This window comes from Haliotis rufescens, unplaced genomic scaffold, assembly GCF_023055435.1.
Source record: "Haliotis rufescens isolate VD_foot unplaced genomic scaffold, xgHalRufe1.0.p SCAF_54, whole genome shotgun sequence".
NCBI classification, from domain to species: Eukaryota; Metazoa; Mollusca; class Gastropoda; order Lepetellida; family Haliotidae; genus Haliotis; species Haliotis rufescens.
In genome coordinates, this window is record NW_025964268.1 from 1673031 (window position 1) to 1936056 (window position 263026).

Consider the following 263026-nt stretch of genomic DNA (forward strand, 5'->3'; position numbering starts at 1 on the left):
TAACCAGGGAGAGCATAACCAGGGAGAGCATCACCAGGGAGAGCATAACCAGGGAGAGCATAACCAGGGAGAGCATAACCAGGGAGAGCATAACCAGGGAGAGCTGTAACCAGGGAGAGCATAACCTGGGAGAGCATAACCAGGGAGAGCATAACCAGGGAGAGCTGTAACCAGGGAGAGCATAACCAGGGAGAGCATAACCAGGGAGAGCATAACCAGGGAGAGCATAACCAGGGAGAGCTGTAACCAGGGAGAGCATAACCAGGGAGAGCATAACCAAGGAGAGCATAACCAGGGAGAGCATAACCAGGGAGAGCTGTAACCAGGGAGAGCTGTAACCAGGGAGAGCTGTAACCAGGGAGAGCATGACCAGGGAGAGCATAACCAGGGAGAGCATAACCAGGGAGAGCATAACCAGGGAGAGCTGTAACCAGGGAGAGCTGTAACCAGGGAGAGCATAACCAGGGAGAGCATAACCAGGGAGAGCATAACCAGGGAGAGCTGTAACCAGGGAGAGCATAAACTAACCCAAAATGAAATCAAAGCGGATCCAGCATTTTTGCTTTGCTTAAAGCGATGGACAATTTTATGTCGCATGATACAGATAACCAATGAGTCATGTCCGGGTCTCGCAGCCTGCATGTTGTTCAACAGGCCACCATTGCATTCCGTTATACACTGAACATATATACAGTCAATCTCGGATGTCCCGAAGTCGGTTAAGGTCAAGCGAGGCGAACCACTTTCTTACCCATAGTCTGTCTTACAGACCCTGATACAAATATATTAAATACAGCCCATGCAATTCTATAATGATTGGCAAGTCTAGATTTCTGCAGTATCAGAAAATTAAGAGAATCTCTGGGCTCCTTTTTATTATTTTTTTATCAAATAATTTAACAACTTTTTTTCTGTACGATGTGTCCATTCAGTGACAAGATGTTAGTCTACCTTACCCCTAACAGTGGACGTTAAGTCGCAGTTCGTAAGGCAACTAGATTCTGAATGTAACCACTTGTACAACTGTATAACAATGAAAGACAAGTTAGGTAACGGCTGTGACGCTGCTGATAACGTTGGAATAGACCTGTGATCAATACTAAATCAAATTAATAAATAGGTTTATTTGTTTAATGCCGCACTCACCAATATTCCAGCTATATGACACACCCTGTAAAATAATCCAATGTGGATCAGACAAACAGTGATTAGCCAGTAGTAACCTGGAATCCTAACTAACTAACTAACTAACTAACTAACTAACTAACTAACTAACTAAAGAAAGAAAGAAAGAAAGAAAGAAAGAAAGAAAGAAAGAAAGAAAGAAAGAAAGAAAGAAAGTTGACATTCGGGGTGATCTTAACTTGATAGGAAAGTTTTTTGTCGGGAATTTGGTACACATAGCTTTTTGTTTCCGATTAAATTATCATCGTTACGATCGGATCCTCTCACTGGAATGTCAAGGCTTTGTGTCATCAGTAAAATGAACCTATGGACATTTCGTCCATAGCTGTTAGACAGGCGTGAGAATATATTCACCGGATACTGATCGGATATTACAATATTAACCCAGAAGTTCTGACATATTGTATCCATTAAAGTAAATATGCATCGCGGCTTATCTTGAACAGCACTAATATGTGTCGAGGCGTCTCCCCAACTTGTTCATGTAGCAGATAGCAATCTAGTGTTGACCACTCACGGCATGTCATAGAGCGGGTTAATCATGTCAATATTGAACGTGAAATTCGCCACAAGGAGTGTATTACCTTGACCCAGTTACGGGAGTGAAATCGATCACGCTGTAACATGAGATTATTTGACGCCAAATGTCAGGCATGTGATAGTGTAATAAACCATGAAACAGCCGTTTACTTACATTTTGTGGGGGCGACTTAATACTACAAAGCAGTGTCATGAAACTGCGTGTCACACCTGACGCTTCAAAGGCTGACGGAGGGATGAAACCGTGTTTTCTCGTGTCTCTATAAAAAATGCATTTAAAGAGTTTGGACCTCCATAGTAGAGGTTACAAACTCTGGACCTCCTATCTACTTACCACACAAATATCTACCAGTTATAGTGCGTATAATCTGCTGGTGTTGGGTGGGTGGGTTGGCGGGGGGGGGGGTATATTATAAACTATGTTGGCGGTATCGTCCGATTCAGGAGGTTAAAACCCACATACCACCACCAGCAAACTACACAGTCTTAGGATCCAACCCGGTGTATAATAGATTTTGTAGACTAACATGTGTAGTCTCTGAAATGAACATATCGTACAGAAAAACAGTTGTTCAGTTATCATAATAAAAATATAATAAAAGGGAGCCCAGTGGTGACTCTCTTCATTTTCCTGATACTGCAGTAATCTAGACTTGCCAAACATTATAGACTTGCATGGGCTGTATTTGATATATATTTGTATCAGGGTCTGTAAGACAGACTATAGATTTTGTTTCTTAGAGTATATAATTTTCATCACAAACGGTTATCAAAATGTGCTATGTGAATTAAATTAAAAAACGTTCATTGATTCATTTTAGTTTTGGGCATACATGGTTAAATAGTGTTGTTCAAACGTCCTAAATTCAATTCCGCAGTATATGTCACCTGGGTATAATGTTGCATTTAAGGTATCTAAACTTTCATTTACCCCATTTTTCAATGACAAAGTTTCAATAATTCCAACATATGAGACGTAAATTTGAATATTTTATACATGTACTATAAATATTTTCAAATCAAAATAATTTTATAACAACATGATAAAAGAAAAATGCAAATTTACCGATACGTTTTCTATAGAAGCCACAAGTACTTACTTACGGAACGATAACACCCTTTGTGTACTTTCATCCTGAACTGACCCCATTTTCTTATTATTCACAACGTTTCATTGTCGGTTGTTTTCGACTTGAGACGCTCATGACCACAAACAAGTTTTCTAACCCCAAACATCGGCGGTAATCAGAGGAAATGCCAAACCCTTTCAGTTTCCTTAATACCTATACAAGAGTATACATAATGCGCCCCCGCATGAACACATGTGCTCGTGGTACTACAGGCATGTTATTGCTTGCTGGGTTTGTTTTCCCCATTCACGTCATGATTGTTGTGTATAGTCGATATTAGTGCTGCGAGGCCGTCGCACTCTTGAACCCTGTTTATTAATAGTATTTACGGAATATATACCAATTGTTCGATGTATGTATAGGATCTTGTAGCATAATGGTCAGCATCAATCACATAGTGATGACAGACCCACGTTTCACTATACATGTATCGCGCTCATATCTTATTGTTCAAAAGTAATACTTATATGGATTACATGTTACCAGGTTTAATCTATGTGAAATCAATATGAGGGGTGAGAGTGCAATCACAAGACCATAATATTCGTTCCGTGCAGATGTTCATTTCTGTCGAGGAATCCAAGATTTCCAGACATGTATCTATAAAACTTTGGGCAGTATTCAGTGACCGGCCGTCACGTGGTAGTAAAACCTGTCTAGTCACGGTCTAGTGACCGCACCGCTTTCCCTCTCCCTTAATTGTCCGGCTCCGTCACCGTTCGGTAAAGTCCGGTGGTCGTTGACCATTTTTTTTTTTTTAAATTGGTGACCCGTAAAATATATTCTCCAGCGGTTTTATCGCATATTTTTATCATGTATTGATTTTATATAGGTTATCTCGTATATGTATGCACACCTGTTCATGTACTGAACATGTTTTTGTAACTTTGATTTTCACCCAGTAGCGCCATTATCTAGTACTGGAAGATATGTCTCATGTATTTATGGTCATTTTGCCACCTCGATAATTGTACATAGCTAGTTATAAGTCTTTATTGGTACCACCGTTGGATAGCTTATGATCAGCGCTTTATTTTGGTGCTTGCATCTTCCGTATTGGTTTAATAGTTAGTTTCCTTTTAAGGTTTACCCTATGTTGGTGTTACGGACCTGAGCCCCAATGAGCAGGGGTGTCATTAAACAAGAACAAGGTAATAATAAATGCGTGGTAACAGCTTCACAGGTTTATTAATAACGGCTACTTGTACTACTATAGGACAATAAAGGGTCGCATAAACCAATATCCACCGACAAAGGTCACTGATTAATTAAATCAGAGCAAATATACACAAGCGGCTTCGCTGTAACTGTATTACAGTAATAAAATAAGAGTTGCTAAAAGAACACTTTGAGGAGATACCGGCCAGATACATTTACAACCAATTACGTCGGCTGCGACTAGTTAACACCTGAGTCAACTAACTCAACACTCTGATGAGTGAATAACCTCAGCTTGGTTAAATAACGGGAAATAAACACAGAAGGCTCATCTCTAAAATAAATCACTTGGACAGTGAAATAGACGAGAACGTCTGAATATCAAACTAGTCTAACAGACTAAAGATTCTGTCACTTTGACTGAGCAAGGCAATACTAAAATTCCCAAAAAGCAAGACAATTGCGGGAATATTGGTTTTCCACGGATTACTAGAAAAACTAATCACTGGAAACCTTAGTTACGAAGTTTAGCTCGATACAACCGGAGTAAGTCAGTACTAGATCAAAAGTGCCTCGTGATCACTTACTGACGAAACCTGAGTTTCGAAGCGACCACCCAGAAGCAAACCTACCAATAAAACGGCCTAACGAATCCTGGGGGGTAAAGACACAAGATTCTTTAAAAAAACAAACAGTTATGCTTGAGACTGTTGACAAAAAGTAGAAACTGTCTGCCACAAAAATAACAAGGTTGCAAGTTTGTGATTTTCTTAAAAATATATTCAAGCTCATAGTTTTAACAAATGTCTGTTTTTTCAAAAAACATCTGATCTCCAGAAACATTCCACATTTCCCACTTTGGTGAAATCCACGAGCTCGGTACTGTGCTGACAGAGGGTCATAATCTGGTCGCGTCTGAAATTGGAACCCACGACCAGCGGATCCTGCTTGGCAATGGTATGCAACTCTGAACAGCGAATTGCGGCGCCTTAGACCATGTGGCTATCCTTGCCTCCTTTAAAACTTACAGAGGAAATGTAATGGGTGATTTATTTACCTTTACTGGTTTGGGGTTTTGCTCTTACAACTTTGCACACAACGTGTACTTAAATACAGCTAGTTTACCAAATAGCAATGCTCGGAGAAGTTGCTGAAGTTGCAAGAACAGACGTAGCTACTTTAGTGTTCATTAGCATATGTTGAGCCGAAACCGAGGCCAGAATAAAGGCATTTTCTGTTATATCGATCAGATAACGGAACAAGGGCAGATAATCAATGTTGTCAGTGAACGATTGGCAGCTAGCGTCGGTTCTGAAGACTGCGCCTTTCTGAAGCCCATTAGTCAATTAAAGTGATTGAAACTCAATTACGCGTCGACAGAAGAAATAAATCACGATAACAAATAAGTCAAACTGAGTGGTCTTGTTCCTCTGCCATGCCGCGCTGCTTGCTTGGCGGGGGCCTCATTGGATGATGTTAGGGGCAATGTTTTTTAAAGGTATTGCAACCGCTGAAAACAGAACCACGTTTTTTATATGGATGTTTAAAAACGTCAAATAGAATAAGATGGTAATAAGTCTGAGAATAAAGTGAAAGGTCTCCTAGCATTGATTTTCCTTAACCTGTTCGCCTCATTAGTAAGCTGAGTTTTCAGCAGTTTCGTTATAATGAATAAGTCAATACAATAATTGTAATCATAATACAATTGAAGATGAATACGATTTCCTCTAAGTTTGTTCTTTTCCATTTTGTATGGAACACAGTACATCCCTAGTTACTGTTACATGTGTCTATCACGAATACAATTCCGTCAACTATAAGCAACAAAAATTGTTAAAATAAAAAGACAGTTTAATGTGACATAAATATTTATTGAGATAGCATAACATTTATCCTACCTGGCCAGGTGCAAAAGTTTTGTCTTATTTCTTTCCGAATAAACTTATTCTTATTATCATTCTTCTTCTTCTTCTTCTTCTTCTTCTTCTTCTTATTATTATTATTATTATTATTATTATTATTATTAAAAGTCGATAAAGTAACTCTTTAGTAATTCTTACTTCGACACCGCAGTACCTTTATTTTTCTGATTTAATCAAAACTATAAGGTAATTTAGAGGGTTGTTTAACCTGAGATTGCTCTTATAACAGAGGCCCATTTCTGGTGTCCCCCGCGTAAAACCATACCATACTCAGCCACAACATAAGATACAACATAAGTCTTACTTTTTTCAGTTTTATACGTACAACATCAGTTTTACCATACTCATTCACTCTTATAGCAGGGAAATTGTTTAAACCGCTCAACTAAACATCCTTGAAATAACGGAACCTTAGTTATAGTATTACCTGTGTTGAAACCAGAGATTGTTTTTTCCAAGATTTGAAAAGTGTTATTTGTCACAATGTTTTTACATCAGACGAGTCAGTGAGTTTGGTTGAACGCCGTTGTTAACAGTGTTTCCGCTATATCACGTCGTGTCAGCTTGATGTGGGAGGTAAGCCTGCAGTGAATCATATTTCAGAAGTTCACCGCGTTGATGAAACCCACAAGGACGGGTATGTTGCTGACAAACCTAGGAACATAAGCAGGGCAAATCTGGGATTCAAACCCACGACCATAGGTTTCTGGCGCGCCCAAGGGACGCAACTCTGCACAGCGAATAGCGACGCATGCCTCCACTGTCCGAAATAACATTGTTCTTAAATAATATCCGTGCTCATTTACGAACGAGATGTAAAGTAATGAAAATCAATTTTGATGCAATATGACATAACGTAGAACCTTGTGAGAGAAGCTTTCGCGTCATAGCAACTTTTTGTATATTAAACATCAATCATCAAACTCCGCAGGTACTGTCGGTGGTCTATTTTTTCTTGCATTGTGTATAGATCATGTGAGTTTATGCTTTGTCGCAGTGAAGGTTGTGTGCGCATCAATCTCATCACACGGCACAGTCAGCCGCCCACACATGTACGTCAGGGGGCTGTTTATCACCGAAATATACATTGCGTTGTTGATTTCATTCACGGATCACAGCTGATGAGTGACAGGTGTGCGTGCAAGGCGTGACGCGATCACACCTGGCTTTTGAGTTTCGTCAGTAAGATTTACATAAATCGATGTATTTTTTAACGCCAAAAGTGCTGATTCGGCACTTTGAAGTGTCCTTCTAGATAGGTTTTATAATACATATGTATTTTATCATGCCGTGCCACGCTTTGATAATCTCTTTCAATGTGTTGTAGTATTTCTCTATGGTATTGGAACATATGTTGTTTTTCTTAACAGCATTCAACAATATAACATAAACACCATGACTGCATTGCCTCAAGTGAAGATAGTATAGACTAAAATGAATGTTTTCCCATTTAAACTGGGCCTTTAACCACCGGCTGTAGTTTGTATCGCCATCGGCATTCGTCACTCACCAGTCTAACGCTGCTTTGCACGAGTGGCCTTAATAAGATAATATATATGCGAGAAATGAAAGTCAGTTGTGAAAATCCTCTTTCCTTTCCCTATTCGTGATATCTGGGTGTTGATTTGCGACCCAGGGGACAAGCCAAGACAAGAGTTGGATGATGAGTACTTTAAGCTCGCATGGTTTACATGGTTACAGGAGCATCACTCACGCATCCTCGTGTACGTACATTGGTATCACCCCCTTTAAGCCCATGACAGGGGTTATTGGTAAACATTCTGGGGAATTTACTACACATGACCCGCCCCTTGCCAACACGATACGCCATGCTTTTCCATGCTATTCTCATAGCGTGTGTTTGTCTGTTTGTTGTGTCACGCCGCAGTCAGCAATATTCCAGCTATGTGACGGCGGTCCGAAAATGATCGAGTCTGGACCAGACTATTCAGTGATTGACATCATGAGCATCGATCCACGCAATTGGGATACATGCATCAATCAAGTCAGCGAGTCTGACCTCCTGATCCCGTTAGTCGCGATCGCCTCTTACAACAAGCATAGCCTTTTACAACAAGTATGGGTTACCTATTCTACCCCGGATCCTAACGGGTCTATTTCTCACAGCGACCGATTCAGGATTACCTCTTTCTGAACGCTTTATTCCACAGGCTAATTACCATGTACCCATGACATGTATTTGACTGACAGGTAGATAGGCAGAGTGTATATTATATTGCAAGCATATATGCACCATGCAGCAGGCAGTTACCCTCAGCTACCAACCATCAAAAGACATTACCAAAAAAACCACGCTTCGACACTCTCCTTTTTTAACTCTGCCGCAGTACTTTGGAACAAACTTTGAATTACACCGCTAAATTGTACATATTTTTGTATAATATTTCTTGAGTTGTTCTTCAATCTTTCCAGTATAATGTAGCGCTGTGAGCAACCACTTGGTGAATGGTGAATTGGGCGCTTCATAAATGGACTTTATACAGAGTTTTACGTAGATAGGGCTCAGGGTGTCGGTCCTTCTAAAGTGTATGATAACATTATTTTGATAATTCCACATATCCGAATAGCTATGACATGTATGTGTCTAGAATAATTGAATTGTGCAGCACCCGTTGTCAAAGACTACCATTGCAGTTAAGCATGGCGATTGGAAGAAAGATGGACTGCATGGGGGACCATATATAAAATATAGTAGCTGACATATCAAACAAACATTTGCATGAACACACACACACACACACACACACACACACACACACACACACACACACACACACACACACACACACACACACACACACACACACACACACACACACACACACACAGGGGGGTACGGGTGGCCCAGTCGTCTAAGGCGCCGCGATTCGCTGTGCAGAGTTGCGTCCCTTGGGCACGCCAGAAACCCATGATTGTTGGCACGCCAGAAACCTATGATTGTTGGTTCGCCCCGATTATGTTTCTAGGTTTGTCAGCACCATACCCATGCTCGTGGGTTTCACCGAGGTGGTAAACGTCTGAGACCTGCATCACTTCGGGCTTTCCTCCCTCATTAAGCTGACACGCCGTGATATAACTTGAATACTGTTAAAAGCGGCGTTGAACCCAACTCACTCACTCACTCACTCACTCACACACACACACACACACACACACACACACACACACACACACACGTTACAGTATAAAAGCAATAATCTTGGACGTAAGGGTAAACCCCATTTCAGCTCACCTTTTTCTGGGGGTTCGTCTCATATTGAAAAGCCACTGGTAAAGTTCAAATTAAGTATAACCTATACCTGCCCACAACCCCAACCTACACATGCCCACCCACGTTATCGTAAATATAATAAAAAAGTTCCTCCCATTCGCCAATTGGATGGACTTTGAAGAGAAAATGAAAATGCATAAACCTATTTCTATGATGTTTGACAACGTGCACATTTGATCTGGGTGTTTCATCAACAGAACCAAAGAAAATCCATTCTGTGTGTTAACTTCTTCCTATAATTCAGTTAAGTATAGGCGAATCTATTCCTACCGTACCTATATGTACTCTGAATGTAATATAATAACCAAAATCATATAAATTAAACATGAGCTTTCCTACGCCCTTGATTATCGAAATCTAATATCAACTGGTTCGTTAATGCAAGGTTTTCTCGGGGTCAACACTGACATTCCATATCTGACCAATTCGGCCACCATAATCCGAATAGGTCAGGAGATAAATACCCACAATCCTCTTACGGGTCACCAGGGCCCCGTGACCTACATACTGACCCTCAGCTGAGTGGTCATCGACTCGAGGTCTTTAACGCAAGGTCATTATCGGAGCCCCTTTGCAGTAATGGAAACTGCCCGCATAGATTGACGGTTATGGTTGAATCATGATTGAATCGAGAAACCATCGATAATGATTTGGGGTTTCCAGACGAAAAACGACTGATGCCTGTATAATTGACACCGCCCTCTGTGAACAGCGAACTCCACTGCAGCGCTGCGGATTCCGGAAATCAAGGGATCAGACACCGGAAACGCGATGTTTAGAGCTTGTTTGTTTTCATTTCATAAATCAGGCTTTATGTCCAGCTGATGTCGGTGTGTGGTGTTTACGAGTTCGGTGGCAAGCTCTTGATTGAATGAGATTAATCGCCCATATAGACAATTCAGAATCTTACTTCAAACATTACCTCTTAATGTTTTCTTTACCGTAGTTATCATAACAAAAAATAAAATTATTTCCTCTATCGATTGGATATGCCGATTTTTCGTATTACTTTGATAGAAGTAGGTGTTTCTTGCCGATGATTGATCATACCCAACTTTGCATGTAATTTAATAGCCAATGCCGTGTTCCTGATTCTCTGATTTGTCACTATAAAGACTGAAAATTGGATCGCTTCAACACGTACAATGTATGTACCGCTTCCGTGGTCTAGTGGTAGAGCGTCCGTGGAAGCGGAAGGTTGAGGGTTCGATACCCGGCCGCGTCAAACCAAAAGACGTTAAAAGATGGTACTTGTTGTTACCCTGCCAGGCGCTCGACTTTGAGGGGATAGAACAAGGACTGGTCGGCTCGGAGTATAATGTTGGGTAACCATGTTAAACTGCGGCATGGTACTAGTATTTATCTCAGTGGGCTAGCACTATAAAATGGGTATTAGTCGGGACTAGCACAGACATCCTCACCTCACATAATGTCATCCAATATGACGTCATAATGTGAAGCTGCAGGTCGAGGCGGTATGATGTAGGAGGAGAGCCAAAGTCATGCAGGTGAGTGAGTGAGTTGGGTTTAACGCCGCTTTTAACAGTATTCCAGTTAAATCACGGCATGTCAGCTTAATGTGGGAGGAAAGCCCAAAGAGATGCAGGTCTCAGACGTTTACCATTTCGGTGAAACCCACGAGCACGGGTAAGGTGCTGACAAACCTAGAAACATAATCGGGGCGAACCGGGATTCGAACCCACAATCATAGGTTTCTGTCGTGCCCAAGGGACGCAACTCTGCACAGCGAATCGCGGCGCCTTAGACGACTGGGCCACCCGTGCCCCTGATGCAAGTGTCTCTCACGTGAAACACACGAACACGGGTATGGTGCCGACAAACCAAGAATCATAATCAGCGCGAATGTAGGATAAAAACCCATTATCACAGGAATACTAATTTTTTAGTAAATTTTATATACCCAGCCAATGTGTCATCGTATGTATATAATCATGCTTTGTATAAGCCTAATGCTTGTTCCTCCCGGAGGCGACTAACGGGATCGGGTGGTCAGGTTCGCTGATTTGGTTGAAGCATGTCATCGTTGATCCCAACTGCGTAGATCGATACTCATGATGTCAACCACTGGATTGTCTGGTCCAGACTCAGTTTTTATTTGTCATATAGGTAGACTGTTGCTGGGTGCAGCAATAAACAACACACAAACAGCTTTGTCTAAGCCTGTGACTAAGTCCAAACGGGCTTAATTGTATTATTAAGATTTTTTTCAGTTCAGGTTTACGATTTCTTTGTACCGGTGTGAGATTTAAACCCAGGACTTGTTTCTGAAGAGTATGTGAGTGAGTAATATCACACCTGGTTCTTCGGCGTGACGAGCGAACGCTTTAATCACCAGTCTACCCCACCGCCATGTTTTGATGAGTAAACACCCTTGCCATTAGACTAGGCTGCTAGAATTCCGGGTTTAACTATGTGCCCACTACCTTGTCTTCTAAATGAGGATTAGATGGTCAGACTTTGTTGACTGCCTGTCATCGTAACCCGATGGCATGGGTTTGTGCTCATGCTTTCAGTCACTGGTTTGCCCCAAATCGATCATTTACAGGCCCACGTGAAACAGCTGGGATACTTTTGAATAACGCGTAATACGACACTCACTCACAGCATGGGCGGTGGGGTAGCCTAGTTGTTAAAGCGTTCGCTCATCACGATGAAACCCCGGGTTCGATTCCCCATATGGGTACAATGTGTGCAGCCCTTTCTGGTGTCTCACGCAGTGATATTGCTGGAATATTGCTAAAAGCGGCGTAAAACAATACTCACTCACCAACAACATGAGATACAACATAAGCGGCTGACGTAAACCATCCTCGTGAAAGACACAGTTACTTATAATCATTTTTTCAGAACTTTAGTAAATTAGGTCAAGGTAAAATAACAAAGTATTTTAAATCTCGAGAATTTATCACACGTTTTTAAACCATTAAGAAGATAAAATCACAAACTATTTTTCATTATGATAACAACCGGTAGCCCACGCATCGCCCAAAATACAACATAAAAAAACATCAGGACAGTCCCGAGAGGGCATGTTCCGTTGAGAACTGATTATCAGGAATCTTCACTGATTCCTGGCTAAATATTTTATCGGCTCGAAGCATCGCAATAACAAACATGCGTATTCGTTATCCCTTAGCCCCGATACAGAGAAAACATCTCCCGCGGGGCTCGATCATAACTAACTCCAGTAAATTATCTCCCTTGACAGACCGAAAAGGATTATTTTTGTCTCGAGCGTAGTCTGGGGAATAACACTGATAATACCAACACGTGTGATAAGGTTCTTTACGAATGATCATAAAACTAAACACTTTAACTTAATTGGTTGCAAAAAGGCACGTGACTGTCATTAAAGGCGCGAATGAGCTTTTTGTCCGAAAGTAATCTACATACATAACAGTACTACGATTTGTTGAAAGATGTTTGGCGCAAGTGGAATTTTGCTTGTTTTTTTCTGTTTATATAACTAGATACAATAATAGATGTTGATTGATAGTTCTAACCCAGGGTCGTTTCTTTCAAAGGGAATGAGTGAGGCAGGATATAGTTTGCCCATGTTAGCAATGTTCGGGATCGGTCAGTCGGTCGGTCAGTCGGTCGGTCAGTCGGTCGGGCGGTCGGGCGGTCGGGCGGTTGTGTAGCTGGTGGGCAAGCGAAGGTAGCTTAGCAGTTAATGCGCTCGCTCCTCACACCGACGCCCGGGTTCGATTCCTCATGTTGATACAATGTTGGAAGCACATTACTGGTGTCCCTCGCCGTGATAATGCTGGAATATTGCTCGAAGCGGCGTAAAACCATGCTCACCAGTTGGTAGGTTTGTTGGCTGATTGAAGAGCCAGGAAGGACAAGTATTTGTCTGTTTGAGTGTGTGATTGTAAACTGATGGGTAAAAGTATTAGAATTTGTTTTTATGTAACAGATAATTGAAAGATGTATGTCTATGTAAATATCACTCATTCCTGCAACAGTTTGTAAAAAGTAATCTGTGGCTGCACACATTGTACCCATGTCGGGAATCGAACCCGGGTTCTCGGCGGGACGAGCGAACGCTTTAACCACTGGGCTACCCGACCGCCCGGAAATATAATGAACATATATTGTGGACCAATTATCAAATAATCCCATTTAACCCATACGTACATACGCTTACTCACAATGTTATATAAATGTATATGAATAATGTTATCAAGATTATTATTTACTGTCGTCATCTTTTGGACACAGAGCGGCATCAAACAATAGGGGTCTTCACCATGATGAGCGAACGCTTTCCTATTTCTTCAACAGATTCAACCGCGCATGTTGACGTTCATACATCAACTGGCCATTGTCTTTCAATTGATGCCGGATCTGCCATTTATCTCTCTTTTTTTGACAAAATACCCTTTTTAACGACTTAATTGTCATGCATAACAGACGAGATGAAATAAATTCCACGGTTGCGTTTTTCTAGTATTTGTACTGCTGATGAAATCACAAAACAACCTGTGACTTGCGCATTATTCGAATTCACGAACTAATTCCAAATCCTTCACTTCAGTGAAAATCAAAAACAAATTCGTAATTAAGAGGTTCAAGGAAAGCTTTCCGAAACCCATTTGGTCGGAGATGTCCAACATGGATTCCCTTTCTCTCCATGGAATCACGTTTCCGGGGATTGTCAGACGGATGCAGAGAGCTGACGATTTATCACCAAAGTGATCGATTAACTATAATTTTTTTAAGCTCTCACAGAAACTATGGGCAAACAACATTTTCTAGTTCATTGTTACCTCTGATAGATTTCAGATAAAAGCATGCTGGCGAGTGCTTTTGGAAGTAATGCTTTTCATCTCGTTAATGTGTTTTAAGTCCCACTGAAGACATTACAAGATGTCTCAAGGGTTCTTGTATCCTGTGGGTCTCCAGTAGTGTTGATAGGGTTAGTTACAGGTAGCGAGGTACTGATTAAGCGAGTCTGGCTTTGTATGCATTGTCAATAGCATGCCTATTTCAGCGAGCACCTGTTTTGTACATTCAGATGAAAGAGAAATAATTCATGTGCGGTGACTCTTTGCGTGTCTTTTTCGTGTTTACGGATCGCGAAATTTTCTATCACATTTGATCCACTTTTTGCAACATTTTTCGAAAATGGCGTACATGTACCATTTGAAGCCATGCCATGAGCGCATGAGATAATAATCATAATAAATAATACGATTAAGGGAGACTTATGATGGTGACAATGATTATTAGTAACAAATACTAGTAATCGCTGTTTTGTTTGTTTGTTGTTTAACGCCGCACTCAGCAATATTCCAGCTATATGACGGCGGTCTGTAAATAATCGAGTCTAGACCAGACAATCCAGTGATTGACATCATCAGCATCGATCTACACCCGACCAGCCGATCCCGTTAGTCGCCTCTTACGACAATCATAGTCGCCTTTAATGGCAAGCATGGGTTGCTGAAGACCTATTCTACCCCGGATCTTCACGGGTCCGATTAGTGTTTTAAGGGAATGTGGAGTCTAGAGAGGAATAAAGATAACGATGAAGGCATTACACTAGTTGATGCATGCATATTAATGCTGATATTGAAGGTGGTGATGATGTTGAGTAGGATGATGGCAATGAGATGACGACGATGGAGATGATGGTGATGTTGATGATGTTGAGGAGGATGGCTATGAGATGACAACGATAGTGATGATGGTGATATGATAACGACTATGATGATGGCGATGAATGTGATGGTGATGACCATGAGATGACGATGATGGTGATGGCGATGGTGATGATGATGTTGATGTTGTCGATGATGTTGATGATGCTGAGGAGGATGGCGATGAGATGACAACGATAGTGATGATGGTGATATGATAACGACAATGATGATGGTGATGAATGTGATGGTCATGACCATGAGATGACGATGATGGTGACGACGATGGTGATGATGGTGATGGTCATGATGTTGAGGAGGATGGCGATGAGATGACAACGATAGTGATGATGGTGATATGATAACGACTATGATGATGGTGATGAATGTGATGGTGATGACCATGAGATGACGATGATGGCGATGGCGATGGTGATGATGATGTTGATGTTGATGATGATGTTGATGATGCTGAGGAGGATGGCGATGAGATGACAACGATAGTGATGATGGTGATATGATAACGACTATGATGATGGTGATGACTGTGATGGCAATGACCATGATGGCCATTGTGATGATGAAACTGAATCGTTTCTATGATAATAATAATGACACTATGAATGATGACGGTGAATAATTTAAGAGTTTTACGTCACTAAAATTCCAACAATAACGGGTGACGATATTAACAATCACCATCATCCTGATACTGATAACAGCAATGGTCATATGGACAATAATAATAATGATTCTGAGAAAAATATGTTTTTGTCGAGATTGTAACTGTTGTTTCAGCTGTCGCCGCGAGTTAACGTAGGCGTGTTGCACGTTCGACGTGAGGTATGTGTTGGGGAGAGGTGTGTAGGCGCCCCTTGTTGGGAGGACCCCCTGATTAATAGCGGGAACCCCGATGAATACATGATAGGACGTCTGTCAGCTATTAGACGTGAAATACCCATGAAATGTTTCTGTTAGATAAACATTTGGAGCCGTGCGAATATACAATAACAAATACTCGGACTTCTGGTCCGGCCAGATCTTTCCCGGTACGTGTAGACGGCAATATGGATGTCAAACTGTTACCACCCCTACTAGATTGTTTAACATAGATCCATGCTAAAGCGGCACGGATATCTCAATAGTCCAAGGCGCACTTCTCTGTCCAAAATTGCGTCCCTTAACGGTGACAAACTCGGCCTTTCGTAGGTTCGAATCTCAGCTCCACGCGGATTTTTTTTCTCTCAGTTCCATATCCTGCTCGTGGGATCTGAAGTTCACAATGCGGCGTAAAACAAAACACATTCAGCCATTTCAATTTACATATTCGATTGTCTTATAATCTACTTTCGATACGTGTAGCATCAAGACTTAATGGATCCTCGGAGATTATGATTGAAAGCGCAATGATGTGTAGTGGTCTGCAGTTCCGGCCTCTTCTCAGAGCAGTCTAAACGCCACGATCTTCTTCAGGTGAGCTCCATTACAACCAATTGCAGTTCGTATACTCTTGGGATTATTTTGAATGAAAAGGACTAAATACATTAAAACTAATTTTAATATACTTCTTGATGGGTGTCTGGCACAATATACGAGGAAGAAAATCCAGTTTCTTGAGGAATAACGAAGAAAGGATCATTTAGCATAGTTACATGGTATTATGTTTATATATATCATATTACTGTTTGAGTATTCGTCAACTGTCCACAGGTGTTAAAGTGTCATTGATACCCTAATACCATGTGTAAACTGGGTTCTCGTTAACTAATGATCTGTTGACATCATTATGGGGTCCTTTTAATTGGTCCATACTATAACTGATTGGTACCTGTCATTCACCATCTATACCCACTAGTGGGTACCCGTCAGTAACATGTGTCAATGTGCCCTCGGCAACATACATCACATTTAAAATTCCCTTTATCACCAAGATGTTAAAACCTTCCAAGAAATGAACTCGTTATTCGTTAATATGTTTATTTTTGCTTCGCCTGGGAGATGAGAATGAAATAGGCTCGGCAAGTTGTGAACGAATAAATCATTTCACGATATTTTTAAAATTTATCACACTCGATCTTCAGAAGCGCAATAAATGATCTAATTCGACGTCAGTTTTCACAGTTCATTCCCGAGGTAACCACACCTCCCTGACGCAATAGAAGCAATAGGTTCATTAAAGAGTTATCAAACGATTTTGTGGCGACCACGACCGGATTATTACTTTGTTCACGCAATGACGCCAGATGAGGTTGTGAACGTCCTCCTTCACGACTATACATCAGTGTTGCATGGTGGACATTGAAGTCCGTCTTTGATGGGCTCCTGACACGACATCTTCAATTCCCATAAACGTCTGTTGTATGTGAGGCGGTTTGAACCTCCATAGCAGATTACGATGTTCCCGTTATATGTGTACATGTGTTTAGAAGTTAGGCACAGTCGAACCTCCTTATCTCGAACTCCGTTTTCTCGAATTCACCAATGTCTCGAGCGTATTCTCAGGTCCCGGCCAGCTCACTTTACAAATACATATTAATTTGCCCGCTTATCTCGAATTCGAGATAAAAAAAATACATAGCGCTATCTCGAACCTTGGACTGGATCCCAACTTTGTCTTGACTATAGAATTTTATCATGTTTTTTTGACTACGTGTGTTTAGTGATTATTGGTACCCGTTATGTGTCTAGATCTGTTCAGTGTTAGATCCCCGTCTCTTATCCACGTGTGTTTAGTGATTATTGGTACCCGTTATTTGTCTAGATCTGTTCAGTGTTAGATCCCCGTCACTTGTCTACGTGTGTTTAGTGATAATTGGTACCCGTTATTTGTCTAGATCTGTTCAGTGTTAGATCCCCGTCTCTTATCTACGTGTGTTTAGTGATAATTGGTACCCGTTATTTGTCTAGATCTGTTCAGTGTTAGATCCCCGTCTCTTGTCTACGTGTGTTTAGAGATTATTGGTACCTGTTATTTGTCTAGATTATTGGTACCCGTTATTTGTCTAGATCTGTTAAGTGTTAGATCCCCGTCACTTGTCTACGTGTGTTTAGTGATTATTGGTACCCGTTATGTGTCTAGATCTGTTCAGTGTTAGATCCCCGTCTCTTATCTACGTGTGTTTAGTGATTATTGGTACCCGTTATTTGTCTAGATCTGTTCAGTCTGAGATCCCCGTCTCTTATCTACGTGTGTTTAGTGATCATTGGTACCCGTTATTTGTCTAGATCTGTTAAGTGTTAGATCCCCGTCTCTTGTCTACGTGTGTTTAGAGATTATTGGTACCCGTTATTTGTCTAGATCTGTTCAGTGTTAGATCCCCGTCACTTGTCTACGTGTGTTTAGTGATTATTGGTACCCGCTATTTGTCTAGATATGTTCAGTGTTAGATCCCCGTCACTTGTCTACGTGTGTTTAGTGATTATTGGTACCCGCTATTTGTCTAGATATGTTCAGTGTTAGATCCCCGTCACTTGTCTACGTGTGTTTAGTGATAATTGGTACCCGTTATTTGTCTAGATCTGTTCAGTGTTAGATCCCCGTCTCTTGTCTACGTGTGTTTAGAGATTATTGGTACCTGTTATTTGTCTAGATTATTGGTACCCGTTATTTGTCTAGATCTGTTAAGTGTTAGATCCCCGTCACTTGTCTACGTGTGTTTAGTGATTATTGGTACCCGTTATGTGTCTAGATCTGTTCAGTGTTAGATCCCCGTCTCTTATCTACGTGTGTTTAGTGATTATTGGTACCCGTTCTTTGTCTAGATCTGTTCAGTCTGAGATCCCCGTCTCTTATCTACGTGTGTTTAGTGATCATTGGTACCCGTTATTTGTCTAGATCTGTTAAGTGTTAGATCCCCGTCTCTTGTCTACGTGTGTTTAGAGATTATTGGTACCCGTTATTTGTCTAGATCTGTTCAGTGTTAGATCCCCGTCACTTGTCTACGTGTGTTTAGTGATTATTGGTACCCGCTATTTGTCTAGATATGTTCAGTGTTAGATCCCCGTCACTTGTCTACGTGTGTTTAGTGATTATTGGTACCCGTTATTTGTCTAGATCTGTTCAGTGTTAGATCCCCGTCACTTGTCTACGTGTGTTTAGTGATTATTGGTACCCGCTATTTGTCTAGATATGTTCAGTGCGAGGTCCCCGTCTCTTGTCTACGTGTGTTTAGTGATTATTGGTACACGTTATTTGTCTAGATCTGTTCAGTGTTAGATCCCCGTCTCTTGTCTACGTGTGTTTAGTGATTATTGGTACCCGCTATTTGTCTAGATCTGTTCAGTGTTAGATCCCCGTCTCTTGTCTACGTGTGTTTAGAGATTATTGGTACCCGTTATTTGTCTAGATCTGTTCAGTGTTAGATCCCCGTCTCTTGTCTACGTGTGTTTAGAGATTATTGGTACCCGTTATTTGTCTTGATCTGTTCAGTGTTAGATCCCCGTCTCTTGTCTACGTGTGTTTAGTGATTATTGGTACCCGTTATTTGTCTAGATCTGTTCAGTGTTAGATCCCCGTCACTTGTCTACGTGTGTTTAGTGATTATTGGTACCCGTTATTTGTCCACATCTATTCAATGTTTAGGTACTCCATATATTTGTCCATGTATCGATAGTGTTTAGGTAAATTCTAATCATCTACATCTGATTAAGGTTTAGGTATTCAATAATTGTTCATATTTAGTTAGTATTTAGGTACCCGTCAATTGTCTATATCTATGTAATGTTGAGGTAACCTTTAATTGCCTACATCTGTATAGTGTAATCTACGACCATCGGATCCTGGTACACCCAAGGGGCGCCATCAATTCCCCGACAATAACTCTTATACCGTCACAATCATCAAAAATAAAGACTTATCAATTAACTATTTTTCTAGCATTGGCACCGCTGGTCCTTCGCAAGTTGAAGTGCCAATTAAAACATTAAACAACAACCACAAGACATCCTTGATGTTTGTATTACACACGCATGCAATTTGAGAACGCTCTTCAGTGAAAAGTGTGACGTTCTCTGTTTAAGGAACACGCTCTGCAGTTCATTGCTATTGATTACACACACCCTCAAGATGTCCCTTCTCGACAGATGATTGATCGTAATATCTGTCTGAAATCTACAATCAATGAATAATTATACAATACAAAGGTATTATTGATCAATCTTTGCGTCACCATGCTTTTTGCTTGATATTTTACCCCAATAATCATTGTGAAAGCGCACAGGGTGTGTGTGTTTCTGTGATTGTGTTTCGGAATTATTGTTTTATTTTCGATTGACGTTCTTCACTGCTCCTGAGGTCATCATGGCTCTGATTGAAGTGAGATCGACTGGATGACATGACATGCTTGTGACCCTGCGTTAACTGGGATGGCCAAGTGCTTAATGTGTTCGCTTGTCACGCATATGCTGGTTCGATTCTCCATGTTGATCTTATAGAGCCAATTCCCTGATGTGTTGTTGCTGATACAAACGGCCTTACACCTAATAAGGCCTCTTGTTTTACCAATAACCTGTCCTGGGCTGGTTCCACAAAACGATCTTGGTGTTACGAGTATCGTCAGTCAGTGTTTTGTTTGGGAGTTACGACACACGTTGGACAAAGATCGCTTATTTGAACGGGCCTTGGGTCCTGTTCTGAAGAACGATCAAAGTGAAACGTCATAATCCCATTCTGAGTGAGTGAGTGAGTCGGTGAGACGTGTACATGTCAACTTGCGGTCTTGACTTTTAGCTTTCGTTTAAACAGCCAGTACAGGTATGGCGCGAACAAATCAAGGATACAAGGTACAAATCAACAAATCCTGTTTTACTAAGCGACGCAACTCTCTACAGCCAAATGCGACGCCTGTGACAACCCGAGCCCCGGTTAGAAAAAGTCAAACCAAATGGATGGCAAATAGTTGGACACCAATCTTCTCCAAATTAAATCAGCGAATATAACTTTTTCTTCATTGATTGAGAAAATCCCCTCGTTTTCAGAGCCAAACATGCCGTACATCTTTTCTCTAATGCTATTAGTTTTACTTCTGTCGCAATAGATGCCCGTGCTGGCTAACCACATGAGCTAGCCTTTGTGCTGTGTCCATGTTCGCGTCGTTAATCGTCACCACGTCACTGCTGTTATTTGAAAGGACACATCAAAGCCCGGTTCTATCCATATGACGGTGTATGGTAGGCCCCTATTGGGGGATTGGAAACGGGATTACATTTCAAAGATGTATCCAATGTTGGATGTCAGAGAATATCGATTAATAAAGCACGTCTTAAGGCCTTCTCCCTGTAGTCGACCCAGAGTCGGAAATCACGCGGAAATCTCATTTTACTGACAACTATCGTCTTGATAATTCGCTGCCACAATAGTCAGCACATTTAACGTCCTTGACATTGGATGTGTACAGTTCAGCCTCGTTTATCCAGACATGTATTGTACAACGTCCCGTACAACGAGATTCACCTGGACTGTAGTCGTGGAGTATGTAGAACGGTATTACCCTGATGGTGTTTATGATTGACGATACGATACGATACGATACGATGACACACGATGACAGACATCAAACAATTCCCCGCCTTTGATCACCCGTTCCATGCAACAGAGGGGATAGTTTCTAATATGACTCCGTATTGGGTTTTATGGTAATAATAACACTTTTTCTGGTCCAATAATCGAATGACCGAAAGCATGAACAACGATCCACGTCATCGAGGTAGAATGACACTTCACTTACCCCCGTTACTGAATCTTTAGCTTAACCGACAAGCATTGGGCCAAAAGGAAGCATCCTGACCACAGACCGCCTCCGTGGTCTAGTGGTAGAGCGTCCGCCCGGAGAGCGGAAGGTCCGGTGTTCGATCCCTGGGCGCGTCATACCAAGAGACGTTAAAAGATGGTAATTGTTGTTAGCCTGCCTGGCGCTCAGCATTAAGGGACTAAAACAAGGAATGGTCGGCTCGGCGTCTGTGTTGTGTAACCATGTTAAACTCAGTGGGCTAGCACTGTAAACTCGGCATTCATCCGGACTAGTACAAGCAGCCACACACACGTACATGCACGTCGCTAAAAAGTTTAATCCCTTTTCACGTTTCCCCATTTAACCTCACCTTAATCGACAAGCATGGAACCTAAAAGACATATTCCGACCACGTTGGGTTAGTATCTTAACTACTTAAGCTAACATTTTGACCTCTCATAGAATACTCATTAAATTAGTTTTAATTAAATTTAAATATATCAAAGGAGAAAGTGATTTTTGGTCTGGACATTGTAATGTTGTGTGTTTGTGGGGAACGACTGGACCCACTTGCTGGGTACAATTTGCATGAACCGAGTACCCCTTTACCATGATATATTCACGTTTTAGCGGAAAGTGTATGGTATGTGTCTCCACACGATGCTGATTGCTGATGTTGACACTGCTGCTGCTACTACTACCACCACCACCACCGCTACTACCACTACTACTACCACCATCACCGCCACTACTACTACTACTACCGCTACCGCTACCCCTACCACTACTACTACCACTACTACTACTACTACTACTACTACTAATAATAATAATAATAATAGACAAGTACTACTATTAATAGTGAGGTGAAATGGGGTTCAACGTACGTCGCATTCAAGATTATTTCACTTACATAGCAACGTTCATGCATGTGTGTGTGTGGTGTGTGTGTGTGTGTATGCGTGCGTGTGCGTGGTGTGTATGTGTGTGTGGTGTGTGTATGTGTGTGGTGTGTGTGAGTGCGTGCGTGCGCGCGTGTGTGTGTGTGTGTGCGTGTGTGTGTGTGAGGTGAGGTGAAATGGGGTTTAACGTGTGTATGTGTGTGTGGTGTGTGTGTATGCGTGCGTGTGTGTGTGTGGTGTGTGTGTGTGTGTGTTTGTGCCTGTATGTGTGTGTGTGGTGTATGCCTGTATGTGTGTGGTGTGTGTGTGTATGCGTGTGTGTGTGTGTGTGTGTGTGTGGTGTGTGCGTGCGCCTGTGTATGTGTGTGTGGTACGTGTGTGTGTGTGTGTGTGTGTGTGTGTGGATGTGTGAGAGAGGGATAATGTTAACAATCCCTTTTAAGTTCTGCGCCATTGATATAGCTCAATAGTGCAATAAACATATACTCAAGATAATAATGTGAACATTCGAGAAATTACCGTGCAACTAAACTAAAGTTTCATCTCGAGCAAGCAATTGGCCCGTATTTTCTTCCGTACAGACAGACAGACAGACAGACAGACAGACAATAGTTTATTAACGTCTCACTCCTGTACATACATAAAACATCTTTATACAACTTGACATAGATAAAATGTACAGAACCATTCAATAGAATTATGAGAGACGAATTATCACAGAAATTATACATAAATGATATAAAGATGATATAGTAAAAAGTTATCCATATAAAAGATGTACATGTATGTGTCTGCTGTTTTTATTTGCAATCGCGATATGGCTGCAAAATTGCCGATGCGATGTAAAAAAGTCAGTTTTTACTTGCTGTTGGTGCAGATCGACTTTTAATCAATCATGCAACGTTCCGACATTTACAGTGTGACTATACATATGTCGTGAGATGTTATTGTCCCCACATGACCCGTGACATCCCCGCACTCACTGGAATAATTGACGACTCAGCAATAGTAACAGTAACTACGCTGGCAGTGTGTGATTCTGCGTCTATGCCACCTTTCACCTGTCACATATCTCGTCCACACACATGTATGTCTTGGTGCCTGAAATATACATGAAATGGACAACCACAGCTGTCAGTGTTGTCTTGATTGGTCGGTAATAGCTTCTCTGGCTTTGACTACGACTAATAAAGTGAGGTGAGGTGAAATGGAGTTGAACGACGCGTCCAAGATTTGAGGACTTACATTTCGACGTGCTGTATGTGTGTGTAGCTGTTTGTACTAGTCCTGACTAATGCTAGCCCACGAAGACACCATGCTACAGTTTAACATGAATAACCCACTCAGACACAGTATGCTGAGTCTGTGCCGATCAGTCCTTGTTTTAGCCCCTTAATGTCGAGCGCCAACTGGGTAACAACATGTACTTTTAACGTCTTTTGGTATGACGCGGTCAGGGATCGAACCCACGACCTCCCACAGGCAAACGCTCCATCAACTAGACCACGTATGCGATCTTTAAAATGTTAGTAAATCGGACTATAACATATTAATATCATGGTGCTGCTGCTGATGATGATGACGACCACGACGACGACGACGACGATGATGATGATGATATTTGAATTCAAATTCTTCATAAGGGCCACCTTATAGTCGTAATAGCCGAGTATCTCGTGGTTACGTGTGTCAGCCTATCCCGGCATGGATCGGTGTTCATGCTATCAACCATTTGTTGTGTTGTAAAGATAAGATATCAACAGTACACATATTGAGAGCTTTCTGTAATGACATTTCAACGTGACATTGTTGCACCAGTAACAGTTTTGACTTAACTGTACTTTTAACAAACAGCTTGAACCTTAGATCAATATTCCTTTGTAGAAATTACAACCGCCTATCATTTCCAGTGAATGTCTCACAAGCTTCTACAGTTTAAAATGTCAACAGTCGTGAACTTAAATCAATACTGAAATACTCAAGAGGCGGAGCAGTAGCCAAGTGGTTGATACGTTCGCCAAAGGGCCGGGTTCGATTCCCACATCGGTGCAAAGTGTGAAGCCCATTTCTGTTGTTCCCCGTAGGGGTAGTGTTGGAATATTTCTAAACTCACTCACTCACTCAGTTACAATCAATACATCGGTGATGAGAAAACACTCAACATTGGTCGTATTATTTTGGTTGGCTTACACATTTGGTTCCAAATCAAACTTCAACGAGATATAATCGGAATGACAACTGTTGATATTTGCTTGACCTCTAACGGTCCCGAGTCGATAGTTAGGGCTGATAAAGTGTGTGCAAACATCACTGACAGTAGCCACTGTCAAGGGCAGGCCGCGCAAACAACTTGCATTTGAGAGATTGTGTGTGTATCCCTTGTCACTCACTTGTACACTGTTGAAAACAATTACTCCCGAGGGAAAGAGCGTGTTGTCGGCTATGGGGCATGGGCATCAGTATGTTGTCCTCGGGATTTGCATGAATCGATTACCTGCATATAGTTAGATTTATTTATTTTTGTAATAATAAAAATGTCTCCTTTACATACTTTGAGGTGTTTCGAGCACTACGACCAATTTATTTTTTTAAAGTGAGTGTGAGTGAGTTATTATTTAACGTCACATGGGCAATATTTCAGCCATATCGTGACGAGAAGTCTTTATATAACAAACTACACAGCGTTATTTCTATTTGTATCATCCTGACATAACCTGGGCATACTTTTAACAAATTATCTGTATTCTGTAACATCATAATATTAGCGACATATTAAATTTGGAAGCTAAATGCATACCAACTACCAAGATTGCGTCTTGACTTGACATAATTGTTTTTATCAGAGATGTTATTCACAAACGCTCCCCCGCCCCCTTCCCCGACGAGCACCAACCACTGCCACCACCCGAACTCCGGATCACATAATACAATTGACATTACTTATTGTTAAATCTCTCTCATACAAAAACATTTCTTTGATGTGAAAGTTGTCACACCTTGCTAACAAAGGAAGCTCACTCGTACAACACTGAAGTCTTGACACAACCCAAAAGTGCAATTTAGCAGAAACAGTGCCCGAACACGAACAAGAACAAAGCCGCTTTCTCCAGTGTTTCTACGCAATATTGCCACGTCGACGTTAGGTTTGACAATAGAAGTTACGATCACATGTAAATCCACGTAACCTTTCTTCATGTCAAGATTGCGTTGCCCCGCGAAAGGCCCTGGGTGCTTCGCAGTAATTGACATTTACTGCGGGACTGCGGTCATGTGTTGATGACGTCAGAGCAAACCACCTGACGATCCTGCGCAAACAGCTGGACTTAGCTGTTCACGCAATGCTATACTCGTGTATAAACAGCAGCGGTAGTAGAAAGTGGAAATGGGTCAGCAATGCGTTGGGATAGCCTCGCAGTGTTTTGTAAACACAGGGCGGGTTGAGGTGATCTTAGGAAGAAAAAAACGCGGTCAGGCCTATCAGGCGATTCGAAAAAAGAGGGTGGCGAGGGGTCCCGAAAATTATTTGGAGTGTTATAGAATAATGGGTTATAAATAAATATTTGTGGTTTTGATTTTATTTGAGCCCATGTGGACTTTGGTTATTGAGCACGAGGATGGTGATGACAAACTTGGAAAGATCAAGGAGGGATTCAAACCCCAAACCATGGATTTCCGGCACGCCTTAGGGATGGCGCGGCACCTTGGACATGTTCAGATTTTATTTTAACGTTATATAGATATTACCTCATAGTGAGTGAGTTATATTTAGTCATGTCGACGCCTGACAACTGAACATCGAAGGGAAGCCCTTTGGTGAACCCGAGGAGGACGATAATGACGGATCCTGGGCCATCTAAGGGACGCAACTCTTCATAGCGAACTGCGCCGCCTTGCCCACAGGACCACATGTGCTACAACTTGAATTATAAGGTACCCATCAAGATCTGGGATAGAATAGGTCTTCAGCAACCCATACTTGCCGTTAAAGGCGACTATGCTTGTGGTAAGAGGCGACTAACGGGATCGGGTGGTCAGACTCGCTGACTTGGTGGGAGAATGTCGTGTCGTCATGGAAGAATGTGCTAACTGAAATGTAGGTTGGAAATACTGGTGATTCAATCACTTTTCACTCAACCGTCCAATGACATTGCTGCAATGTTTATAAAAGCAGCATAATGTCCTTTTCACTCACTCTCTCGTGGTTGTGAGTAGATGTTGTTTAACGACGCAGTCAGCAGTGTAACAGCTTTGCCACTCTGCAACACAAACTGACAGTCCCAGGACCATGATCGAAGGAAATCTTGGATTGAAAGCGACAAATTACAGTATCCTTCCAAGGCTAAGGGACACAACTCGTCAAACCCAGTAGCGGCGTTAAGAGTATTGTTTTGATTATTTTCAAGCAATGTAACTGTACGGGACACACACTACCCATCTGAGGAATTGACCCCGGGTCGTCAGCCAGACGAGCCAACGCTATAACCACTAAGCTACCCGACCCGTCAAGGTCCGGGTTAGGATAGGTATTCAGGATCCCGTGCTTGTCGTAAGAAGCGACTATGCATGTAAAATGCCACTAACAGAATCGGGTGGTCAGATTTGCTGACCGATTGATACATGTCAGCGTGTCCCAGTTGCGTGGATCGATGCTCATGATATCATGCCTCGATTAATTACAGACCGCCGTCATATAGCTGGACTATGGGTAAGTGCGGCGTTAAACAACAAGCAAACAAAACTAAGCTACGCCACCTTCCACGTTTGCTGTCGGCGTCATGTATGTATTCTATATAACACGCGTTGATGTAACCCACTCGTCGTGCGCCTCAGTATATACACGGATACAGCATGGAGCACGGTCGTAGGCAGGCAGTGAATCATACCCCGATGTTTGGCAATACGGCAAGGTTTCCAGATCACTGTGTATTGCATTCTTTGTTCTGGAGATAGTTACACCACGGTCAACCTGTCACAAGGTCAAACGGTTCACGAGGAATGGGGATTTAAGTTTGGGCCAACAGATTACTTTTTATGGTAGGAATTAAGGCTCACGCGACGGGGATTTTAGTTCCTGCAACGTTTGGGGTGGCAGCTAGCCATGGATGGGTCCATTTGTCACATTGTTTCATAGCCTAAGGGTTGTAAATAATAATAAAGCTAGAATATTGCTGACTGCGGCAAATATAGCAAGACTTAACAGTTACACTTCGTGATACAAGGTCGGCCGCGTTATGTAAGGCATCACAGCTTGCTATGCAGAGTTTGTTGTTGATTGTTGTTGGTTTCTTGTTTAACGCCGCACTCAGCGATATTCCAGCTACATGACGGCGGTCTGTAAATAATCGAGTCTGGACCAGACAATCCAGTGATTAATATCATGAGCATCGATCCACGCAATTGGGATCAATGACATGCATCAACCAAGTCAGCGAGCCTGGCCCCCCGATCCCGTCAGTCGCCTCTTTCGACAAGCATAGTCGCCTTTTACGGCAAGCATGGGTTGCTGAAGACCTATTCTACCCCGGATCTTCACGGGTCTGCTATGCAGAGTTGCCTCCCTTTATCGTGCGTTCGAATCCCAACTTCGGCTACTTATGATGTGTTTCTTCAAAGTTTCAAATGTGTACGACACACATCACTTTTTTACCCCAAAGCTGTGAATTATCACTAAATAGTATTGTGTTGTTTTTAAATGGGTTTTTTAACTATTCAAGGCGGCGTTAAATCCATCTGACGGACCAGGTAAGGGACGTGGTCGGAAATAATCGTCTCGATAACAAAACAATTTGTAGCATCTGTAAAATTATAAAATACATTGTTAAGTTTGTGGAGTTAGCGAGTATATTTGACATTACTTCAACAATATCACGACATAACAATGGGTCACGTTGTTTACTCGCGTACCTACTGAACCTGGTTGACAACGGACGTATTTAACACAAGGATACGCCACCAGCATTAATGATAAGGATGTCACCGTGTCTCAATGACAACACCTGTCGCCGTGTTGTAGTCTTTAAAAACTTATTAATCCATGGTGCATGGACGCATTGATGACATAGCAACATTTTTTAGAAAATATGTAAGAACCGTTTAAGAAATAAAATTATTTTAAATATTCATATTATATTGAATACTGTAAGAGACATTATCGCTTTTTTATCCCTGGTCGCATTCTCATAATTGTCAGTGGCATATTTAACTTGTTACGAAAGACCGTGAAAATGTCCCTTACAGTATTCCATATTATATCAATAGGCAATAGTGAGGTAGTCTAGCAAATCGGTTAAAGCGTTCGCTCGTCAGGCCGAGGACCCGGGTTCAAGTCCCAGCATGGGTACAATCGTGTGAGAAGCTTTGATATAGTGTCCCGTTGCTACTTATGTTGAAATGGTTCTGGGTTCGAAGCCAAGATAGCCCGATTATGGCCCCTGGATTGTCACTACCTGTCACAGCGGTAAGTGTCTGCGACCTGCCGGCGGTGGGTAGCATAGTGGTTCAAGCGTTCGCTCGTCCCGCCGAAGACCAGGGCTCGATGCCCCGCATGGCTATAATGTATGAAGCCCATTTCTTGTGTCCCCCGCCGTGAGTTTGCTGGAATATTGCTAAAAGCGGCGTAAAACCATACTCACTCACTCACTTTACGACCTGCGTCATTTATGGCTATTATATCACGTCAAACTTTGGTCACACTTCGCTGAGCAGGGTTGCGTCCCTTAGTTGTGCCAGGTTTCGAAGATCGTGGTTTCTAATCAATTCATCCAGATTATAATGATCGATCTTTCCCAAAAACTTCTGAGACCTGCATCACCTCGGTCATTCCTCCCATATTAAACTGGCGTGCGTGATACAACTGGAATACTGTTCAAAGCGGCGTTAAACACAATATCTGTACACGATGGAGTAAAACTAACATTCAGGAACTCGAAACCTCTGAGTCAGAAAAATGTTGTATGTTGCTCACACGCCACGTTGCAAAGAAAACACATGGCGATACGAACACAACCCGTCTCATATAAACATACGCCATCTCATCACAGCCCCTTAACCTGCAGCTTTTCATAAGAAGAAACATATTGGCACAAAACACACCTGTTTTCTGTTTGCGCGCACGATGGTAGCTTTGAATGATAACTGTTTTGCAGTACAATGATTCTGTCCTTGTTTAAGTCTAGATAAGTCAAAGGAGGCCACTTGTTACGTTTTTTGTTTTTTATAATGTAGGAATTATGATTTTAACTAATAATCATTGCCTAATAGACTTGTGCAAGTCTTGCTCGATGAGTGTGCATACGGCACCCATGTATCGCCACACTGCATAGCACGAGCACAAGCGCGCTCAGTGTCGGGTGTTCTCATACATATGGGCACCTCTTGACGTGCGTGGTGCATCATGTTATTTATTTCCACTAGAATCTCTACAATTGTGCAGAGTTACGGCCCTTTGGCGTGCAAGACGCCCGTGGACGTCGGTTCGAATCCCACATTCGTCCTGATTGTTTCTTGGTTTGCCAACACCCATTCCGTGCACGTTAGGGAGTCGAACATACGTGTTTGGTGTGAGGAGAACCGTGTTGTAGCACAACCCCCACACAACGTTAACTTGCCTCTGGTTTAACCAATGAAGGGAATGGAACATACGTGTTTGGTGTGAGGAGAACCGTGTTGTAGCACAACCCCAACACAACGTTAACTTCCCTCAGGTTTAACCAGTGACGGGAATGGAACATACGTGTTTGGTGTGAGGAGAACCGTGTTGTAGCACAACCCCAACACAACGTTAACTTCCCTCAGGTTTAACCAGTGACGGGAATGGAACATACGTGTTTGGTGTGAGGAGAACCGTGTTGTAGCACAACCCCAACACAACGTTAACTTCCCTCAGGTTTAACCAGTGACGGGAATGGAACATACGTGTTTGGTGTGAGGAGAACCGTGTTGTAGCACAACCCCCACACAACGTTAACTTGCCTCTATTTTAACCAATGACGGATATCCGGGTCCGGCGTCCTTTGCTTGTCGTATGGGGATCGGGTGGTCAGGCTTGTTGACTTCTTGATTTTATGTCGTCGGATCCCCATTTCTTGGATCAATGCTCATTATATCAATCACGGTATTGTCTTATCGAGACTCGATTATTTTCAGGCCGCCGTTATATAGCTAGAATATTGAGTGCGGCGTTAAACAATCTCATCAAAATCAGATATTAGTTCTTGCTACTGCTGAACAAAGATCTAAGGACATGCCATTACGGTTCAGTCAGAACTAAATTTTGCGACCGACCAATGAAATGACTAACAAGAAGTGGAAATTAGCCAATCAGAAAGCAGCTTTTTCGAGACTTACGGCTCTACTCATTGAAAAATATTTTGATAAAGTTATCTTTTCAAAATTTGTTTCAAAATTTGAAAACTAAACAAAAGAAAATTCTGGAATGTCTAACAGATGGCCGAGATTGTATGGCAGAGCCTTCCATGAGCCATGTTTAAAATGTTTATCCAACTGAAGCGAAAGACTTCGAGATATAGACGATGTTTTTGACGGATTCAGTTGTTTGGAAGACCCCGAATTAACCTTTTCGAGGTTACAAGATTAGAAAACGCATTCTCAATGTCACTTTCAAATCTGGTAAGGGACGTTCAGATTGTTCGGATGAAAGGTCGTTCTGACGTGACCCGTAATGGGATGTCCTCAGATCTTTGTTTCGCGGTGGCAAGAACTATGATCAGATTGTAATGAGATTGGGCGTTAAACAACAAAACACACTCTGTTTACCATGTTGGTTGATCCTTTTTTGCTGTCAACACACGCTGGTGCAAGTACAGTGTCCACCCACACTGTCTTCCTGTGATTGACACACACGCTGTTAACCCGGGATCTTACCTACATACATCGGCCACATTGCCGTCATCACTCAACCAGAAACACTGTAGAAATCGAACTCGGACCTTCATGACCACGGATGTTCCATCATTTGGGCTATCAAACGTTAGAAAAAGAAGAGCTTTACGTAAAACCCATGTTAAATAAATAGATGTCCTAAGAAACCATTTAGAGAAAAAAAACGTTATCTGATAAGCTTAAACTAATAAATTAAAATTAAGTATGCGGTTCGGGTTTCAGCCAAACTGTTCCCTCAGTAAGTGTTGTTCCACGCACTGGTATGTGTGCACAGTGACTCATGTCTGTAACAGATTGGATAACAGCTGCACCCTGCACGACATGACAATGTGTCTTAAAGCAATAACCGATTAAGACCGCCTCCGTGATGGAGTGGGTAAAGCGTCTTCCCGGAGAGCGGAAGGTCCGTGGTTCGATCCCTTACCTCGTCATACAAAAGACGTTAATAGGAAGTACTTATTGTTATTGCCTGGCGCTCGGCATTGCGGGGATAAAACAAGGACTGGCAGGGTCGGTGTCAGTATGCTGTGGTATCCATGCTTAACTACGGTTTGTGGGCAAGCACGATACAAGCCCAGACTAGCACAAGCGGTCTCTCATTCTCGGTGAAATGATATGAGAATGTTTTGTCCCGCTTTAGCAATATTCCAGCAATATCACGGCGGGGGACACCAGAAAAGGGCTTCACACATTGTACCCATGTGGGACATCGAACCCGGACCATCGGCGCGATGAGCGCACGCTTTAACCACTAGGCTACCCCACCGCCCCCGAAATTATATGAACAGAATTTCAACACAGTTCATTTGGGAAGAAAAACTTCAAACGTACAGGTTGTAGACGATCCTCGTTTGTAAAAACCCCGAGCATGCGCTTTGTTTGACAGTTGAAGAATCGGTTTCCGTGTAATTCCTGGAGTAGCTCCTGACAAGTAAGGGACGCAACTCTGCATTCCAAGATTTGGCGTATTTGACAACTCGAACGTCTACAAATGGTGTTGAAAATTCCAATACTGCAAACCGTTTCCTTGAACTCTTTGACCATGTAAATATCAGGGTTAGAGAAGTGGTGAGTGAGTGAGTATGGTCTTACACCGCTTTTAGCAATATTCCAGCAATATCCCGGGCAGGGACACCAGCAACATCACGGCGAGGAAGACCAGAAATGGACTTCACACATTGTACCCATGTGGGGAATCGAACCCGGACCATCGGCGTGACGAGCGAACGCTTCAACCACTAGGCTCTCCGACCGCCCCGGTTAGAGAAGGAGTAATCATATACGTTTGTGAGAGAGAGAGAGAGATGCGAATTCGAACACATAATTTCGGTACGGACGGTCGCTTTATCGTTTGAGCTACAATCCCGGAACATACAAAACGACGCTAGTACAGCGAGTTGGAAAATATATATATAATGACCACTTTTAACATGGGTCCACAGTGTACTGCCGCACGTGCACGCACAAACTTCTGGGCAAACTTCGCAATTCCATTATGCCTGGTGAACGCTTCACGATATCTACAATGCAACCAATCCAGTCTGATCGCAGCGTCAAGCAACTGAGAGTGAGTGAGTTGGGTGTAACGCCGCTTTAAACAGTATTCCAGTTATATCGCGGCGTGTTAGCTTAACGTTGGAGGAAAGCACGAAATGCTGCATGTCTCAGACGTTTACCACTTCGATGAAACCAATGTAAGGTGTAAGGTGGATAAACCAAGAAACATTATAGCGGTGAACCGGGATTCGAACCCACGATCATAGGTTTTGGGCTTGCCAAAGGGACGCAACTCTGCACAGCGAAATGCGGCGCAAGAGACGACTGAGGTATCCCTTGCCCCAGCACAGAGTGAATGAACAATATCACGACGGGGGACACCTGAAATGGGCTTCACACAGAGAAACCCACGTGACGCTTGTATCAAGCGTTGCTAGTTAAGATCATCACTCCATGAAATGACCCACGGTTCCTGTGGTAAAATACTCTCTACAACATCTTATAGTATTTTTGTACAACGAAATTAAATCAGGCAGAATGCCATTTTTATTGAAATTCTACTTTTCTGTAGCCATTTGCTCCGTCCATGTATTCTCAATAATGTTATATCGATTCATTCGCGGTTTTATTTAATAAATAAGTTTGAGTGTCCTCATTTGCGAAATGAACACGCCTGAAAATGGAACCCCGCGTAATGGTGTACGCAAACATTCACGTTCAACAACCTAAAGAAGGTAGCCTAGTCAGTTAACGATCGTCGCACTAATGTGACGCCGCCTGAATTTTGAAAACAAAACCTCGGCAACATGCCAAGATTGGAATGAAATCTAGTCCATTGTCTCTGGTAAACTCTACCCCTGACCCTTCGTAATGTAAGCAATCCGCATCGGCTCCAGAGCAGGGTTACTCATTTTATTACGTAGCCTTTGTCAACAAGTGACGTGAAGGTGTCGCATGTACTGTGGTGTTTGGAGCTCGGGCGTATGCAGGAGCATGCGCTGACAGAACGCCAGAAGCTGTTATGCGCTCTTTGATGACTGGTTTTGCGAGGTCGTGCTGTTAAAGGTATACCATAAAGCATTAAAGGACGTTGTCGTAAAGGAAGATGATCCCATTTTCACGTGAAGCTGTCTTTGGGGATTAAATTATCGTGGTTGATGTAGTGAGTGTATGTCAGAGCTAACTAATACGTAAGGCGATCGAGCCTAAACAAACCAAAGGTCGAAAGTCGGAGAACGACCGCAAAACAGGCATAGTGGTTATTTAGCAACGTAAAACCAAACTACATTAGGTACATCCCGTGGGCCCGGTGACTTGGTTGATTCTGTGCTTCGTACCCAGACGGTGTACACGGTGCTCATAATATCAACCATATGTTTGTCTGATCCAGGGTCGATTATTTACAGGCCATTGTGATAAGTCTAGAATATTGTTAATTGTGGCTTAAAACAATAAGCAACGATCCTGATCTAACGTGGTCTTTGGAGACATCAAGTATATGCTCTCAGATTACACTTGAAGGGGAGGTGGAGTAACATTGTGGTTAAAGCGTTCGATCGTCACCCCGAAGACCAGGGTTCGATTCCCCACATGGGTACAATGCGTGAATCATTTCTGGTGTCCCCCGCCGTGAAATTGCTAGACTTTTGCCAAAAGCGGCGTAAAACCACACTCACTCACTCGATTCACCAAAACGAGTAAGACTAGGTAATGAAACCCATTTGAATATCCCAAAAAGCAATTGCGGCATAGCACCGGGCGATATCAGGAACCTGTCTCAGCCATGATGTTGATCGTCCGACGCTGTCAATGTGGGAAACCATCACCATGCCACTAAATCAAGGGCCCGGTTAATACCTCGTGAGTTCTCGGCAAGGAGGTATTGAGGAGGTAGTACCCGTCAGGTCAAGAGACGCCATTGTGGTCAAACACAGGCTGAATACAGGGCTGTGTCATATCGCTGGGGGTTAAGGGGATTTGAGTGTATAGAACGACCTGTATTGCAATAGCTGAAAAGAATGCGACAATAAATTCCGCCTGTTAGGGGTAGTGGGGTGCATAACCGATAACATGGTACTTGCTGACCTGGGAGATGGTGAGAGTTAGTGAGTTGAGTTTAACGCCGAATTAGGTGTATTTCGCTTACACCGCACCGCGCCACCTTCATGTGGGAGGAAAGCCCGAAGTGATGCAGACATTTACGACTTTGGTGAAACCCATGAGCAATGGTATTGTGCTGACAAATCTAGAAACATGATTGCGGCGAACCGGGATTCGAACCCACATGCTTCGAAGAATCGCAGGTTGCGACCGTATCCACTTTGGTGAAAACCCCGTGCACGCAATGGCGCAGACAAACCAATGGTCAAGATCAGCGAATCTGGGAATCAAACCCAAAACTTACAGATCCCGCTATGACTATGATATCTTTTTGGAATGAATGCGTTCCTGGCAGATAAGGCAATATTGGGAGTGTTAAAAGTTAGCGCCTCTGTCGATATTCAATTTTTAAATGCAACAAATTTGAATAGATTTTGAGTTTTTTTATGACAACGAAATAAGGATTTAATGGAAATTATTCGTTCATAGATTACAAGCTGATGGATAATCCTGTCACAGTGTATTTGTCCCAACGCTTCGATTCCGTTTCAGATGTTCAACTGGAGTGACGTCTATCGATTGGATGGCTGATGGATTTCGGATATTTTTTAATGTCAGCCAAAAGAGCGTTACTCTGAGCTCTTGCCGAGCGAAACATCCTGAAGTTAGTTCAGGCGGTTGCGCATTCAAGTGAAAATACCACTCCAGTCATGAACTCGGTCGACTGTGACACAGAATTGTCTCGGCCATTAATCTTGAAGTAGTTTCCATACTTACAATTTAGATGCAAAATTAATGAAAATAAACAACATCTGTTTGATCTGTACGGGCTCTGGTTGGGAAAGAAATTGATCGACGAAGTTGATTTGTGTATTTATAAGGATATTTTCATTTTAACCATCATGCATCCTAGAAGATAAAAATGTATATTTTAACCCACTCTGTTTTGGATATTTTCTCAAATACGAGCAAAATAAATATGTGTTCATAACCTTATGACATTACATGAGCTGCAGATATGATAGCGAATACACACGTGGGTGTTAGTCATCGTACTGACCTTGGCCTTGAGGTACAGATAAACTTGACAAAAGATAAACACATTGCTGAAATATATTAAACTTAGTACTGTTTCCCCTCTCATGTCATTTCCAGAATCCATCATTAATCCAACGAGGATGGAAATTCAGGAACAGATCTCATTTACCCAAAGTTCATCATAAAATATGAATCTGGTGGACATGGCTTTGGGTGGGCGTCCGATGCATGTCTTCCCCCGCGGGGAGTCCTGGGCAGAATAGGTCCCCAGTCCCCTTTGCTCGTCACCATGGCTATTGTGGACAGCATATACCCCCAGTACCCCTTGTTGATACCCAAAGTCCCCCACTATATATATACCGAATCTTGCCGCAAAAGGTGACTATGCTTATCGAAAGAGTCGACTAACGAGATCGGGTAGTTAGACTGGCTGTCTTTGTTGGTGAATGTCATCCCAGGGGGGGGGGGGTCGCGGGAGGCCCAGTCGTCTAAGGCGCCGCGATTCGCTGTGCAGAGTTGCGTCCCTTGGGCACGCCAGAAACCTATGATTGTGGGTTCTAATCCCGTTTCGCCACGATTATGTTTCTAGGTTTGTCAGCACTTTACCCGTGCTTGTGTGTTTCATCGAAGTGGTAAACGTCTGAGACCTGCATCGCTTTGGGCTTTCCTCCCACATTAAGCTGACACGCCGTGATATGACTGGAATACTGTTAAAAGCGGCGTTAAACCCAACTCACTCATTAAGCAGCGTTCATATAGCTCCCCTCGCCCTGCTACAGGCACACGAAGATAATTACAAGATGGTGTAGTGGCAAGAAGGATATTATTTCAGAGGGAACAAACTTCGTACGCCACCGGTAGTGGAGGAGTAGAATCTTTTGAGAAGGTCATATAACATTATGTGCAATCTACCAGTAGTATTGTAACAATGCTGAAATAGATTTCTCGGTTAATTGCGTTATCAATCACTCAATCTGACAGCAATGTACACCTGTTGACAGTCAGCAGACCTAGGTGTACAAAACAACCTCAGCGCTACGACTGTCGTAAGTCCATGTAAAGGTATGGGAAGTACGATCGTCTTAGCGCTAAGATCGCTTTTTTACAACCGCACCCTGGGTCGCATCTGTATGATCAACCTCGCGGGATCTGTGACGAACAAACGGCCAGCGGTGACATTTCAAGGTCGGTGTTATGCTGCTCGCCACCGTCACAAACGCCCTGGAAATAAGTTTATGTTACCCACCCGACAAAATAAACTCGTTCCAATCGGTGAAATCTCGCAATCATGTACATTACAAAAGCATGTCGGAGACTGCTGTAAAATCACATGAGTCATTCAGCGAGTTCAAGGCCTTGGTTTCAAAATGAGACCACGTGATTATATATAGTCTTTTCGAAATAAACAACACCTCTGGTCTCTGCTTACTGATATAGACACCGTGGTTGGGGGCGAGATAAGGCGTTCAGCATGCCTTGTCATTGTCCTTTGCTAGCGTTTTACATCACTGCAAATTGTACAGCTATATTTAGAGCTGTTTTCTGTAACTGCTTCAAGGTCTACCGATGTTACTACTACTACTACTACTACTACCACTACTACTACTACTACATCTACTACTACTACATCTACTACAACTACTACTACATCTACTACTACTGCTACTACTACTACTGCTACTACATGTACTACTACTACTACATCTACTACTACTACTACTACTACTACTACATCTACTACTACTACTACTACTACTACTACTACATCTACTACTACTACTACTACATCTACTACTACTACTACTACTACTACTACATCTACTACTACTACTACTACTACTACTACTACATCTACTACTACTGCTACTACTACTACTGCTACTACATGTACTACTACTACTACTGCTACGAATACTTCCACTACTACTACTACATCTACTACTACTGCTACTACTACTGCCACTATTACTACTGCTACTTCTACTACTACTACTACTACTACATCTACTACTGCTACTACTACTACTGCTACTACTGCTACTATTACTACTACTGCTACGGATACTTCCACTACTACTACTACATCTACTACTACTGCTACTACTACTGCCACTATTACTACTACTACTTCTACTACTACTACCACTATTACTACTACTACATCTACAACTACTGCTGCTTCGATTAATAATAATAATACATCTTCTACTAATACTACAGCTACTATCTACTGCTGCTTCTACTACTACTTCCACAACTACTTTTCCTTCTACAACTACTACCATTGCCACTACCACCAGTAGAGGTAGGCTGCAACTACGACGACTCTATGAGAGCGTGAAGACTACAACTACCGTACAGCTCGAGCCGATATGTTACTACTGATCATGGCCATGTACAATAATAATACAATTTGGAGACTTGTCAGGGACAAGGCCTTACGTGCTCAAAGTGGGGGACATTATTACCCCAACAAGGAGTGAATTCAACTTCCATTTTCAGCTCTGGGGATATACAATCAAGATGCAAGTAACGTGCTAGACGGCGTGGTTGCACATCACCATTCCATCCTATCGGGTACCCACTCTCTGCCATGTGACAATCTACCAAACCCTTTTTTTAATCAAGTTACGGGTCTCAATTTATTACATTGTATCAGCAGATCATCAACAGGAGTCACTTTCCCGGTATCTTTGCAAATTTCCCTCTTTCAAACTCCTGTAAGTTCTCCCATAGACGCCTCGTTATTTCTCCTTACCCGGAGATGTATATTGCATGGTGCGTGTTGTCAATTTCATCATAGACGTACCATAAACAGACATTTAACAGACAGGCTTTCGTACGTGTCTGGAAAACAAAGTAGATTCCATGTGATCTATTTCAAGTCATTACCGCTGTCATTAATCACTCCCAGTGGACGGACATGTCCAACATTGGCAAGGTACTGATACTCTTTTAGTAACAGACAGAGCGCATCTGGCGGCTAACGAATGCGTTATTATGGTGTAATAGGCATGATAATGGGGCATTAGATAGACGGGCACCGTCATGTACATTGCGGCCCTGTAATGGAAGCTCTAGCTTGAGTTACGAGCAACCTGCCGTGAAATTTGTTGATGTTAAATTTAGATCTTCTTGGCAAGAATTTAGGTTACTTTTTCCAGAAGGGATTTGTTGTCAGCTGTTTTCAGATGCGGATGAATTAACAAAAAATGTGCATACGTCAATATAGGTGTACATATGTCATCTCATGTTCTTAAATTCTGATAACGTCCCAGATGATCTGATATTATGATATATGTCGGTGTGTTATTGTGGTATACATCTGGGGAGTCGTAGCTACACAAGTCTAGATAGTGACCCCCGCAAAGGATGAAGTATCTCTCCAGTGGGTAGACGAGTTGCTGGGGAGGTGTATCTACACAAGTCTAGATAGTGACCCCCGCACAGGGTGAAGTATCTCTCCAGTTGGTAGACGAGTTGCTGGGGAGGTGTAGCTACACAAGTCTAGATAGTGACCCCCGCACAGGGTGAAGTATCTCTCCAGTTGGTAGACGAGTTGCTGGGGAGGTGTAGCTACACAAGTCTAGATAGTGACCCCCGCACAGGGTGAAGTATCTCTCCAGTGGGTAGACGAGTTGCTGGGGAGGTGTAGCTACACAAGTCTAGATAGTGACCCCCGCACAGGATGAACTATCTCGCCAGTGGGTAGACGAGTTGCTGGGGACGTGTAGCTACACAAGTCTAGATAGTGACCCCCGCACAGGGTGAAGTATCTCTCCAGTGGGTAGACGAGATGCTGGGGAGGTGTAGCTACACAAGTCTAGATAGTGACCCCCGCACAGGGTGAAGTATCTCTCCAGTGGGTAGACGAGTTGCTGGGGAGGTGTAGCTACACAAGTCTAGATAGTGACCCCCGCACAGGATGAACTATCTCGCCAGTGGGTAGACGAGTTGCTGGGGAGGTGTAGCTACACAAGTCTAGATAGTGACCCCCGCACAGGGTGAAGTATCTCTCCAGTGGGTAGACGAGATGCTGGGGAGGTGTAGCTACACAAGTCTAGATAGTGACCCCCGCACAGGGTGAAGTATCTCTCCAGTGGGTAGACGAGTTGCTGGGGAGGTGTAGCTACACAAGTCTAGATAGTGACCCCCGCACAGGATGAAGTATCTCTCCAGTGGGTAGACGAGATGCTGGGGAGGTGTAGCTACACAAGTCTAGATAGTGACCCCCGCACAGGGTGAAGTATCTCTCCAGTGGGTAGACGAGTTGCTGGGGAGGTGTAGCTACACAAGTCTAGATAGTGACCCCCGCACAGGGTGAAGTATCTCTCCAGTGGGTAGACGAGTTGCTGGGGAGGTGTAGCTACACAAGTCTAGATAGTGACCCCCGCACAGGGTGAAGTATCTCTCCAGTGGGTAGACGAGTTGCTGGGGAGGTGTAGCTACACAAGTCTAGATAGTGACCCCCGCACAGGGTGAAGTATCTCTCCAGTGGGTAGACGAGTTGCTGGGGAGGTGTAGCTACACAAGTCTAGATAGTGACCCCCGCACAGGATGAAGTATCTCTCCAGTGGGTAGACGAGTTGCTGGGGAGGTGTAGCTACACAAGTCTAGATAGTGACCCCCGCACAGGATGAAGTATCTCTCCAGTGGGTAGACGAGTTGCTGGGGAGGTGTAGCTACACAAGTCTAGATAGTGACCCCCGCACAGGATGAAGTATCTCTCCAGTGGGTAGACGAGTTGCTGGGGAGGTGTAGCTACACAAGTCTAGATAGTGACCCCCGCACAGGGTGAAGTATCTCTCCAGTGGGTAGACGAGTTGCTGGGGAGGTGTAGCTACACAAGTCTAGATAGTGACCCCCGCACAGGGTGAAGTATCTCTCCAGTGGGTAGACGAGTTGCTGGGGAGGTGTAGCTACACAAGTCTAGATAGTGACCCCCGCACAGGGTGAAGTATCTCTCCAGTGGGTAGACGAGTTGCTGGGGAGGTGTAGCTACACAAGTCTAGATAGTGACCCCCGCACAGGGTGAAGTATCTCTCCAGTGGGTAGACGAGTTGCTGGGGAGGTGTAGCTACACAAGTCTAGATAGTGACCCCCGCACAGGGTGAAGTATCTCTCCAGTGGGTAGACGAGTTGCTGGGGAGGTGTAGCTACACAAGTCTAGATAGTGACCCCCGCACAGGGTGAAGTATCTCTCCAGTGGGTAGACGAGTTGCTGGGGAGGTGTAGCTACACAAGTCTAGATAGTGACCCCCGCACAGGGTGAAGTATCTCTCCAGTGGGTAGACGAGTTGCTGGGGAGGTGTAGCTACACAAGTCTAGATAGTGACCCCCGCACAGGGTGAAGTATCTCTCCAGTGGGTAGACGAGTTGCTGGGGAGGTGTAGCTACACAAGTCTAGATAGTGACCCCCGCACAGGGTGAAGTATCTCTCCAGTGGGTAGACGAGTTGCTGGGGAGGTGTAGCTACACAAGTCTAGATAGTGACCCCCGCACAGGGTGAAGTATCTCTCCAGTGGGTAGACGAGTTGCTGGGGAGGTGTAGCTACACAAGTCTAGATAGTGACCCCCGCACAGGATGAAGTATCTCTCCAGTGGGTAGACGAGTTGCTGGGGAGGTGTAGCTACACAAGTCTAGATAGTGACCCCCGCACAGGATGAAGTATCTCTCCAGTGGGTAGACGAGTTGCTGGGGAGGTGTAGCTACACAAGTCTAGATAGTGACCCCCGCACAGGATGAAGTATCTCTCCAGTGGGTAGACGAGTTGCTGGGGAGGTGTAGCTACACAAGTCTAGATAGTGACCCCCGCACAGGGTGAAGTATCTCTCCAGTGGGTAGACGAGTTGCTGGGGAGGTGTAGCTACACAAGTCTAGATAGTGACCCCCGCACAGGGTGAAGTATCTCTCCAGTGGGTAGACGAGTTGCTGGGGAGGTGTAGCTACACAAGTCTAGATAGTGACCCCCGCACAGGATGAAGTATCTCTCCAGTGGGTAGACGAGTTGCTGGGGAGGTGTAGCTACACAAGTCTAGATAGTGACCCCCGCACAGGGTGAAGTATCTCTCCAGTGGGTAGACGAGTTGCTGGGGAGGTGTAGCTACACAAGTCTAGATAGTGACCCCCGCACAGGGTGAAGTATCTCTCCAGTGGGTAGACGAGTTGCTGGGGAGGTGTAGCTACACAAGTCTAGATAGTGACCCCCGCACAGGGTGAAGTATCTCTCCAGTGGGTAGACGAGTTGCTGGGGAGGTGTAGCTACACAAGTCTAGATAGTGACCCCCGCACAGGGTGAAGTATCTCTCCAGTGGGTAGACGAGTTGCTGGGGAGGTGTAGCTACACAAGTCTAGATAGTGACCCCCGCACAGGGTGAAGTATCTCTCCAGTGGGTAGACGAGTTGCTGGGGAGGTGTAGCTACACAAGTCTAGATAGTGACCCCCGCACAGGGTGAAGTATCTCTCCAGTGGGTAGACGAGTTGCTGGGGAGGTGTAGCTACACAAGTCTAGATAGTGACCCCCGCACAGGGTGAAGTATCTCTCCAGTGGGTAGACGAGTTGCTGGGGAGGTGTAGCTACACAAGTCTAGATAGTGACCCCCGCACAGGGTGAAGTATCTCTCCAGTGGGTAGACGAGTTGCTGGGGAGGTGTAGCTACACAAGTCTAGATAGTGACCCCCGCACAGGGTGAAGTATCTCTCCAGTGGGTAGACGAGTTGCTGGGGAGGTGTAGCTACACAAGTCTAGATAGTGACCCCCGCACAGGGTGAAGTATCTCTCCAGTGGGTAGACGAGTTGCTGGGGAGGTGTAGCTACACAAGTCTAGATAGTGACCCCCGCACAGGGTGAAGTATCTCTCCAGTGGGTAGACGAGTTGCTGGGGAGGTGTAGCTACACAAGTCTAGATAGTGACCCCCGCACAGGGTGAAGTATCTCTCCAGTGGGTAGACGAGTTGCTGGGGAGGTGTAGCTACACAAGTCTAGATAGTGACCCCCGCACAGGGTGAAGTATCTCTCCAGTGGGTAGACGAGTTGCTGGGGAGGTGTAGCTACACAAGTCTAGATAGTGACCCCCGCACAGGGTGAAGTATCTCTCCAGTGGGTAGACGAGTTGCTGGGGAGGTGTAGCTACACAAGTCTAGATAGTGACCCCCGCACAGGGTGAAGTATCTCTCCAGTGGGTAGACGAGTTGCTGGGGAGGTGTAGCTACACAAGTCTAGATAGTGACCCCCGCACAGGATGAAGTATCTCTCCAGTGGGTAGACGAGGTGCTGGGGAGGTGTAGCTACACAAGTCTAGATAGTGACCCCCGCACAGGGTGAAGTATCTCTCCAGTGGGTAGACGAGTTGCTGGGGAGGTGTAGCTACACAAGTCTAGATAGTGACCCCCGCACAGGGTGAAGTATCTCTCCAGTGGGTAGACGAGTTGCTGGGGAGGTGTAGCTACACAAGTCTAGATAGTGACCCCCGCACAGGGTGAAGTATCTCTCCAGTGGGTAGACGAGTTGCTGGGGAGGTGTAGCTACACAAGTCTAGATAGTGACCCCCGCACAGGGTGAAGTATCTCTCCAGTGGGTAGACGAGTTGCTGGGGAGGTGTAGCTACACAAGTCTAGATAGTGACCCCCGCACAGGGTGAAGTATCTCTCCAGTGGGTAGACGAGTTGCTGGGGAGGTGTAGCTACACAAGTCTAGATAGTGACCCCCGCACAGGGTGAAGTATCTCTCCAGTGGGTAGACGAGGTGCTGGGGAGGTGTAGCTACACAAGTCTAGATAGTGACCCCCGCACAGGGTGAAGTATCTCTCCAGTGGGTAGACGAGTTGCTGGGGAGGTGTAGCTACACAAGTCTAGATAGTGACCCCCGCACAGGGTGAAGTATCTCTCCAGTGGGTAGACGAGGTGCTGGGGAGGTGTAGCTACACAAGTCTAGATAGTGACCCCCGCACAGGGTGAAGTATCTCTCCAGTGGGTAGACGAGTTGCTGGGGAGGTGTAGCTACACAAGTCTAGATAGTGACCCCCGCACAGGGTGAAGTATCTCTCCAGTGGGTAGACGAGGTGCTGGGGAGGTGCAGCTACACAAGTCTAGATAGTGACCCCCGCACAGGGTGAAGTATCTCTCCAGTGGGTAGACGAGTTGCTGGGGAGGTGTAGCTACACAAGTCTAGATAGTGACCCCCGCACAGGATGAAGTATCTCTCCAGTGGGTAGACGAGTTGCTGGGGAGGTGTAGCTACACAAGTCTAGATAGTGACCCCCGCACAGGGTGAAGTATCTCTCCAGTGGGTAGACGAGTTGCTGGGGAGGTGTAGCTACACAAGTCTAGATAGTGACCCCCGCACAGGGTGAAGTATCTCTCCAGTGGGTAGACGAGTTGCTGGGGAGGTGTAGCTACACAAGTCTAGATAGTGACCCCCGCACAGGATGAAGTATCTCTCCAGTGGGTAGACGAGTTGCTGGGGAGGTGTAGCTACACAAGTCTAGATAGTGACCCCCGCACAGGGTGAAGTATCTCTCCAGTGGGTAGACGAGTTGCTGGGGAGGTGTAGCTACACAAGTCTAGATAGTGACCCCCGCACAGGATGAAGTATCTCTCCAGTGGGTAGACGAGTTGCTGGGGAGGTGTAGCTACACAAGTCTAGATAGTGACCCCCGCACAGGGTGAAGTATCTCTCCAGTGGGTAGACGAGTTGCTGGGGAGGTGTAGCTACACAAGTCTAGATAGTGACCCCCGCACAGGATGAAGTATCTCTCCAGTGGGTAGACGAGTTGCTGGGGAGGTGTAGCTACACAAGTCTAGATAGTGACCCCCGCACAGGATGAAGTATCTCTCCAGTGGGTAGACGAGTTGCTGGGGAGGTGTAGCTACACAAGTCTAGATAGTGACCCCCGCACAGGGTGAAGTATCTCTCCAGTGGGTAGACGAGTTGCTGGGGAGGTGTAGCTACACAAGTCTAGATAGTGACCCCCGCACAGGATGAAGTATCTCTCCAGTGGGTAGACGAGTTGCTGGGGAGGTGTAGCTACACAAGTCTAGATAGTGACCCCCGCACAGGGTGAAGTATCTCTCCAGTGGGTAGACGAGGTGCAACGGTGCATGGCAATCGCTAGTACGCCTGTCAAAGTGGCCGTTGAAAGGCTTGATGATGTTTACCATTACCCATCCAGCAGTCATTACGTAGTAGTTTAGGCATCGATCTCCCTGTTTTCTTTACTGTTAATAGTGTTATTGTTCCTTATCCTTCAACTCAAACTACCACAGGATACCACTGCTACTACTACAACTACTACCACTACTACTGCTACAACTACTACTGCTACTACTACTACTACTACTACTACTGCTACAACTACTACCACTACTACTATACCACCGCCACCACTACTACAACTACTACCACTACTACTGCTACAACTACTACCACTACTACTATACCACAACCACCACTACTACCACTACTACTATACCACCACCACCACTACTACAACTACTACCACTACTACTATACCACCACCACCACTACTACCACTATTAATACTAATACTAATACTACTATACCCCCACTACAACTACTACTACATCTACATTTACTACTACTAATACTACTACTAATACTGCTACTGCTACTACTGCTACAACTACTACCACTACTACTATACCACCACTACTACTACTACTGCTACCAATACTGCAACTTCTTCTACTACTAGTACTACAACTACTACTATACTACCACTACTATACCACCACTACAACTACTTCTACTACTACTACTACTACTACTACTACAATTACTACCATTACCATTGCTACGACCACTACCACTACTAGTACTACTACTACTACTACTACCACCACTTCTACCACTTCTACTACTACTACTGCTGATACTGCCGCCCTGACTATTATCTTTCTGATGTCGCTAGCGATCCATGATCTTCCTTGAAATATCTTCAGGTGATATATACAAAACGAATGTGATGAAAGTTTATTAACATTATACCCCAAGCGACGAGGCAGCTTTTCAGAGTTTCATAATCTGCTGCCAGCATGTAGGGAGATATAAGAGATAACAGACGAACGTGATACACCAGCCTGTCAACGTATCACATGGTATTGATGTAACGATAAGGCGAAATACACACCACGGGACTACCCCACACATGTCAATAGCAGGATTTTATGGCACGATATGTAGGTCACGTGATTGGATTGTGATGGCTGCGATGACACGAGATATATGGATCGCTCCAGAGTGTTGTTGAATATATGTATTTATGTGTACTTAGTTGCTGACCGTGCAGTGTGAAATGAAAACACATCGTCAGCTGATATTGACACCCATTGTCAAGTACGTCATGTCAGCAGCTGAGATAGACACACTATGTCGTATATTTCATATCATGTCAATTTCAACCACTGTCACTTTCAGCCATGACTTTTTATTGTCGTTTTGGAAGTATATATTTTGAATGTTCATACTTCAAACTGGGTTGAGTGTAGGGGCGGGGCGGGTGCCGTGAGGGTATCATCTCACACGTCATGTCATGTTGGCTGTGGGATGTCATGCAAGTCAGCAGGTAGTGAATCTGTAATGACATTGACTGAAATGCGGTTAAGCTAACCATTTGGGCAAGAGATTGCATAGGCTGACTTGACAGTCGAGCCGTTTCGTGGCAGAAATAGTGTTAATTGGGCACTTTGTGATAAAAGCATGAAACTTCGCACAGTTGTAGGTAATGGCAGTCCACATATTTTCAGACATGGGGTCACTTAAAAAATCCATTATGGCCAACATGGGTGAAAGAAATTCTAGTATATCTCATGTGAACATGACCCGCAGCCTAAATATACTGAACCGCAAAAGAAACGTCACCATGGATAGATATGCTAGAAACGGTTCCTTATTTGTCCAAACACTGTAAACATACTTTGAGACATATTAAAACGATGAAACTTGGCAAAACCGATCACCAAGGTTGAAATTAAAGTGTCAAATGTTCCTAAAGTGAAACACAACAGTAGTCTCTGAGAAAATGGTATCACAAGTCAGTATTTCGTGTGTCCGCCATGTGCATTGATGACTGCTGTGCAACGTCGATACATAGAATGGATACGGCGGTTGATGAAGGCCCTAGGCACTTGAGCCAACACTCTGAGGAACGCCTGACGCAGTTCAGCTGTAGTTTTTGGCCTTGGTCGGATGTCGGTGAATCTCGTCCTACAGGTGCTCAATGGGATTTAAATCGGGACTAAGGGCAGGCCACTGCATGGTTCTGATGCCATTCTGCTGGAGGAAGTCTCTTGTTGCTCTCGCAGTGTGGGCACGGGGGTTATCATGCTGAAATGAGGGATGGCGTGTGGTCTCAAGACTTGATCAATGTACGGAGCTGCTGTGACACCATTGCCTCTTCCTGGACCGATGTTCTGGAAGACCACAGGGCCGACCCTCTGTGCAAGACCAATTCCACGCCACACCATGATGCTCGGACCACCCAACGAGTCTCTCTCAACCACACAAGCATCCGAATAACGTTCGCCACGGCGCCACCAGACTCCCTCTCTCTCTCTCTGCCATCTGCTGTTGAGATACAATAACGGCTCTCGTCTGAGAAGAGGAGTCTTCTCGCCTGCTGGTGGCGCCAGTGCTGGTGCTGTTTTGCCCAATGAAGACGGTCCCAGCGATGACGTTGTGTCAGAATGGGTCCTCGGTGTGGCCTGTGACAGTTGAGGTGTCTGTTCGTCAATCGTCGACGCACGGCGTCCGCACTAATGTGTCGCTGGTGTGTCCCCAAGGTCTGTCTGTCGAGCAGTTTCCGCAGCAGTAACAAAGCGATGTTGAAGATGCTGTGGCACAATATGGCGATCCTGGCGTCGGGTGGTAACCCTTGGTCTTCCACTACGTGTTGGTGGTCTGGCACCGTTGCTGGAGCCAGTATATGGTCCTTACGTGGACTTGAAATGCATTGGCTACTTGCCGGGCGATCTGTCCAGCTTGCAATCGTCCAAGGGCTTGGTGTCGCTGATTTTTTGTCAATCTTGGCATGTGGTAGCAATTCAATAACGAATGAATGTTATCCGATCTTGGTGGATTTCTATAGGGCAAGAAATGGGGGGAAGGCATGTGCATTTCAATTTGCATGGAACTCACGTGCATCGGGTTACCATGGCCGTTGCCGTGATGCGTTTGGGCGATCGGTTTTATTGTTATCTGCTTTGTTTTTTATCATCAAATTTCATTTTTCCGGACAAGGTAATGTTAAATTTTAGAAACATTGACAAAAATTACCCAGATATTTAAATGACAACTTTTCATGCAATGTTACTTGGGGTGACGTTTCTTTTACGGTTCAGTATTTATTTGTTTATCCACACATTCTAATGAAATATTTCCGAATGGATACCTTACTCCAGATGGTGCTGTACTACTTTTCACAAAACGCCAGATATGCATTGATGCATAGACACATTATACCTGCATCTCGACACTCGCTGAAGCTAGGCCTGTTGACATATTTCATTTGACGTTGTCATGTCTGTGAGTTTAGCAGTTGGCTATAATCTATCGCAGAACTCGCGAAATATGTTTAAATGGAGAGTATGCGGACGCTCACTGTTGAATAGTTGTAGTACAGGCATCGTGGCATAATACAGGTTCAAAGCATCCCTAATAAACACAACTATTTGTCGAAGTATCATCATGATAATCACCAGCATAATAATGTGTTGCAGAGTACAGTTGCACAGAGCTACCGACGCCCCATTCGAAAGACCAGCTGGTGCCTAAAACAGTCCTTCCGCAAGCTATGTCAGTAAACACTGTTTAATAAACATGTATTGTTATTAAACGGGTGGGCTGTTCACGGAGGAGTAAACTAATTTGGCACGTTCAAAAATGCCAATATTCGGGGACCTGTGTTTTATTTGTTTGTTGTTTAACGCTGCACTCGGCAATATTCCAGCTATATGACGGCGGTCTGTGAATAATCGAGTGTGGACCGCAGACAATCCAGTGATTAATATCATGAGCATCGATCCACGCAATTGGGATCGATGACATGCATCAAATCAGCGAGCCTGTCCACCCGATCCCGTTAGTCGCCTCTTACGACAAGCATAGTCGCCTTTAATAGCAAGCATGGGTTGCTGAAGACCTATTCTACCCCGGATCTTCACGGGTCCGAGTAGTGTTTTAAGGGAATGTCGAGTCTAGAGAGGAATAAAGATAACGATGAAGGCAAAACACTAGTTTATTATACAAATGAAGGGATTACATAAGAAGAAACATGTACAAAGTGGATACCCATACTCACACGAAGATGTATATATGTAGACTTCACGAAGTTAATACTTGTGGTATAAGTAGAATGAAGGGAATACAGAATGTATGTTATCATTGATCTGCATTAACATGTGGAGGAATCTACAGGAGTCTTTTCATAATGAGGATGTTAATGACACCATTACGCTCTCTCTTTGTGATTGGGGGAGGTAAGATGCTGATGATGGTTGTCACCAAGGAGACAATGTCAAAGATATGCTGCAAGTGGAGTGAACGAGCATTAGCAGTGCCTCAATGATGGGAAGAAAGGCGGTCAGCTAGAGGTCTGAAACACATTGTCGGTGTTCACCATGAACCTAGCTCTCCTTTAGTATATATGCTGCAGCGCCAGTGAGGACGTTCTCCTGATGTTTTGGGTAGACAAGGACAATGTTCTCCGATGGTACCGCCTGTAAGGGAACGTTCTTCCATGACGCCCGCGGGCACACCTAGTTAGGATCTACTTTTACGAGGCCATTGAGGCCTCCTGGATGTCGTTTGGAAGATCCCCAATTGCTCCTGGATAGGGCGTAGTATCATTGTCCTCATCCAATACGCCCATTGTGACTGCATCCATCTGTGAAATAATAATAATGATAATAATAATAATGTAAACATCTAGCCGTTACTAATGTTGTGATTACTGTGTCATTTAAGTAGCTGTTAACCTTACATCTGCATGTAGGGGATATTTACGGGTGCTGGTGACGGATGTAGCAAAAAAGATTGAAAGCGCCAGTTATGAAGGTATTGAAAAATGCAGAAATATTTAGGGTCGTACATTTAACGCTCGCTATTTATTTTCTTTTTATTTCAGAGTTGTATTTGTGAATATGTTCAATATGCAGATCGTGATGAATGCGGAGAAAATGATTCTAGAACATTGATGATGAGAGAAACTTTATACCATAGACAGAATTTTATATTTATATGTCATCATTCTAATGGCTATATTAACATACCATAGGGTTGCCGTGGCAAACCAGGGATCGTCGGGAATATTTATGCAGTGCCTTATTAGCAATTTGATTATTCATCGTAGCAGTGTGTCGTACCTCAAATGTTGTGGACGGCATACTTGTTAGACGTTTTTCTTAGTTGAACAGGCGTACCATGGCACCAGTCAATGCGATGGTTAACCTTTGGTCACGCGTGTGCAAGTTCCCCGTGAGACGGTGGTTACACGTCCTGAAGGATCTTTCAGAGTCACTTCAGCAAAATCCTGCCGTTTTCCACAACAGTCCCTTTTTTATAGTGGAGTGATTATCTGACAGAAAAGGTGCAAGAAATATATTTACAGATTGCGGTTGGGAGAGCTGAGAACTGTCTTACATAAGTAATAAGATGGTGGAGTGAGTTGTAACTTAGATTATATGGCTCTATCCTCGGGATATGTTGCTTTTGACGTTGACCAGCTTTTTATCCGTGGAGGCAACAGCAGTGGCAATATTTACATTTTCGCCAATAATGGTAACTTTCACTTGGGCTGGGCTAGTCAATCCCTAACCACCAAGTGTGTCTGCTTATTTTCCTGTCAGGTGAGGTGAGGTGAGGTGAAATGGGGTTTAACGTCGCGTTGATGTGCACGAGGGTGAAAGAAGTCGCATCAGCAACAATGGCTTTGCAAAGTAACGGGCATCAGTCTTCTCCATCCTCACATCCATGACGTGGCCATTTGGAAGTGCATCTTTGATGAATTGCATCTAAAATGTTGGGAATAAATTTCATGAACACAAAACATGAGCAAACATAAAAAATATGTTGAGTGCAGGCGTGTTAAAGAAATGATGTATCAAATTATAATATTTGGTGCAATGTGTGAATAAATCAATGAAACAGAGGTATTGAAGATTCCAGTACAAAGGTACGCACAGGTGTGGATATGATATATAGCTCATATCGGCACGTCATTATACAAGACACCTTAGCAGTGAAGTTAGAATAATGTGTGCGTCAATGAGTGAACAAATCGTGGAAGCTCGGATAAGGACAATTTGAGTACACGTGAAGAGATGTAAGGCTCAGATGCATGTCATTATACAAAACACTGACAACAAAAGAAAAAGTACAACGTACTGATATGAAGGTAGTGAAGCTCAATTACAGTGTTGTCACGAACATTCATAATGCTGGCAAAATGTCTGATCAGATCTTTGAGAATGAAAGTATACCTAAAGTGATTAAAAATAAGATGTGAATATACGACATGGAAATTTGAAGAGCTTTGATATCATGAATGGAGTATAAACATTGCTAGTGTTTCTGGGGCAGAATAAATCCCTTGTACCCCGTTTTGTAGAAGCCTGCCGCACGCTTTTTTAGAGTCAATGAAAGTCACGTGACAAAGCACAAGTTAACAGCTCAATCGAACAGCTGTTTTCTAGCAATTTTGAATTTGTTTTAATTCTTTTACAATGTCACAATAAAACAGACCGCCTCCGTGGCCTAGTGGTAGAGCGTCCGCACGGAGAGCGGGAGGTCCGGGATTCGATTCCCGGCCGCGTCATACAAAAAGACGTTAAAAGATGGTACTTGTTGTTACCCTATCTGGCGATCGACATTAAGGAGCGAAAACAAGGACTGGTCTGCTCGGAGTCAGAATACTGTGAGTGGGACATTCATGTTAAACTGCGGTATGGTATCTCAGTGTGCTAGTACTGTTAATCCGCATCAGTCCAGAATAGTACAAGCAGCCACACACACACACACACACACACACACACACACACACACACACGTGCATGCACTTCACTATATAAGTGCAATAATCTATGACGCGACGTTAGACCCCATTTTACCTCACCTCACCCCAAAATGTCGGAAAGATAAATTCGTTGTAGCAGGATCATTCGGGGCATGAACGCATAAAACCTTATGTACCGCTCTTGATCCTGCCACAGCTTATATAATAACCCCTGATTTTGACACGAGCCAGCTGTGGCCTGGTCTGCGAGCGTAGGGGTATCAAATTTCAATATGGCGCTGCCCGGTTGCCATCTTGCCTTTGGCGGATATAATGGGTCAGGAACAGATCCCGACCCCCAAATATCCCCAATCGTGGGAACTATGAACATCATCAGACCTGTGTAACCCTGTACAGAGATGTAAATATTCACAAGTAGTTCACACATGCAAACAATAGATGTCAACGAGCACTTGACCTGTCAGATAATCACACAAAGGGCAGAACGTGACCTATAGGTCAAGTTGACCTTTATACGGCGAGCGATGTCAGACGAGGCGATCGTAAACTGCAACTGATGATGTGCGTTACTGTAGATCTCCGCATGCGCAGTCATGACTACATTTGTTCGCTTTACAGTGAGTCACATTGCTGAACGGGGGCACGGGTGGCCCAGTCGTCTAAGGCGCCGCGATTCGCTGTGCAGAGTTGCGTCCCTTGGGCACGCCAGAAACCTATGATTGTGGGTTCGACTCCCGGTTCGCCCCGATTATGTTCCTAGGTTTGTCAGCACCTTACCCGTGCTCGTGGGTTTCACCGAAGTGGTAAACGTCTTAGACCTGCATCACTTCGGGCTTTCCTCCCACATTAAGCTGACACGCCGTGATATAACTGGAATAATGTTAAAAGCGGCGTTAAACCCAACTCACCCACTCACATTGCTGAACAGGTTTTTATTTCATTCTATGCTTGTCGTTTAAACTGAAAAAAATACTTGAGCAGCTTGAATTAAAGTTTGACACACATAAACATGCAAATGCTCGGTCATGCGATGTGTTTATTGTATGTGTGATATATGTATAGACGTTTACCTGTAATATCTAAAGGCCGAAGTGTAATGTATAGTAGCCTAAGAGTAAAATATAGGGGGCCGAAGTGTGATGTAAAGAAGCCTAAGTGTAAAATATAAAGGCCGAAGTGTAATGTATAGAAGCCTAAGTGTAAAATATAAAGGCCGAAGTGTGATGTATAGACGCCTAAGTGTAAAATATAAAGGTCGAAGTGTGATGTATAGACGCCTAAGTGTAAAATATAAAGGCCCAAGTGTGGTGTATAGACGTCTAAGTGTAAAATATAAAGGCCGAAGTGTGATGTATAGACGCCTAAGTGTAAAATATAAAGGCCCAAGTGTGATGTATAGACGCCTAAGTGTAAAATATAAAGGCCCAAGTGTGATGCATAGACGTCTAAGTGTAAAATATAAAGGCCGAAGTGTGGTGTATAGACGTCTAAGTGTAAAATATAAAGGCCGAAGTGTGATGTATAGACGCCTAAGTGTAAAATATAAAGGCCGAAGTGTGATGTATAGACGCCTAAGTGTAAAATATAAAGGCCGAAGTGTGATGTATAGACGTCTAAGTGTAAAATATTAAGGCCGAAGTGTGATGCATAGACGTCTAAGTGTAAAATATAAAGGCCGAAGTGTGGTGTATAGACGTCTAAGTGTAAAATATAAAGGCCGAAGTGTGATGTATAGACGTCTAAGTGTAAAATATAAAGGCCGAAGTGTGATGCATAGACGTCTAAGTATAAAATATAAAGGCCGAAGTGTGGTGTATAGACGTCTAAGTGTAAAATATAAAGGTCGAAGTGTGATGTATAGACGCCTAAGTGTAAAATATAAAGGTCGAAGTGTGATGTATAGACGCCTAAGTGTAAAATATAAAGGTCGAAGTGTGGTGTATAGACGTCTAAGTGTAAAATATAAAGGCCGAAGTGTGATGCATATACGTCTAAGTGTAAAATATAAAGGCCGAAATGTGGTGTATACATAGACGCCTAAGTGTAAAATATAAAGGCCGAAGTGTGGTGTATAGACGTCTAAGTGTAAAATATAAAGGTCGAAGTGTGGTGTATAGACGTCTAAGTGTAAAATATAAAGGTCGAAGTATGGTGTATAGACGTCTAAGTGTAAAATATAAAGGCCGAAGTGTGAAGTATAGACGCCTAAGTGTAAAATATAAAGGCCGAAGTGTGATGCATAGACGTCTAAGTGTAAAATATAAAGGCCGAAGTGTGGTGTATAGACGTCTAAGTGTAAAATATAAAGGCCGAAGTGTGATGCATAGACGTCTTAGTGTAAAATATAAAGGCCGAAGTGTGATGTATAGACGTCTTAGTGTAAAATATAAAGGCCGAAGTGTGATGTATCGACGCCTAAGTGTAAAATATAAAGGCCGAAGTGTGGTGTATAGACGCCTAAGTGTAAAATATAAAGGCCGAAGTGTGGTGTATAGACGCCTAAGTGTAAAATATAAAGGCCGAAGTGTGAAGTATAGACGCCTAAGTGTAAAATATTAAGGCCGAAGTGTGGTGTATAGACGCCTAAGTGTAAAATATAAAGGCCGAAGTGTGATGCATAGACGTCTTAGTGTAAAATATAAAGGCCGAAGTGTGATGTATAGACGTCTTAGTGTAAAACATAAAGGCCGAAGTGTGGTGTATAGACGTCTTAGTGTAAAATATAAAGGCCGAAGTGTGGTGTATAGACGTCTAAGTGTAAAATATAAAGGCCGAAGTGTGATGTATAGACGCCTAAGTGTAAAATATAAAGGCCGAAGTGTGAAGTAAAGACGCCTAAGGGTAAAATATTAAGGCCGAAGTGTGGTGTATAGACGACTAAGTGTAAAATATAAAGGCCGGAGTGTGATGCATTGACGTCTAAGTGTAAAATATAAAGGCCGAAGTGTGGTGTATAGACGCCTAAATGTAAAATATAAAGGCCGAAGTGTGAAGTATAGACGACTAAGTGTAAAATATAAAGGCCGAAGTGTGGTGTATAGACGTCTAAGTGTAAAATATAAAGGTCGAAGTGTGATGTATAGACGCCTAAGTGTAAAATATAAAGGCCGAAGTGGGATGTATAGACGCCTAAGTGTAAAATATGAAGGCCGAAGTGGGATGTATAGACGCCTAAGTGTAAAATATGAAGGCCGAAGTGTGATGTATATACGACTAAGTGTAAAATATAAAGGCCGAAGTGTGATGTATAGACGCCTAAGTGTAAAATATAAAGACCGAAGTGTGGTGTATAGACGCCTAAGTGTACAATATAAAGGTCGAAGTGTGATGTATAGACGTCTAAGTGTACAATATAAAGGTCGAAGTGTGATGTATAGACGTCTAAGTGTAAAATATAAAGGCCGAAGTGTGGTGTATAGACGTCTAAATGTAAAATATAAAGGTCCACGTGTGAGGTTAAGACGCGAAAGTGTAAAATATAATAATATATATATGATAAGTATAATAAATGGATTCCTTATAGTAATATATTTGACGCCTATATGATTATACGTGTATGTAGACGTTTTGAAGGAACCAAACCCTAAATCACGCAGGCCGCAACAAACTGAGTGGGCATGCATAGGTTCGCTGCGGTCCCCACGGAAAATATGACGGATAATAATCATTAGATACACTTTAGGAGGGTGGGGTCGTGTTTGGAATGTGTGTGGCTATTTCTATTTAATGTGTGTTCATATTCCATGGTTTGGTTGCTCTCTGCTGGTTTTCATTGGTAGGCCTGGTTATGTTATTGTCACGTACACCGTTATTAGCAGAAATTACACACGATGACTCGTGTATCAACAACAAAAGAACTGATTGACAGCTCACGGCTATTACTGTTATCTGCGTGTATTTGCACTAACGGTTTTCAGGAAGAAACGAGAGGATCATGGGAAGATTTGAAAAGAAAGTGTACGTTATTCTTATCTCCGCACGAACGGCCCGCGTGGTGCCTTGCCTCGATCTCCGTGACAAACGGTAGAACCGATTTCCGTTGAGGATTTGTGTTGTGTTTTTCAATGTGTAAACAATACTAGCAAGGTGCGGGTAGTATAGTCAATTCCATTAAACCACTAAAGGACGTTGTTAACTGACAACCACTTCGTCTTGATGACAGTCACTGGACTGTCAACACACTCCGATATAGGGCGAAAAAAATCATTTTACAATCACAACCACTACCTTCTACAACCACTACCTTCTACACTCACTACCTTACTACACTCACTACCTTCTACAACCACCACCTTCTACAACCACCATCTTCTACAACCACTGCCTTATACAACCACTACCTTCTACACTCACTACGTTCTACCAGAGACCATATATATATATGGTCTCTGGTTCTACACTCACTACCTTCAACAACCACCACCTTCTACAACCATCACCTTCTACAACAACCACCTTCTACAACCACCACCTTATACAACCACTACCTTCTACAACCACTACCTTCTACAACCACTACCTTCTACAACCACTACCTTCTACAACCACCACCTTCTACAACCACAACCTTACACAACCACTACCTTCTACAACCACAACCTTATACAACCACTACCTTCTACACTCACTACCTTCTACACTCACCATCTTCTACACTCACTACCTTCTACACTCACCATCTTCTACAACCACTACCTTCTACAACCACCTAATTTTACAACCACTACCTTCTACAACCACCACCTTCTACAACCACTACCTTCTACAACCACCATCTTCTACAACCACTACCTTCTACAACCACCACATTATACAACCACTACCTTCTACAACCACCACCTTATACAACAACTACCTTCTACAACCACTACCTTCTACAACCACCACCTTATACAACCACTACCTTCTACACTCACTACCTTCTACAACCACCACCTTCTACAACCACCACCTTCTACAACCACGACATTCTACAACCACTACCTTCTACAACCACTACCTTCTACAACCACAACATTATACAACCACTACCTTCTACACTCACCATCTTCTACAACCACTACCTTCTACAACCACCACATTATAAAACCACTACCTTCTACAACCACAACCTTATACAACCACTACCTTCTACAACCACTACCTTCTACAACCACTACCTTCTACAACCACTACCTTCTACAACCACTACCTTCTACACTCACCATCTTCTACAACCACTACCTTCTACAACCACCACATTATACAACCACTACCTTCAACAACCACCACCTTATACAACAACTACCTTCTACAACCACTACCTTCTACAACCACCACCTTATACAACCACTACCTTCTACACTCACTACCTTCTACAACCACCATCTTCTACAACCACTACCTTCTACAACCACAACATTATACAACCACTACCTTCTACACTCACTACATTCTACACTCACCATCTTCTACAACCACTACCTTCTACAACCACCACATTATAAAACCACTACCTTCTACAACCACAACCTTATACAACCACTACCTTCTACAACCACTACCTTCTACAACCACCACCTTCTACAACCACGGCCTTCTACAACCACTACCTTCTACAACCACAACATTATACAACCACTACCTTCTACACTCACTACCTTCTACACTCACCATCTTCTACAACCACCACCTTCTACAACCACCACCTTCTACAACCACGGCCTTCTACAACTACTACCTTCTACAACCACTACCTTCTACAACCACTACCTTCTACACTCACCATCTTCTACAACCACTACCTTCTACAACCACCACATTATACAACCACTACCTTCTACAACCACAACCTTATACAACCACCACCTTCTACAACCACCACCTTCTACAACCACGGCCTTCTACAACCACTACCTTCTACAACCACTACCTTCTACAACCACTACCTTCTACAACCACTACCTTCTACACTCACCATCTTCTACAACCACTACCTTCTACAACCACCACATTATACAACCACTACCTTCTACAACCACAACCTTATACAACAACTACCTTCTACAACCACTACCTTCTACAACCACCATCTTCTACAACCACCACCTTCTACAACCACCACCTTCTACAACCACGGCCTTCTACAACCACTACCTTCTACAACCACTACCTTCTACAACCACCATTTTCTACAACCACCACCTTCTACAACCACCACCTTCTACAACCACGGCCTTCTACAACCACTACCTTCTACAACCACAACATTATACAACCACTACCTTCTACACTCACTACCTTCTACACTCACCATCTTCTACAACCACTACCTTCTACACTCACTACCTTTCTACACTCACTACCTTCTACAACCACCACCTTCTACACCCACCATCTTCTACAACCACTGCCTTATACAACCACTACCTTCTACACTCACTACGTTCTACACTCACTACCTTCTACAACCACCACCTTCTACAACCACCACCTTCTACAACCACGGCCTTCTACAACCACTACCTTCTACAACCACAACATTATACAACCACTACCTTCTACACTCACTACCTTCTACACTCACCATCTTCTACAACCACCACCTTCTACAACCACCACCTTCTACAACCACGGCCTTCTACAACTACTACCTTCTACAACCACTACCTTCTACAACCACTACCTTCTACACTCACCATCTTCTACAACCACTACCTTCTACAACCACCACATTATACAACCACTACCTTCTACAACCACAACCTTATACAACCACCACCTTCTACAACCACCACCTTCTACAACCACGGCCTTCTACAACCACTACCTTCTACAACCACTACCTTCTACAACCACTACCTTCTACAACCACTACCTTCTACACTCACCATCTTCTACAACCACTACCTTCTACAACCACCACATTATACAACCACTACCTTCTACAACCACAACCTTATACAACAACTACCTTCTACAACCACTACCTTCTACAACCACCATCTTCTACAACCACCACCTTCTACAACCACCACCTTCTACAACCACGGCCTTCTACAACCACTACCTTCTACAACCACTACCTTCTACAACCACCATTTTCTACAACCACCACCTTCTACAACCACCACCTTCTACAACCACGGCCTTCTACAACCACTACCTTCTACAACCACTACCTTCTACAACCACTACCTTCTACAACCACTACCTTCTACACTCACCATCTTCTACAACCACTACCTTCTACAACCACCACATTATACAACCACTACCTTCTACAACCACAACCTTATACAACAACTACCTTCTACAACCACTACCTTCTACAACCACCATCTTCTACAACCACCACCTTCTACAACCACCACCTTCTACAACCACGGCCTTCTACAACCACTACCTTCTACAACCACTACCTTCTACAACCACCATCTTCTACAACCACCACCTTCTACAACCACCACCTTCTACAACCACGGCCTTCTACAACCACTACCTTCTACAACCACTACCTTCTACAACCACTACCTTCTACACTCACCATCTTCTACAACCACTACCTTCTACAACCACCACATTATACAACCACTACCTTTCTACAACCACAACCTTATACAACCACTACCTTCTACAACCACTACCTTCTACACTCACCATCTTCTACAACCACTACCTTCTACACTCACTACCTTTCTACACTCACTACCTTCTACAACCACCACCTTCTACACCCACCATCTTCTACAACCACTGCCTTATACAACCACTACCTTCTACACTCACTACGTTCTACACTCACTACCTTCTACAACCACCACCTTCTACAACCACCACCTTCTACAACCACGGCCTTCTACAACCACTACCTTCTACAACCACAACATTATACAACCACTACCTTCTACACTCACTACCTTCTACACTCACCATCTTCTACAACCACCACCTTCTACAACCACCACCTTCTACAACCACGGCCTTCTACAACTACTACCTTCTACAACCACTACCTTCTACAACCACTACCTTCTACACTCACCATCTTCTACAACCACTACCTTCTACAACCACCACATTATACAACCACTACCTTCTACAACCACAACCTTATACAACCACCACCTTCTACAACCACCACCTTCTACAACCACGGCCTTCTACAACCACTACCTTCTACAACCACTACCTTCTACAACCACTACCTTCTACAACCACTACCTTCTACACTCACCATCTTCTACAACCACTACCTTCTACAACCACCACATTATACAACCACTACCTTCTACAACCACAACCTTATACAACAACTACCTTCTACAACCACTACCTTCTACAACCACCATCTTCTACAACCACCACCTTCTACAACCACCACCTTCTACAACCACGGCCTTCTACAACCACTACCTTCTACAACCACTACCTTCTACACTCACCATCTTCTACAACCACTACCTTCTACAACCACCACATTATACAACCACTACCTTTCTACAACCACAACCTTATACAACCACTACCTTCTACAACCACTACCTTCTACAACCACCATCTTCTACAACCACCACCTTCTACAACCACCACCTTCTACAACCATGGCCTTCTACAACCACTACCTTCTACAACCACTACCTTCTACACTCACCATCTTCTACAACCACTACCTTCTACAACCACCACATTATACAACCACTACCTTTCTACAACCACAACCTTATACAACCACTACCTTCTACAACCACTACCTTCTACAACCACCATCTTCTACAACCACCACCTTCTACAACCACCACCTTCTACAACCACGGCCTTCTACAACCACTACCTTCTACAACCACTACCTTCTACAACAGGCTGTCATACAGACCCTGATACAAATACATGTATTTCCAATACAGCCCATGCAAGTCTATAATGTTTAGCAAATCTGGATTACTGCAATATATCTGAAAATGAAGAGAGTCTCTGGGCTCCTTTTTATTATACAACTACTGGCTACACGTTCCGTCTACTACTACAGCTACCACGTCTACTACTACAGCAACCACGTCTACTACTACAGCTACCACGTCCACTACTTGAAACTTCGCCCACTACTACAACTACCATGTCTACTGCCACTACAGCTATAGTATATATTGACAACTACGTCTACTGCCACGTCTGTTACGTCTGTTACTACAGCGCAAGCTATAGTGTATATTGACACGACAACTACGTCTACTGCCACTTCAGCTACTATGCCTACAGCACTGCAGTGAAAACGTCTGTTACTTCAGCGCCAACGTCTACTACTACAGGCACCACGTCCACAACTACAGCTACAGCTAAAGCCTCTACAATCATCACAGCTACAACGTCTCCCACCAGCACATGCTGTGACCTACCACTCCATCACACACCGTGGTCACGTTCAGCAGGGTACCGATGTAACCATGTAAGATTGTCAGCTAATTACATAAAGCCCGTCACGTAACCACATCCGTATATTAGCATTAATGAACAACGCGGCTCTCGGCTGACAATTTGACATGTTAATTTTGACATAGACATAAATCACAATTACGTCTAAATACGTAACCACCGATATATGCCATGGCTGATGGGAGAAATGTATAGATCGGTACACTTTATGACGTCATATGCGGTAATTTGAAGGAAACTGGCTTCGCATTAGTTTATTAATTTGCCACTTGCCATATAAAGAATCGTTCACGAGCAAAGTATTCCTGACAGTTTGCGACTGTTTTAATAGTACGCGAAATATATTCCTTATTCTATTGATCCTTAAAAGAAATAACTTGGACAATATATCAATCACTAGGAATTGTGTAATCACACTTGAGCAGTTATGGTCATAAAGATTACCGAGTGTGCCTCACATAATCATCTGTGATTAGCTAAAACCGAAAAGCAATCCGTTCGGATATAGGTCAATATGAATATGTTACATAAACTGATATCAGATTAACGATTAGACTGTTTGACATAATGACATCTTACGTCACTGACGAAAATAAACATGAAATTAAACCAAAATACCCTCAATATTGTTTTAAAAAAGTAAACATAAAACATCAATCTAAACCTAATTAATCTTCTATGTTTTCATTTCAACATAACGCATGCAATGCAAATGGTTATGAAGAGTAGAAATATTAAAGGCAATGAAAATCAAATCTTAAGATATTACATCATTTTATACACGCCCATACCTCTATAAAACGAGTGGGGTTCCGGAAAAGAATATAGGTCCCCAGGAACCCATGTTTGTCGTAGGAGGCGACTAACGGGATCGGGTGGTCAGGCTCGCTGACTTGGTTGATGCATGTCATCGTATCCCAATTGCGTGGATCGATGCTCATGATGTCAGTCATTAGATTGCTGGTGCAGACTTGATGATTTACAGACCGCCTTCATATAGATGGAATATTGCTGAGTGCGGCGTAAAACAAAACACAAACGTACAAACCTCTCAAACCTCAAAATAGAATCCACCAGATCAATGCTTGGCAGATCACCATGGGTCGCAGAAAATGTTTAACCTCGAAAAACAATCGATTAAGATGCATGAAACACGATTTTCTGTCCTAGAACACGGTAAAATGTATTTGTTTATTTCATTAGGGCTAGAAATATTGAAACGTGACATAGAAATTTGGTAATGCGACCATAACATACATGTATGTGGTGAAATATAGATATACCCGTTCCTCCATACCCCCTACTGATGGACATCCCAAGTCAAACAATGCCTCACACCTAGCTGCAAGCTTTAAATGAAGGGCCACTGCTGATAACACAATCTAAATAAACTAATTTATCACACTGAATAGGCCGAATGTTTACGTCGTGCCACTATTAACCTAGATTTGCCGAACTGTAGGTCAATGTCACGTTCCATATATGGCAGAAGCTTCGAGCGCTTCAATAAGAGAGGCTGGCAAATATCCAGCGCTTGCGCAGTAGCGGTTAGCAACAGACTGGGGAATCAGCATATATTCAGTGCAGTGATGTTGGTGGTTTTCTTCTTGTGAATGAAGAGCTGAAACGAGAATGCTGTAGGTTTCGCGTAGACGAAAACAGTTTAACACGAATACCTCACGTTGTTTAGGGAGTTTGAAGACGGGGCTCTTCGTGTTTGTATTGAATTAATTAAGCCCCGCGCACCTGAAATATCTTCTGTTTTGCCAGTGGTGTCATTGATTTATGTGCAAGAGCTACGTGAGCTATTGACGGAGATTACGAAATTGACAACCCTTCGTGACAATGGGACGTATTGATGAGAGCCAACACAGGTGGTTTCTTATTAAGTTTGACGTAGAAATGTGTTGACTATGTTTCCAAGCAGAAGATATATGAAAGCAAATAAAATACGGTGTTTACATTACAAATAATAATGATGATGATGATGATGATGATGATGATATTGCCTCTGCCTTCATAATCATTGAAATATAAATATAAATATGATACTATCCTAAGAAAAAATATCGTGCAGTCTCTATCAGAGCAATTATTGGGCGTGAAAGGTATAAGATTCTCGGTATTGACACATAACATTATGAACACTGTAAACACATGTTGAAATTTCAATGCATGTTGTTGCACTGATTCACACGCATACATAATAATAATAATCATCATTATAATATCCATTCATATATTCACGGATGGGAACAAGTTAATATAATCTCAGCTAATAACCTCATATCGATCTATTTGCTATTTTCAGTACCAATTTATGATCTGAGATGCAGGCGTGGATCTGGTTTATGTAACGTGTTGTTATGGCGCGCGAAGCTGACGTATTCGGTTACAAACTATGGGATCATTATCTTCATGATATATATCACAGTTTCTTAAAAATCCATATCTCAGGTCGTAAATGTACAGTAAGTAAACACATGAAAGCGAGGCCAGTATCCCAGCAAGAGACTGATGATATGATAGGCTTGCGGTGCTGATGTCATGAAAAGACTTTCTCTCACAGGACACAGGTGAAGGGAGATAATTGCATAACCATACGCAATCAGTTTGTGTGTTCTAGAATATACTTCAGCCGGGAGATACTGGGTTCGAGACCATACTGACACGTTTACACAGATTCCGATGTTTTGTATAGTAATTGACCAGTACATCTTTTATGTCATTCTTGAGTCATTTTTCAAGAGTTTTGCTATTATTTGTTATTTTATTTATTTTATCTATGGATGATCAGGGTTTTCTTTGTACGATGCGGTATTTTTCTTTGATGTTCGGATGTTTTGGAGCAGTTATTTAGCGACAATTATTAGGTTACCATGAAAAACGTTCCATCCCAGCAACAAGACGTCCCGGGCCCTGCAGCCATACCTACCGAACATATAATAAGATAAAATACAGAGATTTCAAAACATACCTTTCTTATTTTACAACGATATATGACATACGTACTATTTGGTACCTTTTTGGTAGTGATTACTTATAAGACTCTCACTACCTATATCAGATGATTTACATGTATTTGACAGGTACTTTTGGTGGAGTAAGGAGTGTTGTGGCGATGTCAGCCATTAACAGAAACTGCGCATGTCAGAAACGAAGTCGAACGTGGTGATACATGGAGACAAGCATGACTGACAATTAAGTGCAAACGAGGTTAAGTGAAATTGACACATCAGTTGCCGATAGACATAAATATCCTATTTCAGCTGGGATCGCCCCGGCTATAACGACAATAGCCAGCGACTGAAGATCACACAAATGCCACAGTCAACGTATATCCCTTGATGCTTTATTTATAGTTTCTAATAAAATAATACGCGCGTGGATTGTAACGTTGTACTACGAACTTGCGGGTCAATGTTGTTATGAAGGAAAGCTTCTAAGGCACTAAGTGCGTTCCATTGCAGTGCATGTCATTACCAGAGCACTTTGGCAGTCACAACTAATGCACTTTACTGTCAGTGTATGAATACATAGCTTTTTTATTAGTCTGCCTCACAATCTCTGAACCATATTATTTTCCCTTCCGCCCAACCCCTACGGCTCCAGCTCTAAATGAAGCAAGTCTAGATTATTTTTACAGGTTCAAAATCTCCCAACTCTCTTGGGCTCCTTTTTAATTTCAATATTTGTTTTAATCAATATTATATATTTTGAAAGACTAAGCTTTAGTCTACCTTTTTACGACATGCGGGAAATGCGTACAGCGCGGTTGTAACTGTCTGGCAGTCCTGGTGTAGGTTCGGAGCTCCGTTTTGATGATGATTGACTTTGGGCTTTTTTTTAGCCGCTGGTCAACTTGACGTAGGAAGAAAGGCCGAAGTGATGCAGGTCTCAAATGTTTACTACTTTGGCGAAATCCACGAGGATGGTGCTGACAAGCCACTGATCTATATCAAGGCGAATCTGGGCTCTGAACCATGATTATAAGATCCTGGCACGCCTAAGGGATGCAACTCTGTAGAGAGAATTGAGAGTCTTAGACGAGTGAGCCACGCCGACTATTTTGAATGTTTTTTTATTTTATGTCGTTCATCAGTTAACTGGTTATTTAATGATTCGCTGACGTTATAGTTCATTTTAGAGAAAGGTACCATTGTCAGTAAAACCTTGTTAATCCGGACGGTGTCATTGTTAGTGGAACCTCATTAGTCAGGACGCTGCCATTATCTTTGAAACCTCTTTAATCCGACGGTGCCATTGTCAATGTAACCTGTTAATCCAGACGGTGTTATTGTCAGTACAACCGGGTTAATCCCCACGGTGTCATTGTTCGTGGAACCTGGTTAATCCCCACGGTGCCATTGTCAGTAAAACCTTAGTATTCCGGACGGTGTCTTTGTTTGTGGAACCTCATTAATCCGGACGGCCCCATTGTCTGTGAAACCTGCTGGACAAATTAGGATTAACGAATCACGGGAGAATAATAATATTCTTTAATGATATATAGCCGTATATAACAGTGGTAAGAAGGAAGACGAGTTGTCCATATTAGCAAGGTGCGGGCTAACGGGTTTTCACTGTATAGAACTCATACTTCAGTCCTTAGGAAGCATCTAACAGGTTACATGATATGTTCATCACACAATCAACCCCTACCAAGGCTGTCTTCTAACTGTAAAGTACACGAAAATGATTGTTGAAAGATGAAGTTCATGTTTTATGAAGGCCTACGCCGCTGTGAGATGTAAATACTTGAATTACACAAGGTGCCCTACTGCACATCACGCTTTTACAAAGTTAAAGATTTCAGAGAATTGTGGCTCGTCAATCTTAAAAAGTAAGCACTTGTAATTTTATTTTCCCTTTAGAGTTAAATATTGTTACATGTTCATGCAGGTATTATTACAGTTGGTCCAGTGGCCTAAAACTGTAAAAGCTGTCTGTCTGTCTATCTGTCTGTCAATTAACCCCCTTCTCCCTCAACCTCGCCAGCCAGCCCCGACGCTCTCTCCCCCCACCCACACAAGCAGCCTCAGCAGCCCTGAATATTTAGGCCACGGAAAATATCCCAGAAATGCAACAACGACTTTTGAGTTCATCGACTTCGTTTCATCCATCAATAAATTAATTTTAAAGCATCATCGCCGGTCAGTCCTGGCAGTCGAGCACACGATGTACAGCGGTAATGCCCCGTGCAAGCTGCTGTGAATTGGGCCTATCTAAACATCAAAGTCAGCCGGACAGCATGGCGTCTAATTAAAAATAAACGTTAATACCAGAGATGAAAGTAATTACCTAATTCGATAAGCCGAAATCGGGCATCACGGGCCCAGCTCTGTATTTAATGCGATTTATCTTGTTTACAAAATTAGATTTCTGAGGTTCGTCGATAGAAATTATTGATACGCGGTTTATTTCTATAACGATCGATGATGTCCCGCTGTTTTGGACCACGTCAAATATCACCCGTGGAGGGTGTATTTGAAACTGATTAATGATTTCCTACGCTGAACGTACGTAGAGCTATTTGTCCCAGAAGAACATTGGCCGATTCCTTATGGCAACACGTAACGGATCATTGCCATTTAATGAACCGAAATTAGTAATATCTGAAGCGAAAATGCCAATTAATTGACCAATATGCTAATAATTGATCACGTATGTTTATTCATGGTATTTTACTGTTGTATCTAAACACTTCATAAATTAACAAGCTCATTGATCGTATGTTAAATAACTTCACGTGGCCGTGGGGATGCTTGGCGTTCAATCAGTGTGCATAATATTGTAGTTCGATGTCCGTCAGTTGGGTGACATTGGTCTCATTGGGAATGTGGAACATAGTCTAGTTGGTAACGTTTTCGCTTTAAACCTGTGGTAAAACTCACTCACTAACTCACTCACTCACTCACTCACCTAGCCATCCACCCACCCACTCAGTCCACAAACCCTTCTGTACTTTGTTTTCGCAGTGAAATTAGCTTCTTGTCATATCGTCCAGTTCCATTATTATATCACAAAGAGCATTCTAACTGATGGCTTGTATCGGACAAATGGACCTCGAGAATGGTTGGTGACATGATGCCCAGGGTCAACTAGAAGCGCGAAACTCCCCTTTAAAACTGCACCTATTGGTCAAGTCGGAGTACCACACTGGGAATATGAAAGATTGATGGTGTTGAACGGCTGTGGATATTTAACAGTACACGCCATTCAGTTGTGAAGTAACCACGAATTCGTTACAGGTTGACGATTCGGTATTTATTCGCTAGACTTAATGCTCGCCATAGTGACGATGGAATCGCCGGTAAAGTGAACCATTCCTCCATGGTCGCATTGAGACAAGGATTCTGGAATTTGTATCCATGAGAATTCCTATGCTGGTGGGACGGGGCGAGTTAGTGGACGCGGTGGTCAGGCTCTGTGTCTTGGTTTGTTGCTTGCCACCGTACCATGGTCGCACTGAGACAAGGATTCCGGGAATGTATCCATAAGAATTCCTACGCTGTTCGTACGAGGCGAGTTAATGGGTGCGGGGGTCAGGCTCTGATGGCATGGATCGTCGCTCGTATATCATCACGGGTTTGTCTGGTCCAGATTTGAATATTTACATTCCGCTGTCCTGTATCTGGAATATTGTTGAGTGCGGCGTCGAATAGCATACACACGAAGCTGTTGCATAATGTTACACACGAGTGTCGAACTGTAAATCAACTGTTCACACGGATGTGTCGAAGTCCAAGCGCAAAGTTCATCAACGTATAATACATGAGTTTTGGATGGCCTCCGTGGTCTGGATGATATACCGCCTGTCCGGAGAGTGGAAGGTCGGTGTCTCGATCCCCGGCCGCGTCACACCAAAAGACATAAAGTATGGCACTTGTTGTTGCCCTGTCTGGCGCTTGGAATTGGGGTAAAACAAGGACTGGTAGGCTCGGAGTCAGTATACAGTGTCTAAGTAGGGTATCCATGTACAATTGCGGTATGGTATCTGTGGATTAACATTAGAAACCAGGAATAGTACAAGCAGCCACACACGTACACGTGCATGCACGTTGGTTTATAAGCGCAATATCTAGAATGTGACGTTAAACCTCAGCTCAGCTCAGCTCAGCTCAGCTCACATGAGTTCGCCCCGATCATGTTTCGAGATATAATTTGTCTGTCCTGCGTGTCTGCTTTATGCGAGAGGAAAGCCCGAAACCACTTGCATGAAACCCACGAGCAGGGGTACGATGCTGACAAACATAGAAACATAATCATAAACATAATTAATGCGAATATAAATATGATGGAGTTACCGAGTGCTGGCAAACGAGGTGCAATGGGTACCATGCTTTTAACAAAGTGACAACAACTTAAATTCGAGTTAACCAAGTGTAATTATCCTCTCGGAATAACGACAATTTCCGTCCTTGTAAGATAGAAAATATAATTATAGTGAACACTGCGATTAAAAAAACGACGGTGAAAAAATATGGTACCGTCTGATTACGCCACCGCTAGGCCGCATCTGTGAAATAATATTCGTAGCAAAGAAAAAGTATAGGATAAGGCTCGTTCTAACACTCTTGACTGATCGTTGGAGGTTACGGAAAGGAACGAATGTTGGCGAATGTTAACACTCAAAGACAAACGGAGACGGACGACATTGTCCGATGGGTCAGTACCGTTAGATCAAGGGGCATCCGCTGTTAGACACAACCCGTAATTATAAGCTAAGCGCATATTAACTGGATATGCCAAAAGTTCAAAGCGTTCAAAGTTACTAGGTTAATTACTAATTATATGGTGAATGAAAGGATGCGGTCGGTCATTTATTCAAGGGGCCTTTGCTATCTGTGTGAAGTTTCTCTTCACAAGTCTTAGCATGTACTTAATCGGGAGGAGAAAAAACACTGAATTTCAGCTGACGTTCTCTACCGCCAAGAACAATAAACTTTGTTTAAGCTACCGCGATTAAATGGATTGTTATTCGCGATCAATACACAGGGAACGTTTTGGGATGTTAACACAATAAACTATAACCTGGAACGGTGTTATATAAGCGTCTTTTATTATCCTGAAGACACAGATTGAGTGGATTGAGGAATTCTGTATTCTGAGAAATAACAGCTTAAACAACATCCACGGTAGTTCGTCATAGTGACGTTCTTGTAGATCTGATAAGCGAAACTTGTGGCAATTTTTTTTTAATCTTCAAAAGAAAACTCTGTGTTGCCCTTGATAAAGCACTCTCCAACACCTATCGTCTTCTTGTTCGTATTTACAAAGAAACTTGGAACGTGTGTGTGTGTGTGTGTGTGTGTGTGTGTGTGGCTGCTTGTACTACTTCGGACTAATGCCGATTTTTAGCGCTAGCCCACTGAGATACCATACCGCAGTTTTAACATGAATACCCCACTCAGATACAGTATACTGACTCCGAGCCGAACTTGCACTGTTCAAGATAGTCGTTCGATCATCGTAACTCGCACTCTTCAACATAGTCGTGCGATCATCGCAACTCACACTGTTGAACATAGTCGTACGTTCATCGTAACTCACTGTTTAACATAGTCGTACGATCATCGTAACTCACTGTTTAACTTGGACGTACAAATGGCGTAGCGCTAAGATCCCTTCGCGAAACGGGACCATTACCCCCTGCGTGTCTTAAGACTCATTAAGAGCTAATTAATCTATAGGGATCGAGTGAGTACAATGTATAACCCGACTGACTGTGTCACCGTATGCTGGTTATATTGTCAGACTCTAGATTTAGTCTGGCACTAGCAGGAATATACGCAGGTCATTGTGATATAGCTATCACTCACCCACGCGGTGTCAAAGGTATGCTTTAACGCAGTCACACATCAACCTGCAGTTCATTTACAAGCACTGAAACACCTCATGAAAACCTTAACCTCACAATCACTGTAATAACACCGGCTGTTTGCAAACTACAGCGAAACCTCATTTATCCGGACCTGACTTCCAAATGAAATCATCCGGATAAACAAATGTCCGGATTAACGGTGCGGAATTGAATGTCGTATATTTAGATGTCCTGACTGCAAGGTTTCCGGAATAAGGAAGTCTTGCTGTATTTGACAGTACCGAGTCCTACTGATGAGATCCACGTTGATGATCATCCCTGCTCTAGTGGGAAAATAGTGGACAACACGACGGATTCGACAGAATGCAACATACAAAACCACATGCATGAACACGGTTGTATTTCTGGAATATATATTTACGATGCACCTCAATATCTCAACAGGATAAACACTACAATGAGACGCCCATTTGTAAAAACAGAAGTTCAGTATATTTCATCAATAGAACATCTCTCATGTCAGCATCACAAATAGTCTTGTGTGCAATAGTCATTGTTTACTGTAAAGTTAACAGAGGAAAGAGTAACGTCCGAAACAGCTATTGTTAATAAAAATCAATACATGAAACACGATGCTACCACAGAGACTATAAGACCTACTCCATAATGGTATTTCTTCCTGACGCAAGCACGATGTGTGGATTTATATAGATCTGATCTGAGTGTTTACACTCGAGATTTCCTGTATACCGAATGAACCTGGCGAGGAAGCGCCACGTGATCTCACAAGGCACTAGGTGCATGATTTCTGTAACGGCAGCACTCGCTTTCAGCCGCTGTCCCCAAAGATCCAATGAACGTAGATTCGATTCCCGTGTTCAATCAAATTATGCTCTTTGGTTTGTCAGCACCAGATTCAGTAAGGGTCGGTTTCAGTGTCATTTTTGTACCCGCTAAAATAATGGTCCCCATTAAATTGACAACACTCGGTACTCCATCATTATCATATTCGCCCTGGTCCGTGAAGATCCGGGTAGAGAATAGCAACCCATGCTTTCCGTAAAAGGAGACTATGTTTGTCGTATGCGGCGACTGACGGGATCGGGTGGTCAGCCTCGCTGACTTGGTTTATGCATGTCATCGTATCCCAGTTGCGTAACTCGATACTCATGATGTGAATCACTGGATTGTCTGGTCCAGTCTCGATTATTTACATACCGCCTTCATATAGCTGAAATATTGCTGAGTGCGGCGTTAAACAAACAAACAACAACAAAAAGGCTTGAATCCAGTTGTCTGGGTTACTTGGATGCGAACGAAATTGTACATTTCTTAGGAAAATTTAAATGCTTGACCAGGTGAAGTGACAGCCTTAGCAAGTACTATCCAGCCACATAAACGAAAAGGCTCCTTTCACTCTCATTGACATCAGATCTTAGTGCTGACTCCTGGTACACATGGATCTGAGGACACCGAATTACAGGTCACGTCAGAGCGACCTTTCGTCCGACCAATCAGAGCGACGCTGACCAGATCTCGAAAGTCCGTTTTCTGATCATGCAATCTCGAAAAGGTCAGCACGAGCCAGTCCGAGCGACAGTTACGGGCTCGACAGATTCCGTCAAAAGCATCGCCTATCGCTCGCTTCAATGGGACAAACTTTGAAACGAAAGTACAATCTCGGTCATCTATTAAACATTGCAGAAAATTTTATATTGTTTATAAATTTTGAATCGAGAACTTTGGCAAACACTATTTTTTATTGCGCAGTCTGGAATGGAAGTCGACAGCTGATGATGACTTCCTGTTGGCCATTTCATTGGACGGTCAAAGTTCGCGAAAGGTCGTTCTGCAATGACCTGTAATGGGATGTCCTCAGATCTTTCTGCAGCACTGTGATCTGATTTTAATGTGATTGGATTCTTTCATGTTGCTGCTAAAACCGAAAGTTACCGAGTCTCACACAGAGAGTGTTTATGTTGCAATCACACTCGCCACAACGTCTAGACTGGCCGAAAATGAAGTTGAGGAAGCACAGCTCCGTTCTCCGTAAAATCTGGGACCGGCTTATCGAGGTTCCTATTCTGTCTCCAAGACCCTAGATAATAAATCGTAAAAGCATTTGGCAAGTCTTGATTGCCTCAGCCTGAATATAAGCATATATATATTGGTCTATATATTTATTTATCTTTAATAAGATAACTTTTATTTCTGGGACTAAATGTTCGCCTGCGATGTTCCAGTTTACAGTGTTCCGATTTAAAGGAGCCCCTGCATCGCGGCTTGAAGAGAGAGTACGCAAATGTGTGGTGGAAGCGACCTGTCAGTACCCAATGACCGTGGACACTATGCTAGCAATTAGATGCATGGGACGTCATTTATCTTGCCTTGGTCAATTAAGGGCCTTTCCTGGAGATATAAATATTGTTTATTAGACACGAGATAAAATATGGTCTAATTAACGTCTTTTTGTGTGCACGTAAATCAGCTGTTCGGGCCCTCTGATCTGAGGTATTTGCACCACTGCTATTGGCAATTACCACAACTATATATCCGAGTCCAGTGTTGACCTCTGCAAACTGTGTGGTATGTACTGTAATCAGCTGTAATAACACTGACTGCAATACGATACCTGTTTTCTGTAACACTGTAATTCACTGTTACTGGTCCACTTTGTATACTCGTCAGACAAACTGTATATGGATATTTTGGAATACAAAGATATGGTCATATATATTACTCAAAAGAAGTTGAAGAACGCCATATTTTTTTCATATGACTATAGTTAATCTGTCTTGTCACGACATATTTACTATAGTCATATGAAAAAATCGGGTGTTTGTCATGACAGTTAAACTATAGTCATGAAAATGTCGGGTGTTCTTTAACTTCTTTTGAGTAGTATATATTGCATCTCACTGAACTGCTGGCTATATTTTAGATATGAAGCTAAAATATATTCTTGGCTCCTCTTTCAAAATATATGCCTTGAATTAGTATCAAAGTAGATGAAATTTGTTTGTAATTGTATTTTTCCATCGATCTAATATTTTTCGATAGCTCCCTCTCGCTTCCAATTTCACAGTTCATCCATTTGTGTAGTACCCTTGTGCGGTACTCTTGTAGTACACTGGTGCGGTACTCGTGTAGTACCTTTGTGCGGTATTCGTGTAGTACCCTTGTGCGGTACTCGTGTAGTACCTTTGTGCGGTATTCGTGTAGTACCTTGGTGCGGTACTCGTGTAGTACCCTTGTGCGGTACTCGTGTAGTACCTTTGTGCGGTATTCGTGTAGTACCTTGGTGCGGTACTCGTGTAGTACCTTTGTGCGGTACTCGTGTAGTACCCTTGTGCGGTACTCGTGTAGTACCTTTGTGCGGTATTCGTGTAGTACCTTGGTGCGGTACTCCTATAGTACCTTTGTGCGGTACTCGTGTAGTACCCTGGCGCGGTACTCCTATAGTACCTTTGTGCGGTATTCGTGTAGTACCCTTGTGCGGTACTCGTGTAGTACCTTTGTGCGGTACTCGTGTAGTACCCTTGTGCGGTACTCGTGTAGTACCTTTGTGCGGTATTCGTGTAGTACCTTGGTGCGGTACTCCTATAGTACCTTTGTGCGGTACTCGTATAGTACCTTGGTGCGGTACTCCTATAAGACCTTGGTGCGGTATTCGTGTAGTACCTTGGTGCGGTACTCCTATAGTACCTTTGTGCGGTATTCGTGTAGTACCCTTGTGCGGTACTCGTGTAGTACCTTTGTGCGGTATTCGTGTAGTACCCTGGTGCGGTACTCGTGTAGTACCTTTGTGCGGTATTCGTGTAGTACCTTGGTGCGGTACTCCTATAGTACCTTTGTGCGGTACTCGTGTAGTACCCTGGTGCGGTACTCGTGTAGTACCCTGGTGCGGTACTCGTGTAGTGCCCTGGTGCGGTACTCGTGTAGTACTTTTACGCGGTACTCGTGTAGTGCCCTGGTGAGAATACTGTGTATCATCATGGGCATCTCATCTGACAGCAAGTCTCTAGATTTGCTTCGTCGAGTGAGTGAGTTGGGTTTAACACCGCCTTTAACAGTATTCCAGTTATATCACGGCGTGTCAGCTAAATGTGTGAGGAAAGCCCCAAGTGATGCAGGTCTCAGACGTTTACCACTTCGGTGAAACCCACGAGCACGGGTATGGTATTGACAAACCTAGAAACATAATCGGGGCGAACCGGGATTCGAACCCACGATCATAGGTTTCTGGCGTGCCCAAGGGACGCAACTCTGCACAGCGAATCGCGGCTCCTCAGACCACTGGGCCATTGCTTCGTCGATGTGTGTGTGTGTGTGTGTGTGTGTGTGTGTGTGTGTGTGTGTGTGTGTGTGTGTGTGTGTGTGTGTGTGTGTGTGTGTGTGTGATTTCCCATCAACTGTCAGCTGCAGATAGGTGGGCCTATAAATATTCGAGAAGATGCCAGTTAAAAATATTGCACCAAGGGACCCTTACTAAATGAGTTTGTGCTTATGTCGTTTTCAGCAAAATTAAAGATAAGATGTAATTGGCCTTTTTAATTCCACCGTAACATCTTAACCAGTATTTATGTCTTTGATGAGAATGATAACGGTTTAGATAGTCGTTAAACTAGCCACACACCCCACTTGCATTACCAATGAACTCTTTACATCGTTGTGTGATTCGCTGGAAGAGGTCATTTTATAATTGCACGATGTTTGGAGTCATGCTCCTCAAGGGAACTACATCAATAACTTGGCCCCTTGTGGTTGACTGGGAACCTGTCTACCGATTTCGGTTACGCTAAATGGTCCGAGCGGTCGTGTTGGTGAACAGTAATACCAATAAACTTCGGTGTTAACCCGGTACCTATTTCTGTATCCCACTGCTGGAAGCCGTTAGTGTGGATATGGTCCTCGTCTGTGGACTGGTGTGAATACAGACTGCGCGGCTCATGACGTACACTGGTGTATATTGCACGCCATACAAATCTCGAAACATACCGCAGTGTGGCAGATCGCGTACTCTAAACACTATGTAAATGCGATCACATGCTGAAGTTATGTGCCCATTTCCTAGCCCCTCAACCCTGTTGTGATATTGAAATAATATATGTCTAAATAATACTTTCCCCCAGGTACAACACGGTTTATTTCCGAACATATGGATGCAATAAATATTCTTTAAAAAAGCCAAAACAATCCTTTTTTCCTAAAACCTTCGCATGTTCAACTATATTTTGTGATACAACTTTCATGAAATTTTCATTTTGAAAATGCATCTGACAACGACTCATGTCGGACTTTGAACGATGCTGTTCTTTTAAATATTGTATTTAATTTGTTTGTTCTTTGTAAACAGTGCAAAGGTAAACATCTGCTATGGACATTTGCAAATATCAGATGTCTTCTATTAAAGACCAGGCTGACGTGAGCACTGGTTCCAGGGGTTTTAAAATAAGACCGGGCTTCTGAAAAGGGCCGGGTCAGCTAAAGTTAATATTTCCCCATTACATTTGAATACCCAAGTCCCCACGGCGATAGTTCATTCGTTGAGCGACCCGTGCTGCCGCCGCCACCTGTCAAATCTTTCCATTTAGTCTGTCTCCTAGTGCTGCACCATGACCGTGGAATATATTTATTTTATGAAAATAAAATCTAGAAACGCATACAAAAGCAAGTCTAGTCAGCTCTAGCTGGCTCTGTTCAACAAATCATTCTGAAATCAGCATAGGGATTTTTTTTATTTTTAGAGTCAAGAAGGATATTGTGTAATATAAGATTTCAGAGTCTAAATGTTAGTCTATCTGTCTCCCAGACCATAGGGGGGAAAAAGAAGTCCAACTCAAGTCTCGAATGATATGGCAAGTCTTGATTGCCTGAAATTAAAGATTATTCTGGTCCCCATTTCGATTTTTTTTATTTTGTAAATATATATTTTGAAATAAGTCAACTTTAGTTCTGGGACTAGATGTCAGTCTACTCTCCACTGCGCTAGGCGCTTTACAACTATGCATGGAGTTGAGGGACTGACTCGTATTGTATAATATATGCCTACAAAGTGACGACTGTCGTCACGCCGAATACTTTTCTCCAACTAAAACGTTTTGTTTGTCAATTTTTGTCTCTTTCATTTCAACTATGTATTTAATATAGTGAGAATGTTTTGGTGTTAGTCTGCAATCTCGAAACAATTTGATTAAACAAACAAACAAACAAACGTTAGTTTCTGGGAAATACCACTTTAGTCAGTCGTAAACCATTTCACACCTCACTACAATGGCATTCCCGTAGACATAAACAAACATATACATGTCTATCCCCCGTGAGGATCCAAGTTAGAATTGGTCTTCAGCAGCCCATGCTTGTCGTATAAGAGGCGACTAATGGGATCGGGTGGTCAGGCTCGCTGACTTGGCCACTCATGTTGGCCTGGCCCCGTTCCACTAAGCGATCGTAGCGCTACTCCCGTCGTAAGTCCGTGTTAAAGTATGGGAGTTAAGATCATCTTAACGCTAAGATTGTTTTTTGAAACGGGGCCCTGGTCTGTAAGTAAACTTGTTGTTTTTGCTGGGTTTATTCTTAACACGGCACAATCTTCCAGCTACATGACGGCGGCATGTAAAGATTCGTGTCTTAGCCAGACAATCCAGTGATTGACATCGCGAGCTACGATCAGAATATGATGACATGTCAGCAACCAAGTCACCGAGTCTGACCACCCGATCCTAGTCTAACATCCAGTCTCTGGAAAGAAAATATTTTACAGAAAAACAGTTCTTAAATTATCCTAATATAATATAATAAAAAGGAGCCCAGAGACTCATTTCATTTTCGAAACAGCAGTGATTTAGATTTAGATGGGCTGTATTGGACAGCTTTGTTTCAGGATCTGGACGACAAACTACACCCGATCCATGTAGTCACCTTTAACGACATTCACAGCTGGCTGGGGATTTACCCGGATTACCAACGGGTAGAAAATAAACCCCGGGCTCAAAGTAAGGGACATGTGATATAAGTACTCATCAAAATAATCCCAAATATAAAACACTTTATGCGAAATCATATTTATTATTAATGTGATATGTATAACCTATATGGGCATTTGAAATGAAGAACTATGCCCTGACCATGTGTATGAATATTTCTGATGTATATTCCCAGTGATGTTGATAACGATATATGCACTGTTCCTGAACGATGCAGGTCGAGTTTCCTCGTCATAACATGATTCATGTTGTGCAAGAGTCCCTAGGGTGACTATATATGTCAATAAATCAGATAAAAACATCCCGGGAATTCACAAATATGTCTATAGGAACATTCATCACAATACCCCTATGGTCTTGTTGTCTGTGTTATCTTTCCAATGATATCCCTAGTGAGGGCCTGTGATCGACAAACCTGGGCCGAAGCGAGGATTTGTACTATAACGTGAAACGTTGCTGATTCAGACTATCTTTATATTTTGGTGATATTACTGCTTGGTGCAGGGCCCCGTTCCACGAAACGATCGTAGCTCCAATATTCTAACATAGACTTAGGACAGTCTGAGCGCTAAGGTCGCTTTGTGGTTGGGGTTCCAGATGACATTTGTATCAGTCACTATATAGCCTTGAATAGGCCCTCCCCATGTCTCAGCAACGGATATTCGATTATTCGAATTAAGGACATTTCACTGTTATAATTAGAATGAACCATACTTTCGGGACAATTGGTGTTCGATATGCATATGAGTGAGTGAGTGAGTGAGTGAGTGAGTGAGAACCCACAACCTAAGGGAAGCAACTCTACACAGCGAATTACGGAGGCTTGGGAGTGCCTAGACTGACATTTACTTCTGGAAATAAAGTTATCTTATTTAAAAATATATATCTACAAAATAAAAATAATAAAATCCAAATGGAGGCTAGACGGTACAATTCCCCATGTGGGTACAATGTGTGAAGCCCATTTCTTTTGTCCCCCGCCGTAATGTTGCTTGAATATTGCTGAACGCGGCGTCAAATCAAACTCACACCTCACTAGTATTGCTACAGTCGTGTGATCATCATCATTATTAATTTTATTTATCATAATCATCATCATCATCATCAGATTAAAATAAATAAATGCAGCAAAGAGGGTTTGGGAGATCCTGGCAGAGTCAGGCTGGTTAGGCTCATCATCAGCTCAGGGCCCTTGCCCCCTCTACACGCAGGCCAGACAGTGAATGGGACTCCTCCCAGGAAGCGCTGCCTAGTCGAACCCACCCAGAACCTTTAGGGGAATGTGAAGACTCCCCAACACTGCAGCCTTCTGCATTACCAAACTTGTCAGCAGGTCTGTATTCCCGGCTGCAAACCCGGGTACTCTCCTATTGTTATTATTATTTAAACAAGAATAAGCTCGACCTGCCTCATTTTACCAGAACCATATGCATGCAGAACTATACGCCATAGACTACCACCGAAGATAAAGATCCCCGATCTACCAGAGTGTAAATCTTTACCCTTGTTCCCAGTTTTGATAAATACGTGCTACGTGCATTCAACACGCACGTCCACATATATAGTACCTATCCCTGTCTGGGGTTAGTATTGTGGGCGTCGTGGCCCCGATCAAGCGTAATTTCAATTTCTATGTCAAGATATACGATTATTATGGTTAGTCGCCGCCATGTTGTAATTACCTGTGTAGACGATATTTTAATGGTTTATCCTCATTCTGGGCCAATGTAAACGACATCTTGGCCCTGAGCGAAGCACATACCCCGTGCCTGTCATAACACACGCACATCTGACATCAACATATGTAAAATCCATTACACCACGACCTGCTGACAGTAATTACACTATTCAGGAGAGGGGCGCATGCACTTCCGCCGTCTCTGTAAACACCATCTATAATGAAATGCACGTGCGCACGTGGAGGTTGTTCATTCAATTAATAACGATAAAAATGGTATAACACATAAATGTTAATTGTTTACAAAAACTTTCATGACTAAAGTCGTTCAGGAGGTCTCAAGTTAGATCTGGTATTAAATGCTGTTGAAATATACTGACATTTCTTCAAGTATTTATCTTTAAAGGTCTTTCGGGTGACAGGGATGGCCAGGTTATCTTAGGCGTCGCAACACTCTGTGATGGGTTATTTCCCTTGCACGGGCCAGGATATATTGATCATTGGTTCGAATCACAGATTCACCTCAAGTGTAACCACGTGATGAAAACTCAATGATGATGTTTATCGCTTAGAAGTTCAGCATTTCTTGTACAGAGCACATTTCATTTTTTTGCCATTACTGTAACTCATATTCCTTATCGCCGGAATTGCTATTTTACTATGTATGTATACGTATTAGCACACATGCATCTATCCCCCTTAATAAAGAATCGCGATATTTCGTGATTCTATTGGCTAGGACTACAGAAAGGAACACTGACCTAATCACTGATGATGATAATAATACTAATAATCCGGGCTATTAGCTTTGCGGTTCTGGACGAGATTTCGTGAATACGTGGTGCCATTACCTCCATCACAACTCCATCAATGTGAAACAAGAACAACTAGAGGAGCTGTGTCATGGAAGCAGATAGGTCCCGTCATCCACCCCATGGCTACCACTACCAGTACCATTACCAGTGCTTCTACTACTACTACTACTACTACTACTACTACCACTACTACCAATACTACTACTACTACTACAACTACTACTACTACCACAACTACTACTACTACTACCCCTACGACTACTACTGCCACTACTACCCCTACCACAACTACTACTACCACGACTACTACTACTACCACAACTACTACTACTACCACAACTACTACTACTACTACCACAACTACTACTACTACTATTACTACTATTACTACCGAAGGCCCGGGTTCGATTCTCTACACGGGTACAATGTGGGAAGCCCAACTTTGATGTCCCCTGTCATGATATTGATGATATTTTGCTAAAAGCGGCGCAAAACCATAGTCACTACTACTAGTGCTGCTTCTGCGGCTACAACTGCTACAGCTACCAACACTACTACCCCTACCACTACTACTACCACAACCACTACTACCCCTAAAAATACTACTACCACCACTACTACCCCTACCACTACTACCCCTGCCACTACAACTACCACTACTACTACTACTACTACCATAACTACTACTACCACTACTACCACCACTACTACCCCTACCACTACTACCCCTGCCACTACTTCTACTACTGCTACCACTACTACTACCACTACCACCACTACTACTACCCCTACCACTACTACTACCACTACTACCCCTACCACAACTACTACTACTACTACGATATTACTACTGAACATCAAAGTAAAATGTCGATTTTTTCAGCAAATTTAGCTTCTTGTGTCTTTTGTGATGAGCTTTTTATGTATATTCATGTTCTGGCTATGGCGAACAAATAGGATGTCCCGTAACCTGGATCCAATAACACAACTTCCATACCACCCAATATCGACTAGTGCCACTTTTATACAGTTTCTTGCAGTAATACTTTCATACCCTCCGCCCTGGACCTGGACACAATGCAAACGGTTCCATACCCCTTAAGCCAAAATACAACACTTCGATATACATGTTCCAATAACTACACACAAAAAGGGAAACCCAAACCTGGATATTAAAGGCCCTGCTTTGTGTTTTTGGAGTTGGTAATCTTAGCGGAATGTGCAAATACTAATTGCATGTCCGATTGTAGCGAACCTGTGTTTGAACGTGAGATCGCTGCAGCGTGGTTGAGGTCTAATTGACCTCGCGCTGAAGATTCCCTGACTTTCTAAGAATTCCTCTGTTAAGCACTGCACGCGCGAATCTCTCCTCAGGGCCATTCGATCATAGCGAGCTTGTTGTCAGCTACTCGTGAGAGGCCATCACGATTTGTCACAATTTGCAATTCCTTACGCAAAAAACTTCTTTGAATCAATTACTGACACGAAGTCTGGTAGTTATCTTTGTCATTTACTGGCCTATTTCAGAACTCACGAGGGCGTCAGCTGTCAGTGGCGTTATCATTGTTACAGTATTTGTATGTGATTAAAAGCTTACCGTGACCATCCAGTCTTATCAGCTGATTGAGGATGGAGAAATGAGTGTTTATAGGGATAGCTGACAGACAATGGCTAAAGGACCAATCGTGGTTTATCTTTTGTTTTATTTTATGCAAATATTTTACCATTTTTTGTTTCGACATCCATAATCCAGAAGGACTTCATGCATCCAGTCGAACCTCGTTATCTCGAATGTACCGATACCTCGATCGTATTCTCCGGTCTCGACTTCCACACAATATAAATACACTCGAGATTCAAATATATAGCGCTATTTCGAAACTTGGACTCCAACTTGGACTTTACTACATAATGCCACATTAACAGTTTTGAGAAGCGCAAGTGTATCTTGTACCTGTATGGTTTTTTGGCCAAGAGTGGAACACAAATGTTTGTTTCCGGGATGAAAGGTGCATTTACATGAACGAGTACGTGTGCGTCTTCGTAAACCGGTATATCCCTGCGTATATCATTATGCACGGGGATATACCGGTTTACGAAGACGCACGCGTACACGCACGAAGGAAAAAAACAGACGCAAAAACATAAATACGAAAAATATGAATAAATAGATTAAGATGTGTTATTCAATCTGAATTGCAAATATCAAATTCCAATCAATAAAATTACATTAGAAAGATCAAACGTATCATATGTTACTACGAAATATGAACTAAATGAGTTTGAAACCAAATCGGCACCTCAATGAAGAATTCATCAAAGTATAGTAGAACTTTACGAGTGCAGCGCATATCCGTGATTAGGAACGAAGTCGCCTTCTGCAGTTGGGTGTGTATGAAAGGACTGTGATACCTTATTAAATAAGATACATTCATCTGACACTGTAACCCAAACTGATGAGGAGAGGTAGTCATCATTCGGGACAATTACGTCAATTCTACACGCCACCTATCCCAGTAGTGTTACAAGGCAACTATGCACGTCAGCCCACACATCGAAATCGACACATCGCTCTGCCGTGAACCCTTGACCCCTGTTGAGTGTCGAAGTGATTACAGGAAGCGCCAAGATGCACGTGGCTGCAATGAATATGTCATGTGACTGTCATGTGATGCTGAATGCAATTACCTCAGTTGTGGTAGCAGCTGAGGAATACGTGATGTGAAAGGAAAGCCAGAAGTATGATTTATGAAGTATCGACCGATTAATAAATGAAATACAATGTGTCGCACCTACACGGCATGCTATGACAGCACCATTTATTATTGAAACAGCTGATGTTTGCAGAAATGCATATTTAGCCTAGTTTAGATAAATGCGCTTGTGCATGGAGTTGGGACATCCTGACACACATAAACATTAATTATAGCCATGTTTATCTCGAAGAGATGAAAGCAAAGTTTAATATTATTTCATATTAAACTCGCTCATGTGTGCAAAAAGTATTCTGGAAATTTATGATGCACGAATGAACCTTTTGAGGTTGAAATTCTCCTTATGCAGCGTTTAAGGTTGTGAAGGTAGGATGAGTGGTTCTGGGCTAGGGTGTAATGAGCGTCATAAACTGGGAGCGTGTGAGCGTGAACGAGTTAGAGAGATGCAGGGAACGGTTAGATAGTGGAGGGTGAGGGGAAAGAAGTGAGAGAAAAGAGAATGAAGAGGTGTGGGGGTAAATACAGGAGGGGCGTTGAATGAGAGAAAATAAGAGGGAAGAAAGAAAGTACACAGATATGTACAGAGACAAAGACGGGGCGGTGTGTGTGTGTGTGTGTGTTTATGTCTCTGTGTGAATGTCTGTGTGTGTATGTCTGTCGGTGTGTGTCTGTCTGTGTGTATGTCTGTGCGTGTGTCTGTCTGTCTGTGTGTGTTTATATGTCTCTGCGTGTATGTCTGTGTGTGCGTGTGTCTATCTGTGTGTGCGTGTCTGTCTGTCTGTGTGTCTGTGTGTGTGTGCGTGTGTCTGTCTGTGTGTGCGTGTCTGTCCGTCTGTGTGTGTGTCTGTGTCTGTGTGTGTGTGTGTGTGTGTGTGTGTGTGTGTGTGTGCGGACACAGGGAAACGTTTTTGTAGAGGGTTGGCGGAATAATATTTACGGAAACTTAGAAGTCTAGGAATAGATGTAAATTATAAGACGAGAGAAGAGCATCGAGTTGGAAGGCGAGAAAGAAGAGAGAACGAACAAGAAAGGACGAACTTATAGAGGTTACACAGAATCAAGGAGAAGAGATCGACTATATGCAGGTCGCTGTTGAGAAGCTTTTTGAATACTCAAAACAACATGTCATACTTTTTCGTTCTACTAATTTAAACACAGTAATCACCCGCGCGTAAACTCATCCGCGAACAACTTGTAAACGTGACACGACAACATAGGAACTAGCTACAGGCGAGCCCCGGCAGATCCAGAATCTATTAAGCCAATCCCGTACGTATTGCTTTTAATACACGAAAATATAGTGAGTCAGTTCCTCTGAGCTGCTCTTTCAGTTATCCGAACAAAAGGCTTTTACGATTGCCTCAAGTCACCAGTGTATCAGTCAGGCTTGAAGGAAATGTAATTTCAACGTTGAAGACTCCTCAAGCACGGCTAATGTACACAGTGAGGATTCGGTCAGCAATCCTGGCTCCAGCCAATTGTGACCCGCGATGACCAGATCCATTGCGAGGCAAGGAATGCACGATGAACCGATGTTCGTGTGAATATATTAACCGAAAAACTGACCAATCAGATCGCGGTATTTTAGGTCACGACGAGTCCAGCCTATCGCTGCCGCGTCCTTGTCATGCCTGTTTTCCCACGGCTCACACACTGAACGAGGCTTGTGTTGTGTGTGGAATCTGTAGTAAACAGTGTTTTGAGTTATTGTTGGTTACATGACATCGTGTTCATTTTACTGCGCATTTAAGTTTGTTTTGTATCAAATATCTCTGGTTTTCTTGGAAATGGGATCTGTCTAACGGTGAACACTAGCCAGATGTATTGTAATTTTGGATTTAATGTGATCTGAGTACGAAATCGACTTATTTAGAAGGACGCCTTAAAGTCTCGTACGTGTTCTTGCTTGGTGTTTGTGTTGAAAAGAAAACACGTACAAGTTTTTATCAAACCTTTCGTCGAGATTTACAAATAGTAGCGAGTATGGAATGGAAAGTTTGCCCCCATTTCATGAACGTAATATAAATAACAATGTAACTGCAAATCTGCCATTTTAAAAGACGATCTGTGGTTCATGCCTATATATGGCTAGGATGGGTGCAGTGTCCGATACTAGCTACATCTATACTGGAGGGACGGTCGTAGCAGTCGTCGAAGTCGTTGTAGTGTTTGTAGGAGTAGTAGCATTAGTAGTAGATGTAGTAGTAGTAGTTGTAGTAGTAGAAGTAACAGCAGTAGTAGAGGAGGTAGTAGTTGTAGTAGTAGTAGTAGTAGTAGTAGTAGTAGAAGTAGAAGTAGTAGTAGTTGTAGTAGTAGAGATAGTGGTGGTGGTTTAGGCAGTCATCAAACACCTGTATCTTGTACCTGCAGCGTTATCAAGCACTTGTATCTTGTACCTTCTTCGTCATCAAGCACCTGTACCTTGTACCTGCTTCGTCATCAAGCACATGTAGCTTGTACCTGCAGCGTCACCAAGCACATGTAGCTTGTACCTGCAGCGTCATCAGGCACATGTATCTTGTACCTGCATCGTCATCTAGCACATGTATCTCGTACCTGCTTCGTCACCAAGCACCAGTACCTTGTACCTGCACCGTCATCCAATACATGTAGCTTGTACCTGCACCGTCATCCAATACATGTAGCTTGTACCTGCATCGTCACCAAGCACCTGTATCTTGTACCTGCATCGTCAGCAATCACATGTACCTTGTACCTGCATCATCATCAGGCACATGTACCTTGTGCCTGCACCGTCATCAAGCACATGTATCTTGTATCTGCACCGTCATAAGGCACATGTATCTTGTAGCTGCTTCGTCATCAAGCAACTGTACCTTGTACCTGCTTCGTCACCAAGCACCTGTAGCTTGTACCTGCATCGTCACCAAGCACATGTAGCTTGTACCTGCACCGTCATCAAGCACCTGTACCTTGTACCGCATCGTCATCAAGCACCTGTATCTTGTACCGCATCGTCATCAAGCACCTGTAGCTTGTACCTGCATCGTCATCAAGCACCTGTATCTTGTACCTGCACCGTCATCAAGCACCTGTACCTTGTACCGCATCGTCATCAAGCACCTGTACCTTGTACCGCATCGTCATCAAGCAACTGTACCTTGTACCTGCTTCGTCATCAAGCACCTGTACCTTTTACCTGATTCGTCATCAAGCACCTGTAGCTTGTACCTGCATCGTCACCAAGCACATGTAGCTTGTACCTGCAGCGTCATTAGGCACATGTATCTTGTGCCTGCTTCGTCATCAGGCACATGTATCTTGTACCTGCATCGTCACCAAGCACATGTAGCTTGTACCTGCACCGTCATCCAATACATGTACCTTGTTCCTGCACCGTCATCAAGCAGATGTACCTTGTACATGCATCGTCACCAAGCAGATGTACCTTGTACATGCATCGTCACCAAGCACATGTACCTTGTACATGCATCGTCACCAAGCACATGTACCTTGTACCTGCATTGTTATCAGGCACCTGTACCTTGTACGTGCATCGTCACCAAGCACATGTATCTTGTACCTGCATCGTCACCAAGCACATGTACCTTGTACATGCATCGTCACCAAGCACATGTACCTTGTACCTGCATTGTTATCAGGCACCTGTACCTTGTACGTGCATCGTCACCAAGCACATGTATCTTGTACCTGCTTCGTCATCAAGCACCTGTATCTTGTACCTGCATCGTCACCAAGCACCTGTATATTGTACGTGCAGCGTCATCAAGCACCTGTACCTTGTACCTGCATCGTCACCAAGCACATGTATCTTGTACCTGCACCGTCATCAAGCACATGTAGCTTGTACCTGCAACGTCACCAAGCACATGTAGCTTGTACCTGCATCGTTATCAGGCACATGTACCTTGTACCTGCATCGTCACCAAGCACATGTAGCTTGTACCTGCATCGTCACCAAGCACATGTACCTTGTACCTGCATTGTTATCAGGCACATGTAGCTTGTACCTGCATCGTCACCAAGCACCTGTATCTTGTACCTGCATCGTCACCAAGCACCTGTACCTTGTACCTGCATCGTCAGCAATCACATGTACCTTGTACCTGCACCGTCATCAAGCACATGTATCTTGTATCTGCATCGTCATCAAGCACATGTATCTTGTATCTGCATCGTCATCAAGCACATGTATCTTGTATCTGCATCGTCATCAAGCATCGGCGCTTTGTCAAGACATGAATCTTAAACTTGTCACATCCGCACGATTATTTGATATTAGATTCTCAGTTTCAAGACTGACAATCAAAGACACAGTGCTAGGAAGATATCAGCTTTGATTTCTGTTGCTTAGGGTCTCGCTGTCTCGAGTCTGAATAATCTTTTCGCTTTTATGAATAATTTGGACGGTGTTATTTAATTATCTAACAACTGAGCCAAATCTTTCCACATAATCTAATTCACGGATGTATAATTGATATATTTGACACAACAACATTTCAGATCCATCTAATCAAGAATGATACCAAGTTCGTTTCATATTCTGTTCCTCAACGGAGCTACGCTGATCTAATCATGATGTACCATTCGTTCAAAAGGTCACGTGAAATTGCTAAAAGGCACAGCCCTTAAACAGGCACTCCCTTGTTGTTTTGTAATATAGCAATACCCCTACGTCCTTTCATATCACATTATTCAACGTGTTTCTGAATAAATAAACTGTGGTGTTTGTTAGAAGCAAACAATAAACATGCTACCATCAGTTTTAATTGCAAACGATGCCGTTTCAACAAGAAACATAAAACATGATGAATCGGGAATATATACTGAACCGTATCTGCAGAAACGGTAATGTCTACAGCATCTGCATGTGACGGGGCAGATAGGACTATTGTCAGCCATTAACCCAGATTCTCGTCAACGGAAGTACTGATGTTATTGTCAGCGTAGTGGCAGTTTATACGACCTATAGACACGTGAAATGTATTTTAGATGTGATCCGGGCTATCCCTCACGTGGGACTATTGTTCTCACGCGTTTGAAGTTATATACATAGCGTTAAAACCAAACCATTTGCCGAGGCCCTCGAAGACCCTCCCAATGTCATGTATACTGACTTAGATGTGTGGGAAGGATTGACTTAGATGTGTGGGAAGGATTTGGTCCATGACAACCCCGCGAAGTCAGTAGACGGGTGGTAGTTGTGGGCTGGTGGTTGTAGTCGTGATGGTGGAGACTTTGTGATTAATAGAAGCAGTAGTGAAAATATGATAGTAGATATGTCAAAGGCGTCCGTGGTAATAACACCACATTCATTGGTTGCAGCAGTACAAGTAGTGCTGACAGAAGGAACAGAGTATAAACTGTAGCCGCAGTAACAGTAGTGGTTGTTTTAGTAGTAGCAGTAGCATAGTAGTTGTTGAACGTTGTGGACTAGTACAACAGTAGCAGTAACCACAATAGTAGTAGTCGCATTAGTAGTAGTAGTAGTAGTAGTAGTAGTAGTAGTAGTAGAAATAGTAGTAGTAATAGTAGCGGTAGTGGTAGCAGTTGTTGTAGTGGTAGTAGTAGTACTAGTAGTAGAATCAGTAGTAGTAGTAGTAGCAGCAGCAGCAGTAGTAGTAGGAGTAGTAGAAATAGTAGTAGTAGTGGTAGTAGTTGGAGTAGTAGTAGTAATAATAGTAGTAGTGGTAGTAGTAGTAGTAGTTGTAGTAGTAGTAGTTGTAGTAGTTTTAGTAGCAGTAGTAGTTGTAGTAGTAGTAGTAGTAGTAGAAGTAGTAGTAGTAGTAGTAGTAGTTGTAGTAGTAGTAGTTGTAGTAGTTGTAGTAGTAGCAGTAGTAGTTGTAGTAGTTGTAGTAGTAGCAGTAGTAGTTGTAGTAGTTGTAGTAGTAGTAGTAGTGGAGCAGAAGCAACAGTAGATGTAATGGTAGGAGGAGTAGCAACGGTAACAACAGTAGTATATTACAGACTTAATTACATATTTCAGGTTGAATACAGACTGTTTATATCAACGTGATATTGTTGTTTTCATTATCACGATATTTCATCACTTCATCACACATTAGTATTTTCCGTCTTTCAAGTTGTTGTTTTTTAGACTCTATCTGATTACCCCAACGCCACACCGCTAGCCATGTTACACATATTCGCCCATCTGGTTACTTTTCTTTCATCAGGGGTTCCATTACAACCGGATGAGCTCGGTACAAGTTCGACCTGGTCTAAGGGAGGTAATCCCATTTCAAACCAAACAGTTATACTTAAATACAATTGTATCTCACGAGTAGTCCCCCGTTAGTTTCAAATTACACCGTCTGAAGTAGTTGTAAAATCAATCAGTTATCTGACAAACACCAAGAGGTCTGCTTGATAAAACGTTTTCCAAGCTGATATTGCCTCATGAATCTCTTCAAGAGACCACTGTTTACGTCCACAAAAGAACCTTAGTCATATATTTGTTTGATATATTTAATAATGAAAACAGTCATTTGTATTTTCCAAAAAAATTAAGTATATGTGTTCCATTATATAATGTTAAATGTAACTTCCATGATATCCTTTAATGATAAATTATCTATAATCACTCATTTTCTTGATTACATGATTGCTTTGAAACCAGCCTTGTCAGAAAGCCTGTACCCCCAATCACACTTCCAGTCGGCTCATACGACCAGCAAGGGATACACGGTGTATAAAGGGGTTCCTGCCGTTAAGCCACCCTCACGAGGCATTGAAGCTGAAATGAACAGGGATGATCCCAACAATGGTAGCTGATGCTACTCACAGCCACATCAGAATTCCCCAAAGACAACCATGATAATATTGCCACCTGTCCGGTTGTCCTGTGGGATTCAATCCAAAAAAGTACCAGAGTCTGTCCTTTACTAAGAATGTGTTTTCCCAAACATAACATTTATACGATTTGGCCACTTTCTAAATGGCATTGTGTTTTCATAGATTTCGGCCGTGGGAGCCGTGCCAATTTACACATGTCAGAGGGCTACACAAAGTACGTGATCTTGACTACCAGTTGTCGGACTTTCATTGTGTGGAACCTGAGTGAGTTCGATCGCTGACTTTGTGTGGTGGCGATATTGTACCCTCGTACCCCCAACACGTGGATCGTTGCTCATGCGTTCAGTCACTGGTTTGTCTGGCTCTTAAACGGTTATTGACATGTCCATGTGATACAACTGTGACTTAAAAGAAAACAAACAAAACTTAAGGCATGTGCAGATGACTACTGTGTTGCTAATCTTCAGGTTAAAATAGATGACAAATGGTGGACCTCAGAGAAACATGAAACTTTTCAAATGAAAACATGTAGATAAAACATAAAACAACGCATGCACAGTTTCTGAAACATACTTCAGATCTAAACCGGAAGTAATAACACAAACCCAGTTAACCAAACGGAACCGTATACAAGAGTAATGAGTGAGTTGGATTTAACGCCTCTTTGAATAGTATTCCACTTATATAACGCCTGTCAGCTTGATGTGAGAGAAAGCCCGAAGTGATGCAGGTTTTAGACGTTCATTACTTTGGTGAAACCCACGAGCACGGGTATAGAGCTGACAACATAATCGGGGCGAGCCGGGATTCGAACACACTGTCATAGGTTTTCGGCGTGCCCAGGGGGCACAACTCTGCATAGCGATTTGCAGCGCCTTAGGCCATTGGGCCAACCGTACACAACTGTAACAAATTATCATACAACAAAGGTGTTTTAGATGAGATATGTACTGTAAAGCAGTCTCACACTTTGCCGAGGTGGTTGCCGAGCTCCCCCGAGCCTAACTCGGTTAGGACTCGGGAAGAGACTACATATATACGAGTATCATACGAGTACGCTACGAGTGTGCTACGAGCCCCACAGGAGTCCAATAGGAGTCTAATAGGAGTCTATTAAGAGTTGCATACGAGCACAACGATCTCGATACGAGCTGTACGAGTTTGGTACGAGGTGGCTACGAGCTGCTTAATAATTGGCGGGAATATAGCTCGTATTAGACTCGGTCAACTCGGCAATACATTTTGCAGACGATCCTCATACGAGTTATGTCATAGCACCACGAGGTCGCCACGAGGGTACTACGAGTAGGACGAGTGTGTTACGAGTTTGTTACGAGTTTGTTAGGATGTGGCTGGCGGCCCGACTGTTTTGAGCAGTTCCCAAAATCTCGTAGATCAGTACGAGGTACCCCGAGTTTAGTACGACCTACGAGTACCCCCGAGTCAGCTCGGGTCCATACTCGGGACGCAACACGGCAAAGTGTGAGAGTCCCTGAACATTCCATGGGGAAACAGTGGCAATATTACACTATCACAAACTACAAAATACTAGTATATGCACAATAAGCGCTAACCACACAGGTACATTCAACATACAAAGGAGGTACATTATAACAATTATATTTTAAAACAAGTGTGTTATAATTTTATGGAAACAATATGAGAATTGAGCAAAACTATTGCATGTTATACATACAACGAATTTGTTTGTAATTGTAGATATGATAACAGATCTTAGAAATTGTTTCACGATAGTTGTTGTTAAATTTTTTAAGAACTGTTCCTTACAGAGTGTACCAAATTCTTTATCATGATCGAGGATTATTTGTAATTTTCTTTCTTGGTTGTATTTTACACAAAACAGTGCATGATGTTGCTCATCTTCTAAGACATCACGTTTCACAGAGACGTTGTTCCAATGGGGTTGGTGTTTTTGTATATCTACCAGTTTCAATTTTTAGTTGTGATTACTTAAACGAAGTTTTGATAAATGTGACCTATGATGTTTGTTTTTACAATATGTAAGATAATTCTCAATATTTATAGATGACTTGACCAACATGTATGTTATTAACTTGCTGTTAGATAAATGGGAATCCCTTAATGAAAACGTGAACATAATTTTACATTTGGACTGAAGTATATTTACAGTGCATTAAATATATTTATTTGTGTTTACTATTTCAAAAGTTTGTTTTATTTAACCCAGCTAACATTTTTTACCAGAAAGATTGATATTTGCTGCCAAAGCATGTTTAAGAATGATATTTGTTTTCTTATCTATATAGGACTTATAATTATTAACAATTTTTTTTATATATTATATGTACTAATAGTGAGTATATACAAAGTTCTGCCTGACAGGCCAGTTATGTGTTTTCTTGCCTTGGTTTGCCTTTTGTTGACACTGTTTCTTTTATTGTGCTTTCCAAAAATAACTACATTAATAGCAACCAATTTGAACTTTACACCAATCATCTCCTCCCATTGCTTACACGTCCTTCCTCAGCATATGACATTCATTATCTGGCAGGGAACAATTGATGCACTTCAGCAATCTCTACTTGTCGTCATTGCGTTAGAGTCAGGTCGAGTTCAGTTGTGTTTGTTGATATGCTTGGCGTTCCCTTTGTTTTCAATGAAACATAATAGGAAGTCTTTATATAAAGCTGACATGGCTTGTCAATGCATGTTGAATGGGCGATCGATTATTAGCCCGGTGGTAAGAAATTGGAGTTACCTCCCTTAGAGCATCGTTTGCTCGTCTGCTCTGCCACCGGCCCCTAAAGCGGGATTGCGAGTGACGTTCCTTGTCTATTTATATATATGGGTCCGGTGTTTCAGTAATATCACTATCCTGCTTCAGGGGTCCGTGTCTTCGGCTAGCAGTCCGTGACGTCTTCCAAACAAGGTGAAACAGTATTGCATTCATTTGCAAATAGATATGTTTTAATGGGAGGGTACCTTTCATTTTGCTGCACGTGCAGTTTGATACGAAGCTGACATTAGAGTATAAAAGCATCCTAACATTGCTCAGTTTCACTAGAAGTTGATGAAAATCTCAACGATTACCCCAGGAAGAAACCCGTGGAATGTGACATATTACATGGATAGTCTAGCCCTTTCTCAGACTGTCAGCGTTGTGAGATCTTTATGAAACATATTGGTGTCCCCAATAGTATTCCATGGTGTTGTGGGAGTTTTAGTGGCGCATTAGTGAATAAAATGGAGTCTTTATTCGTGTTAATATATTTTCCATACTGAAAGGTCATAAAACCCGTTTTTAGGCCCTGGGCTTAAATACATGCATTCCCGGTACTGCTCGCTCTATATAGTATATCACTATTATATATACTGCACAACTGTTTACCCTCCAATACTTCTTTGGTAAACATCGTTACATAGTCATTCCAGCTATAAGACGGCGGTCTGTAAATAATCGAGTCTGGACCAGACATTCCAGTGATTGACATCATGAGCATCGATCTACGCAATCGCGATACAAAGACATGCTTCAACCAAGCCTTAACACACGATATTGTTAGTCGCCTCTTACGACAAGCATGGGTTGCTGAACATCAATTCCAAACCGGTTCTTCACGGTTTCACCAGTTCGGTCTCTGTTTAAAGACTAACAATTGGGTGCTGGGGCACATTCAAACTGGCTCCCCACTGGGAATTCGAACACGTGTAGCACATGACATTCGGTATTAATTCCGAGCTCTCTACCACTGAGACCTCACTCATAGGACTATTGTAAAGTTATGCTTTGAAAATATTAAATATTTTTACTTGGTATGTCAAAAAGATATTTTGGGTTTGGTTCTTGTACATTGAAATGTACAATTGCATCTGAGATTTATTAAAGAAATAGCTGCGAGCTCGTTGTTGTCATGGGAATCACGTGTTGCACTTGGCCTTGGACGAGTCCACTTTGGTATAAGGAAGACAAACCAGCCAATATGTGTTTTGTTCGATAATTAACATATTTTCTCAATTTATTCTGGCATATTTGTCGGTATCCAAGTTAGATAAAACACTCCATTTTGGTTAACACCCTTGTTGAGAAAGATCCGGGAAAGGAAGACCTTTGCATACCTGGTACCACTCCACAATCTACCTTTCAACCCTTTCAAGGTCAAAACAGGAAACAAATCTCTATTTCTCTGCAGATGACCCCTATTCATAAAAGTTCACAGGGCATAGGACTCGGAACTATTCCACTCTATAAACCCTTGTGTGTTTCCTTTCTGAAAGTGAAACGAATTTAGACCTGATGAGGAAGTTTCTTAGACACATGAAAATGCGTGCAGAGATAGCGAAAGACTATATCCAGTGATGCGCCGTGAATCAAGGCAAGTGTTTACAGCATACGAATTCATCACATACACACCCGACTCCAGATATATGCAGAGCCGTCTCGTCTTAAACATAGTGCAAATGATTCCGCAACATTTGGTTGGCAAACGAAGCAATGTTTGTTGCGTTTAAATTTCCACACACTGAAAACTAAATTGGCCACGCGTCACTAACAGGCTACTGTTTTCTGATTGGCTGATAATGAAATGGACGGACTTCCTGCATTATTGCGCTGAACGATGTTTCTTATTGTGTACAGTGTTTGTGTGTTAATAATTAAAAAAAGGAGTCTGTGAAGTTATTGTAGTTGACCTATTTATCTATAATACTTTTCGTGCGGGTGCAGGCTTTAATCCTTATAACTCCATAAATGCAAAACAAAATGATTTTCTAAATAACCGTGAGCGATTTTAACATCGCATTACTTTTACAGTAGCAACCGTATGGGCGGCCTGTGAAGATTCTAGAGTCTAGCCTAGGCAGCCTAGTGGTCGACAGCAAGAGCAGCTATCACACCGTGGTCAACTTCTCAACCAAAATAAAATGACCCGATGTTGATACGGTGATAACACGATAGACCTCGGTACCCCGTAGTCCGCAGATGGATGATTCAACGATAGAGCTGGACCAAACTCGAGGACGAAATTACTCTGTTGGTATAGAATGCTGACGAGCGCTAAACAACATTCATTCATTCACCGACCAGTTTCAGTGTCCTGTTAGATGATTCATGGTTCAAGTATAGCAACACCCGACACACCTTATCCCCCGCTATACTCAAGTACAAACAAACATGTCACGGTGACACAACGCTCTAACAAAAATATGTGCCTACACGATTCATTAAGGGAGACAACTCTGCAACGTTCGAGTAAATGCTTTTCACTTTTCTACTATTGAAGCTCATTCACTATTCACAACGACTACCACACAGACATCGTGAAGGACAACTTCCTTACTGGGAGATTTAGGTCAGAGCATAGCCGAGGCGACATGAGACAGCTTTAGGTAAGTAGAACGTTCAATCGTTCACTCGGAATATCTAAGTGTTGTTTTTACTGTTTGTGACCCCGTGTTGTGTGGGGGACGGGGGAGAGTGGGGCCGTGCGTCCCAGTTGTCCCTTGGAGCGTGAGAGTTATTCAGCTGAACCCTGTGTGGAGACACCAGGGCTTCGCAACACTGCATACGCCGTGACATGGATGGTGCAGTTAACAGTATTCTTTATTTGAAACATTCGCGACTGTTGTACATTGTTGGCGAGGATTATAAGTTGGTCTTATGATGTCAAAGTCAAGTCGATTACCAGCTTCATACTTTCATACTGATATATATATATATATATATATATATATATATATATATATATATATATATATATATATATATCAATACTGTGTGGTATTGGCGTTTGTGTACATTTCGAGAGCATGCCTTTCAGAGTGTGTGTGTGTGTGGCTGTGTACATGTTAAAATTCTAATGTGTTTTAGAGAATGCGTGTCTATTTCACTTGTGTCATATCTAGTGTTCTAGTGGTGCCATGTGTGTTTAAGTGTGCCATGTCTGTTTTAGTTGTGCCATGTGTGTTCATGTGTGTCATGTCTGTTTAACGTGTGTCATGTCTGTTTTAGTGGTGCCATGTGTGTTCTTGTGTGCCATGTCTGTTTCACTTGTGTGATAGACATCCTTCTTGTGTGTCATGTCTTTTTATGTGTGTATCGTATGTTTACTGCGTCTACATCTGTGTGATCTGTGTTATTTATATCGATGTATCTGTTTCCCTGTTTCACCTGCCGTGGTGTTATCTATGAACTGTGTCTGTCTAATATGAGTGTTTGTATCAGTTGCAACAAAATCATTAAATGCACTATCGTGTAACTGCATTTTCTGGTTCAGCGATCACTTGATTGTATGGTTTGTTTACAGGCCGCCGTCACATGGTAGGATACTGCTATGCGGGGTCAGGCAATACATACTTACTGTGTTTATACATATTGTGGGAATAGCGGGTGCTACCGGTTTTTAATCCGTTTCTGCGGATAATCTAGACTGGTTATTTTCTTGCATTGACAATTTGACAATATTTCTGTATCTGTGGATTTGGGACTTTGATGTCACAGTGTGTATAATGTGTCCCTTTATCTGTGGGTAAGTGTGATTTCTGTGTCTTTACATCTAGCAGTGTGTCTTTGTCTATTTGAGTGTGTGTTTGTGTCTGAGAGTGTGTTTGTGTCTGAGTGTGTCTTTGTCTATTTGAGTGTGTGTTTGTGTCTGAGTGTGTCTTTGTCTATGTGCGAGTGTGTGTTTGTGTCTGAATGTCTTTGTGTCTGCGAGTGTGTCTTTGTGTCTGCGAGTGTGTCTTTGTGTCTGCGAGTGTGTGTTTGTGTCTGAATGTCTTTGTGTCTGCGAGTGTGTCTTTGTGTCTGAGTGTGTGTCTTTGTGTCTGCGAGTGTGTCTTTGTGTCTGCGAGTGTGTCTTTGTGTCTGCGAGTGTTTATTTGATTCTGAGTGTGTCTTTGTGTCTGCGAGTGTGTCTTTGTGTCTGCGAGTGTGTCTTTGTGTCTGCGAGTGTGTTTGTGTCTGCGAGTGTGTCTTTATGTCTCAGTGTGTGTCTTTGTGTCTGCGAGTGTGTCTTTGTGTCTGCGAGTGTGTGTTTGTCTCTGCGTGTGTGTGTTTATGTCTGCGAGTGTGTCTTTGTGTCTGCGAGTGTGTCTTTGTGTCTGCGAGTGTCTTTGTGTCTGCGAGTGTGTGTTTGTGTCTGCGAGTGTGTCTTTGTGTCTGCGAGTGTGTGTTTGTGTCTGAATGTCTTTGTGTCTGCGAGTGTGTGTTTGTGTCTGCGAGTGTGTGTTTGTATCTGAGTGTGTGTCTTTGTGTCTGCGAGTGTGTCTTTGTGTCTGCGAGTGTGTCTTTGTGTCCGAGTGTGTGTTTGGGTCTGCGAGTGTGTCTTTGTGTCTGCGAGTGTGTCTTTGTGTCTGCGAGTGTGTCTTTGTGTCTGAGTTTGTGTCTTTGTGTCTGCGAGTGTGTCTTTGTGTCTGCGAGTGTGTGTTTGTCTCTGCGAGTGTGTCTTTGTGTCTGCGAGTGTGTCTTTGTGTCTGCGTGTGTGTCTTTGTGTCTGCGAGTGTGTGTTTGTGTCTGAGTGTGTGTTTGTGTCTGCGAGTGTGTCTTTGTGTCTGCGAGTGTCTTTGTGTCTGCGAGTGTGTGTCTGTGTCTGCGAGTGTTTATTTGATTCTGAGTGTGTCTTTGTGTCTGCGAGTGTGTCTTTGTCTATGTGAGTGTGTCTTTGTGTCTGCGATTGTGTCTTTGTGTCTGCGAGTGTGTCTTTGTGTCTGAGTGTGTTTCTTTGTGTCTGCGAGTGTGTCTTTGTGTCTGCGAGTGTGTCTTTGTGTCTGAGTGTGTGTCTTTGTGTCTGCGAGTGTGTCTTTGTGTCTGAGTGTGTGTCTTTGTGTCTGCGAGTGTGTCTTTGTGTCTGCGAGTGTGTCTTTGTGTCTGCGAGTGTGTCTTTGTGTCTGCGAGTGTCTTTGTGTCTGCGAGTGTGTGTTTGTGTCTGCGAGTGTGTCTTTGTGTCTGCGAGTGTGTGTTTGTGTCTGAATGTCTTTGTGTCTGCGAGTGTGTGTTTGTGTCTGCGAGTGTGTGTTTGTGTCTGAGTGTGTGTCTTTGTGTCTGCGAGTGTGTCTTTGTGTCTGCGAGTGTGTGTTTGTGTCTGCGAGTGTGTCTTTATGTCTGAGTGTGTGTCTTTGTGTCTGCGAGTGTGTCTTTGTGTCTGCGAGTGTGTGTTTGTCTCTGCGAGTGTGTCTTTGTGTCTGCGAGTGTGTCTTTGTGTCTGCGAGTGTGTCTTTGTGTCTGCGAGTGTGTCTTTGTGTCTGAATGTCTTTGTGTCTGCGAGTGTGTGTTTGTGTCTGCGAGTGTGTCTTTGTGTCTGAGTGTGTGTCTGTGTCTGCGAGTGTTTATTTGATTCTGAGTGTGTCTTTGTGTCCGCGAGTGTGTGTTTGTGTCTGAGTGTGTGTCTGTGTCTGCGAGTGTTTATTTGATTCTGAGTGTGTCTTTGTGTCTGCGAGTGTGTCTTGTCTATGTGAGTGTGTGTTTGTGTCTGAGTGTCTTTGTGTCTGAGTGTGTCCTTGTCTATGTGAGTGTGTGTTTGTGTCTGAGTGTGTTTGTGTCTGCGAGTGTGTGTTTGTGTCTGCGAGTGTGTCTTTGTGTCTGAGTGTGTGTCTGTGTCTGCGCGTGTTTATTTGATTCTGAGTGTGTCTTTGTGTCTGCGAGTGTGTGTTTGTGTCTGAGTGTGTGTCTGTGTCTGCGAGTGTGTGTTTGTGTCTGCGAGTGTTTATTTGATTCTGAGTGTGTCTTTGTGTCTGCGAGTGTGACTTTGTATCTGTGTGTCTTTATTTCTGTCAGTGTAGCCGTGACCTGTATTTAAGTGCTTTTGTGTATTTGTATTCAGTAGAACGCGTGTATTAGGAACAGATTTCCTTGTAGGCAGTGTTTGTTTCGGTCATTCTCGATATGTTCATTGCAAAACAAATATGGAAGGCTTGTGCTTATGCACACCGCTTTGAACAGTATTTCAGTTTTATCACGGCGTGTCAGATTGATGTAGGAGGAAAACCCGAAGATTTCAGACGTTCGCCACGAGCACACGTATGGTGGGTACTGACAAACCAAAGGCGAACCGTGATTCGAAACCGCGATGATACTGTAGGATATATAGGTCCGTGGGCAAACTGAAGGCTCGCAATGACAATTTTGACGACTGGGACACCGATGTACAATATATCAGAGAGTGAACGAGTGAGTGCAGTGTTATTCCGCATTTAGTAACATAACAGTCATATCATGACCACAAATAACCTTTATGGATTGTAACCTTATTAGGAACCGACGCCCACGGAGTAAAGGATAAATGAAACCACGAGGTGATTTAACTGAAATACAGTTCAAAGTGGCGCTAAACAAAACTCACCCACTCATGGCAGTATGAACTTATCGTACGCCGATATATCGTATCGCCTGTGAGATATGGCCGATATGTATCATTGAATAGCCACACCCTTCGTCAATATTCCACAATACATACAAAGTGATACAACGTTAGAGTTCTCAAGTGATTGATTCCTGGTGTCCCTGTCGTGAGTTTGCTGGAATATTGCTGCGGCGTAAAAACATACTCATTCACTCGTCCTATAAATAATACTTCAGTACAGAAACCCCCGCCCGATGCCTCTATGGCATGTGTTATTCGACGTCGATCATCCGTTACCTTTCTTGAAATAGTACGCTCCAATTAACACATACAAATTTGTATCTGCTTCCAATATCAATCACTTGAGAACTCTAACATTCATATATAGTGTTTGTTTATCCTCGGAGTGTATTTGCTTTAGGAACGCATTGAAGACCTGTTCAACAAGTTTGATGGGTGTGATGAACGAAATTCTGAAACGTTGTACACATCCTCTGTTGATATTTCAGCATTCATATTTCAATGTTTTCTTCACATGGATACAACTTCTCCCTGCACATGCGACACCACTCGCCAAGTTCCGTGGCCATTCGGCTTGTCCCGGGAAATGTCACGACTGATCATGATATCCCAACTTAAAGTCCCTTGAGTGAGGTCACGTATGTAGGGGTCAGATTTAGAACGTTCTAGAATCCTAAAATTAGATCTAATTATATACGCGAATGGAGTAAAGGTAGGTTTAATGTAACAGCGTGGGGTGCGTGGTAGGGATGTGGACTGAGGGTGGGGTGGGATTGGATGGGGCTCGTGGACTGATCGTGGGGTGCGTGTAGGGGATGGTAGACTGAGGGTGGGGGTTTTAGACTCTGGCTGGGGTGGTGTGGGGCTGGTGGACTCAGGGAGGGGTTTGTGGTTGGGGTCGTAGACTGATAGATGGGTGTGTGAGAGGGGTGTGGGGGGGGGGGGGGGGGGTAGGTGGGGGGTCGTAGACTGATAGATGGGTGTGTGTGAGGGGTGTGTGTGTGGGGGGGGGGGGGGTAGGTGGTTGGGCTTGGGGTGTGATAGGGAGACTTGTACCAATTTCATTTGAACTTAACAACTGTAAATAGTTTTTTTATTCTAGTAACCAGTTCCTTATACAACCGTGTGCTGTTTAGAAGGGTGTTTGATGTGCTATTACACCAACGCCATACCATTGAATATTAATGATGTTGAGTAATCTGGGATTCGAACCCAGGACTCCTTATAATGTTTGAGTAATGCAGATATTTATAGGATGGTTGAGTAGACAGGTGGTTATAACATTTGGTGGTCACGCCTTACAATTGCTGGAATAAGGTGGCGTAAAACCATAAGGATTTCACTGTAAGAAACAAACGATATAACATGGACACAATGGAAGGGTTTCACACATTGTACAAATGTGAGATTCGAATTTGTGTCTTCATAGCGACGATCGAACACTTTAACTACTTGGCTACATCATAATTGAGTGAGTGAGTATCATTTTACCCCGCGTTTAGCAATATACCAGCAATACCAGGACGGGGGCACTAGATATGACCTTCACGCATTGTACGAAGGCTACTCCATAACTACGAGTTCATCGTGAAAGTTCAGTTATACGTCTCATCGGCGCCCTTAACCGTAGTGATATTTCCTCAAATTAACGTTTATTTACAGATCAATGTAGGTGTATTTCCAGATACACAGGATTTCCGAGTAGACACACTTCTTTGGTGGTTGACGGTTTCCTAGACACAGAAACATCCTGCAGCAAGTTAGTTGAGCGTCAATAGGATCTGGGAGTGGTCCTTAGAGCATCAGCGTGTAATAAATTATAATATTACCGTACCCGGGTCTACAGCCAGGCACGAATGTACCTGTTCATGTTCACGAAATGTTCTTCAAGTTGACATATTTTATAGCCCTAGAGATCCGGGGTAGAATAGGTCTTCAGCAACCCATGCTTGCTGTAAGTGGCGACTATGCTTGTCGTATTAGGCGACTAACGGGATTGAGTGGTCAGGCTTGCTGACTTGGTTGATGCATGTCATCGTATCCCAATTGAGTGGATCGATGCTCATGGTACCAATCACTGGCAAAGTTCACTGAATGATGAGACTGTTTCCTTCCTGATAACGCCAATACAGGGAGTGATTAAGTGCTTAACGCCGCTCTGGACAGCATATCCGTATTTCAGTTACCCGTCAAGATCCGGCCAGGTTAGAATAGGATTCAGCAACTCATGTTTGTCGAAAGACGCGACTATGTTTGTCGTAAATGGTCAGGCTCGCTGACTTGGTTGATACATGTCATCGTATCCAAATTGCGTGGATCGATGCTCAGACTCGATTATTTACAGACCGCCGTCATAAAGCTGGAATATTGCGGAGTGCGGCGTTAAGCAACAAACAAACAAACAAAATTAATGTCCTACTTGCGTCGAGTGGAGTCTGCCTACGATAGTTTAGAACATATATAACAGTGTTACAATGTGATGCAGTGGTCACTCAGATAATACAATATTCCCCTTTATTTATCTGACGCATATTGTCATTCTGTATAAATAACCCCGACAAAACCCTTTCCATATTCATAAAGCATATCTGCTGGAAGCAGAGTGGACTGTACGATTCGACTATATCATGAGCATGTGTCCATGATGCTATTAAACAGTGATGATACCAGGTGTTCGCGAAAAGGCAAGCTTATCCTGTCCGACGGTGGCATCCGTCACAAACACATGCAAAGACAAGTCAATTGTTCACCTGAAAAAAGACATGGGAACATATGATCCAAGTCAAAACAGGGAAGTGCATCGGACATCATATGTTAAATGTCGTAAATCTCCGTTCTTGAATCCAGTTTAGTGTTTGAAAGAATTCGGTGTTTCCATATTAATATTCAAACTGCAGTTGACAAGTAGATTTGAAAAGTTGAAAGTCAGATGAAAAGATCTCGCATCGTCCTTTTGTCGCTCTTATGTAGGTGCGACCAGCCCTCTAGAAACTGTACTATCCGGAAACTTCTTGAAAGATCAAGCCCGTCATAGGCAAGGTATGCAAGGGCAGATAACTCCAATTCCTAGCACAAAACCATTCTAGAAAGCTCTTCTCGTCGCCACGACATCACGCGGGATCTCTTTCACTAACACTTCCATCATGTTCTGCCACTGATAGTGTTCATTAGTTACTGGGGCGGTGGGGTAGCCTAGAGGGTAAAGCGTTCGCTCGTCACGCCGAGGTCCCGGGTTCGATTCCCCACATGGGTACAATGTGTGAAGCCCATTTCCGGTGTACCCCGCAGTGATATTGCTGAAATATTGCTAAAAGCGGTGAAACTCCCGAATCAACTCACTCACTCTTAAGTTATTCTATATAAATATATTAACAACAGTTTCCACCGCCACTAAAATAACATACACATAGCAATGTGGATATGAAGATCATTAGAGATATAGTTCATTTTCGTTTGATCATTATCTTCATATAAAGTCCGTAATCATAAAATTCATGATCATATAAAGAGTATCATCATATAATCATTTTCATAATAAGAACTTCGAAATGATAGGAGCGTGTGGTGAGTGGGATTGTTGTACCACTTAGTATGGACCAGACAAACCAGTGATTGATATTGTGAGCAACGAAGGTTGATGACTCCATGTCAGAGAAATGTTGTATATCATAATGAAGATGAGGGTTTATACTTTTATGAAAACTACTATCTACAAATCTAGTTCAACGTCATTATTATAAACATCTTGAATTTCAGAATAGTGATGACAACATGTCTGACTCACATTCGTACTGGTCAGCGATATATTACAACAGCTCCAACCGAGACAAGGCAAATGAGTAAGTACTGGTCAGGTTTATATACTGAACCGCAAAAGAAACGTCACCCTAAGTGACATTGCATGAAAGGTTTTCATTTCAATATCATGATAACGCCCGTGCCCACACCGCGAGAGCAACAAGAGATTTCATCCACCATGCAGTGGCCTGCCCTCAGTTCCGATTTTAATCCCACTGAGCACCTGTGGGACGAGATTCAAAGACGGCTGAATGACGTCCGACCAAGGCCGACAACTGCAGCTGAACTGCGTCAGGCGTTCCTCAGGGTGTGGGCTTAAGTGCCTATGGCCTTCATCAACCACCTCATCCATTCCATGTATCGACGTTGCACCGTAGTCATCAATGCACATGGCGGACACACGAAATACTAACTTGTGATTTTCTCAGAGACTAGTGTTGTGTTTCACTTTTATAGGAACATTTGGCACTTTAATTTCAACCTTGATGATCAGTTTTGCCAAGTTTCATCTTTTTAATATGTCTCAAAGTATGTTTACAATGTTTGGACAAATAAGGTTTCTCAAATATCTATCCATTGTGATGTTTCTTTTGCGGTTCAGTATATGTCACCATAAACTGCGGACACAAGACAGAAACACAAACACATGCACTCACACACACACACACATGCACTCACACACACACACACACATTCACTAACACACACACTCACACACACATTCACCCACACGCACACACACACATTCACTCTCGCACACACATGCACTCTCTCTGTCTCACATGCACGCTCTCTCTCTCTCACACACACACTCGCACAAACATGCCTTCACACACTCACACGCACACATGCACTCTCTCTCTCTCACACACACACACTCGCACAAACATGCCTTCACACACTCACACGCACACATGCACTCTCTCTCGCACACACATGCACTCACACACACACACACTCACTCTCACACATGTACACACCCACACACATTCACTCACTCTCTCATACACACTCACACACTCTCTCCTACACACACATGCCTTCACACGCAGACATGCACTTTCTCTCGCACACACATGCACTCACACACATAAACTCATTCTCACACATGTAAAAACTCACACACATTCACTCACACTCTCTCCTACACACATGCACTCACACACACACACTCACTCTCACACATGTACACACTCACACACATTCACTCACTCTCTCATACACACTCACACACTCTCTCCTACACACACATGCCTTCACACGCAGACATGCACTTTCTCTCGCACACACATGCACTCACACACATAAACTCACTCTCACACATGTAAACACTCACACACATTCACTCACACTCTCTCCTACACACATGCACTCACACACACATGCACTCACGCACACACATGCACTCACTCACATTCTCTAACACACACACTCACACACACATTCATTCACACGCACACACACATTCACTCTCGCACACACATGCACTCTCTCACTCACACATGCACGCTCTCTCTCACACACACACACAGACCCTCGCACACACATGCCCTCACACACACGCGCGCGCGCACTCACACGCAGACATATGCACTCTCTCTCAAACACACACACATGCACTCACACACACACTCACTCTCACACATGTACACACTCACTCACACAGACTCACACACATTCACTCACTCTCTCACACACTCACTCACTCACACATACTCTCAAACGTACACACACTCACACACATACATACACGGGCCCTCACACACTCGCACACACATTCTCTCTCTCAAATTTAATCTTTCCTTACATATTCATGACGACATCTCGACTTCGTTCATGCTCATGCAGGGTGCACAATTTGGATGTTTTGCGTGTTTGCGATACTCGCACACGTGCTTTGTAAATGTGACCAACACTTATTGATTGTTTACCTGTCAGGTGCTCATCACACCGTTTAACCGTAAAAATCGCTACCACAATGCCACAGCGTGCTGAAATTCATAGTCTACGCGCTGTGGGCATGCTGCGAGCAGAAATGGCGCAAAGTGAAGTTGCTAGACATGTTAATGTTCATCGAAACACCATGTTATCTCTTTGGAGACTTTATCTACAGCAGGGCAAGACAACCATATTCGGTTGGTGCATCTAAAGAATCGATACCTAACTGGATACTTTATCTACAGCAGGGCAACAAGACAACCATATTCGGTTGGTGCATCTAAAGAATCGATACCTAACTGGATACTTTATCAGGGCAACAAGAGAACCATATTCGGTTGGTGCATCAAAGGGAATCGATATCCAACTGGCATATTAAAAGCTCGGTCAATCCCTGGGTTGAGGCAAATCAATAAGTTTTAGATCCGTACGCAACCGGTTGAGGGATCACAATATCCGGCCCCGACGTTCAGCGATACGCCCAATTGTGCTTCCACGTCACCGCCAGGCACGCCTAGCTTGATGTAGATAGTATATGTGGCTCATAAGACAAGACTGACACAGTTTATTGTTCCCAGATGAGTCCAGGTGTCATCTAAATAGCTCTGATAGTCGTGAATTGGTCTACTGGCGTCCAGGAGACCTTTTAATGACACTTGCGTTACTCAACGTCGTCAGTGTTATGGTATGGGATGGCATCACAACTCATGAAAGGACACAACATTACAGCAGAATACAGCACGCCCAAGTTTTGCACGTGTTGTAACAGACTTTTTGAGACCTCTCCCCCATAGAACATGTATGGGATGAGATAGGTAGACGCCTACGACAGGACCAGAATCAGCCGGCAACGCCAGCTCAGTTGGACCAACCTTTGTTTGATATTCGGAACAGCATCAGCAGGCTGTTGTCAATGCGCTAAGCAGGGGAGAAATCGGAGCATTTATCTCCACACATGATTTAATGTTTGTGTATTTGTAATCTGTATTACCATTTACAACAATGTTACAACAACTATTCCACATAAGTGTTGACAAAACTTCCGTATAATGCGCGAGGGAGCAGCCTGCATGCTTAAACTAGGAATACATTTGTATAGAGATATGCGAAACAGCCATTTGTACCCTAAGACGTTGTATTATCGCACATCGAGTTAAAACAGGCAAAATATCATTAAGAACAGACGGTTTGTTGTGTTTCACTAGTCTAGACTGGACTCGACTGGAATAGACGGTGTCACGAGTTTACACAGTTAAGCCCGTATCCCAGTTGCGCATACAGTTAAGTGAGTGAGTGAGTATGGTTTTACGCCGCTTTTAGCAAAAGTCCAGCAATATCACGGCGGGTCACACCAGAAATGGGCTTCACACATTGTACCCATGTCGGGAATCGAACCCGGGTCTTCGGCGTGACGAGCGAACGCTTTAACCACTTCGCTACCCGATCGCCCCGCATACAGTTAAGACTAAGGCGGACTGGAATAGGCGGTATCCAAGTTTGAAACATTTAAGACTAGACTGTACTGAAGAACACAAAGGTGAAAGCCCCGGACAATGAAGACGACCATCAGAGTCAGGGGTCAGGGGTCAGGGGACTTGACTGACTTCGTGTCATCGTGACACGATGGCTTGGATCCTTTTCGTCTTTTCAATCACCGGTTTGTGTGACCCTAAATTATTGGGATACCCCACTGGGATATGGGTGGATATTTGCTCACTGTGGCATAAAGCTTCATTCAGTCAGTCACCCACTTCATGATAATAGATGTAAACCATGTACCTGTTTTCAAAAGCATTTTTGCACTTTTATAGCGACGTGCATGCACGTGCGTGTGTGTGGCTGCTTGTACTAGTTTGGACTAACGCCGATTTTATAGTGCTAGCACAATGAGATACCATGCCGCAAGTTTAACAGGAATACCCTGCTCAGACACAGTATACTGACTCCGAGCCGACCAGCCCTTGTTTTAGCCCCTTAATGCCGAGCGCCACAACATGTGCCATCTTTTAACGTCTTTTGGTATGATGCTACCGGGGATCGAACCCCCGACCTTCCGCTCTCCGGACGGGCGCTCTCCCACTGGACCCCGGAGGCGGTCGTATCCCATGTGTGCTTAACCCTTACGGGATTTTGGTGCGGAATAGGTCCACAGTCCCCAAATGTACCCATAGGGTCCGACTAACGGGAGGATCGGGAGGTTACAGACTACCCTGATGCGAGTATCGTTGCTCATGATTTCAACCACTGGTTTTTAAATCAGGAGTCGGAAATCGTAACTCTCGAGGGCAGGAGGATTCAGTACCATACTGGGCTGTGATGATAACTACAACCCCACTGATGTCATGATTGACGTCACACTATGATGACGTCATATGTGAGTGAAGTTGATGTTGCTTAAAAATATGATTCAATTATAAATATATTCGTTCTGTCGCACTGATTAGAAAGGTCAGCCAAGAAAACTAATTTCTGGTTATTCTCTTACAGCATCATCAGACGACTGGCAGAGGACGGCGTGTTCCTTGTTCGAGATGGGACGCAAGGAAATGTCAGTAGGAATGCAGCTGCAGTCTTGTTCCTTAATCACGCCATCAGATTTTGCTAACAGTGACATCCCCACTACCCCAGACACCACCCTATCAGTTTTACCATGTCTCTGCTACCCCAGACACCACCCTATCAGTTTGACCATGTCCTGACTGCCACAGACACCACCCAATCAGTTATACCATGTCCCTGCTACCCCACACCCCACCCTATCAGTTATACCATGTCCCCGCTACCCCACACCCAACCCTATCAGTTATACCATGTCCCTGCTACACCACACCCCACCCTATCAGTTATACCATGTCCCCGCTACCCAAGACACCCCAGCCTATCAGTTATACCATGTCCCTGCTACCCCACACCTCACCCTATCAGTTATACCATGTCCCCGCTACCCCAGACACCCCACCCTATCAGTTATACCATGTCCCCGCTACCCCACACCCCACCCTATCAGTTATACCATGTCCCCGCTACCCCACACCTCACCCTATCAGTTATACCATGTCCCCGCTACCCCACACCTCACCCTATCAGTTATACCATGTCCCCGCTACCCCACACCTCACCCTATCAGTTATACCATGTCCCCGCTACCCCACACCTCACCCTATCAGTTATACCATGTCCCCGCTACCCCACACACCACCCTATCAGTTATACCATGTCCCCGCTACCCCACACACCACCCTATCAGTTATACCATGTCCCCGCTACCCAAGACACCACCCTATCAGTTATACCATGTCCCTGCTACCCCACACCTCACCCTATCAGTTATACCATGTCCCCGCTACCCCACACACCACCCTATCAGTTATACCATGTCCCTGCTACCCCACACACCACCCTATCAGTTATACCATGTCCCCGCTACCCCACACACCACCCTATCAGTTATACCATGTCCCCGCTACCCAAGACACCACCCTATCAGTTATACCATGTCCCTGCTACCCCACACCTCACCCTATCAGTTATACCATGTCCCCGCTACCCCACACCTCACCCTATCAGTTATACCATGTCCCCGCTACCCCACACACCACCCTATCAGTTATACCATGTCCCCGCTACCCAAGACACCACCCTATCAGTTATACCATGTCCCTGCTACCCCACACCCCACCCTATCAGTTATACTATGTCCCCGCTACCGAAGACACCACCCTATCAGTTATACCATGTCCCTGCTACCCCACACCTCACCCTATCAGTTATACCATGTCCCCGCTACCGAAGACACCACCCTATCAGTTATACCATGTCTCCGCTACCCCAGACACCACCCTATCATTTATACCATGTCCCTGCTACCCCACACCCCACCCTATCAGTTATACCATGTCCCCGCTACCCAAGACACCACCCTATCAGTTATACCATGTCCCTGCTACCCCACACACCACCCTATCAGTTATACCATGTCCCCGCTACCCCACACACCACCCTATCAGTTATACCTTGTCTCTGCTACCCCGCATCCCACCCTATCAGTTATACCATGTCCACGCTACCCCAGACACCCCACCCTATCAGTTGTACAGTGTCCCCGCTACCCGAGACACCACCCTATCAGTTATACCATGTCCTTGCTACCCCAGACACCACCCTATCAGTTATACCATGTCCCCGCTACCCCACACACCACCCTATCAGTTATACAGTCTCCCCGCTACCCCAGACACCACCCTATCAGTGATACCATGTCCCCGCTACCCCAGACACCACCCTATCAGTGATACAGTGTCCCCGCTACCCCACACACCACCCTATCAGTTATACCATGTCCCCGCTACCCGAGACACCCCACCCTATCAGTTATACCATGTCCCCGCTACCCCAGACACCCCACCCTATCAGTTATACCATGTCCCCGCTACCCCACACACCACCCTATCAGTTATACCATGTCCCCGCTACCCCACACACCACCCTATCAGTGATACAGTGTTCCCGCTACCCCACACACCACCCTATCAGTGATACAGTGTCCCCGCTACCCCAGACACCCCACCCTATCAGTTATACCATGTCCACGCTACCCCACACACCACCCCACTTATCTCTGCTACCCCAGACACCCCATGCCACATTGGTTCTGATCAAGTGTCTTTGTTTGTCAGCACCATACCCATGGTTACGCTGGCTTTGCTCCCATACTGAGCTGACGCCCCTTGATAAAACCGAAATACAAAATCGATCATGCAATTGTAAAATCTAGAACCATAAACATCCAACGATTAACTTTTAACATGCAACATTAGTTATTCTGTTGGCCCTGTCAGCTGAATTGAGCAGCTAAGAGCAGGAAGAAACCTGCTTTCGTTAAATAAATAAAAACCAGCAACAGGGAAGTGTTCTGTTCTATAATCCAGTATTAATTACTGTGTGTATTGAACTATATCGCATTGTGACTGATATGTTAACGTTGTTACGTTTTATTAACATCATGAATCCCATATTACAATCTATTCTCAATTTGTTAGCGATTTAATCTGACAGTAAACTTATCAAACTATTTTTCCTATAATTTATGATAGTATTGGAGATGTTATCTAACTGGTACACAGCAAAAACCGTTAATTTTTTAAACCCGCTGTCTAGATAAATACGTTTTGGGAACGACTCAATGTGACCCATGGACACATGTGCCCCTCCCCTTCATTCCTCACTTAGAAGTCGAATTAAATTAATGATACATCACATTACATTTACATACAATACATTTACAGTTTTTTATTCTGCGAGAAACTCTGTTCTGTGATATCATCCGCTGTCAGTTCAGGTAAATCTCGCCATTTAATAGCGTCTCCTTGTCAAACCGGTTTGATAGTGGCAGTTACATTTACACCATAAGATAGGAAATTTGATACCAGTATGTGCGACATATAGGCGTAGTGTTTACAGTCGGAGATTGACTCAGTTCCTCTCGAGCGCAATTCTGGTACAACCTTAATTTTTCAGATCTTATGAAAATGTGCGTCAGAAAAATAACTCCACATCCACCGGGTTGAGGATGTGTGCTGATTTTGCATTAACTGCGGAACTCGACCTGTCATCATGATGTATGACAGTGTTCTAAACGACATAGTGTCATTCAATCTTTGATTCTGAAGCCGGAAATCATAGAATCAAGAGTCGAATAATAAAATAGACGGCGTTATATATCAAACGTAAATGGAACGAATTCACATTTTACGACATCTCGCGTCTTTTTTATGGCAAAGAAGAAAACTATGACGTCACTGCATTGTAACCTCGTTGTGTAACGTCATAGCCACATTATTGTGATTCGATAATCTGTAAATTGAAACAAAAACATCTCCTCTTCAGTTAAGTGTCAATTTATTATATTAAATCATTGGAATAATTATATACTGCTCAGCGTCTTAATGGGCTTAAATGGTCATTGTCAGCAGTGATGTATTCTGTTTGTTGCAGAAGGTGCTAGTCGTCTACGCCGACAATAAGCCAAGAAAATTCCGAATTGAAAATGTCGTAAGTATTTGCATTCAGTCGAAAGACACAGTCGGATAATACTTGAGAGATTGGTTGCACAGTGGGTGGTGAGTTGTTTGTTGTTGTCGGGGTTCTAGTGCCAAATTACAAACATGATAAATTAGTAGTGTCTAGTAGTGTTTTTGTGTGAGACTCGCTGATGTCTTCACCGCCATCTCTTGGTTATCTGTGTGATACTCGCTGATGTCTTCACCGTCATCTCTGGGTTGTCTGTGTGAGACTCGCTGATGTCTTCACCGTCATCTCTGGGTTGTCTGTGTGAGACTCGCTGATGTCTTCACCGTCATCTCTGGGTTGTCTGTGTGAGACTCGCTGATGTATTAACCGTCATCTCAGGGTTGTTTGTGTGAGACTCGCTGATGTCTTCACCGTCATCTCTGGGTTGTCTGTGTGAGACTCGCTGATGTATTCACCGTCATCTCTGGGTTGTCTGTGTGTGACTCGCTGATGTCTTCACCGCCATCTCTGGGTTATCTGTGTGAGACTCACTGATGTCTTCACCGCCATATCTGGGTTATCTGTGTGAGACTTGCTGATGTCAACACCGTCATCTCTTGTCTGTGTGCGTGCATCTACCGATCGTTTCCGTCCACACGTGTATTTTGCAGTCGATTCATAAACACGTTATACCTTTACTATAACGCAGTACCTCAATCTCTGGCAAAGCTTATAACTGAAACATTGTTCTTTAGAATCTCACACACTAATTCTTTTGGTCTGAGAAGGATATTTTTTATCAGTGTTAATATATTCGAAGTACATCAGGAGGTGTATGATGTATTGGGTAATTAAATAAAGCCAGAGCTTAGTTCAGAATGTGATGTCTATATCTTTGTGTATTATACGTTATGTAATGTATTAGATTGTTCCAAAGCTGTTTTCACGCCCAACTATTATTGGATTACGACATATACAAAGGTGGGGTGTAGGTCAGATGACGCAGTGCAACTCCCAGTTAAGCATCATTTTAGAGTTAAATAAAGATGTATGGTACTGTTCACTAGCAAATCATTAATGTCCTATTTTACATCTTTTTTTTTACCACTTTACCGGTTAATTTGACCATTTGGTAATCGTTCAGGGGACATTGTGGATGTTCCAATAATAATGCGTTGTCAATCCGAAATTAAACCTCCCAAACCACCCAGAATATTAAATGGTCGGCCCCAAGGAAACATCAATACATTGAACTCTCTGGAGCGTTTGAGTGTGTATGTGGCTTCAGTGTTGGGGATCGAACCAGGTCCATGTCTTTCTGTAACCGTGTACTCATATTCTTCTTGTGTAAAGATTTTGTGAAACCACTCACAACACATAAACTCACAAGCATACATATAGTTTGTTTTTTGTTTAACGCCGCACTCAGCAATATTCCAGCATTATGACGGAGGTCTGTAAATGATCGAATCTGGACCAGACAATCCAGTAATTGATATCAAGAGCATCGATCCACGCAATATGGATACGTTGACATATTGACAGACAGACAGACAGACAGACAGACAGACAGATAGATAGATAGATAGATAGATAGATAGATAATTATAAGTATATTTTAGGCCAAATCATTGACGCTGATTGCCTTGATGCTTATCTTATCTTTCTGTTGACTTTCAGCAAGGACAATATTGCTTGGAGAGTAATCATGAAGTCGTATGCAGCACGGTGGAAGAATTACTGCACTATTACTATACCACGTGTCTACCTCATTATAACGTGTACCTGACAACTCCTTTTCAACTTCACCCAAGGTTTAGTTCAGACATGATGTGGTAATGCCGAACTGGATTTGGTGTCATAGGGTAAATATTTGTGACCATTCCAAAGACTCGCCCGGAAATGTACCGGAGTTCAGTCCCACGTTCGTGCATGGTGACTGTGATTGTCCCACAGTGAGGTAACAGGATATGGTTATACATATCCATTATCCGGGCACTTTTATGAAGTTTACCAGCCCTCGTCGTGGAAACGAAGAAATATTCATTCCATATTTAGGATTGTCCTTAGTTCTCATTGGCCCTGAATGTGTATATGGATGAAGTTTATGTGGACTCAGATGATTGTGGATGAACTAGTGAATTATTGACTCATCAACAATATCTCAGCTATTCGTGACTAAGATGAGTGAGCGCGTTGAGTTCAACGCCGCTTTGAACACTTATGGTATGGGGTGCTGGCGTCATGTGGGAGAAAAGGCCACAGATAAGCAGATAATTTTCTATATACGTCTTTGGTGAAACCTAGCACGGGGAGGATTCTGACAGACGGAGGATCATACTTGTGGGGAATCTGGCATTCGAACCTCATTTAGCACGCCACAGGGGGGATGAAGAACCGATGTTTTGTAGTTCCTCGTTTAGCACGCCACAGGGGGGATGAAGAACCGATGTTATGTAGTTCCTCGTTAAGCACGCCACAGGGGGGATGAAGATCCGATGTTAGGTAGTTCCTCGTTAAGCACGCCACAGGGGGGATGAAGATCCGATGTTAGGTAGTTCCTCGTTTAGCACGCCACAGGGGGGATGAAGAACCGATGTTATGTAGTTCGATTGTGAATTATTGTGCTTTTGCATGTGGTCTCATTTAGCTAGCAAAACAAACCATTTTTTTAATCTATGTATGCGTTGTTTTTATTTAAACAAGGTCCTGGCTGCGTGTCAGGATGTTGGTGTAACACTGCATGCAGCAATACTTCAGCTTCATCACGAGGTGGGACATTACACCAAGAATGCGTCACACGTTTCGTAACCATGTCGGGAATCGAACCCGTGTCTTCGGTGTTACGAACCAGTGCTTTAACCACTAGGCCACCCAACTCACCGCATGCGTAAGTTTAGGAGTGTATCAAGACTTTCCTTGAAATCGACGAAATCCTGAATGTACAGCAATCAATCCTGTCAAACGTGTATTTGTTCATGTAGCTGAACCGGACATCCGAGTGGTCTTTTTATGTGCTTTGAAATTCTCGGAAATCACAGAAATTGTGTGTTCATTGGTAGAAGGAAGTTGTCACCGCTTGCCAAGAACACCAAAGTGTATTAATATTAACATTCTGCTTCCTCCCGCCCGACGAACAAACGCTCAATCACAGCTCAACTTGTCTGTCACACAGACCCTGAAACAAATATATCCAATACAGCCCATGCATGTCTATAATATCGGACAAGTCTAGATTACTGCAGTATCAGGAAGAAAGTCCTTTTATTATATTTTATAACTATAATTTAACGACTCTTTTTCTGTAAAATGGTTCATTTCAGAGACTTGATGATAATTGCTATACTTTAAGCCGACTTTGACATCATCTGACAAGACTGTTAGTTATGTGTACCAATCCCACTGAACTGAAGACGGATGCTTCGTCTGTGATAAAGCAATGAGCTCATCAATCTTCCTTGTCATTTTTACCCAGAAATGTAAAATCTCTCTGAAAATGAAGTAAGTCTTTGGGGGTCCTTTTTATTATATTTTGTAACTATAATTAAACAACTGATTTTTTATGTAAAATTATTCATTTCAGAGATCAGATGTAAGTTTACTTGTCAACTTGATGGGGTCATAATTTACCATAGGAATAATCGTCGAGCAGTGAATGTTACCAAAAGGATTATCACAGTTATTTTTTTTCTCACAATTCATCTTTGTATTGTTAGAAGAGCAGAGTATAATACTGTTTCTTCAAGGGCTGGCTGTGGTATTATTAATATTAAAAAGAGATATATGTCAGGTGTTATATTAACAGACCTATATATGAGGTCGTGTGTAGTAGGCGACGTATGTTTCACCACTGAATCTTTCGCTTCATGTAGTGGAGCGCGACACGGTTGTATGCTGAGCCTGTAGGTATTTATGTACTTTTTATATAAACTTGTATGTAAACTTATTAACGATTCTGTTATGATCCTGGTAACGTTTTGATGCTGTCGCTTAAAGCTTATGTAATACGTGTCGATGACTTTATCTGTCACTGTTCTTTGCGAGTTATCGCGTAGCTATCTTATATAGATATATAAAGGTGTTCCAGTGCCGCTATATAGGTATATATAAGATAGCTACGCGATAAATCACAAAGAACAATGAAGAACGAATCGTGTTTTTTTCACGATAAAACATTGTTCTCTCATGACGTCATTTCTGGAGATTCGAACACGCGCTCGTAACTTGATGACGTCGTAAATTGGACTACGTTATTTTTTAGAGGTAGGTAACTACTGAGTTCCCTGTAGATGTAGTTGGCCAAGGTGTTCCGATTCTGCTATATACTCATATATAGGTGTTCCTATGCCGCTATATAGGTATATATAAGATAGCTACGACATAAATCACAATGAAGAACGAAGCGAGGTTTTTTTCATGATAAAACATTGTTCTATCATGACGTCATTTCTGGAGATTCGAACATGCACTCGCAACTTGACGTATATTGGAGGACGTTATTTTTGAGAGGGGAGTGTCTAGTGAGACGTTCACCATAGATGTAGCTGGGCAACGCAGATAAACGCAACGACCAAACGCATCAGGGGGGTATCTTAATGACAATCGGTATTGGCAGGAAAGGTAATCGACGTGAGGTTTGTGAGAATATGCGGGAAATTCCAACCTGTGCATAAAATGTACCGGATTCTATTGAGGGAGTCATCATTATTTGAAAACGTGTTAATGTTTCTAATGCTTGTACAGTTTATCACCATCCTTACAGTGGCTGTACATAATATTGCTATCTCATATAAGAAATAAACGACTCGTGGTCATACCGTACAATAAAACACTGCAGAGAGAACAAACCACTCCGGGCCGCTCCCGCTATGATTTATTCTCCCTGCAGTGTTTTATTGTACGATAAACAACTCCCACTTGTCGTATATTTCTTAAATAAAGGTGTTCCTATTCTACTATATAGATATATAAAGGTGTTCCTTTGCCGCTATATACATGTATGTATCTAAAGGTGTTCCTATGCTTCTATATAGGTATATTTCAAGGTGTTCCTATGTTTCTATGTAGGTATATAAAGGTGTTCCTTTGCTGCTATATAGGTATAAAAAGGTGTTCCTATGCTTCTATATAGGTATATAAAGGTGTTCCTATGCTTCTATATAGGTATATAAAGGTGTTCCTTTGCTTCTATATAGGTATATAAAGGTGTTCCTATTCCGCTATATAGGTATATAAAGGTGTTCCTATTCCGTTATATAGGTATATAAAGGTGTTCCTATTCCGCTATATAGGTATATAAAGGTGTTCCTATTCCGCTATATAGGTATATAAAGGTGTTCCTATTCCGCTATATAGGTATATAAAGGTGCTGTAATATATTGTCATTGTAGCGTCAAGGCGAAACTTTATTCAACAAAGATAACGGTCGGCACAATAGCAATAATCTAAAATATAAGAATAAAATGACTTGGTTGGTCATCTGACGAACAAATCGACGGCTGAGGAAATAGTTCCTCGTCAATAATTAGGTTCTAATACGCGGGGCGGTGCAAATGGTACACACTATCCGGGAGCATTTGACAACCGCAGCCATCATAACATACGTGCTCTCGTTCAGACTATATGTCACAAAATGGGCCAATGACGGCTACATTATTATTTCTTTCTTTTTTATTTATACTACTCAAAAGAAGCTAAAGAACACCCGAGTTTTTTATGACTATGACTATGTGGTGTCAACTGAACACATATACGATTGAACATTGTTAAATAAAAAAATCATGTAAATGTGTGTGTGTGTGTGTGTGTGTGTGTGTGTGTGTGTGTGTGCGTGTGTGTGTGTGAGGAAGGGGAGGGGGTCAACAAATGTTACACGTATCATTTAAAAAACATATTTATTTTTGGGGGATGAGGGGGGTGGATGTTGCATAAAACGAGCCCCTATAATAAATTACCAGCTCCTTAGACTAATACCATGTGTAGATATTAGTAAGTAGTACATAACCTTGACCAATGCATTTGTATCATATTATGTCATTAGAAAAGGGAGTCTTGAACGGGTTTGTCAAATAAATAGAACATCACCTTAACCATAGTACATGGGCCGCGGGCCTAACATCCATTAGAAAACTCCTGTGACGTCATGTATTATTTTCGGAGGCTTCTGAAACTTGTATACTGACCTCTGACCTCAACTGTACTCAAAGAAGGAAGGAAGTCCACGTCACCTTTGATGATCAGTTGCAGTAGGTCATTTTTACAAACTTCACAATACATCTGTAGCTCAGTTGCAGTAGGTCATTTTTACAAACTTCACATTACACCTGTAGCTCAGTTGCAGTAGGTCATTTTTACAAACATCACATTACACCTGTAGCTCAGTTGCAGTAGGTCATTTTTACAAACTTCACATTACACCTGTAGCTCAGTTGCAGTAGGTTATTTTTACAAACTTCACATTACACCTGTAGCTCAGTTGCAGTAGGTTATTTTTACAAACTTCACATTACACCTGTAGCTCAGTTGCAGTAGGTTATTTTTACAAACTTCACATTACACCTGTAGCTCAGTTGCAGTAGGTTATTTTTACAAACTTCACATTACACCTGTAGGTCAGTTGCAGTAGGTTATTTTTACAAACTTCACATTACACCTGTAGGTCAGTTGCAGTGGGTTATTTTTATAAACTTCTGTTTATGCACAATGAAATGGTATTTTTTTAAACAGGAACACAGATAGTTTATGTAAACACTCTACGTTCGGATGGCAAAGTTCACTGAATGATGAGACTGTTTCCTTCCTGATAACGCCAATACAGTGAGTGATTGAGTGATTAAACGCCGCTCTGGACAGCATATCCGTATTTCAGTTACCCGTCAAGATCCGACCGGGTTAGAATAGGTCTTCAGCAACTATGTTTGTCGAAAGACGCGACTATGCTTGTCACAAATGGTCAGGCTCGCTGACTTGATTGATACATGTCATCGTATCTCAATTGCGTGGATCGATGCTCATGGTATCAACTACTGGATTATCTGGTCAAGACTCGATTATTTACAGACCGACATCATACAACTGAAATATTACTGAGTGCGGCGTTAAACAACAAACAAACAGTATTTCAGTTATATCACGGCGTGACAGTCCCGAAGTGATGCAGATCTCAGACGTTTGCCACTTTGGGGAAACCCAAGAGCACGGGTACATTGTGCAAACAAACTTAGAAACATAATGAGGGAGAGCCGTGACTGCAAACACGGGTTTCTAGCACACCTGAGGGACACAACTCTTCACTTCAGGACAAGGACACAGTGTCCCTGGTATACATACGTATTGCGTAGCGCTGGATGCCAACTGTGAACATTTATTCTGAAACATCGACCTCACTTTGGAGGTAAACGTTCTGTGTTTTCAAGTTAGAGCTAAGTCACCTGTAGATTATCCGCGCTAAATTGAATCATATATTAGTATACATAAAATCGTTTAAAAAATGCCTGCCGACGATGACCGAAGAAGTGTTCTATTATTATCTCCAGGGGTGATGCGGCCATCAAGTTGGCTGTTTCAATCACCTCTGATTAACCAATCAGAATCAATTTCCCAAATTCATGGTAGAATGATAACTCAACTCGCTATCGAATTCCTCAACCCATAGAGATTATTGGGTACAGCCTGTTTCAGCATGAGCACAATGCACGTTTTAGGCTTGATATACGAATAAGATATTTACGATTCGAAACGATTTCCTCTATGTTTTGAAATCAATAGAGATTATTAGTACAGCCTGTTTCAGCATGAGCACAATACACGTTTAACGCCTGATATACGAATATGATATTCACGATTCGAAAGCAACCACGAGGGTAATAAACATATTTATCATACAATGTCATATATAATCATCAACATTTAAGATCGGTATTTATCACTGAAGTAACTTGAGGAAGTGCGTTTGAATATAACATGTTAGAGTGAATCGCCAAATGATATGAAGCCATGTGTATGAAACACCCACATATCGATGAATATACATCTCAATGTATAGGGAACGTTTGGTAAAAGTATACATTGACATATTGATATATACGAGGATGTTGATTCATGGATCTTATTGAAAGTATATAAGTTTCTGTAGAGTGACCTTCATATGTATACATTATAAGTAGTCAAACGATCCCTCGGGGCATAGGGAGTGATGTGCCCTGTGTGTGAGCCTATAGGTACATAGTCTCACCCAGGGTACATCACACAATAAACCCCAAGGGATCGGTTGACAACGAATTTATCTTACCGACACTAATTCATACAGGTCCGGAACATATATCCGCAGTTTCACTAGCAATAGCAGACGACGCAACCTAACCGAGTTACTTCCCTTTACCCAATGCATTCAGATAAATATCGGTTTATTTCAACTCAAAGATACTTATCCGTCATTTTGTCTCTATCTATATGTATCAAATTCAAATGTCAAAATGACTTCATGTAAAGGATAAAACACGCCCCCGAGGATTGTATTTAAAAATGAAAACATTAGGCATGGACAAACCTGAGGGTCGAAGTGTTCTGATCCCGAGCGTTTATGTTTTTAATCAAACTTGTGGGACAGTGTTATGTCTGCCCTAAACACCGAAAGAAATACGTGAAACAACATTTATGAATAATTTTATGTGTATAACACACTGTCGATAAACCTCAAGAAACGGACGTACAATATCTATTGTTGGTCTACATGTTCCTGAAAAAGATTCTTAAAAGCATTGCGGTTTACAAGTGCCATACCAAGGTTGCAGGTTCGATCCCACAGAATATGAATAACATTGTCGTTGGATTTTCAAGTCATCATTTGGCACATTTCGTTAAGTTAACATTGTAATGCGTGTTATGTAGTGTTTAAATTCAAAATGGATCTCTAACGGGGGATATTCTATAGAATATCCCAGGGACAGCGGGATATACTGTAGAAATGTCCCCCTAAGATGCTATTCTATAAACTGAAGGTCCTGCAGAAACAGTAAGATGACGTCACTAGAGGTTTATAAACGTCCAGTAATCTTAAGGGCAACGTTAACTCCATTTCACCTAACCTCACTCGTCAGTATATGTTATATTTTTCACACCTCACCTCGTCAGAATACGTCAATACATTTATCTCAACTCACCTTAGTATTATCTTGATATATGTATGTACACAATTCATTTATAACAGAAATATGGCACACAACTAGTCCATGAAGCCATACTGTTTTACTTATCATAAACAAGATTATGATTTTTGTGTTAAGGTATACACTTTAACACCGGCGTGCATACTGTGTACATCCGAGTAGGAAATATACTGAAGTCATTTCTTAACTATAATGCGAAATATTATACACCACAGCAGTACTCTATTGCTATATATTATGACATGGATACAGCGCATATCATTCACAGGTATCCCTCACTGAAGTAACCGCAGGGATCTTTCAACATCGTGTGAACGGTGGGCGTCACGGAAATCAAAGTGAAAGGGGTAAACATTCAATAAGGGGATTACACTAATTCACCTGATTTTAGTATAAATTTGTATTAATTAATTTCTAAACGTAACATTTTTTAGTCGCAACGGCTATTTCCAACAGCACGTCTTTTTCGAACAGAGAGCGCTTTGGTTCCTTCTGGTTTTGGTTTTTAAACCTTATATCGGGTTTTGAAACGGGCCTTTCAAAACCTAAGGTTTGATATGATAAACGGAATAGTTTTCTTGATTCTGCAAGGAGCCTACTTTATTATACACTCAATCGACGATAGGTTTAAAAGACTTACAACTATTGTATCTTGAACTGTGCTTACTGTGAATGTTTAATGTATGTCTTTTTGGTTGATAGGATATTGGCTGACCCTTATTATACGAGTTGAACGCACACATACAGAACAACATGATGCCTGATGAATTACCAGCTGTAACACACATCTGGACAACTGGCGAAATATGTCAATCCCAAACAAAACAGACACAATGTATCCGATAAAGTAAGAAAATATTTTATTTTTCAAAAATAGGAAACGTATTTGCACTTCAGCACATCATATGTACAACAAAAGATCACACATTCGACTCTTTGCAAATAAGTATTTACATCAAATTGTCATTAACATCTAAGCAGAATAAAAATTGGTAAAATATTAAAATATTGTATACAATTTTTTAAAAAACATGGAAATAGCACTTTGACTAAACTGTGTAGGTACAGTTGATTTCATGAATTTGACTTTCTTGCCAATTGAGACATTTTATTATTAACAATCATATTAGTGCTAATTTTGCAGCACTTTTACAGCGAAGTATAACCAAAGGATTCAATGTACACGTGCACCGCACGTGCTGATACACAAGTAGAATTCTTTAAGGACGCCTTCTCGAAACACCACATTTTTATTTCCTTGTCATCAGAGTGTTATTAAATAAATAGTAACCAAATTATCTTGACTTTTCTAGAGTGCTTCTTAACATTCACGAGTCTCTTACAATTTCAAGTAGTATTCTTGTTACGTATATTCGAGAAATTAATTGCAAATATTAGAAAAGACACGTAATGGAAACTGATCGAATATTCAAGAAGATATTTTGTGAAAAAAAAGATAGCATACAAGATTACATATTTTTCTCTCGTGCAGGAGACAGTATGAAGACTAGGCAGACAGGATCAACGGTATGATTTTAACATTTTTATTCTTTCACCTCGAATAAAATTCCTGTCCAATATGAGACAGCAGCTTCTAACACAGAGTGACTCTTAAAGATATTCTAGTTTAAGTAGCTCAACAACTGTGGATCAGCAGACTTGAAGGCTTCAGACAGGGCAAACGGCATCAATAATACCATCACAATGTTGGTTCTCTGTCCATACATGATCTCTCTATATATCTCGTCAACAAACACTCCATACTAACACATTATTCCTGAGGTCTGGTTACCAAGGTCTTGGCTTCAGGAATGAACAAAGGGAATGTTTCCATAAGGATGTATGTGTAAGGTCATTATTTGGGCAGGCATAAGGGAAAAGAACATATTAAATGTAACATTATCCTCATGAGGCGAATCTGATATATATTGTTTTCATCCTTGATGGGGGGTCAGTTTTGCATAAACAGGCTTAGAAATGTTTGCTCGAAGCCAAGCATGCATATTATGCATAATCTTATTGCAAGCCAATACTTTATACACTAAACCACACGTTTATGTGTCTTCTTTTGATTTCATTCTCTGCATATATATCGATGGTTAAAATCTCCTATTTGACATACAATACAGAAATGAACAGAATACCAATCTCTGATGCCTTTTGTTCATAGTCGAATCATTAGAGTCATGTTTTAGCATCTGAAGATTGGAATGTAAAATAGGAAAAATTAAATAATTATACTTGTTTTCATACTGATCTTTCAAACCTGACTTTAAAAATGGTAATTAAGAATGACATAATTTTGAAAAAGAATTGTAGAATATTATTTCATCACACAGCACAATTTTAGCAAACACAATCATCAATTAATTTGGCGTTGCTACAGGATTTTTGCTTTCCCAAATTCGAAAAAAATACCTTTATGTAAATTACAATGACAAATTGTATTGTATTTTAGTGTGAAAGACTGAATTTTCTGAAGTTGAGAAAAGTGATATTTTCATTGCAGTGAACATAACGCTTGACATTTTCAAATGCAGTGAACATAACACTTTGACGGAACTATTTTCATACAAGAGTTACCTGCCCGCAAATTGTCTCCCTTTATCGTCAGTGTTTAGCCTGTACACAAATGTTGACTTCCTTTTTACGTTACTTCTACATTGACAAGGCAAAATAATTACAGATGGTCATTTATGGAGTTATATCGGTTGTTGCCGTTTGTTTTTTTCTTGAAAATGTTTCGTTATAAACTGTAAATTTCTCTTTTAACTCGTCAATCGACGTTCGTTTCGCCAAAGACGTATATAGTATATACTATATACGTCTTTGGTTTCGCAAAGCGGCGCTTTTGTTCCTTGACCAGCGTGTATTCTCTCGCTTCCAACAGCGGTTTCGTAGATTTCAAGAATATTGTTTGTTTAAGTTGATTTTGTATGTAATTTTATCTAAATAAATGATAAGAACTTTCGTGACCTGAAGTATATTTTGTTACTTTTGTTTATATATTTTAAGATTTTGCAAACACGGAACTACCTTTTAAGTCGCAAATACAAGGGGTTGTGAAACGTCACCGTGTGTTAGGTAGGGAGAATTTATGTTTCAAGGTTTTACTGTATTAATGAAATCCGGTAAATAACTACACAATAGGATATCATAAATAGGATATTTCATGTCTCGTGAAATATCATGTTTATCACATCAAATGACGGGGAAAGGAGATTCTTTCACGAGTACACTTGAAATAACCTCTATATATCAATGCATAAAACATGACGTATTTTGTATACGCCTGCGTACCTAACTGGCATTCAACGCAAATTGGTAAGACACATAATTAATTATAAACCCCTTAATCTGGGCGTTTACTGGTTTTGAAAATCAATATATACACATATCGTGTCCAGTTAACTCTATCACAGCACTTAATGACAAAATAACGATAACGAACACTGTGAGATATATGATGTTTTGCAACAGGTGTTCACCCATTAAGTAGTTGTTTAAGCTTCATACTGTGCCGACAAGAACTGTTATAATCATTGAAATTTCTCACTACAAACGTCACACCAATGCACACAAGGACACAAGGGCCACACCATGTATTTCAATGAACACATTTCGATATAGTGTGGTATTGTCACTTCGTTTTTACAACAGTAAAGTATTATCGAACCAAACAGTTGGGCAGTTGGATTAAAATGTTTTTCACTCGGATGTATGTGGGGAGCCTTCCCTGGTCAATGACAATTTCAAAAACTAATTTGATATTCAAGTTTGAAGTTCTTCGTTTTGTAAAAAACATTCCTGTTTTTTTCAAAGGGTGGGACACTTTTTCGAGTCCTTAAATGCTCCGACACGAACAATTGTGAGATTTGCGAGTGTTCGAATTTTCACAGGTTCTTACCAAGAAGCAGCACAATGACATTTCTACAAATCAAATATAACGGTATCCGAGGTTTCCTGTTAGAGACAACGGGGATGTTTTCTAAACTTGTGTCGTTTATAATGAATAATATCCTATAATGTGGATGCAGGAAATAACTACAGTTATCAGAAAAGGAAAAAGTTTACATATGTATGATTATATATCATGACTGTATGTATATATGTTAATCTCATCATGTGCTTCGGTCAACGGCTTGCAATGCCCTCTGCTGATACAAGTTGGCAGCTGATAACTTACAACTATTTACAAATGTGTGTGATGAGGAGAGTTAAGTACACCCTAACGTCGTCTTACATCTACGGAGACAGGGTCCGATCTGTGGGCACTGGGGCATGAGGTCAGCCCGTTGTCTGTGATGTATTTCGTCATGTCCAGATATCTGAAATTAACAAACATATGTTTGACGTTGAAATGATAAAATTGTCGATGGCCTGCTGAACTTCAAACTTTGAAAATATGTGTGTGCTGACTAATGCCGATTTTATGGTGCTAGCCCACTGGGATACCATGCCTCACGGTTAATGTATTTAATGATTTTAACTATGCACATATAGACTGTTCTTCTGCATAGTCTGATTGTTATAATGTAGAGTGTATTTTGATTGTTTTAATGTAGACTGTATTTTGATCGTTATTATGTAGACGTAGATGGTTATTCTGTTTATTTTGATTGTTAGTATGTAGACTGTATTTTGATTGTTAAAATGTAGACGTTGGTGGTTATTCTGTATATTTTGATTGTTATTATGTTGGTATGGAGAGTATTATGTAGATAGTGATTGTCATCATGCATGGTGATGAGGCAACATCCACAATGTGGGTCACAGCATACTTACTGTTTTCCAACAATCATCTGAGAAATGCCTCCAGAGAATGGTGACATGCTGTCGTCCTCGTCCTGCCCGCCGATAGTGACGGTGTATGGAGTGTTGGAGTCACCGCCACCAAATAACCAACCACCCCCATAGCTGATGGACGCTTCCTTGTCCAAGTACTTCACTGTCAGTGTGCTGCAAAATGAAGATGGATAGGGATTTCAAATAATGATTTTTCTTAAGTCTTAACTGGATAACTTCTTAATTCTGTAAACAAATGCCCAGCGCCAGGGAGAGTAACAACAAGTACAATCTTTTTTTAGCGTCTTTTGGTATGACGCGATCGGGGATCGAACTCCCGCCCTTCCGCTCTCTGGGAAAAAACGCTCTACCAACACATGCCGGAGGCGGTCTACAATATCTTTGAATCGCCAAAAGGGTTTATGAAATGATCATGCACGATGTATAAGTACTTGTGAAAGAACAAAAAATCCACACAGAAATTGGAGCAATACATTATGACAATGTCAAGTGACCCGTGAAGATCCGGGTTAGAACACGTCTTCCGCAACCAGTGTTTGCTGAAAAAGACGACTGTGCTTGTCGTAAGAGGCGACTTTGTCGTCCTCGCTGACTTGGTTGAAGCATGTCATCGTATCCCAATTGCGGGGATCGATGCTCATGATGTCAATCATTGGATTGTCTGGTCCAGACTTGATTAATTACAGACCGCTGTAATATAGCTGAAATATTGCTGAGTGCGGCGTTAAACAACAAACAAAGAAACAAACAAACAAAAATTAAGAAATGTTGCCAACCTGTCCTTGTCTGTTATTGTGATCACCACAAACATATTGTGATCATTCTTCGCATAGTCCAGTTGACCGTCGTAGGATTTCTTAGACTCTACAATGGCGATTCCATTTTCTTCCATCGAAATAATGGCATTGAACTTCTGCAAGAAAATGTACTTCCTAATTACAATGCACGTTCATGAATTCCTGATCGCAACAAAAAACCATAACTCCAGCTTTAGTAAGGAAAGATTTGACTTCAATTGGTAACTAACCTAACGTTCTGTAAAAGCAAGAGCTAGCTTCATCCAATACCAATACAGAAAGTATCTAAGGTCAGTCTACAGAAGCAATTAAATAAGCATAATTATATATCAAATATCAAATATATAGAACTAAAACAACCCGAGGTACGCTGAATACTCATTTACATAGATGGATATTCTTCAAAGCATATTACTATAGAATATAAAGGAATATTATTAATGAAACATGTGTCAGTAATTGTCTAGCACACACAACTTGTTATATATACTACTCAACGTTTTCTAGGGATATGCCAATAGTATTTGGCGAGTCTTACGGTGGTGAAGCGGTGCACGGAATGATCACTTTTCACACAGATGAGGATGGTTAAACATGTATAATCAGGCGAAATAGCTACATTAAACTGTATTTTAATATCATGTCATGTCATCTCATTGACGATGATATTATAAGAAGAAACTGCGTTTCTACAAAAAGTCAACCTTATTCGTCGTTTTGGGAAGTAACGTCAGTATCCTTGCAAAAGTTGAGTAGTATACCATAAGTACAACAGAGATGCAAAGGGTTTCCATGCCAAACTATCACCAAAAGTCCTTCCTATGAACCAAATTAACACATAAAAACCGTTTCATTATTTTCCGGAAAGAAAACAAAATCAAGGTGACAATGTGAGAGAACATAGTTGTTGACTAAAGCGCCATGTAAATACTTTTCGAAAAATGTTCTTAATGTTACGTTTCATACATTATTCAGTGTTAACTTGAACTGCATTATAGTGAAATACTTCCGTCACTTGAATTATGAATTTCTCATTTGTCAGAATCTACGTCACACTCGATGTTGTCATACTGACATCGGTTTTGTTGATATTCTCCTATATTATTTTTTGTGCAAAGACGCTTGTAGTTATCGAAAGAATTAACAGCACTGAAAAGATGACAGTTAATAGCGATAACAGGATTTGAAGTAATGTGATGGAGAAGAAGTACTGAAATGAACTCTCAGCATACTAGATAGGAGATTTAGTACATGCGACTTTATATTACGTTATCTGAAAACATGTGACGGAGATCATGAGTACTGGTGAAAATATTTACAGAATTATCTCCCATGTTCAATCATTATTTGAATGATCATCGCCAAAGAACCAAAGGGAGATAACTCGCTATTGCACAATGCAAGAATATTCACACGTGACTTTCATGCACCGGGTAACACTATACTGGCCAATGCTACCTAAAAAATCTCATTTTAAAACATTAAATTTGCAGGTTTTACGATTATCAGAAAAAATGGCAATTTTTTTTAAAAAGACACCTTGAAATTATCATACACGTATCAAATCTAGAAATCAATTCTTGTTCTAAGCCACTTTACCAGTCAAAACCCAAAGGGAAGATCACATATGCAAATACTTGTCTATGTATATCTGTGTAGGAAAGTAAAACCTGTTAATTTTTCATACCTTTGAAAACCACGCGAGACAATACTAACCCTTTTCGTTTGAACAAACGCACCCAATACGTTAAAAAGCTTGTAATTAACGCGCGTATCATAAGTTTCAAAAACACCTTTTAACTTATCGGTTGCGTTTGTTTGCTAACGTCGCATACAACTAGTTCTATACAACTGTGTCGAGTGCTACAAGTCGTGTCACCTTAGGCACGTCCTCCTCATCATAATAAGCCTGTTAAAATCAAGCAAGGCATTACAAGAGAGAAACTACAAGCGACTGTGTCGGAGGCGGTCCACCCTCATGGATCTCATGAGTTGCATGCTCAACATATACTTGGATTAAACATATACTGGAGCTGCGTTTTATAACAACAAAATGAAAATAATGTCAAATCACTTTAAACAAGAAAGCAAAATACAAACAACATGTAAAACACTTAAATGTGTACCTTGTTGCAAACAAGAGTCATCAGAAAGATGACATATGCCCCCGGCAGCTGTCTGTAAAGTAACCACTAGTAAATGTGCAATTCTCTTTGTAATGAGTCAACAGTTGAATGTTCTTTAAGAAGCATACATTGTTTACCCACTGAATGGTTTTCGAATTCTGGCCCGGAAACGAACCCGTTCCCCAATGGAGTCTAGGTCCAACTTCTTTCCATAAAAATTGTAAAAAAAAATAAAATCGTAAAAGATATTTTATCAAAAGGCACCACTTCAGTATGTGCCTGATAGCTTTGCCAAGTTTCGATCAAATACACTGAATGGTTTTCGAATTCTGCCCCTGAAACGAACCCCATCCCCAATTTAGTCTATGTCCAACTTCATTCCATAAAAAAATTTTTTTTTAAAAATTGGAAAAATCCCAAAATATCAAAAGGCACCACTTCAGTATGTGCCTGATAGCTTTGCCAAGTTTCGATCAAATACACTGAATGGTTTTGGAATTCTGCCCCGGAAAAGGAAAGATTACGGACGGACAGACGGACGGACAGACAGACTGGCTGATCGCTATATCCCCCCGCATTATATGCCGGGGGGATAAAAAGGTAAAAAAGTGACTTGGGTATACATTCGAGTGAGTGAGTGAGTATGGTTTTACGCCGCTTTTAGCAATATTCCAGCAATATCACGGCGGGGGACACCGGAAATGGGCTTCACACGGGTATACATTCGAAAGACACCAGGGCCGAAAATCTCGTTTTGATTATATTTTTCCAAGTCATATTGAAAACAGTAGCTGTTTCCCGTCAAGGCAAACAATACATGTTATTTTTCTTATTTCAATATTTTGTACATGTGCCACGTTAATTCCAGTGAAGATGGGGTGTCCAGGTCCCCGTTCCACAAAACGATCTTAGCACGATTGCTATCCTTTACTCTAATATGGACTTTAATGATAGTCGTGGAGCAACAACAGCTTTTGGGAACTGCGCCCAGAAAGAGCACACAATAATTCACCTTTCAGCAAAGCGGAGTTACCCACGTCAACTCGGGAGAACAAGTCATCAATTTTATTAATCTGTATACTTATAAACACCTGTCAGGTTATATTTCCTGATACAGTATCGCTTTCTATCGCTTTGGGGTAAAATACCCGACTGGTTTGTAGCATTGTCAATACATCACGAGTTTGCAGACACTACGTTCCTCCAATACCCGTGAATACATACAGTTGCTTAATGGGCAGTCGCTATTTTTAAACAACGAATCAACCAACGGCCTGGTTAACGTTTCAGCGAGTGCTCTGACCTATGAGCGCTCAGTTTGTGACCTGGCTGAAGGCGCGTCATTTCACCCGGACAGTGAGGACATGTACCAATGCTACTAGATGTCAGATATAGACGCCACATTCATTACTAATTGATGATACATTGCTGATAGCGCAGTGCAGCTTCCTCTCTCATCGTAAAATATTTTGTTGGGAGGCAGCTGAGATTTAAAATAACGTCCGTTCAAGTGAATGGTGACGAATTGGAAAGGACAGTTATAATGCATGTAACAATATGCATTAGTCATACTTGAGTGCAATGTGTATTTAGATATGAAAATGAATAAAAAAATGTCGGTTGTATTTGAGGGACGATAATACTGGTTCGTACAAATTATTCACATTTGCTGTGTCCATAGAAAAGTGATATCTGATACAAAAACATGTTTTTCAACATTGCAACATTCAGTTGTTGTTTTTTATCTTTTCGAGAAAGATGCATAATCTTCATGTTTTGTTGACGTTATTGATAGGAAAAGAGCATGTATTTAAAGAAGAAAGTATAATAGATTTAACGGAGTTTTTGTCACAAATTAAGCAACTGTAATATTGAACTTTCCAGTTATCCACAGTTCGAGACTAGCCAAGTGATGATAGTAGACCAGGGTATTGATAAGGATTCTGCCGGGAATTAGATAATCTTAAAAAATATATTCCACTGAGATGTGAAGCAAAGTGCAGTTTCCTGACAAGCGATCACGTAAGCTGTATACATACATCTCCCTTCTGATACTGTAGTATTGGCCCACGACTTGCACGTGTTGCGACGATAACGACGGCTGCAGCATCCTCCGTCGTTCCATAGGCGATAGGCGAGCTGGTATTGACAAACTGCACACAGCTAAACAAGGGCTGGAAGATAATACACGACAGTGAACGTCAAGGACAGTCGTGCTGTGAACATTACCATGATTCCTAAAGGGAACGTCAAGGACAGTCGTGCTGTGAACATTACCATGATTCCTAAAGGGAACGTCAAGGACAGTCGTGCTGTGAACATTACCATGATTCCTAAAGGGAACGTCAAGGACAGTCGTGCTGTGAACATTACCATTATTCCTAAAGGGAACGTCAAGGACAGTCGTGCTGTGAACATTACCATTATTCCTAAAGGGAACGTCAAGGACAGTCGTGCTGTGAACATTACCATTATTCCTAAAGGGAACGTCAAGGACAGTCGTGCTGTGAACATTACCATGATTCCTAAAGGGAACGTCAAGGACAGTCGTGCTGTGAACATTACCACGATTCCTAAAGGGAACGTCAAGGACAGTCGTGCTGTGAACATTACCATTATTCCTAAAGGGAACGTCAAGGACAGTCGTGCTGTGAACATTACCATTATTCCTAAAGGGAACGTCAAGGACAGTCGTGCTGTGAACATTACCATTATTCCTAAAGGGAACGTCAAGGACAGTCGTGCTGTGAACATTACCATGATTCCTAAAGGGAACGTCAAGGACAGTCGTGCTGTGAACATTACCATGATTCCTAAAGGGAACGTCAAGGACAGTCGTGCTGTGAACATTACCATGATTCCTAAAGGGAACGTCAAGGACAGTCGTGCTGTGAACATTACCATTATTCCTAAAGGGAACGTCAAGGACAGTCGTGCTGTGAACATTACCATTATTCCTAAAGGGAACGTCAAGGACAGCCGTGCTGTGAACATTACCATGATTCCTAAAGGGAACGTCAAGGACAGCCGTGCTGTGAACATTACCATGATTCCTAAAGGGAACGTCAAGGACAGTCGTGCTGTGAACATTACCATGATTCCTAAAGGGAACGCCAAGGACAGTCGTGCTGTGAACATTACCATTATTCCTAAAGGGAACGTCAAGGACAGTCGTGCTGTGAACATTACAATTATTCCTAAAGGGAACGTCAAGGACAGCCGTGCTGTGAACATTACCATGATTCCTAAAGGGAACGTCAAGGACAGTCGTGCTGTGAACATTACCATGATTCCTAAAGGGAACGTCAAGGACAGTCGTGCTGTGAACATTACCATGATTCCTAAAGGGAACGTCAAGGACAGTCGTGCTGTGAACATTACCATGATTCCTAAAGGGAACGTCAAGGACAGTCGTGCTGTGAACATTACCATGATTCCTAAAGGGAACGTCAAGGACAGTCGTGCTGTGAACATTACCATGATTCCTAAAGGGAACGTCAAGGGCAGTCGTGCTGTGAACATTACCATGATTCCTAAAGGGAACGTCAAGGACAATCGTGCTGTGAACATTACCATAATTCCTAAAGGGAACGTCAAGGACAGTCGTGCTGTGAACATTACCATGATTCCTAAAGGGAACGTCAAGGACAGTCGTGCTGTGAACATTACCATGATTCCTAAAGGGAACGTCAAGGGCAGTCGTGCTGTGAACATTACCATGATTCCTAAAGGGAACGTCAATGACAGTCGTGCTGTGAACATTACCATGATTCCTAAAGGGAACGTCAAGGACAGTCGTGCTGTGAACATTACCATGATTCCTAAAGGGAACGTCAAGGACAGTCGTGCTGTGAACATTACCATGATTCCTAAAGGGAACGTCAAGGGCAGTCGTGCTGTGAACATTACCATGATTCCTAAAGGGAACGTCAAGGACAGTCGTGCTGTGAACATTACCATGATTCCTAAAGGGAACGTCAAGGACAGTCGTGCTGTGAACATGACCATGATTCCTAAAGGGAACGTCAAGGACAGTCGTGCTGTGAACATTACCATGATTCCTAAAGGGAACGTCAAGGACAGTCGTGCTGTGAACATTACCATGATTCCTAAAGGGAACGTCAAGGGCAGTCGTGCTGTGAACATTACCATGATTCCTAAAGGGAACGAGGACCGGAACTGTAAGGACAATTTCTGCTTTGCCTTCCAGAGTTTTCTCCTCCTTTTGTCATGTGACCACAGTTCATTTTGACAGTTTGACCGCGGTTACCTGGTTTTGCAAAGGTACGCTACTCTGAATTGGCCAATGGCCAATTGACATTTCTGGGAAATTAAGTAGTTATTTCTTTTTTATAAATAGAACTAATCTATTTTGTTATTATGCAGATTTTATACCACGTCCCATTTGACAGCAAAACCATTTACAATGGCTTGACGTTGACGGCGGCTGGAGATAACTCGGGACTGACATTATATGTATCGACAGTAAAGACGTGGAGAGATTAAGAGTGGAACAGCTTTTGTGGATATAATAAATAAGACATTTTATTCACATCATCTTTTATCTGACAATTGATGTCTTTTAACAACCCAATTCATTCAGTTTATTCAGGGGACGGGTTATTTCTAATAACTTCACGGTGTTTTTATTTGACATCAATAACACGTATGGGATGCCTACGTCCTGGACGGACGCGCCAGGGGAAGTCCAGGGTAGATTCGGTCTCCAGCAACCTGTAAGTGTTGTAAGTGGCGGGTGACTTTGTTGATTGCGTACCAACTTTACTACACTTGACTATTTATTTACAGGCCCATCGATATAGCTGGATGTTCAACAACAACAACAACAGCAATTACTCCCAAGCATACATTGATCTGGTCCCCAACTTTCTTAAACCTTCAATGTAGTCAGCAAGGGTAGATGATTGCATACGCAGGTCCTCCTCAAAGCGTGACACTGACTCTTGACACACTCACTCACTCACTCACTCATTCATTCACTACCCTTACGTTGTTACTAGAGCAGCTGCCGATGTGAACACCCTCTGCACGCTCAACATCGGACATCGTCATGGTGACGTCATTGATCTGAAGCTTTCGCACGCAGCCAATCAGCGGCCTGCACAAAGTATAGGGAATCCATCAAACTAAACATATTAACAATCTATGTCTGGGTCAATGTAGCATTAATCAATCATGTATTAACTATTAATTCACCAGTTAAGTACTGAAAAACCTGGTATAGGTAGTTCAAATTCAGTCGTGGTACGATGAAAAAACCAATATTCGACTAGTACTTCTGCATGACACGATTCTTAACATGCAACGTTTTGGTTTGGTACTAAAGTATTGATATACGAAACAAAGAAATTGTTTTGTGGACAGTCGAAAACAGAATATGTTTTAAAGTAAAGATTTCATTTAAAAAGATCGATGTATACTGTATGAGCAATAATCTTGAACGCGACGTTAAACCCCATTTCACCTCACCTCATTTCATAAGATGAATTACGCTCATTACGAACCAGACCTTGTTCATATTGCAAGGTAATAATCACTAATATATGTATCATCACTATATCCTATCCACGACTCATACTTTTCTGCTAATTGGGTTTTTACCTGAACCTGTTCCCCATTCTCTCTCGGTGTTCTGGCAGCATCCCCCCGACGAGGATACCCTTGGTCGGCGTCTGTATCCTCTCGGGGCGCGTCCGCTCTATGGAGAACAGGCCTTCTTTGCCATCAATCTCTGGATACGTCTTGCTGTCTCTGTATCCGATCTGTGGACATAAACACAGAAGGCTCATGCCTGCATGACATCGTCTCTAGTCGATGTCATTACACCGAATTATACACTGATAAGCAAAAAGTAACAGAAATATAGCACTATTAAAAACATAATTCCGACATTACTTCAAATGCTTCTTATGAACGAAATGAGTACAGGGTGAAATTTCTGTAGTGCGCAAAACGCAATAACATATACACTAACACCTTCTATTGTAGGTTTGACAACAAATACAAACTAGCGGTCATCCCTACGTAAAGTATTGTGGCGGTCGATGCATTCTTGTCCACCTGTGGTATAGACCTACCTTAAGCGTGTGGAACAGCCCATCACTATATTTGTTTTTGTCTTCTGTAAGAACCACTGCTTCTGATGGGGTTGTAGTCTCTATAACCAGCGCCCCGTCCTGTAGTTGAGCTCGAAGCTGGAAGCCCTGCCATGACAATTGTGACATAAGCATTGTTGTCTACCTGGTTCTGATCAACCACACAGTGCTTCGAACACGTCATAAATGTGGAGTTGTGTTTTAATCGGAGAAGAGTTTACCTGCATACAACCATTATTACAAATGGTTGCGTAAAATTTAATACAAGGCAGTGATTGTACCAACGATTAAATTCATCTCTCACCAAGGGGAGATAATTGTGTTTCAAGGCTAACGATCGCCTGAGAAATTGGAGTATCTCCGATGTTTCATGCAGGAAACGCAAAGTGTGTGACCAATCGATGGAATTATCTACCCTCATTGGAGTCATTAGCGTATTGCGTTTACAACAGTTTATTCCATGTCGTATTAGTATCTTTATTCAGATAAACCATTTTATAACCATTATCGTCATAATGAGTGAGTTCATTTCTGGTATCCCACCCCCGTGATATTGACATGATATTGGTAAATGGGACATAACACTACTCACTCATACCCATGTAATAAAGTAGAGCTCATCGATAATGCATTAGAAAATATCGAGTCAGGAACAAGTCAGTTTCCTGAAACAGATGCAATGCATGCCAACCAGATGATTTTAAAAAAAAATAAAATAAAGATCAAAGATCCAACTTACTCTCTTCACGACTGTCATAAGGAACGCGTCCTTCTGTCTCGTTCTGAACTCAAAGTAGACGGATCTGGTGGGGTACCTCAGCTGCGCTGTGTGGACCGGGTAGTGGGCGTACCCGTCACCCTCGAACACCATGGAGGGAGGCTGCAGCGACGGGGAGCTGTGGGGAGTTCACGGTTTATTGTACCAGCGTTAGTTAAGTTGTACACCGTATATTTCTTAGAAGATTAAATTTTCTTTACTATTACTACTGCTTTATGAAAGTATTCAATAAATTATAAAACACAAATTATATTTCAACTTTGTATGATATTCGTTATTTTTGGTAGGGATCGCTACTACAGCTACTCACCAGCTAGACGTGCATGGAGCTGGCACTTTACCGTCGCTGGTCTTCTGTAGGAGGCCCACCGAACGACCGTTCACCCTCAATCCGCCCACACAGCCTTTCCACACGTCACTGGACAGAGACATCTGCAAACAGGGAGCATAGGGATACAACATAGTAGAATAGGGATAAAGCACAGTAGGATAGGGATACAACATAGTAGAATAGGGATACAGCACAGTAGGATAGGGATACAACAAATTAGGATAGGAATACAACATAGTAGAATAGGGATACAGCACAGTAGGATAGGGATACAACATAGTAGAATAGGGATACAGCACAGTAGGATAGGGATACAACAAATTAGGATAGGAATACAACATAGTAGAATAGGGATACAGCACAGTAGGATAGGGATACAACATAGTAGAATAGGGATACAGCACAGTAGGATAGGGATACAACAAATTAGGATAGGAGTACAACATAGTAGAATAGGGATACAGCACAGTAGAATAGGGATACAGCACAGTAGGATAGGGATACAACAAATTAGGATAGGAATACAACATAGTAGGATAGGGATACAACACAGTAGAATAGGGATACAACATAGTAGAATAGGGATACAGCACAGTAGGATAGGGATACAACAAATTAGGATAGGAATACAACATAGTAGGATAGGGATACAACACAGTAGAATAGGGATACAACATAGTAGAATAGGGATACAGCACAGTAGGATAGGGATACAGCACACTAGGATAGGGATACAACATGGTAGGATAGGGATACAACACACTAGGATAGGGATACAACACACTAGGATAGGGATACAACACACTAGTAGGATAGGGATACAACACATTAGTAGGATAGGGATACAACACACTAGTAGGATAGGGATACAACACACTAGTAGGATAGGGATACAACACACTAGTAGGATAGAGATACAACACATTAGTAGGATAGGAATACAACACATTAGTAGGATAGGGATACAACACATTAGTAGGATAGGGATACAACACACTAGTAGGATAGGGAAACAACACACTAGTAGGATAGGGATACAACACATTAGTAGGATAGGGATACAACACACTAGTAGGATTGGGATACAACACACTAGTAGGATAGGGATACAACCCACTAGGATAGGGAAACAACACACTAGGATAGGGATACAACACACTAGTAGGATAGGGATACAACACACTAGGATAGGGATACAGCACAGTAGGATAGGGATACAACACATTAGGATAGGAATACAACACACTAGGATAGGGATACAACACACTAGGATAGGAATACAACACACTAGGATAGGGATACAACACATTATGATAGGGATACAACACACTAGGATAGGGATACAACACACTAGGATAGGAATACAACACACTAGGATAGGGATACAACACACTAGGATAGGGATACAACACACTAGGATAGGGATACAACACACTAGGATAGGGATACAACACACTAGGATAGGAATACAACAAATTAGGATAGGGATACAACACATTTGGATAGGGATACAACACATTAGGATAGGGATACAACACATTAGGATAGGGATACAACACACTAGGATAGGGATACAACATAGTAGGATAGGGATACAACACATTAGGATAGGGATACAACACACTAGGATAGGGATACAACATAGTAGGATAGGGATACAACACACTAGGATAGGGATACAGCACACTAGGATAGGGATACAACATAGTAGGATAGGGATACAACACACTAGGATAGGGATACAACACAGTAGGATAGGGATACAACACACTAGTAGGATAGGGATACAACATAGAAGGATAGGGATAAATCACATTAGGATAGGAATACAACACACTAGGATAGGGATACAACATAGTAGGATAGGGATACAACACATTAGGATAGGAATACAACACACTAGTAGGATAGGGATACAACATAGAAGGATAGGGATACAACACATTAGGATAGGAATACAACACACTAGGATAGGGATACAACATAGTAGAATAGGGATACAACACAGTAGGATAGGGATACAGCACACTAGGATAGGGATACAACACACTAGTAAGATAGGGATACAACATAGAAGGATAGGGATACATCACACTAGTAGGCAAGGGAAACAGCACAGTAGGATAGGGATACAACATAGAAGGATAGGGATACAACACAGTAGGATAGGGATACAACACATTTGGGATAGGGTCACAACATAGTAGGATAGGGATACAACATAGTAAGATAGGGAAACAACAGTTGGGTAGGAATACAACACAGTAGGGTAGGGATACAACACAGTAGGATAGGGATACAACATAGTAGAATAGGGATACAACACACTAAGAGAGAGATACAACATAGAAGGATAGGGATACAACATAGTAGGATAGGGATACAACACAGTAGGATAGGGATACAACATGGTAGGATAGGGATACAGCACAGTAGGATAGGGATACAGCACAGTAGGATAGGGATACAACACACTAGTAGGATAGGGATACAACATGGTAGGATAGAGATACAACACCGTAGGATAGGGATACTATATAGTAGGATAGGGATACAACACAGTAAGGTAGGGATACAACATAGTAGGATAGGGATACAGCATCAGAAGAATAGGGATACAACACAAGCAGAAATAGCACAGGCTATATAACAAACCGGCACTATACCGGCACCATGCAAGTTAGTTGCGTGAATGCATTAATATATCATTTTTATGAACATAGGCCTACGTACGGGCACAGTGTCAGGTGCACCTCCCACGTAGGCGGCTAGAGGCGGAGGTTGACCGTACGACATGTCCATGCTGTCTTCCACAACGTCGGGGTCGTCACTTCCTTCAGACCGAACCATCAGTGCCACATTCTGACCATTCCTTGAGAAGCATTTAGCAGCATAAGTGACACCAGTGTGAGTATTTTAATCATTTTCACAGGTTGTTCCTATTCGACAAGTCTAACTATAATATTCTTTGAACATTTCCATTCCGATAGCATTAGAAATGCAATTTTGATTAGATGTCAGAACATTTTAAAGAAAATTGACGACTGTTAACTATGTTGGACTTACAAGAGTTGTTTTTCATTATTTTGAAAGTAGTTTAATGTATTGGACTACTGACGGAAACATCTGCCATACTGTGTGTGAAAACACACCAAGTATCTCTGTGGTCCTGAGTTAGTTGCTAAAGTGTTAAAAAGATACCAAAACGTCCTGAAAACGCTACGTTGTCATGATCTTACAGTACGTGTTGAGAAGAATTAGTTCCGATAAAATGTCAAAAGACGAGTGTGAGGTCAACGCCGCACCAGCATTCGTTCAGCTACTAGCAGCCAGACAAGTACATGCAATAATGAGGTTGTAACACTGCGTCCCCACCTCTGTATCAGCACGTTATACCACTTGTCCTTCTCGAGGGAAATCGTGCTGTCGACGTCGCCGGTCTCATAGCCCTCCTTGTCGTAGACGGTCATCTTCAAGGAGTTGCTCGACATGCTGAGGCCGTACGACTCCTAAAATTGACAATGATTTATCTCCGAGAAAGGCCACTGAGTGAGTTATTTGGTGCATTAGTAAAGGAGAAAGACGAGTTCCAGGTCTGGTTTGGGATTGTGAAACCCAAGGGTAGAAAAACAGGATACGCAGAGAAGAAACTGGTTATTGTATTTGCAAAAACCTATTTCAGTGGAGGTATGGGTTATCATACAGTTTGTCATAAACAAAGGGGAGGAGGCCAGCACAGACAAAGCCCAAATAAGCATCATCAGAGGTCATTATACGGTGAACAATAGATGACGTCACATGAGTTTTCTAAGGCTGCTTCCCTCTCGGTTTTCCTCACCCGATCTCTGCTACTCTCGGGTTTTTATTTCCAACCAGTCACTTCACCGTATTTCGAACCGATAACCAACAATGCCTGGTAGCATTGCTAGCTGAAGCTCTTCCATCTTTCTAAGGCAAGGGACTGTAAAAGTCTTGTTTCCGCCCTTGTCAAACTAGGTTGGAATTTGTGGGCCTCATCTGGGGCTTTTACGAGTCATGCCCCTTCTATGACCCTCCTATTGACCAATCAGATTTTACCTCTCATATCACCTGTTTGTTTCAAATAAAATGGCTGCGCCCCGTCAAGAAGATCTGATCGATAATCAAGGTCCTCATTGTGATAGAAACGGGGCTTACCTCGCGAAGCGCATCAAATCACTTGTGCACCTTGATTAAAAAACATGAGATATTTTAAATATATCTGTCGACGCCCAGTTGACGGTACACATGCTCTGCAAATTCTGCAATCGGCGGAAATATGTACGGCAGTCGCTATGTTGATTATGAACCGGATGTAGATTTCGTTACGCGATTTTGATTGGACTATGCCAAGACTCGTTAGTCCAGCCAAAATATAAGTTTGATAATTCCAGCCTAATTCGGCAAGGGTGGAAACTGGATTTTTATAGTCTTTGCCTCGGGTAGACGAAGCTCTGCGGGGTTGGGTTAGTTATTAATTCATTTATTGATTGTTGTTCCAAGCCACTATAAAAAACAAAGCTATATCATGGTGGCGGTGTCCCCCATGACACAAAGTGCTATAATAAGCTATAGTAATCGGTTCGAATCCCTGATTTGCTACGACTGTTAGTTTAGTTTATCAGCATCATGCTCGTACCCCCACCCATTGTGCTGAGTTCCCGTTCCATAACTGAAATTCAGTTCCATCGAACGTTCAACCTTTCTCAAGACCACCGAGGATAGGACAGAACTATACAAATCATTGCCACCATAAACAAGTTCCTTGTTCTCACCGAATTGTTCCCAGACAACAACAGGATTGGTCCGTCGGCAACTTCCGGTCTGATACAAACTTCGACAGATGTGCGCAGGGTCAGAGAGTCGTCAGAAGCCGCAAGGGGCAGGGGGAGATAATCCTCGTCTTGCTTGTTGATGCTCATCTGATATCGACATGAATGATGTTGATGGTGTATTGGAATAAGCAAAGCGTATTTCAATCAAATAAAACAGTTTATTCTGTTGCCAATTTAGTCTAAACTGCCCGTAGTTAACAGTTAATGTAGCGAGCACAATTTTGAATCATAAAAAACAATGTTTCATATACATCTCGATAAATTACAAACACACACACACGCAACACACCAGATATCAGAAAGATTCAGAAAGACTCCAGAGTTACAGTCCCGGAAATATAGTTATCTTATTTAAAAAGAGATTTATCTCCAAAATAAAATCGAGGTGGAGCCCAGAAATAAGCTCAAATACAGCCTAGGGTTGAGGCAATCCAGACACGATTTGGATTCATTTGTTAATTGATCTCTAGGCTCTGGGAGACATGCAGGTTACACATGTATGGTTATTTTTGCGAGGTCAATGGCCAGGACCCCCAGGCAATCTGATGCCATCAATCCAGAGTGGCATTGGTCACCAAACATAGTTCCTTTGTATAGCGTACCTGTATAGACGCGAGCATCATCCTCGCCTTCTCCACCTTGTTCCTGAGACTAGAGATGTTGGCTTGTATCTGGCCGACAGTCAGATCCACTCCGGCCACCATTGATGGGCTCAGCCGGGTTAAGGTCAGCATGGACCGCATGTTGGTTTGTGCTTTACCCGCTGTGTACAAGGCATCGTAATGAATACAAGGCGACTTTAAACGGAAGTCACTTTGGTGGACGAGAAATATTTGAAGAATCAATGCTAAATGCAAGACAGGTATAGGTTGTTCTCGAGTTCTCACATTAGGCAAAAAGTACCAGAATGAGTCAGGGGAGGATGTTAAATGCGGCAGTCAGCAATATTCCTGGTATATCAAGGCTGGCGAAACAAGCCAGGCAAACTGGTAGCTGAAAACCCGAGCAACGACCCACCTAATCGGGGTATCTTAACGCACAGTCATTTAAGTGAACGATCCAGGTCCCCGATACTGTAGTGGATAGAGCGTCTGATCAGAGAAGGGTGGGGAGTTCGTTCTCCGGCCGCGTCGAACCACAATACGTTAAAAATGATACATGTTATTACCTGCCTGGTGCTGTGCATGAAGGGGAAAAAGCAAATATTGGTCGGCTCGGAGTCAGTACAATGCACCTAAATTGGCTACCGATGTTAACATCTCAGAATGGTATCTCATGAGAGCTAGCTCTATATAGCCGACATAAGTCCGGATTAATGCTAGTAGACACACGCGCGTACATGCATGTTGCAATCTTAATGGGATGTCCCAATAATCTCGACGTTAAACCCCACTTCATCTCACCTCACAGTATTTGCTGTGTATTCAGCAGTGTAAACAGGCCGGCAAAAGGAGAGCCGTGAGTTGTGATCAATTACTGAGATATTTTCCTAATTTGTGGCAACATTTGAGCGTAAGTTATTTTACAATTTAATTTAAAACCTACTGGCTTCAATGGCTGCAGCAAAATCTTGGCTTTCACTTCCACCACTTCCTCCGCTTCCCCGATTACTGGCGTCACCTGACCCCCCGCCACCCTTGACCTCTGCCACTTTTCGTTCCGCTTTCAGCACAGCCTGGAATGTCTTGCTCTGGGTCATATTGTAGACCAGGTCCACCCTGTCGTGAACATCTTTTATCCGTTCCGAAATCCGATCAATGTTTGGCCTTTCTCTGTCCCAATCAGACAGAAACTGCTTGGCATCGTCCACAAATCTCCTTGTGGATTGGAGATTGACCTGAGCAACATTCCACCTTGTAGAAAAGGCTGGAAATTGAAGGTGAACTAATAAAAAGGTTGGCAAAAAGACACTTTTAGGAGGAAACCTGACCATTTCGGTTACCATTCGTTAACCATTCAAACTGTCATACGTTTTATTAATTTGTTTGAATTTCTGGTCGGTCTGTGACAAGAATGCATTAGAAACAAAATGCAAAACTCACCTCTTGATTTGTTCCTTGCCACTTGTGATTTGATGAGAGTAACGTCCCCTTTTTGACCCAGTTGAACAATATGCACCCGCAACTTATCACCTTAAACAGAAAACACATGTTGAAATATACTTTTTAACCACTACAACTCGTAATGGTATTTAGATTAAAATGCCCAACCATGTTCAAGCCTATACAAACATCACAATAACTCAAACGTGAAATACAATACAGGTTCTAGTCTGAAACTTAAATCAAGGAGACCATGCGGCTGACCTGATATTAAGGCGCAGAATAAGGACATGGAGAAAACGATCCGAGAATAATGCGGTTCTGGAGTGCAAATAATCCGAAAAAAACTGACATAATATAAATGACAGTGCAGTTAGAAAGAATCTATGCTTTCTTCGAGTGGTTTATTCGTCTTAACCAAAAATAGTAAAAGACATTACTCCCATACTTCAAACCTAAGCTCAACCAGGTTGTTCTTTACAAAATAATTGCAGTTTTCTCGGATTTTTTCCCAAATTCAATGAATTTCCACACCCATAAAGTTTCAATTTAGTTCTAATATTAAACAGAAAATCAACGATGGATTCCTTGCAATCTGACTGAATTTTCAAATTTCATGCCTATCAAACTTAAATCCCTTAAAGTGTAGGGTCAATCGGTAACCAATCCTACATTTCAAAAGGTAAAACCATCACAGAGGCCGACAGACGTAACTGATTTCCCATCCATTTATTCAGAAAGGAAACAATTGATGAGATCATGGGAAGAAACGGTTTCGGATAGGATTTCAAAAATAATTAGATACAATCTTTGCAAAATGTTAGCTATCGTTTTCGCATAAATATATTTTATTCGTATCAAATAACATATCGATAATAATTTTGTTACAGTTGAACAAAGAAACCAGATCTGCAAATAATTGGAACATGTTTTTTCTGCATTACTTCATAACATTTGGGTGAAATAAAAGATTATAATCTACGACTGTAATGCTGGAAATTACCAAAGTTTTTCAAAGCCTTGTCTGGTATTCTTTTGGGAAGTTTGTCTTCGTCAAATACAAAATCTGAACCATCCGGGTCGGTTGACGTAAAAGCTGTTTCGAGTGCACTCCCCACGTCGACGTAGTCGTCACAGTCGATGGGGGTGACGTCACTGTCATCGCCTGAACCCATTTCAAGCTCCTCGCAGCGTCGGCGTAGTTCGTCTTCGTCATTGATAGCTAATCGTATGCCATCTAACACAGTGTGGATTTGCTGAAATTGACGAAACGGAACATATTAACGCGTATACACGTTGACATTTCCCCTCAAAATATACCTGAACTTGACAGTTACTCTTGTATTAATATAATTCAACATCGAATGTTGAAAACTGACTAACTGGGTCCCACCAAATCGGTATCCAACAATGACTAGGCTGAGACAGTTTGTGACGATGGTTGACAATGTTGTTATAAACGTCATCCCGGTCACTGACATACAGTATATAAGTAGAAATTCAGTCTCCTTAAAATCGCTACCACTAAACAAAGATCTGACATCCCATTAAGGGTGACGTCAGAACGACCTTTCTTCCGACCAATCAGAGCGTCGCTTACCAGATCAGGAAAGTGACATTCGGGATGTGCTTTCTAATCATGCAACCTCGTAAAGGTTAGCACGGGGTATTCCAAACGACTGAATCCGTCAAAATTATCGTTTATCTCTCGCTTCAATGCGATAAACATTTTAACGGAAGATACTTTGCGTAGCCCGTACGAAATACAGCGCTTCAATCTAGGTCATCTATTGGACCTTCTAAAGTGTTCTTTTGTTCAGTTTTCAAATTTTGAATCGAGAACTTTGTCAAAATATTTTTTAAAGTGTTGTCTGGAATGTAAGGTGGCAATTTGAAATGCTGCTTTCTGATTGGGTTATGTCGACTTCTTGTTATAAATCATTTTATTGGTCGGTTAAAGTACGCGAAATGTCGTTCTGACGTGATCGGTAATGGGGTGTCCTCATATCTTTCTTTAGCCGTAGCGAGTACTAAGATCTGATTTTAATGAGATTTGGAGAAATCGAGATAGTTTGTATTTGTTATTGCCACAACCATTTTTTAAGTCATCCACCATGTCCAACGAACATTTTTTTTGTTGGGCAAAAATGAATTCACAGACTACCGACCCCCCACCAGAATATCAATATTAGTCCCGTGCGTATGTTTGTCAGACTATACCTTTACATGTGCGATGAGTCTATCTGCCAGTAGGGACGCCTGCAGGCGATATGGCACGCCCCCTCCTCCCCGCCCAACATTCTTGGCCTGTCTTATCAACGGGTTCATCAACCTAGAATAGACATCTTCCATAAGATAATGCATAATCAGATTGATAATCAGCCTAGATTATTCAATGCATTATATCTCCATAATACCATGGACCAACTGGAGTCAACAGTCTCGTTTTGATCCCGATTCTATAAATAGTCGTCCACTGAATACACTCATAGACGAGAGAAACTTTGTGCGAAGTTACTGATAAGAGGAATGGAAATTGTGACATCACTTCCGAATCGTAATTATGGTAATCAATCAGTCTTTATCATTAAAGATTATATTAATACTCACATATTACTAACAAATGATGCTGGTTGTAAACAACTTATGTTTGTGCTTAACGCTGCAGTCAGCAATATTTCAGCAATATTTCAGCTGTATTACTGCCGGTTGTAACCAGACAAACCAGTGATGAAGCATCGTCCCGCAACGTTGTGATACGATGACACGCAATTAGCCAAGTCACCGGATCCGCTACGATGCCTCTTATGACAAGCATAGATTACTAGGGATCTATTCTAACCCGGACCACACGGACCCACATTCTTTAGTCTATGTGTTTACGGTTTGTGAACCAGTCTCCGCACATTTAAGGAACACTATAGTTATCTTGTTTGTTGGAAACCTATGTATTCCGGGTGATAGTGATTTCTGGATTAACCATAATTTCCCGTCTGGATTAACGGGGTTTCACTGCATACCACTACTATGGCCTAAGATGTCATTCCTTGGTTTTTGTTCTGTATGAACGAGGATTCCACCTTCCACCCAGCCCAGTTTTAGGCGTATTACCTGGCGATGTTGTTCGCTTGCCGTTCCAACTTATTGGCATAACTGACAGCTCGGTTAATGATTGGTCGAAGTCGATCCCTTTCTGCGGCAGTGATGTATGTGGTGGATGCTCTTCTCGGCCTTGACCTTGACCTTCGGTGTGGTCTCCTGTCGGTAAATGACACGGGCGCCAAAGGATTTATGCCTCCACCCCTCTGTCTTTTCAGATCTCCAGCAGCAATCCTGTTACCCTGAAGAAAAAACAAAAAATCACAGTGAGGGATCAGCAATATTGCAGTTATTCATGGCCAGGTTTCCGGAGACGACTCCGCCTACGATGCTTGAGTTGTCGTGATATTCGCAAGTGATTGAATGCTGTTTTACGCCTTAGCAAGCAATATGCAGAAATAGACGAACTGTAATACAAAGCCAGACAAACAACAAATTGATAGCATGAATATGCCTGGTATTGTGGATGACACCAGTCAGTCACCTCAAGCGTTCTAACCAACAAATACCCGGGTTCGTTGGCTTTTGGGGCGAACATGGGGTACTGAGGACCAAATACTGGCTTTGGACAATGAATTTTGAGAAGACACAAGCAATATGTCAGAAGTGAATCCTTTGACTTCATGCCGAACGCCATAACCACTAGGCTAACCCACTGCCCCAACTGATCACACGTTAATGATTCATGTGGCCTAAGAACGAATCTGGAGACCATACCCTTGACGTGGCAGCCGCCACTCTCAGCTCTTCTTTTGCCTTCCTGACCAAGTTGGACGCCACTATGATGTCGTCTCTAGCCGTCGCCCCATTTGTCAGCTGAAAAAGCATACCGGTACAAAATTAAATGTTGAATCTCTTTAGACGTCAGCAACTGGAAACTGCATCGATAATATACCCAATGAATCTTCATACTGGGAGAACATTTTGACTCAGGGCAAAAGAGAAAATAAATAAGTAAACTATGTTATTTTATTCCTGCAGTAAAACAAAAACATTTCTCTGGTACTTTGGGGAGAGATTCTTTCGGGAAACGCCAGTTCTTACCGAGAACCTGCCAAGCTTCCTTGCCACCATGGCGGTATCGAACTCGGCCTGAAGCTTCCAGACCGTCATGTTGACATGGCGGACCAGGTCGGCCAGCTCTCGCTCGTTGGTGTTGTCAGCTAGGATCTCCTCCAACTGCAGCACGTAGGAGGTCTGCTTCTCACACTCGCTGCAAAACAGGTGCCCGTTCATAGACTTATCAACGTGCAAAGCGAATGAAAACACGTGCTCGATCCCTTTATCTTCTTGGATGGTTGCATAAACAGAAATAACACCTACGAAAACTGTCAGCCCTGGGTTGCATTCCATAAAACGATCGTAGTGCTGAGGTTATCGTTACTCCCATACTTAGTACGATAATAGACGTACGATAGTCGTAGCGCTGTTCGCTTTGTGAAACGAGGCCCTGGTCTACTAACGACATAGCTTGCCACGAAGGCAACACAAAACCCGGTCGCATTTACACAACCCGTGAAAATCCCACCCACGACTGACGTTATTCGGTCGCCTTTTATCACAATCTGTGAAATATCCATACCTACCACTGACGTCATCCGGTCGCCTTTTACCACAACCCGTGAAATATCCATACCTACCACTGACGTCACCCGGTCGCCTTTTACCACTACCCGTGAAATATCCATACCTACCACTGGCGTCACCCGGTCGCCTTTTACCACCAACCGTGAAATATCCATACCTACAACTGACGTCATTCGGTCGCCTTTTACCACAACCAGTGAAATATCCATACCTACCACTGACGTCATTCGGTCGCCTTTTACCACTACCCGTGAAATATCCATACCTACCACTGACGTCACCCGGTCGCCTTTTACCACTACCCGTGAAATATCCATACCTACCACTGACGTCTTTCGGTCGCCTTTTACCACTACCCGTGAAATATCCATACCTACCACTGACGTCATTCGGTCGCCTTTTACCACTACCCGTGAAATATCCATTCCTACCACTGACGTCATTCGGTCGCCTTTTACCACTACCCGTGAAATATCCATACCCTTCACTGACGTCATCTGGTCGCCTTTTACCACTGCCCGTGAAATATCCATACCCATCACTGACGTCATCCGGTCGCCTTTTACCACAACCCGTGAAATTTCCATACCTACCACTGACGTCACCCGGTCGCCTTTTACCACTACCCGTGAAATATCCATACCTACCACTGACGTCTTTCGGTCGCCTTTTACCACTACCCGTGAAATATCCATACCTACCACTGACGTCATTCGGTCGCCTTTTACCACTACCCGTGAAATATCCATTCCTACCACTGACGTCATTCGGTCGCCTTTTACCACTACCCGTGAAATATCCATACCCTTCACTGACGTCATCTGGTCGCCTTTTACCACTGCCCGTGAAATATCCATACCCATCACTGACGTCATCCGGTCGCCTTTTACCACTACCCGTGAAATATCCATACCTACCACTGACGTCACCCGGTCGCCTTTTACCACTACCCGTGAAATATCCATACCTACCACTGACGTCATTCGGTCGCCTTTTACCACTACCCGTGAAATATCCATACCTACCACTGACGTCACCCGGTCGCCTTTTACCACTACCCGTGAAATATCCATACCTACCACTGACGTCTTTCGGTCGCCTTTTACCACTACCCGTGAAATATCCATACCTACCACTGGCGTCATTCGGTCGCCTTTCACCACTACCCGTGAAATATCCATACCTACCACTGACGTCTTTCGGTCGCCTTTTACCACTACCCGTGAAATATCCATACCTACCACTGACGTCATTCGGTCGCCTTTTACCACTACCCGTGAAATATCCATACCTACCACTGGCGTCATTCGGTCGCCTTTTACCACCAACCGTGAAATATCCATACCTACCACTGACGTCATTCGGTCGCCTTTTACCACAACCCGTGAAATATCCATACCTACCACTGACGTCACCCGGTCGCCTTTTACCACTACCCGTGAAATATCCATACCTACCACTGACGTCATTCGGTCGCCTTTTACCACTACCCGTGAAATATCCATACCTACCACTGGCGTCATTCGGTCGCCTTTTACCACAACCCGTGAAATATCCATTCCTACCACTGACGTCACTCGGTCGCCTTTTACCACTCCCCGTGAAATATCCATACCCTTCACTGACGTCATCTGGTCGCCTTTTACCACTGCCCGTGAAATATCCATACCCATCACTGACGTCATCCGGTCGCCTTTTACCACAACCCGTGAAATATCCATACCCATCACTGACGTCATCCGGTCGCCTTTTACCACAACCCGTGAAATATCCATACCTACCACTGACGTCATTCGGTCGCCTTTTACCACTACCCGTGAAATATCCATACCTACCACTGACGTCATTCGGTCGCCTTTTACCACTACCCGTGAAATATCCATACCTACCACTGACGTCACCCGGTCGCCTTTTACCACTACCCGTGAAATATCCATACCTACCACTGACGTCTTTCGGTCGCCTTTTACCACTACCCGTGAAATATCCATACCTACCATTGACGTCATTCGGTCGCCTTTTACCACTACCCGTGAAATATCCATTCCTACCACTGACGTCATTCGGTCGCCTTTTACCACTACCCGTGAAATATCCATACCCTTCACTGACGTCATCTGGTCGCCTTTTACCACTGCCCGTGAAATATCCATACCCATCACTGACGTCATCCGGTCGCCTTTTACCACAACCCGTGAAATTTCCATACCTACCACTGACGTCACCCGGTCGCCTTTTACCACTACCCGTGAAATATCCATACCTACCACTGACGTCATTCGGTCGCCTTTTACCACTACCCGTGAAATATCCATACCTACCACTGACGTCACCCGGTCGCCTTTTACCACTACCCGTGAAATATCCATACCTACCACTGACGTCTTTCGGTCGCCTTTTACCACTACCCGTGAAATATCCATACCTACCACTGACGTCATTCGGTCGCCTTTTACCACTACTCGTGAAATATCCATACCTACCACTGGCGTCATTCGGTCGCCTTTTACCACCAACCGTGAAATATCCATACCTACCACTGACGTCATTCGGTCGCCTTTTACCACAACCCGTGAAATATCCATACCTACCACTGACGTCACCCGGTCGCCTTTTACCACTACCCGTGAAATATCCATACCTACCACTGACGTCATTCGGTCGCCTTTTACCACTACCCGTGAAATGTCCATACCTACCACTGGCGTCATTCGGTCGCCTTTTACCACAACCCGTGAAATATCCATTCCTACCACTGACGTCACTCGGTCGCCTTTTACCACTACCCGTGAAATATCCATACCCTTCACTGACGTCATCTGGTCGCCTTTTACCACTGCCCGTGAAATATCCATACCCATCACTGACGTCATCCGGTCGCCTTTTACCACAACCCGTGAAATATCCATACCCATCACTGACGTCATCCGGTCGCCTTTTACCACAACCCGTGAAATATCCATACCTACCACTGACGTCATTCGGTCGCCTTTTACCACTACCCGTGAAATATCCATACCTACCACTGACGTCATTCGGTCGCCTTTTACCACTACGTGTGAAATATCCATACCTACCACTGGCGTCATTCGGTCGCCTTTTACCACAACCCGTGAAATATCCATTCCTACCACTGACGTCACCCGGTCGCCTTTTACCACTACCCGTGAAATATCCATACCCTTCACTGACGTCATCTGGTCGCCTTTTACCACTGCCCGTGACATATACATACCCATCACTGACGTCATCCGGTCGCCTTTTACCACAACCCGTGAAATATCCATACCTACCACTGGCGTCACCCGGTCGCCTTTTACCACTACCCGTGAAATATCCATACCTACCACTGACGTCATTCGGTCGCCTTTTACCACTACCCGTGAAATATCCATACCTACCACTGACGTCACCCGGTCGCCTTTTACCACTACCCGTGAAATATCCATACCTACCACTGACGTCTTTCGGTCGCCTTTTACCACTACCCGTGAAATATCCATACCTACCACTGACGTCATTCGGTCGCCTTTTACCACTACTCGTGAAATATCCATACCTACCACTGGCGTCATTCGGTCGCCTTTTACCACCAACCGTGAAATATCCATACCTACCACTGACGTCATTCGGTCGCCTTTTACCACAACCCGTGAAATATCCATACCTACCACTGACGTCACCCGGTCGCCTTTTACCACTACCCGTGAAATATCCATACCTACCACTGACGTCATTCGGTCGCCTTTTACCACTACCCGTGAAATGTCCATACCTACCACTGGCGTCATTCGGTCGCCTTTTACCACAACCCGTGAAATATCCATTCCTACCACTGACGTCACTCGGTCGCCTTTTACCACTACCCGTGAAATATCCATACCCTTCACTGACGTCATCTGGTCGCCTTTTACCACTGCCCGTGAAATATCCATACCCATCACTGACGTCATCCGGTCGCCTTTTACCACAACCCGTGAAATATCCATACCCATCACTGACGTCATCCGGTCGCCTTTTACCACAACCCGTGAAATATCCATACCTACCACTGACGTCATTCGGTCGCCTTTTACCACTACCCGTGAAATATCCATACCTACCACTGACGTCATTCGGTCGCCTTTTACCACTACGTGTGAAATATCCATACCTACCACTGGCGTCATTCGGTCGCCTTTTACCACAACCCGTGAAATATCCATTCCTACCACTGACGTCACCCGGTCGCCTTTTACCACTACCCGTGAAATATCCATACCCTTCACTGACGTCATCTGGTCGCCTTTTACCACTGCCCGTGACATATACATACCCATCACTGACGTCATCCGGTCGCCTTTTACCACAACCCGTGAAATATCCATACCTACCACTGGCGTCACCCGGTCGCCTTTTACCACTACCCGTGAAATATCCATACCCATCACTGACGTCATCCGGTCGCCTTTTACCACAACCCGTGAAATATCCATACCTACCACTGGCGTCACCCGGTCGCCTTTTACCACTCATTGCCGTTAAAATCGCTTACACCAATACTTGTCATGACCTAAGCCATAAAGCAACCAAAGATAAAACCTGGTGTACTGACAGCTGGTCCATCGCTGATATTGACGAAACTTGAACAAAATCGCGAGTATTTGTGACTCAATAGTCACGGGGATTTCTAAACTACAAGAAGGAAAATATGAACGTGTCTACGAAAACATATATGTACTTACTCGACCATATGTTGAGCCTGATCAAATTGGACTTTAGACAGTCGCTGAGCGTTCTGCACCGAATCCAAATCCTGTCTAAAAGACTTGAATTTTGGCATTTCTTGTTTTCGGTACGTCCTTGGTCGGGTATCTCCCCGCTTATGCGCACGCATGTATATGTCTTTCGTGAGGAGGGATATATCCATGACGACATCTGAAAAAGAAGAAGATTAATCTATATGTATAATAAACAATGCGTCTCAGACTCTATACTGCCTGAAATCTGATTACTCGGTAGCACTGTGTTGATACATAGTCGGGGATATTGTCATAGGGCCCCGTCAACACGGTGATCTTTGTGCCACGAGTATATCCTAGCTCCTACATTTGACACAAACGCACGAGTGTTAGGTTATATATGTTAAGGTGACTACAAGCAAGAGTATATGTAATGGTAGCGTGCTCATAGACTGCAGTGGATCGCTAATCGTAACATTGGTCAAAATATACACTGGAACCATTTTCATTTTATAATAATAATTTTATTATAATAATTTGGATTTTAATTCAAATTATGGCTCAAATTGCCTCAAACAAGACAACACATAAAAGTAAAATTGAAACATGGTTCCGAGGGGGTGATATCATGTTTCCGGGTTCATATCCATTCGGAACACTTGGCTGAGCCTCACGTAGAAGCAATTGAGTAATAGTGAAATCCTTTGTTGAGGACATTACATAATGACATAGATGTATACCCACAGAAACTTCAGTCAATTGAGCAAATTGTTTCGTTGTGACGAGTCAGTAGAATAAGCAGGTGTACAAACTTGAACGTACAGTGACCAAGTACTTGCAGAGAATGGCTTCCATGACACCAAAGCCCTCCATGCCGACATGAGTAAAAGACACAACATGTCTCGTGATAATCTAGCTCTGTTTGAAGTTGTTCCAGAGTACAGTTCGTTATCGCAGAAACTTTAGCAATAAAGAAAAGATAGGCTCGATGGGTTGCAATGCTTCTGACATCTGAATACAGATAAAAACGCACCATGCACATGTCTCGTCATAATCTAGTTCTGTTTTAAGCTGACCCAGAAAGATCATTGCAACGATTTGTGACCATGGGTGGAATCTGAGTTCACCGCTTCCAGGCAAACACCAATCAAAACAGTGAAGGCATCTGACCACTACCAAATAAGGAAACCACTGTTCCATCAGCTGGAAAGGCCTCCGTGTCCTGGGATGCCGAGGGAAAGACCAGACAATAAACAGGCCATATTATGCTGCTCTTCCGAGGCGATTGCGGGTTGAATTTAAGACAAAGAGACGTGTGAAGCTATAGTGAACTCACCATACACCATGTCATTTGCCTTAGCAATGTTCTGGAGTTCGTGCCTCACGCCCATCATGATAGTATAGCGTGTACTGTTGAAGGCGAAGTCGTAGGTGTCATGCATCTGAAAGATGAACCAGGGACATAGTCAGTAGGACGCAAGTATTCTCAGTAGTCACTGCTTGCATGTTTATTGCATATACATATATTAGTACTATATACTTTATTAACCCACCATGCCATGGAATCTATACTTGCGATAAGTAAATGCACACTGTACAGCTTCTCTAGAACACACAACATTAACCATCTTTAAGGTAGTAATCCCTGCAATTGTCTGTTGACAAGCTTTACGGGTCAGTTAGAATATTCGATATTTACATTTGACTAGATATTTGCTCCTTCGGTTTAAAATATCTTTACAGCAAATAGGCCTAAATAGGATTTCGGTGTGGCTTTTATAAGTTCAGGGTGAAAAAGGCAAAATATCCCATTGTAACGTACAGTCAAACAACGTTGTGTCTAGGTTAAAAGGACCAAGATAAATACTTCGAGACAAACTTAAGTTCGACACACTAAAGTTCGACACAACAGCGTTTGATTGTATTTGTCCCAGCGGTACAACTTAAATTTGTGCATGACATTTTTAAATGTATGAAGCGGCTGGAAAAGTCTCATAGCTGGAAAGCATTATTCCACTCGCCCTCCATCCGCTCACATTCGATATATGTCGATGTCGTGTGAAAACAATTGTATCCAAAGTATTATTTTGTAATCTTCATCAATAATAGTGATTTCGGGTCAGGATGAGCTTGAGGGGACACAGTGACCCAGATGTTCACGGGGATCTTATCGATGAGAATGGCTCACGCTGGAGTGACCAGATCCAACCCATCTAATGTAATGTGATTACTTACAAGGACGACTTACGCCTGGGAGCTGCGTCAACGATTGACGCATTAAGCACTTAACCTTGTACGACACTGGTTGGGGGGATTTGCGCAACACAACAACATAAGCGGATTATATGAGGGGTGAAAAACTTGCCTGTTGAATGTTCGACTTCAAGGCCATAATGACCCGGTCGATGGAGGACACGAGGTGATGGGTAGAAGTCCCCATGCTGGGGTGGAGTCGTCGTTCCTGATGAAACAAGATTGTTAATGACAAAAAATATCAATAATTGCAAACTAAGAGTAGGGGTAGGTACATGGAAAACTGAAAATAAATGTGAAACTTGCTCTAAGGCTCTGTAGCTCACCCGACGGATAACAACCACTGCACGTTCAACATTCTGTGTCATGCGTGTTTCAATAGTTTTTGTTTATAGGAAATACAGCCATTCACTCGAACAGAGAAAGTGTACACAATTATTCAAACATCCATGAATAGGAAATCCTACCTGCTTTTTATGGATGTGGATCATTATATTATTAACATGATTGGCACCTTTGTTTGGTCATAAAACTGGAACATGTTACAATGTGTTTACATCAAAGATTACGTTTCGACACAAGGCATATTCGTTGAATATTGAATTAGACGTTGCTACATAAATAAAGGGTTTGTTTGAGAACAAAGAACATTTCAATATGGTTGCTGTGGCTGCCATGCTAAGCACGCGTATTGGAACTATGAGGACGCTATAACTCGGCTCAGAAACATACACGTCCTACTAGATAGGTGCCATAAGAGTAATTGAAGGTCAAAGGTCGGGGCAGGGCAAAAGAACATAATAAATTAGTCATAATGTGTTGCTATTGCTACAAATTGAAAGCACAGACAATTTTTAATCCAAACCCGCAGACTTGGTGGAGGAATGGGCCTAAATGACATTTGAAAAATGGCCATGTTCAAATTCGGATGGGAATTCTATTACTATTGTAAAGCCTTGTGGGATTATCTTTGCAAAGTTTCAGCTACGGTGGCCTTTTGACATTTAGAAGAGGTGTAATGTGAAATAAATGCAAAAGTCCATGGGCGGGAGTTATTTATATTCCTCATTTTACTGTCAAAACCTATTTCTTGTTTGAGAAGGCCTAGTGTCAAGTATACATGTGCAAATTGGACTAGTTGTTCTCCAAACAATACACCCAGGTTTGTTATTTCAAGGTCGCTTCAAACGGCTATAATTGTTTTTCCAAGAAGCAAAGCGCTTTTGTAAACCTAAAAATAAGTAATTTCCAATGTCGATGTCTTCATCAAACGGAAATGCTGCTGTGTGATTTAACAAGGCTTATAAAGGGGTCAGTTCTCCAAGTTGTAAAGAAGAACTTGAAAATGCGGCATGTCACCGCGGACCGGACCGGTTCCAAAAAGCAATCTTAGCGTGACGTCTCTCGTGAGTCAATGTCAATGAATGTTAAAGAGTTCAAGATCTCACTATCATCGAAGAAGAACAAGGAACGTTTTCTGGAACTGGGCCTATGACCTTTATAGCAGTGGAAACAGTAGCCTGAATACATAACCATGTAAAGCTGAACACCGCTAAATCACTAACCAGTCTGTCAGCTTCAGGTGGCCTTTGTAGACGGTCGAAACCCCTACCAAACCCGGCATAGTACTGGTCGTATGACGCTCGTTCATGGTGATCCGCTAATACGTCCTCTGATTGAAACATGTCTTCCAGTGATACGGCGGCCATCTTGGATTTTTCCTTGCGTTGTCGGTTCTTTCTTCTCCTCTTCTTTTTGTTCTTTCCGTGTTTCTTTTTATTCATATTTTTCGGTTTTCCATGGTGATGGCGACGTCGTTGCTCTTCCGCACGTTTACATCCTGAATTTAAATAAAATGTTGTATGTTACTTTTAGAATCATAAATTATGTTCTTAGTCTCAATTCGGGAATTGCCCGACCTCGGTTATAACGATACACGATATATTTCCAAGGTGTGTTATTGAAATATGATGTGAAAAGCCAATTTGGGATAATAAGTGATCTTTGTTTAATTATTATTGTTTTACGTGTTTATATTGTATATGTTTAAGGTGAAACGTTCAAACAATTATGCATATCTATATAACAGTAAACTATGGTTATAACGAACTCAAAGGGACCACTAATTTTAGTTCGTTAAAACCGTTGTTCGTTATAAGCATATATACAGCATATACATAGCAATTGTCCGGGACAAAAAACACAGTTCGTTATATCCGCCAGTTTGTTGTAAGCGTGTTCGTTATAAATGTATATATAATATATTAAGCGTATATATCCACTCAAATCGTACACTTTAACACTGAGATTAAAATCGCAAGTGAATTGGTTTCATTCGCATTTTAACACGACTTTTGCTTCATATAGTGTACATCTACATGTGTATCAAACACGTAGCACTGAGCCGGTCCATAAAATGACAATGGAGTTTTTTACCAACTTTCTGTCAAACAAGCTTTCAAGTAAATAGAGATCAGAGAACGGATAGCATAAGGTTAAAGAAAACAAATAGAATCTAAGTCAGATAACATAAAATCAAAATGGCACTTTATACATATCTACGATCGGTATCTGAAGTGTACATAATGTTGATAATACAAGGATATGTGTGTATAATACAATCTGTAGTTCTGAAAACAGTTTGAGCTTCATTACATCCCACATGTCTATACTATGTACGTATATGTCTATGAAATGTTTATAGAAGGTTTATAACACAGCTAGGGGTTAAGGAGTACATATCCCCAGACGGCCCACAGACTGGGGTAAGTGACATTAAGATAAGGGCTTTATGAACACCGGCTGTACAATACATTGTATATTGACCGGGCCCTACATACACCTGTGGCGACAAGTAGCGAGACACACGAGACGTCGGGTCATGTCGGGTCAGCTGGGAACAAATCTGCTTTGTCGCGAACATCAAAGTCGACTTGGGGTAGTGAGGAACGTAGAGCGATAACATCTCATTCTGAGCAGCACTAAGAAGGTAACCAGTTCACCAGTAGCGCTATATGACGATATTTCATTCATGGCTCAGCGATAAACTCTGCAGAGAGAATGGCTGATCTACACGCAAGCGTTGTCAGGGGGTAGTTTCGTGGGGTAACTTATTCATCATTGTAACAGCAAGTCTACACTTGGAGGTGTCAAATGGTGAGAATGACGTTAGCCACACAAGATATCATTCAGATGACACTAATAATGACAAAAGGCCTAGTAGCGTAATTGTCTTTTGTGGTACTGCTTTTTTTGTTTATTAGTTGTATAATGCCGCATTAGTTGTATATTCATGCTATATCACAACAGCCTGTAAATAAACGAGTCTGGACCAGACGAGCCAGTGATCGATATTACGAACAACGTCTCATGTCGTCTGGATATGATGACGTAATCAGCATGTCAAGGAGCTCATCACTTAGTCGCCTACGGTTATGATTTATGCTTTCATTAAAATGCACCCGCGTCATACCAAAAGATGTTACATGCTGGTACTCGTTGTTACCCTGCCTGGTGTTCTTTAAGAGGATGAAACTTAGTAAGGACTGGTCGTTTCGGAGTCAGTATACTCGGTCTGAGAGGAGTATCTATATTAAACTGACACACGGTATGTCAGTTGGCACTAAAACACAACTAGTTCGGAGGGGTACACGCACGCACGCACGCACGCACGCACGCACGCACGCACGTCGCTATATAAGTGCAATTATCTTGAACGCAACGTTAAACCGATTACACCTCATGAGCGCGGGAGATTGTATGCTAAGTTAGAGATAGGAGGATGGTGGATGTGACGTTTTTTCCGATACACATCTATGGTGGCGAATGGGTCTAGGCTATTTCTTGAACTGGAATAGAGAAATAATATACTCGATCATGGAGGATGGCCTAAGGGATGCAATTCTGCCCTGTTGTCAAAGTAGGACTCAAACTCCGATCTATCTTGATGACCAACCCTCGACAGTAAGCCTAAAGCCATTCCGCAGCATACAGAAAATAACTGAACTAGCACTTGAATGATGTGGTCCTTGGATGTGATCTGGTCTTTGCGGACAGAACATGGGTACTATGTTTGCTTATCCCTGCGACTCCGTCAACGACCTTCACAGAAGTATCCATCATCACCCCATACCACGCCCTCAGTAAATATGTGTCCCCTCGGGGCCGTCAGAATGTCAGCATGGCCTTATGTAGAGCACTCGAGTGTTGTCATTCGAAGCTCCGAAAAGTGGGCAAACAGAACCTTCATGTAATATCGCAGGCATTCATTCGTGGGTGTGAATTCGAATGCCATAGGAGTGGGTTAGACCAACCAACCAGGATTCCACGCTAGAGGAATTCCACGCTACTAACACAATAGGTAAAGCTTAAGGGACTGGGAAAAGAATGATAAAAATAATTATGTTTCAGATTGCTGAAAAAAGAGCTTATCTTCAACAAGAATTGCATTAATGCAAGGTGTCCGTCTTGAATAAATAATCGCGCTCATAGTTATAATTTATAAAATATGTGATTTTGCACTCTACTCTAATCACCAGAATCACAACACAGAGCCCACGTATACAAAATTTGAATGTTGAATCGTTGTGACAAAGAGCCGATAAATCAAGCTTACTGCAACCACGAGTACATTGCTAAATCCCCTCGATATCAATCTGTCTATATGTGTTAACCTTGCCCATGCATCCTGTAACCTAGATTCCTGTCAGACCCCGGCCCTCTGACACTACCTGCTATTTTCTGCAAAGGAGGACCGAAAGGTCAGCGGGACATGACCTCTCCGATGGGCACGAACAAACAGCACTATGTTGTGTTCCCAAACAATTACGGATAGTATATGGGATGGACTACGGTGGAAATACGCAGCACATGGGAAATAGGAGCGCGATCTCGGGCAGGATTCAAACCAACTGCATAGCGTTTCTATAACACGTGCTTATTTGCATGTGTGCTATATTTTGGTATCGTGGGCAACACCCGGTTCCCATCTTGAAATGTAGGTCAGCGTGCGGTGAATGTGAGGGTGTACTACAGCAATACTCAGCATGCAGCAGTTGTAAACGCCATGGCCACATGTTCAAGCGCATTCTCTGGTGTAAACTGATCATGTAAAGATGGGTACCCCTGATAATAAAGTAGGTATACGGGAAAGAATAGGTCCTGAGTGCCCTATGATTGTCGAAAGAATCTACAAACCTGGCTGCAATTGCGTGCAATGGTGCCTTGCTGCCTTGGGTCGTTGATTATGCTATCGACCACTGGTTTCCCTGGCTCCGGCGCGATATAGTCATATAGCTGGGCTACTGCTGATATTGTTTGTCACTTTGTTCTATACTTATATGAATCATTCAATAAATGACAGTTTGAACGTTATTGGTGGATTTTATATCGTGAGAAATCGTGTCAACTTCAGTAATGAATGTGTCAAACGTACAGAATGTATTCCGACTTATCGTTAACTGAGATGCATGTTTCTCGCATGTTTGTAAGAACAGAGCCACTGCCCAGATCTACATCGGAGTTGACTCCCATACCTTAATATGGACATGTGAGAAAGTAGCGCTATCATAGATTTCTGGACGTAAGACCTGGGACCATGTTACGAAGCGAGGTTTTAGTGTTTCATCAATGTACATATGGGTACGGTAGTTGTGGAGAATGACTTCGTTGAAGTGTCGGTGTTACGATAGTCGCATCCTCGTTACCCAGTGTATTATATCTCCTTAAAAAAGCTTATACTTTGAGTCATAAACACAAAGTTTCATTTAGGAAGTCACGTCACCATCTCCACCTCTATCAACTGAGCACAGGATTTCTCTCGCTCATGGGTGAAAACCGATTGGAAGGCTATCTTTAGAGGCGTGTGTTGCGAACATGGTTCAAAGCGAAGCTATGGTAGCGAACGGACCCCGGTTGTTTATCATAATATAATAGAGAAATAACACACTGGATAATCGAAGATGCGATCGTGGTAACGCTAAGACCGCTTTATGAATCGGTGCCAGACTCACAATGTCCTTGTACATACAATGTCAAAGTATATACTTCTTTTTCTTTATTAACTGGAAAGACAGGTATATATGTTTCACAACATAATCAACAATTCTTTCAATAGGTGTCATACTTGGCACGCTCAACAAAACATTCTGACGAACTGTCATCGCTTCCAATCTGACACCCTCTGTGGGCATCGACAATTCACCTGTCAGAGGTTGTGGGCAAAGGAAACTCGTTAACAACTCAGCAGTAAGCAGAGTCTTGACAACAGCATGTTTCTCATGTTTTGCTGAGGACATCTGCACGAGTAATCAAGAGAAAACCTTGGTCAGTAGATGAGGAGATATCACAAACGAGTTTCTTTTATTTATTTTTATTACCTTTTCGCCATAGCTTGCACAACTTTACGTTTGGAAATCCCGACTTCATAACTTAGGAAACCAAATGCGATTTTGTGTGCTTGTCGAAAGAGGCAACTCAGTAGATCGAGCAGTCAGGCTCAGTGACTTGGTTGATTGGTGTCACCGTACCCCGATGGTGTGGGTAAAAGGAATTAGGATTCCAGATCAAAAGAAAATCGGAACGGGTGTTGGAAAAGAAGATGGCGTCCACCTCGAAAACACCCCGGTCTTTGTTTCGACATGAAATCCTTCTTCATAGTTCAGTTTGGATGACATTAACCACACCTTTTGAAGGTTTAAGTGATTAATGTCGGGACTAGTATATAGATTTTTAAATGATTTAATGATTTATAGCCATTCGGAGATGTAAAAGTTAAAATCCTACAGCGCAAATCCGCTAACCTTTCTTAGGGACGCCGTCATGTTATGTGATGTTAACTTTTAACTGACTCACTCACTCACTCTCCACTATCCACAGCCGCCAGTAGTGACGAAGGAAACTGATATTAAACGAGGAAGGGATGTGGGGATATGGTAACCGAAGCTACGCCATATCCGTGCTCGTGGGTTTCACCAAAGTGGTAAACGCCTGAGACTTACTCCCACATGAAGCTGACATGCCGTGGTGTAAGTGTAATTCTGTTGAAAGCGACATTAAACCAACGCACGCAACGCACACACGCATGCATAGCCATATCGCAACACTAGTTCCGGTGCACTGTGAAAGGTATCTTAACCACCTGTATGAATGCACCCCAAGTCAGTAAACAACAGCAGTAGAGCAGGTTTATCTGACTTAATATAGGTCAGGGTCTCTCGCCTTAACTTTCTGTCATTTATTAGCAGCGTCATTGCAGAAACAACATGAAAAGATACGTCAACACATGAACAGCGACGGATAATGCTAAATGTAAACACTGCATGATAAACATTGACTTGCTAACACAACCGAGGTCACCCATGGTGCCACAGGCTTGGTGATTTATTTAGTATACCCTCCACAATGGTGGTGTATATGACCTCTATCATACCGCCTGCAGTTTAGGATCAATATTAAGGGTGACATCAGACTTCCCAGTTTACTATATATTTTTAAAGATATTTCATTCATATATGATATTGGAAGTCAAATTCTAAAATAGGACATTTTTTAACTTGCCCTTTTCATAGATGGTGTACATGGATTGCTAATAGAAACAGAAAAGATTGGGTAATGTATGATAAACCAGGAACCTAGTTCATATAAGAACGTCTTTGCAGCGTGTGACACTTCCATCTCTCTGGGAACAAGTTATCGCTATGGTTAAAAACACAGTAAATAATTTTGCGAGGCCGAAATCATTTTCAAATACGCAATGCACACAACAAACAGATTAGAGCCAATACAAATGTCATCTTGTAGATTTTAACACATGCTCGGGACTATGTCTGGTCGCCTCAGGGAAGGGAGGTGACCTTGCGTTCGGCGTTTCTGTGACATACTTGGGTAAATATATGTACGTATAGAATAGTGATTTTTAATGAAGTAGCGAGGAATGATATCGTACTACCTACGTTGTTTATCACTGGCAGATGTATAGCCTAAGGACGGAGCGGAAGGTCGGATTTGTTTGTTTGTTGCTTAACGCCGCAACCAATATTCCAGCTGTATGACGGCTGTCTGTATATAATCGAGTCTGGACCGAGTGGTTGATATTATGATCATCGATCCACGCAATTGGGATACGATGACATGCCTTAACCAAGTCAGCGAGCCTGACCACCCGATCCCGTTAGTCGCCTCGTACTCAGATCGGATTAAGGGATCATCACGTACTGACGCTAAATGTGTCAATCACGATGGGAGATAAGCGTTTAAAGCAACTACTTAGTATGAAGCGCCTGCGTATATTACCACTAACAACATAATCTGTCGACCTTGCTTCTGGATTGGCGGTATCGAATAGACATGCTTCCTATTCTGGAACACGAAATGGTACTTCATTTTCATCTTACATGTCAGCGAGAGAAAAATATTTAAATGCGTCTTGCCCTTGAACCAAAGTCCCTTGCCCTTTCTCCTTCAGACGTCTCAGCGTGCAATCGCATTGTTATCACATATGACTTCCGGATGAATTGCAGGCCTTCATTTATCATTCACATCGGACATAGGGTCGCAGGCCCCGTGTGTTCTATCTGTGTCTGTCAACTTTAATGCTAGTTACCACACAACGCACATTGTTTGTCGAGGGAGATTAAGGGTGCACGAGTAGCACAGGTGTTTCTAGGTGAGGTTATAATAAAGCTACCAGGATCCGCAGATAGAGTTTTCGAATCCCAAGTTAAGATCAATTACCAATGGTCTGTAAGCAATACAGCCGTGTTCGTGACTTTCACCCGTCCTGAAGGTTTTCCAGCAAGATGGGTCCTCAGCAACATGTGCTTGTCGTATATGAGGCAACTACAATGATGGGTGGTCAGTCTCGGTGACTTGGTCGATTGCATGTCAGGAAACGCCGACGGCGTAGGACGTTTCTCATGACATTAATCACGGGTTTGTCTGATCCAGACTCGATTATTTACAGGCCGCCGCGATACTAGTAGTGAGTCGGTTTTACATTTTGTTTCAGCAACATCACGACAGGGTACACACAGTGAATTCTGTTCAACGCCACTTTGAATAGTGTTTCAGTTATGCCATGTTAGCAAGTGTCGTGTAACTGTTCCAGGTTATCGTCTACGAGGATAATATATACATTATAATCAAATTTAAACTTTGAGCTAGTTTGAGGTATTTACTTTACTGACAGCGATGTTCTTGTAAATGATCGTGTCTGGAACAGGGAAACCGATGGTTGATAGCATGAGCGTCGGGAAAGAATAACCCCAATTGAAATGGGTGCACGAGTGGCACAGGTGTTTCTAGGTGAGGTTATAATAAAGCTACCAGGATCCGCAGATAGAGTTTTCGAATCCCAAGTTAAGATCAATTACCAATGGTCTGTAAGCAATACAGCCGTGTTCGTGACTTTCACCCGTCCTGAAGGTTTTCCAGCAAGATGGGTCCTCAGCAACATGTGCTTGTCGTATATGAGGCAACTACAATGATGGGTGGTCAGTCTCGGTGACTTGGTCGATTGCATGTCAGGAAACGCCGACGGCGTAGGACGTTTCTCATGACATTAATCACGGGTTTGTCTGATCCAGACTCGATTATTTACAGGCCGCCGCGATACTAGTAGTGAGTCGGTTTTACATTTTGTTTCAGCAACATCACGACAGGGTACACACAGTGAATTCTGTTCAACGCCACTTTGAATAGTGTTTCAGTTATGCCATGTTAGCAAGTGTCGTGTAACTGTTCCAGGTTATCGTCTACGAGGATAATATATACATTATAATCAAATTTAAACTTTGAGCTAGTTTGAGGTATTTACTTTACTGACAGCGATGTTCTTGTAAATGATCGTGTCTGGAACAGGGAAACCGATGGTTGATAGCATGAGCGTCGGGAAAGAATAACCCCAATTGAATAGTTCTATTTAGACGAGCGCAACTTCTTTACCTACTTCAACGTGATTTAAACAGTAAAACCAGGACAGAATACTACATACATGAATGCACATGGTTTTCAGTCGTAAACTAGCTTATTTTCAAAGATAGATGTCATCGGGTTTGGAGGAGACACACAAGAATTCATTTGTATGTAAATCGATTCAAACAATTACTTGTTTGTCCACACTGCAACATGCAGTGAAGGATGGTTCGCCACAAGGGGCGTCTGTTGAAGCTCTAGCTATCCTATATTCTTTGCATTGTGATGAACACAATACGCGCCTGCATATAGCACCATGTTTAACCCAATTAATAGCCCACCAAACTTGTGCACAGCAACAATGTGATATATAATGTCACCCGCTGTGTCATATTGCTAACATACCCCAACGATGTGTATTCTTTTATAAGCATGTGATATAAAATGTCTAATCTTGTCACAAGTCATTCCCCTGATACGTATTTCTCTCCATAAACACATAACACATAAATATCGATATGATAAAGCCTGTCATCCCATTGTAAACTTGTCAATATACACTCCTAAAGGCGGTTTTGTTTTCATAAAACATATGACACAGTGTATCACCACGGTGAGATATCAGCCTTTTCAACTGAAGCCACCATTTACGTCCTAAACATCATATAATGCCATGTAAATGGCGTGTAAATACCCTCTCACAACCACGACTGCCCCACTGATTCAGGCAGGTGTGCGTAGGAATACATTAGTGCCGGTGTGTACAACAAGATTGTGTTGCCTTCAGGAGCCCACACAGTTTGCCTTTGTACCTACGAGCGGAAGTCCATGGTGCTTAAACCATTAAGTCCTTTACATTTAAATATAGATATATAGGGGATTACGCTGCCATGTGTGTTTCCCTCGAGTTGTACGCGAGAAGAATTAAAAACATTGCTGATTCGCTATGCGTATGTGTGTGCTTGTATGTAAGCTCATGCATGTTGATGTTTGGCTTTTTGTTGGTTTATGAGAACGTTGTGGTTTGAAGTCCATTATCTGTGTGTGTTGTTTTTTTCCTTTTAATTGTTTGACTCGGTGCAAACAACAAAAGGGTACCTGTGATAGATATGTTTACGTCCATGTCTTTAACAGACGCATAAATAAAACCTGAGAGAGATAAGACCAGAAGAGGGTCGTCTTAAATGGAATGACATAACACACTGAGCACTTCGAAATGCATTTATCATATATATGGCTGAACAAGCCGATTAAAGTGGCGTTCTTAATTGTCACTGTTGTCCTTTAGCAGTTAAGTGTCCTTTTTCCTTTTCTTCAGTACACTTTGTCTTTTGTTTGCGAGTTGTTTTGAATTCATTATTTGTATGTAAACAATGACCTTTATTTGTGACATTCATTCTTTATTCGTAACATTTGACTATTATTGCGTACGTTTTTCCTTTATTTCAACTTGGTATTTTTGACCGGATCGCCGCCTATATTAGTCCACATTTCCCTTGCGAAAAAATATTCATCACTGGTTTCGTATAATTTATATCATCAGAAGCAAATTAGGAAAATACAGCTATTCATTGCTGAGTGTGCCCTTTAGGCACCAGGAACTTATTTTAACTTGCTTTTTCTAATTTAATGGTGTCATTGGCACAAGAAAGATCTAACCCTGATCCCATATGACTTCATTGTGCACGGGGGCAAGTAGTGAAGGCGTTTACTTGGAAGACCCGAGTTTGATGCCCTACATGCATACAATATTTGTAGCCAGTTCATGGTAGTCCCATATATTTCATTTTCAGATATTTTCAATTTTGAAGGGACACGGTAGGTCCAGTTGTCCGAGGTGCCTCAATTCACCGCAAAGAGATGCGTCGCTTAGATTTGCCAGGAACCTATGACCGGGTTTGAATCCAATATTCGCCCTCATTCTGTTTCTAGGTTTGTCATAACCATTCCTGTGCTCGTGGGTTTTTACCAAAGTGGTAAATGTCTAAGACTTGCATCATATCGGGCTTTGCTCTTGCTTGCTGATATGATGTACGTAACAGAAACATGCATGTATATACTCACTAAATATAACTCACTTAAGTTTGCAAAACATGTGTTCGTCATGTCCTGAATCACACAATCTCTTTCCCATAACACCATGCCTCATATATTCACTTAAGTCAACTGTGACAGGTTGCTCAACAGGCATTGTGCAATCACATCACATAAACAACTATGTTTAAAACTGCCATTTATGGCCGATATCCTGCTGCGGGTGCTAAAGGCTAACATCAAATTGCGTTATGGGATCGCACAGGGCGCCATCATATTTGTGACGTCACATCATGTACAGCACGTGCACATCAATCACACCAGGTGTCCTGGCGCGAGGAATGACCGTCAGATGAACGTAAACACATCAGGACCGCCAAATGATAACGCTGATGTTTGTCATTTAGGATTTATTTAGGACGCAGACTTTCACCGGGGTTGAATGTATGCAGTGCATAGATTTCGAGGGGAGATTCACACTCGTATCTAAACCAAACTGATATACAGTTAACTACGGTTATAACAAACTCAAAGGGACCACTGATTTGAGTTCGATATAGTCGTAGTTCGTTATATATATATAAACGTAGCTTACTGTTCAGTGAAATACCGATAAATATGCATGTAACTATGCTTACTCGATACGCCAATATGTAAGACGCTGGCACTTCTAAACACATCTACTGACCATAACAGCTGTGTTGACAGTGCGTTGTTTAACGCCGCTCTCGACAATTTTCCAACCACATGGTGAGAACATAATCGGGCCTGACCAGACAAACCTGTGATTGACAATGTCATTATAAGCAACGTCCTACATCGTCGGAGTACGATGACACCCAATCAACCAAGTCACCGAGCCTGACCATCGGTTACATTTATTCTCGTACGACAAATAAAGGTTACTGGTAGCATATTCCAACCTCAGATCTCCACGGGGCGTGTTGACAGTACAAAGAAATGCATGTACAAAAACATATATTTACTCAATTTATTTCTATCCAATAAGTGTCTTTCATCCACAGAATTCGTGGGGTTTTTTTGTTAGGATATTTTCATAATATTTATATTCCAACATACAATGTTCTTTTTTCACAGCATAACAAACCACATACCTGATATCCACATGTTAAATAATACGTACTGGGTCTTTTTCGTGCTCACCGGCCCGAAACTAGGATAAACTGTCTGTATTAGCAGTCGCTGTAGGTTTCAGTGATAACTCATTGCGGGCCCTAAATTCATTTAATTTGGCCCCGAAGAAGGATACCAAGAGTGAAATTGTCGTCGCCAGGTATGTAATCGTATACAGGTAGATCGACCGCGAGATGTCTACCTGGACGCATGTAATGACCTTCAGCTAACGCGCCTTGCAATGATCAAAGCGCTCAAGAACGTGCATTTACCTGGAAAATGCCACACACGTCACTTGGCATAAAGGGAGCACTGTTCGTGGCGAATCGTGGTTTCTTCTAGTAATTATGTAACCAAATATTGCATGTGCTAATATAGGTTATTTGTTTCGTGGGAAAACTGAAAGAATTTGAGCGTATCCGAACCACCCTTTTTGGCGATTTATGTGGTATTTTGTCAACTGTCTTTGAAGGCATTTCCTTGGTCAAGAAATCAAATCATCCATGGAAAGAAAACCGACAATTAGCCTTAATTTGCAAATGTACGATAGCAGAATGGTATGCAAGCCATGATTTAACTGGTTATTTAACGCTGCAAGGACAACACAAGGCCATGTTCGACAGAGAAGAGTAATGAAGCGGGGGGTTCTTTATTTCAAAACGTGGGCGGGGAGGCAGCCCAGTGGATAAAGCGTTCGCTCACCACGTCGAAGGCCCTTGTTCAATTTCCCAGGTGGTGTCCCCCGCCTTGATATTGCAGGACTATTGCTAAAAGCGGCGTAGATCCATACTCACTCACTCACTATTTCCAAACGTGAAGGAGACCACTCTTGAACATATAACGGAGTTTTGTAATACATTGAATATATGAATAAATACCATTGCGATCAGGAAGACAGTGCCCAGAGTGTGTGGTTGTATCTTTCACGTCACATTCAGCAAGGCCCCATCAATATCACGACTGTCAAGATATATTCAAGTCTGTATTGGCAAACTAACGGTTTATATTGTGAACAGGATATGTTGACACACAATCAGCTAGGTCACACGGATGGTACTACGGACGCTAGTGTGGACACACTTGCAGTCGGATCAAGTGTTACAGCCAACAAATACCCCATGTAGTCGCTTCTTTTGACAAGCATGGGGACTGGGAACCTCTTCTATTTGTTTGTTTGTTGTTTAACGCCGCACTCAGCAATATTCCAGTTATATGACGCCGGCCTATAAATAATTGAATCTGGACCAGACAATCCAGTGATTGACATCATTAGCATCGATATACGCAATTGGGATACGATGACATGCTTTGTTTGTTGTTTAACGCCGCAATCAGCAATATTCCAGCTGTATGACGGCGGTCTGTAAATAATCGAATTTGGACAAGATAATCCAGTGATCGATATCATGAGCATCGATCCACGCAATTGGGATACGATAATATGTATCAACCAAGTCAGCGAGGATGACCACCCGAACCCGTTAGTCGCCTCTTTCGAAAAACATAGCCACCTTTTTCTTGCTGAAGATCTATTCTAACCGGGATCTTCACGGGTGTGATGACATGCATTAACCAAGTCAGCGAGCCTGACCACACGATCCTGTTAGTCGCATCTTACGACAAGCATAGTCACCTTTTACGGGTCCTGGTCCGGATTGAATCCCTTTAGGATGAGTGACTTCGAGATAAGAGATATAGCTGTCACAGACTGGGAAGAAGACAATCCGAGATACTGACATATTTGTATCATGTCAAAAACACCAAACAAATTGTTTTGGATTTTCTATTTAGTTTCTTTGACCAAAAAACCGCCTGGGGAGCGGAAGGTCCGGGGTTCGATCCCCGGCAGCATCATACCAAAAGACTTTAAACGATGGTACTTGTTGTTACCTTGTCTGGCGCTCGGCATTAAGGCGCTACAACAAGGACTGGTCGGCTCAGAGTCAGTATACTGTGTCTGAGTGGGGTATTCATGTTAAACTGCGGCATGGTATCTCAGTGAGCTAGCACTATAAATCGGCATCAGTCCGGACTAGTACAAGCAGCCACACACACACACACACACACGTGCATGCACGTCGCTATATGAGTGCAATAATCTTGGACGCGACGTTAAACCCAATTTCACCCCACCTCACCTTATTTGACCAAAACAGAATGCAGGTATGTTCAACCTGTCCTATAGAAATACATGTGATCAAAAGTAATCTATGTCTGCAATAGGATGAGACAACAGGTCCATATCAAATAAATTTCCCCAAGCTTGATTTTGAAAGAAAAAGTAGACTAAAATAAGATATATATATATAGATATTATGTTGGCTGAGATTAGTAAGACATCGCACGAGTCGCCCTTCCCAAACTCGTCCTGAAGCTTAAGCCGCGCTTTTACTAATTAACCTTGAGCGTTACAGTGGATCATGCTAATTCTGTAGTCATCCTTTCAAACTTTCTATTTTCCCCAACAAATCTCTGGCACGCGGGGATAGGCTAAGCGAGTTGCCATTGGGGTCAAAAATGGGATTGATTCAAATCCCCCGTGTCCGTCTAACAAGGAATCAGGTCAGGGTAGAGGTCCTACCAACCAAATCAAACATTTGTTGTGGATAATAGACTTTAGGAACGATCGTTGGAAAATTCTACAATGTAGAGTTGCTTAATGCCTTAGCGGATTTTTCCCGCCTCAACTGACCGCTTACGCTGTAGGACCAAGAGAATTGCTGGCAACCACCCCTGACACGTCCATGTCGGCGAATAACACTATTGTACAACATTTACTTGATGCAAACCACCTGAGAAATGCGCGTTCAAGTTGCTAGAAAATAAATTTATTGCATAGAAATCGTGTAAACATTCTGTAGCTTAAAGCTGAAATGTTGTTTGTGGACATTGCTATTGGTTTTAAAGTTAGTGAATGTTGAAGTTTAAGGCCGCAGTTCAAAACAGTCAGTCTGATATGTTACGGCGTTCAGTGATTAATCGAGTCGGGACAAGGCAAACCATGACAGTGATTGAAAATGTTAACTTTGATAAACGCCATCGGGGTACGATTACAGGAATAAGCCCAGTCCCAGAGACTGACAATCCCATCTTACGACCAGCATAGGCAGTAAGTACCTCTTCCGGCCCGGCATCCGCACGTATACTGGATTTATAAAACAAATATTTCAACAAATGTTTGTATGGTGTACATTCAATCCAAAGCGTAAAAGCGTCTCTAGTCGGTCACGGATGAAATCTAACAGCATACCCCAGACCACCCATACAACTCTAAACAACCGGACAATGACTTACGTCGGATCATGTCGACAACTGAAAGGCAGCTGTGGATCGTTACGTTTTTCGTGTTCCAATTAGTGAATTTACTTGTCGAAAACGCTTCGGTGAAGATATGTATCAAACTTGTAAAAGTATAGATTTAATTACAATCAAAGCTTCGAGTCGACAACTCGAAATCTCCAAGTTCATGTGTTTATGAATCACTATCAAATAGTGATGATACCAGATGTTCGCGAATACGTGAAAGTATCCTGGCCACTGGTGGCACCCGTTACAAACACATGCAAAGGCAAGTAAATAAAATCACATGAAAATAAACATGGGAACATATTGTACAAGTCAAAATAGGGAGTTGCATCGGACACAAATTTTATGTCGTCCACATGTCTACAATAAAACCTTTTGAAAGTTTTGCTGCCAGCTTGAATGTTGTAACCTTGATGAAAAAAACAACTTATACGTACATATTTCTATTACCCGTTTCAAAGACCACACCAGCCCAGACAACTACTGACAGTAGAATGCTGAAGATTATTACGAAAACCTATACTTCTTTCATCTGCAAATAATTTTTTATCGGAAAAGAATCCTGTCTGTATATGACATTTTACAAAATGGCTCTCAAACGTAAATCTGGAAGGCACTTTCATGTAGAGAACACAGCGAGTTTATGACAACAATCATTAAGGTGGATGTCGTGTGAAGATGTCCGGTGACCTTGTATTTCTGCCTAGAGAAATATTGACCAATGGGACAGTACGAGATACAGACAGAGTTCTCAATATCTAAACAATAATTCATGAATGCAGTTGGAAAATAATATTTGCTCACTTAAAGCTTCAAGAAATCCTTTCAATAAATACCGAGACAGCTCACGATCTACGCGGTTGCAAACGTCAATGAACGAGACATAACTCTCTGTGAATGGAGGTGAAATAAGAGCGCGAATACCCGGATAATTACAGCGCCCCCAAGTGGGCGGTAGTGTAAACACATTGTCTGTTCATTCATGAAAATCGGACGATCGAAAATCAGGCGATTTAAAGCATTTGTTTGAATAATAGGGGCCTTTTGGGGGTTGGAAAACGTTGCGCCCAATTATTGTCTGATCTAACAATAAGTAAGTAGGTTAACGCTTTAATGGTGTCATTAAAAGTACAGAATGCCACTTAAAAAGAACACTTCAAGTCCAAATACACATTTTTGTCGATAACAAAAATGACATTTTAACATCCTATTCCACTCAGCCACTTTTATTCTCATGTACAGTCGATCATTAAATGGAATAAATCAAGTTAATCCTTTTGTATATGAGGAGAGTTGAATGGGTCAAACGTCTCGTTCAAGATTATTTCACTCAAATAGTGACACCCATGCACATTATATAGTGCTAGCCCAGTGAGATATCCTGCCGCAGTTTCACAGTATACCCCAGTCAGAGACTTTGTACTGACTCCGAGCCAGGCAGAGTGTTATCCCCTTAACGTGGACCGCTGGGGAGGGTAACAACAGATACTATATTTTACAAGTATGGCGTTGCCAGGGGATTGAATTTCCGCTTTCCTCTCTCTGAGCAGACGCCCTATCGAGGCAGTGCGTATGACGTTGTTATGCTATCAGTCACCGGTTTGCATGGTGAAGGTTTGATGATTTATATCTCGTCGTGGCATAGCCTGAATATTGCCGATGTACCAATGATGGACGTCAACATAGGACAAGTATCAACGATACTTCCGTGAATCGTTAAAGCCATAACAGTGTGTGCTTAACCCTATCTGAGAACACGTGGACCTATTTTCATCTCTTGCTTTAAAAGAATTAATAATTCTCTGTTGTTCACGTTCTCTTGGTTATGTCACGTGGTTATCGTCGAGATATCTAAATGTCAATAAACACTGAAATGAAATACAGAAAATAACAGGGAATATGAATAATTTGACCCTTTGGGGAAATTAGCGAGTCATAATTTTCATTTTCATTAATACGATCAATGACTGCATATATTCATGGTATTCGTAAGCTCCCCGGTTCCAGAGCATATATGTGTTTCCCTTGAAAACGTAATACATAATGTTCCTGACTTGAGCTAATGTGAGTGAGTGAGTTGGGTTTAACGCCGCTTTTAACAGTATTCCAGTTATATCGTGGCGTGTCAGCTTAATGTGGGAGGAAAGCCCGAAGTAATGCAGGTCTCTGACGTTTACAAACTCGGTGAAACCCACGAGCACGGGTATGGTGCTGACAAACCTAGAAACATAATCGGGGCGAACTCGGATTCGAACCCACAATCATAGGTTTCTGGCGTGCCCAAGGGACGCAACTCTGCACTGCGAATCGCGGCGCCTTAGACGACTGGGCCACCCGTGCCCCCACTTGAGCTAATGAAGCAAATAGGTTCAGGACACTTTCCAACCCCAACAAGGCCCCTCTAAGAGCGGGACACGGGGAAGGTGAGAGAGGTGCAAGTGTAACCCAGGTCACCACGTGTGTAAGCCCACCGTGGGACTCCGCCGACCTAATGCTGGTCGACAGTTGGACTAAAATGCAAAATTTGTTTTACATAAAAAAGTAACTTCCCTTGTTGTTTTTCAGGTACGTTAGTGTCCTCCCGTGTATGTCACTCTGACATAGGAGTGGGTTCACTTAGTAACTGGGAATAATTACATCCAACCATCATCCTCTTTAAAATGGTGGTGGTAGAAGCAGAAGTAGTTCTTGCAGTAACAAAAGACGTGTCATTCTTCATCAGACATGCGGTAAGTATCCATCCCGTCAACGAATACAGAGCAGCTGTATACAGCATACAGCCGCTCTTCATAATGTGGAACTGTAGGTTCAAAGTGAGGAGAAGGCAAACACCTTGTCTAGATTCGCTGTGTCGGCCATGGAACTTCAGCTGGCTAATAGCTTCCAAAATCACAACCAGCTTTTTATGTGATGCCAGTATTCCCATAATGTGTCAACCATTTTACAATAACGGAATGAAGAACTGTAATCCTTGCCATACACGACTACAAAGGGGAAGACTAGCTTTGTTTGGCGATGTTGTTTAAAAACTATATTCGTGTTGTGAAACAAAACAAGAGTATTTGCTCAGTGCAGAGCGCTGTGGCGGGTGGAATTCAGTGAACGCTAATGTTTAAGAAACGACATTTTGGTATTTGAAGTCCAGTATTTGATTCACAGCTAGAATCAAGCATAGAACACGTGTTCAGAACAAGTGAAATACCTGCATATGGTAACTCTTCAAGAACGATGTTTCTTCTTAACATTTGCACGTTCGATAGTAAATGTACACGTTCGAAAGTAAATGTGAAAGTACTTACATATAGCAAGATCGCCGCTCTCTGTACTTGTGTAGTCTTATCTCTGAAAGCTAGTCCGCCATCGGACTTAACATATTGCAGTCACAACGGCATTCGGACCAGGACCCTGGACCCCTTATCAAATCCAGAGTGAGTGAGGAATCACGTCGCTGTAGGTTGTATATGGAACAACATCGTGACAAGAGAAACTGCAAAATGAGCTTCACACGCTGTTTCAGTTTTGGATCAGAACCTCGGTGTGTCAAGCGAACAGTTCAACCACAAAGCTACCGATCAGCACAAGCAGAACGTTGTGAGATACCAAGCTAGCCAAATCATGTTTGTGACCATTTGATTGGTGATATTACACTGACTGGACTAAATCTTATGCTAATTTCTTACGATTCGTACTCAACAGTTATGTTTTGCCGACTTATTTTTATGATAAAACCATTTGCGCAATGGGAAGCTCGAACCAGTTAACGAAGATACTGGTGGTGCCTTATGTATATGTTGACAGGCAGTTTTCAATAATCTGTCATTGTGCAGGCATTTGTCCTTTAAGCCGCAGCAGCCATGTGTTTAGGATCGGCACGTTATCTCGTCAATACCTGATACCACATGAACACGAATATAAGGGTGAAGGCATAGTTTCATTAGAAGCAGAGCGTCAAGTCATTGCTGGTCAGTTATTGATCAAATCAAATCCCCAAGGACTTGTTTGAAAGTGTGCCATCGTACTCCAGCGTCGTGGGACGTTGCTAATTATATCAATCACTGGTTTGTCTGGTCCAGGATGGTTTATCTGGTCCAGGATGGTTGGTCTGGTCCAGGATGGTTGGTCTGGTTTAGATGGTCGTACTTACAGGCCCTCTTCATATAGCTGAAATGTTGCCTACTGCGGCCTTAACAACAAGGCTTATGAGTGAGTTTGGTTTAAAACCGCTTTAAACAGTATTTCAGTTATACTACTCAAAGTCTGCTTAGGATCACCACTTTAAACGGGAATATATCACATTGTGTGCAACAGGCCAGAGACAATATTGCGTGATGACATGGTTAAGGACCATTAGTCATGTACCAAACAATGGTTGCCAAGGGATTGTTCCGATCTTTAGCAAGAGCATTGCTGAATTCCTGTACAGTAGCCGGAAGGACAGAATGTCGTGAGAGGGCTATCTGCAGATCGTTCCACATGTGTTCGATAGGGTTGGTGACCGGGCTGGCCACTCCATGCGGACAATGGTCTCCTACTCTAAGTAGGCATCAACGATCCTGGCACGATGAGGTCGTACGTTATCGTCCATGAGGATGAAGTCCGGCCTGATTGCGCCAGCATGCGATCTCACGTACACATCCAGAATATCAACCCTGTAGCGCACACCTGTCATCGTGCTCCAGCTCTACTGATCCCACCCCAAATCATGATTGAGCCACTCCATAGCGGTCATGTTCGGCTACGTTGGAATGCTGAAATCTTTCTTCATGTCTTTCACTCTGGCACGACAATCTGTGAAGTCTCGACAGTATTTCGATTCATCAGGGAAAATAGTGGAGCCCTGTCCTGGTCTGTCCAACTGACGTGATCTTCAGCCCAATTCAAACGTGCCTGCCTGTGATGTTGGGTCATTGGGATGCGAATGCATCACGGAGACTATTTCTAACTGTCTAAGTAGAAACGTTAAAGCCACTAGCGTTCCGCGGGTCATTTCTGAAAGTGGTGGCAGTCACGAAGTGATGACGCCTTACTACAATCAGGAGAAACCTGGCTTCCCGCTGCGTGGTGGAACGCCATGTCGCTTGGTTGCTGATCCAAACGTCTGATATCGATTCCATGCCCTGTTGATCACTTGGCTGACACCAAAGACGTTTGAGATGTGACGTTGTGTTAACCAATTTTCAAGCATGCCTATGCATCTGTCTAATATAATCGGTCCTCAAACGTCGTCTCTGACACTGAGGGGGCATTCGATTGTTGCATTCGTCAGTAGCAAATATTGTTTTGCTCTCCGAAAATGATGTGCAGTGATTCTGTCACTATACATCGAAACACAGGTTTTCAAGCTCATTGTGCACATTGTGCCCATGACTGCGTGCTTCGGTCCGTTCATCATGACACTAAGGTCCTGTAGGGGTTACCCAATCATTGTGTACCGGGCTTTTTCCATCTGTATTTGTTGGATGACTTGTTTATGTCATCAAAACTCAAAATTGATCCTCAGCAAACTTTGAGTAGTATAAATATATACAACAGAAGTTTACTACTTTACTTCTGGTGAAAACCCACGAACATAGGTATGCTGTTGACAAACCAAGGGTCTGGTATTCGAAACCACGACCAGAGGATCCTAGCACAAACTAAGGGACGCAACTCCCCACAAGAATTACAGCAGCTTAAACTAGTGGGCCAACGTGGCTCCTCTGTACAAAGATGAATACCCTGTATGTGTTTTTTTATCGATGGCATAAAAACGCGGTTCTCCTTCCTGCGTTAGATACTTAAATCATTTCACAAGGTGGCGGCTTCAAGCATATACTCGGCGTACATCCCGACGTCGCACAGTGAGCCCATCTTACTCCAGATATGCAGTAAAATAGGTCATTATATGAATCACGATGTGAAGATGTACCCGATACCCTTTTAACGTGATTCACGCGGCTTTGTGCTTGGGATGTTATACTAAAAGGATTACACTGGCTTTGCAATTTCCACCACAAACAAAACATCTCAGAGACACCATACATAAAATAATATATTTTCGATTTTTAAGAGGGTGTAAAGAAATATATTTTTTTATCAAAAAACGCAAAGAAATGTTTAATCTGTGTAACGCCTGATTGCACTATATGTAATGCAAAAGGGTAATTATCTATTAACATTGCTGCAACTCACTGTCTGTTTCTTAAATGTAATGCCATATTTAAAGTGAGTACCCAAAACCTCTGTTTCTATTTTAGAGATTATATTTGTGGATATTATGAGTGTGTGTTATGACTCATATCGTAATGGTCCCCTTGACAGTTTGAACTGTGATAGCCTTCACCTTTCAGGGACATCATATTAATCGGAAACACCAAAAAAAACAATTTGCACTGGATGGTATGTGTACCGGGACCTTGCACTCTCACCCATTGTTGTTGATGTTAACATATTCATAATAGCGGCTGGTGTCACGGGAGTTATTAACCCTGTGTCACAATGCACACTCTGATTGACTGACTGTCTGTCAGAAGGTGACGCCATCGATCACTGGGGCCACGTCATCACTCAAGCACACATGTAGTTGGATATATCAGAGTTAGCTGTTAACGGGTCACAAAAAAACCACATGTCCAACAAAGAAAATACGGAAGGAATTAGAAACAAAGAAAACGTGACGGTATTATATGTTTAACTTTGGTAAAAAGAGGACTAAGTGAAAGTTGACGTGAAAGTTTCCGTATACGGGTTCTGTACAGGTTTTAACAACATCGAATTTACGAGATGGGGTGATCTGGTCACGTGATCTGCCCATACTCAGGTGGGTCGGGTTTGCAAGTTTCGAAGGGGAAGGAATTCTCCCCTACGTGTTTTCGTTTAGTCTGCCCTGACTGCAAGATTGTCAAGGAACTTTGTAAACAGAGAGTTGCTCCGCTGCTGGTCCTGGTTAAACACTCTCCCTCGCTCCCCCTGGCGTCCCCTCCCACGCATACCTGTTCACAATGACAAGTAGCCATCACCCGACACTGCAAAAGTCGCATGTTCTCTTTCGACCAATACGCAATTGACGATCAGCTACACCATAATGCATCCGTGGGCTTCATTCATGCGTTTGTACTACTGTGTTAAAGAGCAGGGACTGAATTGAAAAAGGCCATACACTCGTAAAACATGTATTAGCGTCAGTGTGATTCAAAGTCTAGCCAGTGCACATGAATATCTGACAACATTTGTTCATCTACAATACACAGCGTTTCCGTCTTTTGAATACCACGGACCCCACATATACATTAAACTAGTACTTCTGCACTTTTATAGGTGTTTTTGCCTTGGACATTCAAGGCTAAGCTCTGTATCTATGTATGCATGACGTTTTTTCTTGCTCTTTGATCATCAAAGCAGTAAAGCGTTTGGATGAAACCTCTCTGATGTACAACAACCTGCAATAGTACTGTAACAGTACTTTAGTTGATATCTAGGTACAAACCTCTGTCTGTCTTTACTGCTACAGTTAAAATCAAACCAATGGTATTCTCCCTGCCTCATGGCATTCATTCACCTGATGAAGGAGTAAGCATATACTCCAAAACGTTGTGTTCCTCATAATAAATAATATCAATATGACATCAATATATTCTCTTCCTTAAACCACATATATACTCTGTTTGATATGGTATTGCCCTGGACACGCTAGAGACAATGTCCAATAAGTCGACAGTGTATGATGCAAGGCAAAACAAATATGACTCTGGTTTCTGGTATTTTTTATCACCTCTTTAACTCGTCATAAAAAATAACAATAATTATTAATGACTCACCTATTCTACCGACCAGTGAATGTTAAGCACATAATAACAGTATATATATTTTCCTAATATCCCTAGATCCGAGGATTCGAGCTACTCGTTACTGCAAACGAGGACATGATAGTGTATTTAGTCATGAGACTCTAATAAAGAAAACGGTCAAAATAAAAACAATTACTGATTATACGATGCTTTTCACGGGTGTGGCAAATTATGCTATGTGACACGACCCTGAATGAGATGCTATTCGGGTGCCGAAGCACGTGGTATCTCATTCAGAAGAGGACATTAGAATGCGATCACCTTCCCGCACTGAGTGGTACAACTGTCTCTATGATGCAACAGCGCAAGACACAGTAAGGCAGCGAGTGCGAAGATCCTATGTAAAAGGGCTTGGCTGAAAGTTGTCTCACGGTAGATTTCTATGGTAAACATTCAGAGCATGATGAGTTTATCTTTTTTAGTGAGGAAAATATATCAACATATATATCCTGCATGGCAGTCGTGTTCTTTTCATGCCCTTATTATAACCGGATGTTCCTCCAATGCAGGTAATTGATGCATTGTACCATATATCAAGAGAATGCTGACGGTCATAGTGTATTGGTTGAAAATTTATATTGTTTGACTCCATTGAATATTTTTAATTCCCCATTAGCATGAAAAGAAGAAACTAAGTTTAAATAATTCATCATGCACTAAATTTCAATGATAGAAAGTCAAAAGTAATTGAAACATGATTGAATTGCGGTTTCATGATAAGTAGGTCAATAAACCCTTTTGTCTGACATTGTTAATTTAACTAAATTCCGGTTTAATTGATAATTATAATAACAATGTAATCCAATTGGAAGCACTACAACGACATCAATTGACAAGACTCCAAGAAAACCTGTGCCTACAAATGTGTGTGTATCCAAGATGTACTGTGTGTTTTATTGGGTAAATATGTCTTTGTGTCACCACAAACAAGACCTGAACATTTCACTTCCCTGACCTACCTTTCAGGTATACTCGGTAAAGTTAAACATGCTTTTCAACCTAGTCATCGAGACCTCGGTGTAGGGCACGAAATAAATGCGTATCAAACGACGCTGTCAATATGGGGAACACAAGTGATAAATATATCATCTGTCTAGTATCTATCACCAGATCACGTCACACTGTCGTGGGTTGATTTGATGTCAAGTCCATATCGCTTGATAATACCTGTGCTGATGAAGTTCGACCTGATTACCGATAAATCTATTTAAGATTCTGATGCACACAGATACATAAGGTTGAACAAAAACAAATAAGTTATTATCAATTATATACCTAATATTCTTAATTGGCTTACCTGAACCGTGGCAGATGACTTCAGTGTTATCCGACGACGTTCGTTTAAAATATATCTCAACAGAATCATCCGAACTCCCTGCTTGTTTTTTCTTGTGTTTTCGGCGTAAAATCCCTCTGCCTTCGATAAACTCCGAAAGAAATACCATCAGGGTGAAGACAATCACGAAAAACACCAATTGGTTTATTTGAGACATGATTTATCGTCTGTAAGTAGCGTCCAGTACTCGCATGTTCCCACAGTCTCGCGGTGTTATGTCGTCTGGGTGCTTGTATCGTCTGCTTAGTCACGTGATCGTAAGGTATCGGGGTCACAGCTAACAAAGCCGTATTTCGGTATTTACCAAGCAGCCGGCGAACATACACAAGTTTTTACTTCACACTGACAAGAAAAATGCGTCTAAACTACGTACATGAAGTATATTGGTGTAGTAATATTATGACAAAGTATAGGTTATGATAAACGCATGTGCTCGTTTTGAATTTAATAATAGCCTTACTGCTTGAATGATTAAAAAAATTATATTACCTGTTTATGGTTATTAAATGAAACTATTATGCACGGTTGAACACACGAATCACCTGTTGGTATCTGTATCGATGTGGCCAAATGTAGACAGCTTTATACCTGTGGGACTCGATAGGGTCATAGATTTGCATTCATTAAGAGCCTAATTCAGGTCAGGTGAGGTGGGGCTTATCGTCACGTTCAAGATTATTGCACTTATATTGTGACGTGCATGTACCTTAGTGTGTGTGTGTGTGTGTGTGTGTGTGTGTGTGTGTGTCCCCTTAATGCCGAGCGCCAGGTAGGGTAACAATAAGTACCATGTTTTAAAGTATTTAATATGACGCGACCGGGGATTGAACCACCCAACTTCCGCTCTCAAGACAGGAGCTCTGTCCACTTGACCAAGAAGGCAGTGCTTAATTTAGGAGAAAAACTCGCTGTGTCCTGTGAAAAGTAGAGGAATGCTTAACCGAATTGATAGCCTCCAATTTCATATGAAAATGAAATAAAATAGAGGTATCAATTCGGTATAACATTCCACTAATTTTCAAATACGGTGTGTCTGTCTCAATTCTACCATGTATTCAAGTATATTGAACGGAACCATGGTAGACTATACAGCTAATACTAGGACACAAAGCACGCGCACATTGCATGGTTCTAGATATTGAGATTATACATATTATAAAAAGCACATATAAGGCAGATATATTTTGGGATCATTTTTCCAATATAACCGGATTAATAAAATATCATACGATATTTACGAGTTACAAGGCGGTGCGGCCTTTGGAAAAGGGGCTTGCATTGTACATACTAGATGGGTGGGATATATATGAACAAAGGTAATGTTGGATTTCCTCAAACAAAATGAAGAAGAATAAAATTGTTCTTTTGTTTTCTTGTTTATGTGTTTGTTTGTTTGTTTGTTTAACGCCACACTCAGCAATATTCCAGCTATAAAATGGCGGTCTGTAAATAATCGAGTCTGGAATAGACAATTCAATGATTGACATCACGAGCACCGAGCTACGCATTTGGGATACGATGACATGCATCAACCAAGTCAGCGAGACCAGACCACCCGATCCCTTTAGTCGCCTCTAACGGCAAGCATGGGTTGCTGAAGACCTATTCTACCCCGGATTTTAAGAGAAATCTGTTTCTGTTCTCTTTTAAGAGAAAGGGTTATTCCACGGCGGCCTATAGATAATCGAGAACAGACAAACCAGTGCTTAATATAAAGAGCAACGTTCCACGCCATCGGGTTACGATGACCCAGTAATAACACGCAATCTTACAAGCAATGGGAACTAACGTACCAACGGGTTGTACAGCATCATGTGCGTTAGGATCGTAACCTTTTTCATAAACAACACCATAGCATAGACATGGCATTTCAAACGCTTAAATCATAAATCTGTTGATTACCAATTAGTTTGATTTCCAGCATGTGCTGTGCCCCTAGATAGGGCGATCAGAGCTCCCTGGCTGTCACCAGGGGGGGGCCTTACGTTAAACACTCACTCACTCACTCACTCACTCTGAGACCTTCATTACTTCGGGCTTTCCTCCATGCTAACAGGCCGTTTTAAAACTGAATTCTCATTCACTTGCTCGCCCGCCCACTCACTCACCCATCCACCCGCCCAAAACTCAAAGTTATGTTTTCAGATATGACAAGAGTCAAATGATATCTTCAGATAATATCCCACGGATGACTCATCCCCTCACACCACTGTCGGTGTGCACCTGTTGAGGTGAAGGAGCCAAGGTGGGACTGCCACGGCGTGGGTGGGATACAAAGGGGTGGGGTAGCGCGTTATGCCGACATGCTCGAGGGTCATACGCCTCCATCTGTGAGCTGACAATCATGTTATTGCCATATTCAGATGTGTTGGGGACATTTGGGCTTTCTTACCTATTGGTGTGTGAAGTCTACCCCATTTATAACGTCCTTTAAGCTCGGGAGGATTAACGCCTATCTCTATTCCATTAAAACGCAGTGTACAAACACGGTCTGTATTCTAGAGCCCGACTCAGTAGCCACGAGTCCTATGAAGATTCAAGCAACGGGAACAATTATTCCTAAGTGAACGAATTAGATATTCAGTCTAGAAATGAACTCGGCACCAACAAAGAAATGAACTCGAGAGAAACGACATATCGATTGAAAAGTTAATCATCTTACGTTTGAGCAATGTTTTTTCTTGAATGGTGAAAGATTTATGTTTGAATGAAACTTTATTGAATATTTTCTTTTAACATATAGAAAGTTATTTCTTTTTGAAGTTAGACACCTAAAGTTAGGATTTGGTCAGCATCAAACCTTAGTGACCATTCCGCGCATCCGCCATGAATGTCTTTGCTCGATCACAGTGTATCTATTGTAGGATATGTTGTCTTGTTGTAATAAGGATCGGTTGTCCAAAATGGCTGCTGGTCACGGGCAGTAGTTGAACCTGATAAACAAAAGACCTCACTAGGTAAGACCACAATGTCCAGTATGCCAAAACGAGCAGCTTGAATTAAATCCTGTTCCCCACACTCGAGCTATCTCTACGCTTCTCTTTCACTTGAATCGAAGGAAACTCCTATTATGTAAGAGTGAGTGAGTGAGTGACTAAATGAATGGTGTGTATTGGTCATGCTTCTAGTCACTGGGGGCGGTCGGGTAGCCTTGTCGTTAAAGCGTTCGCTCGTCACGCCGAAGACCCGGGTTCGATTCACGACATGGGGACAATGTGTGAAGCCCATTTCTGCTGTCCCCCGTCGTGATATTGCTGGAATATTGCTAGAAGCGGCGTAAAACCTTACTCACTCACTCACTCACTCACTCTAGTCACTGGTTTGCCTGGTCCAGACGGGATTATGCACAGGCGGCTGCTTAAATATTGCTGACTGCGACGGTAAACAATATTCACTCTCTCACCATACCTTGTTTCAATAACCGGAATATTCATAGGATGGGCAAATTGGTAGCAATGCTTAATATGAATTCAACCGATTTAATAATTACATTGAAACGTTGATTCATGGAAAATCTTCATTATTCACAACGAATGTCAATAAACAGTGAAACATCCTTAAAATGGATTTAATGTGTCAAAAAGACTGAACATGAGTCATGTCTTTGTTGCAAGCTGATGTTCTAAGATGTAGTACACACTTATGATAAGAAGCTTATCTTTGACCAAGGACTTGATCTCGATGAATAGGGGGCGGTGCAGTAGTGTAGTGGTCAGTGCGTTCCTTCGTCACACAAAAGGCCCGTGTTCGATCTCTGCATGGGTGCCATGTGTTATTCCCCGCCGTGATAGTGCTGGGCGGTTGCTAAAAACGGCGTTAAGCTATACTCACTCACTCGCCAAACAGGGGGGTTGGGGCGGTAGCTAAGTGGTTCATGCTTTTGTTCGTCACGCCAAGGCATGGGTTCGATTCCCCGCATGAGTGCAATGTGTGAGGCCATTTCTGTGTCCCTGACGTGATATTGCTGGACGATTGATAAATGCGGCGTACAACAATACTCGCTCATTCGACAAATGGACCCTCTCACTCATTTAGTCAAACCAATGAGTAGTTGTTGGCCATCTGATAAGTTTAATGTTTTCCGCAAAATAAAATCTAAAAGGACCACAACTTAAAATAAAAAGGGCCCTAGTTTACCCTGCCTTGTCCTTCCATTTAAGCGAATATTAGTTGGCGATGTAGCGGGAGAGGGAAAACAGACATGATCAATTTGATATGAAGCGTTTTCATGAATCACAGCAATACTCATAATTCTAACATAGCAACATTTACTTTATTACTGAAAGGTAGAGCCGTACATGTTGCTTTTCACAATATGTTTTTGGAAAATCCAGTGTTTCCAGAGAACATGTTTTTTCTTCTTTTTTTAAAAAACTGCGAAAGGATGGAATTTTCTTATCTTAGCAGCAATTGCATCATTGGTGCTCATGGCTTCTACCAGTATACGATGTACGATTAGAACAACATGGGTCTCGTATTCATTCCCATCCTCACAAGGTTCATTCACAGCCTTCCTCCTACATATTTGGTTGTACAGGCCCCGTAGAGGAGTTTGACATTAAGCCTCCATGCGGCGAGAATACCGTTATATGTCACGGGGTAATTGTGTCGAGTAGTATACCTGCATTAAGTAACAGATACCAACTGGGGTTTGCATGTGGCATTCACAGGAATATACCAGAATGGTGTGCTGTACATATGGACCTGTAATACAGTATTCGCTCGGTATGCAAGATATCGGAACATGAATCTAACCTATCTATATCTATATCTATATGTTTAAAATTGGCTGTTGTGAATTAATGGCAATGGGAGTTACGATGTACAGTCTAGTGCATTGAGGAAATAAACGATGTATTAAATTAAATACAAGGTTATAAAGTCTATATCACTCAATTTTGACCTTGCCTTGATTGGTCACTCATTATTGCTGATGAACGAGTGAATGAGTGCGTCAAACCAAATTCACTCACTCACTTCCTTTTAGACATCTTTTGTAAGTCGCTGTGGTGATATTAAACCAAAACTTCACGTACACAAAAACATGGAGGTATGTAATGTATCAACATCGACCCGTACGCAACACGCAGACAACCTATGAATGGACTTCACATTTCAGTCCAAGCTCTGTCTGATAGTGCACAATATTCATTCATTCAACGTTGCTGAACAGTACATATTAAAAACTTGAACACGACTGAACTCCTTCTGTGGGTTGAAATGTGCTTGACATTTCCTTTGTTAGCAACATCAGACCACACCCACTGCGTCCTACAACAGCGCGGGGGCGGAAAACCAGATAGCCGTTCAACAGGGAGCCCGCCTTTACCCTTGTCATTTATGGTATCTTGATTAATGCATGGGTAAAACTAGCATTTGTCTTTCAGCCCAAGGCAGAATTCCTGTAAAGTTAGGTATTTGAGAATCTCTTGTGAAGCTCTTTTTATGCATTGGCCTGACTAATATCTAATTTATGTCATGACTGTTAATGTACTATTATAAATACCGCACAATTCCTTTTTAACAGGTTATCACAATTTCGTGCCTTCGTCAGACATGGTGAACATGAGAAGATTTCATTCGATATTTCTACCATTAATTGCCATTCTCATGTAAATGTGCGTTGAAGTGAAATTATAAGTGTTGGAATTCGAAAAAATAAAATAATCGAAAAAAAAAGATCTTTGTCAATATAACTTTCGATAGTGTAATGGTAAAAGTGCAGTCTTGACCATGCTTCATAATCTAGTTTAGTATATCGTCATGAACAAACGCTACTAGTCTAACAAACGAACGTTATATCCACACTCCAATCAGTGAATGTATTTAATCATGCATGTATCCTGATTTGTAAAACTCGACATTATGTTAGGAATCTTATTATGTGCATTTTACGTCATTTGGCCATAAACATAATCTTTGTGTTTGCAGCCTCATCAATAATAATATGCACGTGTTATATAAGCGACAAATAGCCTTTTATCCTGCAAACTGCTTGACGTATTCTTTAAATTCAACCACCTTGTGAAGTATTTGAAGCCATGTGAAAATGTCAGTATAAATAACGAGACCATTTTGGATTAAAGTAGAAAAAAATTATCATCCTAACAACCAGTTCCATTTATATAGGATAATATATTTTTGAATAAAATACAACTTCATATTATGCCGAAGCTGGTCGCATCTGCTGCCAGTCAACCCTGACATATGTGGTGTTGGAGCAAAACGTTAGACTTAATCAGTCCCTATTTTATCATAAATAAATGTCTGAATTTAACGAAAATGTCTAAACAAAGACGTTGAAATGGTGTTTCGAAAAAGATACTAATTGTTTATAATGTATTCAGACCACCAGTGACAGGGTGTAACATAAACCTCGGAATTAAAAAGAATATGTCATCAAAATATTTTTTTAAACAGAGACCATTTCCAGTCTAGCCTCCCATAACCGTCAGCTAATGGGAAAATAGTTATTCTTTTTTAACGGTTCAGAGTCGTAATTTTTCGGAGATGAACTTAATGTCCGACAGCGGAAACTGCCGAGACATTGATGCGGGAGTATAAACCGGTTCCGGAGGAGAAGATGCTTTCAATGAAGTTATGTTGACTGTGTTGTTGAAAATAGTGTACTATGTAGTTGCAGTGAGGGACGCATCGCCGCGTTGGACTTGCACCTACTTGGAATTTAAAGTGAATATGTTAGTTCGAGTGAAACCCTTGCAATGGCGTGGACTTGAGTGAATGAGTGAGTGATTGAGTAAGATTTTACGCCGCTTTTAGCAATATGCGACCAATATCAACACGGGGTGCACCAGAAATGGACTTCACACATTTTGCTCAAGTGGGGAATCGAACCCAGGCCTTCAGCGTGACGAGCGAACGCCTTGTCTTGTATCGTGGATCTATGTGATAAAACTCCACGCAAATTTAGAGTGAGTGGTTGAGTTTTATCTTTCAGAATTATTCAAGGCATATCAAGCTACCTCCAAAATGTAAACTACCTGACAAAATAAAGTATACAACCATATTTGATAGTGGCTAAAAATGAAACATACAAATGTTTATTCGATGGTGATGTATTTTATATGGGTACCATAGTTGAGTTTCGGATTCGTAGTAGAGTGTTGTTTTACATGTTGTTCAAAGTACATTCTCTATAACGCTAGGGCTCGCATTTCGGTAAAGCTACCAAAGGGGGTAAATGTAGGTTTACAGAAATGCCATCCTTGGATATATAGAAGAAAAGGCAGGAACATGAAATGTTTGTCTGTTTGTTTGTTTGTTGTTTAACGCCACACTTAGCAATATCCCAGCTATATGACGGCGGTCTGTAAATAATCGAGTCTGGACCAGACAATCTAGTGATTGACATCATGAGCATCGATCTACGCAATTGGGATACGATGGCATGGGGCAACCAAGTCAGCGAGCCTGATCACCTCATCCCGTTAGTCGCCTCTTACGACAAGCATGGCTTGCTAAAGATCAGTGGATACAATGTTCTGGTGTCCCCCGCCGTGATATTGCTCGAATATTGCAAAAAGCGGCGTTACACCCAACTCACTCACTCACTGCTAAAGATCAGTTCTAACACGGATTTTCGCGGGTTAGACACGAAATGACATTAGTCTATCACCATAGGAATTTCTAAGAATTAACGAATAGACATTTCACAAATTGGATTCTCACATGTGGGTATGACAACCAACATTAGTAAAATCACGGGTGGCAGAAAGGGGACGAAAGGTATCTTTCAACATAACTCCCAACGATGCAGGAAAAATGGCAGCTGAAATGACGTCATAATCATTTGCTTAATGCTTGCCAGACAGTTCTTTCAAGGTTGAGGGGGGCACGCGTGGCCCAGTCGTCTAAGGCGCCGCGATTCGCTGTGCGGGACGCAAGAAACCTATGATTGTAGGTTCGAATCCCGGTTCGCCCCGATTATGTTTCTAGGTTTGTCAGCACCATGCCCGTGCTCGTGGGTTTCGTGCATCACTTCGTGCTTTCCTCCCACATTAAGCTGACACGCTGTGATATAACTGGAATACTGTTAAAAGAGGCGTTAAACCCAACTCACTCACTCTTTCAAGGTTGGTATGCCCATGCAGTTGCCTTTTATAGCAGATCAGCATAAAATTGCCTATATACGGTCTGACCTTTCGGGGGGTAGTCCTCAGTAGGATACCGGCTTTGGAATCCCAGACAACCTGAGGAGACATTGGGGGTTTCCACTGCTTTGACTGTTGCTTAGTCTGTGGTTGATAGTGGTGATCCAATACTCATCTAGGCTACAAATAGCTCAACAACTGCTTCAAAACGACGTACATTCTCACGGGAGAGGATGAACCTGATCGAGAGTCAGGCGTGCTGAAACATCTGACGTGCACAGTTCATTCCTCAGAATGTTCTCAACTCTGTCATGAGGCACGCCTTCTGTATTGGCTATGTGACGTGTAGTGTGTCGTCTATATCATTCGTAACCACAGTTTGCATTTTATCAACATTTTCCTCACCTAGTCACTTTGTTGCCTGCAGAAATATGCTGCCTGGTTGTGTATTTGGTTCAAATGCAGCCTGTAGCATGGAACGTACTGTACTCAATACATAAAAAATGGTAAGGTTGTACCATCCATTAATAGCAGTTATGCTCAAAACGTGTTAGCCACCCCTGGTATTTCACATAGCTCCTGCTTGCTTGATGTGAGGAAGCTCAAAGTGATGGATGCCGTAGACTTTAACACGGGTATTGCGCTGACAAACGCCAGCAATATCTATACATGGTGCTCTCCAAACACGACTTGATTTTCCGGGTCGACTTGAACATTGTTTTTACGCTGAACAGTTTCTAGTACAACCTTCACCTAACGGCTGAGGTCACAACCCCAGCATGCTTGCGTTTTAAGCACGCGCGCCTTAAGTACAATTGTTTTGAGAACTATAATGAAAAACAACGTCCGCTGCGGTCTTTTTACTGAATGACTACAGGTCACGTACTGTGTGATGGACACAACGATTCACTGGACGCATTTTGTGTTCATTTCTAAGTGTACATGGTCTCTGGTACAAGCAGCCGTGGTTTTAGTCCGAAATTCGAACGTATATCTGATATGAAATAGTACAAGGCAAGCGAGGTAAGAAGAAATATCTTAACGAATCTACCCGTTTATGTTGTTTATTACAAATTATATCTTTAGTTGTTATGGCCAAATTGTCTTCGAAATATATTCAAACATGCAGTTATTCGCGGTATAGCCTGCAACAACTTCTGCCCTCGGTAATAGATGAGTGGGGGTAGTGATTAAAGTTTGACACCGTTTTGTACTGTATTCGGTTAAATCTCAGCTTCATGTGGGAGAAAAGCCGGAAGTGATGCAGATCCAAGACACTGACCACTTGGGAGAAACCCAAGAACACGGGTCGGGTTTTGACAGACCAAAGACCATTACAACTGCGAATCAGAGATTCGAAGTCATGTAATAATTGAGCGTGAGTCAGACAAACCAGTGATTGATAACATGAGCATCATTCCACGCCGATAGGGTACGATGAAACGAAATCAGCAAAGTCACTAAACGTGACCACCTGATCCACGATTTCCATGGTGTAACGAAGAGCAATAGAGTGCTGGGTTCCATTCCAGTGCTGGGTTCCATGGTTTGTATTCTTGGTCATTCAGCGCAACACCCACGTGGAAGGAGAGCCCAAAGTGATGCAGGGCCACGGCTTGCTATTTATTTTGTTTGTTTGTTGTTTAACACTGCACTCAGCAATATTCCAGCTATATGACGGATGTCTGTAAATATTCCAGTCTGGACCCTTTGGTGTAACACACTAGTAGTGTGCTGACAAACCAAACATTTAGAATCAGAATGAATCTGGGATTCGAAACCTCAAGTATAGGTTATGGCACACCTATTAGGGACGGACCTAGTACCTCAACACAGCCACCCCTTGATGTAGAGCTAGATTTTGCTTGATATTGACGGGAGCTGACTGAAATAATTAACTCACTTACTCGCTTACTATTTATAGACCCGTGAAGATCCGGGTTAGAATAGGTCCTCAGCAACCCATGCTTGTCGTAAGAGGCGACTAACGGGATCGGGTGATCAGGCTCGCTGACTTTGTTGATGCATGTCATCGTATCCCAATTGCGTGGATCGATGCTCATGATGTCAATCACTGGATTGTCTGGTCCAGACTCCATTATTTACAGACCGCCGTCATATAGCTGGAATATTGACGAGTGCAGCGATAAACAACAAACAAAACTTACTGTATATATGAAACATGGCTTTCGGAAGAAACAAATATGGATTTTATGTGCTGTAAGCGAGGTCGTACATGTTTCAATAATCAATAAACAGCTTTATATGCAATACAAACCCAATTAAATCAGGTGGAGTTACTTCCCTTTAAAGGGGCACCGTCAACATTTCACGTCTGAGAAGTGTTCTTTGCTGCTTACTTGTCTGTCAAGCATTGGTTTGTTGAATAAACAACAGGCACATATGCATTCTAGCGCTATTTCCAGCGATATCTACATACTGATTCTTACACCTCGGCCTGATCAGTGGGTGAATTTATATTCAACGTCTCGGCCCACAATATCAACCACTCCAGCGAGTGACTTTGGGACAGGCCGTTTCATATTCTGGATTTGGTATGAAGAATGGACATTTTTCCAGGTACACATTCAAACCATGAGTCTACAATTTATTTATTTTTAGAAGGCTCTTGCAACAAAATATTTTTTTGTGGCAGACAATTTATTTTTTTCAGTCTGAAGCAAAAATATTTTTAGGAAGCATTTTCTGGGACAATTTTGTTTTCTCTTTGTATAATCCTGTGGCACATGTGGGAATGGGTTTGACTGATAGTAATTGAATGAATGCTATTCAATAATGAAAATAGTAAGGCCATATTCGCCTAGTGCCAATGCTGTGTACATGCCATGGCGTATAATTTCATTTATCTGCCGACCCCTGAAGATTCCGGGGTAGAATAGGTCTTCAGCAACCCATGCTTGCCGTAAAAGGCGACTAACGGGATCGGGTGGTCAGGCTCGCTGACTTTGTTGATGCATGTCATTGATCCCAATTGCGTGGATCGATGCTCATGATATTAATCACTGGATTGTCTGGTCAAGACTCGATTATGTACAGACCGTCATATAGCTGGAATATTGCTGAGTGGGGCATTAAACAACAAACCAACCAACCAATCATTTATCTGCCATGTCGTTGACGGTTGAACAACTATATGCCCCCGATTCATACTGTTTTTTATGTAACCACAAGCTGTCCATGTGTTGGCAGTGTGCCTTGCCATGCCATGCCTTGCCTGTATGCCATGCCTTGCCTTGCCTGTATGCAATGCCTTGCCTTCATGTATGGCATGCCTTGCCTGTATGCCTTGCATTGCCTTACCTGCATGCCTTACCTGTATGCCTTGCCTTGCCTTACCTGTATGCCTTACCTGTATGCCTTGCCTTACCTGTATGCCTTGCCTGTATGCGTTACCTTGCCTGTATGCCTTGCCTTTGCCTGTATGCCTTGCCTGTATGCGTTACCTTGCCTGTATGCCTTGCCTTTGCCTGTATGCCTTGCCTGTATGCGTTACCTTGCCTGTATGCCTTGCCTTTGCCTGTATGCCTTGCCTTTGCCTGTATGCCTTGCCTGTATGCGTTACCTTGCCTGTATGATTGCCTTTGCCTGTATGCCTTGCCTTGCCTGTATGCCTTGCCTTTGCCTGTATGCCTTGCCTTGCCTGTATGCCTTGCCTTTGCCTGTATGCCTTGCCTTGCCTTGCCTGTATGCCTTGCCTGTATGACCATGCTTTTACCAAACTTCCAGCGATTTCTTCATCTTCTTGTGGGGGGCGGTCGGGTAGCCTAATGGTTAAAGCATTCGCTCCTCACGCCGAAGACCCAGGTTTGATTCACGACATGGGTACAATGTGTGAAGCCCATTTCTGGGCTGTGATATTGCTGGAATATTGCTAAAAGCGGCGTAAAACCATACTCACTCACTCATCTTCTTGTCACAGGTGGAAGTTTGTTGGTGTGGATGGCATTCGTGATATGCATTGAAGCAATCTTGTTATATGAGACAATGCTCCAGGTCTGATTCACAGGTCATCCCAGCTGTGACTGTTCCTCTGGCACTAGGGCGTCATAATGTCCATGATAACGACTGTCCACATCAAGCACCAGTTTCCATCCAGGCAACCAGTAGTAACTGTATCTTACATCCCAAATTACATGGGTTTGGCCTCCCAGTTCATAGTCAATATACACACTGGTGCAGGGACCTTACAGTCAGACCAATGAACGCTTCAGAAAATCATACCAGCCCTCCAAACATGTTATAAATCCATCATATCCATCTCAGTCTAACGATTTCAAACTGTTCTGAATCTAGTGTAAAGTTGAAGGAAAAACAGAAAATAAAAACAGAAACATGACAGGTTGTCTTCTCTATTTTAAGTTTAATAACACCTTTTCTTTGTTTATAAATACAAAAAATAAAAATTGTTTTATACACTCTCCTCACTTCCTTCAAATACACAACTGGCAGTGATATACATGTAAATATATATATATGGTACAAATTCATACCCAGATCTCAGTAAAATTAACCATGACAAGGACTCTATTGTTTGCTATACAGCCTTAACATTAGTGGCGTGGAGGGAGGGGCCACAGATCAGGACTAAAAATACACGGGCCTGAGTTTCTGTGATATTTTAACAATAAAACAACTAAGCAAGACTAGGTGTTATACATATGTATCCCTTCCACATAATATGGCACAAAATGTAGGCATCAAATTAGGAGATTGTATTGACCTTATTTGACTCGGAACATTCAATGTGTGTAATGAACTCTAAATTGATAAACCATGAGCTATCTTCAATACGTAACAGAAACATTTAAGTAAATGCTTAGTGAATGAGTTGGGTTTAACGCCGCATTTAACAATATTCGAGTTATATCGCGGCGTGTCAGCTTAATGTGGGAGGAAAGCCCAAAGAGATGCAGGTCTCAGACGTTTACCACTTCGGTGAAACCCACAAGCACGGGTATGGTGCTGACAAACCTAGAAACATAATCGGGGCAAACCGGGATTCGAACCCACAATCATAGGTTTCAGGCGTGCCCAAGGGACGCAACTCTGCACAGTGAATCGCGGCGCCTTAGACGACTGGGCCACCCGTGCCCCCAGTAAATGCTTAATGTTAACTGTTGACAGAATAAAATACACCATTAAGAAAATTTATAAACAATAACAAGAAATGCTGGGATGATTACAATGTTATCTGAAGCAACACTTCTTCAATTCAACAACCACTTGAGTATGAAATATGTCCATGCTTAAAAAGTCTTCACTCATCAATCTGGAGGTAACCTTGTTAACTTCTTTCACAGCCTATGTTACCATGGTCACTGAAGATGATGGTCCTGACAACAGCCTTATGAAAATTGTAGTAATGTCACCCAGAGGTGGATCAAAGTGTGCACAGGGGTATTTCAATAATAAAGAAAAAGGTATTTGTGTTCTGTGTCATTGGTCCATATCTTACTCTCCCCACCCGTCTTTGAATACACCAGTGGACTGGTCTCAAATAAAAGATCACTTGATGCATTCTTGATCGTCACAGGGCATTCGGAATCATGACTTACCCGAACAAATTCTCTAATTTCTTACTGTAATCATGTAATAATTACTGCCAGAGAATAAACTTTTATTTTTATTTTATCCCTACTTTTAGGGACTTTGTTAACATTTGAACTATTTCGAAACTTGGTACACACTGCATTCTAATATTATCAATCATTAATCTTCTGCTTCATACTGATTGAATCAATAACCCAGTAATTTGGGTCCAAAACAATGACTTGGTTTCATGGGTGAAATCATACGTAAACTTCCAAAGTTTGTTACCCCTACATGACATCCCCAAAAGCACTACTATCTTTTGATTGTAAACATAGAATAGGCCTTGAATTCATAACCTTAAATAGGCCTCAAAATCATAGACCCTAAATAGGCCTTGAATTCATAGGCCTTAAATTCATACACCTTAAACATGCTTTGAATTCATACACCTTGACTTCATACACCTCATGAATGAACTTGTTCAAGGGGAATGAATTCAAGGCTAAGTTTGGAAATCCTTCATTCTACTTGGCATTCAAACAATCCTCTTTCTTAAGTTATCTTCACAACACTTCTACTACCATCGGATTAATTGTCACTCATTCATCACACAATTCAAACTATATTTACACATGAAATGATATATGTCTCTAAGCTAATACAATATCAATATTGTCCTTTGTTCAAAACACCCTGTATTTTCTTCATCATGCCCGGGAGCATGTCTACGTGGGCATTGCCACATTTGACAACGCACGCCTCTAGCTCTGATCGGTACTTGCTAGCCTCTGCCTCCGTTGTGTTGGCCGTTACTTTGTCTCGGACTCTGTCTTGGCAGTCCATGGCACACCGCTGGAGACGGTCCTGAAACAGTACCAGTTAGTTCCCTTATATCTAAGTCTGTGTTATATCAGCTGTATCACAACAGCCTGTAAAAAGGTTTTTGCAAGCATTATGTACAGCCTATGTCATTAAGGGTCATCTTCCCGAGGCAAAGAAGTCATCTGACTGTAAAGTCCAGTTTCCACCCTTGCCGAACTAGGTAGAATTATGGAGTTCTATTTTGGCTGGACAAACAGTCTTTGTATAGTCCAATCAAAATCCCATCAAAATCAACATGATCAACATCCGGTTCATAAACAACTGGCAACTGCTGTGCGGATTTCAGTCGATTGCAGGATTTGTGGAAACTTGACTTTTACAGAAGTTAACTGCCATGCCTAGGGAAGATGTTAAAGTACAATACACAAATATCAAAGATGGACTAGTTAGTCACTTGGAGCGCAGAACAGGGAAAAACATTCTGTCCTAGAATTCTCACTTTTTCTTGGTTGATCATGTTGATAATGATTCTGTGACACAAAAGTAATGCTCACCTGAAACATTTGGAGTTCTTTATGGAGATAGGTCTGAGCTTTGTTCACAGGAATGGAACATCTTTCAAGGCAATTTTGAGTTTCATCAAGTCCTGCACTCGTGTTTTCACAACATTTCACACTACACCGATGCATGTCTGCCTGTAAAAGATAAAATCTGTATGTCAAGCTTAAAGGCTGTTATTATATTATACTTATAGTGCTGTTATTATATTATACTTAGAGTGCTGAACTTGTCATCAAGTTTGTGATTATATATAGTGACTGAATTAAGCTTTATATTAAACATTTATTTGATGTTTTGTAGTATTCACATTGGGTATGCAAGTTATTTCAAACCCAACAAGCTATTGAAATATAAGAATTACAGAGTACCAATGTCAGTATTATTGAAAACCAATACCACATTGACAAAAAATTGGCTAGATTTGACATAACTGCTGTTACCTAACTTCCTAATTGAAATTGTTTGTATCAGAAAAGGGGGATTTGACAGTAATCACATTCAGGAGCTAACTATCAGCAATTCTTTCTGGAATAATTATTATGTTGATTTTGATCATCAAATTTAGACACAGACCATATCCCTCTCTTACTTTCTGTATATATTGATGTATTCCGGGGATGAATTTGTGTCCACAGTGATGTGATGGTCAGATGACTTAAGTACATTTAGAGGCAAATAGGCTTTTCATCCCTGACACACATCCATGTTTTTATTAGTTTTTCTGTTTCGAAATGTGAGCTTTAGCATTAAAAGAATTGTGTAATATAGCCCTACAACTTAAACAGCAGTTTCGAATGGAACATAATAATGGCTGCTAAGTGTTGTGAACCCTAAACTATGAGTCACTTCGATTCTTTCAATCAATGACATAACAATTTGTTTGCTGCAGTTTTATCTGTAAAACTACCCACAAAAAAAATCTGTGTTTGTTAATGTCTCAGCTGAATTTTCTAGGTATCATTATGCTGTCGTCAGGCCTATGTGAGATTTCATCATGTTCTTCAATAACATCAGATCGTTCAGTGTCAGTTTCAAATTATATGGACTAGATCTTGTTTGCCCTCACAAGAGTCTAGAATGATATGTCATCGACATTTTTACTTCTTTTCATGTTTAAAATAATGTACTCTGACATTACTGGTTAAAGAACTGTGTTGCAGTTCAATGTCAGATGTAAACGTGGAAATGATCTGTAAATTGGAATGGGAACTGGAAAACGCCCACTACACTCACACTTTAATTTCATTCAAAGGTCATAAAGATTTTTTTTGGCGTTTGCATGTCAACTGGCATATAACTATGTCTCACAGACAAAAGTCTATGTACCTGCATTTTCCGCAGACATTCTTTGTCGATTCGTGCAACAGATTCATGAACTGCTTTCTGCACACGTGCTTGTATATCCTCCATTTTGTTTGATGCTAAGGGCAACGGAGGAAATACTAATACGGGTTTTATTGGATTATTTTCGCAACGAATTTCATCAAACCATTTTATTAAGAACACATAAAACCTTTTTCGTACAGCATAAGCACAGATCAATTTTAATATACTATCAAAACATAATTCATCTGAAAAGAAAGTTGTAAATATTTATTTAGATAAACCGGAAGTAAAGTGCAGACATGTCAAGCAGACGACGCATATTTGTCTGTCTGTGCGTCGCACCTGTCAAGAAAACATTGGTTATATCAGCATGTTTACAGACGAAAGTCTTGATCCAGTTGAATTCAAATCATCGTGGAAAAAAGAAAGGTAGGTGTGATCGGTTGGCTAAGTCATTATTAATCATTACAATGACTGATGTGTCCTAATAGATTGGGTTGATCGTGTTTTTGTTAATCGTTACTGACAAATAGGCCTACTAGTTACACGAAGTATTCCCCGTTCAGCGTTCTGTCTAGGTTTCATTACTTAGATGGATTTCTGATTGAGTGAGAATATCAAATTCGAACTTTCGTCTTTGAAGGCATCTAAACAAAGGTGCAGTCAGGGATTCTGTAAGAGACAAATGGCCTATGGGCATTTCACTTTTCCGGACATAAAATATGAGTGTATAAAATTCACTAAAATTTCAGTCAGACAACCGGACTGGCAACTAATGAACTGTGCAAAGTTGTCAGACCAGATATAATGTTGCCAGTCCAGAATTGTGTTGACTAACCAGCAAAAGTAAGAAAACAGTAAACATAAGAATACTACAGTCTAATGTTAGTTTTCTTAAAATAACATTAATCTGGACGATTGTCAACTTAGTAACTGTAAGTGTAACTCATTGAATTTTTAATTATCAATAATGTTTTTAACATTTACAGTTAATTTACCTCTTACATTGAATTAAAACTAGAGTACTTCGGTAATTTATATAGCCCGACTATCAGGCGTGAAACTTTTCAACACTGAACGTCAGTCACTAGATAGACAGAAACATCTTGGACTATCGGACAGGCGGTTATTTTGGAAACACTGATAAATTAGTGACGATATAAAGTTTTAGTCGGATATTCATTCAAGATTCTGTCATTACCAAATTATCACATCCTCAGGACATGTTGGCAGACTAGTTATTCCAGGGAAAAATTGGTCCCTGGCTTGTGGAAAGCGCCAAATATTTGTGGAGATCAAGTAGTCAGACTTGCAAGGATAAACACCATTGGTCATATCCAACAGTATGCAGCTCATTTCAGACTTGTTATGTAAAATAACCAGATTTCTGGAACAAACAACTAACCTGTCAGGGTTAGAAATTGGCACTAGTCCTATTAGTCCTTGCCAATCTGCCCAATAGTTAAGAAACTGGGCTAGAGTATTTGATGTGTATAGATACATGTCAAATTAATTTGACTAATGTTATTTTGGGGGGAGGGGGGTGCTCTCTGTTTCTTTTCGTTTATTTATTTTGATGTTTTACTTTTGCTACTAAGTTTAAAATGTTAACTGTATGACATGTACAAGCAGCTAATATATTGAACATTTTCATGTAGGGCCTACTTCTGCAACCCATGCTTCTAAAGAGGCGCCTAAGGGGAACCGGTGGTCAGGCTCGCTGACTTGGTTGATGCATGTCATCGCAGCCAAATTTGCATAGATTGATGCTTATGATGTCAATCACGGGATTTTCTGGTCCAGAATCGATTATTTACAGATTGCCTTCATATTGCTTAGTGTTGCATTAAAAAAGAAACAAAGAAACTTGCATTAGAGATTAGGATGCCTTTGGCTTTATTGAATGAAAAGTGTTGAGTCATAGTCAACACTTAGGATACTTGGACTTGCCTTAATAAGATGTTCCAGGATACACGGTACAGTATTTAGAACTAATACTGGTAATAATGTTACACTCTACAGTTAGTATTGGCATTCAGAAGAAAAAAATCTTCTTCTTTTTTGGTCAGTCTTAACTTTACACTTTGCCTATTGTAATTAACTGTATTTGATTTTTGAATAAACATTATAAGACTTTCTCATCTGTTCACAGACATGTAGCTGACAATAGCTGCCAAACAAGTGATTTGCTCATTGAAGAGGTTGGATGTCAGTCCATAGAAAGAAATGATGAAGGGGTAAATTAAAAGATATATGATATTGGTGTCTTTAGACTGACTGTACATAAAAGAATAACTTGAGTTAATTGTTATGTTGTTTAGACAAACATGTTAGATCAGATAAACGATTGGGATGATTTTCTATAAATAAGAAAGTTAGATATGCTTTTTAGTGTGATCCTAAGGTCTTAAGGTATTCTGCGGTAGTCTTTCTATTTAAATCTAAGACTGCTTACAGCACGCATATCGCTACATTTTATCATTAGGTTTATGAAAAGCAGTTTTGAAAATTTGAAATGAAATTCAAGGGGTTTTAGTGACATAAAATAAAAAATTAGGGGGTCCCTAGGTTCAAATACCATAGCAGAAAACCTCAAGAACCCCCAGACCCCCTCTTACTTTCAGACTTTGGAAAATGTTACTTTGATTTTTATGTTACATTTTGAAGACAGCTTTTTGTTTTTTATGATTGTATTTACAATTCATGACATTTATGCAAGAAAATTGACTTTTGGCTTCCGTTTTAATTAGACACAGACAGATGATGGACGTGAAAGGGCACTTAACCTTGCTGAGACTGACTTACACAGATTGAATCAGTTCCTCCAAAGAGTGGAACCTCTAATAGTCACAGCGCTGTCCAAGAACCTCAAAAGTCATGCCTTTGATAGTAGGTTAAAATTTGACATTTTAGGAATAGTCATATCCCCTGAAAAGAGTACAAAACATTTATGTTAGGAACCATTTTCTCCATACGATTTGTCAATTTCAGTATTTGTATCACATTTACATTTATACTTCCATTTATTAAATGAATACTGATAGTTCAGGTTTCTTATGTAATCTCATTGATAACCAACCATTGACTCTGATATGATACCTCTTGAGCATCATCTTGGGATCTGATTTTAATGAGATTGGTATCTTGTGGTAAACTGTCTCTTTTTAAAAACAGATGTATAATTTCACATTTACAAGGTTATTACTGATCGATGTTTCAGATTTATTGTCAAGCACTGAAAATGAAGGAGCCTCGGTCACCTGTGTCCACACACTTGGCCATATAGCTCTTGGTGAAGAGGTAACTAGACTAATGTCAAATTTGTTTCCAATTGATTTTTTATCTGTGGTGATCCCTGGCAGCCTGCTCCCTGCTGGTTGTAGCTAATAAGATGGATCAGGTGGTTAGGCTTGGTGACTTGTTGATTTTGTGTCAAAGCGATGTGGTAGCCTAGTGGATGAAGCATTTGCTTGTCATGCTAAAGACCCAGGTTCAATTCCCCACACTGTTACAATCTGTGAAGCCAATTGCTGATATCCCCCCCCCCCCCCCCCATGATATTACAGGACTAATGGTGAAAGCGGCATCAGACTCAATTCAGTGTATGACTCTAGCCTCTAGTCTGATGCCCAAGGCTAATCAAATTGTGTTCGGTCTTGTAAGCTCAGTTAATAATACTCCATATCATAACACTAATATCTAGTAATATCTAGAAACAATAGCACTCATTTGTACGGATAGATGGGTTTTTTTTATATGCAATTGGTTTATTTTGAACATAAATGTTTGTTCACTAGAAAACTATTCATAATTTTCAAATAGTCATATGACAGAATTAGTATTTTCTTGTATTTTCTTACAGCTGCAAGTCACAGGATTGTCATGGAATTGTACGGGTTCAGTCATAGCAGCAGCATATCCTTTAATGTATTTTGGGGTTAATTTCCTGTTAAGGTTGATATCTTGTTTTGTATTGTAAGATACATGTGTTTATTGTGTGTTAAGATGTTAGTGTTGTGTGCATTGAATATGCAGTAAAAGTTGCATACTAGTAAATACTACATTCTTTAAATGTGGTAAACTCTTTAAGCTACTTTTGAACTTTGTCATGAGCATTTTCAAGTCAAGTTTTCCTGTTATTGGTATATGAAAATTGATGCAATATCCTTGACATGCTACTTATGGGAGATATGATCATGAAGACTGGTGTACACACAAAGCAGCAGTAGCCACATGGAACCTCGACAAACGATCTCTCAATGTCAACAAACCAGACACTGTCATTGATTCATCTTGCTGTATCATGTGTCTTGAATTCCATCCTGAAAACCCAGCATGGATAGCTGGAGGGAACTTCAATGGTAAGATTTTACGACACTATCCTGAAAATCTGGATTGTATTGACACTTTTGCAGTATTTACAGGGGATAGAAACTTTCGTTTAATAGATGTAGACTTAGAATGTACATATAATACTCATATCCAATATAAGATTCATGAATGTGAGATCTGTGTCATGTTACAGGTCATATCATACTTAGCATGTTGACAAACAATGAAATAATGAAGAGGATTGAGTTTGTATTTGTAAAGGTCACGCCCCTAACCATGATTATAATACAGATCCAGGATAGTAAGGGGGTGCCCAAGGGCAAGGATAGTGATGAGTTATTCTTAATGAACCAAAGAGTCAAACATGTATGCCTTGGTAAAACTACCACCACATGATGTTCTGTATGACAAGGGTACTGTACACTTCTATGAGACCTGCATGTACATAAGACTAGACTAGCGCTAATTGTTTTTGCTTGATATTCCTCTGTTAACAGTGTCTTTCAGTCATTGAGACTGATTAGGTACACATGGTGAGGGAGAAATTGTCTGGTCTCAAAGGGTTATGAATTATTAAGCTGGACAGTATGGAGTAGTAAGGTAACACCCCTTGTAAGGTGTCAACACATGGCCACTTAATATATGCAGGAAACAGTGGTTGAGCAAATGAATCGCTTTTTAGATATGGCAATGTTTACATGTGCACAGTTATTGTGTCAGTTAACAATCAGAGACCACCTTCTTGATGTGTAATTTGTGTTTGAAGGTGAGGTTATGGTTTGGGATCTGAGCAAGGAAGATGACCTGCTCGTGGCATCATCTGGCATTGGGGACGATGCCCACAGGGAACCTGTCACTAAAGTCAAGTGGATTCCTGATCCTGCATCCAAGAGTAGGAGGCACCAGGTCTGATATTTTATGATTAACAGATGAAATAAGTCTCAAAATGTTTACAAACAATAAATTTGTCGTACATATCATCAATAGAAACATGTTTTTCTCAAATTCATCAAACTAAAATGTTAATTCTCATAATATATCACGACTTTTTGTTGTTTATTCTAATTTTTGTAGCACTGTTTTAGCATGGTAGGTTCAATTTTCATGGCAACGTACGATGTCTTCCATTGTATTATAATGTCATAGCATTCCAGAGTGACATTACAGATGTCTCACAATTGTCTGAGAATTTGTTTTAGGAGAGTCCCGTGGAAAAATAAGTATACTTTTTTCCTGTAAAGATCCTGGTTAGAATTGTGTGGAAGTATTTACTTTTTGAACCTCCCGCTTATGTATGAATATAATATGCACATGCAGAATCCATATACTGGTAGATGGTCTCTGGCACAAGCAACCCAATCTGTTGTGTAGTGGGACAGCTTGTTGATCTCATCTCCAAACATGTTCTGTCACTCCTGAAGCAGCACTAACATGCATGTCCCTGGATCTAATAGCCTGTATGTAACATTGGTGTGACACTTTGAAATTTACACTACACAGATAATCAGTGCCAGTGGTGATGGAAAGATTCTTGTTTGGGCGATGAGTTCAAAGAAGCAGAGACTGAAACTTGTTGATGGGTGAGTTGACTACATGTAAATATGCCACTCACATGATATTCTGTTCTAACTCCTCAGGTTTCAAAATGTTTGTAATTCCTTCCAAACTGATCCTAATAGTACATGAGTGCATGTGAACCATCAGATTGACACATGATGGTAGAAAATGGATGTAGTAACTAGCTTTCCACCAATATATGATTGAAGGATATTGCAGATCAACATGGATAGGTAAGGTGAAATTGAGTTGAACGTCACGTCCAAGATTATTGCACTTATGTAGCGACGTGTGTGTGTGTGTGTCAACAGGGATAGACATGACTACTAGTCAGTTAGTCTGAGACTAGCATAACTAGGGACTGGAGGTTTTCTCCAAAATTCTAGTTATTTTACATAAACCATTTGTCAGAAATGAGCTGCAGACAAGTTGGTTTAAACCAATAGTATTTACCCATGAATCCAACCTAGTTATATTGTTTGTTTGTTGTTTAATGTCACACTCAGCAATATCATAGTCGTATGACAGCAGTCTGTAAATAATCGAGTCTGGACCAGACAATCCAGTGATTGACATCATGACCATCAATCACGATGACATGCATCAAACCAAGTCAGCAAGCCTTGACCACCCGATCCCCTTAGTCGCCTTTTACGAGAAGCATTGGTTGCTGAAGACTTATTCTAACCTAGATCTTCATGGGTCAACTCATTAATAGCGGAGTTGGAACATTTCCTGGTATTTTTTACATCCAACAGATTTGTGTTAATGGCCCAGAGTTTGCCCCGAAGTATGAAGACCCGGTCTGTGAGAGCCGACAAGGAGATTGGAGTGACGTGTCTGTCATACAATGCGGAGGACAAGGACATGTTCATCATTGGTTCCGAGAGTGGTTGTGTGTTCAAATGTTCCATGCATGCACAGGGAAACCCTGCTGGAAGTGAGATATTACTTGAACTAATACTATGCAGTGTTCGAAATTGAGGAGCTATTTGAATCGACAACCCATGAATTTCATGCTTTATTTCCCTTAATTTTTACTCATGTAATGAAAAGGAAATGAATGTTAATTGTGATCACAGCAATGAATTGCCATCCTAGGTAGTTCAAAGGTAATTTGTTTGCATTCCACTCAAAAAGCCCAAGACTTAATTTCCCACTTAGTTAATCAATAATTTCCCTGTTGTATACTGTTAACAGTTAAAGTATGCAATATTATAATATACCCTAAACTTGTTCATTACTCTTGTTCAATTTGCCAAAGATTCACACAGCTCTAAAAACATTTGTGTTGAGACATTACCTTGAATAGCTGTCAACACGTTTGGTGTCTCTTGAAAGTGACCTTATAAACACATTATGTGATAATAATTTTTTTTAAATATTATACTGATGTCATCATTTATTATGTACATACTAAATACTCCTTAATGTCAAATATTTCTGGCAGGTCACGTGATCTCCTCTGTACCTCTGCGATCTCCTGTCACCTTTACCTTCAACCCTCACCATGGCCCTGTGTACTCCGTGGATTGTTCCCCATATCACAGACATGCCTTCCTCAGCTCAGGCATGGACCAATGTCTCCGACTGTACAACATGCTTCAGGTACAGAGTAGAGATGTCATCATACCTATCATATCTTTGTAGCGATACAATGCATACTGTAAATCTTGAAATTAACGCGAGCGTGAATTAAATGCGAAAGATGCGAGTGGTCTTTGCTCGTATTATTAAATATTGCATTTATATCAGCAATAAAACATTTGGAGAGCAGAAATACCAGCTTAGACATAAGCTGAAAACAAACAACTATGTATTCCACAGCACTGTTTATTGAGCAGCTCTTGTAACAAGTATATAAACAATGTCATTCAAACACTAATTACATCCTGTGAATTGTCACTTATGTCATCACTGATCACACCTGCAAGTCCAGACAGACGCCACCCACGCAACACTGTTCTTTGTGACTGCGTCAAAGGCCGACACGAGCCAGCACGCATGTATTTCTTTAGCTGAAGTGCTCTACTCAGCGCTAATAAGCGGTGCTATTTGGTGTGTGATTGGATTGATGTAAGGTTGGATTATGGTGATGATTCTCCTGTAGGCCTGACAGAGGACATTTTCTTTAGATATAAATCCACTGATGCTTGAGAGGAGGGGGGTGTCGCATTCATATTGAGTCACATTTTTGGCTAGGGACCAGCGGTCACATTCTTTTGTTTAAGAAACTGTTCTATGGTGACAAGAATCGGAACAATTTAAGCTATTTCCTCATTGAAACAACCGACAATGAAAGTAAAATATAACATCATAAAAATTGTTGTTTACAACCCTTTTTCTGATCGATATTCGTTGCCATCTCCGTCAACCACCACCGTTAGAATTTAACAGGAGTTGATTTGAAAGTCCATCAGAAAACACTCCCCTTCGAAAGTCCACGAAAACAATGTCCCAACTGAAGTGACAGCTTATTAAACTTGATGAAGTTCATTTCAGAACACGCACAATTAAGAAAATCATACACGATCCACTATTTCTGGGACACAAATGTCTAAGTTCTGTCACAATTTGGCTTTGGATCCGTGAAATCTTGAAATTGACAGGTCACACCATGCAGATTCCACGTTTCAAAATATCCGGCTCGTCTGCAGCCTAAAAAGCAGCTGTTCAGTCATACTCAGTCACATTGGTAGTCATATGGATGTACCAGCAGGCTCGATCAATCCCAGATAATCTACATGTTAAAGTTGCACCACATCATAGATCAGGGTTGTCATCTTGCTTCATTCTATAACTCGTTACGGAGAATGTAAACACAAGATTGTCAGCCATTGACAGCTGTGAGGTGTAAGTAACCGTGATGTAGGTCAAGTTCAGCCACACCCAAGTTCAGGGTGGAGAGGCATTTATTTTGATTTTATTATTGTTTACTGGGGGTGATTGCTAACTAACTAATAACACTTACACATGTTAAATGTATAATAGAATGTTAATTCATAAAGTTTGTTGTAGAAATATATTCGTTTAGCATTTTAAACCCTTTTTCTATAACCCGTCTCCCCTACAATAGAAATGATGGCATGTTCGATTTCCAAGAAATTACCTCTCTGCAAAATTCTGAAAAAATGACAGTCAGTTCACAGCGTACAACAGTTTGGTAGAAGTTAAAACATCTCTCTTTGGACTAAGTTTGGAGTGGTATTTGTCAACTTCTTTTGAAAAACTATGTGTTTTGAACACTTATTATGAACTACTCACGACTATGGTGTTTTTAATCTTGAAGTTTAGTAATAATTGTTACATATATAACTAACTACCTGTGACCACTTTTCGGAATGTTCTAAGATTGCGGACATGTGCACCTGTGTTGTTACGTGTTGCAAGAGAGCACCGTTTTCAAAGCGTTGTTGCCGTCATGGTAGAATGGAGATAAACCTACTGTGTTTTGAAATTTGATGTAGTCCCGCTCGGTTCAAAATTAAAATAAAGAGGTATCTACTCTACAGTGGGACTACATCAAATTTCAAAACACAGTAGGTTTATCTCCTAATTGATGGGTTTTTCAAACACAGGAAAACCTGTTACACAGGGTTGAGAAGTTTTATTTTGAATCATACACTTATTTGAAATTGAAAATCAGACAGAACCATATCAGACAACTGTCTATGCAGGTTCATCCCAAGGCACCTGCTTTCTGCTCATCATTGGTCCTTTTACAGATCCTGATATCTTCATCCTGAAATGTACAAGATTTAATGGTAGACATTTATATAGCATCCTTCCTTTTAGAATCTGGAACCCTAAGATGTAAGCATATATGTATAGATCCGTGACATCACAATCCATATTCATTTTCCACTTATTCGATGGCAACTTATGTACTTAGTAAATTACAATAATAAAGGACCATTAACAGGGATGAGAATGAATATTTTCCTTTTCAGCTGAAATGTCTTTTCAATGGAGCGTGGTCCATAATTTGGGGGTGTTTATAGGGGGTTTATCAGAATTTAACAAATTTATGTTCACTAAAATTCGCAGAAAATCGCGGATCTGCATCAGATTCTCATCCCTGCATTAACTTAAAATTTTAGAGCATCTGGATCATTCAAATCAAAGTTGAAAAGCCCTAAAATGACTGTGCTTTGAATTGTCAGACAATACATTGACTGTCCGATAACAGTGTTTTGTATCACAGAAAGGCTGTTTATTAAACCACACAATACTTTTTATGAAGATATTATAAATATTCCTCACTGTAATTTGTCTTTAACACACTTTTTAAAAATTTATTTGTGCTAAGCCACAAGAAAAATGTGCAAGTATGTTCATATTTACTTTTTCACTATCTCAGGTGAAAAGGTTGACTTTGATTTGTAAGGTATTTCCAAATTTCCAAATTTGTCTTGTTTTAGGACCAGCCAATTCTCACAATAGAACCAGGTGATGGCTACCTATTTGGGGCCAAGTGGTCACCTGTCCGGCCAACAGTGCTGGCAACTGTCAGTGAGAATGGCAGCCTGCTAGTGTACGACCTGCGAGAGGGTCATCTAGCTCCGCTGCAGAAACTGGAGGCAGGGATGAAGAAGGCATCTGTGTACAGCTTACAGTTCAATGCTCACCAGTAAGTACTTGTCCATAGCCTGAAACTTAACTTCATTTGTCTGGTTTTGTCAGTTAAGCAACTGTTGCCAGTAAATTGAATTTATGCAAATAAATTTGTGCATAATGTCAAATAATGAACAATTAGTTTGTCACTGCTACTGTACTGTAGTTTAATACCCTTAGTCATATACTTCTGTGTTAAAACACTATTAGCCTCCTGCCTAAGAAAAAAGGATTTCCAATAGATTCATAAATTTTAAATTGTGCCAGTTTTATCAGAAAATAGTACAGATGACAGCCTTTGGCTAAATACCATCTTAAGTGACCAAAACCTTGAATAACTTTGTTATTGTTTGGCACAGGCTAATTTTAAGTTAAGTGCTAACCAACACAGGCTGAAATGATTCACCAGCGAAGACCATATCTTAGTTCGCCACCTCCGTCTGTATCTATACATGTCGTTTCATTAATTGTTTTTATTATCTTGGAATCAGAGTTTTCAAATTGGTATTGATTGGCATGTGAGCTTTATCAGATATCATATTAAGTCCAATCATTCAGTTGGATCATGTATTGATTGTTTGTTATTGTAAGCACTTTTAGACAAAAATAGTGTTTTTTACGATGTATTGCATTATGTGTCATGTGGTGACTTTGGTGTATCATTTGAGCACTATTTTGTATTATTTTAAAAAATGTAAGTTTTGTTTGATCATAGGCGCCATCTCCTGGCAACTGGTGATGGACTTGGCTACATCAAGATCTGGAAACTTGGGGACGAACTTACTACACAACTACCACGAGAGAATGATCAGCTAAATAATCTCATAAGCACTTCAGCTGATTAGGAGCTGTATAGTGTTAACAGGTCAAAATTGTAAGTGATATCTTGAATGTATTACAAGATAACATTGTTTTTTACTTCTCCTATTTAACGGAATAATTCTTGAAATTTGTTGTAATTGTAGACGGCAATCATGACTTAGACTATTACAATTTAAGAGTTGAACAAATAGTTTATACACTGTTCAACACAACCACTTGTCTGTTAATATGATATTAGCAAAATTTAAAGAGGATTAATACTTATTAACCCAAATGTAGTAATGTTCCTCAAATCTGACATTTTCTCATCAGTTATTCACCATGGAGATGCCTAAATTCAAAGCATTCAGGGCAGAATATTAGATTACAGGATCTTGAAAACAAATGTAAAGTGCAGTTTCAAATTCGAGAATAACAATTTCCACATTATATATTTAGATATTTTACACACTGAGCATCATTGGCTTCTACATGCACTTGGGTATACTGCTGAGGGAGCTTTCCTGTTTTTTGTAAAGGTTTTCTTTTGTTCAGTATTACCAAATCAGGGGCAGGTGGTAATGTACCATAGAGAAACTGCAACTGACAATGGATTGTGTTGACATTAAGACTGAAATAAGGCCAAAACATTTTAGAAATCTGATATTTGATTGGCTCAAAAACTCATGCATACTTCTTTTTGTACGTTCAAACTTTGAATCGGAGAAAAAGATCTGATAATGTTACATATACAACTGATCCAAAATTGTGGACTAGCTGGATTAAACCATGTCAAACCCCTGAATTATGATAATACAGCATGTACATACATTTCTAAATGCTGAATTAAGTGAGTTTTGGTCAAGTAATTATGTATGTTTTCCTCATGATACAAATTCTTTTACCTAAAAAATCTGCTAACTTTTGTACATCCTATCAGTGCTTTACATGTGGATAATTCATCCAGCAACTTTATTGTTTAAGGAGGACAGTACAAACTTTCCAATGGTTTGCAACCTATCTAACATGATCCTGTAACGTAAGATAGATATAAGAAATGTCACCATTATTTATGATTGTTTCTTCCTGTAATTAGAGAAAAACTATTATTACATCCATACAATTTGTGCAACCCGTCCATACAGTCTGTGATATTTTCCATTCATCACCTCATATTATATCATGTTTCATAGAACAGCCTGAAATATATCTTCTCAAGTGATTGTGTTTTGTACTTCTATTTATTCCAACTGAACAGAGATCCTTGTAAAACTTGATGGAACAGACAACTTGGAAATACTGCAATAATAAATCACTTGTGTAATGTTAATTATTTGCACAAAAATGGTTTGCTGATCCATGGACCTAAATATAGGTTCCTCCATAATCAAAGTGCAGTGACAAGTACATTTGTATAACAATCCCAGCTGAAAGTCATGTGTTCTGTGGCACATGTCATGAACTTCAGAGATATTATACAGTTGACTATAACATAACTTATTCTCATAGTCTACAATGTGCTTTGACATACTTGTAGCTGGAATACTGCTGAACATCTCTCTCTCTCTCTTTCTCTCTCTCTCTCTCGTTTAGAGAGATGCCCAAAATCATTTTGAATCCATAACTATGTTGTGATGAATCTAACATGAATGGCCCCTGCAGCTCAATAGACAATGACATAAATGTTGTCAGCATTTTCTGCACATAGAAGCTTTTCAAGATGGGTGATAAACTAAGGTCAACTCTTGTGTTACATGTATAACATAAGAAACAAGAGTCATCCGAAGATGACATATCCCCCCGACATGGCATGTCGGTAAACTGTGTGTACCTTCAAATGTACTTAGATTGGCAAGGCAATCTTTTTCCTTGATGCCAAAACCAGAAATATAATGAAGGTTATTAAATATTGGTTCATGTAGCTCACTTTCTGATGATCTCATGAAATTGTAATAACAATAACTTCGCAGATTCGCATATGAATAGCTCTGTACTCTGTAGTAACCTCATGACACAAAGGCATAAAGAGAATGTACTAGGTTATGTAGCTCACATCATATATAGTATATGATATCAGTAAATAGTACACCTTAGAATTATATGTCAGGGGCTACAAATTAAAAAGATTAAAATCTATAAATAACAAACTGCACTACTAGTGAACATGATTGATATGTGCATAAAGTTTGGTGAAACTGTCGCATGGTTTAGAAGATATGCTCTATCAATTTTCAATTTAAATTGAAAAAAAGAAGAAAGAATCATCTGTTAATAGCAAAGGCACCACTACATAACCTGCTTGATAGGTGTAAAAACTTTTGAGAAGCTAAGTTGTATGGTTCAGGAGATATGGCCCGGACAGGAGCACTACCCTCAAATTTCCTAAGTTCATCATATTTCCATGGAAACGACAAAAATATAAAATTGTAAAATCCCTAAATAGCAAAAGGCACTACCACTGAGTCTATTGTTAGTGTACCAAGTTTTGTGAAGCTAGGTTGTACGGTTTAGGAAATATGCTCCGGACAAGAGCAGTACCCTCAAATTTCCTAAGTTCATCACATTTCCATGGAAACGACAAAAATATAAATTCTAAAAATCTCTAAATAGCAAAAGGCACTACCACTGAGCCTTATTGGTAAGTGTACTAAGTTTTGTGAAGCTAGGGTGTACGGTTTAGGAAATATGCTCCGGACAAGAGCAGTACCCTCAAATTTCCTAAGTTCATCATATTTCTATGGAAACGACAAAAATATAAATTCTAAAAATCTCTAAATAGCAAAAGGCACTACCACTGAGCCTTATTGGTAAGTGTACTAAGTTTTGTGAAGCTAGGGTGTACGGTTTAGGAAATATGCTCCGGACAAGAGCAGTACCCTCAAATTTCCTAAGTTCATCATATTTCTATGGAAACGACAAAAATACAAAATTCTCAAAATCTCTAAATAGCAAAAGGCACTACTACTGAGCCTGATTGGTAAGTGTGACAAGTTTTGTGAGAGGACAAACAATGATTACAGACGGACGGACGGACGGACAGACAGACATACTGATGGCTATATCCCCCCTCATTATATGTCGGGGGGATAAAAACAAGGATATAGAAATCTTTAATAATTCATACTGGTTGGTAATCAATTTAATCAAGTAAAGACAAAAGTTAAAACGTCAAAATGTATAAATGACGTTCATTTGTGAAAAGTGAAAACTGCAAATGTTCGAAAGGGTCCAAAATGCCTATAGCACAATGTATTACTATTTTGTATTTAAATGTATTCTAATGATTCAATGTGATCATTATATGACGCAACTTCCGAGAAGTACCAAGATGTCACTCCAAGCATCTATCTTGACACGAAACACTCCTCAAGGATCCAGAACAAGTCTGGCATTGAAGTAGGGTAAATGACTTGGAAACTCACCTTCCTTGATCTCAAATGGGTCATTATTAACTAAGCTTGTGTGTAATATTACAACAAAAACATGGAGCAAGAAAATCAAGCCAATCTTTAATGGTTATAACTAATTTATGAATAATTAAGTTGAATGTTTGTCCGAAATGGCCAAAATGTAAACAAATTGTCATAAAGGTCAAAAGCACAATCTATCTTTGTTTATTTATATATCAAGTATTTCCCATACACAAAAGGTTAAATTTTTAAACCGTATTTATTCCAAGGTCCAAAATATCAAAATGATCAAATTGTGCAAATATTTTTAGAATGTCCGAAAGGTCCAAAATGGAGAGAACACGATATTTGTTTTTCAAAAGTATTCTAAAGGTCCAAGGTAATTATTAACACAAGTTCCAAGAGGTAGCAAGATGTCACTCTAAGCGTCAATCTTGACACGGAACACTCTCCTCAAGAATCCAGACACACGTGACTCCAACTGGGGACTGGGTCGTGGTGTCATCATCATCCAGGTTGATATCGAAGAAGTGAGGGGCGTCACGGAGGACGGAGGCAGTGAGAGGGGCAGGGATAGAGGAGGGAGGGATTGTTTTTGCCTTGCTATTGTCTGTTTTTATGAAATAGCAAAACCACACCATTTCCGTTCCTTTTCTGCATTTGGTTCCGCTGAGAGAAAAATAATTAAGCTTCGAAATATATATACAAATCGTAAGTGCAGTCGTAGAGAATTACTAATTGAACGTATCTTGGATACTCAAGGTGAGCACCTTGGTGACCAGGTGTGTTTCCGGGTTAGAACTGGTCCCTGTGCAGGAGGCGACTAAGTCCATGGACCAGATGGTCAGTTTCTCGGATGACCGCTTGTCATCGTACACAGATAGCAGTCAATAGACTCGCTGTAGCTGAAATACTGCTGAATGCGGTTGACATACATAAAAGCCCTTACATACTGCCAAGAGATGGTGAAACCCACAAGCACACGGGTATAAGGGGCCGACAAACCAAGGAGATTGTATGCAACAACGTAACTAAAGGAAAAACGGCTAAATGGAAAAAACAAAACAACAATAAATAATAAATCATAATGATTTAATGAAGTCCAATCTTTAAAGTGTAAAGCCAAAAGTGTCCGAAAGAGCCAAAAGCACATAACGTATTTCTATAGGTTATCCAAAATGGCCCAAGTATCTAAAAAGTCCAAAAACACTGAAGGTTTAGTATTTAAAAAAGTATTTATTCCGGGGTCCAAAATGAGCAAAATGGTCCTAAATGATCAAAAAAGTCGGAAAGGTCCAAAATATAGAGAACACTATAGCATTTATTTTTAAAAAGTATTCTTAAGGTCCAAGGTAATTATTAACACAAGTTCTAAGAGGTAGTAAGATGTCACTTTAAGCGTCCATCTTGACACGGAACACTCTCCTCAAGAATCCAGACACACGTGACAGGAAGACTCGAACTGGGGACTGGGTCGGGGTGTCGTCATCATCCAGGTTGATATCGACGAAGTGAGGGGCATCACGGAGGACGGAGGCAGAGAGAGGGGCGGGGTCGGGGATAGAGGTGGAAGGGACGGGAAGTTCTGACAGGGGTTCAAGGATGGTCATGTACCTCCCAGTAGGACGCTGACAGGGAGGGAGAGAAGGACATGTAGAGAGAGACAGAAGATAGGAGTACAGGAAGAAGAGGGTAGTTGTTGGAAATGGATCAATAAGGGGATAATTATGATGTTATAAGGACGTTAGTGATAATGATACGTGGTTAATAATATTCATGAACTTTCCAAATCAGTAGTATATGTTTTGCTACCATGTGTTAGTAATTCATTACAATAACAGTAAATTACTGATTCCCAAAGAAACCCACTTGGCGAGGAGGGGCCCAGATGTCAAAGTTCAAAGGGAACCTGATCACGAGGTCAAGAGCTGTCAGGAAAGAAAGAATGAGAGTGTTAAATGGGAATAAATGCAACAGGATCAACTTGGACAGTATATAAACTACTTTTAGACAAATGTATAGCATGTATAGTGGTTTTGATGATCCATTCGATGACTGTCAACCGATCAGTTCAGAAAAGGCAAGTATATAAGCCAGGGTTTCAGATAGGTACATTTTCTAGGACATTGACTGATTGCCATCCAAAATGTTGTAAGGGTGTGTCTGTAGTTGGGTGATGCTATGGAAGTACTTTCAATCCAAATATGCTCAAATCATGAAAATTCCCTAATGGTGTGTTTGTTGTTTCAACGCCGCACTCAGCAATATTCCAGCTATATGACGGCGGTTTGCAAATAATCGAGTCTGGACCAGGCAATCCAGTGATTTACATCATGAGCATCGATCCACGCAATTGGGATACGATGATACCTGATCCTGTTAGTCGCCTCTTACGACAAGTATGGTTTGCTGAAGACCTTTCTAACCTGGATCTTCATGGGTTGTCCTTATGACATTTGTCGTTAGCAAAATAAGTGTTAGCAACAGAATCATGAAGATATACAGAGTTTTCCCAGACGCATTAATATTGCGCCCTTTTCACACTGGAGAGAGAGAGAGAGTCATTACATCAACCTATATATTGTATATGAAGAAAAGGTTTTCTCAACGGTCAGTACCTGTATGCGGAAATATACTTAGTGTATGTAAACTACACTGTGTGTGGCGTATAGTCATCGTTTATACTTAAAGCCAATTCCTCGGTACCCTGGTAGGAACGTTATACAAGTTTGTTAAGTATTGACGTACAATTGGCATGCATTTCATGTTACATGAAAAGTTTAATTAGTCTAAATGTTCAGTGTTCGTGTTGATAATGATTGCGAAATTGATTTGTTTTCCGGTATTAAGTGGTCGTAACGTGTACATTCACAGAATAATACTTGATAGAACATATTAACACTATTTATGATTTTGTTCTATATTATGATATTGATTGGTCATTGTCACAACGCTATGAAAGATTCATAAAAGCACAGGATTCCAGATACTGTTTTAGCCATGGTGTATTTACTCACATGTTACCATTGACCCTGGGTATTGATAATTCTCTTTAGGTATTCAATATGTTTTTATTCCCTTGAGTATTTTTTAACCAACGAGTAAATTTAATTTTTTACAATAATTCAGCTTAAAATATTGTTTCATATGATTTTAAACATTCATGTGCAGCCCCAATGTCACATGTCGTAAATGTTTACAACTGTATATATCTGTCTTAACGACAATAAGCCAGACGCACCTGTTGTGAATTATTCACGGCAGTAGAATTCACTTTTACATGATGCTTGAATTAGATCAGTAAATAAATATCTATGGGGAAAATAGGTACGCTAGGTGGAAAGGTTACGTTTGGTATTTACGCACAGCACCGTGAAGAACCTTGGGGTTTTGACTGTTGTCATGCCCATTTGTTCGGAAGCAACTCATTTTGCGTACTTTACGTAGATCTAAATACGCAGCTTATTTTTATCATTTCAAAATGAAACCAGTGGTTGTGCCGCTGCTATACTATGTTTTACAATTCTACTATTTGTACATTACATGTTTGTTTACTTTCTTCGTAAGTGAATCTCATGCATATGATGGACAGAAGGGAAAGTTTCTATGTTGATGTTAGTGTTATCTATAGGGATGGAAGCCTTTGCAGGGATAGACACCACAGACTGGTCATATCCAACGATTCCGTAGTTCAGAATAGTGGTTTGATTAAGCAATAAGATTTTGGAATAAAAGAAACAACTAGTCCCTTTCCATTTTCACTTGTCTCGAACTAACGGACTAGCGGTCGTGTCTATGCCCTCTTTGAAGTCACTTGCACATTAGCACCTTGAAAGCTTCACAATATTTATGATTGAGTCTGATAATAATCTTCAGTATATTTATTTGGAACGGTTTAACCTTAAGTTATAATATTGTTGAAACAAAACTACCACACCTCATTGACAAAGTGAGTTGTTCAATATTACCCTGAGCTAGTTTTACTGTTGTTACAGAAGGGCTACAGATATCTATGTTATGAAAAGGCAAAATTAACACACCAGTGGTTTTTACTATGTATTTGAAGAGAAACAACTATGCCTAGATCTATCAGCCTTAGAAAATATATCTGATACGGCCGACAAGTATTTTGATAATGGAAAGATAAATCAAATGAAACGTTTAAAATAGATGATTTGTTTTATCAACAGACTGAAAAGGATGAAATGGTCTCAATTTAACCTGAAAAAAATCTTTATATTATAAGACAAATTGTCATATTTGAAGTTTCTTCTTTCGATACTTGACATTGAGTGTAAAAAATGGTCTCTTTTCAGAATAAGAATAAGGAAAGTATATAGATATATCGGACATATTTCAGGCTCAGATGTTGACATGTTATCAATGGCTACAAAAATGCAATCTTATATAAATGGTGAATGGTTGGTGGTAGAAATCTAGGCCTACTAGAATAATTTTTCAATAGATTTAGATCTCGGCTTACTTCAAATTTAATTAAGAAATTTAATCAGAAAACAAGGAAATGGGCCAACATGGCTAATTCAGAAACAAAGAAATACCTTGGGTGTATGCGCTCATGGTTTTCACAAGCGGAGATGAGCACAAGACAAGGCAAAAAGCAGCAGATAAGTTGTAATATGACAGCAGTATAACCTCAACAATGGCGATGCCAGTAGTGAAAGTGTCGTCAAGGTGACGTCATAAATCTCGCGAGACTGTCATAGCATCACGTGACGTTAGCAGCTTGACTGGTTCTCTCCCTGCTCTACTCGGACGTCGTATGCCAAATCAGGATCCCAGTCATGTTTCAAGCGTAATGTTGAGTTGGCGCCTCGTTCAAATATAGATTCTAACTGATTTGCTCGCAGTGGATGCATATGAAACGATTTTAACAGCGTGGTACTGTACAAGAAGTGCTTATCTGAAGGAGTGACCACGAATATCTTAAATGGTTTCTTATCGCTAGAATTATGGGACAATGCATCCTCCCTCATCATAGACTAAATAGTTTCAAAGCCTGACGCTTGTTCCGTACGCAGGACCTTAACTCCTCTAAATCGACCTTGTGATTAATGTGCGAATATAAAAATTGCATACAATATACATTCGGCTTGTAAATACTCGACACTGGGCCAGACAACCCAGTAATTCACAGGACCATGTTACTACTACTAATAATAATAACAATGAAAAACCTTTACATGGCGAGAAGCAGCAGCTGTAAAAAGATATGTATCTGATGGCATCTTGTAATTATGCACTGATTTTCTGGAGACAAACAGCATGTCCATGATTGTATCAACTCTTTCTTCTATTATACTACGAAACTCTATATATACAACACTGGTTTGTTTAGTCAAGGGGGATGGCCCAGTGGTGTAAGGGCCTTTGGATGAGAATCAGTCAGTGTGGGAGATGTGGAATGAAAGCGCAAAGGGATGCAGGTCTTACATATTTGCCACTTTGGCGAAACCCATGGGTATAGGGCTGACAAACATAGAAATATTACCTGGATAACAGGGATTAAACCCATGATTAAAGGTTACTGGTATGTCTAAGGGGCATAACTTGGACAGCAATCTGCGTGGGTCACAGAAAGAATGGCCGAAGACAATTTGGAGAAAATGACCTTCAATCAAATAAGTTAGTTGATACAATTGTTACATAGAACCTTGTCTCCTGTTTGACAGTATTAATTGCAACTTTGTTTGTTTTTCAATTAGTAGTAGTAAGACTTGTCACTTTAAAAGCCAGTGAGGAGAGAGACAATGGCACATACTGGAGAAGTGAGGATAAGTGATGGTCCCTAAAATGGTCCCTTATGCTGAACGCCAGGCAGGTTAACAACAAGTACCATCTTTTAACATCTTTTGGTATGACATGGCCGGGGATCGAACCCCGATCTTACGCTCGCCGGGCAGACACTCTACCACTAGACCACGAAGGCGATCCTTGACTAAACAACCAGACATATTCATGTCATTCAGAATATTCAGTAACAGTGACGGATATCATTGCATTATTTGTAGCATACACCATGTTTTGTTGATTAAATTACACACTCACTTCATTGAATATTTTAAAACATTTTATTATGGAAAATAACAATTTACAAATAAATAATGATTAATTATTTACATTACTCAACATAGCTTCATACCTCACAGAAATAACAATGATTCATGGATTCTACAGAGATTGATGGGAATAACAATATTCTTAATAGTTCTACTATATTAGAACATACATATACACATTTTTGGATTAACCCTTGTAAGGTCGGTCACTGCTGGACAGAGGAGTTAGAAATGAAAACTAGCAATAGTCATTGATAGTTGATTGATTCACAGTACAAGATTTATTTTTATGATGAAACCTGAATAAATGATAAATAATTTCAGGTTATTTATGACAGTCGGTCTCGTAAACCAACTAAAAAACCATGTAAAGCCTAAGTACATATAAATTCAACCCTAAACATTGCTTAGTAGTTCTGGCAGTGTTTAAAGCTTGTTCAGTCTAGATTTATCCTTAAGTCTAACAGACTGGTTGCAATACAAGGACTTATACTGGAAATAGTGATTACATCACAAAGCACGACTATCTGTGAATTGGGGTTTCCACGGCTTCCAAAAGTAAGAGTGTGTTTCGCATAGACCGTGGGCCAGACAATCCAGCGACAGCATGAACAATCCACATCGTCTGTCTGTCCATCACACACAATGTAATTATACAAACCACCTGATCCTCATTATTCGGGCCCTACAAGCAGGGGTTCTTGGACCCATTACCTAGAATACCAATGGGGGTCTATGGAACAGCTGTACAAAGAGTGAGTGAGTGTGTGAGTGAATGTTGTCAGCAGTATTCCAGCCATTTCACGACGGCGTGTATACAAATCGAGCATGTCGAGTGGTTGATAGCATGAGTGACGCTTTGTAACTATGTATGATGCACCCGATCCTTGTTAATTCTTCAAAGCAGGAGGTGCTGGTGGCGTCGTCTCACCCGGAATGAACACAGGGATGTTACCCACATATCGACCAAACAAGCTTCCAATATAATCATATATACCTTGTAGTGTTTTTTCCCTGCCACTTTGCTGGAGCAAAATCAATAACAATTTGGACAGCCTGGTTGTTTATTTGTCGGAGAAGAAATATTTTATACAAACGTTTGCATCTTCCTTTCACACCATGCCTACTAAAGGTTCCTCCTGCATTTGGAGATGCCTTTGTTTTCCGGCCTCAGTCCCAGGGGAAGGGCGTAGTGGAGTAGGCTAGTGGCAACAGGGTCACGCCAAAGACCCGGGTTCTATTCCTGACATGAGAACAATGTGTGGAGCCCATTTCTCGGCCCACTTGCACAGAACAATCTTAGTTACAATTGATCTTAGGCGCCTACAATCCACTTTACAATCACCATACAACTGTCCTATTCCACTTGCACCAACTGATCCCGGGGCGATTGTAAGACGGTTTGGATTTAAGATCGCGATCTTAGCTAAGTTCGAAATCTTCAACGGTGGAGATACGATAATCTTAAACTCGACTCCTGTCTACAATTGTCTGCAGACACGCATAACCTGCTGCGCATACAGTAAGTGGAACCGGTATCGATAAAAAACATGTACCTCCCTCCGCCCCCCATCGTATCTTGCACAGTATTAAGAAAGGTCCCAATTATTTGAAGGAAACGATTACTGGAATGATGGCATATATTTTTGTCGGCATTAATACTGTCGTGATTTAAGAATTGTTTTGTATTGCAACTAGAGAAATACCTAATCGTGTTTTATCAACAATATTGAAATACGAGTACATAGTATGATACTTTATTTAGTGACATAATTATTATGAACATTAAAATGAATAATAATAGTAATATGTCCTGACATACCACGTAAATGTACGGTCCTCATCTATTTGAGGGAGCTTTTCTTAAAATCCTAAATATATCCTTCATGTTTTCGTTTCGTTGCTATAACAAAGGATGTTATGCCTACCTTTTCAAAACACAGAAAAACGGAGAATTTCAAGAATGCAGTGAAATAAGAATAATCAATATTATTAATGTTTCGAGAAAGCATTTGTTTAACATGCATTCACTGGATATTAATTATATTGATAATTATTTTTTTAAAGTGTGATATTTACGTTTGCTATTAATGGGATATTTCACAAACATTTCAAATGTCTCATCATGTGCATTTGCTTGTTTGATGAATACTTGTATTTTATTTCTTTTAAATTCAGATTAATAACCCGTCCAACTCGATTTTAGATTTAGGGGGAGCTCAGCGATTCTACAACATCAATACACTGGGCAAGGTAGATTGTACTCTACGGGCTTATACAAAGGGAAACCACTCCCAATTAGAGTATGAACTAAGATTAGCTGCCCTTGATTTCTCCAAAAGGTCACGGACGTTACAAATCGGTTGCAGACAATACTTAGGTTTTTATCCTTCCCGTGATTAGCGAAAAGGTATGTTGTTTCACTCTTCTTTCAGAATTGAGTCGGGTGGAAATAGTACTTTTAGCTTTCGGCTCGATAATTATGTGGTTAACTATCCCAATTAACGATATTTCTAACGTTAAATCTGTGGTGCGTTCTTAATGTTGTTAAAGTGTCGATTAGAATCATAAAGTTTAACAAAATAAAGAGGCAATGTTTGAACGTAAAACAGATTATTTATGTGAAACAGACCAAGTCTTGCACGCCATTTTGTCAAGTTTAATGAGGAACTGCAACGATTTTAGCTACTTAAGATTGGTCCGGACCAATTGTAAGTTTCGTTTGTGTCTGGCAATGATCTTAGCCTACATTCCCTTTGTACAAGTGGGTGGCGATTGAAGCCAAAGCGTAAGATCGCGATCTTTAGGATTTACAATAATTGTAACGATAGAACCGCTTTGTGCAAGTGGACCCTGGTGTTCCCCGCCGTGATATTGCTAAAAGCGGCGCAAAACCCAGACTCACACCCTAGGGAGGTGCTTGCCTTACTATGAGACGCATGCAGTTGCGTCCCTTTATTTACATACGATTCTGCCAAGAGAACACGAGTTGCGTCCCTTAAATTACGTGACAATACAATACCGTGCAGTTAAACTCCGACATGTTTTTGAACTGTAATCAATCAAAAATGTTTTTGTTTAAATCGTGTTCACCATTAACTCTAGTGTTGTTGTTTCTCACTGAAAACTAACGTGTAAGCGTTTATTTATGTTTCGTTGAAGCAAGAATGCGTGTTATGTACAACGTGCCCTTGGCAACGTCTTTAAAGAAGTCGCACAGAAAAGAAAAATTGAGAATTCTAAAACTAAATGGAGTAAAGAAGTAGTGACTTAAGTGTTATAGAATTGAAAACTAACGTGTAAGCATCTATTTGTGTTTGGTTGAAGTTTTAGAGTGCGTGTCAAACATATATCCATCTCTTGGCGACAGCTTTAATGCAGTCGCGCGGGTGGGAGGCAAAGGTTAAATTGAGAATTCTAAAACGAAGTGTAAAAAAGTAGTAGTAAAGTGTAACTATTACGAGTAAGCACCCAAAATATTCTATTCTAAATGATTGTCATTAAAATATATTGTCTTTGTCCTTGCTAATGTCTGTTTTCATGAAATAACGTCAAACCATTTCCTTGGTACGAGAATGTACGAGGCGACTTAGTCCATGGATCAGGTGGTCAGTGTCTCGGATGACCGCTTGTCATTGTACCCCGATAGCAGTCAATAGACTCTCTGTAGCTGAAATACTGCTGAATGCGGTTGACATACATAAAAGCCCTTAAATACTGCCAAGAGATGGTGAAACCCACAAGCACACGGGTATAAGGGGCTGACAAACCAAGGAGATTGTATGCAACAACGTTACTATAGGAGAAACGGCTAAATGGAAAAAACAAAACAACAATAAATATTGAATCATAATGATTTAATAAAGTCCAATCTTGAAAGTGTAAAGCCAAAAGTGTCCGAAAGAGCCAAAAGCACATAACATATTTCTATAGGTAATCCAAAATGGCCCAAGTATCTAAAAAGTCCAAAAACACTGAAGGTTTAGTATTTAAAAAAGTATTTATTCCGGGGTCCAAAAATAGCAAAATGGTCCTAAATGATCAAAATATCCAAAACATTAAAAAAGTCCAGAAGGTCCAAAATGTAGAGAACACTTATTTTTTTTAATATTCTTAAGGTCCAAGGTAATGATTAACACAAGTTCTAAGAGGTAGTAAGATGTCACTTTAAGCGTCCATCTTGACACGGAACACTCTCCTCAAGAATCTAGACACACGTGACAGGATGACTCGAACTGGGGACTGGGTCGGGGTGTCGTCATCATCCAGGTTGATATCGACGAAGTGAGGGACATCACGGAGGACGGAGGCAGAGAGAGGGGCGGGGTCGGGGATAGAGGTGGAAGGGACGGGAAGTTCTGACAGGGGTTCAAGGATGGTCATGTACCTCCCGGTAGGACGCTGACAGGGGGGGAGAGAAGGACATGTAGAGAGAGACAGAAGATAGGAGTACAGGAAGAAGAGGGTAGTTGTTGGAAATGGATGAATAAGGGGATAATTATGATTATAAGGACGTTAGTGGTAATGATACGTGGTTAATACTGCTCATGAATATAACTTTCCAAATCAGCAGTATATGTTTTGGTATCACGTGATAGTAATTCATTACAATAACAGTAAATTACTGATTCCCAAAGACACCCACTTGGCGAGGAGGGGCCCAGATGTCAAAGTTCAAAGGGAACCTGATCACGAGGTCAAGAGCTGTCAGGAAAGAAAGAATGAGAGTGTTAAATGGGAAAAAATGCAACAGGATCAACTTGGACAGTATATAAACTACGTTTAGACAAATTTAAAGTGATCCTGATGATCCATTCGATCACTGTCATCTTGTCAGTTCAGAAAAGGCAAGTATATAAGCGGTAGCCAGGGTTTCAGATAGGTACATTTTCTAGGACATTGACTGATTGCCATCCAAAACGTTGTAAGGGTGTGTCTGTAGTTTGGTGATGCTATGGAAGTACTTTCAATCCAAATATGATCAAATCATGAACATTTCCTAATGGTGTGTTTGTTTGTTGTTTCAACGCCGCACTCAGCAATATTCCAGCTATATGACGGCGGTTTGCAAATAATCGAGTCTGGACCAGACAATTGCAATTGGGATACGATGACATACCACCTGATCCTGTTAGTCTCCTCTTACGACAAGCATGGTTTGCTGAAGACCTTTTATAACCTGGATCTTCATGGGTTGTCCTTATGACATTTGTCGTTAGCAAAATAAGTGTTAGCAACAGAATCGTTAAGATTTATACAGTGTTTTTCCAGACGCATTAATATTGCGCTCTTTTCACACAGGAGAGAGAGAGTCATTACATCAACCTAAATTATTGCATATGAAGGAAAGGTTTTCTCAATGTTCAGTACGTGTATGCGGAAATATACTCAGTGTATTCGTAGGTACCCTGGTAGGAACGTTATACAAGTTTGTTAAGTATTGACGTACAATTGACATGCATTTCAAATGTTACATGAATAGTTTAATTAGTCTTAATGTTGTCAGTGTTCGGGTTGATAATGATTGCGAAATTGATTTGTTTTCCGGTATTAGGTGGTCGTAGGGTGTACATTCACAGAATAATACTTGATCGAACATATTTACACTATTAATGATTTTGTTCTAGAGTATGATATTGATTGGTCATTGTCACAAACGCTATGAAAGATTCATAAAAGCACAGGGTTCCAGATACTGTTTTAGCCATGGTGTATTTACTCACATGTTACCATTGACCCTGGGTATTGATAATTCTCTTTAGGTATTCAACGTTTTTATTCCCTTGAGTATTTTTTAACAATGAGTAAATTTAAGTTTTTACAATAATACAGCTTAAAATATTGTTTCATGTGATTTCAAACATTCATGTGCAGCCCCAATGTCACATGTCGTAAATGTTTACAACTGTATATACCGGACTAAACGTCAATAAACCAGATGCACCTGTTGTGAATTATTCACAGCAGTAGAATTCACTTTTACCTAATGCCTGAATTGGATCAGTAAATAAATATCTATGGGGAAAATAGGTAAGCCAGGTGGAAAGGTTACGTTTGGTATGTACGCACAGCACCGTGAAGAACCTTGGGGTTTTGACTGTTGTCATGCCAAAACTACCACAATCCTCCTTTGACAAAGTGGGTTGTTAATATTACCCTGAGCTAGTTTTACTGTTGTTACAGAAGGGCTACAGATATCTATGTTATGAAAAGGCAAAATTAACACACCAGTGGTTTTTAGTGTATGTATTTGAAGAGAAACAACGATGCCTAGAACTATCAGCCTTAGAAATTAAATCTGATACAACCAACAAGTATTTTGATATTGGAAAGATAAATCAAATGAAACGTTTAAAATAGATGATTTATTTTATCAACAGACTGAAAAGGATGAAATGGCCTCAATTTAACCTGAAAAAAATCTTTATATAAACGACAAACATTTCTTTTCAGAATAAGAATAAGGAAAGTATATATCGGACACATGTCAGACTCAGACGTGGACATGTTATCAATGGCTACAAAAATGCAATCTTATATAAATGGTGAATGGTTGGTGGTAGAAATCTAGGCCTACTAGAATAATTTTTCAATAGATTTAGATCTCGGCTTACTTCAAGTTCAAATTTAATTAAGAAATTTAAACAGAAAACAAGGAAATGGGCCAACATGGCCAATTCAGAAACAAAGAAATACCTTGGGTGTATGCGCTCATGGTTTTCACAAGCGGAGATGAGAACAATACAAGGCAAAAGGCAGCAGATAAGTTGCAATAATACAGCAGTATAACCTCAACAATGGCGATGCCAGTAGTGAAAGTGTCGTCAAGGCGACGTCATAAATCTCGCGAGACTGTCATAACATCACGTGACGTTAGCAGCTTGACTGGTTCTCTCCCTGCTCTTCTCGGAAGCCGTATACCGAATCAGGATCCCAGTCATGTTTCAAGCCTAATGTTGAGCTGGCGCCTCGTTCAAATATAGATTCTAAGTGATATGCTCGCAGTGGATGCATATCAAACGATTTTAACAGCATGGTACTGTACAAGAAGTGCTTATCTGAAGGAGTGACCACGAATATCTTAGATGGTTTCTTATCGCTAGAATTATTGGACAATGTATCCTCCCTCTTCATAGACTAAATAGTTTCAAAGCCTGACGCTTGTTCCGTACGCAGGACCTTAACTCCTCTAAATCGACCTTGTGATTAATGTGCGAATATATAAATTGCATACAATAAACATTCGGCTTGTAAATACTCGACACTGGGCCAGACAACCCAGTAATTCACAGGACCATGTTACTACTACTAATAATAACAATGAAAAACCTTTACATGGCGAGAAGCAGCAGCTGTAAAAAGATATGTATCTGATGGCATCTTGTAATTATGCACTGATTTTCTGGAGACAAACAGCATGTCCATGATTGTATCAACTCTTTCTTCTATTATACTACGAAACTCTATATATACAACACTGGTTTGTTTAGTCAAGGGGGATGGCCCAGTGGTGTAAGGGCCTTTGGATGAGAATCAGTCAGTGTGGGAGATGTGGAATGAAAGCGCAAAGGGATGCAGGTCTTACATATTTGCCACTTTGGCGAAACCCATGGGTATGGGGCTGACAAACCTAGAAATATTACCTGGATAACAGGTATTAAACCCATGATTAAAGGTTACTGGTATGTCTAAGGGGCATAACTTGGACAGCAATCTGCGTGGGTCACAGAGAGAATGGCCGAAGACAATTTGGAGAAAATGACCTTCAATCAAATAAGTTAGTTGATACAATTGTTACATAGAACCTTGTCTCCTGTTTGACAGTATTAATTGCAACTTTGTTTGTTTTTCAATTAGTAGCTCGCCGGGCACTAGACCACGGAGGCGATCCTTGACTAAACATTTGAAACATTTTATTATGGAAAATAACAATTTACAAATAAATAATGATTAATTATTTACATCACTCAACATCATACCTCACAGAAATAACAATGATTCATGGATTCTACAGAGATTGATGGGAATAACAATATTGTAAATAGTTCTACTATATTAGAACATACATATACACATATTTGGATTAACCCTTGTAAGTTCGGTCACTGCTGGACAGAGGAGTTAGAAATGACAACTAGCAATAGTCATTGATAGTTGATTGATTCACAGTACAAGATTTATTTTTACGATGAAACCTGAATAAATGATTAATAATTTCAGGTTATTTATGACAGTCGGTCTCGTAAACCAACTAAAAAAACATGTAAAGCCTAAGTACATATAAATTCAACCCTAAACATTGCTTAGTAGTTCTGGCAGTGTTTAAAGCTTGTTCAGTCTAGATTTATCCATAAGTCTAACAGACTGGTTGCAATACAAGGACTTATACTGGAAATAGTGATTACATCACAAAGCACGACTATCTGTGAATTGGGGTTTCCACGGCTTCCAACAGTAAGAGTGTGTTTCGCATAGACCGTGGGCCAGACAATCCAGCGACAGCATGAACAATCCACATCGTCTGTCTGTCCATCACACACAATGTAATTATACAAACCACCTGATCCTCATTATTCGGGCCCTACAAGCAGGGGTTCTTGGACCCATTACCTAGAATACCAATGGGGGTCTATGGAACAGCTGTTCAAAGAGTGAGTGAGTGAGTGAGTGAATGTTGTCAGCAGTATTCCAGCCATTTCACGACGGCGTGTATACAAATCGAGCATGTCGAGTGGTTGATAGCATGAGTGACGCTTTGTAACTATGTATGATGCACCCGATCCTCGTTAATTCTTCCAAGCAGGAGGTGCTGGTGGCGTCGTCTCACCCGGAATGAACACAGGGATATACAACAGACTCTCATCAAGTACATTCTCAGGGATTGAATAAAAATAGAAGTAGCACCTGTGTTTGTAGGTATGAACGAAAAAGGAAACACAAATCCATACGTTTCTCCAGCTGTTTACCCACATATCGACCAAACAAGCTTCCAATATAATCATATATACCTTGTAGTGTTTTTTCCCTGCCACTTTGCTGGAGCAAAATCAATAACAATTTGGGCAGCCTGGTTGTTTATTTGTCGGAGAAGAAATATTTTATACAAACGTTTGCATCTTCCTTTCACACCATGCCTACTAAAGTTTCCTCCTGCATTTGGAGATGCCTTTGTTTTCCGGCCTCAGTCCCAGGGGAAGGGCGTAGTGGAGTAGGCTAGTGGCAACAGGGTCACGCCAAAGACCCGGGTTCTATTCCTGTCATGAGAACAATGTGTGGAGCCCATTTCTCGGCCCACTTGCACAGAACAATCTTAGTTACAATTGATCTTAGGCGCCTACAATCCACTTTACAATCACCATACAACTGTCCTATTCCACTTGCACCAACTGATCCCGGGGCGATTGTAAGACGGTTTGGATTTAAGATCGCGATCTTAGCTAAGTTCGAAATCTTCAACGGTGGAGATACGATTATCTTAAACTCGACTTTTGTCTACAATTGTCTGCAGACACGCATAACCTGCTGCGCATACAGTAAGTTGAACCGGTATCGATAAAAAAACATGTACCTCCCTCCCCCCATCGCATCTTGCACAGTTTTAAGAAAGGTCCCAATTATTTGAAGGAAACGATTAGTGGAATGATAGCATATATTTTTGTCGGCATTAATACTTTCGTGATTTGTTTAACATGCATTCACTGGGTATTAATTATATTGATAATTATTTTTTAAAAGTGTGATATTTACGCATGCTATTTACGGGATATTTCACAAAAATTTCAAATGTCTCATCATGTGTATTTGCTTGTTTGATGAATACGTGTATTTTATTTCTTTTAAATTCAGATATTAAAACCCGTCCAACTCGATTTTAGATTAAAAAATGTATGGTTTTGCTCTTCAACTTGTATTTATTTGTAGATGAATTTAATGATAAACGAAAGACAAAATAACTTAAACGAATGTGCTCCAAAAGACTTATAGAGGAGCTCAGCGATTCTACACTTGACAAGGTAGATTGTACTCTACGGGCTTATACAAAGGGAAACCACTCCCTTTAGAGTATGAACTAAGATTAGCTGCCCTTGATTTCTCCAAAAGGTCACGGACGTTACAAATCGCTTGCAGACTAATACTTAGGTTTTTATCCTTCCCGTGATTAGCGAAAAGGTATGTTGTTTCACTCTTCTTACATACTGAGTCGGGTGGAAATAGTACTTTTAGCTATCGGCTCGATGGTTATGTGGCTAACTATCCCAATTAACGATATTTCTAAGGTTAAAGCTGTGGCGCGTTCTTAATGTTAGGGAAGAGAATATATGGATGTCAACTTCTTTATTATGAGGAACACAACGTTTCGGAGTATATGCTTACTCCTTCATCAGGTGAATGATTGCCATGAGGCAGATAGCATATATATGTACATGTCAGGACAACAAAATTAATAAGATAACAAAAGGTGGAAACTAACAAAGGGTACAAGCTAACAAAGGAAGCCAACAGATAAGGTGATTAGCAATAGACAATGGAAGCCAACACTTAAGTAATCATAGCTAAGTAATAGGTAAGGGCACTGGGTAAATGTGTGGTGTGTGTGTGTGTGTGTGTGTGTGGGGGGGGGGGGGGGGGGGGGGGGGAGACAAAGATCAAAGTAATAAGTCCCAAGCACTATAGGCATGTCTCGAAACAAACTTAAGTTCAAAAACTGACATACGTCTGAGTTTTTAGTCACATTTGAGAAAACTCAGCAAAAAGCATTTCTCGAACCAAACACTGAGTTCGATTTTGAACTCAAACTGAGTTTACAATTTGAGTTAGGTAGGAAGGTAACTTAAGGTGTTTTTTGTCGGTCATAAAATGGCGGTGTTGAATAGGCGTAGACGTCGTAGGCAAAATCAAAAATCAAGATTAGACGATAGACAAAATCCTCTCGAGTTCATGTAACCCGAGGAGTTATTTATGAGGTTCCGTTTCCGTGCGGGGAGCATATAATTTTATTTATTGTTTCCCTTGTTTGTGAGAAACTTGAACGGTGCTCCAACGATGCAGCCAATTACCTGTTTTAACGCAGGTACTTGTCGCCCTGCGTTTCCTGGCCACTGGATCTTTTTATTCTTTGATCGCCGATTCATATTCGGTTATTTCAACTTCTTCGGTGTTTCGGTCAGTCAGAGATGTATGCTCTTGTCTGATCGAACATCTCCGGCATTTTGTATGTATGCCAACTGGACAAGATGCAGACAAGATCAAGAAAATGTTCTTCAAAATTGTCACAATGTCACGGTCAAATAAGGGGGAGCTACTCTAATTCTTGTCATTTCTATATAAAAAAACCTTTCCCTTTCTAAAACGAACAGATATCATCATGACATAAATCCTGATATTCTGACGAAAACTTCCAATAAAAATTACATTTAACATATTTAAGATATACACTTTAAATCTTCCAATACCTTTTGTAAAATGCATAAAAATAAACGCCTTCAAGCGTTAAAAAAATCAAATTTTATAAAATATAATCAAGGATAATTACTATAACAGCCAACTCAAAAATTTTGACATAATGTTAGTTAAAATTGACAATATATTCCTGATAATAACATAATAATTTATCATTAATAAATCTGAAAAATGACATATAATATAATTTTTCAGGATTCCCCAATGTTCTTGGCTGCTTAGATGGAACCTTCATTCGCATTCTAGCACCCTCAAGGAATGAAGTTGATTATTTGAATCGAAAAGGATTTCACTCACTCAGTGTTCAGGTAATAATATTATGTTTATGAGACTTTATAATTGTTATTGCCTGAAGCTAAAATCACTTTATGTCCATGTACTTTTTTTGTTTCATGAAATGTATGAAAATAGAATCTATATTTTGAAATTCACAAATCACTACCTACACAGTGGCAGCCAAAATATGAATCATATCATTTCTATTATTCTTTTCACTGACCAGTGACCTGCTGTGTTTTGAACTGTAAATTATACCAAGTGACAAAACCTTTAAGGACACAGTTCATTTACAGAACTAATAATATTATTGCTGAGGGAAAGGGGTAAACAGCCTCTTGATATGATTATTTCTTAAAAATGTATTATGATGGTTCCAAGACAATTGGTTATTGCTAAAATCAGTAATAAATTCATTTTCTGCATGTCATGATCAAATATCACCAGAAAGAATCACACAGATTCTGATCTGCTTCATTTTATAGGAACATACAAGGGCTTTCACCTTGGAGAGTCGGGATATCCATGTAAGTCGTGATCGTACTTAATGACACCTTTCCTCACAACCTCATGCTGGGCTGAAGAAAGATATATCAGAAGTCATTGTAGAACTAGAGTTTTAGTAGAACAGAGTTTTGGAATTTTACAACGAAGATTTTCTTGCTTACACAGTGGATTAAGGACAACACCTCAAAAGGCTTGTAAAATTATAACTGCCTGTGTCATTCTACATAATATTGGTTTTGATAGAAAAGATATAATAAATGTTGACCATGTTGCTGATGAATGGACAGGTAACAATGTTCGTAAACACTTGTGCTAGCAGTTTTTCAGCTAAATGCTTGTAAGTATTTTGAACACGACTGTTTCCCAAGAAAATCTTTTTTTCGACTTTGTGCCCGACCCAGGCCATTTATCATACACATGGAATAGGAATAGGAAAAACTTTAAGTGGGAAGGGGGCAAGGGATTGGCTTGTTCAATTTTTTTTTTCAGATTATCAATGTAATAAATTGCAACTGACATTTATTGACCTATGCATAAATGCATTGATACTATCTGTATTTGATGTAGCTCCCAACTGTTTTGATACATAGATGTGGTCAAAAGAATTTTTCTATCAACAATTTTTTTGATAATGCTGGTAAATATTTGGTATCTTTCTGCTTCTTCTAATTCTTTAGTACAGGTAAACAGTAGCTATTAGACAGTCCAGGTATAGTCAGGGATGAGTGACTTTGCTAGTTAGACAAAGTAGGCATGGGGGTCCATCCATGTTACTGTCAATAGGAATGCTTGAAATTAAAACAAAAAGACAAATTTTCTTGTATTATTTATTTATCTTAGCAATTAAAATAGCCATGAACATAATCTACCACCATAGGTTATGGTGGAAAGATAGATATACTATAGCAATCTCCATAACTGACCATAGTACTGGATTACTGTCAGGACACATTTTATATGTTGAAGTTGGTGTCTTAAAATATTTTTGGGAAATGATCGAAAAATGTTTTTTCTGCCCTTTAAAATATGATCACAGACAGTTGCCATTGAAATATCAAGTAACTACCGATCTACCTACCTATGGTTTGAAGTACTTCAGTCACAAGGAGTTCTATCAAAAGAATGTCTATTGTCTATATCAGTGATAATTCTATATTGTCAAACTAACTTATTTCACTTACAGTTCTTGATTAAAGAAAACCCTTTTATTAATCATATCCCATTACTAAGAATTTGAATAAATACACTGCTTTATTAATCTCCATCTCAAGTTGTCCCAACCAAAAAACACCCCTATACCCATTGACAGACTCTCCCAAATAGATTATACGGGTCAGTGACTTACATGAGATAAGATAAAATTTTATTAATGTGTCAAACGTCATATGATATAGTGGAATGAAAACAATCTTCGCAAAAATATTCTTTACTGTCCGGCCAAAAAGGCCTATGAGACATAATATTATGTTGATGATACAATAAGAGCACTCAACATAATGAAATATCAGTACATAATTGACTAGAGTTATATTGGTTAGAATATATTGGTTTGCTTATTATACACCATACGAGACCAAAGAAGACATTATACCTTATTGAGGATTAGATAATTACAGATTATAAAAACATATAAGTACGCGGGTGGGTATAGCAAAAACATACTATAGAAGATGAGTTACATTTTTTGTTAATATGCCAAACTTTATTTTAAAACACACGGTTTCTAACATTAACCTTAAAAAAATTAATATTCTCTCGTAACTTTACTACAAACTTCCAACATTGAAACATTGTCATTTATGTGTTGAACACATTAAAGATCTTTATGTTCTTCATTATATAATTCTATTTTGTACTTCAATTTATTTTTACTCTTCTTCTAATGTCACACATTTCTTTCTTAATATTTGTATTTCAAGCTCTAACTTTTCCTTCTCTAATTTAGCAATGATGTTATTGGTTCTGAAGTATTCCGCTTGTTCTTTTAGTGTTATTGTTTCCTGTAAGAACTTCACTTTTTCGGCCCTCAGTGTCAGAAGTTCTTCCTCTTGTAATTTAGCCTTCTTTTTGGTTGGCTCCTTGATAGTACTAGTGCAGTCACTTGGGGTTGGAACTTTTAAGATTCCATGTTTGTCAAGGATAATATCCAGTTGCACAGGGCAATCTGAAAGAATAATAATTCATCCAAATTCATAAATTGCTTATCCATGTATCCACTGTATTTTTATGAGTGATAATGTTACTCAAGTGATGAAATTGAATATTTTCCTTGACTTCACACTCAACAAATTGCCTGTGTATATTTTATGTAAGATGCAACAATTTGTTGTATTACTGACTTACCACTAATGGTGTTTTCAGTGCCTCCAATTTTCACCTATCCACCTATCAACAGGTAGGACAGCCATATAGATGTCAATGGCTTTCCTTTGTCGCCAGTTGTTTTTGTTATGTTCTTCAGGATGTGTTCGGAAATAGCGAATTTTTGGTCGAGTTTGCTAACAGAGGCCCGATGTTCTTTGAGTCTTGTGTTGAGGGGTCTAAGGGTTTCTCCAATGTACTGGTGGACAGGTAACCTCCCAAAACGTAGACCTGCCAAAACGCAGACCCGTTAAAACAACACTCGTTGTGGCTGGTTGCATCAGTATTTAGTACCCTGTACCCTTAAGTAAAATGCTATCACCCATGTAACAAGTAAGAAAGCTGGGTAGAGTTCACAATCAGTTGCAGGGTATCTGGTATATACATCCTCGGGGGTTGGGACTCGCGCTGCTAGTGCCTCTGCCATTTGCTTGTAGATTGGTATTGATAGACTTGCCGCTAGAGAAGGTGACATAATAAAGAAGTTAACATCCATATATTTTCTTCCTTATGTGGATCACTTCTAAATGCCTTTCAAAGACCTGTACCCCGTTCCGCAAAGCGCTAAAGTGACCGTAACGCCGATGCTGTAGCATAGATTTACGACAGTCGTAGCGCTACGATCGCTTTGTGGAACGGGATCCTGGTTCTTAATGTTGTTAAAGGGGCACTGATCTAACGCAATTCCCCGGGACTGGTTGTTGCCTTTGTTATTGTTTTTTCCCAGTGAGTACCCGGATGTATAGCAGAAATCTAGATTAGTTCGCGACCTCTGTTGCGCCATTCGTAGTCACTTTTATGGGTAGTAATAAGGGCGTATGGTCACATTGATCAACAAAATGAAACACAGTTTTCGAGATAATAAGGAAATGTAGGTATCTCTGTGGGTAGAATCGGTAATGGTGACGAAGTTGTTATAAGTCAAAATATGTAACATTTTCAAATTTATTAAACGCCTAAATATTCAGTTATTTTACAAAGTGACTGAAAAACATTTCCATTTGTATAATTATGATAACGAATTCCAAACATTTTGATGTTTAATGTCATCACCAAGAGACTGAAAATGTTACGTTGAAAAGTACATTTCTATGTTGTTTGGCTTCTAATCCTACATATTAATCTGTTGTGGTGTTTGTAGGCCCTTTTGATCGTCTTAATCAATCTGGACAGATTTTTTAGTCAAAATGACTGAAATATTTACACATTTTATAAATTGTCTGAGAGAATCACATTTTATCAAATTGACGGTAATATATACACGCTTACAAAGGAAAAGACCCGTGAAAACAACGTCTATAGCGCATTGAAGAATTTCCAAACCAATACGTAGAGAAACAAGGACGAATCGGTTCAATGCTACAGCAATTGAAGGAAAACAAAATGCAAATACCATAATTACAACCTACCAAATTTATGTGTATAATTTTTTGGCAGTTTCCTTGTTCGAGGAATGTATCCGTGAATATCCACACAATGGAACAATATCCCACTCGTCTGCAGCTGTACAAAGAAACTTATTCGATGTCACGTATCTCTGTAACAATCAAATATTTTAAAAGATGTATATCGTTTCGGGATATTATAACCCGTGTTCGTTTTTCAACTGATCACTTGGATTGTTTCAGGTGTTTCACATAGGTGTCAAGTCTCAAAGGTCGGCTGAGAAAGCCCACGTGACAACTATTTTCATAACGTCCACGGTTCCTAAAAATTCCATTGAGTGATAGATAACAATGATCAATCAATCAACGTATTATCAGTTAACCCTTTGAACAAAGTATGTTGTTTTTACATCGGCACTTCACGCCATGATATGAGTGTATTCTCTTTGTTTTTGTAAACCTAGACATGTAAACACTCCCTTTTGACATATCCACTGTGCAAGATAACAGTGATTAATCAATCAACATATTTTCTGTTAATCCTTTGATGACTAGGAACGATCCGTTGATTTATAAAAAAAAGTAAATCAACTGATCATTCACCTCTTGCTGGTCTGCCACGTGCATATTACATAACACACATTTCACCTCACTTCAAACATGGATTTAGATTGAATAATTACCCCAGACACAATAAATGCCAAATGGGAACCTTTGTCAGGTAATCTAAGTGGTGCTACCACTAATTGTACCTGTAATAAATTCATTAACTGAGCATCAAGTGAATGACGACAAATACACAAGTGTAGGGTTATACGAGAAAACGTGGATGACAACAAGGGAGTAGTAATCGTATTATCGACGCAAACCGAAATCCGAAAGTGCTTTCACTGCATAGATACTTATTTTAGTATTAAACTATAATCATCTGGGGTATTTCCAAATGACGACATCCGATGAGCTCCGCCGTTCTTTTTGTCTGTTTGTTTAGGCTGAAGAAATTAATTAACATGCGCCCTTTGTCGAAATCTTTACAGATCACAGTTAACCAATCAGTGTTTATGCAAAAATGCGTAAAACAAATATTGCCTCCGGCCTCCAAGTTTATTTAGCCGTCCTTGCAGACGGTAGCCCAGTCTCTGGTCACGCTCAGTTACGTTGCGTATCATCCGGGTGCTCACGGGGAAAAAATAAAATAACAAAGGCAACAACCAGTCCGGGGAATTGCGTTAGATCAGTGCCCCTTAAAGTGTCGATTAGAATCATTAAGTTTAACAAAATAAAGAGGCAATGTTTGAACGTAAAGCAGATTATTATATGTGAAACAGACCAAGTCTTGTACGCCATTTTGTCAAGTTTATTGAGGGACTGCAACGATTTTAGCTCCTTAAGATTTGTCCGGACCAATTGTAAGTTTCGATTGTAGCTTACAATGATCTTAGCCTACATTCGCTTTGTACAAGTGGGTAGCGATTGAAGCCAAAGCGTAAGATCGCGATCTTTAGGATTTACAATAATTGTAACGATAGAACCGCTTTGTGCAAGTGGACCCTGGTGTTCCCCGCCGTGGTATTGCTAAAAGCGGCGCAAAACCCAGACTCACACCCTAGGGAGGTGCTTGCCTTACTATGAGACGCATGCAGTTGCGTCCCTTTATTTACATACGATTCTGCCAAGAGAACACGAGTTGCGTCCCTTAAATTACGTGACAATACGATACCGTGCAGATAAACTCCATTTTCAACTGTAATCAATCAAAAATATTATTTGTTCAAATCGTGTTCACCATTAACTCTAGTGTTGTTGTTTCTCACTGAAAACTAACGTGTAAGCGTTTATGTGTGTTTCGTTTAAGCTAGAATGCGTGTTATGTACATGCACTTGGCAACGTCTTTAAAGAAGTCGCACAGAAAAGAAAAATTGAGAATTCTAAAACTAAATGGAGTAAAGTAGTACTGTAGTGACTTAAGTGTTATAGAATTAAAAACAGAGTGCGTGTCCAACATATATCCATTCTCTTGGCGACAGCTTTAATGCAATGGCGCTGAATGGGGGCCCATGCAAAGGTAAAATTGAGAACTCTAAAACGAAGTGTAATAAAGTAGTAGTAAAGAGCAATTTGTATATTTCATTAATCAATGTATTATAACGAGTAAGCACCCAAAATATTCTATTCTAAACGATTGTCATTGAAATATATTCACGTCTTTGTCCTTGCTAATATGTCTGTTTTCATGATATAACAACGTCAAACCATTTCCTTTCCTTTTCTGCATTTACTTCCGCTAAGAGAAAAAAAATTTTGCTTCGAAATATATGAACAAATCGTAAGTGCAGTCGTAGAGAATTACTAATTGAACGTATCTTGGATACTCAAGGTGAGCACCTTGGTGACCAGGTGTGTTTCCGGGTTAGAACTGGTCCCTGTGCAGGAGGCGACTAAGTCCATGGATCAGGTGGTCAGTGTCTCGGATGACCGCTTGTCATCGTACCCAGATAGCGGTCAATAGACTCTCTGTAGCTGAAATACTGCTGAATGCGGTTGACATAAGAAAGAAAAGTAACAGTAGCCCTCAAATACTGCCAACAGTTGGGCTGAGCCGGACAGGGTATGCCAGCCCCACTGCATGTGAAGATAACCTATTGTGTGACATATTCTATGCTCACAATGCATGTCTTGTCATATCTTGTTTGTTTACCTGTAGATGTTTACCACTTTGGTGAAACCCACAAGCACACGGGTATAGGGGGCTGACAAACCAAGGAGATTGTAGGTAACAACGTGACTAAAGGGGAAACGACTCAATGGAAAAAAACAAAACAACAACAAGTATTGAATTTTAATTATTTAATGAAGTCCAATCTTAAAAGCCAAAAGTGTCCGAAAGAGCCAAAAACGTAAATAGCATATAACAATAAACATCATTCAAAATGTAATCCAAAATGGCCAAATTCCCTTTAAAGTCCAAAAACACTGAAGGTTTAGTATTTAAAAACGTATTTATTCCAAGTCGAAAAATAGCAAAATGATCATAAATGATCAAAATACCCGAAAAATTCAATAAAGTCCGAAAAGTAAGAAATGTCCGAAAGGTCCAAAATGTAAAGAGCACTATATCATTTATTTTTTAAACGTATTCTAAAGCTCCAAGGAAATTATTATGACACAAGGTCCAAGAGGTAGCAAGATGTCACTCTAAGCGTCCATCTTGACACGGAACACTCTCCTCAAGAATCCAGACACACGTGACAGGAAGACTCCAACTAAGGACTGGGTCGGGGTGTCGTCATCATCCAGGTTGATATCGACGAAGTGAGGGGTATCACGGGGGACGGAGGCAGAGAGAGGGTCGGGGTCGGGGATAGAGGTGGAAGGGACGGGGAGTTCTGACAGGGGTTCAAGGATGGTCATGTACCTCCCAGTAGGACGCTGACAGGGAGGGAGAGAAAGACATGTAGAGAGAGACAGACGATAGGAGTACAGGAAGAAGAGGGTAGTTGTTGGAAATGGATCAATAAGGGGATAATTATGATGTTACAAGGACGTTAGTGATAATGATACGTAGTTAATAATGCTCATGAATATAACTTTCCAAATCAATAGAATATATTTTGTATCACATATTAGTAATTAATTACAATAACAGTAAATTACTGATTCCCTAAGACACCCACTTGGCGAGGAGGGGCCCAGATGTCAAAGTTCAAAGGGAACCTGATCACGAGGTCAAGAGCTGTCAGGAAAGAGAATGAGAGTGTTAAATGGGAATAAATGCAACAGGATCAACTTGGACAGTATATAAACTACTTTTAGACAAATTTAAAGTGATCCTGATGATCCATTCGATCACTGTCATCTTGTCAGTTCAGAAAAGGCAAGTATATAAGCGGTAGCCAGGGTTTCCGATAGGTACATTTTCTAGGACATTGACTGATTGCCATCCAAAACGTTGTAAGGGTGTGTCTGTAGTTTGGTGATGCTATGGAAGTACATTCAATCCAAATATGCTCAGTCCATGAAAATGTCCTAATGGTGTGTTTATTTGTTGTTTCAATGCCGCACTCAGCAATATTCCAGCTATATGACGGCGGTTTTCAAATATTCGAGTCACATCATAAGCATCGATCCACGCAATTGGGATACGATGACATACCACCTGATCCTGTTAGTCGCCTCTCACGACAAGCATGGTTTGTTGAAGACCTATTCCAACCGGGATCTTCATGGGTTGTCCTTGGTGTTAGCAAAGCGAGTGTTAGCAACAGAATCATTAAGATATACAGAGTTTTATAAGACGCATTAATATTTCGCCCTTTTCACACAGGAGAGAGGGAGAGAGAGAGAGACATTACATCAACCTATATTATTGCATATGAAGGAAAGGTTTTCTCAATGTTCAGTACGTGTATGCGGAAATATACTTAGTGTATTCGTAGGTACCCTGGTAGGAACGTTATACAAGTTTGTTAAGTATTGACGTACAATTGGCATGCATTTCATATGTTACATGAATAGTTTAATGTTGTCAGTGTTCGGGTTGATAATGATTGCGAAATTGATTTGTTTTCCGGTATTAAGTGGTCGTAGGGTTACGTTCACAGAATAATACTTGATAGAACATAATAACACTATTCATGATTTTGTTCTGGATTATGATATTGATTGGTCATTGTCACAAACGCTATGAAAGATTCATAAAAGCACAGGGTTCCAGATACTGTTTTAGCCATGGTGTATTTACTCACATGTTACCATTGACCCTGGGTATTGATAATTCTCTTTAGGTATTCAATATGTTTTTGTTCCCTTGAGTATTTTTTAAAAATGAGTAAATTTAAGTTTTTACAATAATACACCTTAAAATATTGTTTCATGTGATTTCAGATGCACCTGTTGTGAATAATTCACGGCAGTAGAATTCACTTTTACGTGATGCCTGAATTGGATCAGTAAATAAATATCTATGGGGAAAATAGGTACGCATGGTGGAAAGGTTACGTTTGGTATTTACGCACAGCACCGTGAAGCACCTTGGGGTTTTGACTGTTGTCATGCCCATTTGTTCGGAAGCAACTCATTTTGCGTACTTTACGTAGATCTAAATACGCAGCTTATTTTCATCATTTCAAAATGAAACCAGTGGTTGTGCCGCTGCTATACTATGTTTTACAATTCTACTATTTGTACATTACATGTTTGTTTACTTTCTCCGTAAGTGAATCTCATGCTTATGATGGACAGAAGGGAAAGTTTCTATGTTGATGTTTGTGTTATCTATAGGGATGGAAGCCTTTGCAGGGATAGACACCACATATTGATCATTTCCAACGATTCTGTAGTTGAGAATAGTGGTTTGATTAAAGCAACAAGATTTTGGAATAAAACAAACAACTAGTCCCTTTCCATTTTCACTTGTCTCGAACTAACGGACTAGCGGTCGTGTCTATACCCCTGCTTTGAAGTCACTTTCACACAAGCGCCTTGGAAACATCAAAATAATTATGATTGAGTCTAATATTAATCTTTATTTATTTGGAACGGTTTAACTTTAAAATTATAACACTGTGGAAACAAAACTACCACAACCTCATTGACAAAGTGGGTTGTTAATATTATCCTGAGCTAGTTTTACTGTTGTTACAGAAGGGCTACAGATATCTATGTTATGAAAAGGCAAAATTAACACACCAGTGGTTTTTAGTATATGTATTTGAAGAGAAACAACTATGCCTAGATCTATCAGCCTTAAAATTTAAATCTGATACAACCGACAAGTATGAAACGTTTAAAATAGTTGATTTGTTTTATCAACAGACTGAAAAGGATGAAATGGGCTCAATTTAACCTGAAAAAAATCTTTATAAACGACAAATTGTCATATTTGAAGTTTCTTCTTTCGATACTTGACATTGAGTGTAAACAAATGGTCTTTTTTTCAGAATAAGAATAAGGAAAGTATATATCGGACATATTTCAGACTGGCTACTGGTTATCAATGGCTACAAAAATGCAATCTTATATAAATGGTGAATGGTTGGTTGTAGAAATCTAGGCCTTCTAGAATAATTTTTCAACAGATTTAGATCTCGGCTTACTTCAAATTTGATCAAGAAATTTAATCAGAAAACAAGGAAATGGGCCAACATGGCTAATTCAGAAACAAAGAAATACCTTGGGTGTATGCGCTCATGGTTTTCACAAGCGGAGATGAGAACAATACAAGGCAAAAGGCAGCAGGTAAGTAGCAATACGACAGCAGTATAACATCAACAATGGCGATGCCAGTAGTGAAAGTGTCGTCAAGGCGACGTCATAAATCTCGCGAGACTGTCATAGCATCACGTGACGTTAGCAGCTTGACTGGTTCTCTCCCTGCTCTACTCGGACGTCGTATACCAAATCAGGATCCAAGTCATGTTTCAAGCGTAATGTTGAGTTGGCGCCTCGTTCAAATATAGATTCTAACTGATTTGCTCGCAGTGGATGCATCTGAAACGATTTTAACAGCGTGGTACTGTACAAGAAGTGCTTATCTGAAGGAGGGACCACGAATATCTAAAATGGTTTGTTATCGCTAGAATTATGGTGGTAGAGGTGATTGAAAAAAGGATTGTAGAGGTTAGAATGGACACCTTTAGTGACACGAGTAGGGTTCTCAGTGTCATACTCTTAAACAACTATATCATCTGACTGAGCTCCCTTAATTCTTTCTCCTCTAGGAAGATGCAGGTTTGGGGAAGTGAAGTTTTGCAGACATCATCTGGAATGGCAGCAACACCAATTTTTAGACACTTGTAGTTTGCTATCAGGTACATAACACCTGTGATGTGGCCACAACTCTGACTCTAACTTATGGTACAGGAACATACAGCAGTCTCCACAGAAAGTGGATGACAACCGAAATGTATCTGGAGGAAAAAATGAAATAAGTATTACTATTTAGAATTATCCCCCGCCCAACAAGGTTGGCGGGGGATATAAAAACGGGCTCCGTCCGTCCGTCACGTTTCGTTTCCGGAGCATAACTAATAAACCGTTCAATATTTTTTCATCAAACGTTGCAGGTCTGTCAGGTACATGCTGAACTGGTGCCTTTTTCTATTTAGAAATTTTAGAAATATTTATTTTTTACGTTTCCATGGCAACAAGATGGACTTAGGTTCTGTTAGGGTAGGGTTCGTTTCCGGAGCATAACTCATAAACCGTTCAATATTTTTTCATCAAACTTTGCAGGTCTGTCAGGTACATGCTGAACTGGTGCCTTTTGCATTTTAGAAATTTTTATTTTTTACGTTTCCATGGCAACAAGATGGACTTAGGTTCTGTGAGGGTAGGGTTCGTTTCCGGAGCATAACTAATAAACCGTTCAATATTGTTTCATCAAACTTTGCAGGTCTGCCAGGTACATGCTGAACTGGTGCCTTTTGCTATTTAGAAATTTTAGAATTTTTTATTTTTTACGTTTCCATGGCAAAAGATGGACTTATGTTCCATACTCTTCTTTTTTACAATTTCCATGACAAGTTCCACCTCGGTTAAAAAAGGTTAGGGTTTGATTTCATTATGTCATAAATTTTGCAACAGGGGCGGCGGATATAGCCACGTGAGTGGCAAACTCTTGTTTTAATTACATTCCTTTTCACAATCATTTAAAAATAAATTATACCACAGTAACCAGTAGCAACTGATTTAAAAATGCTGAGTTATAGATCTCATTATTAACAGTCACATGATGAAACAAATTAATTATAATCCTGGTGAAAGTGACAAACAATTACTGATGAGTATTATAAATAACTTTAACTGATACAATATGAATGTAGGCCTGTTCATTATATATGCAGGGATAATTCTAGGCTGCGGCCTTGTTCCTAAATTTGAAAAAAGGCCAACATTTTCAAATTCAATGGGGCATTTTAACATGCTGTATGGGCAAGTGTGGGTGTCTCTGGAATATTTGAAATTTTCACATTCATGTCAGAAAATTCCTAGAATGAACCCTGTACGGTACATGTCTTAACACCATATATTATAAAAACCTCAAGTTGATGAGGGGATTCGTTTTTCCTCTTTGATCTGTAACAAGATGCTGTTACACGAACAACATTATCACCTGTAGGAACCACTGAAAAAAAATGGGCAAGATGGCTGAAATATTTAAACAGGAAAAACAAATTTAATAATTGTATCACATTAATGTGGCCGATGTAGTTTTTGTATATATTTGTTTTAATTTCATTTTAGGTTTTTACGTATATTTATCATATATAACTAGTTGTCCGTTTCAGTCAGCTATAACAAAGTGTATCTGACCTGTCTTACCTACTAACTGCCCCATGGCCAGAAGCTTCATTTGCTGATTGGCCAAGCTAACACCTATTGTTAAACTGCATGCTTTGATTACACTGCATACTCTCTCAGCACATAAACTGACAGAACTGCTCAGACCAGCAAAGTGTAAAGAGAGAATATTAAATCAGGTGAGTTAAATAGTTATAATCTCTATCTTGTGTTGTATTTAAATAATACAGTATGTTCAAAGTGTTATATGAAGTAAACTAAATGTATGTAATCTAACATAAATGTTGATTTATGTCTAAATATTTAAATCTGCATAGGATAAGCTAAACATCCATACTTTATCACTAAAATGTATTCTATCACTTCAATGAAATATGTGTGAAAGTGTTTTACCTCAAGAGTGTTTTAATAAGCTTTGTAATGTAGAGATTTAGATGTGATACAATGCAAATCATTGTAAAGAAAATGTGTGTATTAATTTGTTCAATATATTAAATGTTAAATAGTGTTTTAGTCTATGTATTGTTTATTCAGATAATCTATGGTGTTGCCATATAGGCAGTTGGGATCCACACCCTTGTATCACCCACAGGGTATGCATTGTGTTATTTATATTTGTCTAAGACTTACAATGTAATCTAATTGTGATGACCACATTTAATGTAATATCATATCATTAATTTCTGTCTTAAAGTATTGTATATGTTTATGCAGAATGTGTAAGCGTTATGCATTTATATTGTGTATATATTATAGTCAAATGAAAGTCAAGGAGTTATCTCCCTTGAATGTCGGTATTGTTGATCATGTACATACTGTATATGTTCTAGTATAATCGTTTAAGGTTCAGTCTATCTTGTGTTTAATGGATGACTAATATATGTAAATAATTACTTGTAATAAGCCTATGCTGTGTATCTAGCATTAATGATAATGTTTTACTTAGTATTTATTGTGTTATTATGTGTTTCAGGGTGTATGATATATAGATCCTTATCACACTCGACGCATCGCAATAAAGACCTCAACCCCGTAGCATGTGTTTGTTCGCTATAAAAAGACCTTCACTAAACTGCTACATTAAGAATACAAAAGATCTGCTGGAGTAGAGCTATCTAGATCAAGCATATGCTTATGCTTGCTTATGATCCAGCTCAATCAATATATTCTGCTTGCTTGAAGAATTTCGAATCGGAATTGAAGGATTTGAAACCTGGACACAAAATAAGTTGAGTATTCTGTTTTGTTCATGCTGATAAGTAAACGTGAATGACGTCCCCTGATAATATTTCAATGTTATGACTTTAGAGTAGCTTCCCCTAATAACTGCCGAGCAACATCGTAAACATTAGCCGAGATATCTAGGTCATACGACTTTTCGTGTTGTGTAGACAAGTGAAGAACAGCGATTACTCACCCTTCAGGCCGTGGATATAAGCTTCAGAAAAGTATTTGAAGGAAAACGTGAAATCAGGAAGCACGTTCAGATTTTTCGCATTCGCCGCCATTATGTTTAAGGTGACTTTGCCTACGTTCGCCTCGTTCTGATTGAGATATGAATATTCATGGTGCCTCATTAAGAATGGTCTATTGAGACTAGACTGGTTCCTGTTCGTTCCTGCGACAGACTGGGACAGACTGGAACGACCGGTATTGGGTAAAACAACCTTCACCTTGACGTTACGGTAAACTGGTTTAGCGCTTTTGCTGGTTAAATAGACAGAAACATGGCGACTAATGTGTCGTCTGTCAACAGTGACATAGAAATTTCAAATATTTTGGATCGGGCGAACAGATACCATTCTTGTATTTTTTTCCAATTAAAGGCTTAACAACGTGATGCTATTTTGGCATGTGCATCAAGGGATGTTTTAGGTGTTCTACCGACTTGTTACGGCAAAACTGTTGTGATACAGTGCCTACCGTATTTGAACGATTCCGCCAGCACTGTAGTGGTTGTGAATCCACTAAATGCGATTCTCGAAGAGCAGCACAATCGGCTCGGTAGCCGCAGTGTAATAATTAATCATGAAGATGTTGATTATCTATCTAATGGGTGTTCGGGATCTGCAGAGTCGGAGAAGAAAATGAAGCGAGTAAAGAGTGGCCATGTTAACTTCAATTTGGGTCACCCCCAGAGCACCTGTGTAGTGTGGCTGTTAAACGATTTTTAATGTCAGAAGACATATCATCACAGGTAAGTTAGAAGTCAGCTCTAAACTCAAAGCGGAGATTGTGACGATAAATGTCACCTACAGAAATCAAGGTTAATTTCCTTTGGCATGTTTTATGTTGTTAGTGTTTCCATATAACCATGGACACATAATACGATTTAGGGTCCATTATATAACCTGAACATTCTGATTGAACACTTGATGAATTATTGAAACATGATCCAAAACGTGACAATTATGCAAAGAATCACATTGAAATAAAGAAAATGTTTTGCATAGCCTATCGATATGGTCATAATATTGTCTTCGTGAATTCTATGAAAATATTGTTATTATTATTATTATTATTATTATTATTATTATTATTATTATTATTAAACTGTTCATCAAACAAGCTATTGGTGGAAATTAAATGTATGTTTCATGTTTGGAAAATAGTGCTATTTAAACCTCCTGAAAGGGCGATACCTTGACGTGGTCAGGAGGCTTAATTCTCTTTGACTTAGATATGGTCTTCAGGGAAGACCAAAATCGCCTTGTTGTAGTGGTTATTTTATTGCACATTTTGTGAATTGTTTTCTATAAATAAACATGTCTTAGTGTACTGTGTCCCATTATCCTCAAATTTCAGATCAGTCACATTATTGTTGATGAGGCGCATTGTGTCATATCATGGGGGAAATCTAACTTTCGACCCGCCTTTCTCCAAGTAGGGGATTTACGTGCAATCCTCCCACAGACTCGCATGCTGGCTTGTACAGCTACCATTAAAGCCCAGCATGAAATTCAGAAGGCTTTGTGCATGGTGAATCCTCTAATTGTAGCTGAAACTCCTGACAGGTGATGGTGGTTTTTAAAATTTTTAATGCCATGTCATTAAATTGTTACACCACCTTTTGAAACTTTTTTTGGTCTTGAATAGACCTGTATGTGTATGTAATTTACAAGAATGAAGGCTATATACTCCTACAATATTATAAAAATATGAAGTTGCAAAGTTTGACTGCAGATGTACTGTCTTCCATCCGTTTGTAACATTATCATACCCTTATTATAGAACAACATGAATCCATAACGAGCATAATTCATAATATAAGTTGTTTTATTCAATGTTTGAAACTAGCATAGTGATACATCTTCTAGTCTAGGGCTACTGACATTTCCTTGTGGATTACCACTTCGTCCAAGGTAGATGGTAACTCTGAAGCAGATTATTTGTAGACTAGTGAAAATACCCCAATTATTTGCAATCAAAATAAATTTATAAACAAAACAGTATACACCAGCAAGGTATCGATACACTTTGTTGATACCCAAGTTATGAAAACATGACATGTTTCGGAAACATTTCCCTAATCAAAAGAAATCTATTTAATTGTATCCCAACTAACATTTAGTACATTGAGCCATTTGATAACACTGATGTAGATATGGAAATCTAGGATTAAGTATAGCCATGGACTTGTATAACTTGTATATAGGTCCGTGGTATAGCATACAATGCAGCAACCTATAACCTAAAGGGCATCCACATTACTTACAAGGGTCAAAAAGTACCTCCCAAAATACCACCCAAAAGGGTTATAGATTATTTCTTATTACCAGACTTTCTGCACATGGTTGACCACTGGACAAAAATGATGTTTTACATGTACAATGTAGTTCAATAGTTTCACACAAACATACATATGATTTTAAAAATACTCTTAACATTCTTAATGCTATTGGAAGTGTGAAGTAAATCCAAAGTAGTACAGTATACTGTCATCTCAAGAAGAAAATTAACACCACAACAATTGCACTCAGAAATCTTTCAATATATTTTTGAATATACACACTACAACATGTACAATCTACAGTATGGTTTGATAAGATAAGGCAATTCATGTAGCGAAGCACTATGACAATTACAGAGGTTCGTTACAAATAATCAAGACACGACAAATCCCAAATTTGAAAAGTTACCATTCATCTAATCAACTCTTAAAATATGTGCTAATAATCATCAATAATTTATCAGTTAAATCATAGAAAAAACTGTTTACTTTTCTTATGCTCCATTCACCGATGTTTAGAAAACATATTGTTCTTAAATGCCAACTTTAGACAAATGGAAACATTAAAACAATTTACAGTCTTTTAAACATTTTTCGTTTTAGAAATGGTAACATGAACTCAATATCCTGATTTTGTTTCAAAGTAAATTTGATTGTATTATTGCTTATGTCTGTATGTTTACACTAGTGAACATCAATCAACATTGTCACTAAAAACAATTGTGAAGGTGAAATTCTAATCACAGAATAGGTATGTTTTTGCCACGGAATACATCTGGGATTGATATCAATTACAAAAATAAATAGTTATAACACTGAAATATCTTTCTTCGATACTGCACAAGGCAACAGTACAATATGATCATAGAATTAATATCACACAATCCAATTTGAATGGCCCCAATATATGGTGAAAATATACAACCAGTGAACATTAACCTCATTAACAAACATTAGCAAATTGATAACCCATCTCAGCTGTTTCCTGAACTTGTGAAAGTATCCATGCCAAATGGCAAAGAAATCTATTGTTGCGATAATTGAGTATTTATTCATTTTGTTGTACATGAATACCAGTGATATTGATAAAGTGTTTGGTTATCATATGGTATATAGCTTATTATTACAGTTAATGTTTTGTATTTATGTAATAATATCATTCATAGGTACCTCCTCACTTCTCACAGAAGTTGCTTCAATAATTATTAATAACATTTCCAAGCATCCTTTTGATCTCTGAAAATGAACTGCATCCTTATCGTAGGTAACACAGCTTCAAATTCTAGAAAGATTGTTCCTTTTAAGAGCATTCCTTGCATGGTATGTTCACGCAGGTGTTAGTGCAGCTCTGATATGCTAGGTTTTCATAACAATTATTGTAATGTTAATAAGATTTGTGTGTTTTTATATCTGAAAATCATTTTCACATACAAGTTTTAGGGTTAAAGAATGAAGTTTTTATTTATCTGACATAAACAACTTGAATCTTCCCTTTAGTCAACGCTTTAATGACATTCCAATATAATTTACAGGCCAAACATTTATCTAGAAGTTAAAGTAAGACCTCCATCCACTGGCAGTGGTCACTCTGTGGAAACTTCATATGAAACAGTGCTAGATCCAGTTCTTCTTACTTCGAGAACTGATGGAAAACATTTTGACAGAACTATCATATAACTTCCTCTGAAATGGTGTGGGCACATCCACCATCGGACCATTACAGAATCTCTCCTACTTCACCAAGAAAATCAAGAAACTGAGCAAGGATCTTCTTAAATGCTTCATTGCCCAATACCATGCTCCCCAGACACAGGAGGTAAGTAAAAACAGCACAGGTAGTACTGGTAGTTTAACCCTGTAGCTATTTACAGATTTACAGTTTGGTCAACAATGGTAACAGTATAAACATTTAACCTCTAATAGAATATATCAAATCTGATTATTGCTCAGTCTAAAATCTTGAGAACATTTAATGATGTAAGATAGAGAGAGTATTGATTTGCTGCTTATCTCGTTAAACTTTATCACACAAAAACATTGCTCCTGAGAAGCGCTCTCGTGTTAGTGATCTCCTCCAATTTGGAACTGTTTTTGATGACATGACACTTGATTAATATCAGTAATGATATTTTCATTTGAATCCAAGATTTTAACAGTGTCCTGGTAATATTGCTCATTATGACCCACGTGGTGAAGATACAAGTGGTAAGATACTTAATCCGTACGTCACACGGGTGTCGTACAAGGTTGACCTTGTTTTATTCGTTTTGATTGGATAACCGTGACCTCTGTCACACCGGGACTACTTTTTTCATTCATAAAAAATCGCGAGACGTCATTCATTTTGCGATTACAAGGCAGAACTGAAGAAATTCATGAGAACGAGAGATATTTACAAACACTTTATTAAACCAAACAAGATAGTCACACGCATCAAATTCGGTTTGCATTCTATATAAGTTATGCATAGAGGTCCTACAGACATATAATCGAGCTAGGTCTATAAATCGATTTACAATGTACGACCGCCGATCGAGCGCGTCCCTTGAGCGTGACGCACCCGACCATTTTCGCAACTTTCAATTTGATTTAACGTAAAAGGATAGGCGTGGTGAAATGAAGTCTGTTTAAACTATCTGGACAGATATCTAGACTTACTTGGGATGATCCAGTTGTGCCATCGGTGTCCCCCTTGAAGCGTATTTTGTGGCGCTGTTTCGGGAGGTGTTGTTCATGAATGAACGAACACGACAGCACGACCAGATCACTTTAAGTTCACAGTTCCGATACAAATCATTCGAAAACTCCGTGGAAGTGTGCTTGACTTCTGATTTTGTGGCCCCAAACATCCCAAATGTGAACAGTAACATTCCCTATATCTAGCGTAAAACGCTGTGAGTGGATCGCGGTTGTCTTTTCTTATTCTGGTGGCGACCTTGCCCTTCGATCGTTCGAAGCTGTCACTGACATGCAAGCAGATTTAAGTTTGTTGATTTTCACGTCTTCAGTATATAGGGTGGTACAGTTAACATGAATGTCTTTGGCGAACAGTCTGATTTCCCTCTTCCAAAATAGTACGGACATGATATAAATTCAGCTGATAGATCAAGGAAACCGAACCATTTTGATTGCACAGACGGGACCCCGGCAGTGTGATGCGTGTGACTGTTGGTCCGATATTCAAAGCGCGGCGCTAATGTGACATTTCAAATTTTCTTATCGGTGTCCTGCGTACTAACAACATGGCGCTTGAATTACCATAAGTTGAAGACTTTCTTCCAAAAGTATCTTGAGCGTCGGTGCTGGTTTGTTTGCAAACAGAACAGCAGGCGCATGTTGTTAATGCGTATGCATAAACATGTCAACAATGCCCATATTTGGTCATATATCAATATTCATGCGCAACCAGATTTTGCAACCGGTTTCAGTTTGGTCTGTCAACGAACGAAAGTTGTTATGTATTTTACACTTAAATATATATTTAACGTGGGTAATAAATAAAATACCACACTCATTCTCGTTAGATACCATTTTTACGAAACTCGTGAACTTTCTATGGTATCTGACCTCGCTTTCGCTCGGTCAGATACCATAGAAAGTCCACTCGTTTCGTAAAAATGGTATCTAACGAGAATGAGTGTAGTATTCTCTATTTATTACTTGCCCGTGAAGAGATCACCCGTTTAATAAACATACAGCTTTATTACACATTGTGTAATACCAAAACGCGTGCTTATGTACTCTCGGAACACGTTTCACGAACAAATATTGAAAGCTCTCAACATCCCTTGGCGTATTCAACGACATTGTGTGTGGAGATGATAGATCACTGGGAGGAGCTTATGCACACTCGATGACCCAAGCAACCTTGTTGCTAGGCTGACGTCACATGGCATTGTTTCGCCGATGGAACTTGCAACAAAATTCAACAAATTACGTCATCGGGTATTGTGACGTAATTGTAAACTTTGAGGTGCAAGGCCCCGTTCCACAAGGCGATCGTACTCTAGCGCAACGACAGTCGTTGGTCTAAGTTAAATTATGTGAGTTGTGATAACCTTAGCACTACGATAATTTTGTGGGACGAACGCCTGAATTCTAAAGGTGGACCATTGTATGATATTAAATTCATACGTTTCAACTTTTGACGTGTTTGAAGTATTATTGTGTTAAACTCAATAGGATTATACCATGGATCGTGTAGGTGTCAGCCTATTTACACTCAACAGTATAATTCTAAAAACATTATAAATGACAAGTAATAAATAAAATACTAAACTCGCTCTCGTGTAAAACCAATTTTATGAAACTCGTGAATAGTTGTGGTATCTGACTCGCTTTCGCTCGTCAGATACCAGAACTATTCACTCGTTTCATAAAATTGGTATTACACGGGAGCTCGTTTAGTATTCTATATTTATATCATGGCAGTACTGTCAATGGGACAACTCTGGTTTTGTCACAGAAAAGATTACTCTCAGGCCCAGCTAAGGTTACAGGCACAGAATCTTTCACAAATCCTAAATGAGTTGAATATTTGCTTTGTGTATGTGCCACAATGCTTACTACACCGTGTCTAGGCAAACAATACTCTGCCTGAGATAGTAAGACATTGTTGATTGTGAGATGAGCAAGAGGTATTTCTGGAATTTCTTTTTTTGACATAAAGTAATGTTCAGATATAAGAGCTGCTAAGGCTAACATATGTACCATGTGTTTGTGCTTCCCATACCTTTCCTGATTGACATCCACACTGAAGTTCAGATTGTCGCCAACTAATCGAATCTTTTTCAAGAATGAACAGCATCAATGAGAACATCATTGAAATGGCCACCAACCTGCTTGAAAACCTTCAAGGCTCGACAATAGGAAACTGTTACACCAAGCTTGTTCATCTGGTCATACATTTTTTGATCACATATGTTGTCAAGGAGACATTAAGCAATGACCCTTTGAAACCTTGATAGTTCAGGATTTCTTGTAAACAGCATGACTGAATAGATCATAGCAAGACGAGGTAGTATATCTTGTTGGTTCTCTGCTGAGTTTTGCTTAGACTTCGGAAGCATGACACGTTGAACCATAAAAAAAGTTCAGGAAATTTTAATCTAAATTCATAATTCACAATGTCTTCAATGACTAATGACTTCAGACTTTCAAAATCTTTCTTCATCAGTACCGATGCATTGTATTTCCTACCAGTCATCAAAAGAGTTGTGCCCTGCACAGAATCAGCAAGCAGATCGATGCAAGCATCTTTCAGCGATGGTGTGTTCATTAAATATCGTGCAATATTTCTTGGGTTCCTTGTGTTAAGGAGAAGCTTGAGTTTGACCAGATGAGTCAAAGATACTCTTGCAAGAACATTTCTTGATTGGTGGGAAAGAAATTCTGCCAATTGACTCATTATTTTTTTCTGCCTTTTAATCTTTTTCTTTGATAAGATTTGGGTTCTCTTTTGATTTGAGTAGTTATGCTCAAGCAATATTGAACAACAATCAACTGGTGAGGCTGGTTCAACGACTGTAAGTGGTTGCGAGTAGTTATGTTCGGGCACCAACGGAGAAGTGGCATCAGTTGATTGGAAAGCGGAATAAGAGCAGCGACACCAAGCGGAGGATCCAGGTAGCAGTCTATATTGAGACCAAATAGTTTCAAAGTCTGATGCTTGTTCCGTACGCAGGACCTTAACTGCTCCAAATCGAACATGTGATTAATGAGCGAATATAAACATTGCACACAATATATACATGCGGCATGGGCCAGACAACACAGTGATTCACCGCACCATCTGACCAACTAATAATATAACAATAACAATATAGATCTAATAATAATAAAAATGAAAAAACTCGCAAAAGAAATCGTAGACGAGGCCTCGTCTGCGAGGTTTTTTTGTTATTATTAGTTTCATGGTCCTTTGAGTGATTGCATGAACAACAATCCACACCAATCCACCCTGTCCGTCTGTCCATCACACACAATCTAGCCCAGAACACCTTTACATGGCGAGAAGCAGCAGCTGTAAAAAGATATGTATCTGATGGCATCTTGTAATTATGCACTGATTTTCTGGAGAAAAACAGCGTGCCAAAGATTGTATCAACTCTTTCTTCTATTATACTACGAAACTCTATATATACAACACTGGTTTGTTTAGTCAAGGGGGATGGCCCAGTGGTGTAAGGGCCTTTGGATGAGAATCAGTCAGTGTGGGAGATGTGGGATGAAAGCGAAATGATGCAGGTCTGACATATTTGCCACTTTGGCGAAACCCATGGGTATGGGGCTGACAAACCTAGAAATATTACCTGGATAACAGGGATTAAACCCATGATTAAAGGTTACTGGTATGTCTAAGGGGCATAACTTGGACAGCAATCTGCGTGGGTCACAGAGAGAATGGCCCAAGACAATTTGGAGAAAATGACCTTCAATCAAATAAGTTAGTTGATACAATTGTTACATAGAACCTTGTCTCCTGTTTGACAGTATTAATTGCAACTTTGTTTGTTTTTCAATTAGTAGTAGTAAGACTTGTCACTTTAAAAGCCAGTGAGGAGAGAGACAATGGCACATACTGGAGAAGTGAGGATAAGTGATGGTTCCCAAAATGGCCCGATGTATTAATTAAAAGGTGAGGTGAAATGGTGATTAACATCATGTTCAAGATTATTGTACTCATGTAGCAATATGCGTGTGTGGCTGCTTGTACTAGTCCGGACTTTTATAGTGCTAGCCCATTGAGAAACAATGCGGCAGTTTAACATGAATACCCCACTCAGACACCGTATACTGACTCCGAGCTGAACAGGTCTTGTTTTAGCCACTTATGCTGAACGCCAGGCAAGTTAACAACAAGTACCATCTTTTAACATCTTTTGGTATTACATGGCCGGGGATCGGGCCCCGATCTTACGCTCTCCGGGCAGACACTGGACTTATACTGGAAATAGTGATTACATCACAAAGCACGACTATCTGTGAATTGGGGTTTCCACGGCTTCCAACAGTAAGAGTGTGTTTCGCATAGACCGTGGGCCAGACAATCCAGCGACAGCATGAACAATCCACATCGTCTGTCTGTCCATCACACGCAATGTAATTATACAAACCACCTGATCCTCATTATTCGGGCCCTACAAGCAGGGGTACTTGGACCCATTACCTAGAATACCAATGGGGGTCTATGGAACAGCTGTACAAAGAGTGAGTGAGTGTGTGAGTGAATGTTGTCAGCAGTATTCCAGCCATTTCACGACGGCGTGTATACAAATCGAGCATGTCGAGTGGTTGATAGCATGAGTGACGCTTTGTAACTATGTATGATGCACCCGATCCTTGTTAATTCTTCCAAGCAGGAGGTGCTGGTGGCGTCGTCTCACCCGGAATGAACACAGGGATATACAACAGACTCTCATCAACTATATTCTCAGGAAATTTGAATTAAAATAGAAGTAGCATCTGTGTTTGTAGATATGAACGAATGGTTTGTTGTTTTCCCGACGCACTCAGCAATATTCCAGCTATATAACGGCGGTCTGTAAATACTCGAGTCTGGACCAGACAATCCAGTGATTGATATCACGAGCATCGATCCAAGCAAATGGGATCGATGATTGCTTCAACCAAGTCAGCGAGCCTGACCACCCGATCCCGTTAGTCACCTCTTCTGACAAGCATAGTCGCCTTTTACGGCAACCATGGGTTGCTGAAGACCTATTCTACCCCGATCTTCACAGCACCAGTGTATGTAGATAAGAACGATAAAGGAAACACAAAGTCATACGTTTTTCCAGCTATTTACCCACATATCTACTAAACAAGCTTCCAATATAATTATATATACGTTGTAGTGTTTTGTCCCTGCTACTTTTCTGGAGCAAAATCAATGACAATTTGGCCAGCCTGGTTGTTTCTTTGTCGGAGAAGAAATATTTGTAAACAACGTTTGCGCGTCTTCCATTCACACCATGCCGAATCTAGGTCCCTTCTGCCTTTGGAGATGCCTTTGTTTTCCGGCCTCATTCCCAGGGGAAGGGCTTAGTGGAGTAGGCTAGTGGTAACAGGGTCACGCCAAAGACCCGGGTTCTATTCCTGTCATGAGAACAATGTGTGGAGCCCATTTTTGGTGCCCCCCGCCGTGATATTGCTAAAGTCGGCGCAAAACCCATACTCACACCCAAGGGAGGTGTTTCCCTTACTATGAGACGCATGCAGTTGCGTCCCTTTATTTACATACGATTCTGCCAAGAGAACACGAGTTGCGTCCCTTAAATTACGTGACAATACAATACCGTGCAGATAAACTCCGACATGTTGAACTGTAATCAAGCAAAAAAATTAGTTGTTTAAATCGTGTTCACCATTAACTCTAGTGTTGTTGTTTCTCACTGAAAACTAACGTGTAAGCGTTTATTTGTGTTTCGTTTAAGCTAGAATGCGTGACATGTACAACGTACATGCACTTGGCAACAACTTCAAAGAAGTCGCACAGAAAAGAAAACTTGAATGGAGTAAAGTAGTAGTAGTGACTTAAGTGTTATAGTATTGAAACCAAACGTGTAAGCATCCATTTGTGTTTGGTTGAAGTTTTAGAGTGCGTGTCCAACATATATCCATTCTCTTGGCGACAGCTTTGATGAGTCGCGCAGGGTGGGAGGCAAAGGTAAAATTGAGAATTCTAAAACGAAGTGTAATAAAGTAGTAGTAAAGAGTAAATATTACGACTAAGCACCCACAACATTCTATTCTAAACGATTGTCATTAAAATATATTGTCTTTGTCCTTGCTAATGTCTGTTTTCATGAAATCATCGATCCCATTTGCTTGGATCGATGCTCGTGATATCAATCACTGGATTGTCTGGTCCAGACTCGAGTATTTACAGACCGCCGTTATATAGCTGGAATATTGCTGAGTGCGTCGGGAAAACAACAAACCATTCGTTCATATCTACAAACACAGATGCTACTTCTATTTTAATTCAAATTTCCTGAGAATATAGTTGATGAGAGTCTGTTGTATATCCCTGTGTTCATTCCGGGTGAGACGACGCCACCAGCACCTCCTGCTTGGAAGAATTAACAAGGATCGGGTGCATCATACATAGTTACAAAGCGTCACTCATGCTATCAACCACTCGACATGCTCGATTTGTATACACGCCGTCGTGAAATGGCTGGAATACTGCTGACAACATTCACTCACACACTCACTCACTCTTTGTACAGCTGTTCCATAGACCCCCATTGGTATTCTAGGTAATGGGTCCAAGTACCCCTGCTTGTAGGGCCCGAATAATGAGGATCAGGTGGTTTGTATAATTACATTGTGTGTGATGGACAGACAGACGATGTGGATTGTTCATGCTGTCGCTGGATTGTCTGGCCCACGGTCTATGCGAAACACACTCTTACTGTTGGAAGCCGTGGAAACCCCAATTCACAGATAGTCGTGCTTTGTGATGTAATCACTATTTCCAGTATAAGTCCTTGTATTGCAACCAGTCTGTTAGACTTATGGATAAATCTAGACTGAAAAAGCTGTAAACACTGCCAGAACTACTAAGCAATGTTTAGGGTTGAATTTATAGTTAGTTCGAGACTAGTGAAAATGGAAAGGGACTAGTTGTTTGTTTTATTCCAAAATCTTGTTGCTTTAATCAAACCACTATTCTCAACTACGGAATCGTTGGATATGACCAGTCTGTGGTGTCTATCCCTGCAAAGGCTTTTCATCCCTATAGATAACCCTGTGCTTTTATGAATCTTTCATAACGTTGTGACAATGACCAATCAATATCATAATCTAGAACAAAATCATTAATAGTGTAAATATGTTCTATCAAGTATTATTCTGTGAATGTACACCCTACGACCACTTAATACCGGAAAACAAATCAATTTCGCAATCATTATCAACCCGAACACTGAACATTTAGACTAATTAAACTTTTCATGTAACATGAAATGCATGCCAATTGTACGTCAATACTTAACGAACTTGTATAACGTTCCTACCAGGGTACCGACGAATTGGCTTTAAGTATAAACGATGAGTATACGCCACACACAGTGTAGTTTACATACACTAAGTATATTTCCGCATACAGGTACTGACCGTTGAGAAAACCTTTCCTTCATATACAATATATAGGTTGATGTAATGACTCTCTCTCTCTCTCTCTCTCTCTCTCTCTCTCTCTCTCCTGTGTGAAAAGGGCGCAATATTAATGCGTCTGGAAAAAACTCTGTATATCTTAATGATTCTGTTGCTAACACTTATTTTGCTAACGACAAATGTCATAAGGACAACCCATGAAGATCCAGGTAAGAAAGGTCTTCAGCAAACCATGCTTGTCGTAAGAGGCGTTTAACGGGATCGGGTGGCATGTCATCGTATCCCAATTGCGTGAATCGATGCTCATGATGTCAATCACTGAATTGTCTGGTCCAGACTCGTTTATTTGCAAACCGCCGTCATATAGCTGGAATATTGCTGAGTGCGGCATTGAAACAACAAACAAACACACCATTGGGATATTTTCATGATTTGAGCATATTTGGATTGAATGTACTTCCATTGCATCACCAAACTACAGACACACCCTTACAACGTTTTGGATGGCAATCAGTCAATGTCCTAGAAAATGTACCTATCGGAAACCCTTGCTACCGCTTATATACTTGCCTTTTTTGAACTGACTGGATGACAGTGATCGAATGGATCATCAGGACCAATTTAAATTTGTCTAAAAGTAGTTTATATACTGTCCAAGTTGATCCTGTTGCATTTATTCGCGTGTCATTGTACCCCGATTGCAGTCAATAGACTCTCTGTAGCTGAAATACTGCTGAATGCGGTTGACATACATAAAAGCCCTCAAATACTGCCAACAGTTAGTGAAACCCACAAGCACACGGGTATAAGGGGCTGACAAACCAAGGAGATTGTATGCAACAACGTTACTATAGGAGAAACGGCTAAATGGAAAAAACAAAACAACAATAAATATTGAATCATAATGATTTAATAAAGTCCAATCTTGAAAGTGTAAAGCCAAAAGTGTCCGAAAGAGCCAAAAGCACATAACATATTTCTATAGGTAATCCAAAATGGCCCAAGTATCTAAAAAGTCCAAAAACACTGAAGGTTTAGTATTTAAAAAAGTATTTATTCCGGGGTCCAAAAATAGCAAAATGGTCCTAAATGATCAAAATATCCAAAACATTAAAAAAGTCCGAAAGGTCCAAAATGTAGAGAACACTATATCATTTATTTTTTTTAAGTATTCTTAAGGTCCAAGGTATTTATTAACACAAGTTCTAAGAGGTAGCAAGATGCCACTCTAAGCGTCCATCTTGACACGGAACACTCTCCTCAAGAATCCAGACACACGTGACAGGAAGACTCGAACTGGGGACTGGGTCGGGGTGTCGTCATCATCCAGGTTGATATCGACGAAGTGAGGGGCATCACGGAGGACGGAGGCAGAGAGAAGGGCGGGGGCGGGGATAGAGGTGGAAGGGACGGGGAGTTCTGACAGGGGTTCAAGGATGGTCATGTACCTCCCGGTAGGACGCTGACAGGGGGGGGAGAGAAGGACATGTAGAGAGAGACAGAAGATAGGAGTACAGGGAGAAGAGGGTAGTTGTTGGAAATGGATCAATAAAGGGATAATTAGGATGTTATAAGAACGTTAGTGATAATGATACGTGGTTAATAATGCTCATGAATATAACTTTCCAAATCCACAGTATAAGTTTTGGTATCACGTGTTAGTAATTCACTAATTGATTAGAATAACAGTAAATTACTGATTCCCTAAGACACCCACTTGGCGAGGAGGGGCCCAGATGTCAAAGTTCAAAGGGAACCTGATCACGAGGTCAAGAGCTGTCAGGAAAGAAAGAATGAGAGTGTTAAATGGGAATAAATGCAACAGGATCAACTTGGACAGTATATAAACTACTTTTAGACAAATTTAAATTGGTCCTGATGATCCATTCGATCACTGTCATCCAGTCAGTTCAAAAAAGGCAAGTATATAAGCGGTAGCAAGGGTTTCCGATAGGTACATTTTCTAGGACATTGACTGATTGCCATCCAAAACGTTGTAAGGGTGTGTCTGTAGTTTGGTGATGCAATGGAAGTACATTCAATCCAAATATGCTCAAATCATGAAAATATCCCAATGGTGTGTTTGTTTGTTGTTTCAATGCCGCACTCAGCAATATTCCAGCTATATGACGGCGGTTTGCAAATAAACGAGTCTGGACCAGACAATTCAGTGATTGACATCATGAGCATCGATTCACGCAATTGGGATACGATGACATGCCACCCGATCCCGTTAAACGCCTCTTACGACAAGCATGGTTTGCTGAAGACCTTTCTTACCTGGATCTTCATGGGTTGTCCTTATGACATTTGTCGTTAGCAAAATAAGTGTTAGCAACAGAATCATTAAGATATACAGAGTTTTTTCCAGACGCATTAATATTGCGCCCTTTTCACACAGGAGAGAGAGAGAGAGAGAGAGAGAGAGAGAGAGAGTCATTACATCAACCTATATATTGTATATGAAGGAAAGGTTTTCTCAACGGTCAGTACCTGTATGCGGAAATATACTTAGTGTATGTAAACTACACTGTGTGTGGCGTATACTCATCGTTTATACTTAAAGCCAATTCGTCGGTACCCTGGTAGGAACGTTATACAAGTTCGTTAAGTATTGACGTACAATTGGCATGCATTTCATGTTACATGAAAAGTTTAATTAGTCTAAATGTTCAGTGTTCGGGTTGATAATGATTGCGAAATTGATTTGTTTTCCGGTATTAAGTGGTCGTAGGGTGTACATTCACAGAATAATACTTGATAGAACATATTTACACTATTAATGATTTTGTTCTAGATTATGATATTGATTGGTCATTGTCACAACGTTATGAAAGATTCATAAAAGCACAGGGTTATCTATAGGGATGAAAAGCCTTTGCAGGGATAGACACCACAGACTGGTCATATCCAACGATTCCGTAGTTGAGAATAGTGGTTTGATTAAAGCAACAAGATTTTGGAATAAAACAAACAACTAGTCCCTTTCCATTTTCACTAGTCTCGAACTAACGGAGTAGCGGTCGTGTCTATCCCCTCTTTGAAGTCACTTTCACATTAGCACCTTGAAAGCTTCAAAATATTCATGATTGATTCTAATATTAATCTTCAGTATATTTATTTAAAAACGACAAATTGTCTTATTTGAAGTTTCTTCTTTCGATACTTGACATTGAGTGTAAAAAATGGTCTCTTTTCAGAATAAGAATAAGGAAAGTATATAGATATAGGCCTATCGGACATATTTCAGACTCAGATGTGGACATGTTATCAATGGCCTACAAAAATGCAATCTTATATAAATAGTGAATGGTTGGTGGTAGAAATCTAGGCCTACTAGATTATTTTTTCAATAGATTTAGATCTCGGCTTACTTCAAATTAAATTAAGAAATTTAAGCAGAAAACAAGGAAATGGGCCAACAAGGCTAATTCAGAAACAAAGAAATACCTTGGGTGTATGCGCTCATGGTTTTCACAAGCGGAGATGAGCACAAGACAAGGCAAAAAGCAGCAGATAAGTTGTAATATGACAGCAGTATAACCTCAACAATGGCGATGCCAGTAGTGAAAGTGTCGTCAAGGCGACGTCATAAATCTCGCGAGACTGTCATGCATCACGTGACGTTAGCAGCTTGACTGGTTCTCTCCCTGCTCTACTCGGACGTCGTATGTCAAAACAGGATCCCAGTCATGTTTCAAGCGTAATGTTGAGTTGGCGCCTCGTTCAAATATAGATTCTAATAAGTGTTTGCTCGCAGTGGATGCATATGAAACGATTTTAACAGCGTGGTACTGTACAAGAAGTGCTTATCTGAAGGAGTGACCACGAATATCTAAAATGGTTTGTTATCGCCAGAATTATGGGGCAATGGTCACAATGCATCCTTCCTCATCATAAACTCTTATATAGACCAAATAGTTTCAAAGCCTGACCTTGTTCCCCACACAGGACCTTAACTGCTCCAAATCGAACATGTGATTAATGTGCGAATATAAAAATTGCACACAATATATACATGCGGCCTGTAAATACTCGACCCTGGGCCAGACAACACAGTGATTCACCGGACCATGTAACTTATAATAATAATAACAATGAAAAAACTCGCAAAAGAAATCGTAGACGAGGCCTCGTCTGCGAGTTTTTTTTGTTATTATTAGTTCCATGGTCCTTTGAGTGATTGCATGAACAACAATCCACACCAATCCACCCTGTCCGTCTGTCCATCACACACAATCTAGCCCAGAACACCTTTACATGGCGAGAAGCAGCAGCTGTAAAAAGATATGTATCTGATGGCATCTTGTAATTATGCACTGATTTTCTGGAGACAAACAGCATGTCCATGATTGTATCAACTCTTTCTTCTATTATACTACGAAACTCTATATATACAACACTGGTTTGTTTAGTCAAGGGGGATGGCCCAGTGGTGTAAGGGCCTTTGGATGAGAATCAGTCAGTGTGGGAGATGTGGGATGAAAGCGAAATGATGCAGGTCTGACATATTTGCCACTTTGGCAAAATCCATTGGTACTGGGGCTGACAAACCTAGAAATATTACCTGGATAACAGGGATTAAACCCATGATTAAAGGTTACTGGTATGTCTAAGGGGCATAACTTGGACAGCAATCTGCGTGGGTCACAGAGAGAATGGCCCAAGACAATTTGGAGAAAATGACCTTCAATCAAATAAGTTAGTTGATACAATTGTTACATAGAACCTTGTCTCCTGTTTGACAGTATTAATTGCAACTTTGTTTGTTTTTCAATTAGTAGTAGTAAGACTTGTCACTTTAAAAGCCAGTGAGGAGAGAGACAATGGCACATACTGGAGAAGTGAGGATAAGTGACGGTCCCCAAAATGGTCGCATGTATTAATTAAAAGGTGAGGTGAAATGGTGATTAACATCATGTTCAAGATTATTGTACTCATGTAGCAATATGCGTGTGTGGCTGCTTGTACTAGTCCGGACTTTTATAGTGCTAGCCCATTGAGAAACAATGCGGCAGTTTAACATGAATACCCCACTCAGACACCGTATACTGACTCCGAGCTGAACAGGTCTTGTTTTAGCCACTTATGCTGAACGCCAGGCAAGTTAACAACAAGTACCATCTTTTAACATCTTTTGGTATTACATGGCCGGGGATCGGGCCCCGATCTTACGCTCTCCGGGCAGACACTCTACCACTAGACCAGGGAAGCGGTCCTTGACTAAACAACCAGATATATCCATATCATTCAGAATGTTCAGTAACAGTGACGGATATCATTGCATTGTTTGTAACATACACCATGTTCAGGTGATTAAATTACACACTCACTTCATTAATTATTTTGAAACATTTTATTATGGAAAACAACAATTTACAAATAAATAATGATTAATTATTTACATCACTCAACATAGCTTCATACATCTCAGAAATAACAATGATTCATGGATTCTACAGAGATTGTTGGGAATAACAATATTCTTAATAGTTCTACTATGTTAGAACATACATAAACACATATTTTGATTAACTCTTGTAAGTTCAGTCACTGTTGGGCAGAGGAGTTAGAAATGACAACTAGCAATAGTCATTGATAGTTGATTGATTCACAAAACGAGATTTATATTTATGATGAAACCTGAATAAATGATAAATAATCTCAGTTATTTATGACAGTCGGTCTCGTAAACCACCTTTAAAAAAACATGTAAAGCCTAAATACATATAAATTCAACCCTAAACATTGCTTAGTAGTTCTGGCAGTGTTTACAGCTTTTTCAGTCTAGATTTATCCATAAGTCTAACAGACTGGTTGCAATACAAGGACTTATACTGGAAATAGTGATTACATCACAAAGCACGACTATCTGTGAATTGGGGTTTCCACGGCTTCCAACAGTAAGAGTGTGTTTCGCATAGACCGTGGGCCAGACAATCCAGCGACAGCATGAACAATCCACATCGTCTGTCTGTCCATCACACACAATGTAATTATACAAACCACCTGATCCTCATTATTCGGGCCCTACAAGCAGGGGTACTTGGACCCATTACCTAGAATACCAATGGGGGTCTATGGAACAGCTGTACAAAGAGTGAGTGAGTGTGTGAGTGAATGTTGTCAGCAGTATTCCAGCCATTTCACGACGGCGTGTATACAAATCGAGCATGTCGAGTGGTTGATAGCATGAGTGACGCTTTGTAACTATGTATGATGCACCCGATCCTTGTTAATTCTTCCAAGCAGGAGGTGCTGGTGGCGTCGTCACACCCGGAATGAACACAGGGATATACAACAGACTCTCATCAACTACATTCTCAGGAAATTTGAATTAAAATAGAAGTAGCATCTGTGTTTGTAGATATGAACGAATGGTTTGTTGTTTTCCCGCCGCACTCAGCAATATTCCAGCTATATAACGGCGGTCTGTAAATACTCGAGTCTGGACCAGACAATCCAGTGATTGATATCACGAGCATCGATCCAAGCAAATGGGATCGATGATTGCTTCAACCAAGTCAGCGAGCCTGACCACCCGATCCCGTTAGTCACCTCTTCTGACAAGCATAGTCGCCTTTTACGGCAACCATGGGTTGCTGAAGACCTATTCTACCCCGATCTTCACAGCACCAGTGTATGTAGATAAGAACGATAAAGGAAACACAAAGTCATACGTTTTTCCAGCTATTTACCCACATATCGACCAAACAAGCTTCCAATATAATTATATATACGTTGTAGTGTTTTGTCCCTGCTACTTTTCTGGAGCAAAATCAATGACAATTTGGCCAGCCTGGTTGTTTCTTTGTCGGAGAAGAAATATTTGTAAACAACGTTTGCGCGTCTTCCATTCACACCATGCCGAATCTAGGTCCCTTCTGCCTTTGGAGATGCCTTTGTTTTCCGGCCTCATTCCCAGGGGAAGGGATTAGTGGAGTAGGCTAGTGGTAACAGGGTCACGCCAAAGACCCGGGTTCTATTCCTGTCATGAGAACAATGTGTGGAGCCCATTTTTGGTGCCCCCCGCCGTGATATTGCTAAAGTCGGCGCAAAACCCATACTCACACCCAAGGGAGGTGTTTCCCTTACTATGAGACGCATGCAGTTGCGTCCCTTTATTTACATACGATTCTGCCAAGAGAACACGAGTTGCGTCCCTTAAATTACGTGACAATACAATACCGTGCAGATAAACTCCGACATGTTGAACTGTAATCAATCAAAAAAATTATTTGTTTAAATCGTGTTCACCATTAACTCTAGTGTTGTTGTTTCTCACTGAAAACTAACGTGTAAGCGTTTATTTGTGTTTCGTTTAAGCTAGAATGCGTGACATGTACAACGTACATGCACTTGGCAACAACTTCAAAGAAGTCGCACAGAAAAGAAAATTTGAATGGAGTAAAGTAGTAGTAGTGACTTAAGTGTTATAGTATTGAAACCAAACGTGTAAGCATCCATTTGTGTTTGGTTGAAGTTTTAGAGTGCGTGTCCAACATATATCCATTCTCTTGGCGACAGCTTTAATGAGTCGCGCAGGGTGGGAGGCAAAGGTAAAATTGAGAATTCTAAAACGAAGTGTAATAAAGTAGTAGTAAAGAGTAAATATTACGAGTAAGCACCCACAACATTCTATTCTAAATGATTGTCATTAAAATATATTGTCTTTGTCCTTGCTAATGTCTGTTTTCATGAAATAACAACGTCAAAACATTTCCTTGGTACGAGAATGTACGAGGCGACTTAGTCCATGGATCAGGTGGTCAGTGTCTCGGATGACCGCGTGTCATTGTACCCCGATTGCAGTCAATAGACTCTCTGTAGCTGAAATACTGCTGAATGCGGTTGACATACATAAAAGCCCTCAAATACTGCCAACAGTTAGTGAAACCCACAAGCACACGGGTATAAGGGGCTGACAAACCAAGGAGATTGTATGCAACAACGTGACTATAGGAGAAACGGCTAAATGGAAAAAACAAAACAACAATAAATATTGAATCATAATGATTTAATAAAGTCCAATCTTGAAAGTGTAAAGCCAAAAGTGTCCGAAAGAGCCAAAAGCACATAACATATTTCTATAGGTAATCCAAAATGGCCCAAGTATCTAAAAAGTCCAAAAACACTGAAGGTTTAGTATTTAAAAAAGTATTTATTCCGGGGTCCAAAAATAGCAAAATGGTCCTAAATGATCAAAATATCCAAAACATTAAAAAAGTCCGAAAGGTCCAAAATGTAGAGAACACTATATCATTTATTTTTTTAAGTATTCTTAAGGTCCAAGGTATTTATTAACAAGTTCTAAGAGGTAGCAAGATGTCACTCTAAGCGTCCATCTTGACACGGAACACTCTCCTCAAGAATCCAGACACACGTGACAGGAAGACTCGAACTAGGGACTGGGTCAGGGTGTCGTCATCATCCAGGTTGATATCGACGAAGTGAGGGGCATCACGGAGGACGGAGGCAGAGAGAAGGGCGGGGGCGGGGATAGAGGTGGAAGGGACGGGGAGTTCTGACAGGGGTTCAAGGATGGTCATGTACCTCCCAGTAGGACGCTGACAGGAGGGGGAGAGAAGGACATGTAGAGAGAGACAGAAGATAGGAGTACAGGAAGAAGAGGGTAGTTGTTGGAAATGGATCAATAAAGGGATAATTAGGATGTTATAAGAACGTTAGTGATAATGATACGTGGTTAATAATGCTCATGAATATAACTTTCCAAATCCACAGTATACGTTTTGGTATCACGTGTTAGTAATTCACTAATTGATTAGAATAACAGTAAATTACTGATTCCCTAAGACACCCACTTGGCGAGGAGGGGCCCAGATGTCAAAGTTCAAAGGGAACCTGATCACGAGGTCAAGAGCTGTCAGGAAAGAAAGAATGAGAGTGTTAAATGGGAATAAATGCAACAGGATCAACTTGGACAGTATATAAACTACTTTTAGACAAATTTAAATTGGTCCTGATGATCCATTCGATCACTGTCATCCAGTCAGTTCAAAAAAGGCAAGTATATAAGCGGTAGCAAGGGTTTCCGATAGGTACATTTTCTAGGACATTGACTGATTGCCATCCAAAACGTTGTAAGGGTGTGTCTGTAGTT

General features: G+C 41.1%; 5 protein-coding genes and 3 long non-coding RNA genes across 8 annotated transcripts; 3 read left to right on the forward strand and 5 right to left on the reverse strand.

Moving 5' to 3' along the window:
- The first annotated feature begins 99289 nt into the window (after positions 1-99289).
- Positions 99290-113053, forward strand: LOC124138463. The gene is made up of 5 exons (XM_048385147.1): positions 99290-99341; positions 102386-102468; positions 106853-106913; positions 110360-110416; positions 112055-113053. Exons 2-5 carry the CDS (start codon positions 102401-102403, stop codon positions 112211-112213), a joined length of 345 nt encoding a protein of 114 aa, XP_048241104.1. The 5' UTR covers positions 99290-99341; positions 102386-102400; the 3' UTR covers positions 112214-113053.
- Positions 113054-120379: 7326 nt separating this feature from the next.
- Positions 120380-178952, reverse strand: LOC124138462. Its single transcript, XM_046505098.2, has 25 exons — positions 178560-178952; positions 154616-154890; positions 153163-153258; positions 152134-152239; positions 150801-150993; positions 145534-145702; positions 145207-145305; positions 144502-144731; positions 143611-143722; positions 142394-142646; positions 141391-141480; positions 140894-141214; positions 139951-140111; positions 139289-139435; positions 137871-138004; positions 137229-137367; positions 134475-134596; positions 134126-134282; positions 133369-133494; positions 132893-133053; positions 132281-132389; positions 129310-129444; positions 125124-125260; positions 124327-124500; positions 120380-123869 (listed from the first exon to the last, which is right to left on the reverse strand). Exons 1-25 carry the CDS (start codon positions 178753-178755, stop codon positions 123770-123772), a joined length of 3942 nt encoding a protein of 1313 aa, XP_046361054.2. The 5' UTR covers positions 178756-178952; the 3' UTR covers positions 120380-123769.
- A 12750-nt stretch (positions 178953-191702) lies between these two features.
- LOC124138459 (protein FAM136A-like) lies at positions 191703-195065 on the reverse strand. The gene is made up of 3 exons (XM_046505097.2): positions 194972-195065; positions 193639-193779; positions 191703-193126 (listed from the first exon to the last, which is right to left on the reverse strand). The coding sequence occupies exons 1-3, from the start codon at positions 195053-195055 to the stop codon at positions 192929-192931; spliced, it is 423 nt and encodes a 140-aa protein (XP_046361053.1). The 5' UTR covers positions 195056-195065; the 3' UTR covers positions 191703-192928.
- Positions 195066-195268: 203 nt separating this feature from the next.
- Positions 195269-207495, forward strand: LOC124138458 (cytoplasmic dynein 2 intermediate chain 2-like). The gene is made up of 12 exons (XM_046505095.2): positions 195269-195400; positions 197124-197208; positions 197722-197860; positions 198192-198271; positions 198834-198886; positions 199151-199332; positions 200070-200209; positions 200804-200883; positions 201619-201800; positions 202311-202468; positions 205282-205490; positions 206190-207495. The coding sequence occupies exons 1-12, from the start codon at positions 195342-195344 to the stop codon at positions 206317-206319; spliced, it is 1497 nt and encodes a 498-aa protein (XP_046361051.1). The 5' UTR covers positions 195269-195341; the 3' UTR covers positions 206320-207495.
- LOC124138460 lies at positions 204453-214397 on the reverse strand. Its single transcript, XR_006861635.2, has 3 exons — positions 214245-214397; positions 211555-211613; positions 204453-204602 (listed from the first exon to the last, which is right to left on the reverse strand). It is a non-coding gene; the product is annotated as an uncharacterized LOC124138460 (long non-coding RNA).
- Positions 214398-218697: 4300 nt separating this feature from the next.
- LOC124138461 lies at positions 218698-222941 on the reverse strand. The gene is made up of 3 exons (XM_048385122.1): positions 222459-222941; positions 220408-220466; positions 218698-220163 (listed from the first exon to the last, which is right to left on the reverse strand). Exons 1-3 carry the CDS (start codon positions 222475-222477, stop codon positions 219930-219932), a joined length of 312 nt encoding a protein of 103 aa, XP_048241079.1. The 5' UTR covers positions 222478-222941; the 3' UTR covers positions 218698-219929.
- Positions 222942-234887: 11946 nt separating this feature from the next.
- LOC124138527 lies at positions 234888-238780 on the reverse strand. Its single transcript, XR_007218564.1, has 2 exons — positions 237924-238780; positions 234888-235485 (listed from the first exon to the last, which is right to left on the reverse strand). It is a non-coding gene; the product is annotated as an uncharacterized LOC124138527 (long non-coding RNA).
- Positions 238781-239122: 342 nt separating this feature from the next.
- On the forward strand, positions 239123-241088 carry LOC125374221. Its single transcript, XR_007218567.1, has 2 exons — positions 239123-240646; positions 241027-241088. It is a non-coding gene; the product is annotated as an uncharacterized LOC125374221 (long non-coding RNA).
- Positions 241089-263026: the final 21938 nt, after the last annotated feature.

Excerpts from the sequence above, each read along its gene's own strand:
- LOC124138463 (XM_048385147.1), top strand. The coding sequence starts at position 102,401 with ATGTCTGACTCACATTCGTACTGGTCAGCGATATATTACAACAGCTCC. Across the intron at positions 102,469-106,852 it reads AACCGAGACAAGGCAAATGA|CATCATCAGACGACTGGCAG; the intron begins GTAAGTACTGGT and ends ATTCTCTTACAG. Across the intron at positions 110,417-112,054 it reads AATTCCGAATTGAAAATGTC|CAAGGACAATATTGCTTGGA; the intron begins GTAAGTATTTGC and ends GTTGACTTTCAG.
- LOC124138462 (XM_046505098.2), bottom strand. The coding sequence starts at position 178,755 with ATGTCTCAAATAAACCAATTGGTGTTTTTCGTGATTGTCTTCACCCTG. Across the intron at positions 154,891-178,559 it reads AGTCATCTGCCACGGTTCAG|GATGTAAACGTGCGGAAGAG; the intron begins GTAAGCCAATTA and ends ATTTAAATTCAG. Across the intron at positions 133,054-133,368 it reads GGCTGTTCCACACGCTTAAG|ATCGGATACAGAGACAGCAA; the intron begins GTAGGTCTATAC and ends TTATGTCCACAG.
- LOC124138459 (XM_046505097.2), bottom strand. The coding sequence starts at position 195,055 with ATGGAGGATATACAAGCACGTGTGCAGAAAGCAGTTCATGAATCTGTT. Across the intron at positions 193,780-194,971 it reads AATGTCTGCGGAAAATGCAG|GCAGACATGCATCGGTGTAG; the intron begins GTACATAGACTT and ends TATCTTTTACAG. Across the intron at positions 193,127-193,638 it reads AAGAACTCCAAATGTTTCAG|GACCGTCTCCAGCGGTGTGC; the intron begins GTGAGCATTACT and ends GTACTGTTTCAG.
- LOC124138458 (XM_046505095.2), top strand. The coding sequence starts at position 195,342 with ATGTTTACAGACGAAAGTCTTGATCCAGTTGAATTCAAATCATCGTGG. Across the intron at positions 197,209-197,721 it reads TAGAAAGAAATGATGAAGGG|ACACAGACAGATGATGGACG; the intron begins GTAAATTAAAAG and ends CGTTTTAATTAG. Across the intron at positions 198,887-199,150 it reads GGTTCAGTCATAGCAGCAGC|TTATGGGAGATATGATCATG; the intron begins ATATCCTTTAAT and ends TTGACATGCTAC.
- LOC124138461 (XM_048385122.1), bottom strand. Across the intron at positions 220,164-220,407 it reads TCTGGGCCCCTCCTCGCCAA|CGTCCTACCGGGAGGTACAT; the intron begins GTGGGTGTCTTT and ends CCCCCCTGTCAG.